The sequence below is a fragment of the Hippichthys cyanospilos genome, chromosome 6 (genome assembly GCF_059441005.1).
Source record: "Hippichthys cyanospilos isolate Australia breed blue-spotted pipefish chromosome 6, RoL_Hcya_1.0, whole genome shotgun sequence".
Taxonomy (NCBI): Eukaryota; Metazoa; Chordata; class Actinopteri; order Syngnathiformes; family Syngnathidae; genus Hippichthys; species Hippichthys cyanospilos.
Genome location: NC_142374.1, coordinates 19,168,155 through 19,380,000, shown reverse-complemented (window position 1 = coordinate 19,380,000; position 211,846 = coordinate 19,168,155). Strand labels below are relative to the sequence as shown.

The 211,846-nt window shown below is 40.3% G+C and overlaps 14 protein-coding genes and 21 non-coding genes across 41 annotated transcripts in view; 5 read left to right on the top strand and 30 right to left on the bottom strand.

Annotated features, from left to right (window-relative positions):
* Positions 1–1,044, bottom strand: part of LOC148422675 (uncharacterized protein C3orf20-like) — a 13,942-nt gene extending 12,898 nt beyond the window's left edge. The window contains exons 1-2 of the mRNA XM_088417264.1: positions 717–1,044; positions 572–636 (exon numbers count right to left, since the gene is read on the bottom strand). Coding sequence (XP_088273390.1) covers positions 572–636; positions 717–767 — 116 coding nt within the window. The 5' untranslated portion in view covers positions 768–1,044. The remainder of the gene's footprint in view (positions 1–571; positions 637–716) is intronic.
* Positions 1,045–1,949: 905 nt separating this feature from the next.
* Positions 1,950–11,586, top strand: LOC148422674 (methionine aminopeptidase 2-like). 3 transcript variants are annotated; one of them, XM_088417276.1, is made up of 11 exons: positions 1,950–2,062; positions 3,107–3,205; positions 3,270–3,329; positions 4,367–4,469; positions 4,562–4,723; positions 4,828–5,009; positions 6,054–6,148; positions 6,226–6,322; positions 6,388–6,491; positions 9,000–9,115; positions 10,335–11,586. In XM_088417276.1, exons 1-11 carry the CDS (start codon positions 1,993–1,995, stop codon positions 10,585–10,587), a joined length of 1,341 nt encoding a protein of 446 aa, XP_088273402.1. In that variant the 5' UTR covers positions 1,950–1,992; the 3' UTR covers positions 10,588–11,586. The 3 variants fall into 3 exon arrangements, with proteins under 3 accessions (XP_088273402.1, XP_088273401.1, XP_088273403.1); XM_088417275.1 differs by having other exon boundaries at positions 1,974–2,062; positions 3,083–3,205; XM_088417277.1 differs by having other exon boundaries at positions 1,976–2,062; positions 3,033–3,205.
* LOC148422672 (netrin-4-like) lies at positions 11,253–25,654 on the bottom strand. 2 transcript variants are annotated; one of them, XM_088417266.1, is made up of 12 exons: positions 25,525–25,654; positions 22,807–23,093; positions 20,981–21,058; positions 19,387–19,910; positions 18,552–18,824; positions 17,796–17,922; positions 17,271–17,459; positions 15,747–15,954; positions 15,493–15,599; positions 14,339–14,407; positions 12,056–12,229; positions 11,253–11,918 (listed from the first exon to the last, which is right to left on the bottom strand). In XM_088417266.1, the coding sequence occupies exons 2-12, from the start codon at positions 22,814–22,816 to the stop codon at positions 11,776–11,778; spliced, it is 1,902 nt and encodes a 633-aa protein (XP_088273392.1). In that variant the 5' UTR covers positions 22,817–23,093; positions 25,525–25,654; the 3' UTR covers positions 11,253–11,775. The 2 variants fall into 2 exon arrangements, with proteins under 2 accessions (XP_088273392.1, XP_088273391.1); XM_088417265.1 differs by lacking the exon at positions 25,525–25,654 and adding an exon at positions 25,227–25,356.
* Positions 25,524–25,611, top strand: trnay-gua (transfer RNA tyrosine (anticodon GUA)). Its single transcript is given in 2 exon segments — positions 25,524–25,560; positions 25,576–25,611. It is a non-coding gene; the product is annotated as a tRNA-Tyr (tRNA).
* A 412-nt stretch (positions 25,655–26,066) lies between the features above and the next one.
* hal (histidine ammonia-lyase) lies at positions 26,067–36,207 on the bottom strand. The gene is made up of 20 exons (XM_088417830.1): positions 35,741–36,207; positions 34,498–34,558; positions 34,373–34,400; positions 34,208–34,282; positions 34,050–34,122; positions 33,900–33,966; positions 33,772–33,809; positions 33,514–33,639; positions 33,256–33,395; positions 32,959–33,006; positions 31,805–31,952; positions 31,621–31,716; positions 31,444–31,502; positions 31,226–31,306; positions 30,274–30,339; positions 30,031–30,196; positions 29,818–29,952; positions 28,235–28,343; positions 28,064–28,133; positions 26,067–27,982 (listed from the first exon to the last, which is right to left on the bottom strand). Exons 1-20 carry the CDS (start codon positions 35,985–35,987, stop codon positions 27,851–27,853), a joined length of 1,965 nt encoding a protein of 654 aa, XP_088273956.1. The 5' UTR covers positions 35,988–36,207; the 3' UTR covers positions 26,067–27,850.
* A 1,038-nt stretch (positions 36,208–37,245) lies between these two features.
* Positions 37,246–52,139, top strand: LOC148422670 (ETS domain-containing protein Elk-3-like). The gene is made up of 5 exons (XM_088417231.1): positions 37,246–37,575; positions 43,160–43,368; positions 43,640–44,404; positions 48,053–48,175; positions 51,510–52,139. Exons 2-5 carry the CDS (start codon positions 43,162–43,164, stop codon positions 51,618–51,620), a joined length of 1,206 nt encoding a protein of 401 aa, XP_088273357.1. The 5' UTR covers positions 37,246–37,575; positions 43,160–43,161; the 3' UTR covers positions 51,621–52,139.
* On the bottom strand, positions 51,507–92,055 carry LOC148422668 (cyclin-dependent kinase 17-like). Of its 3 annotated transcripts, XM_088417228.1 has the most exons (20): positions 91,909–92,055; positions 91,466–91,565; positions 89,931–90,125; positions 85,016–85,198; positions 69,278–69,426; positions 65,478–65,645; positions 64,455–64,588; positions 60,962–61,087; positions 59,555–59,611; positions 59,375–59,489; positions 59,151–59,245; positions 58,977–59,039; positions 58,162–58,285; positions 57,959–58,079; positions 56,812–56,909; positions 56,509–56,614; positions 54,931–54,973; positions 54,752–54,842; positions 54,567–54,644; positions 51,507–53,425 (listed from the first exon to the last, which is right to left on the bottom strand). In XM_088417228.1, exons 5-20 carry the CDS (start codon positions 69,402–69,404, stop codon positions 53,388–53,390), a joined length of 1,584 nt encoding a protein of 527 aa, XP_088273354.1. In that variant the 5' UTR covers positions 69,405–69,426; positions 85,016–85,198; positions 89,931–90,125; positions 91,466–91,565; positions 91,909–92,055; the 3' UTR covers positions 51,507–53,387. The 3 variants fall into 3 exon arrangements, with proteins under 3 accessions (XP_088273354.1, XP_088273355.1, XP_088273353.1); XM_088417229.1 differs by lacking the exon at positions 89,931–90,125; XM_088417227.1 differs by lacking the exons at positions 89,931–90,125; positions 91,466–91,565; positions 91,909–92,055 and having other exon boundaries at positions 85,016–85,304.
* Positions 78,645–91,880, top strand: ucmab (upper zone of growth plate and cartilage matrix associated b). The gene is made up of 6 exons (XM_088417232.1): positions 78,645–78,791; positions 86,448–86,597; positions 87,405–87,470; positions 87,739–87,834; positions 91,259–91,357; positions 91,496–91,880. The coding sequence occupies exons 2-6, from the start codon at positions 86,540–86,542 to the stop codon at positions 91,591–91,593; spliced, it is 417 nt and encodes a 138-aa protein (XP_088273358.1). The 5' UTR covers positions 78,645–78,791; positions 86,448–86,539; the 3' UTR covers positions 91,594–91,880.
* camk1db (calcium/calmodulin-dependent protein kinase 1Db) lies at positions 91,680–119,432 on the bottom strand. The gene is made up of 11 exons (XM_088417230.1): positions 118,852–119,432; positions 103,233–103,364; positions 101,412–101,486; positions 100,277–100,415; positions 100,065–100,191; positions 99,624–99,699; positions 98,327–98,439; positions 97,599–97,677; positions 96,338–96,425; positions 95,151–95,307; positions 91,680–93,991 (listed from the first exon to the last, which is right to left on the bottom strand). The coding sequence occupies exons 1-11, from the start codon at positions 118,944–118,946 to the stop codon at positions 93,843–93,845; spliced, it is 1,230 nt and encodes a 409-aa protein (XP_088273356.1). The 5' UTR covers positions 118,947–119,432; the 3' UTR covers positions 91,680–93,842.
* An 836-nt stretch (positions 119,433–120,268) lies between these two features.
* On the bottom strand, positions 120,269–131,117 carry dhtkd1 (dehydrogenase E1 and transketolase domain containing 1). The gene is made up of 16 exons (XM_088417226.1): positions 130,874–131,117; positions 129,479–129,631; positions 129,140–129,351; positions 128,600–128,794; positions 128,242–128,511; positions 127,223–127,394; positions 126,677–126,875; positions 125,608–125,920; positions 124,250–124,474; positions 124,020–124,170; positions 123,839–123,945; positions 122,950–123,114; positions 122,788–122,870; positions 122,389–122,552; positions 121,456–121,541; positions 120,269–121,391 (listed from the first exon to the last, which is right to left on the bottom strand). The coding sequence occupies exons 1-16, from the start codon at positions 131,043–131,045 to the stop codon at positions 121,290–121,292; spliced, it is 2,769 nt and encodes a 922-aa protein (XP_088273352.1). The 5' UTR covers positions 131,046–131,117; the 3' UTR covers positions 120,269–121,289.
* A 1,044-nt stretch (positions 131,118–132,161) lies between these two features.
* LOC148422646 (CUGBP Elav-like family member 2) lies at positions 132,162–170,019 on the bottom strand. The gene is made up of 13 exons (XM_088416422.1): positions 169,831–170,019; positions 149,581–149,771; positions 145,021–145,103; positions 143,563–143,611; positions 143,008–143,142; positions 142,143–142,222; positions 141,015–141,176; positions 140,522–140,582; positions 140,168–140,302; positions 139,670–139,798; positions 138,402–138,578; positions 138,171–138,314; positions 132,162–137,664 (listed from the first exon to the last, which is right to left on the bottom strand). Exons 1-13 carry the CDS (start codon positions 169,926–169,928, stop codon positions 137,537–137,539), a joined length of 1,572 nt encoding a protein of 523 aa, XP_088272548.1. The 5' UTR covers positions 169,929–170,019; the 3' UTR covers positions 132,162–137,536.
* On the bottom strand, positions 160,644–160,730 carry trnay-gua (transfer RNA tyrosine (anticodon GUA)). The gene is given in 2 exon segments: positions 160,644–160,679; positions 160,694–160,730. It is a non-coding gene; the product is annotated as a tRNA-Tyr (tRNA).
* On the bottom strand, positions 161,100–161,191 carry trnay-gua (transfer RNA tyrosine (anticodon GUA)). Its single transcript is given in 2 exon segments — positions 161,100–161,135; positions 161,155–161,191. It is a non-coding gene; the product is annotated as a tRNA-Tyr (tRNA).
* On the bottom strand, positions 161,607–161,693 carry trnay-gua (transfer RNA tyrosine (anticodon GUA)). The gene is given in 2 exon segments: positions 161,607–161,642; positions 161,657–161,693. It is a non-coding gene; the product is annotated as a tRNA-Tyr (tRNA).
* trnay-gua (transfer RNA tyrosine (anticodon GUA)) lies at positions 161,853–161,939 on the bottom strand. Its single transcript is given in 2 exon segments — positions 161,853–161,888; positions 161,903–161,939. It is a non-coding gene; the product is annotated as a tRNA-Tyr (tRNA).
* Positions 162,085–162,171, bottom strand: trnay-gua (transfer RNA tyrosine (anticodon GUA)). Its single transcript is given in 2 exon segments — positions 162,085–162,120; positions 162,135–162,171. It is a non-coding gene; the product is annotated as a tRNA-Tyr (tRNA).
* On the bottom strand, positions 163,043–163,134 carry trnay-gua (transfer RNA tyrosine (anticodon GUA)). Its single transcript is given in 2 exon segments — positions 163,043–163,078; positions 163,098–163,134. It is a non-coding gene; the product is annotated as a tRNA-Tyr (tRNA).
* On the bottom strand, positions 163,295–163,381 carry trnay-gua (transfer RNA tyrosine (anticodon GUA)). The gene is given in 2 exon segments: positions 163,295–163,330; positions 163,345–163,381. It is a non-coding gene; the product is annotated as a tRNA-Tyr (tRNA).
* trnay-gua (transfer RNA tyrosine (anticodon GUA)) lies at positions 163,687–163,773 on the bottom strand. Its single transcript is given in 2 exon segments — positions 163,687–163,722; positions 163,737–163,773. It is a non-coding gene; the product is annotated as a tRNA-Tyr (tRNA).
* Positions 163,970–164,056, bottom strand: trnay-gua (transfer RNA tyrosine (anticodon GUA)). The gene is given in 2 exon segments: positions 163,970–164,005; positions 164,020–164,056. It is a non-coding gene; the product is annotated as a tRNA-Tyr (tRNA).
* trnay-gua (transfer RNA tyrosine (anticodon GUA)) lies at positions 164,253–164,339 on the bottom strand. Its single transcript is given in 2 exon segments — positions 164,253–164,288; positions 164,303–164,339. It is a non-coding gene; the product is annotated as a tRNA-Tyr (tRNA).
* trnay-gua (transfer RNA tyrosine (anticodon GUA)) lies at positions 164,485–164,571 on the bottom strand. The gene is given in 2 exon segments: positions 164,485–164,520; positions 164,535–164,571. It is a non-coding gene; the product is annotated as a tRNA-Tyr (tRNA).
* trnay-gua (transfer RNA tyrosine (anticodon GUA)) lies at positions 164,730–164,816 on the bottom strand. The gene is given in 2 exon segments: positions 164,730–164,765; positions 164,780–164,816. It is a non-coding gene; the product is annotated as a tRNA-Tyr (tRNA).
* On the bottom strand, positions 164,964–165,050 carry trnay-gua (transfer RNA tyrosine (anticodon GUA)). Its single transcript is given in 2 exon segments — positions 164,964–164,999; positions 165,014–165,050. It is a non-coding gene; the product is annotated as a tRNA-Tyr (tRNA).
* trnay-gua (transfer RNA tyrosine (anticodon GUA)) lies at positions 165,207–165,293 on the bottom strand. The gene is given in 2 exon segments: positions 165,207–165,242; positions 165,257–165,293. It is a non-coding gene; the product is annotated as a tRNA-Tyr (tRNA).
* On the bottom strand, positions 165,431–165,517 carry trnay-gua (transfer RNA tyrosine (anticodon GUA)). Its single transcript is given in 2 exon segments — positions 165,431–165,466; positions 165,481–165,517. It is a non-coding gene; the product is annotated as a tRNA-Tyr (tRNA).
* trnay-gua (transfer RNA tyrosine (anticodon GUA)) lies at positions 165,674–165,760 on the bottom strand. The gene is given in 2 exon segments: positions 165,674–165,709; positions 165,724–165,760. It is a non-coding gene; the product is annotated as a tRNA-Tyr (tRNA).
* Positions 165,898–165,984, bottom strand: trnay-gua (transfer RNA tyrosine (anticodon GUA)). Its single transcript is given in 2 exon segments — positions 165,898–165,933; positions 165,948–165,984. It is a non-coding gene; the product is annotated as a tRNA-Tyr (tRNA).
* trnay-gua (transfer RNA tyrosine (anticodon GUA)) lies at positions 166,142–166,228 on the bottom strand. Its single transcript is given in 2 exon segments — positions 166,142–166,177; positions 166,192–166,228. It is a non-coding gene; the product is annotated as a tRNA-Tyr (tRNA).
* On the bottom strand, positions 166,375–166,461 carry trnay-gua (transfer RNA tyrosine (anticodon GUA)). The gene is given in 2 exon segments: positions 166,375–166,410; positions 166,425–166,461. It is a non-coding gene; the product is annotated as a tRNA-Tyr (tRNA).
* Positions 170,020–173,169: 3,150 nt separating the features above from the next.
* Positions 173,170–173,257, bottom strand: trnay-gua (transfer RNA tyrosine (anticodon GUA)). Its single transcript is given in 2 exon segments — positions 173,170–173,205; positions 173,221–173,257. It is a non-coding gene; the product is annotated as a tRNA-Tyr (tRNA).
* A 697-nt stretch (positions 173,258–173,954) lies between these two features.
* On the bottom strand, positions 173,955–182,727 carry taf3 (TAF3 RNA polymerase II, TATA box binding protein (TBP)-associated facto). The gene is made up of 7 exons (XM_088417659.1): positions 181,313–182,727; positions 180,313–180,555; positions 178,092–179,866; positions 177,147–177,226; positions 175,864–176,143; positions 175,671–175,777; positions 173,955–174,894 (listed from the first exon to the last, which is right to left on the bottom strand). The coding sequence occupies exons 1-7, from the start codon at positions 181,476–181,478 to the stop codon at positions 174,780–174,782; spliced, it is 2,766 nt and encodes a 921-aa protein (XP_088273785.1). The 5' UTR covers positions 181,479–182,727; the 3' UTR covers positions 173,955–174,779.
* Positions 182,728–183,061: 334 nt separating this feature from the next.
* tasor2 (transcription activation suppressor family member 2) lies at positions 183,062–194,608 on the bottom strand. The gene is made up of 17 exons (XM_088417917.1): positions 194,131–194,608; positions 193,776–193,924; positions 193,593–193,688; positions 193,434–193,506; positions 191,753–191,844; positions 191,538–191,675; positions 191,349–191,452; positions 190,577–190,593; positions 188,659–190,497; positions 187,865–188,561; positions 187,371–187,791; positions 185,108–187,282; positions 184,904–185,023; positions 184,623–184,776; positions 184,422–184,527; positions 184,162–184,343; positions 183,062–183,635 (listed from the first exon to the last, which is right to left on the bottom strand). The coding sequence occupies exons 1-17, from the start codon at positions 194,156–194,158 to the stop codon at positions 183,553–183,555; spliced, it is 6,474 nt and encodes a 2,157-aa protein (XP_088274043.1). The 5' UTR covers positions 194,159–194,608; the 3' UTR covers positions 183,062–183,552.
* A 772-nt stretch (positions 194,609–195,380) lies between these two features.
* LOC148422642 (ankyrin repeat and SOCS box protein 13-like) lies at positions 195,381–200,296 on the top strand. The gene is made up of 6 exons (XM_088418424.1): positions 195,381–195,586; positions 196,338–196,537; positions 196,857–197,007; positions 198,044–198,178; positions 198,493–198,684; positions 199,473–200,296. Exons 1-6 carry the CDS (start codon positions 195,544–195,546, stop codon positions 199,619–199,621), a joined length of 870 nt encoding a protein of 289 aa, XP_088274550.1. The 5' UTR covers positions 195,381–195,543; the 3' UTR covers positions 199,622–200,296.
* Positions 200,297–200,599: 303 nt separating this feature from the next.
* On the bottom strand, positions 200,600–208,483 carry LOC148422641 (neuroepithelial cell-transforming gene 1 protein-like). 2 transcript variants are annotated; one of them, XM_088417115.1, is made up of 12 exons: positions 208,219–208,483; positions 207,139–207,205; positions 206,259–206,318; positions 205,695–205,802; positions 205,456–205,623; positions 204,728–204,790; positions 204,549–204,645; positions 204,130–204,206; positions 203,794–204,051; positions 202,698–202,868; positions 202,421–202,607; positions 200,600–201,584 (listed from the first exon to the last, which is right to left on the bottom strand). In XM_088417115.1, exons 1-12 carry the CDS (start codon positions 208,362–208,364, stop codon positions 201,331–201,333), a joined length of 1,656 nt encoding a protein of 551 aa, XP_088273241.1. In that variant the 5' UTR covers positions 208,365–208,483; the 3' UTR covers positions 200,600–201,330. The 2 variants fall into 2 exon arrangements, with proteins under 2 accessions (XP_088273241.1, XP_088273240.1); XM_088417114.1 differs by having other exon boundaries at positions 202,421–202,868.
* Between the last annotated feature and the right edge of the window lie 3,363 nt (positions 208,484–211,846).

Sequence of the window (211,846 nt, the reverse complement as noted above, 5' to 3'; positions counted from 1 at the left end):
CAGTTTTTCATTAAAAAGGAAGAAATTAAACAAATATAAATTTCAAAACTTGCGAATAAATGTGTTCTTAACGATCAACAATATATTGTAATCGTAGGTCTAGTAATCATTAAATGATATTATATGGGGGGTGGCACTCCTCCGGAAGCTGCCATGTCTGCTCGCGGTCTCAAACTTACACATTGTCCCTTTAAACCAAGTATGTAAAAAACGTCTTACCGTCTACCAACATTCGTTGATAGCACTCATTGTTGAGGAATTTAATTGCAGATCCAAAACTAAATCGTTATTTTGCATATAACTATGGGAATAAAAGGGAATCGCCTTCCAATAAAAACTTCTCTCGAACCGACCTGGTTTTGACAAACACATGCCTTGACTGTTGGTAATAAAATGTTTGTCTATATGGACATCAGCAAAGCTTTTATTCGTAATTCGTAGTGTGTACTATTTCGACGTTGCATTACATCAAGAAACCAAAACCGTGTCCAAAAATTGGCTGGATTATTTCTCCTTGAAATCAACATTTCCGAGCAGGTGCACGTAACGTGCTGCAATGCACAAACCGTACCTTTTCTCCTTCTTGTCGTCTTTGATTTTCACAACTTTGCCCTTCTTACTTCGCGGTGGTGCAGGCTGCAAAGAGAGGCCGATTGAAAATTCAAGCGCAAGTCGGCCAAGCAGTAATTGAATGCGGCGAGAGCGGAAGGGCCCACCTGGTCGAAGAAATAAATGGGATGAGGGGGCAAGAGCGTCAGGGAAGTCATGTGGAGGAGGCGAGAAGCCGAGTGAACTTTTGACGATTACGGCGCCTTCTCTCGCCAGTGGAGCCGAGCCGCGTCGGGCCGCGTCACCAAGTGACACAAAGCGGACGTCGTCAGAAGTATTTTTCACTCCCGACGTCCGCCCAAACACACTCGCGGCGATTCAAATATGGCCCTCCAAGCACGAGAACGGGCTCTCGTTGTGTTGAAACTCGATAAAAAGCTTCCAAGTGAGTTGCTGGGTTGTAAACTTGGATTAAAAAAAACAAAAAACGTCACCTGTGTCGTCGAGGCACTGCTAATGTACGCCAATAGGGGGCACTGCAGAAGAAAATTATTTCGTTCTGGACGCGAATTCTGCCTAGCAACAGGTGATCAGGAAAATTTGTGACGTAAGACAGAAAATTGTCGTAATTTTTATGGTGAACCCTCGAAGATATTTACTGTCGTAATTTATATGGTGAACCTAGTTTGAGTTTTTGCTTTAGTTCTTTACATGCTATAAAACATCTTAAACTCCAAATATCAAAGTTGTTATTACATTTTTGAAGCATTATGTCAACTTTTTTTTCCCCATTCATAAACAAACATTTCCACATCTCTTCCCGGATTTGTGTCTTTCCTATTGGAACTAAAATCCATAATCAAGTTTATCAAAAATAATTATCAATAAGAGGAACAAGAACCTGTGGAATCTGTTCAATGTTTTTTTTTTTGTGAAGCTTCATCTGTAAACACAAAAAACGTACGTTTGACTGACTGTTTTACTCTGAATTGTGATTTTTTAAATACTTTTTTTCTTTTTATAACTAGGTAAATATCAAAATCACACCTTTAAATGATTGTTGGTTTATTTTATTTATGAACAGACAACCTCAAAATGTTTTCTGCATGTTTCATTAATGTTGGACGCTACTGCTGGTTATCGGCTCGATATTGGTTTTCATTATAACCAGGTAGCAGGAAAAGTGTACTGGACCATCTGTACCAAATACGGAACGGAAAAAGGAAAATCAAAAACTCGAGAAGCACCAAAGCCTGAAGAAGAACTACAGAAAGTGTGGAGGGTAAAGATAACAGTGATAGCAGAAGGCACAACACATGCAGTACACAATATGCCCACTTGGCGGCTCAAAGGCATCGCTCGGTCTCTGTCGCTCGCTCCTTTCGTCCCCTCTCATTTTCTCACTCACTTTTTCACTTGCTACATTCGTGGGTGGTCAAGCTGATGGCGGAGCTTCAACTTTTCAACCGGGAGAACGCAACTGAGGAGTTAAAGACGAGGAAGATGAATGCAGGTGAGGATCATCTTGCATGATGGTCGTTGAGCTTGACGTGTTCAAGTCTAGAATTTTTTTTTTTTAATTACTTTAAGCATTATTATTTGTTTGACCTTCCTTATTCTGTTCGAACGCGCATTACTCCAAAATATCAACAATTCTCACGATCCCCGAAAGCTAACATTAAATGACAAAGAAGAATACGAGGGACATTTTTGTTCTTATTTGTTTCAGTTAGATTTATAAATAGGAAATGTTAGTTTGCGTTTTTTTGTCAAGCGTTTATTTATTTATGTTTTGTTTTCGAATTTTGTTTTTTTTTACGAAATAAAATTACTTCCTCCATAAAAGCAGTCACTTACTTTAGGTACTTGGTTAATATAGTACTACAGTACCTAAAACAATTGATTACTTCAGTACTTATGACCTAGTTATCAATTACTGTAGCACTTGATTACCTAATTACTTTTGTATAAAAGTAATCAATTACTTTACTACTTAAGTATCTAAAGTAATGCATTAAGATAAATATTATTTATATGAATTATATGTATGTATATATATATATATATATATATATATATATATATATATATATATATATATATATATATATATATTTATACCTTACACACACACGCACGCACATATACATGTTACGTATGTCTGTACACACACAAACATGTATTAAAATATATAATGTATTTTATATGTGTATTATTTACACACACACACATATATTATATATATATATATATATATATATATATATATATATATATATATATATATATATATATATATATATATATATATATATATATATATATATATATATATATATATATATGTGTACAGTAATGTACTTGTTTTGGGGATGAAATAAGTTAATAACCTTGGTTCACCCGCAACATGATGCGAGGAGAAGTACGGGTGTGTAACTCGATGATGACAGAATGATCAATAACTCTCATCGGGAAAAGTGCAGGTGTTGAAGCAACCTGCACATGCCCACAACCCAATGGCCAAAAACTGCAGGTGTTGAGCCGTGTGACTTTGCAGTGGCGGGGTCGAATGATGCAGAGGGGGTTGAAGTTGCACAACGGCTGTACATGACAACGCTGGAGGATAAAGAGCGGGATGGAGACAACCAAGAAGAAGGTAAATCACCGGCATGGCGACGCGCAAGCTCGAGACGCCGATATGCAAATGGTGCTTTTGGCAGAGAACGAGGGAGACATTGCAACTGCCAAGAGGAAGAAAAAGAAGAAGAAAAATAAAAGAGGTGAGCGCAAAGGCCACTATAAACAAACTCTATGTTGTGATTTGGGAGTATTTGGATTAATTGTTGCAGCCCATTCTCTTCAGGCATAAGCAAATCAAAATGAACAGTCCATTTTCAAATTAAGAGTAAATTAAATGGGACAGGAATCAATTTGCTTAATTGTGTCAAGAGTTACTCCTTTCCAAAAGGCTTGTATGCCTTTATTAACTAAATTTTATATAGAAGAGAATTTTCATTAGTGACGGAAATTTTCAGCAGATGGGCCAGAAATAAAGCACACAACGTACCATGAGATATATTCTGGATCAAATAGGTTTCCGATATGAAGAAAATCTGATAAAAATCTTCAAATTTGGGAAGGAAATTTCTCAAATATTTTCCATCTTTCTCGTACACTAACTTTGATAAGTTTTTTTTTTCTTGTAGGTAAAACTTTTTTGTGATGTGTTGTGAGTCAAAATATGACATACAAATAAGTTTCAAACATTAAAAAAAAAATTGAAAAAAATCCTTCGATTTGGCATGGAAATTTACAGGATATTTTCAACCCTCTTTTGCCACTGCACTATTTATTTTTTTTTGTGTTCTGAGCCCAAAACATGAGGTACAAATAACTTCAGAAATGAAACAAAAATTTGCATGGAAATTTACCGGAAATTTTCCACCGTCTGACTATTCTAACTATTTTACATTTTCTTCCCTGTAGGTCTTTTTTTTTTGTAATGTGTTGTGAGCCAAAATATAAGGTACAAATAACTTCATATATAAAAATTCCTACAAAAATCTTCAATTTTGGCATGGACATTTCCTGTTAAATTTCCACCTACCTACTTTTTTTCCCTGTAAGTCAATTTTTTTTTTTTGTAATGTGTTGTGAGCCGAAATTTGAGGTACAAATACTGTAAGTTTAGGATACATTGCCGCAGATACGTTGGCAGAGAACACCACAACATTTCAATCCAACCGAGTATGAATGAGATCATTTGTGGGTTTCTGAGCTCGTTTCTCTTCCCTTTTTTTTTGTATGTGGGCCACAGTAAAAGGACAGACTGACCCCCCCTCCATCCCCATTTGTCAGCTTTATCCCAATGGAGACTTCCCCAAGGGAGAGGAGTGTGAGTACCCGCCCTCAAAAGACGGGTAAGTAAGCACCATTTCTGCTTATTTAAACTAAACGTGTATTTCAACCGATTCCCAGCGTTTACCTAAGATTTTCCGGGGATTTTCGACAGGCGCGGCGCGGCGTGGCGGACGTCCAGCGAGGAGAAGCGAGCTCTGGACTCGGCCAACCAAGAGATGTGGGACGACTTCAGGCAGGCCGCCGAGGCTCACCGACAGGTTCGCACCTACGTGAGGAGCTGGATCAAACCGGGCATGACAATGATTGACATCTGGTGAGCAGTGCGGGAAGAGGATCCGCCTTCATGTTCTCATGCGTCTAAAAATTTGAAGAAAAATTTCATTTGGCTATGAAGAATTTTTTTGTCGTTTGTGCCAGTGAGAAGCTGGAGGATTGCTCCAGGAAACTCATTAAGGAGAACGGGCTCCATGCGGGTTTGGCTTTCCCCACAGGCTGCTCCATCAATCACTGCGCCGCCCACTACACCCCAAACGCGGGAGACCCCACAATCCTACGCTACGACGACGTCTGCAAAATAGACTTTGGAACTCACATCAATGGTAAAATCACGTTCAGAGAGATAGTGGTTCGCAATTTTTTTTCAGTGATGAACCCTTGTCGAGTTTTTGTTCTAGGCCATGTCTTATTATTTTATTATTTTATTTGTGTTCAAGAAAATATAACACCTTAGTGTACTGATCGTGTCGCATCTTCTGTTTTATTTCTGTCTTTTCTGACAGAAAGTTGGTCCATTAATAATAATAATTAAAAAAAAAAACATCTGTGTAAAATGTAACAAAACAAAAGCATGTTCCAATTAATTTGCTTTTAAACTGAAAAGAAAAATATCCTGTTCTTCTCACGGCATTAAATAGGATTGTTAGGTTTGATGATGCATGTAGGAACCCTGCACTTTAAAATATTTAGTTAAAAAATAAATCAATTATGGGTCCAAAAAAAAATCCATAATTTGGGTCAGTTTTACCCTGCACAAGATAACCTCAAAAATAATAATAAAAAAAATAGCTGTGTTAAAAATGAACCAATTATGGATTGAAAAAAAAAAAAGGGATTGACCTAGTATCTGGGTCTATTTTACCCGAACCTCTGGGTAGTTTTTCACAAATCCAAAAATGTGTAATTTTATAAAAGCCAATCTCAAAAAATGATCAAGAAAGGAACCAAAAAATGTGTCAATTGCTACAAGACAAGCTAAGAAAAATCGGGTTGTTTTGTAGAATAATTCATTAGTGATCAAAACTAATTTGATGGTCGATTGACTGCTGATTAATCGTCGCACCAGTAGGTTAAGCCCATAAAATTCTGCCTAGCAACAACTGGCCATGTCAACAATACGGTCAGGTGTCCAGAAAAATGTAGCAATTGTGTTCATAAGATCCTATTTAATTCCAATTATTAATTGATATTTGTTGTATAAATTACCAGAGGAACATTTTCCTTTTACTAAGGTATGTATTCAACTTTTTGTCTGTTTGTTTGTTTTGTATTTGGTTATTTGTTTTATTTTATGTAGCCTACCTAGGAATTTTCCCACCATTTGGTTCATATTCACAAGACATGAAATCTTCTGTTTGCTTTCCCAGGTCGGATAATAGACTGTGCCTTCACCGTCACCTTCAATCCAAAATACGACAGACTGCTAGAGGCTGTTCGAGATGCCACCAACACGGGCATCAAGGTAACGCACCCCCCCATATATTTACATTCAATTATGTAACAAACGACACGGCAGAACACATGATTGGTGCGTTCCAGTGCGCAGGTATCGACGTGCGCCTGTGCGATATTGGAGAGACCATTCAGGAGGTCATGGAATCCTACGAAGTGGACATTGATGGCAAAACCTATCAAGGTGATGATATGCTGATGATATGCTGACACGTCCTATTTAAGCTGATTGGCCGTCTCTTGTCGCAGTGAAGCCAATCAGGAATCTCAACGGTCATTCCATTGGGCAGTACAGGATACACTCGGGGAAGACCGTCCCCATCGTGAAAGGTGGGGAGGCCACTCGGATGGAGGTGAGTGCACAAGAGGCTGACTCGGAATTTGCCACCGTGAAAAATTGTGGAAATGGTTTATCCCAGTCTCTATTTTTTAATATGACGAAAATCTGGAGTGTATAGACTTTTTATGTACGTTGTATTGGCAAAACATTTTAAGGTGGGGCATTGATCACGCAAACTTTTGCAAATTGTGGGAGGTCTCAAGTGTATTTTTAACCAATCGGATATCGAATTAGTCCTCCCTCGATGATATCACCAATTTTCTGTTCCTTTTGAAGCAAAAGTTGTTTTCGCAAACTTTGACTTAAAACATTCAATACCACTGACAACTACAGACGTCAAAGCTCAATTTTTACGCCGCATTTACTACCATTGATGGCTTAGAAATCAAAGATTCATTTTTCCTTCACTCAGTCACTACAATTGACGGCTATAGAAATCAAAGATCAATTTAATTATTAACTCATTCACGACCATTGACAGTTATAGATGTCAAAGATCAATTTTTACTCAAAATTCACTATAGGTTTTAAAAATAAATTTTTCCTATTCCTATTTTCCATCACATGAGCTCACTCAGAAAACAGGTGAGCCATGATTACATGAGCCCTGAGCAAGTGTGATGTCATTTTCAGGCGACAGTCAGTGACAAAATGGCCGCCCGAGATGGACTAAAATAGGTCAATTTTGCTCGCGGTGAGCAACGTGCGAGGAAAAAAAGACATGGTGCCATCATAAATCTTGAGTGTAATTGGTAGATAAATCTCAAGTGGACATCTCGACGGGCCGGGGGGGCCGCGTTCCATTCGGCCGCCCCGTCAGCTTCTCTCTCGCCCTCGTCTGCACTTTAATTACACCTTAAATAGATTTACATTAGTTGCCGCATCGGCTGGCAAACTGTCGCAACGGCAGGCCCCTCACTTCTTCCCCGCGCCAGTGAAATTGCAAGGTCCACATGTGGCTCCTTGCTGCAGTGTGGCAAGCGGAGGTCACTTTATCGGGACGCAAATGATTTTAATTGGCAAGCTGCAGCGTCAAGCTTTTCTACCTTAAGTGTGGGCAGCACTCGAGTGGCCTGGACAACAAGCCTGCTGATGTGGCAGCTTTGCATCAGGCCTACTTAGCTAAGTGTGTGTATGTGTGTGTGTGTGTGTGTGTGTGTGTGTGTGTGTGTGCGCGCCCTTGGTTTTTGCCACAAGGTGGGGACCAAACCCAGGGTTTCACTGTCTTTGTGGTGTCCTGTTGGACTTGTGGGGGCCATTTTAGTGAACCTCACAAGTTGAGACATTTTTTTGAGGGTCAAGACTTGATTTTAGAGTATAGGTTTAAAATACATTTTGGTGGAGGCAATCAGGTGTAATTGTTAAGGTTAGGCACTAGAAAATGCATTATGTCAGTGAGATGTCCCCACTACAATAGAAGAAAACTCCTTTGTGTGTGTGTGTGTGTGTGTGTGTGCGCGCCTGCGTGTGCATGTGTGCAGTGGTTGGGTGTGCCACAGGGCTGCAAGGGGTTAGATTATCAAAGTCAGTGTTATCAGCTCATGTGGACAAGAGATGCATGCTGTTACACACACACACACACACACACACACACACACACACACACAGTGGTGCACATGTTTTGCATTTGGAAATGTGTGGTGGTACAGTAGATTTTAAAAGTAACGTTTTGTTCAGCATAGCAATGAAAACAGCGATCCGACTTCAAAGTTAAAGATGGTTTTAAACTTTCCGTGGTTGTAAAAACACAAATTAATATACTAAGGAACATTAAGAAGCTAAACAACGATTTTTATCTTCAGATAAAAATGGCAGCACACAGTTTTGAATGGGGATGTTAGCTTGAGTGCTAATGCTAACACAATGCAAAAGGTGTCTTAGCAGTTACATATAAAGAAGTGCTTTTTTTAAACTAGGGTGGGCAAGTCTTAGTTAAAAAAGGCCACATTTACCCAATTAAAATGAAACATCACAAGCAATATTATTACGTAAATGTTGTTTACGATGTTTTTGTTGATTTTGAGTTTAATGAAAAAGCGTGTGTTCAGGAAAAAGTTCAGGAACCACTGCTTAAAGGAAAAGTAAACTTATATAGTCTTTTTTAGTCGTAAAAATGAATATTTTCTTTCAAATTAAATTGATAATTATTTTCATGTATAATTAATACCAAAAAAACATTTTCCCATTTGATGTGGAATGAAAATAGCATATGTGCCCACGGATGACAGTTTGTGAATGTCACATGACCAGTTGCAGGTAACAGGTGAGCCGTGATTGGTCGTTAAGCAGATCCTTGAGCACAGTCATTTTCAGTCGACAGCAAGTATAATTATAAGTGTAGATAATTTAGTTATCAAATGAACTCAAGACAAATTATTAACTATTTACTGCTGAAAATTTTGTATCACTTCAATGCAGTAGTCCAGCTGTTTTTTTTTTTTTTCGCTTCGCCATATTTTGCCGCTTTAATGCTCACAAGACATTCTGTGTGTGTTTTATTTTTCTTCGTGTTGTTCCTCAGGAAGGTGAAGCTTACGCAATCGAGACGTTCGGCAGCACGGGCCGCGGCGCCGTCTACGATGACATGGAATGCTCGCATTACATGAAAAATTTTAACGTGGGACATGTCCCAATAAGGTTAGGCTTCAAACGAATTTTCCTAAATACAGTGGGCCCCCGTGTTACGAACTTAATCCGTTCAGCGGCTACGCTCGTAACTCGAATTGCTCGTATGACGGGCAATCCAAACCTATGTTAATTAGTGAATGCGTGCAACGCGTGCAAAAGCCTTAGGTAAAAACATCACGACTTTATACACGTATTAAAAATTAGTAACATAATCTACTGTACAGTTAAATTAAATAACATAAATATACAAAGGAAAATGACATTTACCTTTGGGGCGACGTGACTTGAGCTGGGTGGAGGCGGAGGGAAGCAGAGACCAACCCGCAGAATTTATTGATTTATTTTCTTAAACAAGAACATATCACCGGCGATTTCCTTCTCTTTGATCCATAATAGAAGAAGCCTCTCCATTTTGTTGTCGAGCGAAGTCCGTCCCCTTACGAAGTCTTGCCCTTAGAAGATTGCCGAGCGGTTACGGCCATACTCACGAGCAAGGTTAACTATGTGTGCGCCTCCTTCGTATTTTTTTTTTATTATCTCCTGCTTGGTTTCTATTGTCATCATCCTCTTACTTCTTCCTTTACCGCCACTTGCAATTTTAGAAGCCATGTCTAGCAGATAAAGTTTGCAAAGTCTTCACAACATTCCTTCCTTCCGTTTTTCACTGATTTTCTCTCCTTCCTTCCATCCCGACCAGCTGTGCCATCAAGCTAGATGAAGGCGTTCGGCCAATAGCATATCGGCATTTCTGTGATTGACGTGACGCCGGCCAATAGCATATCCGCATCTCCGTGAGTGAGACCGGGACTGTGACCTTAATCGACCAATAGTATATCGGCATCTCCGTGACTGACTCCGTGACTGACACCGTGACTGAGACAGTGACTGTGACATTGTAAGAGCAATAGCGTTCAGCGTTACCGTGACAAGCGTCAACTTTTGATTTCGTTGATGCAGCAAAGCGAAAATATTTGTACGAACACATTGACCGGCATGTCGGATTATTCGTAAGACGAAAGGTGTGTGCGTAGGAGGGGGACAAAAAACGCCGCGGTCCACGCTCGTAAGTTGAAAAGTTCGTAAAAGAGGGAGTTCGTAAACCGGGGGTCCACTGTACTTCCAAGGTGCTTGTCCAACAATTTGTTTTGGTAGTAATGGTAGCAGATGAGTTAAAAGCTGAAATCTTGCAGTATGATTTGTTTGAAAAGCAACGTCAATGCCGACACAGGCTTCCAAGGAGCAAGCACCTGCTGAACGTGATCAACGAAAATTTCGGCACGCTGGCGTTCTGTCGCCGCTGGCTGGACCGGCTGGGGGAGAGCAAGTACCTGCTGGCACTGAAGAATCTGTGCGACCTGGGCATCGTGGATCCCTACCCGCCTCTGTGCGACATCAAGGGCAGCTACACGGCGCAGTACGAGCACACCATCCTTCTCAGGCCCACCTGCAAGGAGGTGGTCAGTCGGGGTCTCGACTACTAGTTGGGACATGTGACACACCTGCTACGTAACTCGTTATTCACGCTTTCATATTACTTGTGTAAATAGAACTAGTTTACTTTTTTTTTTTGGAGGGGTGGTACGAAATGACTTCAGTACTAAGTAATTTACAATGGGTAGACAAGTACTAAATTAAGTAATTACTTTAGATAATCAATTACTTAATTGATTACTTTAGGCACTAAAGTAGTACAGTACTTAAGCACTCAGGTATTTTAGTGTTTAATTACTTCAGTTACTAACATACTAATTTTTTTTAATTACTTCAGGTAGTAAAATGATAAGCTAATTAGTTCCTAAGTAAATAAACAATTAATTTTGTACTTGATTGCCTAATGTAATCAATTACCTTAGTACTAACAGACTTAAAGGAAGTATGTAAAGTAATCCATTACTTTTGTACTAGATTGCCCAATTTAATCAATTGCTTCGATATTTAACGAGCTGAATTAAATATTAAATAATCAATTGCTCTAGTTACTTAAATATTAATCAATCAAGAGCAAGGTGAGCTGGGATTGGTCGGCGTCAGTGCCTTGACCACATGTTACGTCTTCATTTCATTTCACAAAACAGCAAGTGAGAAAAAAGTGTTTTTAAAATATTAATTGCACTCAAAAAATGATGTCAGACGTTAATGTGAATCACACACACACACACATTATTATCATCTTTACAGCTGAAAATTGTTAAATAAGTTCCATTTAAAATGCTATTAGGTTATTATATGTGCTTCTGTTTTCTTCACCGATCGAAACAAAGGGCACATGGGGTGTAAATGCACTAGTAAATATGCAATAAGAAGAATCAGCAGACGATCGTGCCAAAAAGTGTTTGTTGTCCTTACCTTGTCGGAACTTTCAGATGGTACTACAGGTGCACTTCAATTCATTGGAACATGGGGGAAAGCTCCTTTATTTACAGTAGTTTCATAGAAAAAGTAAAACTCATTAAGATTCATTAAACAAATGTGAAAACATGTTTCAGAAGACTTCTTCATTTCGACCTTCAAATGATCTATTAGTCGATGAATACTTGCATAAAACATTCATCTGTCAAAAAGTCGCTTGAAGATAGTTTGGGCGTCTCATATGAAAAAGTTCTAGACTTGAGATCTCCAAAGTTGAAGAACAACCTGCCTGGTTTTGTCCACGTTGGTGAATTTGCGGCCTACCGCAGTGCACAGTCCCGCCGAAGAACGTGGACGATCTTACGTCCCAGACTCGACGTCCAAGGCGACACGTGACTCTTGGCGTTGACCGTGAGGCGGCCGTCGCGCCAGTGCTCGTGGCCAGCCACCACATACTCAGAGCCTGGAGAAAAAGCAATCACCAATACTTATTTTTCTTAGCCAAGAAGCCTTGGTTTCATTTTAACTTTTTTTTTTTTGACTGTCAATCAATCAAAAAAATGTCTACTGCTTGAAATCCCGCACGCCATTGAATCTGACCTGGATTGAGAATGGGACAAGTGCATCCTCGCGTAGTCCAAGGTTCTGGATGAAGGACGACCATTCCTCTCTGGATCTTACCATGAGGCTTCTGGTATAAAAGCTTCTTCACCTTGACCACCACCTCAGCATGGGATCCTTTATCGTGAGCTGACATCACCTTGCCCACCAGGACTGACGCAACACAATGCAGACATTTCACTAGTAATCACAAGCTAACCAGGTTGCTACTTTGGATTCTGTAACCAGTAGAGGGCCCACAAGAGCAATTAACTGTTAGCAGAGTCGGGAGTAAACCAATGGTTCTCAAAAGGGGGTACGGATATCCATGGGGGTACGTGAAGGCACTTCAATAGGTATGGGAGTTTTTAACAATTTCTACAAGTATCAGCAAATCTGACTTAATGCATTTTAATGCTGGACAGGAACACTGCATTTTCTTCTCAAAATAAAAGCTAATTAATTGTAAAATGAAGCATCATTTTGGTTAATTGTAGAAAACGCCTTTGTCAAGTTTTTACACTTTGGTAGCAGCATATCTAATTCAATGCTTTTGAAATGACATGACAAGAACAGTAGAGTTTTCTTTTTGATATAAGAGCAAATTAATTGCAACAAGAAGCGTCGTATTGCTTAAACGTAGGAAACGTATTTGTCAACTTTTCACATGTTTGTATCAGCATCAAATGTAATGCTTTTAAATTTCATGACAGGAACTGTTGATTGATCTTTCTTTTCAAATTAAGAGCAAACTATGGCACAACACTCTTAAGAGTTTTTTTTTTTTCTTTTTTCATCCAATATTGCTTTGTACTGGTTAGGGGATACCTGGCTGAAAAAAATATTTCAGAGGGGCTACATCATTAAAAAAGGTTGTGAACTACTGCAGTAGAGCAGAAACGGAGTAATGACATCCGTCCTCCATTTTCTAAACCACTGAAATCAATCCCCAGGTGGGCTGGCGTCGAATATACTCCCGTGTAGTTTTAAGAGTACAACGAACGAGGCCTGTGAACTTTTTTTGGGGTCTCCTCTAAAAGTCTTTCAGCAAAGTGATGGATGAAACCAGACGGCTTGTGACCGTGTTGGAAGTCTCCTTGAGCGAGAGTGTGAATCCCTAATTGCAGGTGCCAGGTGTTGTTTGATAACTCGCCTTACAGTAGAGTGCGGGCATGCACTACATGAGGTACATCTGGAAAAATTAGTGACACCAGGGGCAAATATACATCACTGAAAACTCAAAGCACAGTAAGGAGGAGCTTGTTTGATTGATGCCTCTCTAACAGTGTCACGCAAAAGGGAAAATTGTGATTGCTGTAAAGGCAGAATGTGTGTAAACTACAATTGAACTACAATTGCAGTGATTCTATTTTCTAAATGGGTACTACATTTAGTGACTCCACGAGATAGATTGTGCAATATCACGTTTTATTCTGGCTCATATGCCAGACAATTGCATCACAAAGGACAATGTGTTTACATGTAAAATGTAGCAAAATAAAGGCAAGGGAGTCACTATTATAAAATTCAGCAATGTTTTGCTTCATGTTACAATTAATTTGCTCTAAATTTGAGAAGAAAACAATACTGTTGCTGTCACAGCATTAAAAAGCCAAGAATTACATTACATTTGAGAACCTAAACTAAAGTGACTTCCACGTTTCTGTTGAGGTGGCATGTGCTACTGTATTTCCCCTTATGGAGTGCACTTTTTTTTAATTAAAACTATTCCTTAAATCAGTGGTGCACATATATGGGCACAACAAGTCATGAAGAATTCTGAGTCAAAATGAACATAAAATTGAAGAATGCTAACATTACTGCACCATTACACATGGGCACAACAAATTATGGAGAATTTTTAGTCAAAATTAACATAAGCAAAAACATTGTAATTGGATCATTCAGTCCGCATGACTTTGAATCGCTTAACTCATCTAATAGCAGTGCATAAATTTGCATAAATAGACTACAACATGGGAAAATGAGCAAGTTATAAAATTGCTTTTCAAGGAAAGGTTATTGAAGTTACTGAAAAACCTCAAAATCGAGAGGCGATGCCCAAGTTTGACCTGCAGTCAAATCAGGCACAAGCTGAGTTAAAGTCTTTGATGCACATTATGCATGGGCACAAGCATTTTTAATACCTGACTTAGACCGTCAGGGGTGCGCATAATACACCGGGGTGCATTATACATGGGGAAATACGTACATTGAATGAGTATCTGTAAACTGAAGCTGAACATTTCCAATATTTCTGTCACTGTTCAGTTTAGGGCTTACCATAGTCATACTCAGCTGCACAGAAGTGTTTAGGGCTGCTGAGGGTCATTTCAACGCATTCGCATTTCTCTGGAAGAGAGAGCAGCGCTTGATTCATGACATGAGCAGATTTCATCATGGTAGCTCTCAAATATTAGTACATTTTACACTGAAAAAATATCAAGAAGCCAGCTGAAACAATCATGTATATTTCCTGTCCCATAAAAATAACCCCACACACAGTCAATGACTTATGGAGTGCCAAAGACGAACTTTTGTGTCTTTTAGGAATGCAGACGTTTAATCCCTGTTACATATATTTATATACAGTACTTGTATTCTTGTTTTCGCGTGATAGGCTAAAAGAAGGTAAAAAAAAGTAACACTTCAGAATTTTCAGGTTTGGTTGATTAAGTGTCACCATATAAACAAAAATGAAAGCATTTTGAGTAAGAGAAGACTACATTTCCCATCACACCATTGCGTTGTGAAACCCCGAGCTCCGGTTGGCTACATTTTGACTGAATTACATTTCTGTTTCAGTGGCTGTGTGAGGCATGAAAAGCGATGAAGTAATAAATCTAATTGGATCCAAACAACTATAAAGCTGATGGCTTTTTATTGCTACCAACGCAAATGTCCAATAGCTAGCATTAGCATTTGGATTTCAGCATCAAAAGCAACTTACTAGTCCAAAAAAATAAATAAATAACAGGGCAGCATCGGTTGGAAATCCAGCCTCAATTTTGAGCGTGAAAACCAGGCCAGAGTTGATCGTTACTGTTTTGAGTAGCCCCCTTTTTCTTTTTTTTGTCTACTCAGATAAAACTTTTTATTTTTTCGGTTACTTCTGCACCTTTTGCCATGACACCGGGAATCTCCTGCAGATGCTCGAAAAGACTGCCATCTTTCTAACGAATGGAGAAAGAGGAACGCGACACATGCTTTGATCACCATGTTTGTAGTTTTTTGTGTGACAGGGTTCCTGCCACCCTCGAGTGTCAGTAAAAGCAATACAGAACCCGTCATGCCATGACAGAAGTACCATTCAATTAGTCATAAGTTGATATTTCAACAGAAGCGTTATGAGCCAAATTGGGCCATATGAGATATTTTCCCACTCATCGATGAGAGTGCGGCTTGCTAAAACGTGCATAAGATCACAAGTTACTCACCAGAGTGGTGCAGTGCAGAGAAAAGCTCCTCTGGCCTGAAGGGCGTGGCCTCTTTCTTACTGTCCTTGTGTTGTCTGTTGGCCGTGTGGGAGACCTTCACCTGCGAGCTGCGCCAGTAAGGAGCTGTGATAATCTCCCACAATGCACCATCAGGATGTGTCTGCTTTTGACTATTTACTTTTATACTTAGCTACTGTTACGTAAGTAAATGACTTTTTTGCTCTTTCTGTTGATGTGTGAGCCCTGGCCCTCACCTAGCAATGCAGTCACCGGTGTAAGGGTCACATGGCCCCGCGCAGTCACATGGCTGGCAGCCATATTGGTGAAGCCCCCAGTGTCCCGTGGCGCAGCTGTCGCAGCGGGGACCGCCCACACCTGGCTTGCATGTACATTGCCCATCAACGGGATTACACATGGCCACGCCTCCCGTCAGAACAGAACCCAGGTGGTGGCAAGAACAAGCTGAAAAAGAAATGAGGTTGGTTGGAAAAGAGAATTGATTAGTTGGGAGTCATGATGTAGGGATTTTATTGAGTGGATCTACAGTAGCACTCAGGGGTGTCCAAGAGGTTTAATCCGGCCTACAAGATGATTTTGTGAGGCATTAAAAATGAATAGGGAGGAACCCATTAGCCCTCTGTCAATTACTAATAGACAAAATAGCTTACTTTTACAAAAAATACCCAGATGAGCACCGAAACTTACAAGCAAAAGTGACTAGCTTCCATGCTTACGTGAAATAGTTGCTCAAGTGAGAGTGGACACTATGTGACACTATGGTTCATGTTAGCATTAGCATCTAACTATCGTACTCAGGAGTTAACACACGGCGCTTCCATATTTTGTGTGCCATCATGTATCTATATACATGTATCATCTATGTATATTTTTACATACAGTAGGTGCTACCCAGTGGATAAAATGAGACACTACAGCATCATTTTGTTGAATAATTGTCTTTGCATTTCACTGTACTCCTTGAAAAGAACAAATGTGATTTAGCGATTTAGCGAGTTTGACAACCCTGATCCAGCTAGTTTCTGAATCGTGCACTCAAAAATTACTTTGGCGCTATCTTGTGGCATATTGATTTCAAGGAACTGTTTAGGTGAGGGTAATTATTTTATTTAGTCAGGTTCCCACCTTATCAAATGCCTGAAATTTGTGGCATCCTTAGAAAAAAAAATAAGGGGATGCTTTCATGCCCCAATACTTTTGACAGATTTTTTTTTCCTGACATGAAGTTTCTTGAGGACATGAAGTGTCTTGAGGAAAAAAGTAATACAAGAAAAAAAAGGAATATAAGCAAAACAGTGTGTGTGTGTGTGTGTGTGTGTGTGTGTGTGAGATGATCGAAATTGATGACAGATTGTTTGTTCCTTATAAATGGCATGTCTGTTCTTAAAAATGTTGCAGCATTGCCAATGAGGCAAAGGGCAAGAATGGGAACAATGTGTTGGCATGCACCATGGGAAATTCCTTTGCTCTTTCCAACAACAGGCAGTCACAGTTTTAAAACAATCTATTATTTGAATAAAGTCCTTATCAAGTACTTCAATCTGGTTGGTCATGCCAATAGGAGAGCAACACAGAGGTTAAACTTGAGGTTCGCCGGCCAGATCCGCCCCTTCACTTCATTTGACTTTTTTTTTCTGTTCAAAAGTAGTTTTCATCATAAGCAAAGATGTAAACATGAGCTATCCACTAATTTGTTATGTGTATGTATTGAGATGGTTGATCTTTGATGCGGTGCAGTAAAAAGCTTCGATGGGTCTTACGTTTGCAGGAGTCCGGTGCCGTTTTCGGACGGCTGGGATCCCTGAAGAAGCTCTTCTTACAATTTTGGCAGTATCGGCCCTCTGTGTTGTGGCGGCACTCGTCGCAGACGCCTCCACGCCGCCGGCCCGACGCTAACCACAATCCACGGCGGAAGTGACAACTCTTGGCATGGCCATTGCACTTGCATCCTGAAAAGACAAAATGATAAACAATCTTGATTGAGAAATTTTCAAATTTGTGTTTTTGTAGAGCAGCGGTTCGCAAATAGGTGTACGTAATGCTTTTTAATGCCTGACAGGGGCGCGACACTTTTCTTTTCAAATTAAGAGCAAATTAAATGGAACATAAAGCAACTTATTGCTACATTGTGTTATGGGGCAAAATGTTTTAATGTGATGAGATTGTGGGATAGTAACGTCTGATTAATTAAATACAATAACCATAATATTAGAAACACCTATTGTACAGTGCTGTTTTAACACCATTACAAACTATCAGCAGACGCAGTACTTTCCTTGACTTACTTTGGCACTCATGTGGGTTCCCGGTGATGCCGTTGGCAGCCCGCCAGGGTTGCTGATTGTAGAGGGGAGCGCATCGCTCGCAGTGGTCACCGACTGTGTTGTGTCTGCACACACACTTGCCATGAATCTGCCAAGTAGAAAATAACCAGCAGACATTCAGTGTTTTGTAAACACAATTTTGTAGAGTTAAAATCAAAAGGAATGAGCCGCTGTTTTTAAAAGTGTTTCAAAGGTCCGGATGATATATTTTCAGACATACATTGGTGCAATAGCGGTGTTCTATGAACTCATTCAGTTCTAAAGACGTATTATTACGTATTTTAAGAGTTTGTTCAATTATTAATGTTTTTTACTTCTTTTTTATTGTTTTTGCTAAAAGAGAGTCAAAAATGGCTGGTACTATATTCACTTAATACTAAAGTAATCAATTACTTTGGGTAATCAAGTACTAAAGTAAATGATTACTTTAGATACGTAACACAAATGCACAAATACCTAAAGTAATCACTTACTTCAATGCTTTTATTTAGTACCAACCATTTTTACGCCTTATTTTACAGGTGAAAATATTTTTTAGAAAAAAAATATACAAATATATCTATATTTTTACCTGGGAGAACCTGGGATTGAATGTCTTGACTCCCAATTCCAAAATGTGAATTTTAACAGACCCCATGAAATCTTCATCCCTTGCCCATTAAATCTCGACAGTATCTGAACTCCAGAATCAAAAAGAATCGTGAAATCCGTTCTCACCATGTCCTCAGTCTGCTGTTGGCTACGTCGGAGGCCCTCGGCTGCCACGCAGCGCTCAGCGTGTCCGTTGCACAGGCAGCTGCCTTTGACGATGAAGTCATAGATGGCGTAGTGATCGGTCGGCAGCAGAGCGCCCCCCGGCCGCTTGGTCTGGCAGGGACACGGTTGGTTTTCCAGCAGGCGCACTCGAAGGTTGGTGATCATAAGTTGGTCCTTCGCAGCTGGTCCGTATGGGTCCACGGACTCCGGCGTAGGTAGGGCACGATAGATCACCTGCAAGGTGGTGAAGGAAAACGCAACCTCCGTTGATACCTACTGAAATACAGGCTATAGCAAGATGTGCAGTCATGAGTGTGATGGGGTGGGCATGTGAGTGTCTGGGTGTAAGCTGTGGTCAAAAGCAGATTCTGGATGAGCATGCTAATTTATGCTAATCGTCTGAAAAGTGCTTCAACAAATGCAAGGGCAGTACAGCGAGGTACTGTAAGTATAGACTACAGTAGAAAATCATGAGGTGGAAAAGAAAACACTGAAAACAAAATACAGGACACAAATATCTCGAGAAGTTTTCCATCGCTTTCGATCTGATTTAGCAAATTATTGGACGTCTCTTTAAAATTCATGAGAGTGATTGAGCTGAGTTTTTTTCTGCCAGATCTGCTCAAAAATCTGGAGCTGATTATAGATATAGTTAATAGATACAGATCGATAAATAAGCGAATATATGGAGAGAGAAAGAGAGAGAGAGAGAGAGAGAGAGAGAGGGATGTATGTTTTTTTTTTCTCTTCTTAATTTTTTTTTTCTTTTTCTTTAACACTAGTGTGTGTAGCTCACCTCTCCTCTGGTGCAAGGAAATGCTCCAGAATATTTGGAGGTGCACGTTGCCCCGCCTTCCCCGGCAAATCCAAACGCCCCCTCGCAGTCCCGTGCATAATACTTGAGGACTTTCCACGTGCGCCCGCGGTCCTGGGAGCGCTCCAACAGCATGGCGCCAGGGCGAGGGGAGCGGAACACTACGATGAGATGCGTGAAGAGGAATTCCGTCTCCAGGTCCAGACGCAGCTCCTCCCGGCCCGCGCCCGCCGCCGACTGCCACCACGAGTCCGGCAAGAGGAACGACGAGTCGCTCATGGCCGAGGGTGGGTGAGCCTGGCTCCGGACGGCCGCGTTACATTTGCCGCACGCCGGCGGGGGACAGAGATCCCCGGGACGGCGAGCCTGCTTGTAGACGCAAAAGGGCTCGGACGAGTTGGATCCACACACGGTGCGCGAGGTCACCGTTCTGCCCTTGGCCAGGTTGCCCATTCGGGGGTTGCATGCTCGTCCCACGCAGCTGTCCGCTACATTTAGACCTTGAGCTTGAAACATAAACATTCTTGACTTGTTCGAACATATGTACACGTACATTTGAACTTATTCACAAATACGTTTAGACGTAATTACAAATAATTTTAAATGTATTCTCAATTACTCATCAGCTAAGTGCTTAGCAGCATTTGTTCCCATAATGCCAATGTGGAGTAAACATTTTTGACTTTAAAGCATATTCGAACATCTGTAGAAGCACGTTCAATTGCATTTTCAAACAAATTTGACCACGTTTATGAATATGTTCAGCAATATTCAAATAGGTTTGAACGTGTTTACAAGTACATTTGAACATATTTACAATTACGTTCAGACGTATTTTCAAATTAGTTTGAACGTATTTTTAAGTACGTCCGAACATACTCATAGGCTAAGCGTTAGCAGCATTTATTAAAATGATATCAATGTGGAGTAAACATTTTTGACTGGAAAGCATGTATGAACAAATGACGTTTGACCGTATTTACAAAAACGTTTGAAAATATTTACAAATATGATCAGACAAAGCAAGTAAGTCTGAACGTATTTATAATTACTTTTGAACATATTTACAAATACGTTTAAACATATTTTCAAATAGGAATGAAAATATTTTCAAATTTGATCGAATGTAGTTGTAGGCTAAGTGCTTAGGTGCATTTGTTCCCATAACGTCACTGGACGTTGACGCAAATACATTATAGCATTATGGAGGAAAAAATTTAAGTTACAATTATGTTTGAATATACATTATTTCCAAATATGTTAAAGCATATTTTCAAATTCACTATGTTAAACATATTTGAAAAAAAATGTTTACATAAAAATAAGTTCAAACAAACTTGTTAGTACATTTAAACAAGAAGCCAATCAAAAATGTTTACATTATATATCTATCATTGGTTATCGTTTAATAAATAAAATAAATAAATAAAATCAATTATTTTGATTAAAATTACGATCGACTTGAGTGATTATTGATTTAAAAAAAAGGGATTTTTTTGGTTTTAAAAAAATCCTAAAAATCTTCCAAAAAATCTACTTAAAATTTTGCACGTGTGTAAAAGTGCTTTAAACTTACCGACGCAAAAACATCCACCGAGCGCGACGAGCCCCAGAAGATTCCACAACGTCATTTTGCGTTTCTTGCTTGAATAATCTGAGGATGAAGATTTAAAAATCAATCAAACGTGCTTGAATGATGGATGTCTTTTCCTCTCTTGGGACTATTTGAAGAGTTCTCCAGAACCGCTCCAGACGGCAGTGACATCTTCCCTCAAGTGTGCAGTGCAGTCCACGCTCCATCGCCATTAGGGAATATTAAGACGTTGTCCCCGCCTCTTATCTTTTCCTTTCCCAGCCCGATTCAACCGAGACCTTTAAAAAGCAACTTTTTTCTGTTATTTCTGGCAATGGACTGAGCAGCACATCTGTTTGATGGTGAGAATGATGATAATGATGATGCATTCAGTAAAGAATGGACCGTGACTGTGATTAATCTTCCATCTTGTTACACAATGCTATTTATGTCCTCACGGCATGAGTTGAAGTATTTGACCCCAGAAGAGCAACACGAACGCATAGACACAACACTGGGGAACCAGCCAACCGCTTGCAAGGCCTTTACAAGCCAACTGTAACACATACAAATGTGAATGGTTTAAAAAGAAATAATCTGTTAATTCGCTGTTTAATACTGGGTAGAGTGTGTGTGTGTGAGACTCAAGGAGACATTTTGTAACATCTGGAAGATATGGAAAGTCACAAATAAGTCTCAAGCCTTAACCTTTGAGTTTTAAACCTTAGACGTTACCAAATTATTTTTCCTGAGTCTATTTAAAAGACCAAGACACTTTGGCTTTTGCACTCTGTGTCTTGCAGTACACACATAAAAATCGTTCCAAAACTATTGCATAATACATAAAAAAAATACAGTTTTTTATAATTGACTTCCTCACTAATGTACTTTTTAAGTCCTGAAATCAATGACTTAAAGCTGAAGTCAAGTAAATCGAGTTGAGTCAAGTCAATTGAATCGATATGAGTCGAGTGAGTCAAGTCAGGTGAAATGAGTTGCGGCAAGTCAAGTGAATCGAGTCGCGTCAGGTTCAGCGACTTGAATCGCGTCAAGAGAACGGAGTCCCATCAAGTCAAGAGATAAAGATGTGTCAAGAGTTTCAATCAAGTCGAGAGAATCGAGATGTGTCAAGTGTCGAGTTGAGTCAAATCAGGTGAATCAAGACGACTCAAGTCGGGTGAATCGAGATGAGCCAAGTCAGGTGAACTGAGTTGAATCAAGTTAGGTGAATCGAGTCGATTGAATCACGTCCAGTGACTCGAGTTGAGTCAAGTGACTCAAGTAAAGCCAAGTCAGGTAAATAGAGTTAAATCAATTCGGCGAATCAAGATGAGTCCTGTTAAGTGAATGGAATTGCATCAAAAGAAGAAAGTAGTGTCAAAAAAATCGAAAGGAGTCAAGTGAATCGAGTTGAGTCAAGTCAGGTGAGTTGAGTTGAGTCAAATCAGATGAATTGTTGAGTCGAGTCAGGTGGTACGAGTTGAGTGAAGTCAGGTGAATCGAGTTAAGGTGAGTCAATAGAATCGAATTGAGTCATGTCAAGTGACTCGAGTTGAGTCAAGTCGTATCAGGTGACTCGCGTCGAATCCAGTGAATCGAGCTCAATCAAGTCAGAGGAATTGAGGTGAGTCTAGTCAGGTCAGAGGATTTGAGTCAATTCATGTGTATTAAATTAAATCCAATCAAGTTTGATCAAGTCAGGTCAAACGAGCTGAGTCAAGTCAAGCGACTCAAGTTGAGTCAAATCAAGAGAATCATCCCTGCTTTCCCAGCACTATTACAGGAGTAAAAACAGCCTGACGCACAATATGCATGTTTCTCATTCTTACCTTTAAACATTTACGTGATATGCCAAAGAAGACGGTCGCATTCCTGCGTCTCTTCCCCAAGGCCTTCCCGAGTCCCGTCGGACATTCCTGGAACACTTCCACTCAGTTGGGACGCAGCAACAACCTCTTCTGACAACCTTGTCGTCTGTGTGCGCGCGAGTGTGCATTCGCAGCGTCTTTTTCGGGCAAGCTTTTCGTCGTCATGCTCATGGATATCCCTCGCGTGCTTCCCCATCACCGCATCCCAGCAGGAAGAATGTTTAATAATACGGCTACTAAAGTATTTCCTAGCAGGGGCAAGAACAACAAACATCACAAAAAATTCCTTTGGCTTTTTCTTTCTCATCTGTTGTCTGTTACACAACACAAATTCCATTTAGCTATATCAGTAAAGTCACTTTAAGATTCATCTCATGTATATGCAATTGTAAAGGTATGCGCTGGTAGGAAAAAACTAAATACAAAATACAAAATACAAATATTACTGTACTTAAGTAGATTTTTATTTAGGTAGTGAAAAAGGCTATTTTATATTTTTGCAAGCCACAGTAACATTATGCACATAAACACTGCACTAAATGAATGTGTGTTTTTTTTTTTAAATGTACTATAATAACAACTCAAATATTTTATGAAGTATCACATGTACAAGTTATGGTAAGTAAAAATGTATGAACTTGATGGTCATTATAGCATTGCTTAAGCGATTTGCAAAGAAAACAATTTGGACAAAATTCCATTAGTGCAAATGCTTGTCGATATTGCGATGTCTATTTAAAATTTAGACGCCTTGACTTACGATGTTGCACATTACACGTTGCGAGGAGTGACCAATTGCATCTGTAACCAAATGTCTGTATTATACTGCCTCCTGGTGGCCAAGACATGCATACAAGAAGGATAAGCACCATCTATTGAGGTGGAGTATAAAGTGTGACATAAATAATTACATTCTTGACATATTACTGAATTACAGGGATTACTGTATGTTTTGATCAAGTCCAATATTATTTATGCAACTTTTGTTTTTATCATAGAACAAATGCAACTATTTTTTGATGGACTGGAGCAACATTTCCATTCTTTCAATGGGAAAGATAATTTATGTCAGTCCAAAATGAACATTCTCTTAATCAAGTTGGAATTATTGTTGATTCGATTGTGCTAGTGTACCTAATAAAGTGTCTAACTGACATTATGATGATCTATTTATTCAATGCCTGCTCCAGTCCAATGTTAGGACTTCCTATGCCAGCGGCTTGATGAGATGACAGATTGTTCCACCACTGCTGTTCAGTTTTATTTCCAGACTGTAAAAAGATATGCCCCCCCCCCCCCCCCCCCCTCCTACCCCCAGCCATCCCTCAAGCTTACCTTGTAAAAGCTAGGCATAAAAGCCGTCAGGTGCACCTTTTTATTTTCAGCTCTGCAGTATTAGATGCAAATAGACAAACATACACACACACACTTCTTCACACATGTAGGTGTGTCTGTCAAATAAAATCAGGGAATTTTGCAGTAATCGGCTGCATGTTATAAAAAGAGACTTTTTTATGATACAAAACAACACATTTGCACGACGAAATTGCATAATTTACAAGAATTGTCTGTATGCAATTAATTCAGAGAGGGCCTGTCACTGAAGCTGCAATCGGCCCTCTGAAAATGATTTGCTCTGTATATGAGTTTCAATTATTAAAGTAAACACGTGAAATAAATCCCCAACATTTTTCATCGTCAACCAAAGCCTTTCAAAAACCTGACAAAATTGTCATCTGGTTACTCGCAAGAAATCTGCGGCAAGCATAGAAGGGGAAAATATCATACAATTCAATATGTATGCGCATGCCATCGAACACGAAACTCGTTGTTGAATTGCATTATTAAACTGAAACACCTACCCATTTCTTATGAATTGACCCCATTTATTAATTCTATCAAGAGTCGCAGTTTACTTAAGAATATATTTTTGCACTTTTAGCTTGCACTGCGCACACAATGATTTTTGTTATATTTGCCCTGCTTAAAATAAAACTGTGTTTGACTTTAGTGTTAGAGAGTACATTAATATAATTTATAGAAGTGGTGTAATAATCCTGGTTAATATGTTGAGGAAACACTAGAATAACGAAAAAAATAAACTTGCACAAAGTCAAATTCCGTGTAAAATGTAACAATACCACCACCTACTGGTTCATTTGGCAGTGTTTTTGGTAATGCTTTTCAAAAAAGCATCTTACATTTATTTTACTTTGTGACGAATAACTAAAACGTACGCTAAATAGTATTTACATTGTATGCATTTTAATTGACGTGCCTTTGTTTGCATTTGACATCGATGTGATAATTTGACGCGACTGCTACTTACGAATAAATATGATGTCAGGAACAAAGGAATAATGTCAAACACTAACGGTTACCTGGTAAGATGCCAAGTCGAGGTAGTCGGTCAACTTAAACGTTGATTTTTTTTTTTTTCTGGAGAAAACCACGAGTTGCTTTTGTTGTCATGCTCCGACATGTTAGCTAGCGTTAGCAGGAGAGGCTAAAGTTACAAGTAAGCTACAACACATTTGGCTTCCGCTTCTGTGTTACGCCACAAGACGACGTTTTACGGTTTGTTTAGCGCAAAACATAGCGTTTATAATTATACACTTTTCATGCGTATCTGAATAAAATTTGAGATATATACAATATATTGCTGCCGTACCCACGTACCTTCGATAGCTCAGTTGGTAGAGCGGAGGACTGTAGTGGCTACTCGCTGAAATCCTTAGGTCGCTGGTTCAAATCCGGCTCGAAGGACATTTTTGTTTTTTATTTTTGTCTGATTTTTTTTTGTCTTTAATTCCCATCTACAATATTTTAGACAATTTTGTGCTTTACTACCACAGTGGAAGAGACAATTATGTTTACTGAACCGCAAAAACAGCGTAGGCAATAGTAGTTCAACACCCGTGTAAAAAAACGCGCTGATAAAAGTAAAAGCACCTGATTTAACTCCTTCAGTTAAATAGAGTTGATAGTAATTAGATTCAAAAAGGCAAAATAGTTTTTAGTCAATCATATATAATTCCTCTCACATTAAATAGTTTTCCTCTCATTAAAATGCTCAGTAGTCCTGGGGAAAAAATAACCACTTGACGATTTAACAAGCTAAATTAATCATAGACATTAAAAAAGGTGAGTCATTTTTTTTCCTTTGGGGGCCAGACTGAAAAAAAAACAAAAACAAAAAAAACAAAGGATGTCAGGGCCACTTTGTTTTTTTAACCTAATTTATTAGGCACACCAACATTAACATTAACAACATTAAGCAAGAACATGCACTCAAAACCTGACCCCTTTTTGAGCAGAAACTTGGGACTCATTCATGTGACGTCGATTTGAGGAAAAAAAAACTTTTGCTTGTAAAAATCAATTAGCATATTGAGAAAAAAAAACATTTTTTTCATAGCAAATGTCAATTTTAGTACATGCCGCAGGCTGCATTAAAATGGATGGCGGGCCACAAATGCCACCCGGGCCTTTGATTGGACACCACAACGCTCATTTCTGATTAGAGAAAACATTAAACAAAAACAACGCACATAACAAAAGCAGTGTGGCCAAGAAAAAAAATGCAAAATAGAAATAGAAAAAAAATACACCGCTAAGAATGAATATAATTTCATGAAATAAGATGTAATATTGAATCTGTACTGCGATCTGTAAATGTAGGTGAGTGCTTTTAGTGATATTTAGATCTTTTTTATTTCTTTGCAGGCCCTGGCCAAATCTAAAACTTCGTAAGTGCTAAAAAAAAAAAAAATCTGTAAATCAATTAAAAAATAAACACAGAATATCCAATGCATTGATAACACACAACAATTTTCAAATTGTATTGCTGGCTAACAAATAATTCCACATAATTATCAGAGATATGTCATTTTAAACAACACAATTTATAATATTGGATTGGAAAGTAGCTGAGTACAATGGTTGAGGTAGTTGTGAGGCGATACTAACTAAATCAGAATAAGATACATACATACAAGCTTAAACCTCCGGTTATGTTGTGGGTCAGACTGACCCATTTTAATGTAAATGTTTAATGTATTTTTCTTTTTCATCATATCCATTAAAATTGAATTTTTGTTACAAAGCGTTTTGATTGGGGTTTTTTTTTGCAACACTGTTGATAAATATGCAAAATCCGGGTCAAAATGACCCATTGCTGTACCTGAGGGGGGGGGAAAAAAAAAAAAAAAAAAAAATCACAAAATTTGTTAATTGGCAAGATTTTACATAAAGTTTCTGAAACTTTCGGACAAGCACACATGACCCCGGGTCAAATTGACCCAAGATGTTATTGCTGTTCTAGACAAATGAACATAACACACACGTATAGATTCGGTTTTTGTCAAAAACAAAGTTTTTTGATTGGAAAGACATTCACAAAGTAACAATTTTATATAAATGCACACACCACTGGGTCATCTTGACCCAGAGACTTTAGAGTTGTTCATGAGGGGTAAAAAAAAAAAAAAAAAAAAAAGGAACCGGGTTTGTTAATTGGCAGGGTTTCGCACAATACGCTTCTGAAACTTTTGCTCCAGTCCATCAAAAAATAGTTGGATTTGCAATAATTTGCATTTGGGTCAAATTGACCCAGGATGCCATAACTACTATATATGTATAGATGACGTATTGCCTAATTTGTAATTGTTTTTCAAATGTAAAAACTTGAGTTTTAGACAATTTGGGATAAATGCACACACCTCTGGGTCATTTTGACCCAGAGACATGATTGCTTTTGCTGAGAAATGAGAATAAATTACTGGTTAAAATATAATATTGGATTTGGATCCCAGAGTATTCATACATGTTTGCGTACCCGATATATGCCGTGGGTCAGAATGACCCGGGGACATCATTCCTTGCAAACACATAATAGGAGGGTACGAGCCATTAATTATATAAAATCATGAGTTTATGCAGTATGCCGACCGCCATCGGTGTTAGCGTCTCGTCATCCGAGACGTTCGGTGACTCGGCGGCGGCTTCAGTCGTGGCGACAGCGTTTCCTGGGCGAGGGAGGCGACTCCAGAGAGAAGGCGGTCGGGGAGACGGGACGGGATTCGGGGATGTACTCCGTCTGATATTTGTCGATGTAAGGCTTGGCTACGGTCCACACCTGAGTTTGACAAAAAAAAAAAAAAAAAAAATTGGAAACGTCGGCACGTGGCGCTGCCTCCCGGGTTAATGGAACACTCGCCTTCTGGTCGAGCAGGAGACGATGCACCGCCTCGATATCCGGAGACATGAATCGGTCTTTAATCCACGGCCTGCGGAAGCGCAAACGGTGGATAAATATTAACCGTCCTGTGGCGCTGGTCCGGCCGAGCGGGACGGTTGTTGTACCTTGGCCTCGGTGTGTTTGACTTACTTGACCACGCTGCGCACCAGGTCATAGACCTTTTCCAGCGGCGTGGTGGTACGAAGCGGGCGGAGGAACTCGATACCCTGGCAGGCCGCCAACAGCTCAATGGCCAGAACTGAGCACGGATCCAAATATTTTTACAACAATTCAGTCAAGTTTAACATCACGTTTGTATCTACTGAAAGGCAGAAAACTCTGACGCTCGTTCTTTTATGCCGTTGTTTCACACTCCTTTTTTGTATTCAAAAGGCGGTCATGTGACGTTTACAAACTGAGTCATGATTGGTTGGAGTTGTGGGAATTACTGCTTAATTTATATGTCACAAAAGCAGTATTCACTCTTTTAATGCAACCTTTAAATGACAAAAAAGAAGAAAACCTGCCAGTCTATTTTGAGCGTTCTAACGGACCATATATTTTTGTTTCTACCTCTCTAAACTTTTCTACCTCAAAGTAGTCATAAAAATGCGGGCTAATCTAGTCGAGTTGCATAGAACAGTGGTTATCAACCTTTTTTCAGTGATGCACCCCCTATGAAATATTTTTTCAGCCAAGTACCTCTTAACCAGTGCAAAGCATTTTTGGGAAAAAAAATAAAAAAAGACTTAAAACAAGCCATCAGTGTCTGATTTATTCAACTTTAAACCCTTTCAAACTTCCATTTTTTATTGTTTCACAAAAAATAATTAACCTTAAGTTTCCTCTTTTGGCTCAGAGAAGAAATCTGTTATCGAAAAGAAATAACTTAGTTCTTAATAAATATTTGTCCACAAAAAACATCAACATAGAGTGTCAGACCTGTTCTATAAAATGAATCATTATAAATAAATAATTGTTCACAGAAAAGTATTAAACAAAGCATCCTGTCTTTGGGTCACAGTAGTGATCTCTTCACAAAAATAAATTGTTAACTTAATTATTAATAAATATTTGTCCACAAAAAACATCAACATAGAGTGTCAGACCTGTTCTATAAAATAAATCATTATAGATAAATAATTGTTCACAGAAAAGTATCAAACAAAGCATCCTGTCTTTGGGTCACAGTAGTGATCTTCACAAAAATAAATTGTTAACTTAATTATTAATAAATATTTGTCCACAAAAAAATAATCAACAAAGTGTCAGACCTGTTCTCAAAAAGAAATAATTGTAAATAAATATTTGTTCACAGAAAAATATTCAACTTTTGGGATTATAGTATAGATGTGTTCACAAAAAAAAAAAAAAACCTGACAGGTAACGAGTGGTGGCACATGACAAGTTGAGTCCGAGTATGAGAGAGAATCTGGCGTTTTACAATAATGAAATTGAATAACCTACTGAAGATAACTTTTGTTTTATGAACGTATAATTTCCTGAAAGAATTAAATAATTGAATCATTATTTTTAAAGGATTTTTGCATGTTTGGTTGATTTTTTTTAATTTAAAATCTCAAGTCCCCCCCTTAAGTTGCTTCAGTTACCCCAATTAGAGAGTACTTGGCTCACAAAATTTTTCACACATTGAAAAACGGTTGAGGACCACTGCGTTTGGGTACCACGGTAGTTCCTTCTTCACCAAGGAAAAGTGTTGGAATGTTCCTTACCTTGCTCCACATGCTCCACCACTCTCAGCGCCTTCCTGGCAGCCCAGCCCCCCATGGATACGTGGTCCTCCGTGGCAGCGCTGGTTGACAGGGAGTCCACAGAGGAAGGATGGCACAAAGCTTTATTCTCTGAAACTGCGCATGGGAACGGAAGTCAGGAGGTCAAGGTCAACAGGGGAACGCGGGAAGAAGAAAAAGCGGAGCCGGCCGCACCCAAAGCGGCGGCGGTGCAATGAGCGATCATGAAGCCCGAGTTGAGGCCCCCGTCGTTAACCAGGAAAGCCGGCAGCTCGCTCAGCGACGGGTTGCACAGGCGCTCGATCCTCCTCTCGCTGATGGAGGCCAGTTCGTGGACCGCGATGGCCAGAAAGTCCAAAGCCTGGTGGCGAGACGAGAGCTCGACGACGCGACGAAAAACCGTCGCTTGCGGTCGTTAGCGGCTGGCGTCCCGCCCACCTTTGCCGGGTATTCTCCGTGAAAATTTCCACCCGAAATAGTCTCGCCTCTTTCGGCAAACACCATCTTGTGCGGAAAATAGGAAAAGTAACAACGGCGGAAACAAGGGAAACATGTAGCGCCTCCCCATACACACACACTTGCCACGCCGACCATATATAAAATGATCTATAAAAATAGTATTGGTATACTATTAGTAAATAGTATTCCTAAAACTGTATCCTTTTTAACATTGACAAAGGGAAAAAGCAATAAAAAAAAATTCAAACATTGGAACATTGTTAATACAGGTTCAAGGTTTGTCTAAGCAGAAAAAAATGCGTTTTTTAAGCATTTACCTAACATTAAACAACGCCAATCAATAATTAAGAACGTGAACATTATTTATCTTTCGCATGTTTGTTTTTTTCCACACAACGCCATGGGTTATGGATGAGCAAGTTTTTTATATATATATATATATATATATATATATATATATATGAGTGTGTTTGCAAATTTTCATGGTTTCATTTATTTGTCCATTTGCCATTATTTTCCATAGTTCCATAGCATATGTGCATGTGGAAAAAAAAACAAAAACAAAAAAACACTTTTGTGAGCATTTGGCTTATATTATAACAATGCTTTCAGAAATTAAGTAAGTAAACATTGTTTATTTGTCATTTTTGCGGGTTTTAATATTATGTCTGTTCAGCGTTTTTCTCTGCATAATGTCATATACTCTGTGGCATTGTGAGCAAAAAAAAAAAAAGCTGGTTTTAGTATTTAGCCAACACGTGCATTTGAATGTATTTGCAAATATGTCCAAACATACACGCAAATGCATTTGAAAATATATCGTCAAATACATTTCACTGAGATTGCACCACATTGGCAGCTCCACATTCCCGCAAATTCTCTCTACTGCCCACAAGATCCATTTGTAAATGTTTTCCGGGTTGGAGGATACGGGGTTGTCGGTGGCACTGTTGATTTCTGTGTTGATGATGTTGAGGACAAATCGGATGGTGTCGTTGGCAATGCCGTGGACCTTTGAGCAGAGTGGGAACAAGGTCAATAAATCTACTCCGTCTCGTACAGATTATTTAGAAATGAGCTCAAAATGAACATTGAGTTTGAGGATGCCGGTTATGATCGTTGATTTGGGGTTGCATATTTGTCCTTTACCTGAGGACAGCAACGCATGGTGTAAGCATCCTGGACTCTGTCACAGAAACGATGGCTCTCTGCAAACGCAAGCGCAAATGATTTTCATGTGTGGTGGGCGGGTCTTCATGGGAATCCCCACAGTAAACGCGGCTCACTGTGCTTAGTTGCAAAAATCCGCCTCTAGCTTCCACCCACCTGCGATCTCGGATGGATGGTGATCGGAGTCCAGCAGGGATCGGAAGCGCAGAGCCACTTCTGTCTGTCCCGGGTGGGGTCTCAGTGAGTGGATGTCTGTGCCACAGTAAAAATGGCAAAATCAAACTTGATGTTGTGAAATTTGCTTAGGGAGGATGTTCAAATAGCCTTTGGGGTTACTCACCGCTGTCAAAGGCCTTGGTGGTTCCTTTAAGTACCTCCAGGGTGAGCGCGGCGATGATGTCCGCCTGGCGGGCGATGGCCTGGGCTCGCTCCACGGCCTCGGCCCCCAGCGAGGTGATCATCTGGGTCCCGTTGATCAGGGCCAGGCCCTGCCGGAAGCAGAAAGAACATGCACTACCTAAAAAAGGAATTTTGCAAGCATATGTGTACATAATCTTGCTTAGCACTTTCATTGTAAAGCATACAGTGAAAAGTAAAAATTAGAGTGAACTATTCTGAGATTTTTGTTTTATTTTGCTTTTTAAATATGATTTGAATGAATAAATTGCTTGCACATTGATGAGCAATGCATTTTGGGATGCCTTTTCGTTGTGGGGTGGTGACAGTCACTGTGATTGGCTTTAAGCCAGGAAATGGAACTCAATGAATGAGCTACAAATCAAGATTTGAGAAAAAAAAAGCGATTATCATAAGAGTTAAGGTCAGCAAAACCTTACTTTTCACTTGGGCTTGGTTTTTGAGGATGCGGGAGATGACTTGTGTTTACATGAGAATTTTAACTCTTTTAGTGCCAAGGAATATCGGAAAAGGAAACCTCTCGAGGGCCAGTACGTATATTTAGCATTTTCACTCACCTTTCAAGGCCGACAGAATGTTGTGCGGTACGTCAATGTCCATACGGGCGGTATCACATTAAAAATTGACTTCCATTCCTCAGTTAGAATTGCATGTAGTTAATATCTGTGTTGTAAGTGCGGAAACACTGTCTTCCGATGGTCACATTTATCACCACAGTGCTCAATTGGCCTATATTAGGTAACCATTAGTCAAGGGTGTCAGCTACCCTCCGTTCCGCACCCGGTCGCTGAAAAATTTACATGACGAATATAGACGTCAGTGGTAAATGCTTGGATTCCAGACGATGAATTTAAATGTCCACGTGTGTAAAATAGTATTTGTTGCACTTGAGTAGCGTTAGAAAAACTTGACTCCACTGGATTCTGATAAGTGAATGATTAATTCTGCAAACAGCCAACGTGTCTATTTTGGTCCTGAAGTTGGGATGGATGATGCAATGTGGACCCCGGGTCCGTCTCTTTTGTGCAAACACGTGAACATATGAAGATGAGCTGCTGTTTTTTTTTTTAACATTACCTCTTTGGGCTTCAGCGATATTGGTTTTAGTCCGTGGGCCTCCAGGACCTGCTCACAGAAAAAAAAAAACAGTGCAAGAGAGAAACAAAAACAGGTTAAAGGTCAAGGGTCATCAAAGGTAAATATGTTTTGTTGATGGACCTTGCATCCTTAACCCCTGGGCGGTATTTTTTTTTTTTTAAATGAGACTTCCGGGATTTGAGCCCCCCACCCCATACATATTTATACATTAAAAAAAAATGGACAGATACCTCCAGAAAGTTAAGCGAGTAGGCCAACGGGCAGATGTGATCTTACGTATTTGGCGTCAGCCCATCCGCTCTTGGGCGACCACATTTTACCCTCGCCCATCAACCCCAGGGCCAAGTGAGCCAGGGGGGCCAGGTCGCCGCTGGCACCCACGGTCCCCTTCTCGGGGACGAAGGAAAGGCAGGAGGCTGCAAAGGGAGCTCCGGGTTAGCCAATAACAAACCTTGACATACAAGCGCTAATCCAGATATGTGCGCCCCTGTGCTAAAATGGCCGCCGAGAAGTAGCAGCGATGGCGGAGCTCACCGTTGAAGGCTTGGATCATGGCCTGGAGGGTCTCCAGAGAGATGCCACTGTGCCCTTTGGCCAGAACGTTAATCCTCAGAGCCAGCAGCATGCGGGTCCTCTCCGGACTAAGCGGGTTGCCCACACCTGTACCACATTTCATTTACAGATTTGAGACAATAAAAAATTTGGGGAACCTATCCTGTTTCATTGCTGGCAATTATATACGTTCCCTTTCCACACTGATTAATGCTGAACGGTAATCACTGTGCAGTTTACCTGCTGAGTGTGAACGCACCAGGTTCTCCTGCAGCTCCCTAAGCACAAAAAAAAACACAAAAAGTCAGTTTTCAGAGTGCCAAACGTTTACATTTTAAACTCTATAGATATATAGAATTTTTTTTTACTTGAGTTTGCTGACAGGAATGACGGTCCGAGCAAATTTGCCAAAACCGGTCGTGATCCCGTAAACGACTGCAGTGGGAACAAAATGGAATTGCCCCGGTTAGTGTTCAACCAAATTTCCGCCCTGATGTGATTGCGTTGACATTGACGACCTTTGTTTTCCTTGACGATGGTGTCCAAAAGCTCTCTGGATTGCACAACTTTCCTCTCGGCCTCGGCGGCGAGCTGAAAGGTTCAGTGGAACGCATACCAAAAAAAAGGGGGTCAAAGGTCACCGGTGTCAATTGATAGTGTTTGTATGGTTCCTGACCGTTATCTTGTAGAGGCCACGGCCTAAATTGACCAGGTCTGTCGATGTCAGGCTGTTGCCATCCAAGCAAATTTTCTGCACAGTAAACAAACAAATAATAAAAAAAAAAAATGATGCGTTCAGATGACACAAAAATGTAGGACAAAAAGATGGCGAGTGACTTACATCTTCTGGTTCTCTGTATGCTGCTGTGCTATTTTGTTGTGGGATTCATGTAAGGAGAACACATTGTTGATGATAGTTCAAATGGAAAACATCATTCAATTTGTAATATCGGCGGAAATGGATACAGATGGGAAACTCCAGGCTCACACGGGATGAAATCAGGACACATGGTGTCGCCTTCGATGGCTGCAAAGACATGATCGAAACTAAACAAATTTACAGAAATAAATCGATACCCCTGCTTGAATTCCAGTTCAACCAAAATGTAATTCAAAAATGTTTCTGTCATTCATGTGAACTATAACCTGAACAACAATGAAAAGAAAAATGTTCCGATGTTCTACTAGGCTTTTCCTGACATTTTTGTAGTCATAAATGTGTACAGGCCAATAGGAAGAGATCACATGGTGAAAATTTTGAAAAGCCAAAAACGAAGACAGTGAAGCGGTGTCGGTTTACTTTTTAAGCTAGTTTCTACAAAATTCGCTGTTGTGAAGCATAACATACAGAATAAAAATGAATATTACACTGCAAAAGTTTGTTTTGGTTTGCCGGCGCTATTGTGTTCAAAAATTCATAGGAAAAATTTAAACGAAATAATAAAAAGGTTTGATTGTGGACAGCATAGGAAATCTGAAAAATATCTGAGCTCATTCAAACGCTGAGACGTATTTTTACGTTTTTTAAGAGTCTGGACATTAAACCCCAGATACTTATGTATTCAATTGATACTTAAGTATATTAATTTCCAAATACTTATGTTTTAAATTGCTACTTACGGTGTGGGATTGAAAGTCTGGACTCTTAAAATACGTTAAAATACGTCCCTGGCATTAAATGAGTTAATTGACTTCTCACTTTTGACCTAAAGTCTTCATGTATAAAATTTTTAACTGATTGCGTCATGTTATTTTAAAATGTTTCATAAGTTAAAGTAAAGGAATTTTTGATTTATCCGTGTGTGGCCTTCAGGGGAAACAAAACAAAAAATGAAGAATTCCAATTAGTCCAAATCTATTGTCCCTTATTAATCTCATATAGAAACAATAAAGCTGCGTCATAGAAAAATATCAGCCCGAATGCTTTGTGAATTTGACTTCTTTTCAAATTTCTTCATCTTGGTCTTATTTTGTTATACGACAAGAAAGTGCCGGTTGAACTGGAGCGTTTAGACTATTACGGTTTTGCTCAATTTAAGGCCGGTTTCCAAGTTACTAACAGCGTTCGACGAACTTCGTCGTAAGAAAATCGTACGAGAAACGAATTCGTCTAACGTCACTTGGCGCTTCGACTTACGTACAACTCGAAACCTTGAGAACGCAACTCAGTCGTAAATGGAAAAAGGCGATTATGGAGCATTTTCCTGACCCAGTTCGACAAAGTCGTTGTCCTCCAGGACGTCATCGACGGTATCGTCGGCGTCGAGCAGGCCGAGCCCCTGACACCTGCGCACCACGAATCGGGCCTCCTTGAGCGCCGGGATGCCGCCGTTGTCCGGCTTGTTCTTCATGTAGCGCTTGAGGGCCTCTTGGCCCAGCCAGCGGATGGTGGACGAGCTGTCCCGGCACGGCACCGCCAGCCACTCATCTCGGACGTGGACGGTGAAACGAGGCATGGCCGGACTCTGCTGGCGTACTGAGCGCCGCGGGGGTCGCGGACCTCCACAAGGTACCGGCGAGAACCAATCAGACGTGCTCGCCCGGGCCACGCCTCAGCGGTACCGCGGACTCACGACCCCCCGGTCACACGGGAGTTGGGACATAGTGACCCAAATCCATTTGGGTGATGTATGAGTGCGAACGTGCGTCATACGGAATCCTCTCTAAACCGGAACGCGGGTTGTTGAGCGTTATTATATGACTGCTTGTTACTGTAATATGCTTGTTCGTCAAAAGGGGCGCTGTCGCTGATATATGTTGATAAGGGACAATAGAAGAAGTGTGCTTGATGTTCGCGCCGTCTACTTATTCCCACGCTCTCTGCTCTATACAGTATATATGTGTGTTCATATATGTGTGTGATTTTAAATAAAGTTGTCTATCGTATCAGAAGGGTCGTTCCCCCGAGATTTTAACACAGGCGTCTGGACCACTGACATACTGCCCTTAAAGAGTAGTCGCATCTCCAACGTAGACTGCAATTTCTTCGAAAAAGAAAGACGTGCCTGAAACAATGTGACAAAAATATCTAAAACAATATAAACATGAGAATGTAGTTCTTGAAATGATCTTTTTAAAAAAAGTCAAGCTTGGTATAAAAAGCTTGGTATAAAACATTTAAATGTAAACCTTGTTTTAACTCCTCTTTTTGTAGAATACACCGCACTCCACACCTTGACAATTGTAATTTACACTTTACCGCCCTCTAGTGGACAAGGGTCTCAAACAGGACCGTTTACTGGTGAAAGTACAAAAGGAAAAGCTCCTTTCTCAAAAACGTTTTTAGAGAACTTTAAGACTTTTTTTACGAAGAAACATGGATTGACTGTGTGAATTGTTAAATACTTTAGTGTATAAATAAATAAAACAAAAATAAAACGTGTTTCCACTTAAGTGGTAGTATAATTAACATAGTCCTCCTGAAGGCACCGTTACGGGAATCAAATCAATGAGCATCGCTTGTTGATTGGTGAAAAACTTGAGTCAAATTGATCAACACACCAAAATAAATGAATTTTAACCTATTGAGTTTATCAAAACGTACTGAACAGATTAGACGACCTAAAAAGTACAACCACGGTGTAAAAGTGGTACTTTTTCTAAGAGATGCTTACATTGACGAGGTTTTTCTGAAGGCAACGTGACGACCAGCGAAGCGATGATGTCAGTTCACGGGCTGTCGGAATTTTTAACTTCCCTCCCTCCCTCTCTCTCTTTTTGTGTGTGCCGCTCGCTCGCCATGTGTTCCGACTGGCGTCCGTCAGCGGGTAGGCAGCGGAGGCGAAGAGGAGGGGAGGAAAAGTGTGTTTACACAGACGGCAGAGCGCCTGGGGAATCGTCGGCGAGAGGAAGTGAGCCGCCGGCCCTACGTCTGCCTTGCTCCGACTTCCTGCTCGCAGAAAGAAAAAGCACAGGATCCGATTTCAAGCCGAGCACAAGCCGTGTAGCAAGCATGGAAAAACAAGCCACCTCTCCGGCGGCCGAGGCGGCGACGGCGCGATAAAGTTCCTCGGCGGGGAAGAAAGGCCACGGAAGTGATCGCAGGTAAACAATTATCCTCCGCTTTACATCTTTCCTCCGCAGCAACTTAATAGTGTGTTTAGATCCGAGTCGTGGCATTGTTTTTTGTTAGAAACCAGTGAACGCAACACTTTTTTTTTCTATCAGAATAGCAGCTTGTCTTCGCTCTTCCGGTGTGCTTCCGAGCAACAGCTTGGAAAAACTGACTTTTTAAAACACCGGGCTTTGTTCGAATTTACGGACTTTTTCTTTTAGCGTCCCCATTGGTTAGCTTTTGCCACGTACAGACATTTGAGTTTTTTATGCTTTTTTATTCATTTGCTGTATAACAGAAAAGTCGAGACTAACCAAGTTGTAACTACTAATCAATTAACTAGTTACTAACTAGGTAAACTGGGCAGAAATTGAAAAACATTATTCTAGTCATTCATATAATAATTGCATTAATTTTAATTTATAAGTTTAAATTGCAGTTTGCACAATCTTACAAAATGACATTTTTTTTTCACGGCAACTGTTCCCAGCCTTTTACTACTATGTGCCTTTTACTACTCTTTCTGTCTTTGTTTCACTTGTTGAGAAGAAGGCATCGCCACTTCCCCAAAATCAAAATGTGCTCCTTTAGAGTGCACTAAGGCAGTAAACGCCTCTTACGGAAACGAAGCATATTACAGGAAATTGCTCCCTTGTCCCAAACCTGATAAATGATGTCATCTGGTCAAGAAAAAAAAAATCAAATGTTGAGTCTGCAAAGAACCAATTTGACCCAAATTGCATGATTCAAACCAATTCATAACAAGGATTTTTTCAAAATGTCGTTTTCTTGTGTTTCGAATGGCAAAAAGTGGCCAGCATATCGCCAAAAGACTATTACATGTGATCAAATGGAAATGACAAAACTCAAACCCTTGAAAGGTTGCATTGCACTTGCCTAACCGCAGCTACAATGGTTCAAAAGCAAACAAAGGCAGCAGAGAATCCAAAGGGTTAAAAACAAGCAACATGAAACCCCAAAACAACATCAGCCTCAGAAAGAAGAATCGTGACGAAATCACATCGCGGATTTTTCTTCTTCCACGTCCATACGAACGAACAAACGAACAGGAAGAGGGCAAGATGTGGTCACGACCGAGTAATGTCTGCACCACGCCGTCTACTAATCTCATTAAGAGTTTCCGTTGGGCCAACACACTGGGCGGCTTTGTGAGGCCGCCAGGGACGCGAACGGCCGCCCCGGGAGTGCCGGCAGAAGAATGCCCACAAGAATGCCCGCCACAGCGGCCGTGACTCAGCCGGCCGCCAACAGAGTTGCTTTTTCCTCCGAGTTTAGGAACCAAATTGTTCGATATCAAAGTTTGAGTCAAACAAAAAAAAGACAATTCCAATTAGAATATCTGGGTTTTGGTTTATAATATATGTATATACTTTGTTCAAAAATACACTCACATATATTATATAGTATTATAGGTAACCTATTAATAAACAACTCACCGCTTGTTAAATTAATCGACAACTATTTCAATAATCCAGTAATCGCCACTTTTCTCATACATTTATTTGCTATTGTCTGTTTTTTTATAGCTAAAACAATATCTATATATATATATTGTTTTAGCTATAAAAAAAAACAGACAATAGCAAATAAATGTATGAGAAAACCTGAGCTAAACAAAAGCTCTGATTTGATTTACATTAACTTGCGTGTATTCAAAATGTAGCCGACTGAACGTCACCTAGCTTAATGCTATTGTTGGGCTTGCCTAGCGGTAATTAATTGCTAGTTCGACACTGAGCAGTGACACCAACTGTAAATTACTCTCTCTTCTCTTTGCGACAAGGGAAGGAAAACTATTACTTGTTGGGAAACCGTTTCAGCCACTTCTTCCTGCTCTAAATTACGCTGCATCTCTTCCAGAATCGTGCAGTGCTGCTACCTTGTGGCACCCTGCGGTAGTACACTGAAAATGAGCGATTCAAAATTGTGACTTGCGTGTATATTGTATGCTCTGGCCAAAAAAACAGGTTTTATTAGTAGTTGTGGAATAGTGGAGTTTCTGTTTTATTTTCTTTTTTTTCACTCACATCCTGTTGCACTACCTTAAGAGCGTAGTGTACCTGTTGGTTACTGGATGAATGATGGGGATGATGAAAGTGGGAGGCGCGTGGCGGCGGCGGCGGCGGCCGAGGGAAGCGCTCCCCTGCTGCGGGATCCCCTCGGCCGGCCCATTTGTCCTTGGAAGCAGAATGGCAGGAAGTCCGGACTTTGACAGCTTTGTAGTTTCACATGGCCCGTCGGAAAGGCAGCGGATGGCGTGCGTCGGAAACGGGTTGGACGCTGCCCGCTCTTGGCAAACGGGTTACTTAGCAGCACTCACCTGTCAACAATAAACAGGCGTGACGGGAACAACAAAGCTATCGCGGCTCGATGATGATATTCTTTCTGGAAAATACAAACAACAAAATTCTTCTGTCACGTGAAGCATCTAAATAAACGCAAGGAAAATCGAGGTTCGTTTAAGACAAAAGTAGTGGTTTACTTCCATCTTGTTGTGCCAATTGAGTATGTTGTATAAGTTTAATTTAGACAAAAGTACTGGTTTGCTACCACCATGGTGCCAAGGAACTAGACTGAAGTGAATTGAGGAGTTTTTTTTTTTTTTTAAAGAAAAGTAATGTTTTGCCGCCATCTTGTTGCATCTTGGTACCAAGAAAGATTGTTGAAGTGAATAGTGGAGCTTCATTTGGGTAAAAGTAGTGCTTTGCTGGCATCTTGGGGCCAGAGAAGTGAGTTGAGGAACTCCATTCAGACAAAGATAGTGCTCTGATGCCATTTTGTGGCATCTACAGATTTAGTAATTGCAAACATTTTTAGAAGAATTTTAGAATTTTTAGAATTTTGAACATTTTTGTTATTTATGAAAAATTGGAAAACCTGATTTGAGGGTTATTGTTTAAGTTTTCATTCAAGACATGCTCAAGGTCGCCCTGAAATTTTTCTTCAAATTTTTATCACTAAGATGTTTTAAATTTCATAAGATACAACAAATAAAATGGGTTAAAAAAAATTATTCTCAAAAGTTGTTCAAAGACATACCGTATTTTCCGCACTATAAGGCACACCTAAAAAGTACAATTTCAATTATAAATGTGAAAATTTAAGTCTAAATAACACCTTGTTTGAAATTTAGATATGCTATATATGCTCCAACATTGAAAAAAATCTATGTGTGGACAAGGTGCAAAAGTGTGAGTTTTTGTAAAAGAAAGTGCAATTTTATCAAATTTAAATCAACAAAAATATATGTTGGGGTTTTTGGTTGCAATTTTATTTTTCAAATTAATATTTAATTGAATCATAATTATATATATTTGAAAACTTTTGATTCATCTTGGCATTGATCTAAACCACCAGTGTCAAACTCCAGTCCTTGATGGCCGGTATCATGCATGTTTTCGAAACTTTTGACTGACTTATCTGATTGTTTTGTTGACATTCCCTTTAGTGCAGCTCCATCTAGTGGATGCATAACAAACCGCAGCCACTACTGTAGCTTCTATTATGTGTGCCTTATAATGGGGTGCACTTGATATGTAAAAACAGTTTTTAAAAAAAGCCATTCGTTGAAGGTGTGCCTTATAATCCGGTGCGTCTTATGATGTGGAAAATACGGTGTTCCCAGAGATCTTTCGACAAAGTGTAAAAAATGTTTGTCCTTTTAATTTTAACGCCAATATTTACTCTTTTGCTGAAAACGAATATCAGCTCCAAATATCGAGGGGAAAAAAATATCAGCCTGTACTCTATATTTTCACCGTTGGCAATTATCATTGTTTTGTGTGTATCTTTTTGCGTTTTTGTGGTTCTGCAGATTTTTTTTCATTTGTTTTGCCTTCAAAATAAAAACCTGATTCACTAACATCTCCGTACGTAATCTCACAATGACATCACCACGCATTGGAAATATCATTTAGAAACTTGGTAACTAATGGAGCCTTTAGCCAACGCTGAACCCCCCCCCCCCCCCCCCCCCCCAAAGGAAGCACTCCAATCAAACGGAATGCCTTTTTAATGATCGGCATTTTACCCCCCCTGATGTCTCCACCAGAACTAAATTTAGTTGGGGAGCGGGACCATGTGCTCGGATGAATAGAAGCGTGTGTGCGCGCAGTTGGATGTGGCGGTAGACGAAGAAGAGGAAAAACACACACACGCACGAGGAGGAACAACAGCTCTAGCCAGAAGTATGCCTGCGGTTCAACCTGGCCGGCTTTCGCTCCACAGGAAGTGTGACGGTCTCGGCTTGGGTTGTTCCGTTCCGAGTGGAATGTGCGTTTGGGGGATGTTTGATTGGCGATTTGCAGGGGAAAGCGGCGACCGGATCTCAGTTTTTTTGTTGTTGTTTTTTTTGCATCAGATATGGAACGAAAAAAAATGAAGGAAAGAACACACATGTGAAATGAAAACACTTGTAAGGAGTATGAATCAGAAGGTAGCACAAAAAAATGTACCTGTCACTCAATAGACCACGCCCCTCAAAGGCTTATAGGTTCACAATACTTTATTCATTTGTTTTTATGTTCATAATACAGCTGTGCTTCTCAATCATATTTTGCAACCCCCCAATCTCCACAATGACCATAAATAAGATTATTAACTATAAAAATTGTAGTATACCTAAAATTGTATCCTTTTAAAGTCTTTATGTGCCATGGACGAGAATTCTTGTCGTAGAATACTTACGCCGTGTGCCAATGACGAGAATTCTCATCAAATACGTTTTTTTTTTTAACAAAAGGGGAACTGACACCCTTGACTGGTGTTTATTTTAATATTAAGCCAATTAAAACACTGTAGCGATGAACTGTGACCATTAGACGGCAGTCTTGCTCATGTTGGGGAAGAAAGCCATACATACTACACATACATTACATACTTGTAATTCTAAATAAGCAATGGAAATCAAGCTTTCATATGATACCACCCTTGTTTACATAGACCTAGCACACAATATTCTGTCATCCATAAACGATGAATGAAAATGAAAAATGAATGAAAATGCTAAAAATCGGCCACTTGTGTTTAAATCTAAGTTATTTACAGGGTCATATTGACTGCAACATTAATGCTAATTTTGCTGGCTCATTTATAGCATTTCCTATTCCTATTCCTATTAGGCATTAGCATCAAGCTACTGTAGCAACATGTAATTTTGTTTTTTATGTTTAGTGCCCGAAAAATGATGATGTAAAATGTAAAGTAATAAACAGTGCATCATGATTTCCTTATTGTGCCGAGTTAAAGGCATAACCCCAAAACAAACAGTAACAAATAAGAAGTGGTCATTGTAGTTGTTTGCAGAGGATAAATAATCTATGCACGTGAGGACTGTTTTGGTGCCACTTGTGTTCAAATACAAATTTTTTTAAAGCTTTATAATCACTGTGACATTGATGCTAATTTTGGTAGCTCATCTACAGCATTCCCAACTAAGCATTAGCATTAAGCTAGCAACACGTAAATGTATTTGTCTTAAATTGGGTTGCATCCTGATTGTGTCAAAAAATAGTTTGAGACTTACCAGCGCGACTTTGTGCTTGTGTGTCGTAGCGATGGACAGCGCCATCACCCTGTGGCAGTTCCTGCTGCAGCTGCTGCTGGACCAGAGCCACAAGCACCTGATCTGCTGGACGTCCACCGACGGCGAGTTCAAGCTGCTCAAATCCGAGGAGGTGGCCAAGCTGTGGGGGTTGCGCAAGAACAAGACCAACATGAACTACGACAAGCTCAGCCGGGCCCTGCGATACTACTATGATAAGGTACTGTGTACCGGTCTAGTTGAAGTACTGGTATCGGGCTCAGACCGCTCGTATTATATCGTATTCGCTTGGAGGCTACTGATACCAGCCACTAATACAGTACCTAAAGCAAAACCAGGTCCGACTGAGGAGTCCTCCTTGCCAATAGGTGGCGCTGTCCTGCAGTGGTTTGAATGAAATATTATGCTACAAAAATATGCATACTAGTATTGTCCTGTGAAATTTGTACAGTTCTTGGATCCTAAAGAGGTGTCTCGTTTGTTCCCAACAGAACATCATCAAGAAGGTGATTGGCCAGAAATTCGTCTACAAGTTTGTCTCCTTCCCGGAGATCCTCAAGATGGACCCGCAGATGGTGGAGATGGGCCTGGCTTCCGGAAGGTTCCCCCCGCGGGAGGGCGAGCCCCCCGAAGCCGACGTGGACGAGGAGGAGGCGGAGGAGGGCGAGGAAGAGGTCGTCGAGTCCCGGAGGAGGGCGCTGGGGGCGGCGGCCTTGGAGGCGCAGCGTAGCCGCAACGACTACCTGCGCTCGGGTCTCTACTCGTCCTTCAGCGTGGCCTCGCTGCGCCACCGGCCCGAGCTGCTGCGGGCGCTCGGCGAGGAGCCGCGTTCCGTCATCCGCTTCGGCGCCAACGACGTCAACGGCGAGGCGTACGTCGCCGCCGTGGCGCCCGAACGCCGTCCGCGCTCCCCCCGCGGGCAGGCGGGCCACGCCCGGAGCAACCACCATGACGAGGGGGACGAGCGGGAGGGGGACTTGTCGGAGCACGGCGCCCAGCCGCTCAACCTGTCGTCCGGACGCAGGGAGCGAGGCCTGCCGCCCGCTCCGGAAAAGAGGGGCGGCGGAAGCTCCGCCTCCTTCTCGTCCTCGAGTTGTAGTCGAGGAGACGGACTCCCCGCCAAAAGCAAAAAGCCAAAGGCTCTGGACATCTCGGCCCCCCCCCTGCTGCTGGCGGGCAGCGACATCGGCTCCATCGCCCTCAACAGTCCGGCGCTGCCGTCCGGATCGCTCACCCCCGCCTTCTTCACGGCGCAGGTGAGCACATCGGTGTGAATGCTGAGAGATCAATGCTTGCACAAGATTTTTCTTTTTTTTTTTCATTAGCAGCGGCGTTACTGCCTCATGAATCCAAAGTATTTATTGGAAGGAATGCTGAGAGATGAGCATTCACAGGATTTTTTTTTTCCATGATCAGCTGCATTACTGCCTTATTAGTCAAAAGTATTTTTTGTGGAATGAATGCTGGAAGATGAGCATTCACAGGATTTTTTTTTTTATTTTTATTCGCAGCTGCATTATTTTCTTATGAGTCCAAAGTATGCCTTATGAGTCAAAAGTATTTTTTATGGAATGAATGCCAGAATATGAGCATTCACAGGATTTTTTTTTTTGTTTTTTATTAGCAGCTCCATTATTTTCTTATGAGTCCAAAGTATTTTTTTTTGAGCAATGAGCATTCACAGGAATATTTTCGTGAGACAACAACATGTCTGAATGCAGAAAGAATGCATTCATCCCGTAAATTGACTGCTCAAAGTATTCTCAATCCAAAGTGAAAATGCTGAGAGACGAGCATTCACAGGAATATTTTTGTGGTACAACAAAATGCCTGAAATCAAAAAGACATGCATTCAACCTGATATGGCTGACCTGCAATAATTTGACTGCTTAAAGTGAAAATGCTGGAAGATGAGCATTCACACTGTCTGTAAGTGATATAATACTGTGAATGCTGAAGCATTCAATCTAATTCTGGTTGAAAAACTCTGAATCCAAATACTTTTGCGTATTTGCCTAACTGCTTAAACAAGATTTTACCATCAAATGAGCAAATGCTGAGAGATTAACGTCCCAGATTTACGTCTAATGTGTAAATGCAGTGAGGTGAACATTCACACTGTCCTTATCAGTCCAAAATATTCTAAATGCTTAACAAGCATTCCTTCTAATGTGGATGGGGAAAAATATGTTTATGCATTCGGTAGTATTGGACAGTTTAGATGAGGTTTCCCAATAATTCTACTTTGAATCGAATGTGTAAATGCCGAGTGGTAAACATTCACCATGTTGGAGTCAACAAAATATTGCATCAAAGCATTATTATCAAAGCCAAAGATGGGGAAAGAAGAAAGGCTTTCACACATTCCGCAACTATTTGAGCGCTTAAACAAGTTTTCACAATCAGACGTGTAAGCGCTGAAGGATTAACATTCACTCGAGTAAATAAAATGGCGGCAATGCTAAAACTACCATTCATTACAATATGGTTGGGAAAAAAAGACAATTGAATGTGCCATCAATTTCAAATCAAAGAGAGGTGATGAACTTACTCATCAAGTAGCAAATGTTGGTCATCCCGCATCCCTTGCTGGTCTTGTGCGCCGTCGTTGGCAGCCGGGCATTCATTTCCGCAGGAGTTTCAGCAAATCTTCTGAAAGCCAAGCTGAAAGGTCAGCGGGAGGCTTTTCGAGTGACCTTTTTGCATTCTGGGATATAGTGAGAGTACAACATAGGGGAGATGCTATACTCACCAATGGGGCTTTTCCGATACATATTCACTTACGATACGATACCGATATTGCAGCCGAGACTACCGTCCGATCGTAATATCGAGCAGATACGATATCAGCAAGGATGATACGTGATTTTATTTTTTTAATATAGATCTTTGGAAGAGACTTGATCAAATGAACAAAGAATAATAGTTAGCAACAGTAACAGCACTTGAATAAATGTTAGACATAAACAAACTACTCGTTTTAAAGTGAAAAATACCAGTTCAAGTTGACTTGAAGAGCAGAAGTGGAGTACGGAATGGACTGTGTATAGATGTGATAAAGATTTTGGGTTGTAGACAGATACAATTCGATAGTGTTGATAGAGTGGGGAACTACTGATACCAGGCGCCGATACTTGGTCTTAATTCAAGGTATTGGTACAGTATTCACAACTATGTTTTTTTTTGATAGGGATCTAAAAGTCATACATGTCTGACAGATGCAATTTCTCAAACGACATGTATAAAAATATTCTAGGGAATTGCCATTAGTTTTATGTAATCTTCAATCAAATACGTGTGTGTATGTATATATATATATATATATATATATATATATATATATATATATATATATACACACACACACATACCAATACATATATGTATTTTTTTTTTTTTATGATCTGTCATTGGTTTATGCGGGAATTATATCTATCAAAAGTACAAGCAGTATCAATACTTTGTAGTGAGGACTACTTAAGAGTTGACTATTCGTTAGAGATGGGAAAATTGTGTCCAGAAAGTAAAAATCCTGCCACAGTTTGGCTTACGCCATGCACACGTACTTTCACTTGATAGGTGAGTTAATTAGCTCATTTGAATTCTAGTTGATCAAAAGCAACTGTGGCTGAAGCCAAACTCTGGCAGGGTTTTTACTTTCTGGATCTGGATTTCCCTCTGTCTCTTCTATTGCTGGTATTCATCCTTGTACCTAGGTGGGGGGAAAAGTGATAAAGATCAGGATATACTGTACATATGTTGGTTTTTTTTAAAATATCTCATAGTTCTACCAATATTGGCTTGTGAGACGCCTACTCATCACAAATTTACTGCATCACAAAATGCACCACACAGGAATGCCCTAAATAAAAACAAAATCTTTCCCCATTGAAATGAAAGATAATGCCATGAATCCGTTCCAGCCATCTTTTGGTATTTTTTTTAGCAGAGGATACCATTTATACAGAATAGCCTTTAGGTATTGTTATTTTTATGTGTCGTTCCACTGTTATCAAATAAACATTGGCTGTAAAACTGCAATAATTGATGCGAGCCGTTAGCGTATCGATGGCGTTTTCCATTTGTGTTAGCATAAAGCTAGTGCCGGTCGTTTTTAAAGCTACTTTGTTTTCTTCGTCTCTTTTTTTTTTTTTCAATGAAATGTACACTTAATCGCCAAAGTAGGGAGTTTTGCAAAGGCTGAATTTCGGATGGATGTCACCCAAGAAGCATTTTATTGGCGCATAGCAATTTGTCTTTGTGGACCCAGAGGGCCGTGGCTCCTCAATCCGCTTGCTATTTAACCATCCGGCTGCCTTCATCACGTGCCAACAGGAGAGTCGTCAAATATTTGTCGCCATTCGGGAAGGGCTGTGATACTGTTGCGGCGTTGTTTGTCAGGCGGGGCGGTGAAAGTGCGACGAGGGGGGTCAAAACAAGACACGGCAAAAAAAAAAAAAAAAAACTGTCGGGGAGCCGAGCGGAGGGAAGAGGCCCTTTAAGTGATGCCATATGCGCCAATAATTCCATTAATAACCTGAGTGGGGCTGCAACACTGCTTCGCTTTTCTGAGGTGACACAGGCGGGTGGGGGCAGAAGACCCAAAGAGAGAAATTGATTTCATATGTTTTCTCTCTAGTCGCCCCCCCACCTTACCCCTTTCGTCAACAACGCTCCCCCCCCCTTCCCCCGCCCTAACGTCACCCCTGTATTCCAGAGGAGAAACCGCAGACTTCCTTCCTGCTCCGCCAGTTTGTTTTTCCAAAAGCCAAAAAAGCTGCTGCGCCGTTTTGCATTTTCAGCATGTTTTGCATTAGCCCCGAAAGGCCTGGAAGCCAATTCCGCGCACTCCTCTTGACGCCGCCTCTTTTTTTTTTTTTCTCTTCTTCTTCCTCTTTTTCCAGACTCCCTCCGGTCTACTGCTGGCTCACAGTCCGCTCTTGTCCGGCATCCACTTCTGGAGCAGCCTCAGCCCCGTGGCCCCGCTCAGCCCCGCCCGACTGCAGGGCCACGGCTCCTTGTTTCAGGTGAGGCCGGTTTAAAAAATTAAAAATAAATGTTAACTCGTTTGCAATGGTACTCACACCCTATAAAACAGGAGGATCCAAACATTTGCCACCGAGGGCTGCATACGGAAAAAATAAAGACGATAGGGCTACTTTATTATTAAAAAGAATTATGTATATATATATATATATATATACCACAGAAAAATGTTAAACAGAGTCCTGTTTGGGGGGTTACAGTAAAGATCTGTTCACAAAAATAATTAACGTAATTATTATTAAATATTTATCCACAAAAAATTAACAACATAAGTTTCAGACCTGTTCTCAATAAGAAATAACTATAAACAAATATTTGTCAATAGAAAAATATTAAACACCAAGTGTCCTGTTTGGGAATGATAGTAGTTTGTCCCCCCAAAAAATAATTGACATAAAGTGTCAGACCTGTTCTCAAAAATAAATATCAATAAATATCTGTTCACAGAAAATTATTCAACATAATGTGTCCTTTTCTGGGATCATAGCAGAGATGTGTTCACAAAAATAAATCATTAAATTGACAGGTAACGAGTGGTGGCGCGTGACAAGTTGGGTCGAACCATTCAAGTATGGGGGAGAATCTGGCTTTTTACGACAATGAAATGGAATAACCTACTGAACATAAAATTTGTTTTATGAACATATATTTTCCTGAAACAATTCAATAACTATTTTTAAAAGACTTTTGTATGTTTGTTGTATTTAAAATCTCGATTATCGACAAGTTGCTTTAAGTACCCCCAGGGGTACCAGTACCTCTATTTGAGAGCCACTGGCCTATATAATGTCCTGTAGTGATTTAAAAAAAAAACTGCAAAGTCGAGGCAAATTATTTGGATTTTTTTCCACACACTTCTAACGCTGTCTACCAGAAAAAAAAAAATACTTTTTTAAATCGCATTGTCAAAACGTATTTTTCATACATGTCACAGACCGTCAAAATGTGGATGGCGGGCCACAAATTGCCCTCGGGCCACAGTTTGATAAGCAGTACGGAGTCAACTGTAGCAAATATTTTTTTTTACGTGTGCGCAAATGTACTCTACTAAAAAAAAAAAAGACAGATGATATTTCCTTTGAAAAAAGGTTGGGAAAAAAATACAGTACATACGTATACAGTATATATGGTATTGCTACCAATACAACAATCATGTGATTGGTCGGGGCTAGCAAAACCTTCTCAGCTAGCCTAAATGCAGAGTGACATTTTGAACTTGTAATTGTTCTTTCAATAATCGGTTGTGGAGGTTGCATTTATTTCACCCAATCAGATTTCAGCCTCTCAGTGTTGCTATGTCAATCTAATCTGCCTTGGGCCTTCAGAATCAGTAAACCCGATCTATATAAACCAAAACTATATGAACATTGTTTGTTTAGCTAATTCCATTTCAAATGAGTCTTCCCCTTTTTTGACAGTCAGTAAAGAAGCGAAAATATTGGAATCTATTTATCGACGTGACTATTCATGTCAGTTCCCAAACAAGGCACAAAGGAACTCTCAAAATGCTTTTGTGTCGCCGCAACGGACGAGCGCAGTTGCGCGACTAATCAGACTTAGCGAGCGGGTCCGGCGGGTGGTGTCCGGTTTCAGCAGTGTGGCGCGGGAGAGGAAATCCTGTGAAGACTTCCTGTTTGAGCCCAGGGGAGTCAGCCAGCCCGAACAGGGCGAACTGGTTTCGAGAGCGGATTCTCACTCGTCACGCGCGCACATTAGGATGCCACGCCCCACACCGGATCCTCCCGCTGTGGCGGGATGTGCCTTCGCTACCTGGGCCCTCACCCAACTAACGCTTATGTAAATGATCATTAATAGATAACAAAGCAACAGAACAGCATTTGACTAGTGACAAAACAAAATACGTTTTACTTGCCAGAGATGCCGATTGTTCAATTGTGTGCTGATTGGAACAGATGGATTTTGCGCGTCACGTTTGGCTTGCTGTAATTGACCAATCGGGATAAGGAAAGACCTTTTACGAACCAAAATCAGAAAACGTTGATGGTCTCGGATTTTTTTTCTTTTTCCTGGATCATCATTTGTCGACACATGTTCTTATTTTTAGGTTTTGATCGAAAGTCAAAAAGGCGCGGTGTTTTTTTTAATTTTGGGGCAAAAGCGGATATGATTAAAGAAACAGTATTTACAACATAATCGTCCGACCAGTTGGTAAAAATAGAGATGGCCAAGCACCGAAAAACAAGCTTGATGACAGTTGATAATCGTATCAGCAGTTCTCTTGGAGCAGTTTTACAATCACAAAGTAGAAATTACAAATTAGAAGTCGAAAAATAAAATTAATTTTATGAAAATTTGAAGACAAAATGATATATTGGAATATGCATAGGTTTTTCTTAAAAATTATTCAAATTGTGCATATATATATATATATATATATATATATATATATATAAGTATAAAAATATACGCAAAAATAATAAAAAATATAAAAAAAAAAATAAAATAAAAAAAAAAAAAATATATATATATATATATATATAGTAAAAATTATAAGATCAAAGAAATTATAAAACAATGAATAATATTTGATTGTTAGTGGTTTTGGGAGGGAATAAAAGTTCCCTTGCAATAAAAGTATTACTAGTCTTGGTACTCAAAATCAAAGACTACTCAAGAATTGAGTACTCATATATGTCTTAAAAAAAAAGGGAAAATTGAAAATTTCTAGTAAAAAAATGGATTTGGAAGTGACTTCCAAACACATTGGCACAAGCCATGCCCACTCAACTAAATTTCTGAAGTGTAATCGTCTATTGATGCCACAAGCTGGCGGCAAAGGATTACCTTTGTTTAAACGGAGATCCTCAACTTACTGCTACAGTTACTTGGCAAAAAAATGCTTTACTGTGTCGTTCAAGTTCTGTAGGCCAGCACTACTGGTTGTGAAGGTCAGAGGCAGATTTCTTTTCAGTTGGCAACACATGGAAGCTGAAATCTGATTGGACAGGGAAAAAAAATCATTATCTGGAAAAAAATAATCCTGGGGGGAAAAAAAAAACATTTGTGAAGTTAGGCTGCAAACGGAGTTTTGCGCTTGCGACAAGAGACGTCCTTTTACAAAACAGTGGACTTGTGTGTCGGTCGGAGGTGCGCGGGGGGGTGGACAGAGACGAGCAGGAAGAGGCACAATGAACAAATAACAGGAAGCGCGAGCTGTGACAATGCAGCGGTTCCTCACCGGAAAGCGAGCCTTTCACAGCGCTTCCGCCGCCCCCCCCTCGCCTCGCCTCACCTCCGAGCCCGCTTCCTCCTCCCCCTTCCTAACCGTGGGCCCACCTTTCTCTTCCTCCCCAGTTCCCCAGCCTAATCAACGGACACATGCCTCTGCCCCTGCCAAGCCTGGAAGGAACACCCTCCTCCTCCTCCTCTTCCTCCTCCTCGTCCCCCAGTACCCACAAATCCTGATCCCAAGCACCCCCCCCTCGCCCCCAAGAGGGATGTTGCCCCGTTTTCATCCTGGTCAACATCCTCTTGAGACGGTTTTGTGACCTCATTAGTGTTTTGTCTTGGGGTTTTTTTGCACTTGGGTTGCTGGAGGTTGCAGTGGTGAAAGCACTCAGACTTCAAAAAAGAAGAAGAAAAAAAAAAGAAGAAGCCATATCGCTAGCTTCTAAACAAGCTAGCTCGACGCCCATTCATAACCTGTCCTCTTCCACATGTGGCTTTTTATTTTTGTATAGTATGTAACATATGCACTCTGCTTCTCAGATAGTACCGGCTGTGCCTTAATTTTTGTGTCCTTTTGTGTCCCTTCCTCCCATCCCGACTTCTCCTTCAAGACAAGATTTTCATATTAATGAAAAGCCTTTTTTTAAGTACTTCCTCTTTTTTATACTGGACGTGGTATACAGTGTGTATTCTGTATAATTTTGTATTGTGAAGAATGTCATCCATTTTCAATAAACTAAGCATTGAATGCTTGAATGATTGGACTTTTTTTTTTCTTCACAAGGAAAACTCATGTTTTGTTGAAACTTTAGATTTAATTTTCTTTACTCTGGGAGGGGGGGGGACTCATGAAAATTTCACATCGTGGCAGAAACAAGTATTCACAAAAGAACATCATACAAAAAATGGCGAAACATTGTTAAATAGACTCAAGGATTTTCAAGGGAAAAATGTCAAGTTTGAGAATTTATTCCATATCCTGCTTGAACGGTCCTTCTCAAATAGTGGGGGGGTCGCCCCCCTTCAGGAAAATGGCTTTGACATGTAAAGTGTAATTTCCGGCTCTTAGATGCGCTTTTTTTTTCAGTTTTAGACTCACATGTAACCTGTATAACGCTGTAAAAAGTCATTGATTATTGACAGTAGATTAATATTGCGTTTTTCTTTTAATATTAAAAAGGAACGGTGCAAGATTTTCTTTCTTGGGGGGTGGGGGGGTGCATTACAAACTTGTGCCTTACTCGTCAAGTTCTTTGAACGAGTAGTGCTGTTTTTGGACCTTCAACTGGATCTCTTTAGGTGGATCTCAAGGATATGGAATAAATGCTTTTCCAAAACAACTGAGATTGTATGTGAATGGCATAAATCTTTGCTTTTGTAACAGAGAGGATGACACATGGGCTTAAATATTTGCAGCTCAAGCATGTGAAGAAGTGTGGGGTGGGGGGGGGGTGTACCTTTGCTTTCTTTTAATGCCCTGCAGGCACACGCTACCTGACCGGAATAAAATGCCAGCAAGCTTTCACCAGTCAACACTGCCTATAAAGGGGAGGGGAGGGGATTGGGGGGGAAAACAAGTCCAAACTTTTTGAAGAGGCAATGAAAATGTCTTTTTTTTTCTATGTATGAAAAATGAAGAAAATCACAACAACAAAATGTTACCACTTCAAAAGATTACAAATCTATACACATTGCAAGTTCTTCTTAAAGTGACTGAGCCAGTTAATTTCTAAACAGTAGTCGGATTTTAGCAGCACATTCTCTCTTCTTAATAAATATAGAATAGAAACGTCTGTCGGGCCACGTTGAGGCCAAACCTTGTGGAAAGTGGGTTGGGGGGGAGGGGGGGGAGGGGGGGTCACACTCTGGACAAGCACCCAAAGTGGTTTTGGAGGGCTGGTGATGAAGATCATGAGGCTCCACCAAGTTCCAGCAATGACACTGTGCAGCTCAAGAGATTCTTTTAGATCGGCCTAAAAAAAAAAAAAAGACAGTCCAAAGAATCTAAAACAGCATGCTTTGTCTTCGGCTCTTCCCGTTGCCTGCAAACAATAAAAGCTAACGTTAGGTGCAATTCATCCTCTCAAACTACTGACATGGGATCTACTTTTTTGTTGATATTCATGAAAATTTTCATAGAAAGAAGCTTAACCAAATTATATGTAATTTAATACAATATCAAGTGCCACAAGCTAAAAATAAACTGTGATGGCATTTAGGCAATGATAAAATGAAAATCACATCAGTCTGGGCCAAAGCGAAGGGAGGGAGCAAGGTTTTGGAAATTAACAAAACAAATGAAATTTGCTTACAAATTAAATGGAAAACAAACTGTAATAGCAAACTATGTACTTGGTTTCTACCTTTATTTAATACATTATATAATTTTTTTGGGGGTTGATTTAAAATGTGACTCACATCTCACATCTAACTTCAAATTATTAAAAAAAACTAACTAAAAACTAAACTAAACTAAAACTAAAATGAATTAGAAAAAAATTCCACTAAAACAAATAAACTAAAATGAAATATTAGTTAAAAATATCTCTTAAAAAAAAAGCCGCTTATCTTCACAAGGCTTGCTGGTGCCTATCTCAGCTAGCTTCAGGCAGTAGGCTGGGGACACCCTGAACTGGTTGCCAGCCAATCGCAAGGCACACAGAGACAAACAGCTATTCACGTACCCAATCACATTTAAGGACAATTTAGGATGTCCATTTCACCTGCCATGCATGTTTTGTTTTTTTTTGGGGGGGGGAGTGGGAGGAAGCCGGAGTGCCCGGAAAGAAACCACGCGGGCTCGGGAAGAACATGCAAACTCCACACAGGAAGGATGGAGCCCTGTGGATTTGAACTTTTGTTTTCTGACCATAAAAACTAACCCTAATAAAAACCAAAGCTAAGAGAACAAGAGTAACCTGAGTATGTTTTGCTTTATGAGTACAAATACTAAAAGTATCATAAAAGTTAAAAACTTCAAAACAAAAGTTAAAACGAAACAAAAATTACAATGACTGAAAGATTATAGTTTCTCGAATGAGAGATTTCTATTGCCATCCTGACAAGTAAACCTGTGGCGTATGTATGGGGAATCTGCGCCCCCTTGTGGACAGGATCAAGCGAGTCCATTTTGCTTGTTGGGGCCTGCTTTGAGAAGCACTATATTAGCAATTTGAGGGTCACCTGACTCCGGGTACGAGGAGCTCCGGCAGCCGGGGTCTCTCTGTAGCTGGACCTCCTTCAGCGTGAATATGGAGACGTCTGCCAGAGACGTAGCGGGTCGAGTCAGAGCGAGCGAGCGAGAGTTGTTTCATGTAGTAAGCGCTGCTGCCAAGTCTGCAGAGCTCGGCTGCCATTTTCTGACTCACTCTCTGGCAGCGCACGCACGCGAGGCCCCAGGCTCCTGAAGTACGGCTGCTTCATGGCTTCGTCGGCAGACATCCTCTTTTTCCACTCGTACTGTTACAGTGAAAAAAAAAAAAAAAAAAAAAAAATGGAGGTCTGCTTGATTGCAAGCGGATTCATGGCAGATGGCGGCGGGACTCACTTTGAGGAACGACATCAGCAGGTCAATGGCGTCCGTGTCCAATCTGCGAGAAAGGTCAACAAAGTCGCGGTGAGTCATATGCGTCGGGCAGCCGGAGGAAGGAAACGCACTCAACTATTCCACAGGATTTCCTTACAGGAAGTGACACATGCGCCTCTAGAGTAAACACCAATCGTGCGGCCTTGACCCTGATGTACCCCTCTCGTTTACCCAACGTTTGCCAAGCCAGATATTCTTAAATATTCCTTTAAAAAAAAATGCTAATAAACATTGTTCCCTCATTTTTTGCTGGGGTTACTCGCCCAAAAATTCCTGCAATATATCGCACATTCCGAATTATAAGCAGTTACTTTTTTTCTCACGTTTTGAACCCTGCGGCTTATAGCACAGTGCAACTGTCGGCAGTTTTTTTTACTCGCCACCAGAGGGCAATGTCCGAGAAAACAAAGGGCGACAGAAAAAGACTATGATAAAATTTTGATTTTGCTATTTTACTTGCCACTAGGAGGCATTCTCCACTAGTAAAGGCAAACAGGGATGTTACTGTTGTGTTGCTGCAGTATTCAAACAATCACCGTCTCTGTTATGTTGAAAAAATGTTCTCACTTGTTTCGAAACGTGAAGGCATGTTCAGTCTAATAGATGACAAAAATCTATTTTTCTTGACATTTTTGTTGGTGCAGCTTATATTCCAGTTAAGTTGATGTTTTTTTACCCTGTATGCTTTTTTAAATTTATTCATTATCATTTATTATGCGCTACGTCTTTTCATTTATATAATTTTCACATATTATGCAGTAATTCATTTACTATATGTGGCATTTGTTTGTTGTTTTTCATTTATCTACCTTTTCATTTTGTTATATTTGTTTTTCATTTATTATGTTATCTTTGTGTATTATTTGGGTTTTCACGTATAAGGTTTGGATTTATCCGTTTATATGAACATGTATGACTGTATGGCATTCATTGAGTCTATCACAATATTCCTATCTATTGTGAACAGACTTAGTACAATCAAGACATTTAAAAAAATAATTAATCTCTTCTTGTTAAGGTTTGTAGTAAATTGGTTTACTTAAGATTCTTTTGATCTCATCTAAATATTTCTAATATTTCTGGGAAAAATCCTCAACCATAATTTGTCTTTTTTTGATATATCTTGTTACTGAGGTCAAAACATTAATATGCAAACAAAAATGTGTCTGGAGCCTATGCCAGAAGAGTGAATGAAGGCGCCAAAAACAGCTGTTTTACTGACGTTAATATGCAAAACAGTGTCAAGAGAGCGCACACAGTAACACACGTTCCTCTTATCAAATTGGTCCCCATGGGAAACCAGTAATCATAAAAACAGTTACGCCTGCGGGTGAGCTACAATATTTACTACAGACATTGATGGCGCGGCCGTGGGCTCCCAAACACACATTTTTGCTGTCACCAATGAATGAAAAATTGCTTTTTACTACTATTATTTTTTTTTTTTTCACTATGATCTGGCACTGGATTATTTTTGGGTGGGAGTGGGATGGAACGGGAGTGTTAATCCAGATCCGTGCCATCCTCGAGTGGGTTTACCTGGGCGCGTGGTTGATGAGCTGCTGGGTCTTGTACTTTGGGAACTTGTGCGACTTGAACTCCTCCACAGACGAGATTCCGGGCCAGCTGTCCTCTGTCGGAGTGCCTGCACAGTCCAACAACACAGTCCATTCCAGCACATTTCAGACATTCATTGAATTCATTGATTCCTTCAAACATTTTATACTGAAATAAATGCTGACTGATTCATCATAATGAAAAAAAAAAAAAAGGAAAAAGATCACTTTCAATGGCAAAGCCTTATTGGCTGGTATGGACCACTAGAGGGCAGCAGGCACTCACCCAGCAGCCTAAAGATGAGATGCAGTTCGTCCTCCACGGTGGAGCCCGGAAACAGCGGCCTGCCCGCAGCCATCTCATAAAAGATGCAGCCCACGCCCCTGACACAACCACACAAACACACACACACACATGGAGTAGGTGGCGTCAATGCAAACACATGGCATGTGTCACTTCCATATTGGCGCCAAGCAAATGCGCTTAAGTACTTTTGCAATTTTATATACAGTAAAACTCCTTTACAAAAAAAAAAATCCATGCATTGAAGCCTTGCCCTTTTTTCACTTCCCCTTACAACGAAAAATCCCTGTTGCACAAAACGAAAAAAAAGAATCTGCAATTGCGTTGCACTAAAATGCACTACATCGAAAACAAACCTGCAGCAAAACCTTAGCTTGGTTTATACTTGATATTTTTTGCAGCACTTCATACTTGGAGCGGCTGTCCCATACTTTTTTTTTCCCCCCATACTACAGTATAGGTGACAATAAATACAGCATACAAACAACATCACTGTATAATAGAGGTAGAGATTTCTAGTAGAGTCAAACGAACGATCGAAATTCCCCAAGCGTTTTTAAACCGACCATCTCTCCCCAACGCGGTGCTCGCCATTATTGTTGACGGTATTTAGGCCACGGTATTCCTTTTCAGACTAATCATAAATGTGTTTGTCACGGAGAAACTTGGGATTTCAACTGGGCAACATTCCAATTAATGTAACTTCATCCACCTTTGAGCTACCGCCACGCATTAAATACTATTTCAAAGAGCACTTTGTGGAGAGTTAGAATATATCAATATTTCCATGTTTGTTTTGTGAAAACACAACACAAATGTAATTGTAGGTAATTTTCAATGGGAAAAGAAAATCAAATGACAGAGAATAAGCCTCCCCCCACCCAAAAATAGAAAACAAAAAAAAATTCTGAATGCAGAGAGGATTTGAAGACTTTAATCAATACTGGTACTTAGAAAATAGCTTTTTTTCGTGTATGTGAACCTCAAACTCGAGAACAGAGTGAGAGTCCTTTTGTGCTAAGTCACCATGCGTGTGTCACTCTTGATACTTGAACAGAAGGTTGGACTTGGGCGTCACTCCCGAGTAAAACGTAAGAAAGTCTGACTAGTGTGTCACGGGCCCACTCACCACATGTCGATCTGCGTGGAGTACTCGGAAGAACCCAGCAGCACGTCCGGGGGCCGATACCACAGAGTCACCACCTCGTTGGAGTATGTTTTCGTCGGCACCGACTTGGCCCTGGCGAGACCTACGCAGGTGATAAATGAATAATTACATATTTAAATGGAAACTAATCATTTCGCACAGCATGCGGAAAAAAATGAGTTTACCAAAGTCGGCTAGTTTGAGTTCTCCCCTGTCGTTAATGAGCAGATTTTGGGGCTTCAAGTCTCGGTGGAGAACTTTCCGCCGGTGACAGTATGCTAATCCTCGTAGGATTTGAAAGAGAAAAATCTGCAGGGGGAAAAAAAAAAAAACTTTTTGGGATGAATGATTGTAAACACAGAAATCTGAATCATGGTGGGACATGCTACACTCGCCAAATACTCCAGCCTACTCATTTGTGTCCACTTTTGTGTCCACCTTGTCTTAAGACAGCAAAATTAATTGCATTCCACCAAAACACATGATGAGACACTTGAGAAGGCTAAGATGTCCTCTCCTGGACTGGTAGGGTTGCATTAATGAGTCAAAAAATAGGAGACCAAAAACACACGTCTACAACATGTCCACGACAGTGAACACCAATTAATAGGCTTGGTCTCAGGAGGACATAGTAGAAACCACATAAAAAAGGATTCTTTCTTAAAACTCCTAAGTGCTTTAAACATAAACACAATAGTACTTTCCGGGATATTTTCTCTCGGCTCTGTGAGAACAGTCAATATCAAAACAGATTTTTTTTGGGGGGGGGTCCAATCACAGCTCAACCTTTACAAGTCGCCAGGTCAATCTAATCTTCTTTTCATTGCTGGTCTCTGAAAGTTCAACCCTCTAGTGATGGGAATGTTTCTTTTACTGCTTTGTAAGGAGGTTACCATAAAAATAAAGTGTAAAAAAGCGAGTCTTGCCACTATCCTCGATCCACCAGCAGGGGTCTCACAAACACAAAATTTGCCTCGACAGCCGACCTGCATAAACTCACCTTAACATTCTGCATGCTCAGAATGTTCCCGCAGTCATCCATGTACTGCTTGAGGTCTTTGTCCTACACCACAGGGGGAGAAAAGATGCCAAGGTGTCAGTGGCGCCACCGTGGGAATAATAACTAAATGCAAAGTCTCCATTTTATCTGTATACATGTGAAACAAGCGCTAACCAGGTACTCGAAGACCAGTGTGAGCGACTTCTCTGTGTGCACGATATCATGGAGCGTCACAATGTTGGCGTGTTTCAGGTCCTTCAGCAGCGACACTGCCGAAACCAAAGCCCAAATTCTCTTTCCAAAAACGGTTTTGTAAAGAAACATTTCGGTCCAGAGATACCTGGATTCGGAAAATGTGCCTTTGAGGGCCGTGCGATCTCTAACAGTTGTTAAAATACCTTCTCGGATAGCTGTGCATGGTGCCCCTTCTTCGTGCTCCAACCTGATTTCCTTCAGAGCCACCAGGTTGTCCGTCAGCTTGCTCCGCCCCTTAAAGACTGTGGCGTATGTACCCTACAAACACAAGAAATTCGAATGAAAAACTAAAACCAACCACAAATCCACAAAGTGCGTCCTACCTCCCCCAGTTTGTCCAGCTTGATGTAGGTCTCCAGCTTCCCGAATCCGATCTCCGACTGCAACGGACACAGGCACAAGGACACGTGGCGGTAATGAGCGCGGCGTCCTGATTAGCGACAAGCCCACGGACGCCCCGATGAATCTTTGTCACGGCTTGGCAGCGAACCCAAAGAAGTCGCTCACCCGTCACCGACATGCGAATGAATCGCTTGTGACAAATGACTGCTGGCTTTCACGGGAAATAAAATCTGATTCAAGAAACGGCACTCATTATAAAACCAAATTCAAATGTTGCTCTATGGGAATGTCATGCGTGTGATTGGATTTGCGTTCGAACACGAGCTACAGGAAATGATTCTTGAAGCGCTTTTTGGAACTCATATTATAATGAGTTTGCAATGGGTGAAGGCTTTTGTTGGATGGTCTGTATGTTGCCGCTCCGAGTGTTCAAAGTAGGAAATGAATTCATTCCTTCATTTTCCGAACTATTTAAGTCTTTCAAGCCCTGGACGAGAATTCTTGTCTTTTAACTCATTCAATACCAGGGATGTATTTTCATGTTTTCTTTTTTGTTTTGTTTTTTCCAGGCATTCAATCCCAGATACTGTACTTCATTTGTTCAATGCCAGGGACGTATTTTCACATCTTTTTTTTTTTTTTTTAAATAGAATCCAGACATTCAATTCCAGATATATAATTTATTCAGAGCCAGGGACATATTTTTCTCTAGCTGTCAAGGGAAAATGATATCAGTGTGCTCAAGCAACGACCAACCACGGTTCATTTGTTTTTTGGATTCGGTCATGTGATGCTCGCAAACTGAGCCCTGATTGGTTGTTACCTGAGCAATGAGCAGAATTCATTTTCAGTCAACAGCAAATGAAAAATACGTTAGACGCAACAATTGTGAATAAAAAAAAAAAAGAAAATAATCAGACAAAATACTAACATTTTATTGCTGAAAACGGTTAAATAATTTCATCTTGCCTTTAAAATAGCAGTTCATGATCATTTGTGTGAGCATATCTACGGACGTCCTCATTAACTGCTAGTATCACATAAAGAGACTTTTGTTAGGAAAATCTACATAGTATGAAGATTTGGGGGTTTAAAAAACACAATTCTTTGTTTTTTGTCTCATTTACAGTCAACTTGGGAGTGACAAACAGATTGAAGCAAGCACACTTGGCTTCTTACTTGCAGGAGTGAAAGATAGAATCTACTTTTTATTTTCCCAATGATGTCAGGCAACTGTCTCATTTCTTCAGAGGGAGAAAGAACATGGGCTAAAATTGATTAAGTGTTTACTGTATTGTACGGACAACACTGTACTATATACTGGACTTGTTTCTGTTTGTTAAAAATCAAACAATGGTGAACAATATCAAAATGTTCCTTGCACCCACCAGCGATGCTCGGCGTGAGCGCCGACTGAGCGGCTGATCAAAGGGCGGGCTGCTCAGCTGTAATTTCTCCAAATAGCCGTCAGGTATCCGGATGTCGGCAGGTAGGGACAACCGCTTGTTCAGGTCCTGCACAGAGAAGCAAATAGCAGAAAACGACATCGGGGGAGAGAAAGAGTAAAGCAACAGAGCAAACACGCTGTGTAAATAATGACTGACAGTTTTAGCAAATAGGGAGAAATTCAGAGCGAGTGAAGAGTTCTGGCTGAAATCTTTGCCAGAAAAAGAGTATAGGTTTTCTTCTATTTTTTTTTAGTCTTGGTTGTTACATAAAGTCATGAACACTCAACACTCTTCCCATGCTGCATTTCATCTTTGTTAGATTATTGTTAATCCGGCCTCTTGGTAGCAGTTTTCAATCTATTTCCAAGCACTCACTGGCTTGACAAATGGTGACAAAAGCATCCAAGCTTCAACACAATTCATTTGGATTTAAAAACAAATTAGGAAGCTTGACTTGAATTTATAGTTACAAGCTGTCGTTTGGTTTGTTTTTTTTATTTATTTTTTGGCTGGGTTTCCAGCCAAAATGTGTTACATAATTAGTGTTCTACAACCACCACAAGGCTGGTCAATTCGACAAGATGAGTCATTAGTCACTACCTAACCTTGATCTTCAACTCAAAAATTGTGCTGATTGTAAAATGCAAGGTGCTGCCATCTATGGATTTTTGAGCATCTTAATAAATCTGTTGAATCGTGCATCGATGGGCCACTTCCTGTTTGCTCGGCGACGAGTTGCCTCCACCAAGTGATGACTTCCATAGCATGACCTTTGTACCCTGGCCCTGCCCCCTGCCGTTGACCAATCCCGCCCTCCTAATCTGTTGCAACCTGGGGCCCATCTGGAGTGTATTACAGTAATCCATGTGATGTAATTCCAGACCACGCTGCTTTCCACCCGATGACTGGAGGACACCTGATGTGATGACCAGCTGAGGGATTTCCTCACCCCGACGCTTGTTGTCAAACAGTGGCGGGAAGATTTTAACTAGAGGCGTGCTTCTTAGTTTGGCTCTTGTGATTTATTGGGTGAAGGCCAAAGCGCTTTCACACATTTGTCATCCAGAACCAAAATCATTTGTTGTTCTTACTTTTACTCCTAGATTCTCCAACATATTCCACTTTCATTCAAATAATTCCAAATGAAATGAATGGAGGCAATCAGATTCTCTAAATCCAAGCATTTTCACAATAACATTCCCAAACTATTAGATATTTTAGATACTGCATTTACCATCTTTGTTCCACGTTTCTTTACTTAAGTCAAACCATTCCAAATTCAAACTGTTTATCTTATTATGGACATGTAGAAAATGCTTTGTCCCCTTCCCAAAACTCAGGTTTTCAGATTGAGATATTTTAATTAGTTACATGCCTCTTCCATATTTTTGACGAATTCAAAGCATTACATTGCCCAGCCTTGCGTTCTATATTCCAAAAATTCTATTGATTCCAGAGCATTTCAGTTGAGCATTCATTCTTTAGTGTTCCGACCCAATTGCAACAAGAAATGCAAACTGTAGTTCTTAATGAATTTCTCTCTATACTTATCAGGCACTAAACGGTGAAAATGAGTTATGAGATGGAAGTTCACAAACTGTGGTGGTTCACAAAACTTAAAAGAGCGGGAACTGCAAGAATTTACACTACATTTTCCCCTGATAAATCACATAAAGTGAAACAAGTACATGTGTGAGGCAATAAATCAAAATATCAGAAAAAATTGTCTTTTTTATCTCGATTTACTTGAAAGGTGGAACACAGTTATCGTACGGATTCATCAACCGAATAAATATGCTTTCAAAAAGCCCGTAAATAAGTTACGTTTCTATGGTAATATTTAATTTGTTGGGCAAGTCCACAAATTCTGGAATCTTCAAAAACCATGAAAATGTTCTCTTTGTCTGTATAAGTTTAACAGGTATTTTCAAAACTGAAATACTGACCATTTTTCCCCAATACGTTAATCTATTGAGATGCATCTGTATAATCAACCTTGTAAGGCCAGCAGCGCTACCACTTGATAATGATATCTAAAATAAAACAATTGAGATACGAGACAAGATGATGTTTGCTTGACAAGCGTGTGCTGCATCTCGCTGACATTTGCCAGTTGTACGTCCTTCAATCCTATTAGGAGCCACTAAGATGGACGCGATTGGCTTTGCAAGTAAACAAACAGACACTGGATATGCTATCAAAAGCGTTTATCTTTCAGATGAATAAAAAAAATATTTGGGGACTTTGAATGCCAATGCAACAAATGTTGCTGTTTTTAAGCATTTACAGAGATGTCAGAGAAGTTGTTGTGAATCCTGCTTTTTACTGCACTTGCAGAATTCAGAGTAATCACAAGCCAAGCAAGTGATGTAACAGCCAGTGCAGCACAATCTGCCACCAATGAGTGTGTGGGTGTGTGGAAGTGGGGGGAGGCAAAGGGGTTTGAAGAGGGTGCAGGAAAATTGAGTTTTTTTTTTTTTTTTTGTCTTTAAACAGACTTGAAAATGTTGGTTGTGCATGACGGTAGGTGGAGTATGCATGCGTCTGTTGAACTCGCGTGGGCAGTTAAGCAGCTTTTGCGCCTACACTTTTGTTATGACACCCAGCGTTAATGCACACTTTATTGCGTAACACCTAATGTAAACAAATGACACTTTTTCTGAAGAAATAACTGTTGTAGAAAGATTAAAAGAGACTATGAAGAAATAAACTAGTTTCATTCATTTGAATTATTATTTGTCCTGTAGTCTTTGTGTGCTGGATCGGAGAACTTAAAGGGCGTTGCCTAGTGAGTGAAATCAGTAGCTGGAGCCATGTTTGAGTTGTGACTTATAGCTACTTTTCGGAGCGTTCTAGGTCACTTTACATCGAAAATAAGAAGAAACCAACAACAATTCAACAAATTACTATAAATAAATAATGCCGATAAACATATGATAAAATTACATCAGTTTTTGTGTAAATGTCTGGGCCTGAGTTATGGCTTGCAGCAGATGCATGCAAGTCTCGTTTTTGACTATTTAACGCTCATCCAAAAAGGTTATGATTGCTTACAGACGCCACAAGATGGTGGCAAAGCCCATTTCTTTTAAAACAGCCTGATTAAGTGAATCACCCAATAAAAATCGATTGTTTTCTTTGACATTTCATTGGTCTGTGCACAAAACAGTAAAAAACAGTGGATATGTTCGAAAAAGCAATGTAAATCTGCCAATGCAGAACTTCTAATTAGCGGCGAGTACACTGTAATCCAAGGAAAGTGGGTAGTAACCAAAAATCACAACTAGCTTCATTCAATTTTCGCATTAAGTCCACTAACTTTGAAATAAGCAACAATGCATTACCTCATGTTTTTCAAGCGAGTGGGAAGGGAAATTAAAGGCTTAAATGATCGAAAAACCCAACTTCAAAAGAGGGGCTGCTGGTGACTGACCTCCGCTGAGATGCGTCGATTGCCTCTGTTCCTCAGGCAGACACCTGTGGGCGACTGCACCTCATCCGAGGACGTACCGGATGCTTGGTCACTCTCCCCGTCAGACCCCATTTTTTGATGCTCGTGGACGATGTCTGCAACAGGAAAAAAACGAGAGGCAGCGTGAGAAAGGAAGTGCAGATTTCACATGAACCCTGAATTTTATTTTCAATTTTATGTGAGCATTAAGCAAGCAGATGTTCTTTAAACCACTGCTTTAGATAAAGAATGTTTCCTCTCATTAAGAGGGCTGTGCAACAAAAGTCTCATTTTCCACTCCTTCAAAGTGATATGATTCAATACAGTGGTAACTCTACTTAGTAGAGGTGCTTTTTACATATAAACAGCCTAATCTGCTCCAAGACTCAAAAATTCTCCTCAATAATATTAATTGTAGCAGTTGATAATATAAATGCAGTTCATTTGTTTGCCTTGAGATGGTGCAAGTGAGTTGGTGGGGCATGCAGAAAACTTTGTTTAGGTCATTTTATTTGTACGTTTTTACATTTCCAGTGGTTGAGGCATTATTTACAAGTCAGCAGGAGTAATAATATTAATTATTGGATAATTTTGAGTTTACTTAATTTTATTTAAGGTCATGCAAAGTACTTCCTGTGTCTTATTCAGCCTTCTCACTAGATCACAGGTGTCGAACTCCAGTCCTCGAGGGCCGATATCCTACATGTTTTCAAATCTTTTCCCTCAAAAAACACCTGATTCAAATGATTGGGATCATTTTGAAGCTCCTGCAGAGCTTGCTAATGAGCTAATCATTTGAATCAGGTGTGTTGGGGAAAGAAAACCGGAAAACATGCAGGATGCCGGCCCTCGAGGACTGGAGTTCGACACCTATGCACTAGATGTTCGTAAATCGAGGTACCACTGTATTCTCTCAAACTGGATTCTTTCCCCTCAAATGTGTTCACAGCCAGGTCTTTTATATTGTTTTTTTTTTTCTCTTTTTTTCTGTGGTGTCCTTCTCACCAAGGCGACTGCCATTGCGAGGCATCACCGTGAGCGAGCCCAGGCCTCCGCCGATGACGCTCTGAGGCCGTCGCAGTGGCGGCTTCTTAAAGGAGCCCGTGTACTGGTGCAGGAAAGAGTGGACGCTGTGTGCCGACGGAGGACGGCCGTTCTTCACGATGGGCTCCGCTGCGGGGGAGAAACAAACAAAAAGCATTTTAAAAAGGATGTGAAAGCAAACGCCTCTTCCCCCTATGCTTTAAATGTCAAATATTTCACCATGCAAACAGAATGAGCTGCATTGAAGCTACTTAAGTGCTTTAACAAGGCCACTGTGTTAATTTTTTCATCCTCACAGCGTGTTCAGGAGCACAATGATAGGGAGGCGCTCGTTAAGGAAGAGCAGCAGCACAGTGGCATGCTTATCAGAACGCGGCAGTTTCCCTTCAAAAGATTTCATTAACTGAATGCAACTGGATTTTTTACAGGCCTTTATTGTGCCAAGGCATACAGTATTTTACATGACAAAACTCTCTCAGTGCATGATTCCTTTTGTTAGACTGCTTGTAACATTTTGCATAGTTTGATAGCAATAAGCTGGACAATGTCAAAATGCAAAACTATGTGATTGCTTCGATTGATTACTCAAGGATTTGATTGCTTTTCATGTTTAGATTGACAATAAACTAGAAATGCATGCAAAAAAAGAGAGTGCAACCCTAAGTGAAAATGTTTAGATATGCTGTAGATTGTGATACTTTTATCGGAGGAAGTTTTACTATGATCTTTGAAGATTTACCTGGACTTGAAATCAGAGGGCAATAGAGAAACTGAAAACTTGCAAGTTTGGTATTTTAGTCAGAAACTTGAAGTCATAATTAGCATGTTACGGGCCACATAAAATGATGTTGCGGGCCGGATCTGCTCCCCGGGCCTTGGGTTTGACATCTGTTAAGATAAATATTTGTCGGGTTTATTTGTTCCATTAAAATCGATTTCTTTTTTTTTTTTCTTCTCTGGCCATATCCCCCATGAAAAGATCTAATATTTAGGAAAAAAATGTTTTTTGTGAGATAACGTACTGTGTCAATCTTTTCATTAACATGATCGGATTAGAGGCAGAAATGAGGCAAGTGCGCTAGTTGGCGCATGAGCAACGATTTAGCATCAGAACCGCTCTGATGGAAACCTAGCGTATGCGGTTTCATTTTAAAACTACGCTGCCCACTAATGAACAAATGTACTCCTGTCAAATTCATTCAAATCAACCCTCTGGCATCCCTGTTCCATGAATCTTTCAACCTCTCTGTATGTTTTCAGACTTAAATCAGACTCAATTAAGCCCACACGCTTCAGCCTGCTGTTCTTTGCATGATTCAAAGCAGTGCGTGGGTGTACACAATTGGTGTAAAGGTTTAGACTCACCATAGCATTCATGCTTGTTTCTTTAGCTCGTCAATGACTTTAGCATTGTGTCTTAGCGTTGAGGTAGGGGACATTCATAAGACTAAGTAAATGTGGATTGTGTGTTTCGTAAAGTAATACCAGTATGTTTTAATCACAAGCTTGGAAATTTTCATCGATTCCAAGTGTGTTCTCCATAATAACCTCGGATACATTTGGGTGATATACATACATATCCGGGGTGTCCAAAATCGGTCCTCGGGGGCCGCTGTCCTGCATGTCCTGCAACCTGGAAAACATGCAGGACAGCGGCCCTCGAGGACCGACTTTGGACACCCCTGATATACATCAACATTTTAATCACACACACACATTTTATATATATATATATATATATATATATATATATATATATATATATATATATATATATATATACACACACACACACACACACACACACACACACACACACATACATACATATTGATCTATTGTACACACAAACACACACACACTGCTGTATACATACACACAAAAAAATAACAGTAAAGCTTTATCGTGTGTTATATAGAGGTTCTCTAGCAACCACTGCTTTATCTCTCGGCAGCTGCTCTCGCTGCTGGCCCAAGTTATGACTATTACATAATCGCATCAGGACCGCAGTGCTTTCCCTTGAACACCCAGTTCAGATCACATCTCATCTGGCTACTCCATTCTGTCTCCTCTTGAGCCTACTCCCTGGTACAGAGGCTGTAAACATCCCCTGACACACAAGCATTAGGTTCATCACCACCACGCACAGGGGAAAAAAAGTGTTTTACAACAAAAGTGCTGAGATGCGAGGCGAGAAGGGGACTAAAAACAAAACAGGAGACCTGATGGAAGGTCTGGGAGCTGTTGGGGAAGAAAGCTGGACTGTGTGGGCATAGAAGTAATACTGAATTGATGCAAGTTGCTGTGGAGATGCCATGGAAACTTTGCAAATTCCTTCCAACCTCAAGCAACTTGGTAACAATGTGGCAGCACAACCCCTCCTTGAAGATTTTGTGAATTCCAGCTAATAGTCAGCTTGAATTTTAAAAGAGGTTAGCAGAGATTTTTTTCATGCTATTTTCTGTTTTTAAACAGGATAGACGCTTATTGTGTTCTGCGTCCTAATTGCTGAGGAAGAACCCGCTTTTTGTTCTGCGTTACAACCCTAGCACAAACTAACTCAAAGACTGTAGGTCACTGTGAATCCATCTCCCTGCCGCGTCTCCTGCAAGTCAGCTTGAACAAGCTCGACCAGAAGAGTTTTTTATGCGTCCTACTTTGTTGATCGATCAAAAAAATTTGATTTGTTATTTGTAAAAGCTTTTTAAGCAGAAAAATGTGATCACAGGCCTGGATAAAGCATACATATGAAGAAAACTGATGAACAAATGTTTACTTTTATTTCTCATATAGATGTTTTGGCCTTAGCTTAATGTCATAAAAAGGCTTGTTTTTTAAAATCAGTTTGAATTTTGAGTGTATTCAAGTGGGAGAAATCGGAGGAAATGTTAATGAATATTTGAGAAAATTACCGGTATATACAATTAATGAAAAATAAAAAACACATCCCTCACAAAGTGTATAATGTGAACCTTCTGCCATCTCTGAAAAGGAATGGAAAACCATGTTTGAATTCCCAGAAGTATTTTTAAAAATGATTTACCATACAAAGATGTGTTTGTGTGTCTGAGAGGTAGCAAACTGTTTAAATGAAACTGATTTGACTGAAAAAAAAATCCGGTAAATTCATTATGTAAGAGTCAAACAGCCTCCTTCGTCAAAACCGTTCAGCAGTCACATTCTGAGTCAGAAGTAGATAAAAATGTTGGATTTGGCTTTAATGACAGAACAAATCCAGTCCATTAATATTCAGCTCACTAAATCTAATTTCTAAGGCGCACATGGCAGGGAAAATTATGTCAGAAGCATGTTTGACTAACAAGTCATGACAGCAGACTTGGCTAATGGGGATTTCCAAGCGCTTTTACGCACTTACAGGACACGTTATGCACACAGACACAATGTAACAAGATCCCGTTACATGAAGGGGAGGTTCAGAGAGGTCTTGCTTAATGACGTGTTACATTGTGAAGCTGCCATAGAATGGCATGCATGTTTGGAACACCATTAATCTATTCCTGCCCTCAGAAAAATCTTTTTTTTGTGTGTGTAAAATGTGTTTAGCTAAAAAGAATGAGCAAAAAAACAGCATGCGTATGCTAGAATATCTCAGCGTATTTCAAGCCTTAAGGCCCACCAGGCTTTTGCTCGCCCCAAAAATCATATACCTGTGCTTGGGGTGCACCTTTAAGAGGCGTGCCCTAATGAAGTCTGGTGAGCCGTTTGTGTGCCTGCATGAACCAACATGTTTGTAAACTCACCACCGGGCTTCAGACCATTCTCCTCAACGGTCATCTGTTCGGCCAGCTCTGAGAGCGACTCGTCGATGGTGTGGCTGCCTCGTAACGTCTGCGAGAGGCGCCGCTTGATGCGCTTCATCTTCTCCATGGAGCTCCCGGGAAGGGGAGGCCTGGAGCACCAAAAATGACAAAGTATGCATGTCAAAGCAGATATAAGATCCTTTACATTCACTAATAATTAAATAGCACTCTATAGTATTGTATTTTAGGACTGCAGCTAACAATTATTTTATGATTATATATTTGTTGATTAGTTTGTCAATCAGATAAAATTCAAATGTATTTGATTAAAAAAACAGGACCTTGTTTGAAATTGATATCGCAATTAACAAAAGTCAAAATAAAATTCATTACTGGTTTGGTCTATAATTTGACAGAAAAATGGGAAAAAAATATTTTTTGTAAAATGCAGTACTTATTTTATTTATCAAGGATAAAGAATACACTGTATGCCTGACTTGAGTATTTTTAATTGTTTGTTTACATGTCCAAATAAGCACCGCTTAGCGTGTTATAACAAGGGGTGAAGGGAGTTTTTAATTCGAGTTAATAGTCCGAAAAATACGGTAACATAATCAATCATAAAAACATATTTTTACATTTTTTGTTCCCGAAGACCCAATGAACTTTTTTACTACAACAAACAACATCAAAATATTCAATAGCTGCAGCTCTAGTTATAACGCCATTTTTGCCCAAGGCTGTGTTTGTTGTTTTAAATAGAATTTTTAAAAATTGTCTGAACAAGCACTTGTAGGTCGAGTCGCACGTACGTCACCGCTTTATAGTAATTAGAGAATGAGTCATTCCGCAACGCAGCAAATGAATTAAGCTTTCATTTTTTCGAACTTTTGACTCAATAGTCCACTACATAAAAACCCCTACGTAGTCATCAGGGAGTAAGGTATGAGAAAATGATTCCCAACAGGGATAAACATCATCTGCCTGCAGCTATGTTTCACAAGCCTGCATCAAGAGTCAAAGGGAGATCAAAGAAGGGCGTTCAATGCCCCCATGATTGACTCGACAACAATGACGTGGGCCGAGCGGCACCGTGACGTTAATTATGACTCTGCTCGTTGGGGCGCATTGCTCCACATTCTGCCTGCTGAGAAAACATGACGAGTTTGTGAGAGATTCTTATGGGGTGAGGCTGAAAAAAAAAAGAAAAGTAAAAGACCCTAAAAAGGGGTGGAGGGCGTTTCCCGTTCAAGTACACATCTTGCATTCTATTTGAGGAAAGGCTTTGAAATTAAGAGAGAGGACGTGCAGACATTTGGCAGCAAAGTGGGGATATCCTAAATTCGCCACGACAACAGATCCGGACATGCATCGGCGATGAGTAAAAGCTGACATAAAAACACAGCTGCTCTTAACACTGACGTTATCGCATATAAACTCAACTCTGCCGGACACCAATCTTTCAGGATTTTAATCATGCATCGGGAAACCGCTCACTTTATTGGCGTTTCTCAGCAAAAGCCACTAGAAAGCGCAAGTGAAGCCGACAGCAACCCCTTGTTGCTACGGTAACCTCGGAATAACATTATCCTACCATGTTTTTGTACTTTTGGACCACTCGCAAGCCACACACAGACACAAAGCAAGTGATTCACGTGTTGCTTTGTTACTTGAAGGTTACTTGCAGTCATTTGGGTTTTGCCTTGAGAGCTCGTGCTGGCTCCAGTGTGTTCTAGTTGACTTGCGAGATGAGAACAAAGTGACACATGACCGCTATGGGACATCAGTGAAGAAGACAGAGACTGTCAAACAAGATCAGGCTCAAGCACTGACATGCCATCTGATTTACAGTATATATATATATAAAAAAGAGGGGGCATTAGTTAGCTTAGGCAGCAGAAAACTAGACTAGAAAACTAGGTCCACAAAGAAAAAACAACCTGCAAGTTTGGCTTTTGCTCCAGGTGCTGCAACTGGTAAATCAAAATCAAACTCAAATCAAAATCAAAATGAAACATCTATTTTGGATAACAATAGTCGACATTTTTGGCTATTGTCTGACAATGTTACCAAGGTGAACAGAGTAAGAATTTCAATGTGTGGTTTTGTGCTATACACGTGACAATAATTCTCTACAATCTAAAATCCACAAAAACAAAATTGTACAAAAAAAAGGAATGGTGCATTTTCTGCACTGTAAATTAAGAACAACAGGACAAGGCTGGGCGATAAGGCCCAAAATTTAAATCTTCGTTTTCTTGCGTCATCCTGGACAACAATTGTACTCGACTTTTAGATATGCAAAAACACATTTAATTAAGTTTTCTATATAAAAATATATATCTTGTTGAAAATATTCCTTGAAAAAAGATGTTTACTGATTTTAAGACCTTAAGAATGCCTGATCTCGGAAACTATGCAGGGTCGGGCCTGGTTAGTACAGAAAATGTACTTTTTCCTTTTTTTTTTTTTTTTTAGCACATTTTCATATCTTTGATTTTTAAAATGCTAATAAAATTGCTCATCCATAAAAGGATGAAAATACAAACTTAAAAAAAAAAATCTGGTTAATCATTGATTAATCAAATCGTTAATCGATTATTAACCTAATCATTAGTTGCAGCCCTAATTTCTAGCTGAGCTACCATCTTACATTAATTCCTTCTAACGCGTACCCACTGTTTTTTCTGGCTATCAACCGAGGCAAAGTGGGATGTCAACCGGACTGTCACAACAGCTGCACATCACTGAGTTCCGCCCGGCGACACAATGGCAGAGGCATGCAGTTAACGCATGGCAAACAACTCACGCAACCTGCAACACGTTCAAAAAGTACAGATTGCATTCATTTTTTTAACCTCAGGACTGCAGTATTTGCCTATCATCTATTAAAAAAAAAAAAAAAAAAATCACATCTGTTCCAAAAAAAATTCAGGATAACCAAAACAGAGTTACTTGTTCAGTGAAAATACCAGCAGCCACTTCAAAGTGAAACTGTCTCCGCCTTTAATCAGAAATCCAGTTTCCTTTACATTTAACATAAGACATTCAAATCTCATAAATAAAAAAGTGAAAGCAAAGAACAGGCCCCGCGGTGATGTCTAGCAGGGCAGCAGTGCCTGCTGTCCTCCGTTCCTAATCTGAGGCCTTGTCTACACGTAACCAGGGCTATTTAAATCGGCCTATTACCCGGCCTCTTTGTGTGGAAAAAAAAATACATCCAGGTAGCTTTATTTATTGTAACAAGCATGCCAAGCCACTAGGCTGCAGTAGCTTTGCCAAATTCCAATCAGTATTCGAAATTCCAAGTCCAATCAGAAAGAACTTTTGTCCTTTACATCAGCATCTTTGGCGTAAAATAGAGTAACATGATGATGTAAAACTCTGACCCGGAGAATTTGGCAAATCTCCACTTTGGTTGCAGTTTTAAAGACATTCCGACATCCTAGATGGACCCAACTTGGTGCAGAAACAAGCTAATTGGCGTTATTGGTGAGCGCAAATGTTAGATGCACTTCATATTCATTTTGTATTATATCTCCATATTACTTTAAAGGGATGTCCACGCCACCCGAAACCTCAGATAAAATTGTGGACTGATCCGTGCTGAAGAAAAGGTTTGGGACCACTGGTCTAGGTTATGCCTGAGAATAAGTGTGAGCCTTCGGACTCCATGCCTGATCTCTTCTAAGTAGGCCATTCTGAGACGTCCGCCCCAATGCCACTGGGACTGGGCCAGAGGTGGCGACAGCAGGGACAAGTGTGGCGGAGGGGTCTAAGCGTGTGAGAATTGAGGATTTGTTGCCATAGAAACCCTTTTTTTTTCCATGTTGTAAAACGCAGACTAGCTGGAGGCTGCATGCATACAGATTTTTGTATTGTATTCCCTAAATCTGGGTCATTTTCCCCACTGTAGTATGAAGGACAAGGGCAGAAATCCCACTGTGAGCATCAGGCAGCACAGCAGGCTCCAGGGAATGGGCATCAAACAGCGTACGTACAGTAAAGCACGGGCAACCGTCCCAATTTTGTTCTGCCACAGCCGCCGTCCTGGCCACAGGTTTAGTGCCGTCTGCGCCGCCCGCAGAAATAGAAAATGAGAGGTCGTAAACCCCTCTCTGACCCCTGTCAGGACTGCGTGAACCCAGTGAGGCCTTCTCGAAACATTAGCGAAAGCACTGGTTACCAAGTCAATGATGATATCTACCTGCGCTCCTGCTCTTCTATCAGCGGCATCTACAATTAGCAAACCAGTATTGCATTCTCATATCGACTGTTTCTGATTATTGGTCTTTTAAGCTATCAAATATTGTAAAATTATATTTTTAAAAATCGTTTGAATAAATTACAAAATGATTTTTCCCTCATTACTTTGCTTACCAATTATTGTTGTTTTGCAAACTAAAGAACAAGGTCACAATGAAATGCTATATTGTTGAGACAGCACACTTTGAAAAATGAGCCAAAGTTGAACCTTACACATATGTTTTTCATTTGGTCTAAATTTAAGTATAAATTTTAAACCAGATATTGAATGTTATAAGTAGGGCTGTCACGATTGAGTACTTTTAGAAATGATTATTCTGCAGAATATTCTATCAATTAATCGAATAAAAAATACTGTATTAAAGTGTATTACAATAATCAATTTTACCAATTAGTTACCTATGAGGCTGAAATTTGATGATTTGGACAATTTAAGTAAAATGATGGCTCTAAACGATTACTTGATTATGAAAATAGCTGTTGAGTAATTTGAAAACTGATTAGTTGTTGAATAATGGATTCATTTTGACACCTTTAGACAGCATTTTTCAGTCCTCTGATTGGTTGTTCAGAGCAAAATATTTGTACTAGCAGACCATGTTTGAACCATTCTGCACATTAACGTAGAATTGGCAGGGTTTCTGAATATGATGTATGTTATTGTTTGTTTTTTTTTATATTTTGCCATGTCATAAATATTGACTGAACTACTCCAGTTTATGTACATGACAGTTACCGCACCTGCTTTTGTGGTGTAATTGTTTTTTTTTTGTTTCTTTTAATTGCGACACGATCTCAGCAGGAAGTGAACTAACTTGCAATATTGATAAAAATCCCTCTAAAAAAATACTCCTGGTGCTGGACCACTGTCAGCATCTATCATACAGTATAGCAAGCTTGACGGCTGACTGGCACATGATTCAAAAGTGAGATCAGCGTAGCTCTTCTAAGGAGCAGTCTGTTCTCATTTCTAGCCACGACAATAAAGACACGAGTGGAGGAGCTGGCTTCATCGTGAGGGCTTTACATAAAGACTGCATTGTGCACAGGAAGCAGAAGGACTATACACACGTGGGGAGAGGCAGCAGGAGGTTGGGAGCTGCTGCACGTTAAACTCCACAAACCCAGAAATGCAATGGGAAAATACCGAGAAGGGAAAAGTAGAGTGGTACCTCTACTTACAAAGTTGATTCATTCCAGAAGTCATTTCATAACGTGAATTTTTCGTAAGTAACGGCGCTTTTTAGATGTAAATTGTCTAATCCGTTCCAAGCCCCCCAAAAACATTGCTCAACCCTTTAAATTCATAAAATTATTTTGTGGCAGTTGATAATCTGAATATGAATAATATGAATGCAGTTCATTTATTTGCCTTGAGAAGGCGCTGCTGTATTGGAGAGAACTTTGTTTGGATTGTTTTATTTGTACATTTTTATTTTACATTTCCACTGATCTAGGTAAGATTTACAACACGGGAGAAATATTTAATTTTGGATAGTTTTGAGCATGTACGTTTACTTTAGTTTATGGTCATGCGAAATACTTCCTTTGTGTTATGCTAAAGATGTCAGATGCGACAGCACGCTAGTTAACAAGAGGAAGAGGAAGTGTTCAGCAGTTCGTTTACAGCAATAGTTTCTATGTGAATATGTACAATGTTAGCTGTAGCTAATGTCAATTTTATGTTTGCTAGCTCTACGGTGTGTACTGTTGGTGGGTTTATTAAATGTTCAGAATGACTGAAGAGAAAAAAAATACAAATAAAATCAAGATTTTGTTTTTGGCCATATTGCAGATTTTTTTTGTAACTTCATTTAATATATAAAACTATTAAAATCAGAAATATTCAGAATGACTGGGGGAAGAAATTGTGACTTTATTTTCTGACCATATTACTCAGTCTGGCACTTGACTACATATTTATGTCTTTTCATTCTTTTTTGTAATTTTACATATCCATTTAAACTAAGATGTAGAAAAATATAGCAATACATTTTCAAACAATATAAAATATATATGCAGCCTCTGCCTAACTTTCAGCTACAGTCTGTCCTGCTTGTCGCTTATAACATGGACCTAGTTTAGAATTTATCAAACCAGTAAGTTGGACATTTAAGTGCAATTGCAGTGCATGACGCTGCATCAGAAACCCGTCAACGAAAAACCACAAATGACAAACTTTCTCTCCTAATTGCAAAGTGTGGAAAATTTGGCAACCAAGCAGATCCCATTCATTGAGAAAAAACACTTTCTAGCCACAGCAAAAATCCTCTGCCGCATTTTCTATTTCCAAGCTCAATTCTAAAGGATGACATTGCTACCGAGAATATCACCTTTTGGTCTGACAGACAGGTGTGCAGTGATGCGCTTGAGAGCCAGCCAGCGGGTGGACTGGACGCCAGGCAGGAGCCGTGACGCACGTTCACAAATCTCCTGGGCAAGGGGATTGGCTGGGCTTGCTGATTAACACCGCTGCTATGGTTACGACAACAGCTTGAGTGACAGGCTCGCTCCTTGCTAAGCCCTCTCCGGTGACCCCACACGACCGAGTATTCCACCCGGTCAAGCAGATGTTTACTGCTAACCTGCGGCAGGGGAGGGGGTAAATGAGCATGCAAGGTACGATCTTTAAATAACTCAACGTCTATAAATGTGAAGCATAACTTCTTTGTTTTTGATCATTCATGTTCTACCTGAGCGAGGAGAGTGAGAAACTAGTGACTCATGCTCTTGTAAAGCTTTCTCGAGTAGGCCGTGAACAACAAGAAGACGATGACGGATACTCGGTGAATGAGGACATGAGGGGGTATCATGGACACAGATTAGCTCCACGTGAGACGCTGACGTCATGGGCCACAACTGTGGCTCGTCTGTCAGGCCCGTGAGAGATTGTGGGAAATCATCCAGTTCCACTGAATTGGTCTAGAAATTCAAACATATTTCTTGCACATAATGCATCTTTGTTTGTCTAATTAACAGGTGTGAAACATCTGTTGATTTTGCAAAGTTTACAGTTGAAGTTTGCACCCTTACTTCCAAAAACCAGAATTACACAACGTGTGCTTAAAAAAGCCAAAAAATGTTAGTTTAAAAATGGCCCCATTTAATGCTATATTACTGTATAATGTAAATTGACATGCTCATGGTTAATACCAATCGTCTAGGTTTTAGAACCCTTTAAGCCAGCGGTTCTCAAATTGGATAAGGAAGGCGCTTAAGGGTGTTTGAGATTTTAAAAGGGTTTTTGCAGGTATCGGCAAGTCGAATTTAATGATCAATTAAAGACTAATACTACAGAATCTTACTGGGGCACTTACAGTACAAGTAAAAACGAGGGCCATTTGGCCGATGCGGGCACGCAAAAAGGTGCAGGACAACAACTCAACCCAACTCAAATTGGCATGAATTTGAACAATTTGTTACCACTCCAATATTCAATTAAATAAGTATGTCAAGAGAATTACGCCACTGCGCCACTGTTTTAATAAACACAGAGTCAGAGAGAGCAAATCTAAAAGTGTCTAATGAGTTAGCGCTAATCTCTTAGGCAAAGATTGCATAATGTTGCAATACAAAGTGAGCATACAATCATGCTTGTTTGCAAAGACCAAACAAGGCTGGAAGCAAGAAAACTTTTCATTTCTTTTCCTGTGAAGGTTTATATGACTTGGGCTCGGCAATGAATCGAATCAATTTGATTAATTAGCAATTTCAAATATTGACACTTTGAAAAAGAGCTACATTACGAAATTGAGGTTTTGCACAATTGGCAGATTGCTGGATGAGTGTTTTACAAGACTCGATAACTGCCGTTACTAAGTACATAATTGTGGCAAGTTTTTTGTAAACTATAAATATTTATATTGAAGCTGTAAATACTTACATTGAAACTGATTTGCAATCAGTATTACATGATTGTCTGAACATTTTACACAGGATTAACTTTTTATTAAATGAAATCTTTAAATTAAATCAGCCGTTTATGGAACTTCAAACATCGGTCAAAAATAGTCGGCCAAATGGCTGATATTTGTACATTATTTTAACATTTTACCTTGATGTACTCGAAGCATTTACATTATTGTATACAAGAAAACCAATTACAAGAATAGACCTGGATGTCACTATAATACACGCAACACAAGTATCACCTTGGATTCCTGAGCCAGTAATGTCAGAACAGTCATATCTCCACTTTTGAAATCAATTCAGTCCAGAAGTAATTTCTTAATTTGAATTATTCGTAAATAGAGTCGCTTTTAACATGTAAATATCCTAATTTGTCCAAAGGCCAAAAAATGTTTCTAAGCCCTTAAAATGAATATTACTAATTATAAAAATGCATCAAAAACTGTAACAAATGCACATTAGAATTACATTAGTGCACATTAATAATGGAATTCAAAATGAATCATGTAAAGAGTGATAAATTACGCTCCTAAATAGAATTTGCTTTCGAATAATTTTGAGCATGTAAGTTTGTCTAAGGTTAGTTTGCAGTCATGTGAATTGCTTCCTGTGTGACGTTCATTCCTCTCACTAACGTGCTAACGACATGCTAACTGCACTAATGCTTCCTGTGTGACGTTCATTCCTCTCACTAACGTGCTAACGACATGCTAACTGCACTAACATCAGACATAACAGCCCAAAGTTGTATGTATGTGTTTTTATGTGAATATGTACAATCTTAGCCACAGCTAATGTCAATTTTATGTGTGTTAATTCTATGGTGTGAACCATTAATGGAAATTGTGGATGAAGCGCATAAGGATGAAAAATGCAAAACCACAGTAAACAATGGTGCAAAAATTAGTGTCTTGTTTGTGGGCAAGCCGGCATTGTATCCTATTCTCAAATACGGTCAATTTCACCTATTTTCCCACAAAATAGTGATACCAATGGGCATTCCCTATGTTTCATCTACTGTAGATAGAGATGAAAGAACATTATCCCGTAAAAGACGGTGGCTCGGTGAAAAAGGTGAATTGGAATCAGAGACTGCGGCTGTGCTCACTATGGGGTTAATCGACGAGGCGTGGGCTCAGCGGATCCCGGTCAAATCAGCCAGGGAGCAGAACAGAGCATTAGTACGGACCAGAGGCGCCATTAGCGAGACCCCCCTTCTCCACAGTCTATGCATGGTTCCACCAGCAAACCCAGCAGGGCCTCGCTGCCTTTCATCAGCACTAAAAGGGAACGACTAGCCAGGCCGCGATCTCGTTAGGAGGCCAGGCGACAAGCAGCGGTTAGTGCCTAATCGGTTCTCGTATCAAAGAGCAAACATGAATGCAACGTAGTAGCCCGCGCTAATGTTTATCTGCATACATTTTTGTCGAGAAGCCCCTCACCCTTTTGTGCGTTTTTACATGCAGGATTGGCCTACAGCTAAAAAAATGTTCATTAAAAAAAAAAAAGATGTAATACTGTAAAAAATAAATAAATACAAATGGTTATCAAATAATTTGAAAACTATTTTTTTTTTAAATCGAGTGTTATTTAGAACAAGGGTGTCAAACTCAAGGCCTGGGGGCCAGATCCGGCCCATCACATCATTTTATGTGGCCCGCAAAATGCTAAATATGACTTCTATAAATAAAATATTTCAATATTTCAATAAAATATAAATCTGACAAAAATATCAAATTTGATGACAATTTGTAAATTTGATATCTGATAACATTTGATAAAAAAAAAAAAAAAACTTGGGAGAAATAACAAGCAATTTTTGTTTCCAATCCCCTTCTTGAACTGTTTTTTTGGGTTTTTTTTTAATGGCCTCTGATGTCAAAACAAGGTAAATGTTTAACAATCATACCTAAAATTCATTTGACTTCACAGTCATAACAGCCCTCCAACAGAAACTAACTACAATGTGACCCATTATAAAAATGATCAAACTGTGACCGATGATAACCCGACAAACTTACTAAGTAGAAATCAATGAGCCACATCACTTTCACTTGCAGTACTGCACAAGAAGATTTTGACCTCTTGGAAGAATTGTTTTTTTCCCACTGTGCTCGGTGCTCTTTTGCCCTTTTCTGTGGTGAGAAACTCAATCGGCTTTAGATACAAAGGAAAATTGATCAGGCGATTGACAAAGACGTTTATTTTTAGCTATGGGGTATTAGTTTGCTTTCTGGCTCTCTGATTAAAAACAGCCACAGAGGAGGGAGGAGGATTGATTCAAAGTTGAGCTGCAGCAAAAATTACAGCAAGCGGGATAACACACACGTACAAATACACACACAATCGACCACATTTGAGCATTTTCCTTCCATTGTTGTCAAAGTCGGCAAGGGCCCGATTATCGGGCTTTTCTAAAAAATTATCCTGCGCTATTTGCTCTGTTTAAGACCCTGTAAAGTGAATTTGGAGATTTGAGTCTAATTATGTAATATATGTTTGAAGATGGTGGAGCTGTAGGATTAAACTTTATCACAATTTCAGCTTTGATTTTTTTTCCTCGATGACTTTGCACAGAAAAAGGTGAAATAGGGGGCAGAGGATTCCGTTAAAAGTCCAACACGACTTTCAGTTTATTGACTCGGGCTTCACCCCGCCGTGACAACTTTAGAGCGCCTTGTTGTTGAGGTGTAGACAATCCCCACCATGTCCCTTTGGTATATATCGCAGCCAGGAAAGATATATTATCGCACCGCAAACGTCAGAAAAACACCAAACGATGTAGCATCCATTTGTGCAGGTCAGTGGTTCTCAAATGGGGGTACCTCAGGGGGTAAGAGAGATTTTATGAGGGATTCTGGAGATATCAGCTCGTATAATTTCATATAATTCAATGATTTTCAATACCATAGCACGAACAGATTTAAAATAAACTCATTCCCATTCATTTGATTATTTTAGTTCTTAAATAATTTAGCACCAGACGTTTTTAGACGCACCTTTAGATAAACACTTAGAGGGTTTTGGAAAAGAAAAAAAAAAGTAAATTAGTACCGCAAATTGAATGTTTTTGTGAGTGGACGAGTTAGCTAAAAAATGAAGCAACTTACTAAATTGTATTTTTGTGATTCCTTTATTTTGCCAGGAGTCACATGACGCAATTTTCCCGCAGACAAGTCAAAACCAGAAGAGATTATGTTACACAATCTATCTTCTGGAGTTGCTGGATAAAATAAGCCTAGCGTTACGACTGCAGATGTATTTCCAAAGTTTAATAAAGCGTATATTTTGCGCTTGGGGTATGTAATACAGTGGTACTTCTACTTCCGAACGTAGAACTAACAAACATCAAATCGAAATTAGCAAAGGCTAACATTGTACATATTCACATAAAAACACATACATACCACTTTGGGCTATCTCATCTAACATTAGCTTCTGACATCAGTATCGTTAGCGAAAGGGCTGAATGTGAAAATTCCAAGCTCAAAATTATCAAAAATAAATTTTATTGCTCCCGTGGACTTGTAAACGATGCAGAGATCACTGGAAACGTCAAATAAAAACGTACAGATAAAACGACCTAAAAAAAGTCTCTGCGCTTACCACCAAAACACTGCATTCATGTTGTCACCTGCTACAAATAATAATTAATTTGAAGGGTTTAAGACCATTTTTTAAAATAATCTTTACATGATGTACTTTGAATTTTAGCCTTATTGTGCACTAATGTATGTGTTACGGTTTTTGATGCATTGTATATAATTTATCAATATTATTCATCGATAGAGTTTAAGAGCATTATTTTGGCATTGGAACCAATTAGGCTATTTAAATGTAAAAAGTGTCTCTACTTACGAAAAATTAATATCCCAAAATAACTTCCGGAGCAAATTAATTTCGTAAGATGAGGTAACTATAAAAAAAGTTTGGGAACCACGTCAGTTGGAATGCTGTACCCCATCTTAACAATGAGTATGTAACTTATGCCAAACATGCAAATCATGGCGCAACTGCTTAAAGAGTGACGGGAAAAGGCGATAATAGTCCCTCAGCTGTTTCAGTTATTAGCCGGGGATGATTGGAGGTTCAGGAGGGGCCCGATCCAGACACTCCCAAATCCAAAGCGAGAATTGGGGAATGGAATCGGACAAACTCGTCAAGCATTTATCTGAACGGGAGACGGGGAGGGGGCCGCTGGAGCTGTTGGGTTAATGCAGCCGGGAAAAAGTTTGTATTCACGGCTATCTATAGATGGCAGCGGTGCCTGTGACATAGCAGCTGCTTTCGGCAGAGCATTGACACGCTAACCTTCAGACAGCTGTCTTGGCCAGACGCCTCACAGTCAGGGGAAAACACACCTTGCTGATTGCATGCTACTCACAAAAAAAAGTTTGGGAACTAATTCGGCTATCGGGGGAGAAATTCAAGATGTAGCATTCCGGTCCCTTGTTTTGTCTGTTGCAAGAGACGAAAATCAACTGATTAGCATCGACTTAATTTTCTTATTCATTTGAACTCATTCGGTACCGGTTTATTTTAAACCCATCTCAAGCCCAACGCAGAAAAATGAAAAATATATATAATACTTGATACCTGGTATTGAATTTCTGGACTCGTAGAAAAAATATAAAATAAAACAGTTGTTGGGAGTGAATGAGTTAAATAGCCATAATCTCAACGCAAACTACCCATGTGAATGCATGCGTTACTTCTGTTCCATTTACGGTCGTCATCCTCATGTTTTAAACTGGAGAACAGGAAACTTCGGATGTACTGTATGCGGCTTTAGAAGGCGGGACCTGGCATGGTGATTGACGTGGGTGCCGGCAAATTAGAATGTAGAGTTGGCCGATATTTGTCTGGTTACGATTATAGACAGATTGCTTTTTTTCCGCAGTCAATACCGATTATTAGTGATCATGGAATTCCATAACAGAAATTTGGAGCATATTAACTTTCAACAGAAGGGGAAAAATTGGGGCCATAAATAGATGGATGGATGTACGGACAGTTACCATATGTATGATTACCATCCATCCATCCATAAATACATACATACATAGAAAGACTCTATTATACATTTTTATAGATGAATTGTTACTTGATGTAACAGTTTTATTGACATTCTCTCGGCCATCAGATTTTTAAAAAAGGCAATAATTGGGCTATCATATCTGCTGCTAATAAGTGAATTTTTGTGAGCCGTTATCATAAGCTTGCAAACGAATCCGCTTGTTATGTGTTTCCTTCTCATTTGTTTTATAAAACAAATGAAAGTGCGCAGGTCTTTGCATATTTTTGAACACCATACACAATCATTACAATACATTCTAACTAATGATTGTAGGCTATAAAAAAACGAACACTGATATGTTATCTTACGCGGTGGCAAGTGTAGACTATATGATGACGCATTATGCGTGATTACAATTATTATTATCTTTTTAAAAGAGCAGACTGATCCCAAATGTTGTACATTCTTTTACAAACAAAGCTTCTGTCTTTGCCAACATTGTCAAAGTGCTTTACTGGTTCATATGGAATTATCGCTCCAAAGCCAAATAATATTTCACTTTTTGTGACTGGTGTATTTTTAATTTAGAATGTGTGAAAATGTTTTGAGCGGCTGTTCCGGGAAAAACTTGTCCCTATGATGGCATAGTGGACCATAATCCGATCTGTGCCAGAGTTTGGCCGGGCGGGGGGTTATCAGCGTCGCGTGGCCACAGCTGTTTCGCAGCAGGTCGGGTTACGTGGCCGCTGATGTCCCCTCAAGGCCATCGCCACGGGAACGACCTTACAGCGTGACAGCACCCGGCCTGAAACAACTCGCTGGCCTCCTGCAGGGTGAAGCAATGCACCTTGCGTGCCATTAGAAAGGGAAAGTGAAAGTCTCTATAATATGTACCATAATTTTGGTCGATTTTTAAGTTATAATTAGTTGATGGTTTTGCGTGTGGCGTTGGTTATCTGGAAAACACTACGCACATTTTGGAATATGGCATTTTAAAAATGGGTTAAAAAATTATGCAAATTGCAGTTTATAACCTGCCTAAAATTGTGTGTCAATTCATCTTTACTTTGTGATGTCACTCATTGTTTTGGTTGTGTAAATGATTATGGTCCCAAGTTGACAGTTTTCCTAAATCAACAGCAGGGACAATAAATGATTGAAATAGTTTAGCGGCCACACATTGAAAAAATATTTTCATAGGGAAACAGCTACCAAGTGTTGCCAGTGTCGTATGATCCAGCGTGGCCGTGTTTCAAACAGCTGAGACGGCTTAAAAGCAGCAGCTTGATGTGTGTACTGTATAGTGGTGGGAAATAACAATGTACAAATACTCTATTATTCCGCTTAAGTAGATTTTTCAGGGGGCTGTTTTCATTGTACAAAGTTATTCAATCATATTTGTCGTTTACATTTCAACATTATTAAAGGACATTTACAAGTGTTTCTCAGCATACTTTGCGTTTAGACTATACGTGGAATACACAAAGACTAGCATAGCCAAACATCCATTCTGTTTTTTTAGTGTTTAATAGAAGCAGTGAGTCCCAACCAGCATGTTGACAAATCAACATATGTCCAAATTTTTAACGCTGTACCAATTGTGATACCCGATAATTGAACCAAATTTCAAAAAGTAATATTAAGCACAGATACCATTGATTTCCAAGCAGAAGCAATCTTAGGCGTGTGAATTTACTTTAAGGTCAACCTCTATGGGAAAATTTTGTTAAGCTTGGAAATAATGGTCTGCAAAAACGGATCATTAACTCCGCTCGGGTGGCAATAGCTGAAAGTTGTGGCAGCAGTATTTTCATCACGAAGGGAGTTTTTAAATTTTCTATATATAACTTTTCACCACTTATTCTCTAATGTATTGTATGGTCACTTTTTAAAATGTACACAGTACTATTGGATGTGAGATCAAATAACTGAAATGCTTTGACTTGTGGAGTTATGACAACTTGTTAGCATAAAAAGTGTTGGTTTTTTTTGTGTGTATAACTTATGCAGTGTTAAATAAAGCTTTGTGTTTGAAACCTAATCAAGTAAGTGTGATTAGATTAACCCAATGCTTATCACAATTTAAAGACTTAATGACATTATCAAGTCTTGATAAACGTATTCAAAGACGAGTAACCCCAGCAAATAATTGAAGTATGTATCCCTACAAAAAATATAGAGTATCTTCGTTAACCTATCTATGCCAACGACGTACAGTGACAGGTAAAACCACGAAAGACTCTTTGTGACATTTTAGTTTAGTGCCTTTAGTTTTGGTTGACTAAATGTTGGGAAAGTGTAAAAGGAGAATTCATTATAGCAGAGTGGATGTGAAAGCCACTCATAGCCAGTCGAGCTTCGTTTGTTTTCAATGCGGCCATTGACCGGTGAAAAGAAACAAAACCTCGCTATTATATCCACAAATAGTGGAAGAGTAAACACATTTTCCGCATGGTTGCGAGTCGCTAACAGCGGCTACACTCTCATTTACTTTGGCTAGCGACGTTTTCAGACCACCCCTAAGGAAAACACGCACAAACACTCACCAGAAACGATAAGCGTTGTTCCGACCGGAGTCCCCGACCTCCGAGCTTCTTCTCGGGCCGGACGCCGCCGTCGTTCCCCGTTCGAGTGGCGGTCAAAAAAGCAGCAACTTCTTCGTCTTCTTCTTCTTCGCCAATCTTGTTTATATTGGTGAAGTAATGGCGCACGGTAACATGGTGGTTGGGCTTTAAAAAAAAAAAAAAAAAAAAAAAGCTTGTGTGAGGCGGTTCAGCCGTGTTTTTCCCCCCGAGTTTGTAGCATGATAGTGACACACTGAGGGGATCCGACCGACGATTACGATTAGCAGCCGGGAGCCGAGCTCCGTGTATGGTTATATTTTTTTCGGGGAGAAACAGTGTCTCCTGGTGGCCACTTGAGAAATAAGTAGGAAGATAGTAGACAGCAAGTCCGGCACCTCAGTGCCCCCTTTTGACAAAAATGTGGCAGTCCTCCAAAGACGCAGTTTTTAACCACATCCGAGCGCAACAAATAAGTGTGAAAGACAGAACAAAATTTTCTTTGGATGCAATTTCAAGACTACACAAATTAAAACTGATGATATGAAAAGGATAGAGGTCAATTATAATTGTAATTGAGTTAATTGTCTACTGTCGCTCAACCGGTCGAACTGCATCTCTGAGTTGTCAAATGAAACTAACACTTGCATCCGTTGAAGATGGATTTGAACTTGTTGGATATGTTTACATTTCTATTTAAAAACAGCACTTTTAAAACACAATAAACTGTGCTCCAAATAGTAATAAACATCACATGCTGGGCCAGCAACGGTGTTCCATGCACATTGCACTAAAAATAGATTGCGTGAAGGACTTAGACTAGAGAAACCTAAACTAATTAAATGTAGCGCATCGATATTCTTTAGTATCAATATTTGGACCTACAATTGCCCTACGCTTGATATGCACAGTAAATTTCTCAAGCAAGCCATGTCATTTAATCTAACTACGATCCACTTAGCATAATGCTAACATAAGGTTAAAACCCATTGAAGGGCTGGTAGAATTAGCATAGATCCTGCCGTAATTATAAACCGGTGTTGTCCAACCTGTGTCCCGGGAGCCATTTGTGGCCCACTGTCCATTTTTACGCAGCCCACGGTGTACACATAAAAGGAGATTTGCTCCGAATAAATGTTGCGCGTATATTTGTATTTTTTTACGTATGCAAAGATAGATTATTTTTTCAAAATGTTCAGCTTTTCTCTTCATGACACTATTCTGAATATAAGTTAATTTTATGGGGAAAAAAATCACTATTTTCCTCTCAGTGTAAAGGTGCAAATGCTGATTTGTTCACAAGTAGTTGTTTTTAAAAAAAGTATTTTTTTTGCAGATTACTTTTTAAAGTGCAGAGTAAAACTCATTGCTTTTCCTCAGAAAAGCACAAACGGCATTTTTTTTTTTTCTTTTTCAGTCTCCAGCTGTGAGGCAGCCCTCCCCACATGCCTCTCTCATATGCTCAGCCCCACTCTCTCGTCAGTGTGAAATTTGGATGAAGAGGTGAACATGTCGTGGACCTGCGGGACCTTCCTGGTGCTTCTCACGGTGCTTGTCGCACTCTCCCGTAAGTCACATGCGCATTATATTTTTTCACAGATGATAGCATACTTTTAATGACTATTTTGGTAATCATGGGTCGCGATGCACCAGTAAGGTTTTTTTTTTTTTTTTTAAGAAGTAGCATCTTTTAGGCTGATTCAAATTTTCCAAAATTTCAATGATTGATTAAAAAGCCCGTTTTACAAAAAAAAAAGAAAATGCCTTAGTTTTTGGAAACCTAATGCTTACAACAATAAGATAAGTAAATCAAAACTTTTCTACAATTATTTGTCCTTTGCGACAGAAAAATCTGCAAAAATAGGCCAATTTCTTGCTATATTGTGTGGAGAGTATTTTCAAGTATTTTTTTCGTTTGCTGCTGTGAGTTTATGTGTAAAATGTGAAAATAAGCACAAAACTGTAAAAAATTTTCCAGTTTCCCATTTTTAAGTGCTATTTCGGGACAATTAAACCAGTTGGCCAATTATCTGTAACTTTTTTTCTTATGACGTTTCGTTTTACAAGTTCTTATATATATATATATATATATATATATATATATATATATATATATATATATATATATATATATATAGATATAGATAGATAGATAGATAGATAGATAGATAGATAGATAGATAGATAGATAGATAGATAGATAAACACACACACACACACACACATTTAAGTCTATATTTCTACTTGATCTTTAAAGAGTTGAAACAGAACTTCCGATTTATTTTTATTGCGAGTAAATCTACTCAAGTACTTTGTGAGAGTACTCTTTGATCACAGGATACAGTTTTTTTTCTCTCTGATGTTTGTTGTGAAGTGTGTCCAGAGGCCGACTGTGCAGCTGTTTCCAGCAGCAGCCAGGTGGCCGCCAAGGAGCCACAAGGTGAACCCATCAGCCATTTTGTCACTTTCCGAAGTTTCATTTTAGTTTTCGTTTGTTCCTTGATGCTCTGAAAACTTTAACATATTAAACACATATTTAAAGACAATTTAAAGAAATCAACATGTATCAGCATGTTTCAAAGTGTATTTACTACACACATGCACGTGTCCCTTTAAGAGGCGTGGCCTAGAGAGCAATATTGAAAAAGCTCAATTTAGAGCCCTCATAAGTCAAGGCATCACGGTTTGTTTTTTTTTTCCTCTTCCAGGGCCACTGAAGAGGATTTTCATGAAGGAGGCTGACGCCTCCAGCTTTTTTAGACGACGCAGCAGGAGAGCGGTCAAGTCGCCTGATGAGCTCAACGGTCAGTTGTTACCCCCCCTCCCAAACGTCTTTTTTTTGGGGGGCATAAATGCAATTCTTTGGCGCCATCCTATGGCAGCTCGGTGTCAATGAACTACATTGATCCAAGCTGAGGAGCTTCATGACACGCTTTGCCCACATCTAGTGCCCTGTCCGTCCGAAGCACATGTCGAGATGAATCGCCTCAACTTATTTCAATATAGTTTCTCGGGACCAAGAAGCCACAAGATGGCAGCAAAAATATTATCTTTGTCTAAATTGATGGTTCTCAGCCTTTTTTCAATGTGAAATATTTTGTCTTTGTACCCCCTAACTAGTGCAAAGGTTTTTCAAAGAATTCACTATAACACAATTTGACTAAGTTGTTTTGTGTTCCAACTGATTTGGTTTTAATTAGAAAAGAAAACTGTACTGTTCCTGTCACCATATTTTAGTTAGCTCATACTTGCAGAAACTATGTTAAAATCTTACATATTGCTGAAGTGTCGCCAAATGAAAACCGCTGGTCTTAATTATATATATTTAGCTGTTTTTTTTTTTTGACGCAAAAATAACTATATCTTGGAGGGGATTTATCATAATTTTAAACCTACTGCAAAATTAAACTCAAATAAATGTTTATTTACTTCACTTTGTCTTGATGCTAGCACCCATGGATCTATTTAAACCCGTTTTAGGGGAGTCCAAGCATTAATTTTATTTTTTAGAAACTACTGAAAATGTGTGCACCTTAATTGGATTGAGTATCAGAATCAAAAAGAATAATTTGTTGTATGTTTGTAAAAATTTAACGCTAGCAAGTAGCCACCATTTTAAAATGATTTAATGTTTACCTAATCAAACTGATGTTGCATTGAGGCACGCAAGCATATTTGTTTTCTTACTGCTTTTCGTAAAGGACTGTTCTTTCATTCACTCAACTGGCAAGCATTCCATTTAATTAATCACCTGGAAATGCCTTAACTTGATTGCAATGTTGACAAGGTGGGAAATAAATGCTGGCGCCTCTCCTATTGGAAAAAAAAAAAGCCTTTACAGCGCTTGTGTTACATAATTTGTGAATGGGCCTTGTGTGTATCTTACCGCTAATATACGCCGAGTCCCAAACATACTTAATAGAGGAAAGGCGTCACAGTCAACATGTTTACGTGCAGGTACAGGTTTGCCTTATTGAGCACTTTGGCTAACGCGGCACACAGAAGGATCCAAGGGACAGCTGGGAGTATGACACTTGCTGCCCATATTTTGAATTTTGCTGTATGAAATTATTAGAATTTTTTTTCAGTAGGTGTGTGCGTACATATACATATACTGTATGTGTGTGTATATGTACTGTATATATGTAACATACATACATATACTGTACATACAATGCCAACACACACACACACATATATATATATATATATATATATATATATATATATATATATATATATATATATATATATATATATATATATATATATATATATATACACACACACACACACACACAGTATATACTGTATATATACACACACACAGTATATATATATATATATATATATATATATATATATATATATATATGGTTATATGGTTATATATGGTTTTTTTTTTTTGTCCAATCAGATAGATCTATGTTGATGTTTCCAAAATTTTGACTAGTCCTAGATGGGACACAGTTGCATTCCTTTTTTTTTGTATCAGTCCATTCATCTTAGTGTCAGCTGCCAAACGCAAGGGCTTCCATTGACGCACACACATTCACATCACAGTGAATTTCCAACGCTGTGAAAATTCCCAGCCGCCAGGATGTTTGACATTCCCAAGTGCGAGAAGGGTTGGCGGGGAGGTGAGAGAACATGACGGGAGTGTTTTTCTTCCAAATTTGAATTGCGGCGAAAAGATTGTCAGCGTTTGGGTTGAAAGCATGACTTGTTTTTTTTTTTTTAATTGAAGTTATTAAAAATAACTTTTGACTCATATAGCGATCAATGGCAGTGAATGGGTACACTTAATAATGGCCGAATTAGATCTTTGACGTCTATAGCCGTCAATGGTAGTGAATGAGTTAATAATCACGTTTGAAAGGGACTCAAATTGGGTAATAACCTGGGGTAGCCATTTTCCAACTTGGGTTTTAACTGGCGTTTGTCAGATTGTCGCAGGGACTTGCATTCCGGTGCTAGACATTCCAGTAGGGATTTGTTGCTCCCGCTGCGAGTGAAGACCTGTGCGGCTGATTCTTCTATGTGGTTCAAAGGTCATGACCCAACACCAGTCCATGAGTCTGGTTTAATGCCAGTGCTAAATAAGAAAAAAAAATGGATTGAGAAATTTGCGAATGACTGTTATTGTCAGTCTTTCCCAGGATAACAGTCATAACGCAAGTTTTCCTAATCAGTGTGACGGAACAATTGTCTGTCTTAAAGGGATAGTCCACTTATTTAGTCTTTTTCAGAAGTAAAAAGTTTGATGAATATATCGAATATCTCTAAAAACACATTTGCTACTTGCCGTCCAATGAAAATGGCTTTGCAAGTGCTCAAAGCTCAGGTAACGACCAATCACAGCTCACCTGTTGGTCATGTGACATTCACCAGCTGAGCTCATTGGTCGTGACCTCACTTGAGCACAGGCGGTCATTCTCTGTCGCCGGTGAATGACAAAATGTGTTTTAAAATTATTATTGTACATGAAAAACAATTAGTTACCCAAGTAAAGACAAAATATAAACTTTTTACTGCTGAAATCAGCTGAATAAGTTTAGTATTGCTTCAAAGTGCTGTTGTCATGAATAAGAATAATGTAAAATCTATGCTCATTTCTGCGAGTATTTCCATGGACTCTCTGTTTACATGTTTACATGATCTCATTCAGTGCTATGGATGAGACTTCATATTCCGATTCATTTGCTCTTAATTTGAAAATATACAATATACTCTTCCTGTCACAGCATTAAATTTGCTTCTAGCCACAGAAACCTTGTTAAAATCTCACATGCTTCATTAAGTGCCCCATTTGAGAACCGTTGTTTATACAATATTTTTGGTCAAAATATTAAAGAAAAATCCGGGGTGTCAGAAGCTTTTCCTTCCACTCTTCTGTGAAGACTTTCGATTAAACCTTGTGCAGTATTTTGTCACTGAGTCGTTTTGTTTTTTTGTTTCTTTTTACAAAAAGCCATTTCATATCGGAGTGAAAGCATTAAAAGAAGACACAGGGGAGCTGAAATTTCACCAGATAGTGACAACACTTCAAAGTTCATTTTGGCACGACCATGTAGTTATTACACCACCAGCAGTGTGCCATCCTTTGGCTAAAATACCGCGAGAATGACGAGGAATAAAATGACCCACAAATTGTCAAAATACTGCACGAGGATCACGGTGTGGGTTTTAAGAGTTAGGCTGCCATTGACATAATGTGGTGGCTTGCAGCCGAGCAGAGGCAAGTCCTGGCTGCCGACGAGCGCAGGAGAGAGTTCCACGAGGAGAAGAGGAACGAATTTGAGAACTACGTGGAAGAGGTGGACGATGGTGAGTCCAACTCCATTTCCCGCAAAGACTTTGTTACCTTACTTAGATCAAATCTCATGTGCCAAAAGTCACTCATCGTTTCGTAAGAAAAAAGTGCTTGTCACTCACTCATTGACTTGCTCTTCAAACATCTTCCAGAACAAAACGAGAGGAGCCGCGAGAGCACCGAGCAGTGGCGAGAGTTCCACTACGACGGGATGAATCCCCCCTATGAGTACAACCGGCAGACCATCTGAGACCGGGGGACATATTGGCTTCTTTTCCAACTATTAAACTCATAACGTGCCTGTTGTAGTTGAAAATTCAAAGACATGTACAAACATTGTTGTTGCTGTTGTTGTTTTTTTTTTAATATATGACAACATTTCTGCATCAAAACATGCAACATGCATTTCGGGGGTAAAAAGTAATTCACAGCTTTGTTTTTTTTTTGCCCTATTTTGGTGCTTTGTGAGAAGACAGAAACAAAAAGAAACATTCAAGACTTGGGAAGTAAACTTTTGAGATTTGTATTTACAGCAAACGAAGGCTCAGTAATCTTATTTACTCACCATCAACTACACGTTTACATATACAAGTCCCAATCCGTGTTTGCGGAGTGTTCTCTTGACCCTGTGGAGAGATTCTGAGAGAAAACAGGACGAATGGGGTGGGGTGGAGAGGGGGCTTTCTGCTAAATTCAACAGGCCAGTATGAAAGCAAAGAAGCACAACAACGAAACTGTACAATCAACTCAACCTCACGTTGAACAACACGTTGCTTCGGCGTGCTCTGTCATCGAAATACAGTTTAGTTTTTTTTGTTTTTTTTAAAGGGAAACATCACAAAGTACACTAGTCACAAAAAGGTCTGGATATTGGGCTAAAATTTCAGGATGGACCTAAGATGCACCGCGGTTGATTTTCGAAGGTTTCAGACACGTCAGTGTCTTTCTGTGCCTCCTCTGATAGATTATCATTATAAGATCACTATCAGATGGAAAGGGGACTAGTAGAGTCATAAAAAGTTTTGGGTGCAGGTAATTGGGTGACTTACTCCGGGCAGTCCAACCAAAAAACTGGCTGCAGACATTCTAAAAAGATCCATCCATTTCTATAGCCGCTTATCCTCACAAGGGTCGCAGGCGCCTATCTCAGCTGGCGGGGGACACCCTGAACTGGTTGCCAGTCAATCGCAGGGCACACAGAGAGAAGCGACCATTTACCTGCCCAATCACGCCTAAGGACAATTTAGTATGTCCAATTTGCCCGCCGTGCATGTTTTTGGAATGAGGAAGTCGGAGTGCCCGGAGAGAACCCACGCAGGCTCGGGGAGAACATGCAAACTTGACACAAGTAGGCCAGAGCCAGGTGGATTTGAACCGGGTCCTTTGAACGGTGTGGCAGACGTGGTATTCACTGCGCCACCGAGCTGCCAGTTCTAAAATTAGACTAGTCAAAATAGGGTCTCTTAGGGTCTCACAGGGTCCAAAATTTGGCCTTTTAGACTCATCTTTATGAGTTATTCTAACATAAAACACATTATTTTAGGTTGTTTTGTTTAAAACGACCCTTTGTTTTGGGAATTATCCAAAACAATCACGAATTTTGGGTCATATTGACCCAATTATTAGGTTTGTCCTATCTTGGGCTATTTTTTAGCTCAAGTGTTGTTAGATTGTCGGCAGCCATGTTTTTTTGAAGTCCTGCCAAACATGTTAAGGCGGGACTGCCCAATGTAAGGGCTTGCGTGCGGGGACTTCGATGGTTAAGTTTAGGGTCGGCCTTCGGTTCTCCCAAAGCCCAAACTTTTTTGTGAATAGCGTATCCCACCAACGACGAGCGATTTACAGAAAGGAAGCAAACTTTCCTATTGGCACATGAGCGTAATATTCAATCCACAGTGTTGGTTGCAGAGTGGCGGCTGGGTTTGGTTGACTTCAAGCAACATCCCTGAGAACTCACTGCTGTCCCCTCGGACCTCAAAGTGGTGGTCCGACGCAGTAATGCTCACGTTCAGAACGACATCATCGCCATACATTCGTGCGCTGTGCCTGACGTCACCGAGTTAAGGTCGACGGAACCGATACGAAGGAGGGAGCTGAGGATGAAGTCGACATGATTCAGCACAGCGCAAAAAAAGCTTTCGGATTTGGCTCCAGGTGGAATATTTACACAAGGCATACATCGGAGCATCTGATTGGACGACGCCGACAGCAGCTCGGATACAAAGAAAACAATTTCCCTTCTGCGGGGCGCATCCTGCGCTTTCGTACAGCCTGAACGTGCCTTCAGGTGCAACGCCGAGTGGAGTTGTCCCCTCTCTTCTTCAGCGGGCCAGGCTGAGCTCCGTAAATTCCTCCGGAAAATTTGCGAGGGAGGCGGCGGGATGGGCAAGGCGGGTGACCACTCAGAATCGTGAGGCCCGGGAAGGGGGGGAGGAGGCTTCACCCTCCCCCACCTTAAAGCTCTGTGGTCTCCCAGCTCACCTCCCGCGGAACCTGGCGTCATTTAGTCCCCGTGTGGATGACCGTGACGGTGGAGGGGCGCGGCATGACCGGCTCGGCCACCGACGGCGGCTCCTCGTGCAAAGAAGACGCCTCCGAGTCCTGATTGGACGCTTTGACGGAGGAGGGAAGGGGGGCCATTGGAGGACCTGACGGGAGACGGACAATTGCAAAGCAAACGTTGAAAATGTCAGCGAATTTTCAAAGTGGGAAACCCGCTGTGGGGATTTACAAGACGGAAGGGAAATTTAAATGTAAATCTGCAGTTAATATTTATGTATATGTAACAGTCAGGTGTCAAGGGGTATAACAATGCAGCATATGTAAAATTAGTAGATAAATCATTGATATCAAAAATGTTCCCTCGGGCTGAAGATGGCCAAAGAGTGGCGATGGATGGGCGTGGCCACAGCTGGCACCATGTAGCTTCCGTCCCCCAAAGTAAGTATTATTGTGAGATTGTTCAAATGCATTTTCCTGTCATGTGATATATGCTACCTGCTTCCTTTAGTTCTCTATTTTCCTTTCCGGGCTGTATTATCCATTCACTTAAAGTAATGCATTTTTTTTCGCCATATGCCAAGAGACGTAGCGTGACAGGTAGAATAATTAAGTCATTCACTGCCACTCTGACGTCTATAGCCGTCAAAGTCATTGAATCATTGAAAATCTCACGCAATCAGAGACAATTGACAGTGTTGCTTTGGCGCCATCTGGTGGCCTATTTGAAGTTAAGGAGCGTAAGTAGGAAAGAAATAGTCTTGCTTGTCATCTTGTGAAATGGGCGAACAATGACAGTTAATAAAATATAAACGTTTTTCGTGAAAAGTAAAGTACTCGCGGAATTTTGTCATTTGAATCCCCTGCGAAACCCGGCGCTTCGTTTAGCATAGTCCAAACTACAACCCAATAGTGCCCTAATAAAAGTAGAGCTGATAACAATCGGTGAGTCATGGCAAATTGAAAGATAAAGACTCCCGTTCTTCATATCAGAAATACTGCAGCACATTGCACCGGCTGCCCCCAGTGATAAAATTAAAAGCGTATACGATTTAACTCAATCACATTTTGCGGGCCGCTGAGTAATCATTTGATATCATAAGTGGAACATTCACCAAAAAATGAAAAATTGCCTTGTCCACACTGTTGGAAGTCAGAATAAAACACCATTACTAGCCGATGTTCTTTTCAAATTTTCTCGACTTTAGCTCAAAGTAGCAACAAAAAAGTAATATTTACTGGATATAGCTATTACTACTTTCACTGACTTCTCGTTTCAAATTTTGGGGGTTAAGAATGTGCACTTACAGTCATGGATGGAAAGCGGGGCGCAGTCCACAGACTGACTCTTAGCCGGCGCTCTGGCAGCGGGGTTGGAGGCGCCGGCGTGGATGCTGCTGCCGAAGCTGGTGCCCAGCTGCAAGCGCCGCATGTGGCGGATCACCGCTGTGGCGTTAAAGGCTTGCTAAGAACGGACATAGGACAAACTTTCTTACAATGTCTTGAAAAATACACACAAACGGTTTTTGAAATACCAGAAAAGGATGGACTTTGGTTTCACTTTTTTTTTTCAAAGGAATTTTGGTTCCAAAATTTAGGGGTAATGTGTCCAAACTATGTTTTTCTGTAAATGGACCTCAAAAGAAAATGTTTGGACACCCCTCATTTTGGAGTAGTGTCTTTATTTATTTATTCTAGTGGGTTAGTCCCTTGGGGGTGGTCACATGGGGGTTGTTGTTGCTAGGGGTAGCTGCTGAATGACCATTTTACTTTGCATGTAATTCTTTTTTTTTTTTTTTTATAAGTGATTAGTAGGACCACTAAGTTTGCCATTTGAGTTATTTATGTCTATGAATCTGTCTTTGACAAGTCTAGCTGATGTTAAGTGCTGTTAGCTGCTATCGTTGCTCGCATCGATTACTACTAGCCGCTAACTTTGGAGCCGTTGCTAACTGCTGGCAACAGCTTCGGTCAAATACAGTAAAGCGAAACACATTTTTTTCAGCATCTTAATTAGCATAAATAGCAGCTGAACTTGATTTCAGGGCAGGGTAATGTTGACATGGGTGATGAATCAAGTCAGAAGTGATTTTTGCTGGCTAAAACATATCGTAAGTAAGACTTTTGTTTCAATGATCAGTAGGACAAGTAACATTTGAGTTAAGTTATGTCTATTAAACTACCTTTGAAAAGTAATTCTACCGGTCTTGCCACAGTTGAGTGCTGCTAACCGCTATCGCATCCGCGGCTGCCTGCTGCTGGCGAGTGAATCGAACCGCGACGCTGGCGCTGCCGCTAATCGCTGGCAACAAGTAATGACGTTTTTGAAAACTTTATTAAATGGCAAAATAGCAATTGAACTTGATTTCCGGAAGAGATATTGTTGTTGACATTGGTGATGAGTCGATTCATCTCCCGTGGATTATATGACTTAAATAAAGTGGTATTGACTAACAAAAAGTTTAAAAAAATGGATTGGTCAGCTTGCTTCTTACCCTCCATTTGCTTTTAGCAAAGTTTTTGCGCATCTGCCGACTGACGGACTCGTGAATGTTCTTGCAGAGGGCCGTGCCTCCCGCGATCCTGAGAGAGAGAGAGAAGAGAGACAGAGGGAGTCATTTCATACGATAAAAAATAGTAGCAGTGGCAGGTCTTCAGTGGGGACTTAAAATCACATTTTAATACCACCACTATTGTGTCTCGGTTATACAAACCAATAATACTGTACAAAAATGCAATATAACAGCCACACGTCATTTGAAGTTGTTTAAAATCAGAAAAAAAAACATGGTACACTATACTAATGAGAAATGCTAATGCTAAACTTTTAAATGTGTGCGGCTCACTACAGACAACTTTTGGTCGTCAAAAATGGCTGTAACTGGTTTTACTCTAACCAGCCAATCAGAGGAGTGAAAATTACTGACATCATTGAAGCCCTGGACGGGTGTGAAATCTGATTGGTTAAGAAACAGTCCCACTGATCATATTTAACGCCGGATTACGGCAACGCGGTAGCTCAAATCTGACTGGTTAAAACTATCGAATGCACGTAGCGGAAGCAGTGCCGCCTTAAAAAACTCTACAGCATTGATTACAGTTAATTCGATCAGGTTAATTTGCAGTAATGAACCTCATCACTAATACGATATATCAAACGTATTGTTACGATAATTATGGTAATGGGGCGAGGGGGAGGGTGTGAGGGTTTTGCTTACTATGACAATTAAATAAGTTACTTCATGTTCCAATTAATTTGCTCTCATTTTCAAAAGAAAGAAATATTGTTCTCCTGTCACGGCATTAAAATGCTCTTCAAATGTCATGGACTCCCTGAAGAGTCTTCACGTACCTCCAAGTGTACACGTGACCCCATTTACGAGAAATACCATTTGCATGAGAGGAAGCAAGTGAAAATAAAGTCAATTCGTGTCCAGTGTCGCTCATCCAAAAAACATCAACCCGCCCACGCCGTCCCGTTTTCGTTAGCTCAGGCCTCAGACATCCGAATTTCATTGAGGCGTCCACATGAGACAAGATGACATCGCCCGATGCTAATTGGCGGTCATTTATTCAGTGGGGTAATCTCGACGAGGGGGCCGACTGAGGTGGCCTCACAGCTGGTTGCCATGGCGACGGCGAATGGGGGCGGACGCACGCTCTGGTTTTACAAAAGCCATCTGCGTCACGCCGCTGGTTAATCACTTGCCGATATGAGGATGTGCGTGTAGCTGTGCGATGTGGTCGCTTTCTCACCAAGGATGCTCCAAGGCCTGATCGCATGTGAACCTCTTCTCGGGATCTTTCTCCATGAGACAGCTGATGAAGTCTTTAGCTGTGGATGCAGATCAAGAAACACCGGGGATACTTTTTGTTCCAATTTTTACTTCTGAATAATTTATTGTCAATCTAACAACTTTTGACACACATTTTTGAGGTTTGCCATTTTCTTACGGACGCCACAAGATGGCAGCAAAGAACTCCTTTTCTATTAGACTAAAATAAGGCCGAACTAAATGAAATTCGGTACTGTGTGTTTGGCAGTAGAAAACAGTTGTTGTTGTTTTTTAAAACTAAAACAATTTTCATTGAATTGAGAAAAAAGTACAAACTAACAAATTAGCGAATGCCCAAAAGCCAACATGCAAATTTTCCACTTCATTTTTTTGAGGGCAACCCACCTTTTTGATGTTTTTATGGGTTAATTAAAGTGATACAGCGCAATATATCATGTACGGAGCCTTAGAACGTGAAAGTCCGTTTTCAATCACAGTGGACAGAAATTAGAAGTGTGAGTCGTCATTTTTTGCAATTGAAAACATATTTTTCCATGTACTCTCAATGGGAAACAACTTCAAGGCTTGCGTAACAAACAATCACAGCTCCACTTACGAACGTCAAATGAAAATCTGTGAGCTGTGATTGGTTGAGCTCATTACACCACAAGCAGGTGGTACAATTGACTATTGCAATTATTTTCTCACCAGAATCCGATATGTCGTCCCAGTACGGCGCATCAAACTCATAGTCGGCCTTGAGGATCTGCTCAAAGAGCTTGGAGTCGTTTTCGTCGTAGAAGGGCGGGTAGCCGCAGAGCCTGGGGAAGAACCAAGATGGACCGTTATGGCAACGGTACGTGCCGGAAGGGTCACCCGGATGGAGCGCTAAAAAGGATTTGCTGCTTTCTAATCGTATTCACTAGCACTTACATTTTTCATACGGCACGCAAAAAGGAGACAGATTATCCAGACTACATTAATATTAAGTGGAAAAAGTGGAACAAAACAAGCCGCCATAATCTGGAAAAAGAAACGCAAATCCCTGGGATAAATCCACGCAGTGTGCTACAGTCAGTCGTAGGAAGTAAACAAAAACAAATATACTTTTCACAATAATTGAAGGAAATTTTGACAGACTCAGTGGATGTCATACATACGGATTTTATATTTTCCATGAAACAGTCTCACTGTGTATTCAAATAACAAAATTCCTCATTTATTGTGAAGCCTGGACAAAAAATATTAGATGTTGAAATTAAATTGAAACCAGTAAACTCTACATTTTATTTACCGTATTTTCCGCATTTTTTCTGTATTTTTACCGTAAGGCGCACCTAAAAGCTTTAATATTTTTAAAAAGCTGATGGTGCGCCTTATAATCAGGTGCGCCTTATATATTCGTAGATGGGGAATGAACTGATAAAGTAAGCTTTACCTGTTTCTTTTGTGTGTTTACAGTTAAACAAGGTTGGTCATATTGACATTGAGTTATTGCGCTATTGAGAGTTTAGAGTTATTATTTGAGTTATTGTTATGACTTTGAGTATTACTATATTGTGACTGAAAAAGTTTTAAAATATGTCATTAATTGAGAGTGCTCCTTATAATCCGGTGCGCCTTATATATGGAAAAAGTTTTAAAATATGTCATTAATTGCGGGTGCGCCTTATAGTGCGGTGCGCCTTATAGTGCGGAAAATACGGTACTAACTTTGTCAAATTAGGCTCAATTAAAAAAAAAAACTGTAAAAGATTTGCGTTTCAACATAATGTCAGTTATTTTGCCACTTCTGGTTCCAGTGACATATTTTGATGTTGAAACTGTTTCTAGTGTTGGTATTAGTATCTTCTGATGGAGTATCAATAATTGAGTCTTGGATTTTCTTTGGCCTAATGAGCTACTTAACTTAATTGGATCGTCTGCTTCCGGGAAGACGTTCCTTTTGTGGCAGTAACCAGGTCGTGTCAATTTAATGTGCCGTCCACTCCGGCAGAGTACTTACAGAATATAAGCGATGACTCCTATAGACCAGCAGTCTACCGCTTTACTGTATGGTTTCTGGGCCAAAACCTCAGGTGCTGCAACAAAGCAAAGAACAAAGTCACAGTTGTTACACAGTTATTTTTCATCAATTGCAGGTAGGCCTAGAAGAGGGGTCACGCAGAAATTTAATATATGTTCTACTCATTTTTTACAGTTTTGGAACATGGCCGCCACAATCTTTTTCCATTTTCATACATTTTTTAAACATCTCCTGGGATCCACTAGGCGTAGATTGCCGACCCCTGGTCTAGGACCACAATAAACGAGGGCTCACGTGCCAACGACAGATGGATAAGATTAACCTGCGGCTAGCGGCTGATTGGATTAGGCCGTACGGGCTGCTTGCAAGCAATTCAGTTATGTCAGCAGAAGGAAGGGCCTTTCCCAACTCAAAACTCACCCACGTATCCAGGAGTTCCGCAGGCGGTGGCCATCACATCGCCGGTGCCCTCCATCTTGGACAGGCCAAAGTCACTGATCATGATTTTGGATTCGTCATGAGGGCTAAAGTACAGAAGGTTCTCTGGCTGAAAAATTGGATGGGGAAGAGACCGTTCACACTTAAGCATTTTTAGTGTACGCTCGCGATTCAAGGCACGGTGCTTGTGGTACCTTGAGGTCCCTGTGCACGATGCCCATGGAGTGGAGGTAGTTGACGGCATCCAAAACTTGCCGGATGAGCCGACTGGCATCCATCTCGGTGTAGAAGCCCTTCTCCACGATGCGGTCAAACAGTTCGCCGCCGGACACCCTGTCACATATTTGCACGTTTGTTTACTTTGTGGCTGTGGTTTGTATTCCAAATCGATCGTGAACCTTTGGCGCTATAAATGCTAAGCGCCAATTGAGCATCTTAAACCGGATACACGCATGTCGATGAGGGTCTAACAGATGTGAATTTTTTTTTGCCCAATGCCAATAACAGAAAATAAACAGGTTGCCCATAAATCGGACGATTCATTTTAAAAATTATTATGAATTAAAATAGCATTTTTCTCCTCCCAATACATTTCAATAGTTGTCAATTACTGTATATGCAGATTTACACTATTAGCTTTGCCCTGCAAATAGCAGGGGTCAACATTTAATACATTGATTTAAAAAAAAAGTTTTTTTCAGTTCATGGACTGCATTGTGCGGTGCAATTAAGATAGTTATAAGGATATTAATTCTTGTCAGATATATAATTGTCATATTTTTAATCTTATATCTATTACATATCTTATTATATATATATGTTACACATTTATAAATAAATATATATTATATATATTTAGATATATATATTATATATATATATATATATATATATATATATATATATATATATATATATATATATATATATTATATATATATTATAATATCATATATATATATATATATATATATATATATATATATATATATATATATATATATATATATATATATATATATATATATATATATATATGACTTATTTCAGGTCATACAAGTAGTTGGAAAAATGTAGTGTCAGCAAATTAACAAATTTCATATTCTTATGGATTCTTATGGATATTCGTATGGATTTATGTGGAATAAATGACACCATTGTTTCTTGTATACAACTGCTGCAAATAGTCCATGTACATAAAGAGAAATTTATCATGACTGACAAATATCGGCTGATGTTTGAAGCGTTTCGATGTATATTTTTGTCTTTTCCTTTTTTAATCACAAAAAGCTGGCATTTTGGTTGTGTAGACTTTTTGTGTGGACTCACAGCTGCATGATGAGGTACAGGTGGTTGGAGCTCTCATAAATGTCCTCCAGAGCCACGATATTCTCATGCTTGATCCTGTGGAACAGATGATGAGACGTAATTATCTCCTTGCGTTTGTTAATAGCATGCCTGCGAATCATTAGAGGCAAAAGTGTGTGGAGGAAACCTTTTGTAAATGAGGGAAAAGATGAATGGGTGAGGGTGTGTGTGTGCGGGGTTAAGGTAATCAATGATGCACTAAGCGGCGCCAATTGAGGTGGGAGTCTGGAAAGGACTTCCTTGTCTTGCCCGTAACGCCAAATTAAGCCCCAGCTGAATGAACGGCAATCAGACAAGCAAGCAACACAAACGTTAGCAAAGAATAATAATCAAAAGGAGGCAAAGCAAGAGGACGGCAACCGTAACCAGGCAACTAGACTCAATACTCCGAGTAGTGACTGATAAGTGAGCTCCTCGGGGGAGGCGCGGGGGGGTTACCATCGCGCTCTGGAGGAGGACACAGTCACCTGGTGTCCGACTTGTGTGTGCGTGGGTGTAGCATCAACGCAGACGAGCCCAAATATTAGCGTGCGGCTGTTAAGGCATTTTTATATAAGAACCATCTTGTGAAACAAAATTAAAGGGAGTTCCTTTGTATAATTGTGTTTTGCCACTGCTGTGAGTAAGTTAACGTAGCAGTTGCTTCAAAGTTTAGAACTTCCGTTCTCTAAGGTAAATCTTTAGCACTAAGCTAATTGACTTTTGATTAAATGATATTGTTTGAACAATTTGGTGTTTGATATAAATAGTGTTTAGTTCTTTGCTGTTTTCTGAATCTTTTTTACAGAAACCCGCAAGTGGGTGTGGCAAGCAGCTTGAAACAAGCACGCTCGGTCTCTTATTTGGTGGACCGTGCTAGCAAGAGTGACAAAAGTCAGTTAAGGGACCTGAGTTCAATTCCAGCTGGCTCCGGCCTTCCTGTGTGGAGTTTGCATGTTCTCCCCATGGGTTTTTTCTTTAATTAGAAACTAACTAGTTAGTTTGTTAGTTAGAAATTAGTTAGATTGCAGTTGATGTCTTTTTTGGTCAACGGCACTAAGAAAAAATTGTTTTGAAGAGGTATTAATTCAACAAGAGAAATAATTTACATATCAAATTAATTGTAGACGAAATATTGAAATTTTACTGCTAAAAATGGGATTGCGTTACTTACCCAAAGATGTAATTATATTTTTTACAGATCAAGATATTCTCATGCACTTATTTACATAATATACATAACTAAATACGTAATATTTTGCACTATTATCGTCATATGTATATAGTTTCTTCCACTCCATCTACTCCATAATATGTTCAGAATGTGAGTCTGTTCCTTTATGAGTTCCTCATTATTGCCTTATTACTGTTTTTTATTGCCTACTTTATTATTGTGTGGAATGTACATCTGCTAGGTGAACAGAATAAGAATTTCATTCATTGTGTAGTGTTCAATCAAAAATATGTCATTATTCATCTACAGGCATCCAGACATTCTATCTCATATACTGACATACAATATATATATATAGTACATATTTTATTTTTAATATTGGGGTATAGGAGTGTCTGAAAATAGCTACCACATTCAATCCCAACGACGTCTCTGTACAGAACCCAGACATTCAATTTAATGTACTTATTTACAGTATTTTTAAAAATGGTAGTTCTGAACAGAGGAAACGATTGTATTGACAAAGTCAATTGATCAGCAATTTCACACTGAATTAAGAATTGATATCCAGTGCCTAAATATAAAAATAAATAAATAATCAAATAAGGTGAAGTGGGTGCACTACCTACTTCCTCAGCACGGCGATTTCGTTCTCCAGACTCATCTCCTTCCCTTTGAGAGCCTTTTTGGGGATGCACTTGATGGCGACCATCTTTCCCGTGACCTTCTCCCGAGCCATCACCACCTCGGAGAATGCGCCGCTGCAGCAAGGCACACGCGCACACAAATTAGGCCAATTAATCTATACTCAGTAAAAGCAGTTGACGCCTTGAATTTGAATCTATGCCTTGAAAAATACTTTTCTATTTTATGCTATTATAGTATGCAGTACTACATTTTATTTGATGAGAAAAATTATGTTGGTGATTTTGAGAGGCGGGAACAGAACAGAACAACGTGTTTGTCACCAGAAAAAATAAGGGATGAAATGAGTACACTACTTGAGTACCGTATTTTTCGCACTATAAGGCGCACCCTCAATTCATGCCATTTTCAAACTTTTTCAATCACAATATAGTAATACTCAAAGTAATAACAATAATAACTCAAATAATATATCTAAACTCTCAATAGTATAATAACTCAATGTCAATATGAGCAACCTTGTTCAAATGTAAACAAAAAAAAAAAAAGAGGTAAAGCTTACTTTATCAGTTCATTCCCCATCTACCAATCCCAATCTCAATATTGATCCATATATAAGGCGCACCATCAGGTTTAAAAAAAAAGAAGGCTTTTAGGTGCGCCTTATAGTGCAGAAAATACGGTGATTATAGGATCTTATTCAAAATTATGCATGGGCCATTTATTTAGTGTCCAGTCAGAAAGAAATCAAGCTAACTGCAGAAAAAAATGTTGATAACATCATATGACACTTTTTGCCAGCAACTTGCGGTGGTTGCAACGTTAGCGGCTAGCAGTGGTAAGCAGCACTAGATGCTAGCAGTGTTAGCACCTACTAGCACTCAACTGCACCATTTAGGTTGATGAAAGCTGTCGACTTAGTCTTCAATGGCAGTTTCATAAACATTAATGACTCAAAAGACGCAGTTCCCATTCCTATTGATCACTTTTTAACAAACCCATCTTACTCAAATGTGCTTTTTTAGCTAGCAAAAATCACTACTGTGGTTTTAAGGGATTCTGTCAAAATCTCAAATTTTCCAAAGTGAAATAGTATGCTGCAGTTTAAATTTAAATATGAAATTTTGATTTAAAACATATATATTAAATGGAAATGTGTGTTATTGTTGTCTGTATGTATAAGTGTTCCTTCACCAAGCAAAAATGTATATTTTTTTTGATTTGATAGATATTTTAATAGGTATACCACATTATTTTCGATAGCTACATCATTTTTTTTTTTAGGCTTATGTAACGGCACACAAATTACTCGCAAGTGAAGGTGCCACTGTATTGTCACAGATGAGCAATTCTCGGGCCAAAGTACACAAACAGCATATTGTGAATATTTACAAAGGAGAAGCAAAGTCTCAGACGAGGTCCGTTGGTCTGCTGTATTGGTTTAAGGCAGGACAAACACTTTAAAAACCTCCTAAAAAAATGAGAACATTTATGCGTGTGCCGTCTTTTGGAACAGCTGCCCTCCAAAGCAAATAGAGTTCTGAATGAAAGCAATATTTGCTCAAGCAATTGCAGTTCATTGTTGCTATGATACCACATTCAAGGCCTTTTCCATACATTTTGCTGAGTGAGCTTTTCTGTCGCTTTTTGCTTCCACGCCCGCCCCCACGTTTGAAGAAGGATTGATGAGTCGTGTTCCTTCCAGCCGCACGTCCGCACGTCGGGCGGGACATGACAGAATGAGCGACTTTGGCCAAACGACATTTTGGCTCCATCAAAAGGCAGCCTCGCAGCAAAGAGATTTGTCACTATGTCTCTGGCGGCTGCTAGCTGACCACTTCATGAATTCTTGATGAACACAAACGGAATGCTCCATTCGTAGGAGTATGACATTCTGCAAGCAAGCGTTTGGGAGATTTTGTTATTGTCCGGTGAAAACAAGGTTAAAATTTTTGGCCACACATCCCCTCATTTATTGCAGGGGTTACATGAAGTAAGCAAAGTAATGCCTGGAAAAGCCTACTAGAACATCGGAACATAATTCGGTGTTAGCCTGAGGCACTTAATGGTGGCAGGTGTGTGCTGACTCCTACTTAATATGAGTTTGAATCAAGGCTTCAATGACTTATTTAATATCAAGTCATGTTGATATCGATTAATCATAAATGTTTTTATTTCTAGTCATTTATTCAAACTGACAAGAGAAAACGCACATTTTTAGTTACAAGTTTGGTGTGTCATGTCAGAGAGGGGGTAAAAATGTTGATTCCGCCCCCCCAAAAATAATACCAAATGATTTTATTTTGAATAACACAAAAATATGAATTTTGGTCTCATAAAATAAAAATTATTTGTATTAACGAGTAATCCTTGCAGCTCTAGTTTGAATGCGATTGGTTCATTAAGAACACTGTCACATCCTAATGTGGGTGTGTACACTCACATCCTAATGTGGGTGTGTACACTTATGCAGTCATATTCTGAGTTGTCTGTTTTGATTTGCAGCGTCAAAATGATTCAATTTATTTTCAGTTGAGTTGTGCAAGATATTGGAAAAATTAATGGCGGGAAATAAAAGTCGAAATGATTCAGCTGGCTTTTTTTGTGTGTTTAATCCTGTTAAATTGAAGAGCGAAACCCGACAATAAATCCCCCTTTTATTGGAGCGACATTAGATTGCGTCGGAGTGGTGTCGAGTTACTTGAAAGGCTTTTTTGAAGTTGAGGAAGTGCCAATCCTAGACTCGAGGATGAGCAAAAGATTCTGAATCCAGCGACTGCTTTTGACTCAAAATCACTTTTTGGGGATTTTCCTTTAAATTGTTAGTCATTTAGGCGCATAGCCAAATACCATCATAACACATGTTGTCAACCTGTTCTAATAATGTAGGATTAAAAAAAATAATAATCCAGAAGTTGTATTTCCATGTAGATCTTTTTTCCAGGGCATCTTATCCTCACTGGTCACTGGCTTGCTGGTGCCTATCCCAACTGTCTTCGGGCAGTCGGCGGGGTACACCCTGAACAGGTTGTCAGCCAATCGCAGAGCACATAGAGATGAATGACCACTTACACTCACAAACAACACCTAAGGGCAATTTGGAGCGTCCCCCTCTCACGCATGTTTTTAGAACTGTGGGAGAAAAAACGGAGTACCCGAAAAAAACCCACGCGGGCAGAGAGAATGTGCGCACTCCACACAGAAAGGCCAGAATTGGAATTGAACCAGGGACCTCTGAACTGTAAGGCGGATGTACAGCTAACTAGTTTGTGACCATGTCGCCTCATCATATAACATCATGTTTTATTTTTGGCTCACCTGTTAGAAAATTGCATTATGAATGAACATCTGCATAAAACAAAATAAAGGCATGCAATGTTTTGCAAAAGTCATTAGAATACAATTTAGCATTAGGTTGCTTCATTTTCCAATTAATTTGCTGTAATTTGAAAAGAAACATGTAGTGTCATGAGATTAAATGAAATTAGCTACTACTTGTAGAAACACTGTTAACCCTTGACTGGGCACTTTATTAGGCACACATTAATATTTTATGTATCCCCATTTGAGAACCAGTGACGTAAACCCCTTGACAAACTGGAAACACGTCTAGTGTGATATGAAAAAAAGTGAGTTATGATGTCTTTTTGCAAAAGGCAGACTAACATGAGCGGCCCCATTATGTATGTTCTCATCAGGCCTTCTCTGCCGCCTCCGAACTAGCCTAGCTAAATCCCAGCATGGCCAGCAAATCCATGCTAATCCCCCACTTAAGGGCAGCTGCGTGTATATGAGGACCACATGCGCACATCCACACTTTCACTCCCTCACTCATTCTTTCACCGTCACAGAAATCAGTTGCTTCATTGGCTTACTTCGCTGGCAGTATTCATGCAGTCATTGGCCTGTCTAAATGTCAGTCACTAAAGTTATTAGAACAGATTTATTGGGTTTAGGGCTCAAGTCATTTGAGTACCTCGGCTTGACAGTAAAACACGTTGAAAACACGGTAAGTAGGTCACCTTCAAAATAAAACTAGAAATGATATATAGACGCAAATGCCTTAGTACACCTTTATTTTGAAGTCCCCAGCATTTTGAAGTTCCCGGCAGCGGGTCCCAGCGCAACTGCTTGATTAGTCTTTTCTACTGAAACTATTGTTCCCAACTCCCTAACACAACATTTTTCCAAATTCATGTTCAATTGACCATTAATCAATAAGTGAAATAATTGATACTTATTTTTGCTTAACCATTCTATTGAATCAACAAGAAAAGATTTACGAACATCAAGTTCTATTAGAATGTCCTAATCTGATATTCAGAATCAGAATCACCTTTATTTTCACTACAATGAAATTAGAGGTGCTACTCCCTGGTGTCTATTTAGAAAAACAAAAGGAAAACAAAAAAGATACACTCTGTAAAATACAGCACTTCACAGTGATGTAAAGTATGTGCAATAAATGCATGGGATAAAATAATATATTCATATTGAGTATTGGGCCAGTATTAGCCAAAAAAACAGCATCAGATTACATCAACGTACATCCAAAATCTCATCATTAGCCTTCATAAACAAGCAGTCCATTCCAGACTCCGCTTCTGAGCTTCTAATCTACCCAATAAATAGGTCATTTTTTGGTCATAACTACTGTCTACTTTATTACTTGGCCAAGTCTCTTATAACATTTTATTGTAAAAATAATAAAAATGTATCATTCCCTGCTGATATTGTATCATTCGTTGAGTGGAATGGTGCTTTAAAACAGCGAACTGAGTCACGTCCAAAAGGTAGAACTGGTATACTTCCTTGATGCGATGTTTCTGACTTGATGATCAACAATGGCAAAGCATAATAGCAGTGAGCGAGGTTGCTCTTCACACAGGATGCCAGGTCTCCACACATCATCACAGCAGCTGCTGTCTTCATTTCTATTCAACGCATGCGACAGACTCGCGCAGCTGCGTTAGCAGCCACCAAACACCCGAGACCACAGGAAGTCACCGAAAGGCTGCGGTGCAAAACGCTCGTTTCTCTTTTTGCCGCACTGACGAGATCTGGCGTCACAAAACGAAAAAGTGACCTTTTACTGAGTTCAAATTTGAGTCCCGCCACACAAAGACCATGTTTTAACCACCATTACTGGGCCGATAGTCCAAACAGGCAAAAACGCCCTCGAATAATACCTCAGTGTAGGTCCAATTCCAACCAGTAGGCGGTACATAATATATCAATGTTGCTATGGTGTTAATGGCAAAAATTATTGAACAATCTAAATCCATCCTTGCATCCATTTTATACAGCTGCTTATCCTCACAAGGGTCGCACGTTTGCTGGGCAGTAGGTGGGGAGACACCCCGAAATGGTTGCCAGCCAATCGCAGGGCACACAGAGACAAACAACCATTCACGCATCCAATCACAACTAAGGACAATTTAGTATTACCAATTCACCTGCCATGCATGTTTTTTTTTGGAGTGTGGGAGGAAGCCAGAGTGCCCGGAGAAAACCCACACAGGCATGGGGAGAACATGCAAACTCCACACAGGATAGGTGGAGCCAGCTGGATTCAAACTTCCTTTAACTGTGAGGCGGGCATGCTAATCACTGTGCCACCACGCTGCCCATCAGTACCATTAAACTCATATTTTTTATTACTTTTTAAATGAAATCATCACAAATCGCCACAATACGTCACTAAGATGCCAGCCTGCTATTGGTCGGCGTTATGGCGTCACTAAGGTGGCGTCACTAAGGTGCCGATATGCTAAAGACTTGATCTCGAGTGACTGCTAACAATATCGTATTTATTATGCATTTTAGGGCTTAATTCAAACTTGAATTGGTTAGCCATGGGCCCCAAGATTGCTAATGATGTTAAAGGCAGAAGTAAGAAGATGGAAACAAAGCTGGACATAATCAACAAATCTGAAGAAGGCACGTGCATTGTTAACTTCGCTAGGGAATATGGCCATAACTAGCTCAAGTCACGTCACTCCAAAGGTAAATAAAATTTCATTTTTCCTTTATATATTTTTTTAGTTATGATGTTATGTAATTATACATGCTAATTATATATTAGTACTTACTATACATAATATCCATACATATATATAAAATTTTGACGTTTTTACCTGGGGTTTTGCATGCATTCATTAATTAGCATAGGTTTCTATTGCCCGCCATATGACGATTTCACCTTACGATTCCAACTCTGGAACGGATTAATTCCGTATGGCGGGGGTCCACTGTATTCAGTTTTTGAAAAGAAGAATGGAAATTAAAACATCTCTTTACTTTCTTTACTTACAGTATTTTCCACACTATAAGGCGCACCCTCAATTAATGACATATTTTAAAACTTTTTCCACATATAAGGCGCACCGGATTATAAGGCGCACCCTCAATTAATGGCATATTTTAAAACTTTTTCAATCACAATATAGTAATACTCAAAGTAATAACAATAACAACTCGAAACTCTCAATAATAATTCAATGTCAATATTACCAGCCTTGTTCAACTGTAAACACACAAAAGAAAGAGGTAAAGCTTACTTTATCAGTTCATTTGCCATCTACGAATCCCAATCTCAGTATTGATCCATATATAAGGCGCACGTGATTATAAGGCACACCATCATCTTTTAAAAAAAAATTCAGGCTTTTAGGTGCGCCTTATAGTGCGGAAAATACGGTAATTCGATTAAATCAAAATGTCACTTCCTTCTATTTTTTTCCACCGAACCCATGAATTTTAAGCATCAGAAATATTGATCTAGCAATATTTGCCACCAATGCATATTTCTCCCATTTGTCATGTATTCCGCATGGCAAGTGAGCCCCTTTATGAAATAATCACCAATAAAAAGTGGCGGGGGGCTCCTGGACCAATCCTCTGCGGATGTACTCTGAGCACTTGTGATTGGATTTTTTTTTCCTTTGGTTTTTGAATGGCGAGAGGGGCAGAGGGCCCGCTGGCGGATCCGCATCGGCAGGCTGCTCACGTAGCGCGTAACAACACTCAATCATCTGGTGGAAGATGCATTAGAGCGCCGTCCTTGTGCAACATATGCCTCACCCGGGCTCACCTGACACCGCATCGTGTGCTTTTCTCATTGTGTGTAACTGAATGCGTGTGCGCGCGTGAGTCACCTTTATTTTTTGACAAGCGCCGTCATGAGGAGGATAGCGGAGGAATGCGCTTCAAGAAGACGCTGCTGTGTAAAAATAAATGTTTTAAACCCCCCCCTAAATCTAAAGATAGCGAGATAAAAGATGACCGGGTCCATGTGTAATTCTAGACTGACAGTGGGAGCATCAAAATGGTTTATTTTTAAAAACAAACGACATGACGTGGTCAGCTTGCGAGCCGCGATACGCAGCACAACTCTTTTTAAGTTTACTGAGAAAGATGCTTTTGAATGTTTTTTTTTTCCTCTACCAGAAAAAATAGCTTAGTAGTTTTTTTAAGCAGTTCTGTGAAGTTACCAAGTACAAAAATGTTGTTACTGTTAGGCCTGTTACTATTGAATGTTTTTAGAATCGATAATATTTCATCGATAATAATTATAATTCTATCTCGCTTTAAAATGTATGTTTTTTCTAATTAGCATTTGTTAACCAGTTATTGGGGTTTGTTTGAAATTTTTAAGTAATAAAGTGCCGGTTCTAAAAAACGGGTTTAATGTGGCCCACAAGATGATTTTGTAATAAAAAGTATTAAAATAAAAGTCTTTCAAATTGTTTGAGCTGTAATTGTTTTATTATTTTTTTTACTTTCAAGCACACACTTGAGATACAAGCACTGTACAAGCTAGATTTTGAGCTAGCTTGCTAGCTTCAGCATTCTTTATACAAATATATTAACACTGTGTGATGTTTTAACATTAAGCAGGTTCCTTCTCGAGTGTCATGTTATTCAAGTTTAATCTGGACCAGTCAGAGAGGATACGATTTTTTTTTTATCGTAATTTGTCTTGACAACCACTATATAGCAAATCTTCAGGCCAAGATAACCTTCCATACGTTTGAGAATGGCGACGGGCCAAAACATCATGTCACATTTTGGTTCATTTGATATTTTTGGGTCAAAATTGTATACTATTAATGAGTACATATCTATTGTTTAGTTTTTTAAGTTATTGACCACTCTAAAGAGTTGAACATAGCTTAACGATGTATCGCTAACGGTTGAACAAATGTATCGGTTTTGGGGTTTCCTGAAAATATGATTTTGGAATTATGAGTACCTCGCCCGACACCGGAAATATAGTCAAATGATCGGAGAAAAATTCATCTTAGGCACCTTTTACTTCTCTCAAACGACGGTGCTTTGTTGCAAGCTTGTCTATGTGTCAAGTTATCTATCATCCACTCAATAGAAGACCAATAACATTTATTAATCGCTTTCCATGATGAAATAAGTGACATTTCATTGGTCTACCCGCTGCTGATGTAGGCCGAATATCAAGCCTAGACACCGAAGCCAGGATCTACTGACCGACAACAACAACACATCGGTCTTCCCGAGGCTACTTTCCAGAGAGCAATGTTTACACGCTCGTATGCATCAAAATCCGAGCCCGACGGAGGGAGATTCCCGCCCGGATGCTTCCCTTGACTCGGCACGACGCGACTGTCGAATTGCGTTCTTCGTTCAATATTCGGTTAGGTGAATGATTTCAAAGTGTCAATAAGCGTGACAGTGTGGAGGATGCAAGTAGTGGGATGTGGTAGGTGGCACAGTGGTGGAAGGTAGCAACCAAGGACTTCCATCATCCTTGTTGCCTAGCTGCCACTTGCACCGCATTCAGGCTAAATCCAAGGACCAACACGTTTTATATAAGATGTGCCTCGGGAGACTTTCAGCTCGTGAAAAGCAACCAATAAAACATGGCCAGAGGTGGCAAAAGTAATCACGTTCTCGGCTAAAGTAGAAGTGGAGATAATATGTTCAAAACTGACTGGTAATAGAAGTACTGAACCGATTTCCTTGCTTAAAAATATATTAAAAAGGGCACTCCGAAATGTTCTTTGAGATCCTTTAAAGTACAATAAAATTATTTGTTTCTAAATACATTAAACACATAACGACTGAAAACTAAAGATTGTGGTCCTGGCTTGAGGAAACAGGGCATTCAACTGTTTTCCAGCATTTCAGATGGATTGTTTTAGGCATGGCAAATATAGAAACAAGACGCATTTATTTCCGTTTTTCCAGGGACTTTAAGTACTTAAGACTTCAAGTAAATATGTCTTTTTATTGTCAATAATGCTAAATTAGCTAACAACAAAGCCACTGTTGTGAACTGAGAAAAAGTTAGTTTAGCTAAAAATAGCGAATTCATTTAGTTATCAAATTAATTATAGCCAAAGTAATAGCTTTTGATTGCTGAAAATGGTCAAATAAGTTCAGTATACATTTACTGGCTAACATTGTCTCAACGTTTATGCTGTCAAACCTTGTTCCCGTAGCTTCGCTTGTATATCATCTTGAATATTATGATTTAACTTTTAACAAAAAAATGTGAACTCCTATATATGCTAGTGCTGTTAAACATAGAACAAAAAATGATACATTTGCTCACTATAGGGCCAGAATTGTAAACTAACAAAAACCGCTTAATTAGCTGATGCTGAAATGATATGTACTTATCAAATTAGACAAAATGAAAACTAAAAATGGTAAAAAAAAATATAAAATGGTAGCTCATGTTGTGAACTGAAAAATGCTGATTTAGCAAAATATTTAAATAATTTAGATGTCTAATTATTTGGACAAAAAATATTCAATTTTACTGCTAAAAATGCCTATATAAGTTCAGTATCTCCTTAAGAGCTTGCTAATATTGCCTCAATATTTATGCAGGCAAACCCTGCTCCCATAGCATTATTTGTATATTCATAATTTAACCTTTATTTACCCAGGTGAGCTAATCGAGAAAAGATTCTTATTTGCAATGGCTGCAGACAGCACAGTAAAACAGAGCAAACAAAATAACAACTAAAATTGTGAACAGCCCAACAAAAATGCTAAATTAGCTCATGAGAAAGCTCATGTTGTGAATTGAAAAATGCTAAATTAGCTAATGATGAAAAAACTATTTAGTTATCACATTATTTATACACAAGATATCAATTGAATATTTATTAGTATATTCATAATTTAACCTTTTTTCTAATCCAGGTAAGGTAACTACGAAAAAAAATTGTATTTGCAATGGTGACTTGGCTGGAGACAGCACAGTAAAACAAAGCAAACAAAATAAACGTTAAAGTGGCTAACGGGCTAACAAAAAATGCTAAATTAACTAACGATAAAGCTAGTGTTGTGACTTGACTAGCAAAAAATGGTTAATTAGCTATGAATGAGAAAGATTTTAACCATCAAAATCCTTGCAGACCAGATGTTAAACTTTTATTGCTGAAAAAGTCTAAAGTTGAGTATCTAGCTAGCTAACATTGATGCTGTATAGCTTGTTCCCATAACTTGGCGAGTATATTCACAATTTTAACTTTATTACTGGTTTAAACTAACAACGGGAATAGATTAAGGTTTGGTCCCAGGACCAATGAAGCATAGAAATAAATTCACCCTGGTGGAACGTATGTCAAAACTGGCCTCAATCAATATAGGCGCTACGCTCACTTTTGCGTATGGAGCGTGCTTGCGGTCACGTGACTCCATTTGCCTCCTCGGCGGCTTAGAGACTGGATTTAGCCTCGGAGGCAGGCGTCCAGGTAGAAGGCCTGACTTGCTACAAAGAGATCTCATTATCTCTTGTCAGCTAACTCAAGGAAGCGTCACAGTGACTGCTCAGCACATTTTGCCCGATGTGATGCGGCACTAACATCAAAAGTTATTGTTAGTTATTGTGTTAAGTGTATGCGGTATGTGCGTAATGTGCAATTCAACCAGGGGAGTGAGTGTGCAGCTAATTAATCTGAACTGCTTTGGATGAGTGAGTCTACAATGATTCATGTTAAAAGCGCGCACGATTGCTGAGCTGGTGCAGTCTTGCACGAAGAAATGAAAGCGTTCATTAGAATGCGTGGAGCTTATTTAACATTACACGGGCGCTAAGTATTGCTCTTTTGGAAAATTGCAATGAGGCGTCAGACGTTTATGATGTGCTTCTATTAGCGTTTTGGGTTACGGTATTCTCTCGCAATTGATTTAAAAGGATATTTAACTTGTTTAGCCAATTTCAGCGGTATAAACTCAATATATCATTTCTATTTAATCGTAGGGAAATCCCAATCCCGTTTTTCGGCAAGACTGATTCTCCTGGTTTTGCAGAGTAACGTAAAGGACAAAGAAAAACAAAAAATCATCCAAAAGCCCAAATTGTGTTTTTGTCCAACACTTCGTCAACATGACGCCTCACGATGCAGTAGTTTGAACCAAATAGACAAAAAAAATGTAAACATTCCTCCACTGGCTGTGTAAAAATTCCACTGTTTCCAGCTCCATTGTGATGGTGCATGTATTGAAAAAAATCCAACAAGCAAAATCTATTTACCTTGGATTTGTCGCCTTTAAAAAGGTAAACAAATAATTTTCTTAAAACTCAATCTTTTACTCACGGTTCTGATCGACTGAAATTGATGTGACTGGACCCAGTTTCGGATCACAGGATCGGGATTATTTTGCAGGCATTTCTCTACCCTAATATAAGGTTTGAAAAAAAAAAGAAATATAAAAAAATACTGTGAATTGGTACATAGAATCGAAGGTCTAGAGTCTCTGCAAAGAATTATAAATATGTCTTTGGGATTTAATGAGTTAGTGCTTTTAAAAACACATTTTTCCACTCTCTGTCAAATGAAAATTATATCATGTGATGCACTCAGTGCAGACCAATCACAGCTCAGCTTGTGAACATCACATGACCAAACCCAGACAGCAGGTGAGGCGTGATTGGTTATTATCTCAGCCCTGCACACATGATGTCATTTTTAGTCGACAGCAAGTGGAAAACTGTTTTTAGAGGTATTAATTGTAGATACTGATAATTATCACTTTAATTATGTTTAAAAAAATAAAGTTTAAGTTTAGTATGCTTTTAAAATCAAGCCCCTTTTAAAATACAAATAAGGTGCTGAAACACACGAGTATGGGCACTTTACATGTAATTCTATTGGCCAAAAAGTGTAGAACATGTTTTTTTTTTTGTTTTTTTTTAAGTTGCATTTTTTTTTAACTGCAGCATTGATTGGGATGAAATGCCACGCATTTAATCAGTAGCGGGAGGTCAACAAAAGTGATTAGAGTGAAGGAGGCAGCGAAGATGAAAGGGAGCAACCCGTCCGCACACTAATGAGGAAATAGCGACCGAAAAGCAAAGCCGAAGCCGAGATCATCGTCTACGTTGCTCCTAAGCGACGGCGAGCTGTCCTCAACACGGAATAATCCTCGGCCAAAGCGACTCCCGCATTAAAGCGGAGGCTGACCCATGACCGTGTCAGTCAGGAGGACACACAGGAGGTTTCCTCCACACAATCTAATTATCCAGGGGAGATCAGACAACACGCATGTAAACACCAGAGTACGATTGGAAAGCAAATCGCTTGATAGGAAATGTCTTTCTGGCGGTATCGACCGGGAAAGTAATCAAGCTTTTTTTCCAAGTGCTTCAGGCTCTGCTGCCAAAAGCTGAAAAATGACTTGCGGAATATCGTTAAATGCGAAGAAGGCCTCAGCAAAAATTCAAAGAGCCTTGGAACTGTGTGGCAGAGACGCAAACTAATAATGTTGCCAAGAAAGTCAAATTACCGTAATTCCCCAAATATAGGATGCACCTGTGTAAAGGGCGCACCCTTACTGAATATACCTCATACCGAAGCACTCAGCTTCATAATTTCCCACTTTTCATTGAAAAAGATGTCGACATCATAACCTTTACGTGAGCCAATCCGTTTTATTAATATTCCTGTTTGTGGACTCGAACGCTGGTTCAGTCTTCTCACTTCTTTTATTGAAAACGATGCAGTAACAACCTCAGCTAACACAAGCTGCTGTTAGCTGCGATATTAATATTTAAAAAGCCGCCTATACATGTCAAATCAAGCACTTTGTCCTTCTACCTCTAGGGGGCAATGTTTCCCACATTTTTGCATGACAAAACCCTCTGCTTTTCCCACCCTAATATAATATTTACCAGTGTGAAATGGGGTTAATTTCTCACCCGATTACTAATATATGCAGTGCTAGCTGTCAATTGAGAACCCAAAATTGAAATAAATTCAGTTTGAAAAGACCGAAAATTACATTTTGACGGGTAATTAAAATAAATAATGTGCTTGGTTCTAAGTAAACTTCATTGTTTTAGTTGGTTTTCACTCAGCAAGTTAGTTAACTGTGTTGCCCTGTGTGCCAAGTTTTTGCGATGTGTTAGGTGAATTTCTTTCAATTGTTATTTTTGCTGCTATATATCATTTAAAAAAAAAAAGGATGGGTTCTCAAATAGGGGTTTGTGTACCCCTGGGGGTAACTGAAGGCACTTCCAGTGATATGTTATATTTTATCTCTTGTGCAGTATTTTTGAGCCAGTGCTTTGATCTGTACATCAAAGGCATTTCACACGAAAGGGAAAGGCATTGAAAGACGACACTGGGGAGCTGAAATTTCACCCAGATGGTGACAAAGTTCAACATGGCGTGTCCACTATACTACTGTATCACACTACCAACACTACCAGAAAGAAATGGAAGAAAATGACCCAAAAAAATTGTCAAAATATGGCACAAAAAAGCATGTATTGCACTTAAATACAATATGTGTGATTTTTTTTGTTTTTGTGTTTGTTTTTTTTACATAAATTCACCTAGGTGGATCAATGGTTAGCACATCCGCCTCACAGGTAAGGGATCTGAGTTCGAATCCAGCTGGCTCGGGCCAGTGTGGTGTTCACCATTATTACCTAATTCTCGTTTTTGCTAACTGTCAAGCAAAAAGGCTCTGATCCGATATAAAAAGTGCCGTGTTTCTGTGGTAATTCGTGCCATTATCTTGAATTTCGGTTAATCAGCTCATCTGTAATGCGCGCCGCACGCAGAGGCCAGTTTTCCCTGCTAAATCAGTGAGCTAAAACGATCATACACTTTCACCTGGAGGCCTGCGTGATTCCCCCCAAGGCTTTTTCCTCTTATGTGTGAACGGTTCCTCTCCTTCCCACAGCTTCATTCATCGGTGAATAACACCAGTGAATCATCCAGATTTATGGTCCAATCGGTGGGCCGTCTGAACAAATGCGCCTCCCGTCGCCCACAAGCTGGACCGCTGTTTTGTAGTTTGCCTCATGTGGCCTTGAGGCGTCTATTCAACGCGACGAGTTGTCTTTCTTCTACTTTTCTTTTATCCATACGATTCGTATGTTACATACGTAGGCGGTAATGCAGTTTTGGACCAAGCTAGTTTTTGAAAAGCTTTGGAGATAAATCAATACAAGCAATTCTCCTGAGGTTGTCATAAGCATGCCAGGCCACTAGTTGGCAGTATCACACACTATAGCAGGTGTCCCCGACCTTTTTGAAACTCCGAGCTCCTTCTTTGGTACTGAGTAACACGTAGCGCTACCAGTTTACGTGAAGACATCTATCATGTGAGTGAGTTTTCACAGTAATTAAGGAACAGCTGTGGTAAATATGTAAATCACGTGTATAATGTAATACATGCATAATTGTTTGTAAAATTCATTGGAAATCACAAATGATCTATCTCTTGTAAGCTATTTGCAGAAAAGGCCTACAGGATACGCATGAGATCTTTGGGGACTACCTGGTCAAAATTAATTGATTAACCAATAACTAATGGATTTTCAATATAATCGACAGCTATTTTCAGAATCCAGTAATCGCCTAGAGATATTTTTATTTGAATAAAGTTGTCCAAACACTGTGTCAGCCTCCTCAGTAGTAATTATGCCTTGAATTTGGGGTCATTCGTCAAAATGGAATTATGAATTATTAGCATTTAATCAAAACAATTGCAAACATCTGCTTGTACTTCAGAGAGCACCAGTACTTTAATCAGTTTCAAAAAGGTTGGTGAGTATTATTATTAAATGTTAAAAGGGAGATTTCATGGAAAGTCAACTTTTTAGAGATTTTAACCATGTTGATTTATCACCCTAATCCCTCTCAAAGTGTGTTTTTTTTCACTGACGCATTTCTGAGCATGCCTTGCTTATTCTGCTCTCTCACATCCCTGCCCGAACATATAAACATGACATGAGAGAGAACCTATGACTTACTTCCTGTGCAAGAGTAAATACACCCCAACCTGTCCTCAAGTTTGATTTAAAATTGTAATAAAAGAAAAAAAAGTCTAACAAAAAAAAATCCAAGCGGCCCTCGCACCCTTTGATTCTTCTGCATGTGGCCCTCAGAAGGGAAAAGTTTGGACCCCTGTGTCATAAATGGGCCGGAGGTCACGTGACCAATTTCACCCGACTCTCAACAGCTGCCAATCAAATTCCGTACACGTTGAGTGCACTCGCATTTCGGCGCGTATGTCTACGCGCGCGTTTCCGATTGACGACCGCCGGCTAAACTTTCCCGCTCAAAAGACAAAATGGACGCATCGGCGGCAACTCACGTTCCGAGGACTTCTTTGAAGTCGAACACACTCTTGATGTCGTCGACGTGCTTCTTCCACGACCCATCGCCAGACTCGCCGTTTTCTTTCGCCATGTCTCGCCGCTTGAAGAAGACGGAGGAGGAGGACGAAAGACACGGAGGAGGAGTACAAAGCTTCGTCTGGAGCCAACCCAGACAGAAAAAGTGATGAGTGTAGCCGAGCTTCTTAGTGGACTAATCCTCCGCGTGACGGTGTGGGGGGGAAACACGGTGTCCCTCCGCCTCCTCCTCCTGTGTCTCCTCCCCAGGTCGGTGGCGGTGATGCGGTGAGGAAAGCTCGGCGGGGGAGGTGAAAGGACGTTCGGTACTGCCGCGAGTGACGCCCTGGCTCCGGCTGTGGTTCCCTCCCGCCACCGACGACGAGGAAAAGGGGGTGATGTGGTCGATTAGCTTGTGTGGTTTAAGTGTTCGCATTGCACCAAATCAGCGGAAAGTCCCCGGTGCAGAAATCCTCCCGCTTATAAGACTTCCGGGTGGCACGATAGCAGGTGCATCCATGAACGCTCCCCCTTTTTTTTGCGCCCCTTTTAATATGCGGATTATCACACTAAACATACTGAATGTCCACTTGTTGCTAGGCGGGGATTCACAGGGCTCACACATGAAAAATATGCGCCGGTACAGTAGTCTTCCCTCGTTTATCGCGGGGATTAGGTTCCCAAGAATACACGCGTTGAGTAAAATTTGCTAAGTAGTTGTTTTTTTTTTTTTGGCTTGGATTTCATGATTATTAATTTTAAACAATTATATTTAAGAAATATGCAGCATAATGAAAATTGAATGAAAAAACAATTAAAACCTACTTTAAGAATGTACATAATAAAACCATAAAAATGATGAAAAATATACTGTTAATAGAAAAACTAACAGTACAATAAAGAAAAAACAAAATTTGTTCACAATAGGTTTTAACTTGTTTTTTCCTTATTGTACTGTATGTTTTTCCACTAACAGCATATTTTTTTTAAATCATTTTTATGGTTTTGTTTATTATATTCTCAATTTAAAGTAGGTTTTTATTGTTTTTATTCATTCGTCAGAAATGTTTTTGTCTTTCATTTTTCACCATGCTGTATATTTTTAAATGTACATTTTTTTTATTATACATGTTTTTTTGTTGTACATTTATTTCATTTAAAGTTGGTGAAAGAAAGACAACCTCTACCAAATGTACCAAAAACAATATTGGGCTGTATTTAAAATATTTTAGAATCGTGCCTTCATCTTCAAATTAGTCTATAGCTGGATGTAATATATTTTCCTTTAAATTTGAGACAATCATAGTTGATTGACAAGATGGCTCTGAGAAAAAAAATACACTTTTCTTTCCAAGGAACTTTTACTGTAAGAAAAAAAATGGGAGCATGGCCCCAGACAGCAGCACAAAATAGATTTATTTCCCAAAATGTCCATTTTTCAACACAGTATTTTCCAATTTGCTTCATATACAGTAAACCTTGTAAGACAGGAGATTTATGGTTCTGAGAGCAGTTACATAAAAAGTCAAGTTCTGACTTTTTTTTTTTTTACAGTACATACTTAATACAAAGACATTTTCGATTTCAATATTAACAATTCTCTTTTTGAGATCAGAAGCGTATTCAAAAGTCCAACTCCAAATAATACTGTACATTCCAATTTCCCATTTGCTGAATAAAATGTTAACAGTACCGGTACTTTGATTCATTCATTCATTTTCAAGCTTTTTTTTTTTTTTTTTTTTCCATTGAGGCAGCTTGTGAGCGCAAGCTTATTCCAGCGGACTTTTGATGTCAGCTACATTCACTTTATTTTTTTCAATAATTATTGTCCGAAACTGTATCGTTCCGTTTTTCATTCACTTTATTACAGCTGAGGTTTTCCTTAAGATGCTAAAAAAAAAAAAAAAAAAAAAAAAGGACACCTGAGAGAAGCAGGCTGCACCCTGAACTGGTTCCGTATACTTTCCGGCTTTCAGAAAACCAGAAGAAAATCCACTCAGGCACGGGGAGAGCATGCAAACTCCACACAAGAGATTTAAAACTCCAAACCTCAGGCTCAAGTTAGACTTCCCTACTTAGATTTTTGTACAAGTACTCATTGATTATTTTTTTTTTTTAAATGATTTGATTCCACCTGAGTTTGTTCATTTTACAATCACCGGTATGAAGAACGCTACGTCTAATTCCGCAATTCAGTTATAAACTTCCAATCTAAGGCTTTGACTGACACCCATTACGCAAAAAAATGTTAAAGATGAGAAAACACAACTACAAGTTCAGTTCCAGACGTAGTCCTGAATACGTGCCGCTATATGAAACCGCCTTTTACCTGTAGACATGATTCCCTTTGAAAGTCTTGGTCACAACTGATTGGGTTTGAAAGTGTAGAGTCCTTTTATTTTTTATTTTTTTCCTTTTAAGAGAAGCTGGCAGCGAGGAGGGCCTCTTGCTGCTGATTGTGGAGGGTGCCGATGCCCACGGCGGGGGCGGGCAGTGCGGGGCGGCTCACTAAGCGTAGCTGAGGAGGAGGGAAAAAGATTCAGAGGGGGGCGGGGGGATTTTTGAGGTGCAAGGGAGCTTACCTTGCAGGCCAGCTGCTTCTCAAACCTGGGGGCCACAAAAGACCACGGGCCCATGTTCTGAGGCTCCTCCTGACTCCAGATGAACTCTATAGAGACAGTTTGTTTTTCTTTATATCATTAATAGCCAGTTGTTTCTTGATGTCCAGGTTTATTTCAGGTCTAATTGCTTCCTTTAAGCAAGTTCTGCATAAATTTACAATAAAACTGATTTAAGATCAGGACACATTTTTGTCTATTTTCCACAGAATGTATTTCTCTAATTGATCAAACTTTTTGTAAATAATCAATGCCGTATTTTCCACACTATAAGGCGCACCGGATTATAAGGTGCACCATCAATTAATTACATATTTTCTAACTTTTTCCATATATAAGGCGCACCGGATTATAAGGCGCACCCTCAATTAATGACATGTTTCAAAACTTTTTCAATCACAATATAGAAATACTCAAAGTAATAACAATATTAACTCAATAACTCTAAACTCTCAATAGCATAATAACTCAATGTCACTATGACCAACCTTGTTCAACTGTAAAGACATAAAAGAAACAGGGAAAGCTTACTTTATCTGTTCATTCCCCATCTACGAATCTCAATCTCAATATTGATTCATAAGGCGCACCTGATTATAAGGCGCACTATCAGCTTTTTAAAAAAAATTAAGTCTTTTAGGCGCGCCTTATAGTGCGGGAAATACGGTATATCTAAATGTTTAATTAATAAATCAAAGCTTTTCTCAGGTACATACAATTAAAATGGATTCAAATCCTGATCGTCCAGAATGACTGAAGAAAATCCTATTTTATTATTTGGCCATATCGAAAATCTGTCCAATAAATGATCAACTCTAAAATTGATCAACTAACAGATCATTCCCTCGCATTTTTTTTTTTTTTTTATGAATTAAGTTCCGTGTCGTGTGGGCACACCTTTAGCGTTTGGATACTTGTTGAGTTCCGCCCGGAGTGCGTCCAGTGGGAAAGGACAGAGCTCCTCCAAGCGGATGAGCGCAGAGTCTTGCTTGGCTGCAGCGTCCCTCTGCTTCAGCAAGGCGTAGTAATGTTTCCCGGAGCACAGCACCACCCTCTGGACACTGGGTGGAATTACAAATAGAGCTCGTATTTTTTTTCCCCCCATTCTGGCAGATTATTACACAACAAATATCAATCGACAGTGGTACCTTGGTCAAACAAATGTAATCTGTTTCGAGACTGAATTCATAACGAGTCAGTTTTACAGAAAGTAATAGATTAAAACTTGAAAAACCTGTTGACTGCGGCACATGTAAACCAAGGTAAAGTTGCACGACTGTATTATGAGTTTTGTACTTTTGGGGTGAGACTGAAGTATCCCCCAGAACGGTTTTGAAAGATGTCCCCGGCGCCATTTCCGTCAAGCTGGATGCAGCACCCTTAAAAAGAAAGGGGAAAAATGTAAAAAAAAAAAAAAGCATATTTCGGTGTCGTTCCAAGGTCGACTGCCGCGCTCACGGGAAATCGGAGCAACATCTTTGGTCCGACCACGATGAGAGGTTTGCGGAAGTTGCGGATCATCTGTCGCCTGAGCAGGTGGAAATACTGAGCCGACGTGGTGGGATTGACCACGGCCATGTTGACCGTGTCCCCGTCCACGCCCTCTTCCGCGCTGTCACACATCTGAAGGCAAGGAGTGAGACGCCAGGTCACCAGCAGAGAATTTCAACTTGTTCGCTGCTATTGACAGCCATGGATATCAAAGATCCATTTTAAAAAATATATATTTTTATTAGTATACTGTGTTGATTTATCTATTCACGGTATTTTTTTATTTATTATAAATCACTTTTTGTTAAGTATACATTTTTTTATTAACAATGTTTTTTATCATTATAATGCTTCTATTTTTTTCATTACTATACTGTATGGTTTTCCATCCATTTTCTAAAGCTGCTTATCCTCACAAGGGTCGCAATTTAGTTTTTTTTTTATGTATTTTGTGTTTTTTGTTTATTATGTATCCATCATTACCAGTATGAGTTTCATTTTTTTTTTTATTCCACAATGCTTCCATTATTATCCTGTGTTTTTCAAGTTACAATATTTTTTCAATTATTATAGATGGCTTTTGGTTTATTGTGTAATTTTTATCTATAGCGTTTTTTTTTTAATAATTTGTTGTTTAGTGAGTATTTTTTCCATTTGTTTTTATTGCTATATTGCCTAGGTTTTTCAATTCAGGTTTTATTATGTACTTTGTATATGTTTTCCTTTTAACGGTATGTTTTTCTTTTAAAAATGTTTTTGGAATGTGGTCTGCTGCAGGGGAGGTAAACAGAATAAGACTTTCATTGTGTGGTATAATAATACTAGACATATGACAGTAAAACTTTCGAATCTTGACCTGCAGGAAACGCTCCATGCGACAGGAGGAGTGTTCGGGTCCGGCCCCGTCGTAGCCGTGAGGCAGCAGTACCACCATCCCGCACTGGAGCAGCCACTTGGCTTCGCCTGCAAACATCAAAATTTGGCATCTGAAGCTCCTTGACGAGTGTCTTTATCCCGTTATGCGAAAACTTGAGTACCTCCGGAAATAAACGTGTCAAAGATGATCTGAGCGCCATTGAAGAAATCTCCAAACTGAGCTTCCCAGATGGACAAGAGCTTCGGCTGGGCGATGCTCATGCCGTACTCGAACCCGAGCACCGCCTCCTCGGATAGCGGGCTATTACACACCTGCCGAGACATGGCCGTTATCAAACCACGGTGCTTCAGATATGGGTGAGGTGTGCGTATAAGGACGTTTATTTTTTACTTCGAGGAGCCCCGTCTGCTGAGGGCTGATGTGGTTGAGGGGAATAAACATGTCGTTGGTGTCTTGGCACACCACCATGGCGTGGCGCTGACTGAAGGTGCCGCGCCCCACATCCTGCCCGCTGATGCGAATGTTGAAGCCTTGGCAAAGGAGAGAGCCGAACGCCAAAGCCTCTGCTGTGGACCAGTCCAGCTTGGTGCCCTCTTCGAGCTTTTGGAGTCGGGCCTGAGCACATAAACTGCCGTTAGTTCACCTAAAAAGTGGACACTATCCTCACAAGGGTCGCAGGCTTGCTGGTGTCTATCTCAGCTGACTTCGGGCAGTATGCATGTTTTTGGAGCGTGGGAGGAAGCCAGAGTGCCCGGAGAGAATCCACGCGGGCTCGGGGACAACATGCAAACTCCACACAGGAAGGCTAAAGCCATCTGGAATTGAACTCGGGTCCCTGAACTGTAAGGTGAAAATGCTAGCCACTGCTCCACAGAGCACTTTAAAAAAACATTTGGGTTAAAAATAACCCAATAATAGGTTTAAAAAAAAGACCCAATATGAGTCATTTTGACCCAGCTGTTGTTTTTTTTTACAGAAAAGACAGACTTTATTAGAATTGCAGAGCAGATATACAGCAAAATTGCATGCACTGTTCCAAAAGAACAGAAGAAAAAACAGTTTCAGAAGAATGCAATTTTCACTGTCTTTTTAAGTGTGTTCTCATTTTGTTGTTATTTAGTGTTATATAGCTCTCGGGAAAAAGCTGCGTCTGATTCTGTTTGGCCAGCTTTTATGAGCCCTGTAGCGCTGACCTGAGGGCAACAGTTTAAAAGCATTATGACAATATAAAAATATTATATAAAACAACCAATTTTCTGAGGTTATGTTGCACACAATGACCCATTTTTTTGGTTTAAAAAACAAAACAAAACAAGGAACCTGAGTCAAATTGACCCAAATATTGGGTTGTCCTATTTTGGCTACCTACTTAGGTTGTCGCTTTTAGTTCAATGATACAGTCATTTTAAAGTCATTTTCAGGTAAAGAGATATACAATACAGTTAAAGAAGTGTGAAACCGAGTAAAAGATTGCTTGAGTTAATTTTTCAGCCACTGAGTGGCATTGTGTGTTGAGCATTTCTGACTTCAACAGTACATTTTCTTTGCAAATTTAGAGCAAACTAATTAGAAAATGAAATAACTCACGGATTCCCGCCTATTATGTTTATTGTAAATACCACTAGTCATCATTATAACTACTGAAAACGGATGGATGTTTTAGTGACTTCTGCCTGTACAGTGACATTTTCATCTAGGGATGATCAAGCACTGATACCAAGTATTGGTATCAGGCCAACACTCCGTACCTGTGCATGCGTCTTGACAAGGTGGCTGTGCAACTGGATGTGTTGCGGGATGTCGACGGACTTGGCTCCGACATACTGAAGAAGGGGAACGGGGACGCCCGTATCCCAGGTGGTGACCCGGGCCTGGGGTTCTACCAGGTCCCCCCAACGGCCCTGCAGGTTGGTGGGCGGGGGGCTGTACACGGTCATGTTGGCCAGCTTGTCGTTTAGCGAGCCGTAGTACTCCGTCTTGATCTGGCTGCACTCGGCCTCGGTCATTAAGCCCTCGGAGACCAGCTGCTCGGAATAAGCGTCTGGGACGCTCTTACGGGAGCTGCCGGGAACAAGAAATTAATTTATAGTCATAGTTTTTCACATTTTAAAGGGGACATTTGAAGGGAAATTGATTTTTGAATGGCTTGTATAATAGGGCTGCAACTAATGATTATTTTAATGCTCAATTAATCTGTTGATTAATCACATTTTAAGTTATAATTTTTACTATTTTACATTGCATTAAAAAATAGAAAAAAAATCATTTTTTACCGATTGAATGTGCGGGAAATGCACTCACATGTTTTTACTAGGATTTGTCAGAACTATTTTCCTTGTTTTCCAAAATAAAAGTAGCTGTTTGGAAATGTTTCATTTTGATTCAGCACTATGGTAATCGGTCTTTTTTTCCATGAAGGACTAAAGAAATCTGATGACATCAATTGTAAAGAAGCTGAAAATCTGAGGGTTGTACAATTTCAGGTGGTGCTGTTTTTCCGAAGTCGGATTGCAAAAAGTTGGAACGTTTCAGACAAATTCCAATACAAAGTTCCTGTATGATGAAGAACGATGTAAAAACTACAAATTGTGATTGTAAAACAACTTTAGCTTAATGCTGACAAAGAATGCAAAAGAACAAAGACACATAACACCTATCAGTCACGCAAAAGATATTTTAACTTTAATTGCGTCCCGACACATAGAGACGGACTATAGAGAAATACTCACAGGCATATATTCTTTATCCCCTGCAAGTGCTGACTAAATTAAATAAAATGTGGATAATCTGAGCGAACCAAGTAAGGCCTTAACTGACCGGATGATCTTGTACATGGCCGGGTTGGTGAAAAAAGGCTCGTCCAGTTCGTTGTGGCCCCACTGGCGGTAGCAGATGAGGTCCACGATGACGTCTTTCCTGAAGCGCCTCTGGTACTCCACAGCCAGCCGAGTGGCCCGCAGCACCTCCTCGGCGTCGTCGCCGTTCACGTGGATCACGGCGCAGTTCACCATCTTACCTGACATTAGAGCACAAGTTCCGTAAAGAGTGTTTATGATGGTTTATAATGTTGCGCGCTGAGTGTAGTACCAAGTTATGCCACGACACGCGAGGTGGGCAGCACTGAGCACAACTACAAGCAGAATAACTAAAACTACATACAATCTCTTTTAATAAGTTTAACTATACTGTTTTGTAAATATTTGAATTTTCGGCAACTGTGGGTAGGCAGGAACATATCCGATCAACAGCGGTGCACTGTTGTGTAAAAACCCAAGTAATTTTTTTTCTCTTAAAAAACAAGATAATATTGGGGTCATGAATGAATGAAACGTTCAGGAACATCAAAGAAAAGACTTGACTGACCGACGTCGCTGCAGTACAAAGAAGATCTCCCCCTCTCGGACGGAGTGGTATAGCCCACTTGGTTGTTGACGATAAGGTGGATGCTCCCACCTACTCTGAAGTGAGGGAGATTCGAGAGGGTCAAGGTTTCTGGAACGATCCCCTGGCCGGGGAAAGAGCCGTCGCCATGGACCTGTGTGCAAAATAATCACATTTAGGAGAAAAAACATAAAACCAAGCAAAAAATTTTCGCTACTGCCATGTATTTCGGAGATATAAATATACCTGGTTTTGTGAAAAGGCATCACTGTTTAGGCTTAATTAGAATTAATTGGGCATTTTTAATAAACACAAAAATTGCTTAGCGTACATAAAAATTGAAGTTAATATTTTTCCATGCCAGCATTCACAACAATCATGTTTTATTTAATTAGAGCTGCAAAAATTTAACGCAAAATTAAAAAACAAATCAATTGTAAATAATTCACTTTTCATTTTATTTTGAATAATTTCAGACATAACACAGCATTTTTTTCAAAATAAAATACTGAACTGCAAATTGCCCATGTAAAATTGTTTAATGTATGTATATTATCGTATTCTATTTTGTAAAGTGAATTTTCAACCATTTATTTCGTCATTTGCAGTAGTAAAAAGTTAAAGTATTTTAACTATGGTTCATTTGATAACTAAATTATTCCTCACATTCGATTAATACCTTTAAAACCATATTTTCGCTTACTGTCAACTGAAAATGACATCACATGCGCAACACTCAGGTAATGACTGGTCGTGACATTTGTTTTCTGGGTTTGCTCATGTGACATTTACAAGTTGAGCCCTGATTGGTCATTAACTGAGCCTTGAGCAGACAACGCCATTTTCAGCTGACAGCAAGTTATTAATAGTACGTGAGAAAATAATGTTTTAAAAAAAATAGACAAAACATTAACTTGCCATGCTAAATATTGCTAAATAAGTTGGGTATCAGTTTAATTTGATGATAAAAAGAATGAATTCATGTCAAATGGTAGAGGAACCTGCAAACAGACGACTTGGTCGCCCGGTTGGGCGTGCTCATCGGGCGAGTAGTCGCCCTCCTTGCGGAGCTGCTGCCTGGCCCGCGTCTTGCCCTGAGCCACGGGGTTGATGGCCTCCAGGTGGGACGGGTTGGGCAGCATGGTGACGTGAAGCCGGGGCCCCGGACCCAAGTCCAACTCCACCGACGACGTCAGGTGGGACAGGACGTCCCCGATGGCGGGAGACGTGTCGGGAAACTCGCTCAGGCCCCGCATCTTCCGGAACATCAGCTACACCAGGAGCCAGACAAAAGACAATATTGCAGATGTCTCTTTGAAATCAATCCACGGGTGCCCCCTTGAAAATATCGCTGGTTACCTCCGGCGGGAACTTGAGCAGGCCCGTGAGGAGGTTGAGCCGACCTCGGTGCGGCATGCCGATGACGATGTCTGTGACGCCGGCTCGGACCGACTGCTGGAACAGCTCGTGGAAAAATCCCATCATGCTCTCTGCTCCTTCTCCGCTGTAACGTTTCACCGTGGAAAATTTGGTGGCCAAAAAGTGGTCAAATTCCTGGGGTGAAAACGCAACGGGATATACATATAAGTACATACATATAAATATACAAATATGTATGTATGTATGTATATGTATATATGCATGTATATATGCATATATATATATATATATATATATATATATATATATATATACATACATATATATGTGTGTGTATATATATATATATATATATATATATATATATATATATATATACACATACATACATACATACATATATATATATACATATATATATATACATATATATATATACATATATATATATATATATATATATATATATATATATATATATATATATATATATATAAGACCTGTGCCACTTGTGCCTACCTGCGACTCCAGCATAAGCTTGGCCAGGGTCCTCCTCTCATCCGAGGAAAATGTGGTGGCCTTGAGCTCCTCAAAACGGTCGGCCATCCATTCCCGTTCCTCTGCGCTGCGCAGCTGACTGGTCTCCACCGACAGGTGGCCGCAGTAGGCTTTCTCCAGGTAGGACTGGACCTCTTCCACCGAAGCTTCCGCCTTGCCCAAGTGGCGCAGCCCTGCAAAAACAAGGAGGTTACAACACCTTGAGATTTTAGCAGTGCGTAAGGGGGGGGGGGGAAAAAAGACCACATAAAGTGGCCATATGTGCCACAGAATGGAGATTGGAGCACAAGCGTGGTCAACCTGAGGTGTTGAGCTGCCCACTGAGGGTGTCTGTGAGCATGCTGATCTCAGGGACGCTGTCCACGACGGGATTTTCGGGCAGGAGAGGGTTAATTTTGGCCAGCTTGTGTCCATGTGCTCGGTACGCCTCCACCAAACGGGCCAGGCCGTGATCTGAAAGCGTAAACGCCGCAACTGTCAGTCAGGCATGCGGAAGGGGTGATGTCGTAATACATGTGAATCTTTAAATAGTTTGCGTTTGAACATAACAAATAGCAAAATGCAAAGATAGCATACAATACTCACAGGCATATATTCTTGATCCTCTGTGGAAACGACTAACAGCTTAGTTGCGATGGTTTTCTTCTGTTTCATCAAGTCTACTCTCTGTCTAGTATGTCTCTGAATGTATTTCGCTGCACACTACAAGCCACGACATGCACACCAGACATTCAATGCCCACGGAATTGATGCATGAACTCATGGTGCACAAAATGTTTATTTTATTGCATTCTACATAAAGGTTCTATCTAGTTAAATACTGTAAGGTCTATCTTAGGCTTTTTTTACTGTATGTTTTTACTGATGGGACTAGCAGTTCTTAAAAGGGGGTACAAGTACCCCAGCGGGGTTTAACTCTTGTGGCGTTATGTTACAAATTATGGAAATTCCTTTGAATATGAAGATATGGACATCAAATATTTTTATTTCAAGTCTTTTTTTCAAAAATTTTTCAAAAATGAAAAAATTTCAAAAATGCTTTAGGAGGGTTCTGGATGTATTTATTTTGACAGTAAGTAAATCATTGGGAAAAAAACGGCTGAGAACCACTGAATTGGGAAAAGTACTGAGTTAGTGTTTGATGTCAGAAAATCAGCAAAAATATTGTTTTCCCAAATTGGTAGTCATCCCTGAACGTCGTTTTAAGCCAAACAGAAAAATAATGAGGTTGCGTTCATTGAAATTCATAAAGTTCTGTGATTACATATGAGAGAACAAAAATCAGACAGTAATAATAAGCAATTATAAAAACGGTTAAAATGTGTTTATATTTTGTGTGTAATAGGCTCAATGGCAATATTTGCGTTTAACTGTTGCGTGTGTTCAGTGTCACCATTGGAATTTGGACATTTGACATATTAAATGAAGAGCAGTTAAAATTGAAACGATCCTTGTCTCATAAAAATCGGCTTGGCCCCGCCCACACTGAACTTTCGTAAAGATGTTTAGTTACGCCCCGAGCCGTCCACTTTTCCACCATGCCTCACATAATTCCAAGAGCGACAGTAGCAAATGTGAGGCGTTAAAAGCATATGAAGTCCCGCATTTTGGGGTGCAATATTTTCAAATGGTGACAGCCCGCGTCCCCTCGAGCTGAAACGCAAACCTGTAAAGTAGTCCGTCGCGGATGCTGACCTTGATTTAAATTGGCGATGCGGTCGCTCAGCAACTTGTCCTCCCCCTGGCTCTGTTTGGGTCGGTATCCGTAGACGCCCCTCTCGGTGTGGTAATAGCAGCCGACGGCCCGGCGACACACGTCGAGCGGCAGTCTCTTCGTGGAGATTTTCAGGAAAAGAGCGGCCGACATGGTTTTAAGTTTAAAAACGGAGTTGTATGTGGCAGTAGGCTACTTGAGAAGGGCAGCCGCCATGCTGCCGAGTGTCATGCGCGGAGGGAGGAAACGCTGCGCCGAAGGTGATTGGTCAAACACACAGACTCGACGCTCATTGGCTAACAGCGAACATACTTCCGGTTCAACCAAACTCTTCGCGAGCGATTAATATTCAATTAGTGCATTTTTTTTTAGATTAACGAAATCCAAGACTTAAATTTTAACTATTTAAATCAGATGTTAATATAATACAATGTTCTTTACATGCCGAGACGATGAATTACGTGGCATTGATGACGTATCAACAGGTGGCGGGTGAGATTTGACACATTCAAGTACTCACTCTAAACTCGTAAATTTACCACTTATTTTTAATTCAACAGTAATGTTTTTCACGTTTGTGTCGAGACTCCTGGTTCGTTTTAGGATATAATTTTATACGGCAAAAAGTGTACTTCTGTTATTTTGATTCCAGGCTTTCAAGTTCTAATTATGTGTTGCTTTTTGGAAACTTTTCGCCCACCATTTTTTTTTGGATGTAAAAGTTTTCACTATGCATATTAAAAAAAAACATGCCAATTCGAGCAGAGTTCATAAATAGGAAAAAATATTACTAAACAAATAAATGTGGGAATTTGAACTCCATTTTAGCGCATTGATAAACAGAATAAGCAAATAATTGTTCTTGTTGACGTTGCTGGTTTCTTGTATCGATGCACTAATACCCGCCTCGAGATATTGGCGTAGCTTTTATTCTGACCCATTTATGCAAAATTCAGCAGTATATATAACTTTGTAAAGGAAATAAAACGTGTCCCAAACAGAGTCAATAAAATTTGGAAGCAGGTAATTGAATTAACTAACTAGGTCATAAGGCCTCAAATTATTTCTACATCAAGCATGTTTAAGGTCTTAAGTTAAAGCTATTTACATCAACAAGCCCAAAGTGAAAACTAAGAATAAAGCAGATAAGCACAGCGTGGTGAAACAGGTTTGCAAAACATGGCACATTCACACACAAAGGGGGTGAGCATGGGGGTCATTTTGTAATGTTTGTACGCCACGGAACAAACAGCACACACAAAGACGCCGTCCATATTAGGGGAAATGGTTTAATCTGGAGACAGAGGCAAAGAAACACACCACATATGAACAAACATCGACCAAAAAGAAGAACAGAGTTTTTCGTCTACACACTCTGCTATGGGGGGAAGGAAAATATAAACAAAAAACACACAAAATAATCTACACAAATTTAAAAAAAAAAAAGAAAAAGAAAAAGCAAGGCTCCAACTAAACAGTTAACTCTTAAACTAAGACAATTATCCACACACGTCGTCAAAAATCCAGATGACAGCACAAATACTAACATGAAACTTACCACCATTTAGAGGATCCCAACCCCCCCAGAAACGGATTAACTAACTGAGGAGAGTAAAGTCAAAACCAGGCAACTTTTTTTTTTCCTTTTTTTTTGTTTTAAAGACACAAAATGATGATAGTAAGAGTAATAATAGCTTGACAGCAACAAGCAAAAAGACCTGGTCAAGGCGAGGAGGCCAGACAATTTAGATTTCTTTTCTTTTAATTTCCAATATAAAAAGCGTCACTGGTACAAAAGACATTATGAACAACCAGTTGTAGAAATCGGAAAAAGCCTATGTACGCCTCCATTTTTTTTGTTGTTTTTCCTCCTTCCTATTTCAAATCCCACCCTCGTTCACCAAGTAAACATATCACATCAAGATGCACCCACTTTGGCTTTTCATCGAGAAAAAAAAAAAAAAAGGAACACATCTATTAAAAGTTACCGCTTATCAGACGAAATAATATACTTTTATGCGTCTTATTTGACAAAGACAATATCTAAAGAGGATGCAAAGCTAACGCACTGTCCGAAAACAAAGCACTTGAGAATCCAAACAAGGGAGTGATTGTTGGAGCTGAAATTTGGTGATGGAAGCCCCTGAAGTGAGACTGACTGTACAGCTGTACATTGTGCTTTCTTTCTTCTTTTTTTTTTTCTTCGTTGTCTTAAGATTCACCGTCGCTAAACATTTCACACACATAACACAATGCTCGACTAACAAAGCGGTTCTTAGAAACGTCAAATCAAGTCCACGTGATGTTGCAAAGTGTTCCAGTGCATGAGCTCACACCTTTAAATATATCATATAGAAGTATATAGGGGGGTTATTGTTTCTCTAAAAATGCTTCACATCACAATACAATTACTAATGACACATCATTTTCTTCAGGGGGGGTGGCGTTTAAGCAAGTGACACAAAAAAGGCGAAGTGCAGCAATCTAACCAAGGCCTGATAAGGATGTGTAGGCAGTTTTCTAGACGTGTATGGCACTTTAATTATTGTATTGCATTATATATAGATAGAAAAAACACTGTAAAAAGCATTCAAAAGGAACTTTTGGGATATACATACACACACGTACACTACTTTTTGCCCCCCCGATAAAAGAAAAGCTCCCATATTTGTGCTTTGTGCTCCGTTACAAGACGACACATATTTTGTGTTATTTTTTTTTTTCTTCCCCAAATTGGGTAAGGAGGCTGGAGGATGGAGGGGGTTTGTTTTGGAGAGGGGGCGTGTCTGCAGACAAGCTGACAAAAAAAAACAAAACAAAAAAAAAAAACTGTACATGTTGTAATTCTTTTTTTTCACACACACCAAAAGGAAAACCCTGAGTTGGCAACTCATTAGCGCAAAATTTTCACAGGTGGTGGGGGTGGTTTTCTAAGTGGTTATCTTGGTGGTGGCGGTACAAATAAAAGAAATATCGCCCTATGGGCAAGTGTAAACTTTGTGCGGGTACAGTGGAATGTATTTGTAAACCAACACCGCTGCGGTGGGAATTGTGGGGGTACAACAACAAAAAAAACATTGCCCGAGTGGTCTCATCTTCAGGGGCTCCCAAATTGATGACCACACAAATGTGCCTGCCTCTGTGTTGTGTTGTGTGTCCGTAAAGAAAACTCAAGTATGTTGTGTAACTTCCAAACTTTTGACACATGGGCACTTTGACAAGAAAACAAAAAGACATTGTCTGGCATCTGTATGATTAACAAACATCGTAAATTACATGAGGCATCAGAAAACAGTGAAAGCATCCGTAGTCATAAAAAAAAAAAAAAAAACACCAATTAACGTACCAAGTCATGCTTAAAAAAAAAAAAAAAAAAATCAAATGACTGCAGAGGAATTTTCAACTTCAAGTGTGGATTCAATTTAGTAGAAATGACTGTCAAACTGATTTTTTTAAGGCCCCCCCCTTTTCCCCTGCCCCCTTCCCAACACAGATGACATTACAACATAAATCTAGAAAAAACCCAACGTTTTTGCCTGGGTTCTGTTAGTTAGACCTCTATAGATTCAATGGTATAAAATATAGGTAATCTAAGTGTGCATTTAAACCACAGATTGTCTATTTGTGAATCAGTTCTAAAAAAGTTGACTCGTGTAGGTAGTCATTTCTCCAAACTGAGCAAATGTACCTTTTATTGTGCCATTGGTAGTTTAAAAAGAAAGTTGTGTAAATGAAAACAAAATCTACTTTAAACAGCCTTGATAAAGTAAATAAAACGACAAAATATTATCTTCACACTGCCCACTTTATGCAAAGCTCTCGTTCAAGAGCTCTGACAGGGGTTTTTACTAGTCAGGGGCATAAGGAGAAAAAAAAAAAAAAAAAAAAGTGGTTTCCAAGCCTTTTCATTTCTTGAACATATTGCTAATGGCACCAAAAAGCACAGCTGGCGTGCCAATCCCTGTATTTAACCTTACCGAGAGAGGTATTAAAAAGAAATGTAAAAAAAAAAATCTAAAAGAAGTAATCCCACAGGTTTTTAAAACATTCAACAGAAAAAAAAAAAAGAAACGTAAGTACGTTTTCACATTAATTTTGCTCGACCTCTCTCCCATCTCGTCACATTTCGATACAAAACAAAAACACAAACTATGAACACGCATGCAGAAACGAGTCAGGTGGAGCTAAGTGGGCGGGGCCAGGTATTGGTCAGGCGAGCTTAGAGAGACATCACAGACACAATGGTGGTGGTGAGGATGAGGAGGAGGAGGAGGCCAGCGGGGAGCGCGCCTTGCCTTTCAACATCAGGAAGACATGCTAGGCTAATGATGAGCAAACAGGCATGGAGGTTTGTTCTAAAAATAAAACAAAGGAATAAAAACAAGAGGCAGACAGAAGGGGGGAGAGAGAGAGAGAGAGAGAAAGTGAGAGAGGACAAAGAAGAAAGTTAGGGCCACGGCACAAGAATCGTTTTAGCCATGAGGCACAAAAAACAAAAAAAACACACAGAAGGGGTTCCCCCAAGAACAAAATGGCCGCCCATTGCATCAATCATGGAGCAAGCAAATTCCTCACAATTTCTAGTGTTGCAACTCATCAAAATCAATCTGCTTTTAATTTGGAAAACAGTAATCGACGAGTTGACAGATTCCCCAACGTGACTCAAAATGGTCAATAAGAATGTTTGACCAGTTTCTTTTTTTTTTCCAGACCCTTTGCAATATAACATACAATCCTCAATCGTCAACGATACCACTGGCGCTGCACTTTTTAATCTGATACTTTCACGAGTGTGAACAAAGACTAGAACTGAATGCTAGACAATTTTGGAATAGAAATGACATCTTTGGGATCCTCAAAGCTGCTAAGTATTTGTTTTTCTTCTTTTAAAAGGTAAGTCACACTCACCAGTTCTGAACTGGCTTAAAAAAAAATAAAAAAAACCTCAACGGTACTTTCTTTAGGAGTGGGCACTAAGATAGCTTGGTCCACAGCGGCACAGACTTGTATATCATAAATTACGTAATTCATGGCAGCAGCAGTAATGAGATACACGATGCAAATCTTCTATAAACTACCCAACTATAACAAGTAGGGATTTCACCAAAGGCAACCAAGTGTCGCTAACCAACAAACAAGTGTACACTGAAAGGCTGATGTCAGCGATGATGAACAGTTTGAGGTCAAAAGTAAATTAAATAGCGGTGCAATAAGCAGAATACAAAGTTTTGAGATTTATACAATAAATCATCACAATTTATTTTGCTTCGCTTATAGGTTCCTGGTATCAGCAGCATTTATTGTACTGTATTTTTCACACTATTAGGCGCACCTAAAAGCCTTATTTTTTAAAAAAAACTGATAGGTGTGCCTTATAATCAGGTGCGCCTTATATATGGATCAATATTGAGATTCGTAGAAGGGGAATGAACTGATAAAGTAAGCTTTACCTCTTTCTTTTGTGTGTTTACAGTTGAACAAGGTTGCTCATGTTGACATTGAGTTATTACGCTATTGAGAGTTTAGAGTTATTATTTGAGTTAGTGTTATTACTTTGAGTATTACTATATTGTGACTGAAAAAGTTTGTCATTAATTGAGGGTGCGCCTTATAATCCGGTGCGCCTTATATATGGAAAAAGTTTTAAAATGCCATTAATTGAGGGTGCGCCTTATAAATGGAAAAGTTTTAAAATATGTCATTAATTGAGGGTGCGCCTTATAATCCGGTGCGCCTTATCGAGCGCAAAATACGGTGCTTAATAAATTGAAAGAAGGTCAGTATTGTCCCAATATACTGATATTCTCACAAATACTACAAGGCATGTGGCAGTTTGTATGGGACCAGTCATAACTTGATGTTTTCGGGGGAACCCTGACAGCGGGCGGCAACAAACAGTCAAAGGTAAACGACACATGTCCACGACGCCTTCACCTCCGCCGACACACAAAAACAATACACGTACTGGACTGAACCGGACTAGACTGGAGGAAGGGACAAAATGGACTCCCGACATGCAATGTACTTGGCACCTAAAAGATCCATCTGGAGGCAGGCCCTGATGGATGGAATGACTGCAGGAGGGTGTTAATAATAGAGTGAGAAGGGGAGACACACACACACACAGCGAGAGACTTTGAAACAACAAGGGGAACATTAAAACGAGTGATGAGACGGACTATAGTACGTCAAGAAGCACACTGAGGACTCGCTGGTTGCGGCTTTGGCCCTTGGGACCCATGTGATCCTTAGTCAACCCGTCAAAACGTCAGCTGAAGGCAATGAAAAAAGGCATGGGAAGAAAAATACACACACAAAAAAAAAAGAGAGAAAAAAAAAAAACACCTGACGCGCTACGCTAGTTCCCTCCAGCGACAACACCACCTCCAGTGATAGTCATAAATAATCATACATTAAAATATTTAAGATAAAACAGCAGGAATGAAATACAGTAGACGTGAAAAGATCATTGCAAACGTGTTTTTTTGTTTTGTTTTTTAAGGAAAGCCACAGGGCTCTTTTCTCCGCCCCCTGCCCCCCACCTGAGTCTGTGCTGTGGTGACTGGCCCGAGGGCGAACTTACCCTAGCATTGCTAGCATTAGAGCTGGGGAGGAGGGGTGGGGGTGGGGGATGGGGGTGAAGATCAGTAGGGCTTGCTGTCATTCTTGGAACGCTTCAGCTGGACCTTCAGCCGCTTCATTCCAATTTGGAAGCCGTTCATGGCCTGGATGGCAGCCTGCGCTGAGACGGGATTGTCGTAGCTGACGAACCCTGAGGGCGCACGTGGGGAGGGGGACGGTCAGACACTTTGTGTGGATTATATCGAACATAAACATACAATACTTATGGGACCAATACCTGGAAAGCAAAAATAAATAAATAAAAGCAACAGAAAAGTTTTCTAACTAAAAATCTTAGATAAGACTTTGATGGCTTTTTGTTTAGGTAGAAAAATTAAATAAGTGTGAATAAACAAGCCAAAAACCAGATAAGGAATCAGACAAAAAAAAAAAGGGGGGGGGGGCATAAATCTGACTAAAAAAAATATAAAAAATTAAGCATAAAAAAATTGAAACACTGATAGTATCAGACAAATAGGCAACTGGTTGAGAAGCAGGCAAGCAATATTGTCATAGCTCCTCAGGAAATTACAAGCATTGAAAGGAGTGTGTGGATCCTCAAAAAAAAGAGGAACAACATCAACCCCCAGGAGGTTTGGGCCGCTATCTCGGTTCCGAGTTCTAACAGAGTCCAGTAGGGGGCACCGGAGCACTTACCAAAGCACTTGCTCAGATTGGTCTGTTTGTCGATGAACACTTTGGCTGACACGACGTTCCCAAAGGGCATGAACATCTGCAGGAGGTCCTGGTCCCCAAACTCCTGTGGCAGGTGGTAGATGAACAGGTTGGCGCCTTCTGGCCCTATTCCATTTTGGGAAAACATAGGCAGAATCTCACTTTAGTTAGAGTATTATAAAAAGCATGACAATGTCACAGGAATGCGCTTACCTTCCTTCTGGTGGCCCGGGATACTCTGCTGCAGGAGCGGCTGAGGGTAGAGGGAGGGCAAAGCCGAAGCCGTGTACTGCTGCATCCCTGAATAGGCCTGGGTCAGCGCGTCCATGGAGCTGGCCGCCGAGCCGTTGGCCATTGACGAGCCCAGGCCTCCGTTAAGGGCCGCCATCCCTGCGAACGAAGACGACAACAAAAACGCTCAGCCAATGTATGTTCCATGAGTATTTATTGTTCTTATAAACTTTACCACACTGAATGTGAAAACAACTTGTGCTTTCGAAATAGGCTTGTCACTTTAACTTCTGCAAACGGCGACCAAACGTAAAGGCTCAGTCCACAGAAGTCAACCACAAAAGGACAATGCGCACGACAGCTGCAAATGTGTTGCCATGTGCCGGCTTCTAATGTTAATGTAATCTCTTGACGTGTCAATTAATGTGATTTAAAACAAGTTTCCATTTCTACACCTTTATTCAAAATCAGTAAATGATTAAAATTTGAGTGAAAAAAGAAATGGACGATGCTTCAGTTACTGTTCTGCGCCAAAATGATTTGGAAAAAGCAGAGCTAATTTCCACAGTAAAAAGCAAGTGTGTGTTCAAATGCTTTATTTTTATATTGAGTCTGCTTACACGGAGGACTACAGATGTTAGGAATGGGCAGGTACCAATACCAAGTATCACTAATTGGCCTTAATTCAAAATATCAATACTTGCAATAGAAGATGATAATCATGGGAAAACTACCATTAAATTTGAAGGAAAATGTGATATTGGCATTAGTAGGGCTTTTTTTTGTCATTTTTTCCTTTTTTTGGGGAGGGGGAGGGTGCAATCAAAATTATTATTGGTATTGTTACTTGGTGTCAGGGACTATTTGAGAGTCGATTCTGCTATCTGCTTAAAAAAATAGTATTGAACTTAAACAGAAATAGGGCAATATTTACTGGTGAGAGGCTGATCTACATCTATCCTATTGTAAATTTAAGTAGCCCATGAAACAATTCATCAATTATCAAAAATGGTCAATGATAATTGATTGGTTGTCAATCATTGGAGTAGCCAATGTTATACTGTTGAAGATTGGGGAAAAACACATGCAAAAAACGTGGATGCAGTATATGAAAGGCTTTAAATAAATCCATTCAACATTTGTATTTAAGCACATTTCTGAGTTGATCGTTTTGGCAATCGAGGAAGGTTACTTCTGACAGTTTTCATCTGTACCGTACTATTTGTTCTCAAGTACTGAGGCATGCTTACCACCGACGCCGCTGGTGAGAGCGTTGAGATTGTTGAGGCCAACGGAGGCCCCAGTGAGACCTTGCAGGGTGCCCAGAGAAGCCAACGTGTTCATGGCGGCGCTGGCACTGGAACCCGCTGTTGAACCGGCTGGTCAGGGGAAAAACGTGACATACGGATTCAAGGCGGAGGGCTGCCAAATCCAATAAAGACTCAGAAAAAATATGCATGCATACAATACGGGGAAAGCTGTGAGCTCTTTCCATCCGTTGCGTGTATTTAAACAGCTTTAGGGGACACTTGTCAGAAAGTATGCAGATGATTAATTTTAAGATAATTAATTTTCATGGCGAATTGTAAAGCTCAGTGGTGTGTTACCTACGCATTATATAAACGGCAACTGGGATTTGTGTGTGCCTATTTACCCTCATAGGACATTTGATTAGGTGAGAGGGCACAATATGAGAGTGAAACAAATTTAACAATTTAAAAACTTTTGGCGGCCTAAAATGAAATCACCTGGACTGGCCAGAGCTCCGAGCGCACTGGTGGCGGCCGACAAGCCGCTGGAGGAGGTGGGACTGGCAGAACTCTGCGCTGCTGCGGCTGCAGCGGCTAATGTTGCCAAATTCTGCAGCTGAAGCGGATTCACCCCTAGAAAGAAGAAGTTACGCAATCAATTTCAGCTATCCGCCAAACATCTTTCACTGCCTTGCAGTCAATCAACAATCTGACAAAGGGCTGGAAAATGGAAAGCGTTTTCCATCACTAAGCCAAATGAGTCATTTGATGTGCAGTAAAAAAGAAGAACGTGGGCGTGGAACAATATTTCACAAGGTTGCTTCCTGCGACTGCACCGAAGAGTCAACTCACCTAGCCTCTGAATGCTGTTGAAACTGCTCTGGTTGCTTGTGGAAGCTGCTTGCTGCAGCAACTGAGAAAGGAATGGAATTGCAAACGGGCGGTTAGACTCCAACAATTTTATATGGGGGTGCGGGCGAGAAAGGTTACATTTGACGTCGGTCGGCGCGTCGAAGGCGTAAACGGAACACAAATAGATTAGATCTTCATATTTCGGTCTCATGTTGGCTGCTTGAAGATCAAGCGAGTGTCATGCAGACGTGTCTTTCAGTCACATGTAAATTCTAGTGAGTGACAGCCGGCACTCCTGTATGAGTCTCGAATTCAACATCAACAGTACAAAGGCTCTAAGGAGTATTTTAAAAAGTACAGGTTTATTTTGTGAGTTTGAGTGTGTTTCGGTGAGTCCAAGTGAATCGGAAAAACAAAACATTTTGGGGCGTAAATTGTATATGAACATTTAATAATCTGAAGGTTGACATCAGCACAGCGGGCAGCTACTTACGGCCAGGTACTGGGGCGTGAGGCTGGCCAAGCCGGCCAGGTTCCCCCATGTAGAGGCGCTGTTGAGCTGCTGGATCTGTTGCACCAATTGCTGCTGAAGACGGCGCTGCTCCTTATCCCGCTGCGTGTCTGCAAACTTCACCACCAGAGGTGAGGAGCAGCCCTGAAGCGACAGCGACACTCAACTGCTTCATCAGCACACAAACACACGCCTGAGAATTTTGGAGGAATCTGCTTCAAGAAATAAAACCAAAACCAGGGTAAAAAGGGAGGGGGGGAGGGCTGTAAATCGTCTATGCCTTAAGGTTCTTTTCCTGCCCGATGCATTCATATGGCAAGCTAAAACACAGAGGACATGTGCCATGCATAGCTGAGCCAGGTCACATTCCAGAGAGGGCACGGGACGATGCTGCAGACAAGCGAAGCCGTTTAGGCCCTGAATGAGTCCACAGATGACAAATGAAGACAGCTATGTCAAATCAAAACAGGAAAATGGCAGCAGACGTTGACGAGGAGAGTGCAGCACAATACACAGTCTCGACAAACAAGACAGGCACAGAACGGCATGAGGACAAAACGGCATGCGCTGCAAAGTCTTTATCAGAGTAGAGAGCCAAACGGGGACCGGACTGGACGGGGAAAATGGCTTTGGCACCTCAGCTGCAGAGGCCGCCGGTCCCACTTCTAAGCGAGACCAATTTTAATCTTAGCAGGACGAGTGTTTGCCGCGGCCCATGATTGAACTCGCTCTGGCGCTCCGCTGGGTGGAGCATCCCATTTACTGGCTGTCAAAGTATTGCAGCCCCACTTCTGAAACTTTCTTGGCAATGTGAGGACAGGGACCTGGGGGAGGCTCGGTTTAGCCGGTTACAAAGTTGTGATGGTGCGGACTTGGGTTAGGGTCCAAGATTAACAGAATTTCTCAAATCAATCCTCCTTTTACTGGGTTACTCGGCATTCATGTAGAAAATAATCCAGAAATTCTGCTGCAGAGTTCTTTTTGATTTTCTTTCATTTTTGTCAATCTGTCTTGGGCATGTTCAAGTCTTTCCAACACATGGGGGCAGCAAAGTATGTGAGAAGGGGGAGGGAAGGGGGGTAGAAATAGGTGCTGAGGGGGATACAGTACCTCCATAGTCTGAGAGTGATGCATGGTTTTGATTGCATTCTGTGCCATTGCCCTGGTAGCAAATGTGACAAACGCACAGCCTGTAGGAGGAGGAGGGGGAGGAGGGAACAATAGGAGAGGGAGGGGACGGGGACAGGGAGGGAGGGACAAGAAGAAACAAAAACAAGACAAAAAAAAGGTTTGGACAACTCGTTATGAACCCCCAAAAAACACATTACAGTTACAGAGAATGCACACAGAACCACCCTCACTGGTTAGCACACAGAGAAAAGAAGACAACGGAACACTAACACATGAGCACAGTGACTTGACACATTCAAAAACTGCCACCCAGAGGCTCGATTTTGTGATTTTATATATATATGTATATATACAAATATATACAACACGCGCGCGCGCGCACACGCAAACATACACACACACGCTCACATAATGCACACACACCTACAATTATCACACGTAGCTGCAAACGTTTAAAAAAGGAAGAGTGTTAAGGGCCCGTTTGACATCCGTCGTTTGCCGGCTTATAAAAGTGGGGATATAAGGCGGCGGCTGCTTTAAAGCTTTCCACCCGTCTCTGATGAGCTTTTGATGCAGCAGAAAGCCTCGTGGAAATGTGACGACGAGCTAATTCCGGCCTTCGAGCGTGTAACGGAGGCGGTACGAGAGAGGAGCCGAGGCGTCTGCCAGCCGAGGCAGCCCAAGCAAGTCAGGCAGGCAGGCGGGCGGCCGGCAGTTGCCAAGGCAACGGGGCCCATTGTACCAGGAAGGCCCGGCGCAGCCGTCCTTCAGCGTGCCACGCGGGGGCCTCGAGTGTTTGGAAAGCGTTTTATTGGAGAGGTGATGGGGGGAGGGTCCTACTTACCTCTGCTCTGCCCGTCCGGCCCGCGTAGGATTCGACATTCCTCCAGCTGGCCGAAGGACGAGAACATCATCCTGACCTCGTTCTCGCCGTATTTCTTTGAAACCATTCCGATGAAGAGTTTTCTGTCTTCCACTGCTGTTGAGACAAACAGGGGGAAAAAAACCTAGCTCTTCACTAACAATTATGGCGCAATGAAAGTAACCTTGCGCCTTCTTTCTCCGGCTGCTTTTTCTTGTCATGCTGCCACACTCAACCTCCAACTCGCAGCGCCAGAACAAATCTGTACAATTTACAAGCTTTGTTTTCCTCCATGTCTGCTCTGCCAGGCAGAAGACAATGATGATGTATCATCACCCCCCCCCTCAACCCAACTCCCATACCTACACTCCCTTGATGCCTTTTTAAAGCCTTTAATCCTCCTTCCGCTTTCCGCTATAGAAATTATCTAGCACTGCTATTAACCTCAACTTCACTTTATTCGGCCATCTTCACAAAAATTGCAGCCTCTCCCGCCCCCTCCAGCTACCAAAAAAAAAAAAAAAAAAAAACACTTACCGCTCGTTTTCTCGCTGTCAGCAGGTTTCATCTGGATAGGATGATGCATCTGTGGAGGGGAGAAAAGGGTGGAGGAGCTCGTTTAATTGGTCCAAGTGCAAGCGGCCACAATCATCCAGGAACGACGGCGGCACTCCAGCTCGTTATCTCGCATCTCTCCTCGCACGCCTTACAGCGGCTCCGTGTGCCTTTTGCTGCCTTCCCGAGCCAACACCCTTCCCTCTTGCGCCACCGCAACTCCGAGTGATTCGATTAATAGCACAGCATCAAGTTCTCAGCTTTGTGATCGGATTGTTATCGATTCCTCCTGCCTCGTCTGCATTTTAACCAGCAATTCACCTCCATGTACACCTCAGAGATGTACGGCAAGATTTTCTAGTATGAGTTTGGGGGATAATGCATCTCATTATACGTCTGTGTGTGCCGTCACCACATTATAAATAGGGCAGGCTGCATTGAGCCGAGCTGCACAATAATAATCTCGGAACATTTCACTCTTCATAATGCGAGTGGGCGGGTGGGGTGCCTGTAGAACAAGCGCTCAAGGATCTGACATTTCTTCACCGCAGTTTTAATGGAGCCTTTTTTTTTTGTCCTTGCATGACTTCATCCCAATCAATATTTTTTAGCACAATTTACCTGCCATGTGGTGCAGAAGAATAAACAACACCCACGAGAGGCGCTGCCAGCTTGTACGTATTTAAAAGAAAAACAACAACAACAAAAACAAAAAAAGACGCGGCGGTGGATTTTTTTTTTCCCCTCTTCTTCGACAAGCGCTAAAGAGAAGTAGACAGATGGCCCGCTCGGTATGGCTACTGGCAAGCAACACTGACCAAGAAGGGAGAGAAATCTGGAATGAGCTCACAAGCTTCTTTTTTTTCCCCATCCTGTCACAACCATCCAAACTCAGTCACCTGCAGCCGGCCGATGCCAGTAAAGCTGTTCCACCGCACTTTATTTGAAATGTCTGGCTGACGAATCGCCTCCGGCGTTGAGAGCTGGCTCATTTATCAGCTGCCTTCGATATTTACATGTAACCTCGACGGCGTGCGGCGCTTTCTTCAAGTAGTCTGAGATATTGATTTAATTGACGAGCGCTGCTGTTTGGTATGGATTAAATCCACTGGGTGAAGAGTCCTTTGGAATGCAGAATAATCGCGGGCAGATTTGTGGCGCTTTAAGCGCCGCCTGCGTGTTTGGCTGTATTCGCCAGATGTAACGCTTACTTTTGAAGACTCGAAATAAAAATGTGCATCAATGATTCACGAAGGCACGGCATAAATAATTTGCTCCACTTGAAAGTGAACGGGTGCTTTGCTGTGCCTCAACAAATAAACGTCTTTGGTCAAGCCAAATTTCATCTTATATTGGACGATTTCAGCAGGCAGGCACTGTTTTGTTTTTTACAGGCCGTTGCAGCAGCTACCGCGGCCACCCTGTGTGGTGTGTACTCACCCCACTTAAGGTCTTGATGTTGTGTAGGGCATTCTGGGCATCCAGTGCAGCTTTTCTTGTATAAAAAGTTACAAAACAGCATCCTGTTAGATAGAGAGAGAAAAAAAAAGGAAAAAGCATTTTAAAAAAACAGCCAGAACCAGCAGGACCAATTACTGAACTACGTAGAGTTGAAAAATGACAGCAATTTTCAAAGTTGGAAAGTTGTGCCGTTAAACAAACAAGGACAAAAGAGAGGAAAGCGGTTAAATGTTCTGTCTGCATATTTGTTGCCAGGAGAGAGGACCAAAAAAGAAGTGACTATTGAGTATATTGCTGGTATCGGGCTGAAAACCCATAAGCTACATTTGTGAATTTCATATATGATGCGTTTTCACAACAGCAGGCTATCATTTGAGATATTGATATATTCTATACACATTCACTTTAAAATTCACATAATACACTGTGGCAGCTCAATACAAGTTACAGCCGTTTGAATGTTGCCAAGTTGAAATTCCCCGTTTTGAGAAAACCCTGTTTAAAGTTTTGGCACATTCATCTTTCAACAGTGTGCATCATTTACCAAGCCCTTATTTTCATACGCTTTCATTACAATTTGAATCTTTTGGCTGCAGGGGTATTAAAGTCGAGGCTTGAAGGAGGTTGTTTTTGTAGAAAATTTGCATTTGTCAATAACTCAAAACTAATATCCCCAACATAAGTCTCATCTTGTGAACAAGCATCATATATACAGTATGTATGTATATATACAGTATATATATTTTATTGTATTTTTATTATTTATTATTTGTATTGAATGTCTGGACTATGTGGCCTTTTATTAGCAGGAATCGGAAACTAGTAGATTATTGTTAAAGGCCTGCAATTTAAATAAAAAAATTGCATTATTGGAATATATAGGGCGGACTCTAAAACTGAGAACGGGGGTGGGGGTCAGCCAATGGGAGTGTCTCATTTCCAGGGAGTGGGGCTGATTCCGGACAGCGGCCGCCTTGAGCCAAAATCTAACCTCTAAATTAAACATTTAAAACTTGTGGGGGATTTACTGGAAATGTTCAACCACTTTGCAACTCTAATTTGTTCACACCATAAAAGAAGCTCAACGGAATAAAACGTTTCCTACGCACATCGCATGTAAGCAACATTTGACGGGCCGTTCTTTGAGCCCGCTGTTGGCTGCTGTGACATGAGCATAGTGACGAGCACGGGACCGGGGGGGCAGACGGCTGTCAGTGGAGGCCCACAGGTCAAGACAGCCCCAACACATCACATAGAGCGGTATTGTCAGTCCAATTCGAAAGCGGACAAGCATTCAGAAGGCAAAGGGGAAAAAATGGGAGGGAGAAAGAAAAAGGCGTTGGTTGTGGAGGAGGGGGCGGAAGGAAAGAAGGGGGGTATTGGGGGGCAGTGGGGGGGAAGCCTCTCATCCTTCCGTCCCAACAGACCGCCGGTGGCGTTCCAGCCTGTCAGTTTCACTGGGATAGGGAAGTGGAGCACTGCAGTGTCTCTGACCTACATAGTGTGTATTATGCCGTTGCTGGATCTCGTTGGCCGCGAGGGGAGGGGGCCCAAATACGAGACGCGTTCACGCCGACAAATGGTTACGCCTTGACGGCTGCTTACGGAGTTTTACAGATGATTATTTGATGACCCGCATTTGACACGATTTTACAAAGAAAAAAAACAGACGACGGCAACTTAATGGACCCGCGGCGGTGAAAAGTAAACGACCAAAAAACAGACGGCGTTTAAACCAAATAATCACACAAAAGCATAACTGATTACCTAAGAGGGATGGCTTTATTATCGCCTCTGCAAATAAACATTGGCCTGATAACATCACATGTACCGCCGCTTCTCCCGACGAGGTACGCAGACGAGAGGCGGCGGAGGATGAGCGCGGGCGGAGGGTTATGCAGATATGGCACGATATTCACCCCACACAGACAGCTGTCCAGATTAGCTATTAGAATACATTAACATGTCAATAGGGCATCACAGCTGAAACGCCACATAGAACCAGGAGGAGGAAGAGGGGAAGTCGGCGGCTTGGTGTCGGGGGAAGAAGGGCGGGGGGCTTGGCTCAAAAAAGCCGGCTTTGAACCACCACTTTGTGGGCATCAACGTGTGTGCGCTGAGATCTAGGGCAACACTGCCCTTTATATACACACACACACACACACACACACACACACACACACACTGATTTGCCGATGTGATTGCTGCCATTTTATGAGGTCTCCAAGCACTCTTATTTGTAAGACAGGACAGGATGACAGCCTAATACGGAACGTCACCCTTTGGTCAATACAGAATGATCCGTCTTATAAGCGGCTCAATCTTGCTTTTCCAGGAAGAGAAGCACTTTGTTTAAAAGAGCACTTGTGGATAGGTTTTCTTTTTTTTTCCTCAAACAGGAAATAAACCGCTTGTTTATTTGCCTGGAGATTCAAATTGGATCACAAGCGCTCCCTTGAGATGCGGTGCGATGCCAGGTGTGAACAAGTGTTAAGTGTTCACTTATGGGATAATCATACAAATGGCATGTTAATACTAAGTCGGTAGCCATCGTCTCAGTCCAGCATTGCTTGCTTTGGACCGAACAGCGCGAGCCATTCAAGACACGCCACATCTACTCTGCGATGGCGAGCCAGGGACCGTAAAGTCAGCGCTCACAATTCGGCCACATCAAAACCGGCCCGGCCACCGTGACCACTCAGGACTGGATAATTGGCTCCGAGCTGACAGAGTCACTTGAACGGCCAGTGAACGTAAGCCCCGGTGATGTCGCAGCGGCCCACACGACACGAGTTGACTTTCCCCACCTGCAGTTACTTAAAACAGACAGAATGCTTCCGGCAGCATTTTGCAGGCTGGCAGAAAGAAGGCTGCCGCTTGGCCGTCTCCAAAGTAACAACACCATCAGGCAATCAGCTTGGAGGTCTTTTTGTTGACATGAGTACAAAAAGTGGTGTGCAGTATACAGTATGTGGTAGACCAGCTGTTCTTAAATGGGAGTATTCCTGTGGGTGCAAGAAGGCACTTCAGGGGGTAGGTGAAATTTTAACAGTGTGTCTGCAGGTATCAACAAATGTAATTTAACAAAACGTTGTTTGCCTTTATTTTCTTCAATTTAAACAGATGTGCATTGTCATTAGTGGCACAATTTTCTGGCAGATGAGCCAGAAATAAAATAGATGATGTAACAACATTTCTTTTGGATTTACTGAATTATATAGACCTAAAAATACCACTAAAAATGCAGTTCCAATGTTTATTAAATCAGACACAGATGCCAAAGCAGTTAAGGTTTAAGTATGTTTTCCCTAATTGAAAAAAACCTTGCGCTGGTTAGAACTAGAAATTACAAATTAAAATAGAAAATTGATATTAATTTCATGACATTTTAAGGGAATGGTATATTGATCTTTATATTGATCTGTCTTTTTTTTTAAGTCATATTTTTTAGTCATATTCTAAATGAAGTAAATGATTTATTTTGTGAAAGGATCTCTACTGTAATCCCAAAAGATGATGCTTTAATATTAATAATATTATATTTATTATTTGTCTTTATTTTTCTATATTAATAATAATCAAGTTATTGCTTTCTGATAACAGATCTATGATCTAAAAGGACACTTTACGTTCATTATTTTTTTGTGGACCAATACAAATGAAGTTTGAAGGGTTCTAAAGATTAATAAATCAAACACTGATGGGACTTTTTATTTTTTTGTTTTAAACCCAAAAATGTTTTGCGCTGCTTAAAGGGAATTTGGCTGAAAACATATTTCCTCGGTGGTACATCATGGAAAAAGCATCAAAGCTACTTGTCGAATAGCTCAAATGGGGATAGACACCAGCAGGCCAGCCACCCTTGTGAAGATAAGCGGCTATAGAAAATGGATGAATGGATGAGTGAACGTAAATGAGAAGAGCAGTGTGGGAAATAGAATGTAGTGTACATTATTAATCAATTCTTCTTTTGTGGGTTTATTATGGAGTAGTTTCGAGCCCCTTCCCAGTTCTCAACCCTATGTTTAGCCCGGTTTTTAACAAGCTATAGGTAGATGTAAGACTAGGGCGGAGGATTTCTCAACAAAAGAATCCATAAATGCTGCATTGGAAACAGGGTTCACAATTTCAAACTCAAATGCAGCGTTTGGTTGAAATGTGATTTCTCATATTGCAAACCCGAAGACACACATAGAGCGAGTACGCGGATGCAATGAATAACCTTGAGTCTTTATTCCATACAGCTTTTAAAACCGGCACAGTCGGGTAAAAAGTAAAAAGGAAATCTTCCTCTAATGCGGCTTATGGAAATGGGTTTTAAGACTACTGAATGCTGTCATGTGGAAGCACAAACACGTCCGTGCTGCAAGAGCAGACAAGCAATGTTGCTCGTTGCCCGAGGGGGGGTTATGCTGAAATGTGACTAGGGGTGATAGATGGCAACGACGGGGTTCGACGCATTTTCACGCACATGCAAGAGACTGGCGGATTCCGACAAGGAAACGGATGGCATGAACACGTTCCCCGCAGGCTTCTTACCTTTGCTCTGAGGGGGGTTCTGAGTGCGATCTCGGAGGATGTTGATCTGGTGCACGGCTCCAAACGGTTCAAATAGCTCCTTGAGTTCCGTTTCTGACCAAGAGCGAGGGATTTGTCCCACAAACATCTTGATGGAGTCTGGGTCTGGCTGATCCAAGTGTTCTGACGACCCATTCATCTTCATGCCGTTGCTGAAAAAAAAAAAAAGTAAAAACGGGCTCTTTTTAAATAATTTTAAATAAGGGCTCAACTGGGAAATTGCCATGTAAATATTTCCCCATTTGGTGAGCAATTATTTTCTCATTGCAATCTTTGTTGATCTTGTCTCAATCATTGGTTCTCAAATGGGGGTATCTGAGGTTTTATAATACATTTAAATAGTAGCATCCACGCAAAATGCCTTAACACTTTCACTGCCATTGACGGCTATAGACGTTTAAGATCCATTTTTACTGTGCTGGCAGTGAATAACTTCCATTGTATGCTATTAAAGTTTAAAAAAAAAAATCTATGAATGTTAAAACAATCAATTATGTAAATATTTTAGGAACGTATACTGTAAGTTCAATAAAAAATATATTTGTTGGATTTTCTGTAAAGGAATTTTGTATTCAGTAGGCTATGCGATTTCATTGAACTTAAAAACCCCAATCTTGCTCACATGGAAAAAGGTTTATGGCACCTCGCGTCATGACCTATTTTTGTTTAAAATGAAGTTAGTGACTTCAGTTTTTGAGAGCTAATCTTTACTACAATCCCAAAAAGGACACATTATGTTGATATTTTGAACTCGCAAAAACACTTTGTTATAACTGTTTGTTTTGCCTTTGATTTAATTTCCAAATAGTTCAAAAGAAACCACTGTGCATATGGATAAATTTAGTAACTCGACAATGCTGCTACAGCACTCTGCTGCAAGTCCTTTATCTTTTTCAATCAAAAATCCTTCACTGATTAGGGGGGCACTTGGCTGACAAAAATATTTCACAGTGGGAACATCACTGAAAAAAGGTTAAGAACCACTGGGCTAAATGTTTGAAGTTCACCCTTGAGTGAATCGATGCTGCGGACAGAGCCAAAGCATTTAAGACAGCCAGTAGAATCCACCTAGAAAATTGCCATCATCCTATTACTGTAGCGTATAGGCCCTTGGCTCTCATGTTTACAATGAATGTGCTGCAAACATCAATAATAAATCACAGAATGACTCAAGCGCTTGACAGAATTTGAAGACATGTGAATTGAATTTATGAAAGGATGAACGGTGTTTTAAGTATTCTAAAAGTGAGGGTTTGACACTAAAGATCTTTTTAAGCGACTACAATGTGATTACATTCGAGCTGATGTCCATTAATCGCAAATGTTGTTGATATTTTGTCAGTACAATACAGCGGCTGCCAAGTATTATGTCGTGGAGGAAAAAAAAAGACAGTTTAAACAAATGAACTTGATGCGATCTGTCTCACGTTTTTAGCATATGTCAACTGTACTATCAGAAGTGTCACCGCTGTCATAAGGCGAATAAAATCTACATTATTACATAACAGTTGAACATTATTAAAGTTGTTTCCTGCACATTGTGCGAGAGAACATCTTCACTTTAGCCGGCGCCGCGCTTGTTCTTCGCCGTCTGAATTAAAACTTTAAAAGGAGCAGCAGTCAGATTAGCAAAAGCTAGCTCAGCTAAGTGTTATTCTCAGCAACCACCATCTTATATTCATAGCCTCACTTGCTCGAGCATATGAAGATAGTCGCCATACCGTTAGCATACGGACAAGCAAGTTTGAAATGTCAATGTAGAGAACTCGTAGCTGACATCGGTTCAAACACTAAAACCATTAAGAGCATCTTTACATTTTTAACAGCAAGCATGAAATTAGTCGCATAAATTACGGTGGAGGTAAGCCGCAGAAAGGAAAAAGGCACATTTTCAGAGCGCCTACTCCTCATTTGAATGTCATTTGAAACATTTTATTTAATAGGGCATGACATTGGCTTTGTTATCCACGACCCAATTTCAGGTAAATGACTCTATAAAAAGGCAGTATTTTAAAAGAAGCCATGGCAACCTTGTGACAGCCATGTCACTAGCAGGTGCCCTGAATCCAAACGCAGACACGCGGATGAGTACTTTGTAAGCCTTCTGTTGCAGGGGAAATGATCTGCCATGGACATTCGCCATGGATGCTTTCCCAATTTCAACAACCATCCATATGGCCACTCGCAGGGCTTCTTTAAGCAGCCATGTTGGTGATTTAGAGTAGCGAGAGCAGTGAGCAGATTGCACACCGTCTCACCAAGAACATCAGCAATCCAAACTTGCGGGGCGTATCCATGAGCTTTTGAGGTAGTAATATTGCGTTTGCATAGAAAGCGCATATAAAACATAACGAGGGTTAACAAGCGCCACGGACAGTGTTTCCAGTGTGATATTAGTGAGCCTAAAACACAGTCAACGTGAGAACAAAATAGGCATTTCGCACACAGACCTTTGGACGCGAGTCATCCATCTCTTACAAATGGAGCCCAGACGTTCGGCCGAAACGCCAAACTCCTTAAGGGATTTAAACGACATGCTAACAAATAACAATTCCGCTCTCTCCCCTCTCCGAAATCCGAATCCACGCTTGCCTATGAAAGCTTTTATTCCCAAAGCGCCGTCAACATAGCAGAGTGGCTGAGGAACCGTGTGGCCTCCTCTCTCCCCGACCGACCGCAAAGCTTTCAAAGCTCTACGAATGGCTGCTTCGCGACACTTTGCGCCACATTTCCTCCTCCTCAGGCACACTGCGGATGGTACAGGGAGTAACCCGCCGCTTCTTCAGCACAGCGGGGGAACAATCACATATTGTTCCCCATGCTGCCGAACACTATTCACCACTCGGCTACAAGCACAATGGGCCGACTCAGGGGGACGCTTCGGAATACATGCAAGGCCAATGTCTGGAGAGTGTGTGCGACACCATTTCTTCGCTTTTGCCATCAGCATTGTGGCGCCATTTTGCTGAGGGCATTTAGTCGTCGTGAAAAAAAAAAAGCGCCATCAAAATTCTCGGCTTGTAAAGAAACATCAGCGAAACAAAAAGCACACTTGAAATACAAATTGCTGTTCTTGACAGTTTCGTGGAATAAATACTATTGAAAACAAAGTCCAAAAATACATTTGCAGAAAATGCTTGAGATCTTTTTTTTTTTTTTCATCAGATTGTTTAGTTAATGCTGAGAATTATTCAAAGAGCTATTTTGCAAACATAAAATGCTGTTTAATCTTTTATAGCAGACCCAATTTAAACTGAGAAAAAAATGTGGTTAATTATGGCACGGCACAAGTGTGCCACATTCAACTAGAGCAGGTCACAGCTAATATTTATATAATACCATGACAAATATACTGTTAACTCATTCACAGCCATTGATAACTACAACATCAAATGTGTTTTTACTGGGTTGGCAGCGGATAATTTCACCTTTTCAATGACAGTGAACAAATTGAAAGTATATTTGTCCTGTTATTATGTAAATATAGGCTGTGACCTGCTCCAAATGAATGTGGCACAGTTGCGTGGTGTCAAAATGCTGGCAGTGAAAAAGCTAAAACATTCACTACCGCTGACAGCTATAGACCTCAAATCCATTTTTAACTGGACTGGCAGTAAATGAGCTAAAACTCAACATACTCGAAGATGCAGAGTAAAAATGAATTCATATCTAATGGTTGCTTAGGAGAACTTACTGGTCAAAGTTGTGTATTTTTTGCTCTAACCAAATGATCAGAGGAATTAATAACCCTGACGTCGCAGGCCAGGAATCTGTCCCTTTGAGGGCCAACTGGAAATCTGTTAAAGAACCAGTCCCATTGCTAATGCTGAAAGGTATTGCATGGTTTAAGATGTGCTAGCATTACTGAATCTGAAAGCCCTGGGTTTCCCTACCACTGCCAAATCTACTTTCTCTGCAAAGTGACCACGAATCATTGCAATTTTATGAAACAAATACTAGTACTCAGGTTGTAAATGTGGGTCAGTGCTTTGGTCGGCAGATGTATTAAACAACACCCCCCAATTTATCAATCCAAATCATATTATTTGGAATCTTCGCAAAGCATTTCAGCCCCGGGATGAGAGAGGGCAGCCTCATCGTCAAAGGAACAAAATGTTCAGGAGATGTGGGCTGTTATCTTGTTACACTTGAAATCACTTATTGGCCCAGAAACGTCAAGACTTCTCTCAAAGGCCAAGATCATAGACTGAGAGGCAAATGTATGTCATCACCTTCAAAGCTTGAAAAGCGCGGCTGAGAAAACAAAGGTACTGTATTAGTCTGTCACCTTTGGCCAGCTTTGTGCTCAGGAAACCAACCGCAGCTGCAATCGAGTGTTTTGCTGACGGGCCAGGAAAGCATTGATGCCCTCCAGCAGCTGACGCGCCTTCACAGTTGTGCGCTTCCTGCAGCACCGGCCGTAAAGGCAGGTGATTTATCGCGACCATGTGTCTGTCCCGCTGCTGAGCTCTGACCGGGCAAGCATGCCAGCGACACCTCCACCAGGCCCGTAATAGCATCCGAGACGCCTGGCCCTTCTAATGAAAATTACAAGGAGCGCTTCGATTCCTGTAGTGGTTACAAAACTGCCACCGACTTGCATGAATGTCACAAGTTCGAATTGAGGCTGGTGCCATAGTGAAGTCATTCTTATAGTGTGCATATATATATATATATATATATATATATATATATATATATGAATGGACAACATTTGTAGGGCCAACAACTTAATAAGGAAGGTGATTAAAAAAAATAAAAAATCTTTACAATAATATATTCTATGAACCTACACTAAGTGTAAACACCGCATTTCTGCTGCAATTGTGTTTTCAGCTTATCAATCAGCAGCAAAGTGCGCTGCTGCTAATGACCAATCCCGTCGTCATCTACATAGGGAACCCCCTTCTCTGATTGGCTGATAAATTTCAGTGAAAATCCCACGATTATTAGTAATACAACAACCGGTCAGGAGTTGCGTCATATTCCAAACACTGACATTTATCCCAAAAACACCACAATAACCAGCGTAAATGGATAATTGTTGGTGAGAAAAGCAGTGTGACCAGCAAAATAAGTCATATTAGAGAGCAATTGTTTTTCTTGTGAATGTATAGAGTACTTTGGAAGCATTTGAAGCGCTCCCTGGATTTTTTTTTCAAGAAAATTCTACTAAGATGGCAGCCACAGTCACGTTGCCACATGTCACGTTGCTATAAGTAGACGTGCTTGTCATGCCGTGCGTCACTCGTTATCAAATTTAAGACACACAGTCAAACAAGGGAACAATAGTTACTTTGCGGAGGCACCAAGCAGGCCAGATTTCGGAGGCACACCTACTGTACCGCTGGGCTGTGTTAAGATAATGTTTCAGTATGGCTCTAATGGACCAAACACAGCCGGTGTGGAGAATGGCCACTTGCCATCATTTTGAACGCCCCACACGCAGCGGCTCTCCTGTACTTAAGTGTTCATTGGAGCCTGCCGCATCAATTCAACTGCTGCAATGTTACTGTAATTAAAATATTGATCATCAAGCTGTTGTGGTCCGACCAACATTCCAAACCGATGTAGCCCGCTACCATTACAGTAGAAGCAAATTTTGCTCGGTGGCCCGAGGCTGCGGCTACAAGCTGCACACACACTGCTGTTACGCTTTGTATTTGACACGGAGACAACTGCTGAGGGAAAGAAAAGAATGGGGGAAAAAAAGGAACAGTCAAGCAAAACAGCTGCTTGCGAGCGATTACTGCAAGTACATAACGACTTGTTCTAAAACCACTAAACTGGATTTAAAAAAATTACTGACTAAAAGCTTGGTTAGGAAAATCTAAAATCTCTCAATCGCCCAAGTAGCTCGTAACGAGAACCATTCTTAATTAATATGTAAAAACCCGACGGTCCACTTTGGTTTGCTTTCCATCCCGGCAGTAAGTGCCATTCATCTTGGCGCGACCTGATTTCATTGTTGCACGTCCCCCGTGTGAGGACAGGCACGTTCAATCAAGTCTTTCATTGGCCCATATGCTAACAGGCTGGCAGCATCCGAGGACGCCGCCGCCTGCGCCATTAACTCCGTAATGGCACCCGGGGTCCCTGGAGGTCGCAGATGATGATGCTAAAGGGAAGCCGGGGTGAGCCGCTGGTTCAACTATCAATGTGTCGCATCTCAAATCAATTTCAACAGAGCAGAAAAAAAGGGAGGCAATTACACCTTCGTTTAACAGCTTCCTTGACTCCCACTTGTCTTATTTGTGTTGCGGAGGAATGTTGGATGGAAGACAGAACGCTGCGCCGACGACAACTAGGACACCGAATGAATAGCAGGCACTAAATATAGTCCGCATGTTGCACACACGAGTTAGCTGCTCCACAAAAGCATCAATCCAAAGAGAAAGAGCCCGTCTCCAAGTCCGAGGCACTCGCCGGAAAGATGTACCCTTATCAAAAGGGACAACTTTTATCATTTCGACACGCTGTCATTATTTTTAACGACAGCAACCGCTGAATTCCGCCGAGCCGACCTCGTGTGGAGAAGTGTGTGTGCGTCTGCTCTTATGTAACGCTTCCCCACATCATCTTTTGTTTGTGATTCTTGCCACATCATTTGCACAATCGCTATCTCGACATCCCACGGCGGCGACGGCTGCGAGGCGGAGCCAGATTAGGATTGTAATCGGGATGTGCTTGAACGTTCAACACATCAGGCGGCCTTTTTAAACAGAATTAACCAAAGTCAAAAAAACAGAACCTGAGTTTTAAGGAAACGTCTGTTTCTGGGGGAGAAAAAAAAAAAAATAACTAGTCCGGCATAACTGCTATTGTCAAATTTGTTAAGAATCAAATAAGATACCAATTACCCCATCAATTATTCAAATAAAAATGTATTTTACAAGGGATGTCGCGATCCCAAGGTTGAAAATCTGAACAATTCTACGCTAGGGTATTGGTAATTGTTACAAAATCGCTTTTCAAAACAAGTCTGCTTTCTTACTGCCAAAGGCAAAGGAGTTTGAGGATTTTCAAACACGAGAATAAATATAGATTTTTTGTAACCAATTATGTCTGATTATGCAGAAAGGTATCTTACACAGTCGCTATACCTGACACGCGGCTGTATGGTTGAAAACGCTCAGAATGATAACACCTCGGCCTCAAGTTGAGCCAGGAAAATCCGGTCCCTGATCACAAATCAAGAGGTAGGCTGTTCCACGGATGCCGTGATTGTGGTGCGAAACATTTGATAGCCAATTAGGCAGCTCTCTGAAGCTGGCGCTTTTGTCAGTTACAAATACGAGCAACTGGTTAAGTGCTTGCATGCTATGCTTGCTGGCAACTGCCAGATGAGCTAATGGTTTGGCTGCCATTCTCAATTTTTTTTTGTCTTCATATCTTGTCGGAATTTGAAAGTCGTGTGGAAACATATGCTATTTTTTTTTCATCATTGTGTGGGGTCTCTGAAAAAGATCAAGTGACTTTCTTTTTTTTTTTAAAAAAAAAAAGGTTTCAAACCATAACTTTGGCTGACTCCATCTCGACTTCGATTTCAAAGACAAAAGCTGTATTCAAACTTGTATTCAAACGTTACTTAAAAGATTGTCTGTATAGTAAATAAATGGTGGCAACAGTACGAGTATGGGCGACATCATTTCCATAACTTCATCATAAAAGGATTGTTTGCAAATCCCAACAAATTTGGTTCAGGGAACAGATTGTGTTGTAACTGTGTTTTGCCATTCCACAACGATGATGACTTGGGCGTGTTTGAATATTAAAGGCAGCCAGCATCACAAATATCCAGAAACCCAAAGCCTGTCCAAGAGAAAGCCAATCACTGTGACGTTTGGCTTGGTGACACATGGTGGGTCTCCAGCTGCCATGGGATCACACTTGAGCTCTGATAGTAACTCTCCTTGTCAACAATCACACAGAGAAATCAATCTACAGTAAAGCGGGTGCCAAATCTTGTTCAAATGAGGCTCGGATGAGGCTCTTTTAAACATTTTTGTGCTCATTTCTGCAAGCTTTCAGCAATCACAATTACACAGGGGTCATTTGCAACATGTTTGGCATACACTGAACACTCAGCAAATCCCAAATATTTCTCTAGAACCAAACAGCTATGGCAAAAAAAGCATATATTTGGGCTTGCGCACGTTTGTTTAGCACTTCGTAGAATAAAAAATAGACAAGTTTGTGACAATTGTGGGGTAGCAACTTGATTTGCCTGTGCAACATAAGGATTTTTCAAAATCGAACGAGAATCCATTCATTCAGCATTTACATTCACCAATGGGTTCTTGCGTGAGCTCCATTCAACATCCTGCCACTTCCTCAGTATTTTTGAAAGTCCCTTGTGAGCCATCTGTTTTAAAAAACCATAAGAAGATAGCTATATTTATTAGTTTTAAGCTCAAAATTACAAATATTTATAAATGTATCTAATTTTAACGCTTGTGCCACTGCGTTTGAGCATTACAATTTTAAAGCGATCACATTTTTTTTTTTTGCTTGATCAGCCTCAACAGCAATAAACAGCAGAATCCACTGCATGAAAAAAATGAAGCAAAATATGGTGAGGAGCTCAGCCAACGCTTCAAGATAAACCGTACCATCCCAAAATAATGTATCAACACGAACATCTTGGAACCCTTTTATTTTGAAGTACTTGTACTGCACAAACTGTTCCTACCTGCCTGAGTGAGCCATGAGTGGAGACTCCCGAATGATGTAAAGCAACACAACGTTGCACTGAAATCACATTCAATCATTTCAAGGCGTTGAAAAACTTTGCTACACAGCTGTTGCCAATGCAGTGTCAAGCATAAATTAGCCGCTAGCTAGCAGCGCCGCAAAGCAGCCAAATTACTTTTTAGAGGCAGTTTAATAGACTAAGCTTAAATATATTGTTACTCTTGCTACTGATATCTTTTGAACACAGCAGGCTATTAATTGTGTCTTCCGATAGTCTGTCAAAGCATTAATGGGGAGTGATCCTTCGAAAATAGTTTAAATTTAGGTTTAAAAAAAATGTTGATTGCACCCCCAGAAAAAATAATACTTTTTTTTTTTTAATAGTAGAAATGTGTTATTTGGTGTTTTTGGTTGGTGATTGTTTTGCAAAATAAGGATGATTTTATTTTAGTCCAAATATCAAACTGCTAAATAGACTTAGATTAAGTACTTACAGCCGAAGAAATACAGGATGCGCTTATTACTAAAAAAAAAAATCATCTATGTTGTATGACTTAATTTTTCCTGTTAAAGAAATGAAATGTAAAATAATGGCACATCGAGTTGTGTGCATTTTAATAAACTATCTAAACTGCAGCTGAAAAATGAACATGCACACATCCTCAACGCCAATTGAGCAGACTACAAAAAACGGTCAAAGAAAACTTTGAACCTGAAAATGTTATATCTGGCATTATTTTATATTACACATTCTGCCAAGATCTCAGCTCATCTGGTGGACTCTATCTCGTGAAACAATTTGGCTCCTAGGATTTTCCCTTTATCATTAACCATTTGCTATAGTATTTATGATGACGTTTTTCGAGCAAACTTTGATGGTGGTTGCAGGTCTTAATTCGCCCCAACTTCCAAGATTTAAAACGGTTTAGTCAAACATACCCAACCACTGATAAACAAAACTTTTAAAAGCCCGTGCCAAAGACTTGCGTGCTTCATTTATTTCTGCGTGTATGGAGAAGATTGTCTTCCCAGGCTTGTTGTTTACATGGCCCCGGTCACAAGATCTCCATTAGGGGCTCAATAATAATGGAACAAACCACGTGTGTTCGTTCCATGGTTAAGTAAGATTCTTCGGCATGGGCGGAACAGTAGTGGGCTAACGTAGCTAACTATCAGATTAACGGCCAGTTTACAATCGTGACACTTTACTCAAAAACTCGTTAATATGAGTGAACGAGCAATCGCTAACTCGAGCGTACACTTCTGCTTTCAACCGTTGACAAGCGCGTGAGCAATTACGGCAAAAACTTCTCGGACTTTTGACTAGCTATGCCCACTTTAAGACAATTTTTCTTGTTTTTACTCAACAATACGACTGAGCGAGAAGCACATGTTACTTCCGAGTCGACTGTTCTATTAACGCGCGCTTGCTAATATCGCTAGCTAACTAAACACACAGCACGACTCCATTTTGTGTCATTTTCTCCCTTTTGACGATAAAAGCGAGCACCGTCGAGCGAGTTTAAACTTAAGGCTGCTCGCGGCTATCTCAGCAAAACCAACCGACTCGTGTTCCTCCGTTCAACTCGACGTGAGATAAGCCGGCCGCTTCGTTAGCATTTAGCTCGTCCTGGTTGGGCTAACAAGCTACAAAACTAAACCGTCTCATGATCTGCTTCAAACCCAACTTCAAACAAACACACACAAAAAAGCGACGATTAACAAGTATTGCAGTTACTTACATCGTATCGCCCGCTGCCATTAACCGACTATCGGTCAACGGTAGGTAATCCAGGCTGTACGACGACGAAGTCATACTCTTGCAGTTTTATGGATTAAAAAAATAAAAACAAAAAAAACACACAAATAGCTGTCTAATCTAACAATGGAGGCAAGAAGATCACGTCCGCGCACACTCGCATGAAGGCAAAGGAGACGAGCGAGAACAGGTGCCGAGCGACACACGACGAGTAGGAAGAGGGCGTCTTTTTCTTCTTCTTTTTCTTCCTCTTCTTGGCCGCCCAACTGCATGTGAAGAGCAAACCCCGCTCGCTCCTCTTGATATGCAACGAATGAGTGAGCAGAGCAGAGAAAAGCGAGCAAGAGCGAGAGAGGAGCTGCAGTAAAAGCAGAGGCGTGGTCACCTCCGGGAAGTAACGGAATACGGCGTTACTTTACTTGAGTAGGGTTTTTTTTGAGTGGTTATTTTGTGGGCAACTGTTGCTAACGGTGTTTGTGCGTTGGGGTAAAATGATTGCAGGATTTTTTTTAATGGGTAGATTTGAGTTTGGCACATTCAACGTTATTCCCATTGGGTTGTCTCTAAAATGTCCTTCGAGCCGGATTTGAACCAGCGACCTAAGGATTTCAGCTAGTGCTCCTACAGTCCTCCGCTCTACCAACTGAGCTATCGAAGGGCTGCTGAGATCAATCGCAAAGAGAAAATATTTGCAACGTTTTTTTTAAATTGGTAGATTTCAGTCAGAGACATGTGTGATTGCCTGTCTTTATTTAGGTCGGGTAGTCTCTAAAAGTTCCTTCAAACCGGATTTGAACCAGCAACTTAAGGGTTTCAGTTAATGCTCCTCCAGTCCTCCGCTCTACCAAATGAGCTATCGAAGAAGGGTTGTTGTAAATAATTTTGAGCAATTTGACAAGACATATCCAGATGTACAAGGTATCGCAAAGAGAAAAGATTTGCAACATTTTTTTTAATTGGTAGATTTGAGTCTGGCACATTTACTGTTATTTCCCATTATTATTAAGATCAGGTAGTCTCTAAAAGTTCCTTCGAGCCGGATTTGAACCAGCGACCTAAGGATTTCTGTTAGTGGATTTTTGCTACAGTCCTCCGCTCTACCAAGTGAGCTATCGAAGGGCTGTTGAGAGCAGTTTTCGGGCATTGTGATAGACAAATCCAGACGTACAATCAATTGCAAAGAGAAAATATTTGCAACATTTTTTTTTAATTGGTAGATTTCAGTCTGACACATTCCCTCTTATTTCCTGTTTTTATTTAGGTCGGGTAGTCTCTAAAAGTTCCTTCGAGCCAGATTTGAACTAGGGACCTAAGGATTTCAGTTAATGCTCCTACAGTCCTCCGCTCTACCAAGTGAGCTATCGAAAGGGTGCAATTTATGCTATTGGTAATTGTGACAGACACATCCAGATGTACAATCAATTGCAAAGAAAAAATATTTGCAAATTGCATATTTTTTTTAATTGGTAGATTTGAGTCTGACACATTTACTGTTATTTTCTATCTTTATTTAGGTCGGGTAGTCTCTAAAAGTTCCTCCGAGCCGGACTTGAACCAGCGACCTAAGGATATCCGTTAGTGCTCCTACAGTCCTCCGCTCTACCAACTGAGCTATCGAAGGGATGCTAGGAAGAATTTTTGGGCATTCTGATCAACGAATCCAGATGTACAATCGATTGCAACGAGAAAATACTTGCAACATTTTTTAATTGGTAGATTTGAGTGTGGCACATTTACTGTTGTTTCCCATTATTATTAAGATCAGGTAGTCTCTAAAATGTCCTTCGAGCCGGACTTGAACCAGCGACCTAAGGATTTCAGTTAATGCTCCTACAGTCCTCCGCTCTACCAGCTGAGCTATCGAAGGATTGCTGGAAACATTTTTGGAAATTGAGGCAGATCTACAATCAATTGCAAAGACAGGTTATTAGCAGCATTGAATTGATCAATTTCAATCGAACAGATTTACTGTTATTTCCCGTCTTTATTTAGATACGGTAGTCTCTAAAATTTCCTTCGAGCCGGACTTGAACCAGCGACCTAAGGATTTCCGTTAGCACTCCTACAGTCCTCCGCTCTACCAACTGAGCTATCGAAGGGTTGCTGTTGAGGATTTTGGGCATTGTCACAGACATATCCAGATGTACAATCAATTGCAAAAACAGAATATTTGAAGTGTTTTTTTAACTAGTAGATTTGAATCTGACATTTATGTTATTTCACTATTTTATTAAGATGGGGTTGTCTCTAAAAGGTCCTTCGAGCTGGATTTGAACCAGTGACCTAAGGATTTCCGTTAGCACTCCTACAGTCCTCCGCTCTACCAACTGAGCTTTTGAAGGGTTGCTATAAATGATTTTGGGAATCATCACAGACATATACAGATTTACAGTCGATTGTAAAGACAGAATATTTGAAGAGTGTTTTTAATTGGTAGATTTGAGTGTGAAATTTATGTTATTTCACGATTTTATTAAGATAGGGTAGTCTCTAAAAGCTCCTTCCAGCGACCTAAGGATTTCAGCTAGTGCTCCTACAGTCCTCCGCTCTACCAACTGAGCTATGGAAGGATTGCAAAGCGCATTATTGGGAATTGTGTCACACACATCAGATGTACAATTGATTGCAAAGAGAAAAGATTTGCACCATTTTTTATTATTGGTAGATTTGAGCGACACATTTACTGTTATTCCTGTTTTTATTAAGATCAGGTAGTCTCTAAAAGTTCCTTCGAACCGTATTTGAACTAGCGACCTAAAGATGTCTGTCAGTGTTCCTAGAGTCCTCCGCTCTACCAACTGAGCTATCGAAAGGTTATTGTAAATGGATTTGAGCAATATGAAAAGACGTATCGAGATCTACAATGGATAGCAAAAAGAAAACATTTGCGCCATTTCTTTGCTTAGTAGGTTTGAGTGACACATTCACTATTATTCCCACTTTTATTAAACTCAGGTAAGCTCTAAAAGTTCCTTCGAGCCGGATTTGAACCAGCGACCTAAGGATTTCTGTCAGTGGATTTTTGCTACAGTCCTCCGCTCTACCAACTGAGCTATCGAAGGGCTGTTCAGAACAGATTTTGGGCATTGTGATAGACAAATTCAGATGTACAATCGATTGCAAAGAGATAATATTTGCAACATTTTTTTTAATTGGTAGATTTCAGTCTGACACATTCACTCTTATTTCCAGTTTTTATTTAGATTGGGTATCTCTAAAAGTTCCTTCGAGCCGGACTTGAACCAGCGACCTAAGGATTTCGGCTAATGCTCCTACAGTCCTCCGCTCTACCAACTGAGCTATCGAAGGGTGCTAAGGAAGCATTTTGGGCATTGTGATAGACAAATCCAGATATACAATCGATTGCAAGAAAAGAACATTTGCAGCATTTTTAATTAATAGATTGCAGTCAGACACATGTGCGATTTGAACCAGCGACCAAAGGATCTCAGTTAATACTCCTACAGTTCTCCGCTCTACCAAATCAGCTGTAGAAAGACGCACAAGTGATTGCAATGAGAAAAGATTTGCAACATTTTTTAATTGGTAGATTTGAGTGTGGCATATTTACTGTTGTTTCCTATTATTATTAAGATCACGTAGTCTCTAAAATGTCCTTCGAGCCGGACTTGAACCAGCGACCTAAGGATTTCTGTTGGTGCTTCTACAGTCCTCCGCTCTACCAACTGAGCTATCGAAGGGCTACTGAGAGTAGTTTTTGGCCGTGATAGACAAATCGAGATGTACAATCGATTGCAAAGAGGGGTTATTTGTAGCGTTTTTTTTATAATTGGTAGATTTCAGTCAGACACATTTACTGTTATTTCCTGTAGATTTGAGTGTGGCACATTTACTATTGTTTCCTATTATTATTAAGATCAGGTAGTCTCTAAAAGTTCCTTCGAGCCGGATTTGAACCAGCGACCTAAGGATTTCAGTTAATGCTCCTACAGTCCTCCGCTCTACCAGCTGAGCTATCGAAGGGCTACTGAGAGTAGTTTTTGGCCGTGATAGACAAATCGAGATGTACAATCGATTGCAAAGAGGGGTTATTTGTAGCGTTTTTTTTATAATTGGTAGATTTCAGTCAGACACATTTACTGTTATTTCCTGTAGATTTGAGTGTGGCACATTTACTATTGTTTCCTATTATTATTAAGATCAGGTAGTCTCTAAAAGTTCCTTCGAGCCGGATTTGAACCAGCGACCTAAGGATTTCAGTTAATGCTCCTACAGTCCTCCGCTCTACCAGCTGAGCTATCGAAGGGTTGCCAAAAACAGTTGTGGAATTTGCGGCAGATGTACAATCAATTGCAAAGACAGGATATTAGCAGCATTGAATTGGTCAATTTCAATCGAATACATTTATTGTTATTTCTTGTCCTTATTTAGATGGGGTAGTCTCTAAAATGTCCTTCGAGCCGGACTTGAACCAGCGACCTAAGGATTTCTGTTAATGTTTCTACAGTCCTTCGCTCTACCAACTGAGCTATCGAAGGGCTACTGAGAGAAGTTTTTGGCCGTGATAGACAAATCAAGATGTACAATTGATTGCAAAGAGAGGATATTTGTAGCGGTTTTTTTAATTGTTAGATTTCAGTCGGACATATTTAGTGTTATTTCCTGTCTTTATTAAGATCAGGTAGTCTCTAAAATTTCCTTCGAGCCAAATTTGAACCAGCGACCTAAGGATTTCAGTTAATGCTCCTACAGTCCTCCGCTCTACCAGCTGAGCTATCGAAGGGTTGCTGGAATTTTTTTTTTAGAAATTGCGGCAGATGTACAATCAATTGCAAAGACGGGATATTAGTAGCATTGAATTGGTCAATTTCAATCTAATACATTTACTGTTATTTCCCGTCTTTATTTAGATGGGGTAGTCTCTAAAATGTCCTTCGAGCCGGACTTGAACCTGGGACCTAAGGATTTCTGTTAGTGCTTCTACAGTCCTCCGCTCTACCAACTGAGCTATCGAAGAGCTCCTGCTATAAGTTGTTGGCAGTGATAGACAAATCCAGATGTACAATCGATTGCAAAGAGGGGATATTTGTAGCGTTTTTTTTAATTGGTAGATTTCAGTCAGACACATTTACTGTTATTTCCTCTTTATTAAGATCAGGTAGTCTCTAAAAGTTCCTTCGAGCCGGATTTGAACCAGCGACCTAAGGATTTCAGTTAATGCTCCTACAGTCCTCCGCTCTACCAGCTGAGCTATCGAAGGACTGCTGGTGGAAATTGCGGCAGATGTACAATCAATGGCAAAGATAGGATATTAGCAGAATTGAATTGGTCAATTTCAAACTAACACATTTACTGTTATTTCAGGTCTTTTTTTTAGATGGGGTAGTCTCTAAAATGTCCTTCGAGCCGGACTTGAACCAGCGACCTAAGGATTTCTGTTAGTGCTTCTACAGTCCTCCGCTCTACCAACTGAGCTATCGAAGGGCTACCGAGAGAAGTTTTTGGCTGTGATAGACAAATCCAGATGTACAATCGATTACAAAGAGGGGATATTTGTAGCGTTTTTTTTAATTGGTAGATTTCAGTCAGACACATTTACTGTTATTTCCTCTTTATTAAGATCAGGTAGTCTCTAAAAGTTCCTTCGAGCCGGATTTGAACCAGCGACCTAAGGATTTCAGTTAATGCTCCTACAGTCCTCCGCTCTACCAGCTGAGCTATCGAAGGATTGCTGGTGGAAATTGCGGCAGATGTACAATCAATGGCAAAGATAGGATTTTAGCAGAATTGAATTGGTCAATTTCAAACTAACACATTTACTGTTATTTCACGTCTTTTTTTTAGATGGGGTAGTCTCTAAAATGTCCTTCGAGCCGGACTTGAACCAGCGACCTAAGGATTTCTGTTAGTGCTTCTACAGTCCTCCGCTCTACCAACTGAGCTATCGAAGAGCTCCTGATATAAGTTTTTGGCAGTGATAGACAAATCCAGATGTACAATCGATTGCAAAGAGGGGATCTTTGTAGCGTTTTTTTTAATTGGTAGATTTCAGTCAGACACATTTACTGTTATTTCCTGTCTTTATTAAGACAAGAAGTCTCTAAAATTTCCTTCGAGCCGGATTTGAACCAGCGACCTAAGGATTTCAGTTAATGCTCCTACAGTCCTCCGCTCTACCAGCTGAGCTATCGAAGGGTTGCTGGAAATTTTTTTTAGAAATTGCTGCAGATGTACAATCAATTGCAAAGACAGGATATTAGTAGCATTGAATTGGTCAATTTCAATCGAATACATTTACTGTTATTTCCCGTCTTTATTTAGATGGGGTAGTCTCTAAAATGTCCTTCGAGCCGGACTTGAACCAGCGACCTAAGGATTTCGGCTTACGCTCCTACAGTCCTCCGCTCTACCAACTGAGCTACCGAAGGGCTACTGCACATAGATTTTGGGCATTGTGACAGACAAATCCAGATGTGCAATCAATTGCGGCGCTTTTAATTGGTAAATTTGAGTGTTATTTGAGTGTAGTTTCAAAAACGTCACCGATATGTTTTTTAAATATTTTGTATGTTTCAATGTCAATCGTTTAATTCTGATGTTTGATATGTCCGTTTTACACGTTACATTAAATGACCATACATCCATGGCACGGATTTTCACCTATTGCCTTTATTTTCTCCACATCGCTTACATTGTAAGTGGGTATCACACATCTGTGTACCCTCCTTTAGATATGTAGGTGTACATAATTCCAATCTCTGAGAAGATTAAATTTCTGTTTCCCCCTTGTTCCCTTTCCGTGGGATCATAGGTCATGATCCCCTTTGTGTGCTGCTTTTATTTCCCTGGGGGAGGGGTGGCCTATCGCCTTTTGTTATACGAGACATGCAGAGCCAGGCCCCAATACTGATACTACGGGAGTGGGGGCACAAGGTAAAGTGTGTGCGTGGTGGGTGCAGAGTCCAAACGTATTTCCCACACATGTGGGCTATATATAAAAGAGGGAATTTAATCCATCTATCCGTGGAATTTTCAAGGCATGGGTGCGGAATGCGCTCCATTAAACAGCGCCTAAACCAGGTTTGTATGCATAATGCGCCGCACGACCTATTTTTCCCTCAATACATGCAGCCTACTTTGTGACATGCATTAGCATGGAGCTCAAGGGGCTGCTATAAAAAGGTAGACTCAAGCTCCCTGGAGAATCGAGGGGGGATGCAACAAGAGCTGTAGCATGCACAAATTTGTTTTGACTCTTCTCAGGAGGGGGCTTACTGTATATCGGAATGTGCGTTCCTTACTGATGCTTCATATAATCATGGATGAAATTCAAATTTATGCCTATTCTATAGTTTAGTTAAAAACATCCAATCGTAAAGAATAAAACAATTTTGCCTCAGTTCAGTGGACATTGTTCTGATCCTTCTGGTACACTATGTGCATTCTGGCCACTAGAGGGCAGTATAATACAGACAAATGGGGCTAACTGAACCCAGCATATTTGCAGTTCCGCATTCTTGGATTCAGCGATTAGTGAATTTTCCGCGGGGAAAACTAAAATTACGGGCTGCCGATACAGCTCAGGAAGTAAGTAGATTGCGTGCAGATCGATGTTAGCAACATTAGCTTAGTCCTTCAATGGTCAGCGGTTCCAAAACTACAACACGACGTGCAATGCCTTTACAATGGAATAATCCTTTTAAAATACCCAATGGCTGTAAATGAGGTTTATTTCTTTAATAATTGAGAATATGGGGAGAGGAACGTAAATATCTTCTCGGCCACATTGGGAACAAGTGCAGCAGAGGCATGCACACATACCATGACATCACCACACAATGATTCACCGTAGCACGCATTGCAGCTCTCGCATTATAAATACACAGGTATAAGTATGAGAAAAATGTATTATTAATACCAGAAATGCAGATGGCGAAAGGTATTACTAAGCATAACTTGTTACTTGTTACGTTTCTTAAGCCATTTTTTTTTTCTCGTTGAGCAATGTCATGCAATCTACCAGTACTATTTTTGCGATCCACTGGTCGACCTCGATCGTTGCATTGAGCAGACCTTAACATTGATGCTAACTGTGTTTGTCGCTCTGTTTTTAGCATTGTGCTTAACATTATGCTATTAAACATTCAAAAGAAATGGTTTGGTAAATACTGAACATGTAACGCTCCAATGTAATTGTTTATTTTAAAATAGATTATCTGAATGAATATATGTGATTGTTTTAAATAGATCATGTGTAAATGTATTTGTGTTATATTTCATTGCACAGTAAACTAACCGGGGAGCCGCAATATACTGAAAGAAAGTTTTTGAGCGGAATTTCAAGCAAAAAAAAGTAAATTATAAAAAAATCATCCAAATGAAAGCTTTGTAAAAAACTCAGGCGACCGCTCTCAAGGCACCACTGTACAGTTGTGCATGTTTGGTGTGTTTGTTTGTTGCAGTGAAGTCCAGAAAAAGCACCTTCTAACACTCCACCCTCCTCTTGCTTAATCTCATATGATTACTACTGTAATCCCATCATAATCCCACCACATGGACCATGCTTTTGTTGTTTACATCTCATGTTTTATTTTTTATTTTTTTAAACATGAAAAATGAAAATAGGCCATTTCCCAACCTGAGCGTGTCATGTTGAACTTGGAAGGTACACTTTTTTTTTTGACTTTTGAACAGCAGATTCAGCAGTTTACTGAGTGGCGACCCAGCCTGGAGAGCTCTCAAAATGGAGAGGGAAGGGGAGGGATTTTCAGTTGTTATTGGAGGATGTGTGCAAGACATAGCTATATATAGATATAGGTAGGTAGATGGATGGATGGATGGATGGATGGATGGATGGATGGATAGATAGATAGATAGATAGATAGATAGATAGATAGATAGATAGATAGATAGATAGATAGATAGATAGATAGATATTTGAAATTACAAATCAGAAAATAGAATATTGCCATTATTTTCATGAACATTTTAAGGAAAATACTAATGTTAAAATCTAGGGATATATATATATATATATATATATATATATATATATATATATATATATATATATATATATATATATATATATATATATATATATATATATATATATATGTTATTCAACTATTAATCAACCAATCAATCATCTAGATCTTCAGAATCTGTGCGTCTCGACAATCAATTTTCTCCGAATTGTCAAGTTCTCTATAAAAGCAGACTGAAGGTAAAAATTTAATTAAAAAATAATTTAGGTAAAAAAAACATTTGACTTTGGAATACAATTAAAAATGCTTAAATATTGACACGTTTGCAATTTCCTGTTGGGAACATGTTGGGAACCACACAGCACAGCCAAAAATGTCCTGTTTTTGAATGAAGGCATGAATTAAAACACATTTGAATGAATGCATGAATTAAAACATGCCTTTTTATCCATCTATCTATCTATCTATCTATCTATCTATCTATCTATCTATCTATCTATCTATCTATCTATCTATCTATCTATCTATCTATCTATCTATCTATCTATCTATCCATCTATCTATCTTTGTCGATCAAGCCATTGATCCGTCTAGACACGTTATTCTTGAAACATTCCCTTCAAGTTGAAATAATGAGAAAAGTCCTTCAAATTCAAGTGCGCGTCAACGTAGCATCACCCACGGCGGGTAAGCCGAAATAAAGGCAGTTAGGGAGAAACAAAAGCAGGCGTCGGTGAGGATGATATCCGGGCCAGACAAAGACGGCGATCGCACAAAGCCGGCTGGGGCGTTTGACGAAGCCAAACGTACCTCATGGGCAGGTCCTCAGTCCTGACAGTCGGGGGGCATCGCATGCTGTTGGCGTACAGACTCTGCACGAGGGCCAGCTCGGAGGAGTGCTCCAACATGGGTGCAGCGCAAAGGGAAGATCCACCTGGGTGAAACGGGGACGGACGGACGCGCTCTTCCTCTGGCTTGGGTCTGCCTTCCCGTCCGGCTCTTCCCTCTCTCCTCGGCCGAGTGCATCCGAGCGTGGAGCCGCCCCGCCCATCCGTACCCCCTTCCACTCTCTGTGGCGTGGTTGAAATAATCCCCTCTGACAGCTCATGGTGCACTAATGCATTGTGCCGCCTGCGGCAAGACACTTTTGCCACACTGGCCTCCATTGCACTAATTGACATCCGGATTAGGAAAACTTTAGGAAGGCACACTATCGTGGGAAATAACCGAGTACTGTTGGACGTTGCCTCGTCATTACAAATCATTTGTAACTGTGCTTAAATTGATTATTCATGTATCTCTAATTTACATCTTTTCACTTTTGTTTTTTTTTGTTTTTTTTACTCCTCACGTTTGAAAAAAGATAAGCGTGATTTTTTCCAGTTCAAGAGGACTGTTTGAGCCATTCATTTTCCGCTTATCCTCACAAGGGTTGCAGGTTTGCGGGTGCCTATCCCAGCTGGCTTTGAGCAGTAGGCGGGGGACACCCCGAATTGGTTGCTAGCCAATCACTGGGCACATAGGCATGAACAACCAATCACACACTCAATTTTAACTAAGGACAATTTAGCATGTCCAATACACCTGCCATGCATGTTTTTGGGGTGTGGGAAGAAGCCAGTGTGAAAACCATGGGCATGGGGAGAACATGCAAACTCCACACAGGAGGACCGGACTGAGCTGGATTTGAACTCTGTTTCATATTGCTGGAAAAACAAATCTTTCTTCTGTATTCAATTACATATCAGTTCGTACTAAATTTTCCTTAGCTGCCAGAGCTTAATCACTTTTTCTGATTCGACACAATTATATTTTACTTAAAGGGGAAGTCAAGGTAAACAATTTCCTTAAAAAAACAACAACCATGCAACCTCTGAAGTCTTTAAGTGACATTTTGATGAACATGGAGTTTGTGGAATATGAAATAGGCAACAAAATAAACAAACTGACATAACAGTTGCACAGGTAACAATCTCAACTCAGTCACATGATCAACAGATATCAAGTGAGCCATGATTGGTCGTTTGCCTGACTAACTGTGATGTCATATTTGGTGGTCGGTCACTAAATGGAAAAATTGCATTTCACAAATTTACATTTCACAAAGAGAATATTTATAATCATGCCATATTTCGAGTAGTGGGGATATATAAAACATACTGATGTAAAATTTTATAAAATGTTTGACTTGATTTTCCCTTTAAGTCACCACTCGTGATTTAATCCCACTCGTGTCAAAAATGGTGCACTAACTACCTAACAAAATAAGTATTGAACACAAGTGGTGCAACAGCATAGAGAAACAAACAAAATACTGGCAGGCATGTTTATTCTTTGCGAAAAAAATATTAATATTATTGCAGTTTACTAAATTGTGAAAATTCCTCACTGAATGTCTTGATTGCATTGCCCCCTGGTGGCCACACGAGAAGGCATCCAAAGATAATAGCTATTGGATGCATAAAGTTAATTTTTGACATTTACAATTAATACGGGATTGATTGTATTGTTTTATGAAAAACAATGCTGTTTTCTGATTAAAAGCACGTTACAAAAATGTGTAGGAACATTCATTTTTCCATTCATTTGGGGGGGGGTGATTGATGCTTCATCGCCAATCACATTGGACAACTTGTTCCCTTCAAAAATTGTGAAGAGGCGGGAGGCTAAGTGAAAGTGACAAGTGAGCACGTTTAATATATTACTCACTTCAAAGCGCCAGATCATTTTTTTTTGGGAGCTACAATATTCCGTGCCACGGAAAAAAAAATCCAGAGAGAAATGAAATCAAACGGCTGAACACGATACGGATTGATTAGAAATAAGGTCACGTTATTGCGGGCTGCTTCCACTTTTAACGCGTTGCGCTTCTCATCCTCTGATCACTGAGCATTTTTTTTTCTTTGCTGACATGAATATTTGAAAGGGTGATGTTGGAATCTAGTTGCGTGCTGCTTTGTATGAATGTCAGCGATTGCGCTACAGAGCACTTTGAATGCATGGTCATAATTTCCACTGCCGAAATGCAGTACGTGGACACTGGAACTAAGAAGAACCAAAATTGGTGCCATGTCTTGATGTGACGTCAGCAAGAGGAAATGACATCAAAATTGCATGGCGAAGTAGCGTACGTTAGCATGGCTACGCTTTTTTAAATAATTAAAAGATCAAAACAATGTAAATCAACTTTTAACAAATGTTAAAGTTAACATTTACGTGGCTGAAAGTTGATTTTTGGAAAAAAAGTCAAACCTTACTTAACCTAGAAACGTTTTTGAGCAACTGAATTGTTGAATGTTTGAAAAAAAATGTGTCAATAAATAATATGATCGAGAACATTAATACGGGAGCAGTAACATCTGAAACTTTTTAACCTGAAGAAAATATATAACACATAGAGCTTTTTATAAATCACGGGTTAAACCATTTCAACCCAAAAAAATTGTATTTATGAGGCTCTATGAATGATTTTTCAATCATTTTTCATGAAGTACTGAATTACTACAACGTGTAGATGAAATGTGTGCAATGTCACATGTTTAGAGAATAATGTCACATGACCAGAGCTGTTTACTTTGTGGTTGCACTTCGAGAGAAAGACGACAGCCTCAAAGCTCCCAAAACAAAAAGGTTAGTAAAGTATGTTAAAATAAACATAAAACAAAGATTTTCTTTACTCATATTGGTTTGGTGTGTTTTGCACAATGAGTAATTACATTCTTGTGACCGGTCATAAAACACACCTTTTCACTTAAAAATAAATAAATAAATAAGTTCTTGATTATGTCAAAGGGTTACCAATGACATATGATTTGGATGTTTTCGTGTCCAGGAAAAAATTGGGCTTAAATGGGTTAAGTGTAATTGCGACAAAAATTGGCATCTTTTTCTCTCCCTCAGGAATGTTGATGGACTTGATTATTTTTAAACGCTGTGGAAAAAGTTGTTAGAATGTTAACTACTTGTTAAAATTTGTTAAACATTTTAAAAAAGGATAGTTTGTGCAGCGAGTGGGGGGAGCAAAAGGTATTCTATTTCCTAGCGTGGGGGGGTCAACGAAACACGCTTGTGGCGATTTCATTGGTATGCTGTTCACATAACGTGGGTCAATTTCAGCATTTCTGAAAATATGCGGGTTAAGAAAAAATGTCCTTCGAGCCGGATTTGAACCAGCGACCTAAGGATTTCAGCGTATTGCCACTACAGTCCTCCGCTCTACCAACTGAGCTATCGAAGGTGTTGAGAGGGCGACGCGCTCAATCCTTTTTTAACCCTATTTTGGGTTCCGGTGTAGAGAATGAAATTTTGTAGATCGATAGAACGACCCTAAAAGTCTCCGTTTACGTGAAACGTAGTCTTCTTTCCGTAAAAACGATGTTCTTCTCTAAAGCTCGTCGGAGTATTAACACCCCCACTCCCGGTCATCCAATGCACTAGATGGCGCTGTGATACAATTTACGAAACGAATACCCGCCGCAGGAAGTCCTTGTTTTCTCCGTTGTTTTGGTTTTTAATTGTGGTTTTACATGTTTCTTTTTCATGCAAAGTTTTATTGTAATCGTGACTTAACTGCGTTAGTGTACGTTACTAAAACGGCCACGACCCGTTTCCACTTACTTACAAATTGGTGTTACTTCGACATTAAACAGAAATAAACGACCAAAACTGGTGAAAAAATAAGGCTAAAAAGAGGAAAACAATGTTGAACGATCATCTGAACACACACGACAATTATACACGAAGTGTAATAAAAAAAATCACGTTAGCTTTATGGAATCTTCTAAAAGTGCAAATGTGAATGTTAAATATTTCTCTGCGATCATCTGACTCAAGTCAGCTGGATCGTGTAGTGCTCACCATTCAGCCTGCTGTCAAGTCATGGAGGCAAAAAGGAAGTGTATTAGTGGAAATAAAGTCAAACTCTGAAACGTGGCTTGTCAAAATAATTTTCTTTTTTTTTTTGTTAACGCAAATGCAAAAAGCTACTGAAAGGGCTAACAATGATGATTGACAGACAAACAGTGCTGGAAGTCGAATTTGGGATGGTCTGGGATGTTTGCGTCTTTATAGACTGCTAATCCAAAAGTCAACGGATCCAACTGAATCACGATCACGGCTACAGGATGACTCCAGGACAAAAAAAAATCATTATACACGACGCACAAAAAAATTGGGGACAGTGGGGCTCATTGGCCACGGGTCTTGCAGAACATATCGTATGAAGCCTTGCCACTTAACGCCATCCATCTCAAGGCTTAAAACAGGATGTTTGGCGAGTGCCGTGCCATCTGAAAAATGATCTCCGACCCTTTTGCGAGGGCTCTTCGATGAAGGGAGGGGGTAAAATAAAATACATACTTTTCAATTTAAAAAAATGTACAGAAATTACAGAGCGTTAAAAACTCATACCTGAAAATGCAGTCACCAAGTCGTGTGCAGAGAGCAAAAAAATGCACTTGGCTGGAGGTGCTATTTACATTTGTACACTGTGGGGGAGGGGGGGGGGGGGGGGATTCTGTACATTGAAAGCAGGGATGAAGAAAAGAGAAATCTCAGACGAGAAGATGGCCAGGGTCATATTGTGCTGCTTAAAAGCCTTTTTTTTTTTAACCTTACCTGGGCTAACATCCTTAAAATCCTCTTAAACTGATCTGTCTTTTTTTTTTCTTCTTCTTCTTACCGCAGTGCCTAATGGCTTTCAAGTCCTTTCAAAAATGTGCCCCCGGCCCCCAAACAAAAATGTGCCTTTTTGCATAGAGTTAATGCGGTTTGTGTTTTTTCTTCTTGTGTTTTTTGTCCTTCTTCTTGCTGGAACATTTGACACAAAACCACTGCTGGTCTGCAGGAGGCGCCGTCACGATTCCCACGCAAACCCTGAACACACCACAACACAATGTCAGTCTTTCATTTTTTTTTATCTGTCTCGTGCAATATTTTAATGACTCGAGACAGTGAATTAGTGAAGCTAAACGCAATGTGTGTCGTCAAATACGGTCTTAGAAAGTAAATATGACCCAACTACACCAAACCAACTGGATACTCGATGTTTAATGCTTGATACTTACAAATAATAAACTAAATAATAATTAATGGAAAATTGATGGTTAATGCTTGATACTTACAAATAATAAACTAAAGTAAATAATAATTAATGGAAAAAAATGGCACACAGGAAATTAATGAAAATCAATGAAGTGCAAATCAATGAAAAAAAATAAGCCTACTCATTACCAAGCACATTATTTACTAGCAAATTTTAATAAATTAGCAGCCAAAATAACATTTTTTTTTTTTTTGTAATCGAATTTTTCAAAATGGGTCTCAATTGACAGCTCACACTGTAAATATGAGGAATCAAGTGAGAAACGATTTTGTCATGCAAACATGTGGGAAACATTGACCCCTGGTGGTAGGAAGACAAAGTGCTTTTTTTGACTTTTTTGACGATTGACTTTTTTAACGTTATTATCGCCGTGGATCAGTTTAACCGTGGCAGTCAATATCGTGATCGCGATTAAAACTCGATTAAAACCCGTTTTAAAATGGGGGGGGGGCTGTATCTCTTATATTTGGATAATTACGGTATATTTTTTTCAATTTTAACTATTTAGTTAACTGTAAAAGTATTGGTGTACGTTAAAGAGGCGTACCAGTGATACCAGTCATCACAGTCGTCGCATCCGATCATGGGGCTTCCGTCGTCCGGCTTGTCGCATCCGGGGCAGATCCAAATCTGATTTCCACTTTCGTCTCGAATCTAGAACGGGATGCCGTGCGAAAATATCAGGACGCAAATTCAACCCCCGCGTTCATCTTTATGTCTTTGCGTTGGGGTCCACTCACCACGTACGTGCTGACCGTCTCGGTGACCACGCTGCGTACGGGCATCTTGAGGGAAGCGGCGGGGGACAGCAGCGGGGCCGGGGACAGCAGCAGCGAAGACGAGGACGGCGCCGGAGGCGGCGGCAGCGGAGACGGGGGCCCGGGCACGCACGGGAGCGCCGGCAAAAGGACGGGAGGCGGCGGGGGCGACCGGGGCCGACTGGCGGGGGCCGACTTGGCAACGGGCGTCTTGGGGGCGGGGGATTTTGCTTCTGAGTTGGGAAGCACCTTGCTGATCACACTGGAAGGGGCGACACGACCATACGGGATGACTTCAAGAAGGCAACACACAAACTGTAACGTTACTTAGACAAAAACGATCCAAATAAGAGGAGTTTGTTTTGTGACCTGCACGGTGTTTTAAGTGTCACACTCCGTCAACCAAAACTCTTTTCACTGTTTCCCTTTAACCAAAACACCTGACAAGGTCATCAGCATGCTTGGCGGAATCCTGCAAAAAAACCCTGATTTGAATCAGGTGTGTTGGCTGAAGGGAAACTTGGAAAACAGGCTCTCGAGGAACGGATGTGGCCAGTGAATTAAGATGAGTGTAAAACAAAAAACTCATTTTATTTTAAATGATGATTTACAAGACGCACTTCAATAAATACAATAAATCCACTTTCAAAAAATTGTATAAATTGGAGAAAATAGAGCACTGGAATTTCCTTTTTAGATTATAATCTGCACAATTACAAATACATTTGAAAGAAAACTTTATAATAAATGCTTTAAAGATCAAAATTAAAATGGAAAAAATATGCGTAAGCCAAGGTTTATTTTTCCTTTGAATATATGCAGTACATTACAAAAAAATAAAAAAATTAAATGATCAATTCACAAAAGTATAGCGAATGGTAAATTACCTTGAAAAATATGTATATTAAATTTGCTTTTTTTAATTAATGGATATTTTCAATTAAATACAATTTAAATATTAAAAAAAATTTTAAGCAAAAAAAAATCATTTTTCAAAATGAATTTTAAGAAAGAATAAAAAAAAAAAAAAAGGGTGAAGCCAATACAGGCCATTTTTGAGAGGCACCTTCCGCCTAATCGGACAGCATTCAAAGCGGCTGTGAATTACGAGTGCATCATCTTCGCACAATCTAACAATTATTCATATTTCCATTGAGGGAGCAATATAATCACCACCCAGCCTGACGCACTAACAGAAAACAACATGGTAACAAAAAAAACCAAAACAAAACAAAAAAAGAAAGTGAGCTATGAGCTGGTCTTACATTTTGTCCTGGCCTCCAACTCGCAGCGTAAGTCTGGGAATGACCGGAGAGGGGGCCACCACCGGCGTGTCGGCCTTCAACTGTGAAAACGCAACAATACGTTAGTAAAAAAACAAAACAAAAAACAAAAACAAAACAGGACCGCTCAGTTGTTACTGGTGACGAAACCATTTGCAAATGTCCATTGAAAATCTCTTTTGAAGAGATTCCAGGGGAGGGAATGAGCTGATGACCGACTCTCTAATTTTTATACAGTGGATTTTAGCGTTCACATCAAACGATCGTTTGCGCCTGAAAATCACGTAATTGTATAGCTCATGAAGAGGTCTTTAACGTCGCGTTAAATAATTTAGTTTCTTTCCTTAGTTCAATTTCTCGAGTGGATTAAAACAAGATACAACAAATAATTTTAAGGGTACTGACGCTGGCTTTTGAAATGAAATTACTTAATGTTATAATGGCTTGCACTTTTTAACATCCAGTGTTTCAGTTGTTTAACTTTAAAGTGTAATAATCTGCATTTTTTTTAAAGAACTGATTGCTTTTCAAACATGTATTCCGGTACTTTTTTTAAACAGTAAGTTTTTTATTGTTGTGATGGGATGTGCTAGCTAGCTAGCTACTAGCTCACGAGCTAATGGGGTTCAGGAGCTACTTGCTAGCATGTGTAGCGCCGCCTCCTTGCTTGGGCAATTAAATAACTAACTTTTGCTCACCTTGAAGGGTCTTTAAATATATATATATATATATATATATATATATATATATATATATATTTTTTTTTTAAATGTGTCTTATTTCTGATTCACACGACAGATCTGCAACTTTAATGTTGAAAAGCTAATTTTGTTCTCAGGTCAGAAACACAATTCGGAACCAGTGATCCAACCCAGCACATAACTTTTGTTTTTTTTTTTTTAAATAAGAGCAACACAAAAAAAGAACCTTCTCCAATCTGAGTCTCTCCTTCTCTTTCTCCTTCTCGCGTTTTTCCTTCTCTCGCTCCTTTTCTTTCCTCTTCTCCTCCTTTTCCCGCTCCTTCTCCTTGGCCTTCTCCCGCTCTTTCTCCTTCTTTTTCTTCTTTTCTTTCTTGTCTTTCTTCTTGTCCTTCTCCTTGCCCTTGCCATCCTGGGGTACAGATAACAAAGGAGGCAGGCGCTGGCAGGAGGAGGGACTGAAGAGGGCAGGGACCTCCCCCAAGGCCATGGCGGTCATGGGGGCAAGCGCGCCTTGCTTCTGCCTGTCCTCTTTGCTCTTGTCTTTGCTCTTGTCTTTCTTCTCCTTGTCCTTCTTCCCTTTTTCCTTGTCCTTCTTTTTGTCTTTGTGCTTGTCCTTGTCTTTCTTGCCGGCGCCGCTGTCTCCGTCCCTGTTTTTGACTTTGATGGAGCCCTCCTGCAGCACAAAGTCCCTTTGGCCCAAGAGCTCATCATCTTTCAGTCCAAACTCCTTCCAGAGAATCTTGCCATCCTTGGACAAGTCTTTATTCTTGTTCTTCTCCTTGTTCTTGTCCTTCTGCTTGCTCTTGTCCCGGTCCTTGTCTTTGGGCTTCTCCTTCTTCTTCAACTTGGTCCTCAGCTCTTTCTTCAACTTCTTCTTGACATCCAAAGCAGACAACTTGGCTTTCTCCTCGAAAACCTTGAGCAGGGGTTCTGGCGTGGGAGGGGAGGCCGAGCCGGACGAGATGTACTCCTCGTGGTTGGGCGGCTGCGCCGAGGGCCCGCCTTGGTGCACCTTGCGGATCACCTCGTTGATGGAGTCGTCCAGGGTCCACTTCCCCGGGGGCAGCTGCAGCTGGAGCGGCGTGGACGCGGCCAGGCCGGTGGCGGGCGGGCCTTTGGGCGTGGCCGGCTCCATGATGGTCAGCCTCCTGGGGCTGGAGAATCCGTTGCTGTCCGAATCGGAGCCCGAGGAGAAGGCGAAGGGGTCGGCCTGGCGCTCGGAGCACGCCTTGGCGATGACGGCGCTGATGGAGTCCTCGATGGCACCGTTGTCGGGCTGGGCTTTGAGGAAGGGGCCCTGCTCGGGCTCCTTGCTGTCCACGTTGTGGCGCATGTGGACATTCTCCTTGCCCATGCGCTCGCTGAGCAATGACAAAGGCAGCTTGGGAACGGCGTCCATCTTGCTCGGGGGCACAGGGGGTTTGGCCGCCGCAGTCTTGGGGCTCTTGGGACTTTTCGGGCTCTTTGTCCTCCCTGGAGATTTCTTCCTCTCCTTTGATGTTTTCGGGGGCGAATGAATGGGGCTGCCGGCCCCCGAAGCGGGTGTCAGCCCTTTCGGGGACTTAGTTCTTTGTCTCCCTGGCGAAGAGACCTTAGGCTTTCTCCCAGGGGTGGTGAGGGTCTTTTGATCGGGGTATTTTGGTATGGCAGGCTGAAGTCTGAAGGAGGGCGGGGCTCCAGGCGGGGTTTCAGGCGACAGCGCATCAAGGCTGTCGTGAGGGGGCGGCACGGCGGCGGGAGGCACGCGTTGAGGGTTGAGGGAAGTGAGGGGCTCCCGGGGTTCAGCGCCCCACTCGGGGCTGAGGCCAGGATGCACGCGCGGCCGCTTGGAGGTGGGCATCATGCCCAGCGCCTCGTCGGGACTATCCAGCGGCCTCTTGAGCGGATAGTTCTCGTCGTTGACTGTCTCGTCCTCGTCAAAGTCGTCCTCATCCTCCTCCATAGCAACCTGCATGGCTTCGGCTGAGGTGCCCATATCGGGGAGGACCTCCTCCTCCTCTTCTGCAAAATTGAAGGAGAAGCTCGTTTAAAACACGGTCAGCACACAGACGCACACACCTGACAAAAAAACGATTCGTTAAACAGAGCCAGAAATGAACTAAGAAATGCTAGTCATACATCTGCATCAGTGGCCTATAGGGGTAAAAATACATTAGTATACAAGTAGTGTAAATATTTACAACATCACTTAAATTACTTGTTTTTTTTTTCACAATTGAATCCAGAGTTTTGATTTTGAGGTCGGCAGATTTCAAGTTCTCAAATTACACTGCAGTATATATTTTTTTCTTAGACAATCAAACTTTTGATTAACGCTCCAACTCATTTTGATGGAAAATATGCCCGAGATTTCATCAAGTGTAGAAGAAGTAAGCCCATCATTTCCCATCTGTGGGAGAGGATGGAGTTTGTGACGCTTTTAGGATGACAGTTAACCGAGAACTCACCTTCTTGTAAGGAGACCAGTGGCGGCATGTAATCTGGAATATATTCCTTCCGCTCTTCAGACAGAAGCGTGCCAGGCTGGGGGAACTGCAGGACATTGTTTTTGGCAACGGGAAAAGCGGGCAAATGTTGGGGGAAGGCCACGGGTTCCAGGTTGTTGACATAGTCGTCCAGTTCAGTCAGACTGACTCCCAGCAGTCGAAAAGCCTGACTCACATCATCCAGGACGGGATCCGTCCTCCCATCTGCCATGTCAAGGCAAAGAGACATTAGAACGGCCATTCTCAAAGTGTGGTAGTATGAAACCTTGTGGGCACCTTCTAGTGGTACTCCAAATAATCACTGATGTAAATGTTCAAAATGGTTTAAATAACAGCTTCGGTGGAAAAAAATAAGTGATATTAGCATATTAACACGGTAAAACATGTTGTTGTTATGATAAGTATTTCATTATTTACTGTACTGTTTTAAAATCTTGGCTAATAAAAATGGGACTAAAACACCCTGACAGCTTTTTATCTCAGATGAAGAATGTATGAGAAAATGTATGTAGTGCTGTGCGTTAAACTAAATTACATTTTTTTACACTTGGATAATACTGCAGGTCAAAATGATCCATCTTAAAGCTGAAAATGCTGTATTCCAGACAGTTTGGCAACACTCCTGCTGTGTTCTGGGTCAAATTGAAGCATTATGAAATCTAACACTTAACAAGACTTTGTTTTTTACTTATACCATAACACGAAGGTTGAAATGCTTACTCGATTTCCCCACTTTAAAATGGGTCAAGGACGTTTGTTTTCAAATCTTAAATGGGCCAATTTGACACACCATAATACACTATTGCACATGCTGACAACTTTCCCTAGGGGGCGCTGGTCTAAGAAGACTAACGTGACCGCGTACTCGAGCAAACGAGCAAAAAAAAAAAAAAAGGAAAAGAAAAAAGATAAAGCCCAGTGAATGTAGCATAGTAACGGGGTCAAGACGAGATGCACTTACACAGCTCCGAGTAGCGATGGCAGATTCTGCCCATCTGCTGGATATATCGCTGCAGCACATCGGCCAGCAGGTCGCAGGCGGTTAGCTGAACGGCGTCCCAGCCAAGAGCCTGGCAGATCTGCGCCACCGACACACGCAGCAGCGAGCGGCCATAGCTCTCGCACATCGTCGTTAGTGCTCCTCAATCCCGCTCAATCCCGTTTCCAAATCACGCGCCCGCTCGTCATGGTTCACCAAAGCCCCGCTCGGGAGCGAGGAAAGCCGCGAAAGGGGCCAATTTGGCTCATCTACTTCGCTTGGTGTGTTGGCGCTTTTGCCAGAGTCGCCATCTTGATTTCGCTCGACAGACCCATCCCCGAAATGCCCAGTGCGCATGCGTGCGAACGCTGGCTGTTGGAGAGCGACGCTGTCATGGTGCGTTCGGGGATATCGGGAACCCGGAAAACTCGTGGGCAGGTTTTTGCATTTGCGACCTCCGTCTTCGCTCCTCGCTCCTCTGTTTACATGGCGGCCCTTCCCACCACCCATACATCGAGAGGAGCAACAGAGGAGCGAGGGGGGAGACGGGACAGATGTACCGAGAAATGAAACTGTCGGCCCTCGATGACGCCATCTCAGGGAGACGGCAATTAAAGATGACACGTCATTGACGCGTATCACAAATCGTCTCGTCGGAATGTCCACTTTGTGCTCAACTTTGAGCCTCTTAACCTATTCATGGTGAATTGGCATATCCTAAGAAAAAAGGGATATAAAACTAAGATTTTTGGATCATCAATGCCAGTGTCCACAAATTCTCTTTAGAAAAATACGGTGTATACATACTGTTCGATATTTTAGATCCCTCGAACTTTTCCCTAAAATCCCAAGCTTTTTTTTAATGAATACAAAAGATACAATTTTCTTCATAACATCTTGAGTGATAGGTAACAAAAGGTATTTAGTGAGCAGATTAAATGTACTTTTATGTACACTTCACTCTGTACTTTATAAAACTGAAGTTAATCAGTACATCTAATTAATCAGTGCTATTTATGCCAGTTTTCTTGTTTAATGCATGACACCTATCACCTTTTAGGAAACTTATTCCTACGCAGGTAAACACTTGGAGCGGCGACCCACAATAGCGATCCCCCTAAACTTTGTGACGCGTTGCCAGCTTTACAACTTTGATTTCGGTGGCTATTTGAACGCAACAAACTCACGTGATCTCGCCGACGGAGAGGAAATGGCAATAAAAACGGAACTAAACCTGCTAACTTGCGTTTCGTACTCACGATCGAAACTTGATAAGATAACGTCCGTGAAAAGTCAGCGAAAGCTAAGATCCAACCTAGAGTCGAGACTTCATCTTTGTGCAAGGCGCTGCGACGTCCATTTTCTTCTTCCTCCCGCCATGTGACGTCAACGTCGTCGACGACAACCGGAAACGGCAAAGCACCCGCGCACTGTACTTAAGTACAAGAATAATAGCATAAAATACTGGAGAAACGATGTGTATAAATACTGACTGGACTCGTTTTAAAGTATAGGCTCTGCAATTGTAGTTTATGATCATTGCGCGAACCCCAAAAGTCTGCGCTATGACTGAATCTTGTGATTTATTCTGTAATGCGCTGTCATTGGCCAATCGGTTTCATGGGTGTGGCTTCGCTGACAGCTGTCTGTTGCCATGGGAACCGATAACCGAATCCATTAAATTCTGGTTTTGATGTCATAATATCCAGAGACAACAAGTACGAATAAATATATTTTTAAAAGTCTTTTAATCAGCCCAGATGTTTTGGACTTTAAATTGCACCTTTAAAAAACAACACAAAACAAAAATAACCTTTGTGGACGCCAGACATTTCTGCTGCTTATGAATTCCACAAAGATATACATTTTTTTTACTCCATAACTTTACTATAATTACTCAAAATATCCTATACAGATTATTGCATTCAAATCGGACAAAACAATCAATCAAAAGATTTTTAAAATGTTTTACATACCATTAAATATAACCCCCCTTTAAAGTCACAATGGCACCATACAACACACAAGTCTTAGTTAAGAAAGACATGAATAAAAAAACAAATCATACAACAAAACAACAACATTTTGAACTGCATATTCAAAAAGATTGCTTAGATGAAGGTAGCGTGTTTTCAGTGAATGAAGTAATGAGGTTTATTGTTTTGCATTGAGTTATCAAGTGCAAGCGTGCACACAAGACTTGAGGTCAGGTCGGACATGCGTCACGTCGAAAAACGCATCAGGAAACAGTCAACTGTTGTTGTCACAATTCCATTCTTCTCAAATTCATCGTCGGTCTTTGTATCTGGAAAAAAAAATGCAATAATCAAAAATAGAGTCCATTTTTTTAATGAACGACAAACGTTTTATCTTTTTTCAAAGCGAGTTACTTTCAAATGTTTACGTGTTTTCTGAACAGCTCTGCCTTGTTCAAGTGACAATGTACTTTTTTTTTTTTTTTTAAACCATTGGCATTTTCAGAATTCACTTGCTTTTCCGTCATCGGACACTATTTGCGACATCATGGTGAAATGAAGCGTTTCACCATGACATCACATGTAAACACGTTTAGAAATTAACACGTTTTGAACCGCTACCTTTTTTGACAATCTATTGTCATTTTTAGTGTTTTATTTTTTAATGCTTTTTGTTAGATGGTTCTGGATTAATGTCCCAAATCGGGTCGAAATTGAAACCCGGGGATTAATGCTCATAACTCAGACTGCATTTTATCTTGATTTCAATTCAGATCAGCAGTAAAAAAAAAAAAAAAATCCCTTACATATATCATTTCCAAAAGAAAAAACGTCTATCGTTTAATCGAATCTTACCAGTTACAAACACGGGAAAACGGGCTGCAATATTCTGAACCTGCAAGTGCACCAGACAAGCAAGATAGTTTGGCTGATCCTTGGATTTGGCGTCACATTCATGGTATGACAAAATCGCGCATAGTCCAGTCTCTTGGGCCCATCTTAACAAGTGCTGCTTCTCTTCTTCTTCTCCATAGAATCTGGACACGGAAAGAAAATGTCAACCTTCAATGGGTCAAGAAGTCAACTTCCTATTTCGAACATGGTTTCAAACCTACCTTGCCTTCTCTTTCAATCGCCGACTGTCTCTGTAGTGTAATAACCATTTCCACTTTCCTGTTTTGTTGAGTTCTTGCAGTACTTCCAAGAATCTTTTCATCTTGCCTAAACCATAAAAAAATATAGACCGGTGCTTTCAGGCAGGCAGACGTAAGTCAAGATCCCGATGTCGATTCACAAATGGGAAAAAGAAAACATACTCAGGCTAAGGGATTCCAGTGATGACCTATCAACCATCACGAAGCCGCCGCCGAGAAAGAGTTCTTGATGGGTGAGATTTACAACATCGTGCGGCTCGTCAATGCCCGCGAAGAGAACATCTGGAGACTTTTTCAGCTTGAGCAGATGCGGAACCTGAGATGATCAAAATCCAAAATGAGTCAAGCCTCAGTCTTGTGTTTATGAAGAAAACTACTTTAGTAAAGCCCCAAAATCCAAGATGAAACCAGTCGAATCAGAAGTTCCATCATCGAATCATCACCTGAGAGAGGTGCGCGGAGATGTCTTCATTTTTGACGATGACGATCAAAGACGAACGCTCGTCATCGAGGAAGAACTGGCTCGGCTGTACCGCCGTGTGGCCCGCTTCTTCCAAACACGCCTTTGAACATTTGAAAAACAAAGTTGTTCATCTTTTCCCACAAATCATTACGAAATCACTGCAAATGATTGACATCCTTTCTACCTTTGTTTCTGAAAAGAAGGAATCTTCTGATGTTACTAAAATGAAGAATCTGGATTTTCTTTTCCACGACTTCATCCTGGAAGTCGGTATATCCAAGTGATTCCCATCTGGTTCGGTTTTGAACGGCATGGTAACAACTGCGCGATCCGAAGGATCAGCCGGAAGGCTTTGCGAGTTAAACGCTGCCTGGGTTGGCTTGGCATTCTTCTCCTTTGAGTTTGAGGGTTGACCAAGACTATACGTCACGTTGCAAGTCTCGTTCTTACTGCATGTATCTGGTGGGCTTGACTTTTGTTGAATAGTAGGGTAAGAAACATCTGAAGGGACATCGTTTTCACGAAGGGAACGAGCTGCACCCTTTGGTTTGCTTTCCAAAGATACAGGAGAGAATTTACAGTCAAATTCAGTGTCAGGTTGGCTGGTTTCTCCAACCTTCACCACTGATATTCTGCAAGGTGAAGGTTCTCCGATGCTTTTGGGAGAACCGGTTCTTTTCATTTCTGACTGATTCCAAGCAGCCTCTTTAGCTGCTCTCTGGGGGCCTGCGAGTTGAGTCCTTTCTCTAGAACCGCCCCCTAAGGGAAATGTAACCGCACAATGAATTTCTTTCACCGTATCACACCCTCCCGAAATGAATTCCACATCAGACTGGAAGGGATTGAAAGTTTCATACTGAATTAAATGACTGTGTTGCTTTTGAGAAATGTTAGCAAACTTTTCATCGGTTTCCACCAGTGACGCTGCTCTCTCACGGTCGCTGCTTTCGGCATCTTTAATTACCGACACACTGCACAGGGGAGGTTCTCCAACACTTTTGGATGAAGTTGTGGAAATCTCAGTCTGCTTCAGAACAGTCTTTTCAATCTGACTATGGGGGTTTGCGGATGAAGTGTTTTCTCCAGAAAAGCGCCTTAATGGAAAGCTTAATTCATTGAGTGTTTCCTCCAACTCATCATCTCCTTTCTTAGCTAACTCCACCTTATTTCCAAGTTCTCTATTTTCAGACTGATGTAAATTATTTAGGTGATGATTTTGGGCTATGCTAGAAAGTTTTTCGCGTATGTTAACGGATGTGGTCACATTGAGGCCTTCAGCGGTATCAGGCAGGCTACGTTCACCTAGCTTCAGCGCTGATTCACTGGACATTGAAAATTCTTGGCTGATCTTTGGAGAACTGGTTCTTGTACGGTTAAGTTCAAACTCTTTAATACGGGCGTCTATGAGTTGAGTACTTTTTCCGGAAAAAACGCTTAATGGAATTATCACCCCATTGTGCCTTTCTCGAACCGTATTTTGTCCCCCTTCAAGTAATTCTTGATGTAGTGGTGCTACGACAGCCACGTTTTTGTCTTCGCCAAAATTGAACGTATTTTTTGCTTTGTTGGGGCTTTCTCTCCCGACAATGTACATCGCTTGCGGAGTAAATACTGCCATCTTGCAGTTTATCGGAGAGATATTTTCAAACTTTGAGGTATGATCAGTCATCCCTCCTTTTAACACAGAGTCACACGAATATAACGAAGCGGTGTGCTCTATCTTTGTGTTACTTTGACACACCATTGTCGACTGTAATTCAGTGTTCGTCTGTGGCGGCTGAGTTAGAAATTCTTGATTAGGTTGTGTGTGACCTATTTCTGAATCTTCACAGTCATGGACAATAGATAATGGCTGAACGCGCAAATCACTACTAACTTCTGCAGTTGAAACGCGGAGATCCTTCTCGTTAGATGCTTTTACAAACTGATTGTTATTTTTAGTGGGACAATCCTGTGAAAATGGAAGGTTCTCAATCTGGTCTGCTTCAGGTTGTTCACTTGCGAAGAGGTTTACATTGCGGAATGTTTTTGATTCTTCGTCATCTACCTGAAACGTTGGAGACCAGTCACCTTCTTTAGGTGCTTTTTCTGTGAAAGGTGAGCATCTTCCATGTTTTAGCAACCTGATCAGCTCTATGGTGTCCGGATCATTTTTAGAGCCATCTTTTAAATCCGTCTTAGATTTCTGTAACTCCTGATCCATTCCAATAACAATACCACGATTCTCCGTCTCAACTGAGACAATCGTCGTCTTCCCTTGCATGTGAGCTACACCTTCTTTTACAGAAGGTGCAGCAGTGTGATGCATGCATTGTGGTTTATTCAGAGTCTCTGCAGAGAGACTCGTCGTTTGGTAACTCTGGAAGAAGAACAAAAACGTTTGAATAAAAAGTGAATGGTTGTACTAAGAAATATTTTTTATGTTAAAGAAATATCAGAAAACCAACCTGAACTGATAGTTGCTCTGTAAGTCCCGTTGGTGAACTGGGTGAGTCTAACACTTTTGTATTGCTGACTTGAGCATCTGAAGGGAGATTCTCGGATCTATTAGCATTCCCCAAAGACAAGTCCAGAATATCAGCTTCTTGATCCAAAGAGGTCCCACTAAGGTCCAATGAGTTACAAATCGGAAGTTCTGTGTTTTCAGCACCCAGTGGAAGACCGCATGGATCCAGCTTCAGCCCTGACTGAGCCTTGGTTGTAATCTCTGCTTCTGAGTAGCTAGCCTCATCTGAATTTCGGTTCGCGTTCTCTTCTGAGCCCAAGTCAATAAACCTCGGTGTTGAGCGGCTATAGAAGAAACCAATCCACATGTGGACAATGAGCCTCTTGTCTTTGCTGGTGTCTTGAATAGAGAAATCCCACGGGCTGTAACAAGAGAACCATGAGACAGGTATACTGAAATCAAGCGGTCAATCATTTGTCTCAGTTGTGGACATACCCATGCAAGGCCCGGATGATGGTTCTTTCCTTCGGGTCGCTTGAAAACCTGCTGTCTCGACCAAAGTCATACTTTTCTTTCCATTGCCGCGTCACTTGAACGGATCCATTTTTGCACACAAAGCTGCGATAGCGTTGGAACGCATTCACCTGTTTCCTCAAGTGTCCTGATTGCAGACAATTCTTACTTTCGTTTAAGTCTTCCAAAACATCAGAAGCTTGAGACGTTTGAACGCTATTTATTGCATGTGACTTAAAAAGCAACCCAGTAGAACCATTTAAAGGGGGCACCTGAAAGGGTGTACACGGTAAACCAGAGGGTAGTGAGGCAGATGGGGGTAATGAGTAGGCATGTTCTTTCCACATAAAATTGACCAACTCAATGCCATCCATGAGAAGATTGATTTCTCCTGGTGTGGGTCTAGCCTGTTCTAGCAGACTATGAAGTACCGAGACTTCTCCAGTACCGTTGAGATTTTTGGGATTGTCGCTCAAACCTGACTGAAGCTCCCTCTTAATTTCATGGTCTGATTGTGACGGAACCTGCTCATTAGAGGCCCCCAGCGCCAGATCGGCGAGTAAATTCAAAGCATCTGTTGATGGGTTCGAGGTTGGTGTTTTCTTCCTGAGGGAAAAATCTCGAACATGGTCTTTGACATTTTCATTGGCGCCGGATGGCCGTTGAAAGTGCATCCACCCTTGCCAAGACAAAACAAAAGGCACAAAAGTGATAATCGCAACAGCTCTTATGGTACCACAATTGAAAGAACATTTAAAAAAAAAAATCTGACTTACATGTCTTTTTAAAGTGTTCCCGGGAGATGTCAAGGTGCTTCCTGAGAGTTTTAATTCTATTCCACTTTGGGTAAATGGAAGGAGGTCTGCAAATGATTTGAGCTTTCTTGCCTTGTGACTCCTCCACATCCTGCCTTGCGTGAGTGTCTTCCACCCCTCTTTGCCCGAACAGATTTGGAATTTCTGCTATGTTGACAGACATCGATGAATCTTCCTGAAGGTCCATTGTACTATCAGATGTACTTGTGATGTTGCAGTCAACTCTGTTTTTCTTCAAACAAGGCTCTATCTCACCAGTTGAATCTTGAGGGTTTTCATCTAAATCCAGCCGGTGTTTTGTTGTCTTCCTTCTGGGAAGTATGCCTGTGGATTCATCCTTTGCGTGTTCCATAAGACTCTGAGTATGAACTGGATCTTTCCCATCCAGTGAGTCTTGAACCGTACTTTGGTCTGTACTTCCTGTCCGGGGTTGGATTACGGTCTCACAGGATGCCAATCCTGGAGCCACGCTGGGCCGGCGCTCCACTCCAGCTGCATCTGGAGCTACTGTTGCAGTTGGAAACTGTTCAACGCTTGCCGGTTTAGGCAGTTGAGGGATGTAGCTCGAGCCGTGAGGAACTAAGACTCTTCCACATTCGCTTATCACCGGCTTTAAGAGCCAACGCTCTAATTTCTCTCTCAGGGGTGCTTCCCGGTCAATCACTTTGGTGCTATACATAGTCCGTCGTTCTGGATTTGTCTCTTTTACTGCTCTTTTACTTACTCGCTCTTTCATGACCCACCTTCTGAGTTTCTCCCAATCTATATTTGAGGTTGCCCTTTTCGGCTCATTCTGACATCTGAGCTGAGAATCCTTTAAAGATTTTTTTAGTTTTTCTAACCTGGAAGCTCCAAAAGATGCAGTAATTGTTTTCTTACTATGAGAATTTTTCCGTAGTAGTTTCCCACATGTTTTTTTTGTGAGAGAAGTATTCTCTGAAGACTTTCTGCGTTTGGCAGACAAAGGCATCTTTGTGGTGACAGGAGCGATTGGACTTGTCTCAGTTAAACTTTGCTCAGAGGTGAAGCTCACAATCAGTTCTGCTGGAATGTCAGAAGTCTTGAGACTTTTCACGACTGGATCATCGGTTTTGTTCTGCGCTTGCATATCATCTGCTGCATTTCCTTCAGCAGTTGTTTCACCAGTACTTGTCAGCTCCATCTTTGCAGAAGTGACTGGATTTTTGGTGAAGTTGACAATTAGTTCTGGAGTCTGGAGAGCTTCCACGTTTTGATCATCATTTTTGACGATAATTTCCAATTCACTTGTTGCATTTCCTGCTCCATCTTTTGTTTCGCCACTACTTGCCTCCAACTTTGCAGCACTGACTGCACTTTCTTCAGTTATACGTTGCTCAGGGGGGAAACCCACACACTGTTCTGTAGGAACATCAACAGTCTCTGGAGTTATCACTCCAGGATCATCGGTTTTGTGCAGCGCATGCAAATTTTTCGATGCAATCGTTGCTTCCAATTTTGTTTTGGTGGTACTTGTCTCCAACTCTGTAAGAATCTTTTCACCATTCAACTGATCTTTTGATCCTTTTTGGAGAGAACTGGGTAGTACCGCCTTAGAAGATGATAGCAAATCATCTGCGTCATGGTTTGCAGGTACCATAGATGGACTTGATGCTGGTCCATTATTTAATAGCACTGTATAAGTCTGCATGTGGCTTGACATGACATCACAAAATCCTTTGTTTGGATCTGTGTTTGTTTTCTTGACTTCGCCTTTTGCTAAACGGAGAACTGGCAGAATTCTGAGGATTTCATATGAGATAAAGCCACAAGGTTTGGGCTCTGAAAATCCAAGAAAATGACTGTTGAGTGTCAATCTGAGAAAGACATTTTTTTTTTTTTTTAATTTGCATTTACTTACCTTTCATCGCCAACGCTCTGAAAAAGAAAAACAAATGTTTAGCCCTTTCTTGAACCAAGTAGACTATACAGTGAAATGTGTAAAGTAGAAAAGACCTTCAAGTACAATTTTTGTAAAAAATGTAAGATTTATTACCTAGTCATTTTTTTCCATGAAGTTCGAAAGTATACTGTTTTTGCAGAGCAGTTTTGTGAATCATTGACATAATTTGAGTAGCAATTTTTATTTTTTTGGAGCATTTTGTGCTGCAAGGACCTGAAGCATTTTTTTCCAGTAAACAATAATGATATTATTAACAACTATTGTCATTGTTATGAATGTTGAATGCATCACTGGCCTTGTAATTTGTATGAGTTTGAAATTTCTGATTGCATTTGTAAGCACCATTCAGCAGCTACAGGGGAGTCGGGCGATTGAAGCTAATCGTATTGCGTTACGTTTCCGGGAAAATACTTCAAAATAAAAGTTGGTTGAAGCTATTGCATTGACGTCCGTGTATTATTTGGTGAGTTTATTTCTGATGTTGCGGTGCTTGACATGACTGCTCCTCTTCCTCTGACAGTGGCCTGAACCATGTTACGATTGTTTAGGTCACCGATTAAGTCGAACAAAACCTGTTAGTCTTGAAGAGAAGTTAATTATCATTCAAAAACAATATGGGACCGTCAGCTAGTGTTGGATTTTTGGTTTTAGCGAGTCCATGTGTTTACATGAAGCGCAAAATCCAAAATGTATACTTATTTCGAGTCTTGCGCTAGTAGTGTTAATTCACCTTCTTTTTTTATACGAAAAAGCCACAACAGCAAACGGACAAGTGAGGCTGGGTGAGGACGCTGTTGCGTTACTTCCGTCATCAAGCAGCTCATAGATGTAACACTGCAGAAAGGAATCAGGAAGCAGAACAAATCGGATCAATTTCTACTGCGTATTCATCGTACTGCTGATCTCAAAGCGCCATTACCTGAGTTCTCTCGAATGCGAGAGAGTAACTAGTTTGGGTGGTCACAGCCGCCAGGTGCTGCGACACGTGACAGTCAAAGCCCACAGTGGGTGCGCTGAGATCCTGGGTGTGGTTCTCATAAACTCTTTTGACTCTCCCCTGTGGAAAAGAGAACGGCTCTCGCAATTCATTTACATATCAATTGATGCTATGTGAGCCGCCCTATTTCTCAATACCGTGGTCAGCTTGATGATGGCGATGTAGCCCGATTGCCCATCCTGCCAGCGCTCGGGGCTCAAACAGTCCGACAACATTGAAATGTAAACGCCTGAAAGACACCGATGAAGTACAAGTCTTCAGAAGCATTTCAGTATTTGACATTATTTTCCCACGATATTCTGCTCCACTCCCAAGTAGATAAAGCAGTTGTAATTTGGGATAAAATTCAAAATGAGCTTGGTTCTACAAAAAAAATGTCATGTAAATATTCTCCATATGCATAAAATACAGGTGACAGAATAATAGACACAGACTAATAGAATGATAATGATAGAAGGAAGGTTGATGGAAAGATAGATTGTAGAAGCAAGAAGAAAGGTGGCAGGCAGAACATTTTACAGTTGCAAATTAGACAGTTGCAAATTAGGCAGTTTCTTCAGTTATAATGATCAGATTTACAGTCCTGTCTGCTCTTTCTAATAACTAAATATTGTGCGTAAGAAACAGAAAAATGTCTCAACTGAAAATATAGATGGATTGGACAACGAGATGCACACAGTATTTCTATTAGTAAGAGAATTGAAATGGGTGTGAAACCACATAATGTGAAGGCATTTACAAGGTACAGAAAAGCATACGTAAACGAAACCCTTATAAACCGGTTGGGTGACTTTCTGGACTTTCTTTTTTAATGCGGTGTCATGAAATAAGCTATTGATTAGGCATGATTGCTTTGTTCTTTTTGAAGTATACCTCATATATATTTGCGATTTTAGAAAATTGTGCAATGTTTACTGTGGCAGTGAAGCATGACGCTCTAGCCCAACTGATAGCACAACATTGGACTTTGACTACTATCCTGTCTGCTCATCCCAAGTACCCTTGACTTGTTTTTTACAGCTATTCTTAAGTCTATATTGTTGTCAGCACTGTTTGTGTGCGTTGCTGCCTCGTGTGTGTTGCGCTAACAGTTGAACATTACTATCAAACTTAAAATCAAGCCAAAGTCACATAAATGTCCCCTTTTTAAAAGTCGGCTAGCTCAATACAAACGCATAATAAAAAAAAGCTCTAGGGGGGTTGACGAATAGCATCGATTTGCAGTGTGGCGCATTTAACCAAATTGATGCATATATTCTTCAGCCTATGAAAAAAAAATAAAAAATAGCTCACCGGTGTCATGCATATTTTGTATATGTATTATACTGCCCCCTGGTGGTCAAAGCGCGCACACTAAACGGAGTACTGTGTGGCTGGAACACATTAATTGCATTTCCGTTCATTCCAATGAGGAATAATGATGCGAGATACAAGTGTTTGGAAATAAATTAACCAGGCACCACTGCATATGATAATTTCTCTTAACACGTGTATGGCGCATAGCAGTATTGTTTAGCATTAACAATGTTGAACGTTTTTTTTATTCAAACCATGTTTTTCTCACTCTTGTTCTGTCATTTTTCGATAAACTTTGATTTGAAGCGACAAACGAGTTGAGGCACGCACGCTAGGCATCATATTTGAAAACTTATGAAAGCTGCTACCACCTCTGCTCTCATATTATTGTGCAGGAGTGCAAGAACCAGGATTTCAACCCCAAACCTCTCAGCTATGATGCTGCTGAGCTCACCACTAGTCCACCATGCTGGATACATGAAATGTGCAGTGTGGATAGTCGTTTTTCATTGTTTTTATTACCTTTCATGGGATCGCCCAAACTTGAACATGAGCTTGTCCCTGTGAGAACTCCAGTTTGCCCAAGTGCATTGACCTGCAAGAAAATTAGAAAATAATGAAAAAAAAAAAACTATCATGAGCAAAGCTATATATTTGAAGTCTGAGAACCGATGTTTATACCTTATTGACGTCATCAAACAGCAAAAAACCATAGGTCTCCTCCAGATCATCTTCTGAATATCCCGCTTGTTTTCTCTTGGCTCGAAATGCAGCGTACTAAATATAGTTGATGCAAAAGCTTAATTCTTTTCCCCCCGAAGTAGAAACATTCCGTGCAACTTGACACGCTCAAGCGACATTCACCTTTTGCATCAAGACCGGGTTTTGAACGAAGGAAGCAGATTTGTATCTGAAGGACAGCTTGGACTCTTCGTACAAGTAGGCATTTTGGAGTGGAGCCAAGATTTTGCGTTTATAAACGTCAGAATATTCAGCCACTGGTATTAAAACGCCTGGAAGCGAAAGGGGAAACAGCGATAGCATGTTATGGAAGAATGGGCGAGCATGGCGAATTGCGAAACACGCAACGTTAAGTGACGCTTTAGTTTCAAACTACAGTATTATGGCAATGAATAAATGATATTGTTTTACGGGAAGGGTACGCGTATTCGATTTACGTTTATTTATAAAGACGAAAGTGAAACTTAATGTACTCAACTCGAAGCGGAATCGGTTCCACTTTCCATTTCGGAACTCGTCAACTGTGACGTTGTCCTCGTGTCCGTCCTCGAAGACAAATGTTTCTTGTTTGGAACATGACCCTCCCCAAATTTAAGTCACAATAAATCTACTCCCAACCACACAAATTTACTTTCACTTCCTCCCGCTGCCCGCGAGATGAAAAAAACAAAAACAAAAACATTGTTGCTGGGTTATTTACCAACCAGGAAGTGAGGATCCGGGCCACGTAGCATAATTAAAAAAAAGAACAAACTACAAAAAAAGATTAATTCCACTTTTGCTCGTCAATCCGACGGGAATGAAAAGAAATTCCGTATAGTCGATGAGGGACACGCGTCCACTCGCGAGACGAAGACGAGGACGAGTGGAAAGAAACGAAAGCAAACGAGTTGCCAGCCGCCGCATCCATTTTGAAACTTGTCAAAGGGAAAGTCGAGCTTCGTGTCGTGGGAGTTGCTCAATTCCTCACCGAGCAGTCCCACTTCACTCATGCAGACATTCCTCTACTCTTCTCGTCCAAGTTGCGTCATGATAAACATCCATATTTTCTCTATTTCATGCACGTAACAGTGTTTACTTCACGTGACTGACTGCCTTTGTTAACAGTATAATCAGTGTAAACTTTTTGTACCCAATTGACGTTTCGATCCAGTAAAGCTGCATGACATACACGACAAAAAAAAAAAAAAAATCAGTCAACGTTGCTTTATTTATTTTGCGCATTTTATTCATTCACAATGCAATCAATGTTGCACAGAATTAGAATAAAGTATAACGATTAAAATTCGAATGTCCAACTCAAGGTTCGGGGGACACATTTGGCCCACCACATTCATTTGTCAAGAAGCATTTTAATATGAGATGGTAAACTCATGTGGTTGGTTAAAATTTTACACTATTTTCAATCAAACTCACTGTTTTTGATGCATGAAACACAGAATAAAACTCAATATTATGCTGCAAAAGTTTATTTTGTGTGTTTTAAAAATGGGAGAGCCAAGAACTACTGTAGAGGGTTAAAAAAAACATTGAAAAATAACAAAATAAAATTATGACCTCAAATTTTCGAGAAACCTCTATGTTCAATCAAACAAAAAAAAATGGCAGAGGAATAAGGCAGGTTTCCAAGTTATATCTACTGTAGGAACGCAAGTAGGTAACCAGGCTCGGCCTAGTTTGACATCACGTTCTACGCAAGTTGACTACATTTCCCAGCGTTCCCCGCTTTTGCTCGAGCTCATTGCTTGACCCACGGACTGATAGCAGCATCGAGTTTAAAACACGCACGCCGTGTTTGTTTTGCAGCAACGTCAGCTCGCCACTTGACGCATTTGGTTCGCGATGAGTTTAATCTCTAAATGTCTTACGGTTCAGCATCGATGACGACGACATGGAAATAACGCGAAGCAGACCGTCCTTGTACGGAGACATCGGTAAGGAGCTTATGACATGTTTACGACCGCTTATATATTGTACATACGCAACAAATAAAATACACATTCCAATACTCGATTTCCGTTTAATCGTGACAAACTAACGTTGAATTATTAAGGTCACAAATAAAATTGTAGTGTGTGAGACTCATGTTTAAGCTCTTTGGCTTTAAAATGGTAGTCAACTGTAGTTCATTGTATGGGATGCCAAAACCAAGGTTTGGGGGCCATTTGCGGTCCACCATCCATGTTTTAGAGGCCCGCTGCATTAACTAAAATAGGCATTTCTTGCAGTTAGCGAAGCTCGTTACAAAGCATCATCCGTTTTTCACAGGATTGCTACATTAACTAAACTAGACATTTCATGCAGCTAACAAAGCTCATTAAAAACAGTTTGAAAAAAGTTTGTATGGCCTCTTTTTGAATGATACAACTTAATTGTGAAATCACAGTGTTCCCGCACGGTTCTGTTATTGTGGCTCCACTCCATTGCAAACTTCCATTTATGAGCATACCTTTTTATTATTGCAGGTTAAAGTCCCTATTTTTCTTGAAGTTTTCTTCCTTTTAAATCGAATTAGTCCTCCAATATAGCAACATTGTACAATATGATTCGCATTGTTATAATTTTATTATCCTAAACAATCAAAATTTCCAAGAAGCATTCATTTTAGACTATTAAATTAATACTTCTCAATGTGTGATTATTTTCTTAATGGAAAAAAAAAACTTTGGATGTTGACATTTGCAGCTCACGGTCTGGGATTCTGGACAGAGCGGTCGGCGGTGCACGAGGCGGCGGCGCTTGGCCGAGTGGCAAAGCTGCAGCAGCTGATCCGCGAGGGAGCGGCCGTAAACGCCGTGGCCATCGACTCCATCACGCCTTTGCACGAGGCCTGCATCCAGGGACACGCGAGTTGCGTTGCGCTGCTACTGGCTGCCGGGGCGCAGGTCAGAACGCCCCCCTTCCGCTTTTGCTCTGGGTGAACCCGTGGCTTAATAAAATGAAAGCCAAAGGCTTGTCCAGTATTTTGAAGTTGATTACGGAAGCAATCATGACTTCATACTGCACAACGTGTTGTTGCATGAAAGGATGGATGCATTATAGTTTAATCAATACCTACTTTCAAAATCTGCAGCCCTAAAACAGTCCACACACCACCGCAAACAAATCTCATCTCATTCTCACGGCCTCAATCTTGTGAGACATCTCGTTTCTTTGAAATAATGTCTCGTCCCATTAGTAACAAATGATGTATCAACTCCGCAGGTGGACGCACGCAACATTGACGGCAGTACGCCGCTATGCGACGCCTGCGCGGCCGGCAGCCCGGAGTGCGTCAAGTTGCTGCTGGATTACGGCGCCGCCGTTAACCCGCCGCTCTTCACCTTTTCGCCGCTCCACGAGGCCTGCCTGCGAGGTGAGACGCCTGCACCGGCCTGCCACAAAAAGCGTTTTTTCCCGTGTCCAATGTAGGCATGGACTGATATTAGAGTCTAACGGTGTGATAACCATGTGTAAAAATATCACAGTGTCACAGTATTAAAGCCACTGCTCTACTTTTGTTCTTCAATTGAACACAATCTATTTGGACATATATTGTCTAATAGTGAATATTTGGACATAAACCTTCTTCTTGTTATTTAATTGTTCTTAATCAGACCTCCCTCTTATCCTCTATGCATGCCAAAAGGTGAATAAAAAAAAAATTGCCATGATTATTGTCAGAGTCGACTTGTTGAGTCAACTCTGCAAGCACTAGTGATAGTGTATCACTAGTCCACAGAAATCAGTATTATAGTCAATCAAATCAATCAAATTTTATTTATATAGCCCTAAATCACCGAAGTCTCAAAGGGCTTCACAGAATGAAAAGAGGTCGTACAAAGACATCTTTTCAGTATAAGGTACACAACAGTGATAGTAAAGGCTGTGGCTAGTCCGATTATTGTTTAACTGCGCCACATTTCCACAAGTTATCCACTGTGAGGTACACAAGACTTGGAAAACAATCCTCTAAAATAAGCTGATATATATTCAAAATAAAGTTGAATGTTATCACTGGTAACCCTTAAACTTATTCAGAAAGCAAGCTAGTTGACTAGCATTAGCATAAATATGTATTTTTGATGAGAAAAAAAGCCTTTTTGAAGTCCCGTTTTGAGAGCCATCTTGCAAGACCCCAAAACCGCGTGGAAGTCGTAGAATTACGACTTGATTTCGATTGGTAAAATTTCACCCAATCATCTGCCAGAGGTGGCGACACTGTCATAATCCTGTACATTTATTGGTTCAGACACGCAAACGTCTCATGTCCTACAGTGTGATGCTTTGGTCCAAAGGGGTTAAGACAAAGACCTTCTCCTGATCCTCCATGTAGGCCAACCTTGACATTTTAAGACCACAACAAACCATTAAAACGGCCCATGCCTTGTCTATTGTATTCCTGCCTCCAGGCAATTTGGATTGCGTGGAGCTGCTGATCCAGCACGGCGCCGCCATGGAAGCGCACGACTGCCACTACGGAACGCCGCTGCACGTCGCCTGTGCCAGCAAACATTACCATTGCGCCAAACTGCTCCTCAATGCTGGTCAGTCCACCATAAATGTCGTTTTTCATTTTTTGGTTCAAAGTATGTAATTTTTGTCTGCAATTTTTCCATGCGCCGTATTTTCCGCATCATACGCCACAATATATTATTAGATTTTGGGACTCAAGTGTACACATATGGCGCACCAAATTACTAAAACACACTGTAGATTCTTGAGGAAGTTAGAAGATTTTATTTGCGCCTTACTGCATGGAAAATACAGAATTTTCCCAAAATTTCGTCAGGGTTTTGCTGTATATTTTTTAGAATTTTTGCATTGTGGCTGACATTTGTTTGCTCGATATCATGTGAAGGTGCAAATGTAAATGCGGCCAAGCTGCATGAGACGGCTCTCCACCACGCAGCTAAAACGCGCCACGTGGACCTGATCGAGCTCCTGGTGGAGTTTGGCGCCGACCTGCACGCCCGAGACAACGCTGACAAGAAGGCCGTCCATTATGCGCCACTCGGATCGCCGGCGCATCTTTGTTTTCGCTTCTACGAGGGTACGTACTCACCCACGTAAAGATGTGCTATCTTGTGCACCTTTGCCATGACTTAAAGGGATAGTGTGTAGGATTTAGACAGTTTTTCATTACGGAGAGCAGGAGGTGCTGCAGAGGCCGCTTTTACCATTGTACGCAGCTATAACAAAGATGGCCGCCTCCCGAGAATTATTACCCCCCCTATGTAATATAATTTATTGATAATAGACCTATGATTATTTTTAAAACATACAGTTGTTCATTGAGAACACATTCATTTGCATGTTTTTTTTAAATTTACAATCATTTATTCCTTTTTAATGAAAAAACATCAAAATCTTACACACCTTCCCTTTAAGAGTGCTCACGTACAATTTTCTTTCAAGTTAGGATTCAGTAGATTTTTTTTTTGTTTGGCTTTGCTCAAATCCTAATGAATGTTTTTTTTTCATTTTTGTTGAACATATTGAAATGTCACATTAGCTCTTTCAAATATATATTATTCAAGTAATTTGCCATGTTTTTCCTTAGAATTGGTCGTGTTTTTGCCTTGATACTTTTTGTCAGATTTTTGCTTTAGCTTTAAGTTTTTTAAAATCCTTTTTATGTAATTTCAGGTGAGTCTCCTTTTTTAATGTTGGTGTAGGTTTTTATTTGAAATCTTTTTTTTATCCTTTGTGTTTCAGGATTTTTTTGTTGGGTTTTTAAACATTTTAATTAATTTAGGTCCCTCTGCTTAGGCTAATTGCTAATGCTAACAACTAGCTAGCATTCCAACTGTTGTTTATCCCTGTCGTTTGGTCATGCAGACACGCCACTAAGCCTCCAGCAGATGGCACGGGTGGCCCTGAGAAAAACCCTTGGCGGGAAGGCGCTCCATGTTTTCTCCCAGCTGAATTTGCCCAAGCGCATGGTCGCCTTTCTGTCGTACGCGCCGCCTCCCGTCTTCGACATATGACAAGTATTTTTTACTGCAACTGCTTGCCTCTGCTTAATCATGCCTCAATCGTGATCAGTCGTGAAACATTCATTTTCATATCTTCCTGGCTGAGTTGTACTAATGTTCCAAACATAGTAGAAAATTGATGAATTATGTCGTCTATAACGTAGCCCCTCTCATCGCAGCGCTAATGTTCTATACAATAATTCAAATCCGTGATATACAAATACCCTGTACAAATACTCGTGGTAATGTACTGGTTTCTTTTTAGTTTAACCAATGGCCTTTTTTTCCAAATTTATCTCACAATATACATAAGTAACCTCACCCAAAAAACGACATAATAAACTTTCTCACGTTCTTCACGCATAGAAAACAGCGTGAACGAGAATTTTGCATCCATCTTCAGCAATAAACTAAACGGGGTTTGAAACGCTTCTGTTTCACTCTTCTTTCAAATTTAGTAAAACATAAGAGTGTCGCCATCTAGTGGCGGATACCCAAAAGCTGGAAGCCTAACAAAAGTTACCTAACTACTCAAAAACGTTATAAAATAGGAAAACAGCCAATCTCGGAACGTGCGATGTCAGGGGTTTACTATACGTGTATGTATGCTGTAAATATGTACAATTGTAAAAAATACAAATGGTTCTACGGCTGTGATTTTTGTTTATTAAAAAAAAGCTGCTGCTACCTGATTGTTTTGGTCGTTCCTAAAGAGTTTTAAACTGGAAAAAAATGGAAGCAACGTTTGGCTCTCTTCCCTCTCAATTTATAACTTGTCCCTAAAAGACAGGGTATTTTTCTTGCTGCTGTAATGACTTTACAAATGCCATGCAATCAACTAATAGTCTTACATAACTAATATTTCAAACCAGAAAGTCTGAGAAAACACACGCAAAAGGAAAAAAAAAACTGACAAATAATATTGTTTGCATTCTATTTGAAGCGGTAACTCTGCCATTTGTGAGCAAATACAAGCCAGTCACACTCATCTCAAGAATAAACTAGCAGGATTTTATTTTCTGACAGCATTTCCTCAGATGCGACTACATTATAATAGAAAACATGAGTTTTCTATTTGTATGCACGCTTAAAAAATGCAAACCTGCTATCTAGAAAGTTGCAATGTTTTCAAATGTACATGAAAAATACTACATAGGACTCGTTTACAGACAAAGAAAACTAAATGATTCAATTGCACTTATTTGGTCCAAAATGTATGATTTGTTTACAAAAAATGAATCTACTTCATGTATGGCGACACGCACGGATACTTTTTCGTGAGGAAAATTTGTGTCTTGGATCAGCAATTGGGTTACAGAAGAGTCACAATGATTCAGGAGACAAAATAATTTCACAAAAAGTGTTTCCACGAGGTAGCGTACATTTTTGAAACGTGTGTAATTGTCTTGCCTCGCTATTTTACTGGCACGGATGAAAAATCATTAGATTTTTCCTCGTAAATTAACACTATTTTTTAGACCAACTAAGTGAAATAGAACAATTTCTTGCGGCATATTTTATCGGTTGCGAATCACTAGGTTAGAAAACATACAGTACATTTGAATACACAAAGACTCACTTCTGACAAACACGGACGGAAATGACTGGATTTTTTTTTTTTTAATTTCAGTTAAGATTGTTTTATGTTCAGTCTGCTACAAGCATGAAAAAAAAACCATGAAATCAGTGGTTAAGCCGTTCATTCATTCATTCCTTCACCTCTACACTCCCGTCTCTTTCCTGTTGATCCACGACCTTTGCGGCCTGAGCTGAGGTCCCGCCGCCGGACAGTTTTCGTCTCCGTCGTGGGCGGTGGGCGAGCGGCGCTTGGTCCCGGTGATGACGGCGCTGCGCTGCGCCATGGCGTCGCGCAGGCAGTTGAGCCACTGCTGCTTGTGGTAGACGTCATTGACCTGCAAGGTGTGCGACTGGCCGTGGGACGGGTCGCAAGAGCTCACGCGGAAAATGTTCTTAGCTGGCGAGAAAAAAGGGGGAGGGGGAAAAAAAAAGATAACCATTGAGAAAAAAGGCCATGAGGATCAAAGAAAATGATTAAAAAAGGCTGATAATAGAAATTCTTTTATTCATGAGATGAATTCTAAAGAACTAACCATAATTCCAAAAATATAGCATATTATATATGTACAATAAAAAAGACCATGTAAAAAAAACAAACAAAAAAAAACAAACATAAAAAGCAACTGATTACCGGTAAATTATACATAAATATAAAAGGAATGTAAAACTTGCAGCTCATTTCTTTTCTCTCAAAACAAAGCAAAAATAAATAAATCTGCCTAGAGAAAAGTTGTAAGAATAACAACGATAATAAAAATTATAATAATAGTACTTATATCCCCTCCCAGAAGGACAAAAAAACAAAACAAAAAACAAACAAAAAAAAAGTTGTACGGTCTGTTTGCTCAAATTGTGCAAAGCAGCAGAATATTTTTTCCTCCCATTTCCTGCAACGACCACAGCATTCTTCATTTGTCAGCAACGTACAAAGGAAAAAGAAAGAGGAAAAAAAAACAAAAAATAAGGGAATCAAAGAAAAAGTAAGGGAGTAAAAAAAGAAAGAAAAAGTCCAGAGAGAGGAAAGAAAAGAAATAATGAAGGAGGAAGAAAGAAAAATAAAGGAAAAGACGGAAGGGAAGAAATAAAGAAACAAAAAAGAAAAGAAGGACGGAAAGAAAGAAAAACAACAAAAATGACGGAAAGAAGGGAAGGAGAGAAGAAAGAATAAAAAAAAAAGAGAGGCTGGGGGCAGGTTGAGAGGAACATGTCTGACAGAAGACTGTTTGAGGGCACCTTTGTCGGCGTTGGTGAAGGCCCCCCTGAAGGAGCCGCCCATGCGGACCTCGCCGTCCTGCAGATCTTCAAGCGCCAGGTCCCGCACCCGGATGGGCTGCCTGTACACCTGGAAGCAGCTCCGCTCGTTGCGTGTCACCGGCCGGGTCAGGACCAGCAGCTCCGAGAACAGGAACACGTGCAGCCTCTGCCGAGATGACATCATCATCATGCTGATGTCCTTCAACGTACTTCCTCCGAGGAAGGTCAGTTTTTGCGTATGTGTGTGTGCGCTGACCAAGCCGCTCTTGTTCCTGAGCTCGCCGTGACACAGCAGGCTCCTGCAGCTGTCAATCAAAGGATCCCGCTGCTTGTGGTCCAGGTACTCCAGCTTGTCCACGTAGTACTGACACTCCGACTCGCCTTTCCTCACGTTGATGTCCGACAGAATCTCCTGGATGATCGTCACCTGCGGGTCAAATCAAATTAATTGAGAGGGGGAAACAAATAAATAAAATATAAAGAGGTCAAGAAAAGGATACAATGAAGTAATGTGACGTGATTTTGATTATTTTTGTGCAGTGTTGGCCTGTGTGTGAAGCCCTTTGAGACTACGTATTGTGATTTTAGGGCAAGATCTATTATCTTAGCTTTTGAAATGATTATTTAGAAATTAAAACTTGTAACTGGTCATTTTTAGACCAGTACTTATATTCACAGGAAAAATGGACCTTTCAGTTGAGCTTGAAATGTCAGAATGATGACAACACAGATTGAAAAAAACAAAACAAAAAAAAAAACTGATTTAAAATGTAGCATAATTTCATGCTTTGATCAAAAACGTTTCTTACATCTTTTATGATTTTTTTTGTTCTTAAATCAATTAAATTTTCAAATCTTAATGACGATGGAAAAAGATTGGCAGAAATAAGCTGACGTGCCAGCATCAAAATTACTCATAAAAATGTAACATGGAAAACCCCCCAAACATGTCCATTCCACGTAATTTTGTTTTAATTAATCTATCAAATGTACTCAAAATGTAGTCTAATTTTGGATTTATTTTTATCATGCACTTGTTTTTTTACTGTAATCTAAATTTGATTTTGTTATGTTCATGTGTTTGTGATGTTTTTCTTATTTTCTCAGTCTGAGCACTATGAAATCTTTTGTCATCAAAACAAAGCGCAGAAATCTGACAAGTAAAATATTTACTTTTTATTGTATTTCAGACACATTCTAATATTTACTTTTCTAATGTTTTTGAGCTGAATTAATACCTTGACTTTTTAGTTCTCCTAAAAAGACGCAAACACACGCACACCTATTTCCATTTGAGTGCAAGTTGTTTTCTTTTTTTGCAAACTTGGCAAATAATCTCAGGAAAAGCCTACCGCCCGCTCCAGGTTGGCGACATCCGGGTGCTCGGCGGGCGTGTGCCTCATGATCTCCCTTAGCAGCAGCGGGTACTTGACCAGTCGCGAGCGCGGGATGTCCAGGAAACTCCACAGGTCCAGCTTGCGGCTGAAGGGCGACTCCAGGCAGCGCTGCAGGAAGTCCTGCACCCGCCGGTCCTGCTTCTTCTGGTCCAGAAGCGCCTTGGCCGCCAGCTGATTGCTGCAGTAGTTCCGGTACGCGTTGAGACCCGGGAGCTGCGGTGCGACACCGCCATCACGTCACACTGTGATCACGCGCAAACGAAGAACCGGCCAGCTCGCCGTCACTCTTACCCAGTCGATCACAATTTGTCCGATCTGAGCCACCGTCCCGTCGGGGCTCGTTCCGTTGGTCAGCTTCATCAAAAGCTCTACAAAAAAAAATACAAACAAAATGGGCACACTCAAATAAAACTAGTTTGCATCTATATAAAGCTGTCATGAGCAGAGTTGTGTTTTCAATTTTCAGATGATCAAAATACTGTGATGGCTGGAGATGTGAGCGACAAGTTGTTTAGCGGATTTGACTTGTGAGCAAAAATTTGAGATGCAAATTACATTCGCAGGCTTATATTCTTGATCTTTGAAAAAACTGAATATGACTGCTGCTAAGTCAGTTCTAAAATGAGTGAGCAACACTGAGGAGAAATTGGCCTTTTGTGGCAACCTTGATCGTGCCAAACAGGTGAAAAAACATAAAAGTTCCAACTGACCCTCATGTAGAGGAATGTAGGCATCCAGATCGCCAAAGATGTGCGCCAGCTCTTCCTCCGTCATGATGGACAGCTTGAGCATGGGGTCGTGGTATGCCTGAGCCAAACGGCCATTGCACATTATTCATGTTATTAACTAGACTATAGTAAAATTCATGAATTTTTGGGCGTACTCAGACCTTTCGCGCAAGTTGGAGATCCTCGATGAGATCCTGTTCACCCCTGAAGAGCTCATAAATTGCCTGGAGAAGCAAAAGAAGAGAATTCATGTTATTTACTCTGAAAAATAGTTCCTTGAAATCCATCCGCCCATCAATTTTCTAGAGCCACTTATCCTCACAAGGGCAGAAGGCTTACTGGACTCAGCAGACTTTGGGCAGTAAGAGGGGGGCGGACAATTGCAGGACACACAGAGACAAACAAGCATTCACGCATTCAATCACACCTAAGGACAATTTAGTATGTCCAATACACCTGCCATGCATGTTTTTGGATTGTGGGAGGAAGCCGGAGTGCCCTGAGAGAACCCACGTGGGCACAGGGAGAGCATGCAAACTCCACACAGGAAGGCCGGCGCAAGGTTGATTTGAACTCGGGTCCCTGAACTGTGAGGCGGACGTGCTGACCCTTGCACCACTGATCCACCGTTCCTTGAAATGTGCACTTCAAATCCAAACAGCAAAAACAGAGCTCTACTTTTTGCACTTCAGTAAATGTCAGAATGTAAAGCTATCTAAAATGTATTTTTGGTCTCTTTGTAGTACAGATTTTCCCCGTGTGTGTAGTTGCGCAACCTATTCCCCGACTACTGTTTGTTGCCTACTTTTCAAGATTTATTTGAGACACCGAGTATAACCTACACTTAGTAAACATCCCGACAACACCAATGATGCAAAAAAAGCATCACCTCCTGTCTTTTGATTTCCTTGGAGGAGAAGGAGCTCTTCTGTTGACTGTCCAGCATCTCCGACCACAGTGTGCTGTTCCTGCGCTTGGTGGGCGTGGGACCCGCCACCCTGCTACCGCTGCGGAGAGACGTGCCCGGAGACTTGCTGTCCCCTCGCAGCGCCATGGACTGCAACACGCATGTTCAGTCAAGTCTCTAAAAGAGAGTCCTTGAACGACGCCCCCGCTCCAGTCCTTTACCTGGATGGTTTGCCCGAAACGTCGCACCGCTCCGTTTTTAGAAGGGGACATGAAGTTGACAAGAGATGACACCCTGGCCAGGGGTCGTCCTTTCTTGGATGTCGGCTCCTGACAAACACAACAATTTGTCCTCATGACACACAATCGAGGTGATGTTATAAGGAAAATGACTTTATTCTGTGTGAAGGTTAAAAAAGTGGGGGCATGAGGTTATAGATGAGTGTTTTTTAAATGGGTTACATGTTTATCTTGGGTTACTTGAAGACACTTCAGGGGTGCATGAAATGTTAATTAGCTTTCTATGTGTATTAGCAAATCACATTTAATCCTGTGACAGTAACAGTATATTCCTCTTTTCAAATAAGAGTAAATTAATTGGAACATGAAGCAAATGATTTCTAAATTACATTAACATGACTCCTTTGCAAAATGCTGTATGGCTTGATTGTGTTGAATTGTATATGGAAAAAACATTTTACACGGGGTACATCATTTTAAAAAAGCTTGAGAACCACTGTTGCAAAATGCATAAAGGCAACAAAAGTTTCCTGCGCTTTCTCTCACCTTGAGGTCAAAACTGGACAGGCTGACCGTGTCGTCTTCCTTTTCTTTGCGTTTTCGCTTCTGTCACGAAAACAATTTAGACGCACATTCAAAACACATTGCCAAATAGAGAAGATATTTTGCTTCATTTTAGACAGCTATTCTCACACTGGGATCGAAACACTTCAGCTAAAATATGTTAATTCTTTTTTTATTGGATGGATACATACATATTGGGACAAATAAACTGCTTATTGTACGTCTACCTAAATTAGCTTTTGGACGATTGAAAATTCAAATAAAATGATATGTCACATACATACAATATGACATCTCAGCATGAATAATGGTCTTAAAAAAGGATGAATATATCACAAAAGCCGTTTTATTTCAAAAAACAATTGTGTATTCTTGGTAGAATGTGGACCTAAATTAAAGAGAATATGATATGAAAAATAAGGGTATGATTTGAGAATAATACTGTAGAAATCCGTGGCATTTTCTTGTTCACGTGTTAAAAATGTGACATACCACTTTGACTTTAAAAACACAAATTTATTCCTGTCAGATAAATTAACCTGTCAGATTCAATTTTTATCACGACTATACATGTCTTTGTTTTTGTAAAGATTACAATTGCTTGGAAAAAACATTCTTTTTCTCATAACCCATAACTCTTTACTTTAAAGCGTTGTAATTCTAAATTTTTCTGAAAAAAGGGGACCCCCCCCCCCACATTTCTGCTGGGTATATGCACAGAACAGGTTGTAGATTTTGTTCAATTGTCATTATGACGATATTTGGAGAGATCTCAAGTTCAAAGTTCAAGAACTTCTGAGCTGACTTCGGTGATACACAGGTGATGCGATGCTCCTGGTGTTTTGTTTTCTCGTGTACTCACTAGACTGAAGTCCCAAGGAGTTCCCGGAGTGAGAAAGGTGAAGGAGCTTCCTCTCTGGAGTAGAGGTCTAAAAAGTAGGACATCAAAAAACATTATTACACAGTATGCACAAATGCAGTTTAATACATTCCATGAAATTATTAAATAAAATATTACTTAAAAAAGACTATAATGAATAAAACAGAAATAACTGTAGTAGCTATAATTTGTAAATTGTGTATGGATTGTGAGGCTGGGAATGACAAAGGGATTTGAACAATCTGCAGTGTATTTGCAAAGCGGCTGCACCCTGCTGATGAAGAAAAAAAAAAATGAAGCAGGGAACAAGCTCTTTATTGTGAGTTACAGTATGGTCTTAGTGCACAGTGGATGACACCCACGGGGTGTTCCTAAATCGTGTCCTACTTTTTTTTAACGAATTTAACTTTTCCATTTGTATTTTTTTATCAAAACAAATGCGATAAATCTTTGTGCAGTTTTTCAAAAATTATAGATAAGTGGAACATGTCATTTTAAAAGCATTATAAGTATTATTTCATACCAGTCTGGACAATAATTGCCTTAAAATATGTTTTTCCCCAGATAATAGAAACACAAACTACAATGTAATAGATTTCTCCTTTGCCAAAAGAGATAAATAAAAGATCTTCTGTTTACAGTCATGGTTTTAATGTAGGCAAAACAAGTAAAAAAAAACAAAAAAAAACATGTTTTTTTTCAAATTACAATCTCAACTGATGCATTCGTCGGCAAGCGGAAATTCACAGATTCTGAAAAATATCAAATTATAAGCATTTACTCATAGATTAAAACGAGGCAACGTATTAAAAGCTTTCACAAATGTGCTTAACAAGTAAGTAAACAAATATGAGAAAATAAACTTCAGATGGCTTTGATTTAAAAACGTTGGTGTAATTTAAACCGTGATGAAAAACTTGTGGATTCCAGGAGGTACTTGAACGCATCGTTTAGCAGTTCGCAAACAGACACTTAACGTAATAGTTTTGGAACTTGTCAAAAATCTCACTCATAAAAATGATATAAAACGCAAAATCATTCAGTTTAAAGTAGTTGGCGTACTTTTTGGAGTTATTTCTGCGGAGAGTTCTGGGCGAAGGCTCCGCGAGGTTGCTGACACTGGCGTTGGACAATCTCGAAGACGTCCGACGAAGCTTCTGCTTTTTCTCCGACGTCTGTGCTGCCTTTACTTCTTCACTTTCTTCCATTCTGCGGCAGACTTCTTTAGGTTTTAAAAATAAAACCTTGACGTCGTCAGAAATACGTAAATTGGTTGGAAAACAGTTGTGGATTTTAAAAGAATCATCAACAGACCCGTGACGTTAAAAACACAGCACGGCGGAAGTTTGAATATGGCGGATTATTAGAAATGGACCAATCAGAGAAGAGATCCAGGCAATGTCGCGTCGGACCAATCATTGAAAAGCTACCGGTTTTTGCTTATAGGCGAACAATACAAGTGGGAGGAGCCAATAGGCAAAGGCTTCAAAACTGTTCCCCTCATATACACCCGACGTGAAGTAACGGCTATACAGAATAAAGTACTATAATGTCCATGTATTCGATATTGAAGCATACCGAGTAAAGATGATGATCTTGTAAAAGTAGAATTCAATTGCTTTATTGACAAAGTTACAAAAAATACAGATTCCAAAATGTATAATACAAAAACAATCTTTTCAATTATTTTGATAACTTGGCACAACAAAAAGTACAAGGAAAGAATACAATTCAAAACAGAGGGAAATATAAGTCAAATATACACACTGAGAAGTAAAAAAACAAAAAATACTGTGGAAAAATATGTGAACACACTAACAAAAATATTCAATTTTATCATCACGCGTTCTACATGTTAATTTAGACGAGAACAAGACGAGAAGGGAAAAAATATTTATGCACCAAAGGTCTTCCAGTGTGTTGGATATCATTATATTAATATTGCGTGAGCAAACCCGCAGTTCTCAAATAACACCCATGTCTGACATTTAGCAGAAAATGCAGTCAAAGATTTTTTTCTTAGGACAAATAAAAAACCTAATAATGTGAAGTATGCATTACAAAAAGCGGAAATATTATATCCAGCTTTAAAAAACGAAGTATTATATCCAGCTAGTCATGTCGCCCTCAATTGCATTATTATTGCTTTTGTGTAATTACTTTTCAAATAACTTATTTTGAAATATTTAATCCAAATGGATTATTGGTTTTATTGCTAGCCAGAAAAAATAAAACAAATGACAACAACCAACCTCTCAGACAGCGATAAACAAAGACTCAAAAAAAGACTCAAATTGGCATTTGACTTCTTGCTCTGTCGTTAATTGTGTTCAAATAAAAGAGCACCATCTGCTGGAACAAGTGGAGCACTCTACATTTGTCTCTTCCATACATCTCGTATGACTTGAACGCATCACTTGGCCCCTACCTTCAATGCATGTAGAAAAAGGTGCATGTGCTCGTGTCTGAAGTTGAGAGTCCACCTCCCAGAACCCTGATTTCACATGGTGCTAGAGACTCCATAGAAACATCTAAGTCACCAAATGAAATCAGATTCTGAGTGCAGTCTTTGGGCTCAGTCGAAACACACAGATTACAAAGCATAAAGTTGTTGCTTTACAGTTGTGCGTTTGGGAGTATATCAAGCTTTACCCTGAGTCTATCTTTCCGCTTTTATGTGGACACTTTGTGGTCGTGCAACATCAAGGACAGATTTTCATCATGCATTCAGGTCAAGGACGAGTGGCTAAAGGTTGTTCTGACATGATTGATGCGTATGAATTATTACAGTGAATAGCGACAGGGGTAACGTAGAGGGAAGATGGCTGTGGGAGACAACATGATTAGCTAAGCAGTAGACAATGCAAATATCTGATTATAAAGGGGGTACTAAAGGTTGTCTAGAATTAACTTGAAATTTAAATGACCATTTTTCAACACGTGATGAAATTTGACAGCATTACCTGTGGTCAAGACTCGGAGAACGACCAATCATGGATCACCTGTTGTCTGGGTTTGGTCATGTGACATTCACAAGCAGAGCCAGGATTGGTTGTTGCTAGAGCCTTGAACAAAGGTGTTGTCAGCAGTAGACAGCAAGTGGGAAAATATGTGTTTTTTTTAAGCTATTATCTGTTTATGAAAAATTCTTTAATTAAATATAATATTTTATGACAGAAAAAATATCAACTTTTTACTGCTGAATATGGCTGATAATGTAATTGTAGATGTAGTACTTAAGAAACTAAAGTACCGGCTACCAATTACTTTAATGCTTGATTCATTTATTACTAGGCATTTTTAGATCCTCCACTGAAAAAAAAAAAACTGCCAAATTGAATAAAATGCAAATAAGGATGTAGGATTTAATGTATGTAATAGATTACATTAGTAAATAGTTACTAGAGGTAATCGATTACTTTAGCACTCAAATCATTTAGTGTCAGCCATTTTAGAACCTTCTGTAGTTAAAAAAAATTAGAAATATATATTTTTTTAATTATTAATGATTTGAGTGTATTTAAACAACTTTTTTTCATGTGTGTTTAAAAAAAAGATTAAAAAAAAATAAAAACAAAGACCGAAGTAAGATATGTTTGCCTGTGGTCATCCAAGCACACAATACACTTGTCATTTTTCGTCATCATCATCGTAGTCATCATGATCATTATTCAGTCTGGTGTCATCATCAGATGAGTCAGGCGGTGGTCACAGCAGGCTGACAAAGAGACTCGAGTGATGGCAGACCTGTGTGGCAGAAAATCATGGCCAGCAAGCTATCAGACTTGCATTCACAAACTAAATTACAATATCTGGTCTTGTATCTTTCTTTTTGCTGTACGTATGTGGGGTTAGATATTTTCGTCTAATCAGATTCAGCCTCTAAGTGTTGCCATGTTCCTCTAATCTGCCTTGAACCTTCACAATCACTACAGTAGCTCGTGGAACATAAACTAACAATAAGATAGTTTTATGAACCAATTAGAATTCTAATTCATTCCCACAAGGCCAGTGCATTAGCACATGGTGACGTCAGTGTGTTCCTGTCCTCTGATTGGCTGGTAAGTGAAAAATTTGCTACACCCAATTTTAAAATGCTCAAAAGGAACATTTGATGCGATAAGATTAAAAAAAACACACATCAGAGGAGCTCACGTGGAGGCTTCTGAGCAGATGTGACATTTTGCTTCCTGTGGGCGCGGACGTAAGAATTCGATCTGCTTCAAGTTGCAACGAAAAGAGGCCAACATCAGTCAAGTCCAAAAAATGACGGCTCCAAGTTAATCCGTCGTGATGCTGAACTTTAAACAAGAGAGGAAATACACTTCATGTTGTTCCAGTGGCAAATCAGATAATGAAGTGAGGTGGTGGTGTCGGTGGTGGAAACTCGATCTTCAGTTCACTTGAAGTGCAAAAAGAGTTCTGAGCCAAGCAATTTACTGGAACTGAGTCACCACGAGGGGCTGCACTATGGCAGTAAACGCAACACACGTCACAACGTGGAGCACTTTGAGATATTGAAAGATTCTTGAAAAAAAAGAAGGCTTCAAGATGTTTGAGCCACTCCCACTTTGAAGTTTATGAGGCAAGAAAATAACAACTACACGTTGGATGTTACAAACAAGCTTTCTTTATGTATTTATTTTTAAAAAAGGCGATTTAAACAGAGTGCTGTGCACATAACATTATT

Bases quoted from the DNA above. Each gene is read 5' to 3' on its own strand.
- LOC148422668 (XM_088417228.1), bottom strand. From the start codon at position 69,404: ATGGAGAAGATGAAGCGCATCAAGCGGCGCCTCTCGCAGACGTTACGA. The intron at 59,040-59,150 runs GTTAGCGCTTGT...CCTGTGGTGTAG, and splicing joins CACTGGTCTTCGAGTACCTG to GACAAAGACCTCAAGCAGTA. The intron at 54,974-56,508 runs GTAAACCCACTC...CCTTTCTCGCAG, and splicing joins CTCATCAACCACGCGCCCAG to ATTGGACACGGACGCCATTG.
- taf3 (XM_088417659.1), bottom strand. From the start codon at position 181,478: ATGTGCGAGAGCTATGGCCGCTCGCTGCTGCGTGTGTCGGTGGCGCAG. The intron at 176,144-177,146 runs GTAAGACCAGCT...CGCCCCTTCCAG, and splicing joins GTTGGAGGCCAGGACAAAAT to TGTGATCAGCAAGGTGCTTC. The intron at 175,778-175,863 runs GTGAGTGGACCC...ATCCCGTTCTAG, and splicing joins AGACGGTCAGCACGTACGTG to ATTCGAGACGAAAGTGGAAA.
- LOC148422674 (XM_088417275.1), top strand. From the start codon at position 1,993: ATGGCGGAGCTTCAACTTTTCAACCGGGAGAACGCAACTGAGGAGTTA. The intron at 3,330-4,366 runs GTGAGCGCAAAG...TGTGGGCCACAG, and splicing joins GAAGAAGAAAAATAAAAGAG to TAAAAGGACAGACTGACCCC. The intron at 5,010-6,053 runs GTAAAATCACGT...TTGCTTTCCCAG, and splicing joins CTTTGGAACTCACATCAATG to GTCGGATAATAGACTGTGCC.
- LOC148422641 (XM_088417114.1), bottom strand. From the start codon at position 208,364: ATGGAAGAAAGTGAAGAAGTAAAGGCAGCACAGACGTCGGAGAAAAAG. The intron at 205,803-206,258 runs GTGAGAGAAAGC...TGTGTTTGTCAG, and splicing joins TGTCCAGTTTTGACCTCAAG to GAGCCGACATCCAAGAAAGG. The intron at 201,585-202,420 runs GTGCCCTCAAAC...TTTTCTCGCCAG, and splicing joins CTTCACCAACGCCGACAAAG to CTAAGAACATTTTCCGCGTG.
- ucmab (XM_088417232.1), top strand. From the start codon at position 86,540: ATGTCGTGGACCTGCGGGACCTTCCTGGTGCTTCTCACGGTGCTTGTC. The intron at 87,471-87,738 runs GTGAACCCATCA...TTCCTCTTCCAG, and splicing joins GGCCGCCAAGGAGCCACAAG to GGCCACTGAAGAGGATTTTC. The intron at 91,358-91,495 runs GTGAGTCCAACT...AACATCTTCCAG, and splicing joins CGTGGAAGAGGTGGACGATG to AACAAAACGAGAGGAGCCGC.
- tasor2 (XM_088417917.1), bottom strand. From the start codon at position 194,158: ATGGAAAGTGGAACCGATTCCGCTTCGA. The intron at 184,344-184,421 runs GTAGGTTTGAAA...TTCCGTGTCCAG, and splicing joins CGATTGAAAGAGAAGGCAAG to ATTCTATGGAGAAGAAGAAG. The intron at 183,636-184,161 runs GTAAGATTCGAT...TTTTTTTTCCAG, and splicing joins TTTTCCCGTGTTTGTAACTG to ATACAAAGACCGACGATGAA.
- LOC148422670 (XM_088417231.1), top strand. From the start codon at position 43,162: ATGGACAGCGCCATCACCCTGTGGCAGTTCCTGCTGCAGCTGCTGCTG. The intron at 43,369-43,639 runs GTACTGTGTACC...TGTTCCCAACAG, and splicing joins TGCGATACTACTATGATAAG to AACATCATCAAGAAGGTGAT. The intron at 48,176-51,509 runs GTGAGGCCGGTT...CTTCCTCCCCAG, and splicing joins GCCACGGCTCCTTGTTTCAG to TTCCCCAGCCTAATCAACGG.
- LOC148422672 (XM_088417266.1), bottom strand. The intron at 18,825-19,386 runs GTGAGCTACACA...ACCACCTTGCAG, and splicing joins TTCCTTGCACCAGAGGAGAG to GTGATCTATCGTGCCCTACC. The intron at 15,955-17,270 runs GTAAGACCCATC...TTTCTTTTTCAG, and splicing joins GGCACCGGACTCCTGCAAAC to CTTGTTCTTGCCACCACCTG.
- LOC148422646 (XM_088416422.1), bottom strand. From the start codon at position 169,928: ATGTTGGAGCACTCCTCCGAGCTGGCCCTCGTGCAGAGTCTGTACGCC. The intron at 149,772-169,830 runs GTACGTTTGGCT...TTTTTTTTTCAG, and splicing joins ACTGAGGACCTGCCCATGAG to CAACGGCATGAAGATGAATG. The intron at 139,799-140,167 runs GTGATTTCATTT...TCCCCTGACCAG, and splicing joins CGGAGCTCTGGCCAGTCCAG to CCGGTTCAACAGCGGGTTCC.
- dhtkd1 (XM_088417226.1), bottom strand. From the start codon at position 131,045: ATGTCGGCCGCTCTTTTCCTGAAAATCTCCACGAAGAGACTGCCGCTC. The intron at 129,352-129,478 runs GTTGACCACGCT...TTGTTTTTGCAG, and splicing joins TGGGCAGCTCAACACCTCAG to GGCTGCGCCACTTGGGCAAG. The intron at 128,795-129,139 runs GTAGGCACAAGT...TTTTCACCCCAG, and splicing joins AGCTTATGCTGGAGTCGCAG to GAATTTGACCACTTTTTGGC.
- hal (XM_088417830.1), bottom strand. From the start codon at position 35,987: ATGCCTCGTTTCACCGTCCACGTCCGAGATGAGTGGCTGGCGGTGCCG. The intron at 33,007-33,255 runs GTAAGATCACAT...TTCTGTGAGCAG, and splicing joins GATGGGCTGACGCCAAATAC to GTCCTGGAGGCCCACGGACT. The intron at 31,307-31,443 runs GTAAAGGACAAA...CTCTGCTCAAAG, and splicing joins CCATGCGTTGCTGTCCTCAG to GTCCACGGCATTGCCAACGA.
- camk1db (XM_088417230.1), bottom strand. From the start codon at position 118,946: ATGGCGAAAGAAAACGGCGAGTCTGGCGATGGGTCGTGGAAGAAGCAC. The intron at 103,365-118,851 runs GTGAGTTGCCGC...GCCTTGCTGCAG, and splicing joins TTCAAAGAAGTCCTCGGAAC to CGGCGCATTCTCCGAGGTGG. The intron at 95,308-96,337 runs GTAAGAAGCAAG...GTCCGTTCTTAG, and splicing joins TTGCTAAAAGCAAATGGAGG to CAAGCCTTTAACGCCACAGC.
- LOC148422642 (XM_088418424.1), top strand. From the start codon at position 195,544: ATGGAAATAACGCGAAGCAGACCGTCCTTGTACGGAGACATCG. The intron at 195,587-196,337 runs GTAAGGAGCTTA...TGACATTTGCAG, and splicing joins GTCCTTGTACGGAGACATCG to CTCACGGTCTGGGATTCTGG. The intron at 198,179-198,492 runs GTCAGTCCACCA...TATCATGTGAAG, and splicing joins CAAACTGCTCCTCAATGCTG to GTGCAAATGTAAATGCGGCC.